The sequence below is a fragment of the Bos indicus x Bos taurus genome, chromosome 17 (assembly GCF_003369695.1).
Source record: "Bos indicus x Bos taurus breed Angus x Brahman F1 hybrid chromosome 17, Bos_hybrid_MaternalHap_v2.0, whole genome shotgun sequence".
Taxonomy (NCBI): domain Eukaryota; kingdom Metazoa; phylum Chordata; class Mammalia; order Artiodactyla; family Bovidae; genus Bos; species Bos indicus x Bos taurus.
Window position 1 is genome coordinate 17,043,139 of NC_040092.1, and position 288,358 is coordinate 17,331,496.

General features: G+C 43.6%; 2 protein-coding genes, 1 long non-coding RNA gene, 1 other non-coding gene and 1 pseudogene across 15 annotated transcripts; 2 read left to right on the forward strand and 3 right to left on the reverse strand.

Annotated features, from left to right (window-relative positions):
- The first annotated feature begins 7,187 nt into the window (after window positions 1–7,187).
- PRKAB1 (protein kinase AMP-activated non-catalytic subunit beta 1) lies at window positions 7,188–16,734 on the forward strand. The gene is made up of 7 exons (XM_027566747.1): window positions 7,188–7,726; window positions 10,292–10,455; window positions 11,281–11,374; window positions 11,657–11,771; window positions 13,600–13,733; window positions 15,153–15,221; window positions 15,409–16,734. The coding sequence occupies exons 1-7, from the start codon at window positions 7,568–7,570 to the stop codon at window positions 15,484–15,486; spliced, it is 813 nt and encodes a 270-aa protein (XP_027422548.1). The 5' UTR covers window positions 7,188–7,567; the 3' UTR covers window positions 15,487–16,734.
- Window positions 16,735–17,927: 1,193 nt separating this feature from the next.
- Window positions 17,928–28,494, forward strand: LOC113907510. Of its 3 annotated transcripts, XR_003515220.1 has the most exons (5): window positions 17,928–18,529; window positions 19,118–19,279; window positions 22,002–22,173; window positions 26,608–26,711; window positions 27,647–27,731. It is a non-coding gene; the product is annotated as an uncharacterized LOC113907510 (long non-coding RNA). The 3 variants fall into 3 exon arrangements; XR_003515219.1 differs by lacking the exons at window positions 17,928–18,529; window positions 27,647–27,731 and adding an exon at window positions 28,176–28,494 and having other exon boundaries at window positions 19,053–19,279; XR_003515218.1 differs by lacking the exon at window positions 17,928–18,529 and having other exon boundaries at window positions 19,053–19,279.
- Window positions 25,361–200,684, reverse strand: CIT (citron rho-interacting serine/threonine kinase). Of its 10 annotated transcripts, none has more exons than XM_027566751.1 (49): window positions 200,623–200,684; window positions 197,373–197,475; window positions 191,230–191,371; window positions 181,748–181,923; window positions 178,406–178,507; window positions 162,990–163,132; window positions 162,025–162,118; window positions 152,547–152,750; window positions 150,900–151,053; window positions 129,577–129,760; window positions 108,299–108,404; window positions 107,261–107,404; window positions 105,919–106,038; window positions 98,633–98,803; window positions 98,308–98,358; window positions 97,486–97,539; window positions 94,668–94,808; window positions 92,673–92,798; window positions 89,250–89,345; window positions 84,520–84,636; window positions 83,441–83,550; window positions 82,282–82,456; window positions 77,842–78,039; window positions 68,260–68,313; window positions 61,874–62,071; window positions 60,920–61,113; window positions 57,853–57,988; window positions 55,420–55,524; window positions 50,581–50,721; window positions 50,048–50,155; window positions 48,004–48,121; window positions 47,607–47,771; window positions 44,548–44,685; window positions 43,520–43,700; window positions 42,793–42,884; window positions 42,198–42,302; window positions 41,818–41,987; window positions 41,081–41,125; window positions 40,552–40,632; window positions 40,284–40,419; window positions 38,844–38,983; window positions 38,411–38,503; window positions 36,832–36,940; window positions 36,603–36,731; window positions 36,072–36,152; window positions 34,434–34,512; window positions 33,846–34,025; window positions 28,760–29,060; window positions 25,361–27,704 (listed from the first exon to the last, which is right to left on the reverse strand). In XM_027566751.1, exons 2-49 carry the CDS (start codon window positions 197,466–197,468, stop codon window positions 27,681–27,683), a joined length of 6,207 nt encoding a protein of 2,068 aa, XP_027422552.1. In that variant the 5' UTR covers window positions 197,469–197,475; window positions 200,623–200,684; the 3' UTR covers window positions 25,361–27,680. The 10 variants fall into 10 exon arrangements, with proteins under 10 accessions (XP_027422552.1, XP_027422550.1, XP_027422555.1 ...); XM_027566749.1 differs by having other exon boundaries at window positions 48,004–48,166; XM_027566754.1 differs by lacking the exon at window positions 92,673–92,798 and having other exon boundaries at window positions 48,004–48,166.
- Window positions 136,227–136,337, reverse strand: LOC113875178 (annotated as a pseudogene).
- TRNAC-ACA lies at window positions 187,141–187,212 on the reverse strand. The gene has a single exon. It is a non-coding gene; the product is annotated as a tRNA-Cys (tRNA).
- Window positions 200,685–288,358: the final 87,674 nt, after the last annotated feature.

The following is a 288,358-nucleotide window of genomic DNA, read 5'->3' on the forward strand; positions in this document are numbered from 1 at the left end:
GAAAGTGAAAAGTGAAAGTGAAGTCGCTCAGTCGTGTCCTACTCTTAGCAACCCCATGGACTGCAGCCCACCAGGCTCCTCCGTCCATGGGATTTTCCAGGCAAGAGTACTGGAGTGGGGTGCCATTGCCTTCTCTGAGTTGTGCCATAAGTAGTTACTAATAAATGATTTAATGAAGTTAGAAGGCTGTAGGCCTAGATGTTACCTAGAATGAGTGTCATGATAGGTTCTGCTGTCCTGAGCCACCTAAGTTCTGAGACACAGCAGTAGAGCCTGGGGTGGAGGTGTTATCCTACAAGATAGTTAAAAGGATAAACTGTACATCTCTACCATTTGTCCTAGGACCAATCCTAGCAGTTATTTTTCAGTAGAGGTGAAAATCACATAACATAAAATTACCCATTTTAAAGTGTACAATTCAGTGGCATTTAGAACATTTTCAATGTCATGCAGCCCATCTACACCGAGTTCCAAAATGTTTTCAAAACCCCAAAGGAAAACGCCGTGCATATAAAGCAGTCACTCCCCCATTCCCTCTAGCATCCAGCTCCTGGAAACCACCAGTCTGCCGCCTTCTTCTATGGATTTGCCTATTCTGGACATTTCCTACCAAAGGAATCATACAGTATGGAGTCTTTTGTCTCTGACTTCCTGCACTTAGCATGATGTTTTCAAGGTTCATCTGTGTTGTGTATATCAGTACTTCATTCCTCTCAGTGGCTGAATAATACTCCATTCCATAGATAAACCACAATGGTTTTATTTATTCATTCCTTGATGGAAATTTGCATTATTTCCACCTTCTGACTATTATGAATGATGCTATCCAATTTTTAAAAATATTAATTTATTCACTTATTTATTTGGATGTCCTGGGTGTTAGTTGCAGCACGCAGGATCTTTGATCTTCACTGTGGCATGTGACTCTCTAGTTGCAGCATGTGGGATCTAGTTCCCCAACCAGGGATCAAATCTGGGTCCCTGCATTGGGAGCGTGGAGTCTTAGTCACTGGACCACCAGGGAAGTCCCCAGTTTTGTTTTTCTAAGCATCCACAGTAGCAGTAAAGAACCTACCTGCCAATGCAGGGGACATAAGAGACAGGGGTTCCATCCCTGGGTTGGGAAGATCCCTCGGAGGAGGAAATGGCAACTCTCTCCAGTGTTCTTGCCTGGAGAATCCCGCAGACAGAGGAGCCTGGCGGGCTACAGTCCATAGCGTTGCAAAGAGTTGCACGCGACTGAAGCGACTTAGCACACATGCATGATGCATGGTATGTCAGGTCATGAAGAGTGAAATATCACAATGCCCTGGACCAGAAACCAGGACACGGGGTCCTTACAATGATGGGCAACCACTAACTTCTTATATCTCTTGGAAAGCCATTTCACCTCCTCAGCTATAACCTAAGAGGTCAAACTAGGATTTTTGTGTGGGTAGTTTATTTGGAAGGTGATTCCAAGTATTTATTTGGGAGATGACCCTAAGAAGTGATGAAGAAAGGAAGAAAGCCAACAGATTCAGTATACAGTTAATGATCAAGTCACTGCTGTCAGCATCTAGGCTTCAGTTCCATTGGGGGCCTCTGACACACGGTATGGAATTCATCTTAGGTTTGTCCCACCCAAGGAGCAAGGGAACTGGGGTATCTCTCTACCAGCTCCTTTCTGTCACTGGCTGAGGGCTGCTCACACACCGTCACTCTCTGGCCTTCCCCCCTGTGCGGACCAGGAATTTTCCAGAAGGCTCTCAGACAGAGTCACATGCTTGGCGTAGGAGATTTGAGCATACACAGGAGGATGTGTGTCTATGTGGTATAGTGATCTTCAACTATAGTTAGTGAAAGTGAAAGTCACTCAGTCATGTCCGACTCTTTGCGACCCCATGGACTGTACACTCCATGGAATTCTCCAGGCCAGAATACTGGAGTGGGTAGCCTTTCCCTTCTCCAGGGGATCTTCCCAACCCAGGGATCGAACCTAAGTCTCCCACATTGCAGAGGGATCATCAAACTCTGATCCCCTAGCTCACATTTTAAAGAGACAAGGATATAGATGTCTTTTTATTTTTTTCATTCCCCGTTGAATCATCACTTGAAAACTGCCTTAGTTTGTCAGTCATCCTGTTGGGAAGTGGGAAAGGTGGACTCTTTCTCTCCTCTACTCCTTCACATCTTCTTAAAAAAGCATAGAATTAATTCAGGACCAACTTTATTAAGAAAGATGTGTTACCTCAAGCTAGCCACTTCTCTTCTCTAGGCCTCAGTTTACTCTGTGACTGGAGCTTTTTCTTTTTTTTTTTAATATAACATTTATTTATTTTTGACTGTTCTGAGTCTTCATTGCTGTGCGGGCTTTTCTCTAATTGCGAGAAGAAGAGGCTACTCTCTAGTTGCGGTGTGCAAGCTTGTCATTGCGGACTTCTATTGCAGAGCTCAGGCTCTAGGGTACATGGGCTTCAGTAGTTGCGGCTCCCAGGTTCTAGAGCACGTGGGCCCAGCTTCTCTGCTGCATGTGGGATACTCCTGGACCAGGGATCAAACTCTGTCTTCCGCATTGTTAAGTGGATTCATTGTCACTGAGCCACCAGGGAAGTCCTGAAGCTTTTTCTTAAAAAAGAAAAAAAGAAATTCTTTTCATTGAGAGTAGAACAAAGATACAGGAAACCACACAAAAGAAATATGTGGCTTAGTGAATTATTATAAGGCAAATGCTTTAATAATTACCACCCAGGTCAAGCGGTAGGATTTGCCAGAAGCCCCACGAGTCACAAAATGAGGCTATTTGCCAATTAAGGTCTCTTCCAGGGGAGTTTTGACTCTTGAAATTTAGAAATCTTTTTTTATAATAGGTTCATTTCTTAGATTTAGCCAGCCCTCAAAAAATTCTATGATATTGTAAAATGTATATCCATCATCACATGACTCAGATAACATTACTCCCAAACATAAACTCTCCCATGAAATACCACTGTCCTGGAATAATATCCAGAATGTTCACTGTGACCAATGAAGTTCAAAAGGATCAAGCTTTTCCTCCTGTTCACCAGTACACACCAAATGAAAGTGAAAGTCGCTCAGTCATGTCTGACTTTTTGCGACCCCATGGACTATACAGTCGACAGAATTCTCCAAGTCAGAATACTGGAGTGGGTGGCCTTTTTCCAGGGAATCTTCCCAACTCAGGGATCGAACTCAGGTCTCCTGCATTGCAGGCAGATTCTTTACCAGCTGGCCACAAGGTTGCCTCTGTATTTCTGTAGCATGTAAAGCTCATACCTACCCCAGGGCCTTTGCACTTGCATTTTTCCTCTCCTTGATATGGTCCTCCCAAACTCTTCTCCCATCTGACGTTTTCTTGTCATTGAGCTCTCAACTGTCACTTCCTCAGGGAGGCCCTCCTTGACCATCTCATTTAAAGTAGTACCCTGTCCTCCTCACATTATTCCATTTTGTCTCCTTCATAGTAGCAGTCACTCTGAAATTATCTGGCTTGTTCGCCTGTTTATAAATCTGCCTGCCACCAGGGGCCATTCAGCTTTGCAAAGAGAGAAACATTGTCAGTCATGTTATTCTTTATTCCAGAACCGAAAACAAAGCCAAGCACATTTTGGTTCTCCATAAATATCCGTGGACTGGATACTGAGCTCCATTTACTTCTCTGCCAATGACTGTCTCTCTGTCACAATGACAGTTGCATCTCAGTGGGGAGAGAATACAGGGATGCCTAGTAAGAAAAGATGGACACATCTGCCAAACATTGTCAATATTATTTACACTGCCTAGATAAATTTCAGAAAGCCTAGTGGAAATCCAAGTAGGCCAACTAAAAGCAAGCTTATAATTCTATCCCAACAGTTCACGCACATTGTAGTCTGTCTTAGTCAGCTCAGACTGTCACAAAAAAGTATCGCAGACTGGGTGGCTGAAACAACAGAAATTTATTTTCCATAGTTCTGGAGGCTGGAAAGTCCAAGAACAAAGTTCCGTCAGGGTTTGGTTTCCGGTGAGAAGCTCTGTTCCTGGTTTGCAGATGGCTACTGTATCCTCACACAGTCTTTCCTCTGAGTGTTGGTGGAGAGAAGGATGGTGGGGGAGGGGTGTGTGTGTGTGTGAACTGGTATCTTTCCTACTCCTTTTAAGGACACTTATCAGATCAGGGCCCTACCTTTATGACCTCCCCTAATCTTAATCACTTCCTAAAGAGCTCCCAATACATTCACAGTGGGGTCATGAATTTGGGGGGAACACAAGCATTCAGTCCATAACAAAAGATGCTTTTCTCCCCCAGGTCTCTATCAGCTCTAAACTCCGTACCACCTAGTTGACAGAGTCCAAAACCTCAGACCCCAAATGGCCAATAGTCAAGGGATTGGACTGGAAGTTTCCATAGTTACTAAATACATGCCCCTGCCCAGGAGACCTTGTAAGATTATCATCTAGCTGTCATGGCTTGAGCCAGATGTATTTTCCTAGAAGGAACAGGAGGAAAGAGGGTGAGGCTCTTATTTTCACAATTGAGGGGTTTCAGTGCTGAGCCCTGTAGAGTCCAGAAACGAGGCAGGGTTCCGTTTTCCAGAGCTAAGCACCTCTCTCTTCTTTTTTCTTAAAATTATATTTATTTCTTAAATAGTTAACATTCACCTGGCACTAAATTCCAAAAGTATAAAATGGAATAAAGTGAAAAGTCTCCCAGAAGCCCAGTTGCCTTCCTTAGAAGCAAACAATAGTGTCAGTTTCCTATATTATATTCATATATATTCTTCAGATTTCCTGTACTTTTACTGGCAAATACATGTGTATATTTTTTCTCCCTGCCCCGTTAAATGTTACATACTTTGATGCCCTGTTCTGCACCTTACTTGTTTTTCCTTCTTATTGATTGATATATTTTGGATATTGATCCATGTCAACATGTAGCATTTTCTCATTTTTAAGGCTGCATAGCTTGCCATTACATAGATATGTCATGATTTATTTAACCAGTTTCCTACTGGTAGACAGATAGGCTGTGTCCAGTGCTTTTCTCTTGCAAATATTCAAATATTGCAATGGATGACTTTGTCCATCATTTTGCAGGTGTATGAGTGTATCTGTAGGATAAATTCCTAGAAGTTCTTATATTGTTCTTATATTGATGTATATTTAGATTTATTAAAAGTTTACACTTTTGTTTTTTAATATTTTATTTATTTATTAACTTAATTTGGGCTATGCCACATCTTAGTTGCAGCACCCAGGATCTTTAGTTGTGACATGCAAACTCTTAGTTTCAGCATGTGAGATCTAGTTCCCTGACCAGGGATTGAACCCAGGCCCCCTGCATTGGGAGCACAGAGTTTTAGCCACTGGACCATCAGGGAAGTCCCTAAAAAATGTTTTTAAATTACAGAAGTAGTACACCTTTGCAGTAGAAGCATTTTCAAACAGTAATCTAAAAAGTGAAAATCCCATTTCTGTCTGCTCATGTTTCCAATCCAAGTTCTCTCCCAAGAGGGGACCAGTATTAACAACATGTTGTAAATCTTCCCAGAACTTTCTATTTGCAAGCATAATGATACTAATAAAAGTGCTAATGTTTACTGGCTGGTTACTAAGAGTTAGGTGCTATGCAAAGCACTTTTCCTGCATGTTCTCAATTCATTCACAAGGCAAATCTATAAGATAAGGTGTTATTTTTATTCCCCGTTTCACAAAAGAGGAAACCAGGTGACAGTTCCTAAGTGGCAAAGCCACGTTTCCTTATTTCATCAAATCTAAGATTCCACTGACTGTAAGACACACCGTTTTAGAGAGATTAAAATGTAAAATAAAATGGGGATCTTGGAGTTAATGTTTTATAGCATTAGAAAGAATGCTTCAGATGAACTTGCTTGCATATAATCTTAGCATGTGTTTTTCTGTAGGCATTTCCTAGAAGTAAAGTTGTGTACCAAAATGAAGGTACGTATTTTATTTTTATTGTTATTTATTTGATTGCATCAGGTCTTCGTTGTGGCACACAGGATCTTCCTTGTGACTGGCAGGATCTTTTCACTGTGGCAAACGACTCTCCAGTTGTGGTGTGCGGGTTCAGCAGTTGTGGCACACGGACTCTCTAGTTGTGGTGCGCAGGCTCCAAGGTGAGCAAGTTTAATAGTTGCTCCATGGCATGTGGGATCTTAGCTCCCAGACCCAGGGATGGAACCCTAGTCTCCTGCATTGCAAGGCGCATTCTTAACCGCTGGACCACCAAGGAATTCCCTTTATTGTTTTTAGATACTGCCAAATTCCCCATACCTTAGTCATCTGTGTCTCCCATTTACTTCATACAATGTCCGGCACTATGTAGGTTCTACATGTTCAATGGACAAAGTGCATGCTCAGGCCCAGCAAAAGCAAAGCATTTGGAGATACTCACATGCAAAAACAATACAACACACACACCTACCACCACCACCACCACAAATCCTAACAGTGACTAACGAGGGAGAAGATTAGAATATTTTAGTCCCACATATGTACACTCTTCTGGCTGAAGCACCGGCCATAGTAAAAGATAAACATTAATAAATAAATGCATTTTATGCAGAATGATGTTCAAAGTGATTTTAAAATAGCTTGCAGAATTAGCTATCAAAAGGCTGTGCACTCAATTTTTTGAAAACACACTAATAATTCCAGAATTTTACAACTCCCAAGCTACTGGGAGTTGAAAAACGTGAAAATTTTCCAGGGAGCTTAACGGTCTGTCATTTTCTCAAACACCTACAAGACCACCTGCATCAGAATCACCTAGGGTGCTTATTAAAATGCAGAACCCACACCAGGGCTTCTAAATCATAATTTCAGGAGATTAGAGGCATGTGAATATGCATTTTGAACAGGCACTCCACATGATTCTAAGGCACTCAAAGGCATGAGAGCTAGCGCATTAAAGGGCTTTAAGGAGTCTTTTAATTAGATTTGCCCTTTAGGACGATCCCTTTGGCTGTAAAGTGTAGAATCAACTGGAAGTGAGCAAAGATAGCCAAGATAACACTCTCACTCATGCCAGCGCGGGACCGAAGCCCAGATGACCTGCGCGCTTCTGTGCCCCCTGCCGGCCTTCAGCAACTTCGTCCCGCGCTGTCCTGAGCGACCGACTGCGACTGCGCTCTCCGAAGCCCGCGGGACCGTCTAGGGAGCTTGCCAGGGCGCGGACCTGGACCGGAAGCGGAAGTGAGGTCGAGTTGGCCTCGCGGGCTTCTCCAGCCTCAGCCACCCCCAACTCTGTGGGTCGGGTCCCTTTGCGCAAGTGCCGGAAGCGGAAGTTTCTAAGAGGTTGGGGAGTTGTTTGGGGAGTGTCGGGTTATCGTAGTTGGTGGGTTCACGTCGCCGGCTGTCTGACCCCGTGAAGCGCCTTTGTGAGACCTCTTCAATCTTGCCGTCCCGGCTCAATCAGGATCCCGACCCCGAACCTTGGCCTGCGGGCTCTGGTACCTAGTGATCTGACTTTTCCCTAGGGTCCTGGTGGAGATCCTGGGTGTCCCTTGTCTCTCCCCTGGAGTGAGGCCTCTTCGGCTTCCCAGTGTCTCCGTAGACCCTCGCCATGGGCAACACGAGCAGCGAGCGCGCTGCGCTGGACCGGCAGGGCGGCCACAAGACACCCCGAAGGGACAGCTCCGGGGGCTCCAAGGATGGAGACAGGCCCAAGATCCTGATGGACAGCCCCGAAGATGCCGACCTCTTTCACTCTGAGGAAATCAAGGTAATGGCGAGTGGGACAATCTGATTCCCCTTTTAACTGTTGAAGTCTACTAGATGCCCCCCAAGCCCGCGCCCTATTCCTTCTAATTAAGAAGTGGAAGAGCCCTCTTAGCTCAGTAACTTCTGTCTAATTACCGATGTGAGAAAGTCTCCCCGAGGGGGAAGGAATTCACTTCGTTTAACATCATTAAGGAAAAGGCAGCGCTGAGACAGGCTCAAATTTTTGATTAATTAAGATCGTGGCACCAGCAGTAATTGAGCCCCAGTCTCTGCTTTTCTCTTAGGTATAATTAATTTCACAGCTCTCAGGAACCTTCCACCACTTTTAAGTAGGTTGACGGAGCCTTTTGTTGTGGTTTTACAGTTTCTTTTCTGTTTTGGAGAACACGTGTAAAGTGAACATATGAGTTGAATAGCTGACTGCAGTTGTCCAGAGGTCTTTAGTTACGCGGAAAATTTGTGGTTCACCCTTGAGAGCAGGCACAGAAGAGTAATCTGACTTTGGAGGTCAGTAAGTAAGTGAAACATCAGTCTAAAGGAGGCAGCCAGCTGCTACTCAGCTTCTCTCTCCTATTGTTTATATATGGCTTAATATTTTAAACAGGCCAAAGCAAACATTTTTACAGGCCAAACTTAGATGTCCTGCTGCAGTCTGCTTTAACTTATCATGATAAACTGAAGATAATTCTCAATTCTTGCTCTAGCTGCTCTCCTGCTAACCACCTCCTGTGGTCTGTTTCCAGGGGCAGAGCCCAGTCCAAGAGTACTCGGTGATTCTGGCAGCTGATATGTATGTGGTATAGCCTGAAGAAATGAACTAAATGCTTAAGGGACAGTCGGTTAAGGGAAGATGACAAGTACCCCTCCTCCCCCCAGGGCCTGCTAGTTTCTGGCTGCCTGCTAACCATCACTGTCCATTGGGCTAATTGTCCGGCAGGTCATTCCGGTTGTGCTCATGTTTCCTCAGATGCTGGAATGGGTGACCATGTCATTACCTTATTTCCTCACCTGAATCTTAGCTTTGAGGCTAACTGTGAAGAGTCTGCTTTTCCTTAGCCCTCCAGCCTGTCATTTCAACTTGCTTTCTGAGTTTGCTGCTTTCCCAAGGCTGTGTGCAAAGTGAACTGTGAAATCCTTTTTCCAACAGTTTGATATCTCTTCCCCAGGAAATAATTTTGGCCCAAAGGTGGCTGTTTAAGACACCATAAGAATCAAACTACTTTCTTTAAGAAGTGTCTGTTCTTTTGCCAAATTAAAACTCTTTACAAGAAATGTTTAACATAGGAAGTGATCTGTACAGAGTTATTTTAAATAACTTCCCCTATCATTTCCATAGAAGTTATTGAAAGATATAGCAGACACACTGGATTAGATGCCTAGATACAAAAAAAAAAGTCTTGGATTCTTTTTAACTGTACTCTCTGCTAAGTCGCTTCAGTCATGTCCGACTCTGTGCGACCCCAGAGACGGCAGCCCACCAGGCTCCCCCGTCCCTGGGATTCTCCAGGCAAGAACACTGGAGTGGGTTGCCATTTCCTTCTCCAGTGCATGAAAGTGAAAAGTGAAAGTGAAGTCGCTCAGTTGTGTCCAACTGTCTGCAACCCCAGGGATTGCAGCCTGCCAGGCTCCTCTGTCCATGGGATTTTCCAGGCAAGAGTACTGGAGTGGGGTGCCATCGCCTTCTCCGTAGGTCAGCGTTTTGACTGTGGTTAGTTATCACATCCCCAGTGGAAAATGATACCAGTCTGTTATTTAATCTGTAGCTTTTGTTAAAGCGCAAAGAATGCAGGTATCTTTTAAATGAGCTCAGGTCAGTATTTGAAATGAAGGTGCTAGAAGCTTGCTCTAGACCTTTTAAGAGTCTGTCACAGCCTAGCACTCCTAGTCTGGCTTCTGACTAGGAAAAAATATGAGAAATCCAAAACCACGTATCTTCCACTGAGAGTCAAACGTGTTTGTTTCTCCCATCCCAGAATACCTCTGTTAGACAACGGCTGCCCACACAAGAAGTTACCGTTTAATGAGGGTCAGTCTTTGTCTTGTCTTACCTTTTGCTCCGTGCTGCCTGGATGGCACTCCGTGAATAGCTTTTCCCTTCCTCAGCACCTGGATTTCCCAGTCGCCAAGTTGAAAGCTCTGGAATTGTCCCTAATAAATTTTCATGTACTTTAAATCTTGCTTGATTAAGGGAAGAAAATGACATTTATTACCTTGTCTCAAATTCATTGCTGCCTTCTTTCAAGTGAGTTTTATAATTTTTCAAGTTTTGATGTATACCCCTTGAATAACAGCAATAATAATAGCTATTAATTATGAAGCACCTACCCTGGGTCTGACCCCGTGCAGAGCATTTTACATGGACTGTCTCAGTCTTCACAACCTTAAGAATTACTTTTATTCTCTCCATTTTGCAAGTGGGAAAACTGAGGCACAGCTGGTGAGTTAATGGGCTGGAATATAAACCTGGGTAGTGACAGCTGCCTTTTCAGAATGAATTGTCAGTATTAAGGTAACAGTCTCTCGCTGTTCCTGTTCCCTGTTCCTGAGTAAACTGCTCTGTTTCTAGGCTCCAGAGAAGGAGGAGTTCCTGGCCTGGCAGCACGATCTGGAAGTGAACGACAAAGCTCCTGCCCAGGCTCGGCCAACTGTTTTTCGATGGACGGGGGGTGGAAAGGAAGTTTACTTGTCTGGGTCCTTTAACAACTGGAGTAAACTTCCCCTCACAAGAAGGTATTCACCTGGATGTGTTCACGTATTTGTCTTAACCCAGGGATCCTCTGGTTTCTGAACGATCCCTGGGGATGAATAGAAGAGGATGTTTTTATAAAGTAGATGCTGAATGGGAAAATAGTCATGCTTAATAATTCACAGGGTTAAAGTCTCACACCCAAAAAACACACTTAGAAGTAAACATCACTCGGTTATTTCTGTTATACACAGAACCAGGCTGGGCCTGGTTCTTGACAGGGAACTGCCTGCTTTTCCAGGAGTCCAGTTGGTGTAGGAGGGAGCCACTCAGCCCAGTTATAAGTCATGCCTGTCAAGGGAAGAAAACAATCAAATGAGAGAGGTTTTCCTGGAACCTTTTTTTTGTTAGTAGTTATACAAGTTTCTGTAGGGAACTTTGTACATCCTGTGAAATTGATCCCCTGTCCTGCGCTAGGCAGACTGACAGAGGGTAGAACTTGGCAGGCAGCTTGCTGCTTGTCTTGTGTTGCTGTCCTCCTCGGCGTCCAGACCGCCAGGTGTTACTTTGCGTATAGCGGGAGGACAGATGCCTGTTTGTTGAGTTTTTGATGGTAGGAATGTAGATTCCTGGTATTTGGGCAAAGCGAGTTTTCCAGGAAACCTCTTATGTTGCTACTTTCTGGTAGCTTTTCTGGATTGAGATCATTATAATGAATTGTCTCAGTTGGTTAAAAAATGTTTATTTCTCCTGTGGCTGAACTGTTGATTTTACGTGGAAGCTTTGTTTTATTCCGTGGCTGGTTTTGCAAGTCAGCTCAGAGTGCAGCTCACCCTACTGACACCCTCTGCTTCCTTTTTCTCTTGCAGCCACAATAACTTTGTAGCCATCCTGGATCTGCCGGAAGGAGAGCATCAGTACAAGTTCTTTGTGGATGGTCAGTGGACACACGACCCTTCCGAGGTACACTTCCTCCCGCCCCAGTCCTCTGGCTGCCCACACGATTCAAGCACAGGGCCTGCCCTCAGAGACAGGTGCCAGGTCCCTCTGTCCTGCTGGTAGAAGTCCCTGTGTGTGACCGAGCTAGATAGCAGTGCTCATTGTCAGCCTGTTGGCATCTTTGACTTGGATGAGCCGGTTGGCGGGCCAGGAGATGAAGCCTTCCCACCAGGAATGCTAAATCCTCTAAAGAATACCTTTGGAGACCTTACATATTAAGATTTCTACCTGTCTGTCTCTTCCCAGCCAGTAGTCACCAGCCAGCTTGGCACAGTCAACAACGTCATTCAGGTGAAGAAAACTGACTTTGAAGTGTTTGACGCTTTAATGGTGGATTCCCAAAAGTGCTCCGACGTGTCTGGTATGAACAGTTATTTTATACCACGTGTGTGCAGGTGGGGGCCGTGTCATTTTGAATTACGCTTGTTTGCCTTGCCTCTCCCTCTTGGGCAGGAGCCACCCAATGAGTAGACGTGAATATCTCCCTAAAAAGCCACAAAACTAATTTCTGACTCTGTGTTCAGTCAACTTGCTGAAATCTAGCTTCAAGGGAGCAGTAAGTCATTTGGGGGCGGGGAGCGGGGGATCCATCTCTAGGATTTAGTAGGCCTGCTTGGCCACAGAAAGCATACACTGGAAATGGGACCAGAGTTTGCTCTCGTACCAGGGGCGGGCCCATAAGGCCCTAGAGAGTAGCATTGCGTCGTGAGGGGCCAGCACTGGGGGCGCCTGCCCACTTGGGGCTCCTAGAGAGTTTTAGCCTGCCAGGTGATAAATGGACCCCTCAGTGACCTTGGCTGTCACTTGCACATTCCATTTGCACCTTGTCAGAATCTCTTCAGAGGAGGAGGCTCACCACAAGACAGGCTGCACAGCACAACCTGCTGGGTAAGGGTCCTAGTATAACGTGCCCTTCTTCCAAGAGTCATCCAGTCATCAGTCCTTCCGTAAGTTGCTTTCCATCCAAACCCAGAGGAAGAAACTGCTTGGAAAGAGCACGTGCAAGGCAGGGAGAACGGTGTGTCGGCATGTTGAGTGTCATCGCCAGATGCTCTGCCCCCTCCGGCAGGGCTTTATACAGTTCCAGGACCCCTGTGGGAGGTGGGGCAGAGATCCCCCAGGAGTGTGCCTGACTGTCTAAGAGAACAGATTCAGTTCAGTTTGAAGATTGAGTCTTCCCTTACCTGCCTGGGCCCAGGGGTTTGCCCCTGGGATCTCTTACTGTTTATCAGCTCAGAACTCTGACCAGCAGGTGGACCACGTGGCTGACAAGTAAGGTCATTGACCAGGACTCAGACATCACAAAATAGCATCTTCTACTCTCCTTAGCTAATTGATCTTTGAAAGAAGTCATTTCTTACTCAGATAAATGGGAATTGGGAGAATGTCCAGATACCTTAACTTGCTAATAAGTGAAATTTTAGACCACATACAAAAGCTTTTAGTCAAGGTTCTGCAGCAGAGGTCACCTGGGGAAAGCAAGCTGGTAAACCAGCTTCAGACTCTGCATGCTCTTCTCATACTCAGACACTCCCTTCCTCGGAATGCATATAATTCCCAGCCGCTCAGTTTCCTGCCCTCGGTGCCTTTGTTTCCTGCTGTGGTGGGGCCGGATTGTGTGAAGGGAGTCTGTCCCCTGGAAAGCGACGAGGAAGGAGTTGGCGGAGCCAGGCCATCTCAGCTTCACGTGGATAGCACGAGTCTCAGGCGGCCACATGCATCCCCATTGTCCTTTGGATCACAGCTCAGTGCCTGCAAGCTGGCCAGAGATCACTAAGTGAGCGGCTTCTAAGTTTTCACAGTACCACACTGCTAGAAGCTTAATACATCTGTGTAAGTGATATACTCGAGCATGAGTTTGAAAAGAACCTGAGAGCGGTAGAAGCAGAGAGCCTTTAGAGGTCAGGTTTTCAACTTCTTGCTTTAGTTTTGAAATGTGCCCTTGCCCCTGTGTCAACAGGTTGCCTGCTTTCGTTTTTATTCTGGCTGGCAGTGCTCCTGACTTGGGCCTAACCATGGAAGCCTCACTAGCCTTGAGCTTCTTTGAGGTGTTTGCTGGCCCCACCTGCAGCGAGGAGGAAGTGTTAGCCTGTGTGGCTGTCGGGTTGGGTCACTGCGAACAGCTTCCTGTGACTCTGACCCAGAACTCCAGTTTCTCAAGTAAATGTCCTGTGGCCATCTCTCCCCAGAGTTGTCCAGTTCCCCACCGGGACCCTACCATCAGGAGCCCTATATCTCGAAACCAGAGGAGCGGTTTAAAGCGCCTCCCATCCTCCCACCACATCTCCTCCAAGTCATCCTAAACAAGGACACGGGCATTTCCGTGAGTATTATCCAGACATTTCCCAGACCATCCTCCATGGTTACGTTCCGCTGCTCCCCTCTGGCCACCTCTGGCAAAGCAGCTGGGGAAAATGGTCAGTGTCGCCCATCAATGTTCATGCCAGCTACACCTCTGATTCAGGAAAGGGCTGCTCGCAAGATGCTCCCAGAGCAGACGCCACCTCCCTGTCCCATGCTGCCTTTCTGAGCTCTTCCTCTTGTGTTCCACCCCCATCTAGCCTGAGCCCCGTTCCTTTTTAATTTCATGATAAAATATGTAACCCCCTGTTTTCAGTAAGCTACATGATGATAGAATTCTTCCTCTGGCCCTCAAATTTTAGAATCTCGTTTTAATCACCGAATTGCTTCTAGAAGCATCATTGCTCCTGGATCAAAATTAGAGGTCTGTGGGTAATGCACATTGCCCCTGGTAATTGATATTACTGCTGAAAACAAGCGTGCCTTCATCCTGAAGGGCATGTTGTTAAAGTTAAGAGCACCTTAACTTTCCATCCCGTTTAACCTGAACTGCCCAGTTCCCCCACCTCTGGACTGAGCAGCATAGCCATAATTCTTAGGAATCTAGATGTTCTTTTGCTTGGTCCAAGCCATCACCCAAAACACACATGCCTGTTAGGTGATAAGGTAATCATGCTGCTGTTCTGGGTGCCACACACAGGTGGGTGCACGTGTGCTCAGGTGCAGAGCTGGAGGCCCACACGTGCCGGCGTCCGCTGCAGCGGTCACGTGTCCCCAAGGGCGCACTGTCCTTGGGCACCGGGTCCCACCCCTCCCCTGTGTGGAGAGCAGCCCCATGCACACACCTGATAGCTGAGCCAGCTTTTGTCAGGTGCTTCAGCATTTATAAAACTGGGGAGTGTACATTGAAAATACCCTGGATTCTGACTTCTCTTTAAAAATAGGAAGATGTGGCAACATTTTGGGTCCAATATATGAGCTTGTGTGAAGCAATAGCACCTCTTCCCTGCCCCCAGTCATCCAGTGCTTTCTTCAGGCTCACCGTCTGAGTCTCAGAGACTTGCAATCCAGTGCTCAGGAGCCTGGAGCATAGTTGTTTTTTCTTCCAGCTTTCTTTAAAAGCACCTGCAGTGCAGTTTTCTTTCTGGTCCTCCAACAAGAGGGCAGAGCCATGGCCCACGCTCTAGAGACCAACATGAAGCCTGATCAGAGACGCACGTTGGTGTGCCCAGCAGACACCCCAAGAGCTCCGCTTAGTCACCTGGCACGACCCCTCACCTCCCCTGTGATCATGAACAAGCCTTTCACCGCCTGACTTAGGAAGAAAGGGGCCTGAGAGCCTGCCTCCTTTCCTTTGAAATCCAGTCCCATGAAACGTGGGAGAATCTCCGTGATTTCTAGATCCTACTAAGCGCACACATCTGCTTTTGTTCACCCGCAGTGTGATCCAGCTTTGCTCCCTGAGCCCAACCACGTCATGTTGAACCACCTCTATGCGCTCTCCATCAAGGTAAGGACCCGTCTGTTACTCTCTGAGCCGTGTTTCTTGCCCTGAGGCAACCCCCCCACCCCAGTGCTGGAACGGCCTGAAGTCCTTACCTGGAGGGCAGCTTCCGGGCCCAGGCACTTGTGTTTATGCCACCCTCTGGATTCTCGTGTTCCCTAAAATCTGAGCATATTTCCACCCTCTTCCTCAGGATGGAGTGATGGTGCTCAGCGCGACCCACCGGTACAAGAAAAAATACGTCACCACCTTGTTATACAAACCCATATGAAGAGGTGGGAGCCGCCGGGGCCCCGGGGCAGCGTGCACCTCCAGGCTCCACGCATGCATGCTCTTCGCTAGACGGAACGGACTGTAAATTCCCCATTTCACACTCTCAGTAAGGCATTTCATACCCGCCCTACACCTACCTGAGGGTTTGTTCCAGACACAGCAGCTCCCGGAGCACCTCGGTCTGTAACAGCGCCCTCAGCACCCGGTGGCTGTGAGCCGCGGGGCCCCTCGAGGCCGATGATGGAGTAGGACGGCCGGCAGCCCCCACCCTGCAGTGTGAAGGATGGTGCAGGCCTAAATTTAAATCCCATGAACGTGGAGATTTTTCTTAAGCCAAAAATGAACACTAGCTGATGAAAGCTGTGCTAGTGAAAATCTGGGGAGCAGGTCCCAAGGCCACACAGAATTTCTCATCATTGGTGTGCTGGTGTTGACTCGTCCCTGCCGAGGCCTGCCTGCAGACCCACCAGTGAGTGGGTGCTGGTCCTGCCTGTCCCCTGAAATCAAGCAATAGATCATCCTCCACTCCCTGCTGCAGGGAGGTGTGATTTCTGTAGAAATTAGAGCTTGTCTGATTTCCAGATGAAGTTTTACAGTTGTTTCTTACGCTTATGTACATCAAGTGGTTTTTGTTTTTTTAAACCAGCAGTGGCTGACTATACGGCCTTAGGGCAATTTTTAAATCACCCCAACTAGACTCAATCATGTGACCTGTGCTCAGCAATAATCTGTTCTCAGAACAGACTCAGAAAACCGTGGCCGGATTCCTCCTTTAAGCTGGGTGATCTGCGGACTGACCACTGCTAGCCAGAAGGCTGTCCAGCTTTTTCGTAGAAGTGTAACGAGGTGGCACTGTCACCCAGAAAATTGTGGAGAGGCGCCCTGCCCTACTCCAGCCACCTTGCTTGGGACCTCTGGTCCCTACTCAGCAAAGAAGGCTGCAGCAACTGGTGTTGCTTATTCTGGAAGGAAGTTAGAAATTGTGGCCGCCTTCTGATTTTGTATCAAGAAGACATCCTTTGGACCAAAGCGAACCTCTCCACACAGCCGGAGATGTGCCTGTTCCCGAGGTTCCTGTCCCCGGGTCAGCAGAAGCTGTCAGCCCGCCCTGTGTTCCTGCTGGGAGATGGAGGAGCCAGCTCCCTGGTGTCCAGTATCTGTGCCCTTCTTTGTTACTGTTTTCAAAACACTGAATAACTGTCACCCTGATGTACAGGTTGCAATAAAGCTTTGTAAAGATAATGGACATGCACTTGGGGGAAGCTCTGATTTCACGCGGTCATCTGGAGGAGACTGGTGCTCTCCCCGAGGTCTGTTTGGTGCAGTGCTATTCAGTCTTTTTCCCGCCTTGGCACACGTTGAAAATGGTACTGTCCTTCTGGCATTCCGGGATGAGAGGACAGGGCAGCTTGGCTGTCTGCAGGGCTGGGGGCCTTTCCCTCACCCACCTGGTCTTCACACAGATTAGAAGCCTATTAAGAGGCTATAAAGTGGAGCCCCTTGGAGCTGCTCACAGCAGGAGCTGAGGAGAGGCAGTAGTGAAAGTTGCTGGCTTGCCCAAGTTAGCAGCATCCCCAGGTCAGAGGTCTTGCTCATTAACAAGCACCACAGGGGAGCCTGGGATCATGACCCTCTGCTTGGAAGACCACAGGATGTTCTGGAGTCAGCTATTCTCACCAGCTAAAAGGGCCTCTGTCCCTTCTACCAAAAAGATGGAAGGTTACAGTGTCTCTTTAATAAGCCTTTTCTTCCCAGCCATCAGGAAACATGGAAGTAAATTTAGGAGATAAGGGAACCCCCCTGAGGTCATCTGGTCACTTGAGGTGGACAGTAGCCTACAAAACATCCCTACCTGGGTAGTTAGCCATCTCACCCTGAATATCCAAGTGATGTGGGAACCCTAGATTTAGGGACTGGAGGGGTTATATAAGTAGACTGAGGAAATAATGCAAAAATCCTCTTTCCAAAACTGGATTTTTTTTTTTAAATTATTGAAAGTGAAAGTCATTCAGCTGTGTCTGACTCTGTGACCTCATGGACTATACAGTCCATGGACTTCTCCAGGCCAGAATACTGCAGTGGGTAGCCGTTCCCTTCTCCAGGGCATCTTCCCAACCCAGGTCTTCTGTATTGTGGGCAGATTCTTCACTAGCTGAGCCACAAGAGAAGCCCAAGAATACTGGAGTGGGTAGCCTATCCCTTCTCCAGCAGATCTTCCCAACCCAGGAATCAAACCAGGGTGTCCTGCATTACAGGTGGATTCTTTACCAACTGAGCTATCAGGGAAGCCCTATTTAAGTATAGTTGATTTTATAGGCTTCCCAAATGGCTCAGCAGTAAAGAATCCTCCTGCCAATACAGGAGACATGAGATTTGGTTCGATCCCTGGGTCGGGAAGATCCCATGGAATAGGAAAAGGCAATCCACTCCAGTATTCTTGCCTGGAGAATCTCATGGACAGAGGAGCCTGGCTAGTTACAGTCCATAGGGTCGCAAAGAGTTGGGCATGACTGACGGAGCACGGATACACAGCTGCTTTTACAGTGTTGTGTTAAGTTTCAGCTCTACAGCATATGATTCAGTATTTTTGTGGATTGTGTTTTATTGTATATTAAGATACTGGGTATAATTCCCCATGCTGTGCAGTCAATACCTGCTGCTTATCTATTTTATGTATAGTAGTTTGTATTGTTAATCCTCTACCCCTAATTTGTTCGCTCCCTTTCCTTGGTGAGCATAATTTTGTTTTCCGTGTCTGAGTCTGATTCTGTTTTGTCTGTGCGTTCATTTGTATTTTGGATTCCACACAGCCTATAGGACTTGTGTTTCCGACTTACTTCACTAAGCATAAGAATCTCGAGGCCCATCCATGTTGCTGCAGATGACTATTTCATTTGTTTTTGTTTTAGTATATTCCACTGGAGATAGACGCACACACACACACACACACGCCCGCCTCGTCTTAAGTCAGTCATCCGTTGGTGGACACTTGGGTTGCTTCCATGTCATGGCTGTTTTAAGCAGTGCTACTATGAACACGGGTACGTGTATCTTTTCTAATTAGTGTTTTTGTCTTTTTCTGGATATATACCCAGGAGTGGAATTGTTGGATCATGTGGTAGCTCTATTTTTTTTTTTTTAATGCACCCCCATACTGTTCTCCATACTTGCTGTACCAACTTGCATTTCCCATCAGCAGTGCTGGAAGGTTCCCGTTTCCGCACACCCTCTGGAGCATTTGTTATTTTTACTGATGATGGCCATTCTGACTTGTGTGAGGTGATACCTCGTTATGGTTTGGATTTGCATTTCTCTGATAATTAGCCATGTTGAGCATCTTTGCATATGTCATCTTTGAAAAAAACATCTATTCAAGTCATCTGCCTGTTGTATGGGCTGTTTGTATATTTTGGAAATTAACTCATGGTTATGTCATTTGCAAATATTTTCTCCCATTCTGCCAGTTGTCTTTTTGTTTTGTTGATGGTTTCCTTTGCTGGGCAAAAAGCTTAAGTTTAATTAGGTCCCATTTGTCTATATTTGTTTTTATTTATTTTGCCTTGGGAGACTGACCTAAGGAATTATTGTTATGATTTATGTCAGAGTGTTTCACCTCTGTTCTCTTCTAGTTTTATGGTGTCAAATGGCTTACATTTGGGTCTTTGAGCCATTTTGAGTTTATTTTTATGGATCACATATCTTCGAAATATAATTGAAAATACATAACTAAGCTTATAGGTATAAAATGGATATACTGAAGCACCAGAACTGAAGAAACCGTTGCTGTGTTGGTGAGCTGTTGGTGGTGACTGGGGAGGGTGGGTGGTGGGAGGCAGGACCCAGCCATGGGACTCCAGGATCAGGGTTTGACACTCATACCTGGAAAGGAAGCTCACTGCCTGAGTTGGCCCAGAAAAGCACTGCCTTTTCCATAAGAAGGGTTAGAGCATCTGGTTGCTACCCTGAGTTAGGGCTCAGAGGGAGCATTCAGCCCCAGGCTGCAGGAGGTATCATCATGTTGAAAAATCTAGCCCACAAATCAGCTCTGCTCAAAGTTCAGTTCAGTTCAGTTCAGTCACTCAGTCATGTCCGATTCTTTGTGACCCCATGAATTGCAGCACGCCAGGCCTCCCTGTCCATCACCAACTCCCGGAGTTCACTCAGACTCATGTCCATCGAGTCAGTGATGCCATCCAGCCATCTCATCCTCTTGTCGTCCCCTTCTCCTCCTGCCCCCAATCCCTCCCAGCATCAGAGTCTTTTCCAGTGAGTCAACTCTTCGCATGAGGTGGCCAAAGTACTGGAATTTCAGCTTTAGCATCATTCCCTCCAAAGAAATCCCAGGGCTGATCTCCTTCAGAATGGACTGGTTGGATCTCCTTGCAGTCCAAGGGACTCTCAAGAGTCTTCTCCAACACCACAGTTCAAAAGCATCAATTCTTCGGTGCTCAGCCTTTTTCACAGTCCAACTCTCACATCCATACATGACCACTGGAAAGACCATAGCCTTGACTAGATGGACCTTTGTTGGCAAAGTAATGTCTCTGCTTTTGAATATGCTATCTAGGTTGGTCATAACTTTCCTTCCAAGGAGTAAGCGTCTTTTAATTTCATGGCTGCAGTCACCATCTGCAGTGATTTTGGAGCCCCCCAAAATAAAGTCTGACACTGTTTCCACTGTTTCCCCATCTATTTCCCATGAAGTGATGGGACCAGATGCCATGATCTTCGTTTTCTGAGTGTTAAGCTTTAAGCCAACTTTTTCACTCTCCACTTTCACCTTCATCAAGAGGCTTTTTAGTTCCTCTTCACTTTCTGCCATAAAGGTAGTGTCATCTGCATATCTGAAGTTACTGATATTTCTCCTGGCCATCTTGATTCCAGCTTGTGCTTAGTCCAGTCCAGCGTTTCTCATGATGTACTCTGCATATAAGTTAAATAAGCAGGGTGACAGTATACAGCCTTGACGTACTCCTTTTCCTATCTGGAACCAGTCTGTTGTTCCATGTCCAGTTCCAACTGTTGCTTCCTGACCTGCATACAGATTTCTCAAGAGGCAGATCAGGTGGTCTGGTATTCCCATCTCTTTCAGAATTTCCCACTGTTTATTGTGATCCACACAGTCAAAGGCTTTGGCATAGTCAATAAAGCAGCAATAGATGTTTTTGTGGAACTCTCTTGCTTTTTCCATGATCCAGCGGATGTTGGCAATTTGATCTCTGGTTCCTCTGCCTTTTCTAAAACCAGCTTGAACATCCGGAAGTTCACGGTTCACATATTGCTGAAGCCTGGTTTGGAGAATTTTGAGCATTACTTTACTAGCGTGTGAGATGAGTGCAATTGTGCGGTAGTTTGAGCATTCTTTGGCATTGCCTTTCTTTGGGATTGGAATGAAAACTGACCTTTTCCAGTCCTGTGGCCACTGCTGAGTTTTCCAAATTTGCTGGCATATTGAGTGCAGCACTTTCACAGCATCATCTTTCAGCATTTGGAATAGCTCAACTGGAATTCCATCACCTCCACTAGCTTTGTTCGTAGTGATGCTTTCTAAGGCCCACTTGACTTCACATTCCAGGATGGCTGGCTCTAGGTGAGTGATCACACCATCGTGATTATCTTGGTCGTGAAGATCTTTTTTGTAGAGTTCTTCTGTGTATTCTTGCCACCTCTTCTTAATATCTTCTGCTTCTGTTAGGTCCATACCATTTCTGTCCTTTATCGAGCCCATCTTTGCTTGAAATGTTCCCTTGGTATCTAATTTTCTTGAAGAGATCTCTAGTCTTTCCCATTCTGTTGTTTTCCTCTATTTCTTTGCATTGATCACTGAAGAAGGCTTTCTTATCTCTTCTTGCTATTCTTTGGAACTCAGCATTCAGATGCTTGTATCTGTCCTTTTCTCCTTTGCTTTTCACTTCTCTTCTTTTCACAGCTCTTTGTAAGGCCTCCCCAGACAGCCATTTTGCTTTTTTGCATTTCTTTTCCATGGGGATGGTCTTGATCCCTGTCTCCTGTACAATGTCACGAACCTCAGTCCATAGTTCATCAGGCACTCTATCTATCAGATCTAGTCCCTTAAATCTATTTCTCACTTCCACTGTATAATCATAAGGGATTTGATTTAGGTCATACCTGAATGGTCTAGTGGTTTTCCCTACTTTCTTCAATTTAAGTCTGAATTTGGCAATAAGGAGTTCATGATCTGAGCCACAGTCAGCTCCTGGTCTTGTTTTTGTTGACTGTATAGAGCTTCTCCATCTTTGGCTGCAAAGAATATAATCAATCTGATTTCAGTGTTGACCATCACAAAGTTCAGAAGACACCAAGCTGAAAATCCAATGGAAAAACTAATTCAGAGCCCATAAACCCAGTAAGACTCCCCTGCAACCTCAGGGGAGCCCCAGAGGAGTTGACTGTTCAGGTTGGGGAATGTAGGCAAAACTGCAAAACAGTGGGAAATGGGTGTCAGCATTCCCCAGAGCTGCTTGTCTAAAACATTCCATTTTCTTTAAAAAGCAACACAAAAGGAAGCCCCCCATGGTCCAGAAGACTGCCCACAGACCCAGATGAAAGTTTATACACTCAAGAAGCTAAAAGTAATGGAGACTGTTTAATGGAGATGGAACAGGAGACCCTGCTTTATCCAAATCACAGGAGCAAAGCCACAGTGAGGTGTCCTATGACCCAGGTAACACTTTCTCTGTTAGGGGTGAGGACTAGTTACATGGTTAAAGTGTAACTCCAGTTGCTTTTAAATGAAGATACATTTTTCCCACCAGAAATGTATATACAAAGGAAGTTACAGAGCCAAGGGTAAGGTCTTTAAATTCCTAATGTGTTAAGTGGTATTTCAAGGTAAATAGAACCAGCCATATGTCAACATACTGAAACCAAAGATCAAAGGATCCAGGCAAGTTCTTTTCCTTCCCTCTGGTTCCACTTAAAGGTGTAGATGGTAGCTCCAAGACCAGGTCAAAGCGTGGCTTCACCTTGGAGTTGGCCGACCCTCCACCGTCCCCTCCTGGAGTGTGGACACGACTGAGAATAGGGATGTTGATCCAGTTCAGTGCCTGACTCGCTGTGTGACCTTGGGCGAGCATATGACCTCTCTTAACCCAATTTCCTCTCCTGAAAAACAGGAGTTGGACAGACACTAGGTGATCCCTAGGGCTCCTTTCATTTCACACTGGGAGCCACAAAACCTTTTACAACATGAATGGGTTATGGCCACAAACGGGAAAGAAGTCAGGGGGTCAGAAAAGAAGTATCAGCACCATGAGCTCAATTAGGAAGCCTCCAAGATGCCAAGGGCCAAGTTGCAAAACCCAGAACATCAAAGTGATTCCATACATGGCTGAGGTCAGAAGCTGAACTACCTTGGGGAAAAGCACAATTTTACTTTGTTTAACTCAGTTACTTCTAGATGAGCATGACTTCATTTCTGAGCATGACTCAGTTCTCCTGAAACATGACCCTCCTCTAGTGTTTACAAATGGTTTGAGGGAATTGATGAAGACCCAAGTCTCTGGACCACTGAGCCCTCCATCCAGCTCTTCAGCACCTCACTTGATCAGATTAGTGAAAAAAAGAAGCTAGAGCTGTCTGCTCTGGAATGCCAGTTACAATCGTCTTCAGGAGGAAATAGGAAGCTCTGAATATATGTACAAGTCATCCCAGCTAATGGTGAAAACATCCAGAAGGGCCCTTCTAAGAGTTGTCGCTACTGTGAGTCAGAGCCTCGGGGAACCAGGGCCCCATCTCCGGAATCAGCCACTGAGCTCAGTTCCCACAACTACCTCATCTTTTTCTGTCCTGAAGACAGAGGGGGCCCAAGCCTGGGTGAGGATGCCAGCTGTCTCTACCTGCCGGGAGTGAATTCACCCATGTCATCTGTGAGACTCAACAGCAAGTGAGAACAAGAGATGGCTCCAGTTGTGTGTACCGAGATCAACTGTGTATTCCTCTTGTGATTCTCTGAAAGCACACGCTGAGTTGTATACAGCAGTAAAGTCATTTCCAGAGTTCTTTGCTCTCACAGCCCCTCCAGGGCCAACAGGAGTTAATCATTGACAGCCTGGAGAGAAAGTTGAGTCGTATGTGCAGTTCCAGATTCCCACTGCTCAGCCCTCCCAGCCTTGGAAGATGAAAGCCTTGGCATTTGACTAGGCAAGTGATAAAACATTTTCTCATGTAGATACTGTGCCTAGAGCCACAGTCTCCATGCTTTAGACATCACGAGCAATATTTAAACTGCCAAGAAAGAAATCAGGCCAGAACAGGCTAATCTTCCTCAACCATGGCACTAATTGGTATGTTAGGCCTGATAAGTCTTTGTGGAAGGTGGGCATGTGGGCCCCCTTGTGCCTTGTGGGATACTTAGCAGTATCTCAGGCCTCTGTCCACAGGTGCCGGAAGTAACCCCAGCTGTGACAGCCACGTCTACAGATCCTGTCAGGTGTCCTCTAGGGAAGGGGCTAAGTCACCCCCAGTTTAGAACCGCTGGGACAGGCCAGTTTGGAAAGCTTAGCCAGTCCCACCCCGTAGGCCTAGCATTATTGCTTTAGACTTGAATCTGCATGAATGTTTGCTAAAGCAAGTCACACTCATGAGGCCCAATTCTAAAGACAAACGAAGTTGGTCCGTCCTGGTAAGTGTATCATTCTCTTTGGCCTAAGTCTCCAGATCCTTAAAATTTCATAGGTAAAAAATTTGCTTTGCAAACAGCTTCTTTATTCTCATGAAAATTAAGTTGTAAGAGCAGAAAATGTGACGTCTAATTTTGTGTTTAAGCAGGAACTGCAACATGGACAGTTGGGCCTCAGTTTGTGGTGTGGCTGAATAATTTGTTGGTTGTTTCTTTGAGGTCCTTGCTTAGGGTCCAGAGAACCTTTAATGGCACATTTCTTTTGGAACTACACCACATTTACCTTACGTTTTTGAAGTGTTATGTGGCTGCCAAGAATCCTCAGGACAGTGACTAAAATGGTTGTTTGGTATTCAGTGGACTTCTCATTTTATAAGGGAGGTTAGGTTCCGACATTTTACTTGTTCATCCTCTGAATTTTCATTCTTAGAGGTGCCAGATTTTTATCCCCAGTGGTAAAACAGAAAGGAGGAATAGAATAGAATTGCAAGTCCAACTCCTGTTGCAGGGCGTGTCAGCCACAACCCTGCAAGTCAGAATTTGGCTTTGGTCAGATTACTTCATTGGAAAATAAAAGTTGAAGACTCAAAGCAACAGGAACCATGAGAAAAATACCATTTGCCAAAACCAATGCTTGTCTAGCTCAACAAATTTTATACTAACAAAGCATCTTAGAAAAATTTACCTTGTAGAACTTCACATAGTTAAAAGAATTCACATTTTAAATTACCTTGATCTGAATTCCTCCCTCCAAGGAAATCCCTGTGACTTTATCGTAATGGATAAGAGGAATTGAAATGAAAGGTGACCTGTTGGGTTTTTTTAATTGCATTATAGGAGAGCTGGGTAATCCATTCCCCAGTAATCCTTTCAGAGTGGCCTGACTGCCTTAAGGAGCTTTCCAGTTCTGCACTCCTATACTGTGATCTGAATAGCCAGTTCATGATTCATTGGAAGTAATGCACGCGCGCGCGCACACACACACACACACACACACACACACACACACACACACTTCTGGAAGAGAGCTTCACCTGTGTCTCAATTCCAGAAGTGCGGTCTGCCCTAACCCTGTGTGGCTCTCCGCACACACCACCCCCCGGACCCTGAAGAAGCATCCTCGAAAGGAAAGACGGCCCCATGCCATGCTCACAAGCTCAGGCTGACAGTGGCGATACTTTGGAGTTTTACGCACTGTCTTTAAGAAAAGAAGAGGTCGTCCACTAAAGCAAACATTTTAGATCATTGCTTTATTTGATTATTTGTTCAACAGAGTTCATTCCTCTCAAGGTGGACCTTGTGATCTTTTCCTCTTTCTGAATAAAAAAGGTAATGAAGAAAAAGCCTGTACTTTTGGAGACCTAGAATCTTATGCTAATAAGCTTTTGACTGCAATTTCGTTTTAACGATATTTCCTGCTGGCATCTCGGTGGTCACACGGAGCTCCCCACCCTCCAGTGAAGATGGCTGTCCACAACTACCACCGTTGAAACCGAAAGTAAGAGTTGAAAAATGCACCTTTTACAATAAAAAAGTAGAAACCAATTCAATTTCCTTTTTTTTTTACGAATATAAAGTTTCTTGTAAATATGTACAGTCTTTGAGCTAGTTCTATAGCAGGAAGCATTTCACAAATGAGACACACGATATACACTTTGAGGGCTAAGAAGCCCATTTCTCATGGAGATCCTAAATGAAATGCCAAGACTGAACACCATTTCCAGTGACCTCTCCAAATACTTGTGGACCAAAAGACAAAAAAACTTCAGCAAACATTCAGTCAGATCTGCCCTGGAAAAGGGAAGGGATGCAATCTGACCCCGAAGACAAAGCAACACACAGAACACGACAGTGTGACACTGGCCAAGGATGCGACAACATGGAGGAAGAGCCGTGGGCATTTCAGACAAGAAAGCACTTCGGTTAAGGGACGAGCAGGAAGGAGCCGGGACTCGGGCCAGGTTGCAATCTGGAAAGTGAGCTGAACCGTGGACGGGGGATTGAAACGCGGTCATGTTCACTGGCTGCAGTGGCAACAGGTCTACCTGTCAGCCTACCTAGGATGTGCCTTGGTGGTTCGAGGCATGGAGAAGCGAGAGAGGCCTGGTGGGAGATTAAAGGCAGAAATAAGGCCGCTAGTTAGCTTGCCAACAGCGAAGCCTCTGGTTGGTTCTTTAACCAGTTGCCAGGAACCTCACACCGCCGGAGGAGAGAAAGGGGGCACCTAAGCGAGGGCTTCCCCGCCCAGCCGGGGTGGGAGAGTTGAGGGTGGTTTCCTTCTCCAACTTCCTGGTGTTAGTCGAGCCCTAGGGAGAGGCTTGTACGGGGAGTCACAGTTTTCGTGGGGTAGAACCTGCTGGGTTGTGTGTGAACAGAGTCATCCGCGAGGGAGTCAGGGAGACGTGGAAGTGTGAGGTGTGGTTTGCTGAAATCCTTCTCTGGTCGTAAGGCTTGAGCGTTTGGTTTTCATTTGTTCAGTGCTACAGACTGCAGCTTGTGGCCGGTGAGTTGGCAAGCCCCAGAGGGTCTCGGTTCGGCGGGAGCTATGGAATGGACCTAGTGCATCGGCGGAGCAACCCGAGGTGGGCAGCCAGGTCGGGGCGGGGGGCAGCGCATGCAGTGAACTGCCATGCAGAGCTCCGGCATCTCTGCCCACCCCAGGGAGGCGGGGACAGCACACCGTCGTGGACAGGATGTGAGCGCCCCTGGACCCAGGCCCTCTCGGGGCTGGGCTCAGAGCAAATCCAGTGCATGCTTTCCTGGCCAAAGCAACGTGGAAAGCGGGGACAGCAGGCCTGGGATGACGCTGAGGGGTGGGGAGGGAAAACTCCTCAAGGTCCCTTGGCCCTAAGTCACTGCCTCCGAGCGAGGCCTCGTGGCCTCTGTACATTCTCAGCTGGTGGGAGAGGGGAAGTCATCAAGGCCATAAAGGCAATGAGTCGGACGGTAAACATTTGGCTAAGATGTCGCCCCGGGTGAGACAGGGCCACCTGTGAGGACGGACTGGACAGGGATGGACTGAGGTGAGCACGGGAGGTTAGCCGACAGCAGGGGCTCGTCTACGTACATTTCAGTAGCAGAGACCTGATGGTATGACCTCGCTACAAATGACTACAACAGGAAATACGGTGCTATTCAAATCTATTAAGAAGTCTTTTGTCTTTAAAAAAAAAAAAAAATAGCCAACCAACCCTAGGATCTTAAAGTAGCTATTAATTAGGATTCTAACCACGCTGTAGTTGTAGTTAGCCCCAGGTTGGTTTCCTGTGATGAACTGGTACAGGCTAGAGCTAGGTACAAAAGTTTATGAATGCTCTGAAAGAGTAACAAAGTGCAAAGAGGGCGGCTGCAGGGAGGTGCCGGCAGCTCCCAGGAGCTCCAGCCCCCGCCCCTCCTGGCTGCAGGGAGTCCGTGCTGAGGCGGGCCTGGGTCCAGCTGCGCCGGGGGCTGGCTGAGCAGATGCGCGCTGGGGTCCCCTTCAGCAGAGTTCCATAGGGTGTTTGGTGTTTTCCTGCAGATCAACATGAGGAGTTGGTTTTTCTGGCTGAGATTTATACTGAAGACTGGTCCCAGACCTGAGAGCAAGAGGAGGAGGGGATTTAGCCATCAGAAGCCGGAAATCACCATGCTCACTTTGTCAGGAAGCCCACACTGGGAGCCTGCAGGAGCACCTGGTCTCTCCTTCCTGGTTAACAGTGAGGGACGGGCAGAGCCTCCCCTCAGAGCTTGTGCAACTCGCTGAGAAGTCCCCAGTGCTATGGAAGTACTTCCATGGTTTACACATACCATTTTATCGAGAAATCAGGGGGGGTAAGGCTTCCCTGGTGGCTTAGCTGGTAAAGAATCTGCCTGCAATGCAGGAGACCTGGACTCGATCCCTGGGTTGGGAAGATTCCCTTGGAGAAGGGAACGGCTACCCAGTCCAGCATTCTGTCTTGGAGAATTCCATGGACTGTATAGTCCATGGGATCGCAAAGAGTCGGACACGACTAAGCAACTTTCACTTTCAAGGAAAACAGTTAAACAGCATATCCTCCTCTCTCTAGATGGCATTAGGAGAGCATGGTCCAGAAAACCAGCACCTAGAACTGGCTGGCCTGCCGAGGCGTCCGCAAGCTTCCGAGCCCCGCCCCCACTCGAGGGCCCCTGGTTATCAGCACATCCCTCCAGGCCCTCAGTTGGTAACATGCAAGCTACACAGGTAATAAATGCACATGATTTTAAAATTTCAAAAGGTGCAGAGTTCTTCTAGAAGGCAACCAGTGTTACCAGACTTCAATGTAGCCTTGCAGAGAAATTCTTGATGTGACTTTGTACACATACATATGTTTGAAAAAAGTAAAGCAAGTAACCTTTTGAATGGCATGTTTTGTGTGTTTAAGAATTTGCTTGTCTGCACAGATCTCTCTCGAAACTGCGAACACTAGTTGCATTTGGGGAAGGGAATGCTGTACACCTTTGGTGGCTCTTACAGTTTGAGGGCCACACATGATGCATTTGTACAAGAGGCCCCTTCTCAAGCTATTTTCTTCCTAAACCTCTTACAAATCCCACAAAACCCTAATTACAGTTGTGGAGCCTCTTCCTTACAGCTGTGGCTCTTCAGGGCTGAGAAGGGCACCACCCTTACCTTGTTGACCTGGGACAGCGGGGTCCTCACGGCCCCCACGGGCAGCCGGCCCCTGCTGCTGTCCTCAAACAGCCGCCCGGGGGAGCGCTCCCTCCGCGTGCTCAGCATCCGGCCGGGGGACTTCTCGCGCTCCAGGGGGCGGCCCGGAGACTTGTCCCTGCGCAGCTCGGTCCGCCCCTCGCGGTAGCGGTGGGGTGTGCTTGGCTCTCGAGGGTGGCTGGGGCCTTCGGGAGGCGCCGGGCTTGAGGCCACGCGCTTGGTGATGTGCTCGTTGTACGTCGGCGGGCCTCGCTTGTTGGGGCTATGACAACAGGAGAGGGAGGTGGGGAGCTGAGCCATCCCCATGCCCATCTCACCACAGGTTATTAGAAACAGATCCCCACCTGGAGTCCTTCAGGCTTTGTGTTTACCTCGAGAGTAAGGACAGAAAGAAGGCAGAGCTAACAGCAAAGAGAAGTCAAGTTTCCTAGTCTCGGGGCAGGCTTTCTGCTGAGCACCTGCCATGTCAAGTGCTGTGTAAGCTCGTCAGATCATGCTAACAGCTCGGCATGCCAGGAACAGGTGACCCTCATTGTACAGACAAGAGGACGGAGATGCAGAGAGGCCAGGACTCCAGTACAGGTCAGTTTGACATCGTAATTCGCATACTCCACCCCGCTGACCTAGTAATTTCCAGAGCCTAAAGTTCACAGGAAGTCTTCCTTTAGGGGTTAAGCCTGTACTCGTTACTGTCAGTTGCCAAATCTGCCCCACTTTTGGGCCTCTGTCGGTCACCTCTCGAGGTGGCTTTCCAAGAGCCTTTGTGCTAGAGGTGTAGAACTCAAACCTGATCCAATCAGGAGACAGAGCAGGGCCAATGCAAACAGCGGACTAGGCTCAAAAAACATGAGCAATTGAAAGTAGTGGGACCTTTTCTTGTGAACGATCTAACCCTCCACCCAGCCCTGGCCTGCCTTGCAGAGAAATTTTCATGTTTCAAATGAAGATCTCACCAGGCTTGGCCCTTACCACCCCTCTGCAGAAGCAAGATCCAGAAACACAGAACTGACACACAGCCTTCAAAGTCAGTTCCTTCTCACCCTCGAGCAGAAAAGGTACCGGGGCCCTCGTTATCTGAGCATAATTAGTGCTGGGAAAAGGCAGCCTACTTAAAATGGGAACACCATTTCACAGAGACTATTACTTGAAGACATATTTTGATTGATTGGGGCTTTATCTTAGAAAAATAAAAGCAGAAATCAGGAAAATATATTTTATCCTAGATAATTTTAAAAATCTAAATTACAGTTGTAATTACATGGTAAGAATGAACCAAGTATGAATCACATACTGATTTATTATGCTCTAATTTTCTCAGGAAAATTGTATGCTAACATGCTGGGTGACATCCTCCACCAGCGACGCTGGATTTTGTGCCGTGAAATCGTAAAGTCATTTGAATATTTGACAGCGTCACCAGAGGCCTCTCTTAACCCTTTGATATTTAAATCTTTCCCTTTGGAAGGGACCGAACTTGATTTTCTTTAATTATTGGCCTAACTCTAGGGAACCTCTTCTGTCAACACCCATTACAGAAAGCAACTGAGCAGCAAAGACGCTGACCCGCTTCAGGAGAGGAAACTCTAGAGCAAGCTTGAGGGGCAAGTCCAGGCAGATGCCTGTTTTAGTAAAGTTTCACTGGAGCACGGCCACGCCCATCTGGTGGTGCACTGAGGTTGCTTTCATGGTCTAACAACAAAGTTGAGCAGTTGAGACAGGGACCATATGGCCTGCAAACCCCAAAATACTATCTGGACTTTTACAGAAAAACAAATTGGTGAACAGAACGGAAATAACTCTAAAGTGGTCAGTCAGTCTATTGTAGTTTCATATTTTCTTCCCTATGTAGCTCAAACTGTGGCAACTCTAACAACCAGTGCTCAGAAAGCCACACTTTATTGTGCTGTGTTTGCAGCAGTAAAACTTAGGGTGACTTTTGATTTCAACATCTTGAAGTCAAGGTTTCTTTTCATCTCTAGCCATGTGGCTCTGTGATATGGAAGACAAAAAAGTTCAAGAGAATTATATTAAGCCTATTGTAATGGAAGAGAAATTATAAAGTGTGCCCATCATAAAGCAAGGGAGAGGGTGCTCACTGCCCAGAGGAAGAAGAGTGGTTCAAGGAAGGCCATTTGATAAGTCAGCTGGGATTAATGGGATGAAGAACACACTCGTTATTGTAGGCTGAGCTGGCCATCTTCCATCTCCGTATCTGTTAATAACCAATGATCTACCACACCAATTTTCTGTTTCTTGCATAGGGTTACATTTCCTGCTCTGCTAAAGAGACGAGGGTGGTGTGGCCTGCAGTAAAGCAGTCTCCCATGCTGGCCTTCTACATTCTGGACCTGCCCAAGGCAGTCAGCAGCAAAAAGACGGTTTTATAAGCCAAGAGATAAAGCCTAGCAGCTGGCTTTCCAGAACAGAAGGAACTGGAACCATTTTCACCACAGAGTAAGTCACTTCTCACAGACACACCACGTCATATCAAAAGGAAGGTCCCTGAACATCTAACTAGTGAGGCAGTGGAGGAAAAAAATACCTAGTTACAGTACTTGGGTTTCTTCTTGCATGACCTAGAGGGTAAATAAAATCTAGACTTTTCAGGAGGGGACTAGAGCCCTTTGAGCAGTCACCCCTGAAGCAGAGGCCAAAAGAGCGAGGGGCAGCTGACTGTTTAGCACTTCCAGTTTTCCAGCAAGTTCCTGGAATTGAAATCACACTGACAGACATTTCTGACCAACACTTGTATTTTAACAAAATAGACACTCTTCATTAGGACATAGAGCTTAGAAAAGAAAGCTGTCAACTTAATATTCTGAGACTAAGTATTTTGTAACCTTAGAGGTGTCCACTAAACTGAGTCCCTTGGGGATAAAAACTGTCTTCATTTGTGTATCCCCAACCCTGGGTCTGGCACATGGCAGGGGGCCCACATAACTGTATAGGGTAAATATGTGGGCCTTGTAAACCCGTCCACAAAAAGTAAAATCCTAGGTCAATTAAATATTCCTCTAGGTTGAGAAAGCTCATCTCCTTTGTGGGCCAACGTCTTAAAATTATACGTCTCAAATCCACACATGGAACTGAATCTGGCTCCTCACCCTGGGGGGTCAAGACAAAGCCCATCCCCCTTCCACCCGCTGCTGGTGGAATAACAGAAGAGTACAGCCTCCAGGGAGGAAAACTCAGGGACACCTGTCGCAATCGCCAACAATTCCTTTTCTAGGAATTCAGCCTCCAGGTAGATTCCAAGCATTCGAAGTGAAGATATACCAAGTCCTTTACTACAGCAACAAACTGGAAACACCCAAATGCCCGCTGATAAAGGAGCAGTTAAACAAGGTATAGTCACGTGAAGGAATGCTGGTCGGGCATTAAAAAAGAGAAACACTTTGTGCACCCACATGAGGCAGCTTCCAAGACGCAGGCGTGTGTGCACGGTGTGCTGCCACCTCTATCAAGAAGGGGACGTGTGCTTGGGGACCAGCAGGGTAAGGATGCCCCAAAACAGGCTTCTCCCTTAAAAACAAGCACACTGGTACCACTGCAGGGAGCACATTGGGCTTGGAGCACCCCAGCCTCAGAAAATTATCACTATCTGATCTATCTCGGTCCTCCTGGGAAAGACTAGAGTTATAATAATTTGGGGGGACGGGCCCACAGAGGACCTAAGATTCCTTATTAGTGTCTGAAGAAGACATGGCCCCAGCCTTCAAGACAAGGAGAGAAGCGGCTTTCCCAGACTCAATACGAGTAGACTTTCTTGTGTCTCCGAGTCCCCTGGATCCCCAACCATACGTACTTCACTTAAGCAAAAATCCAATAAGGAACTAACAGTGTCACTTCATGTTGCGAGGCTGTGGGTGTCCAGTCACCTGCTTCCATGGAGGGAACTGACAGCAATCACAGACGGTATGAGCATCCTGTCTGCACTGTACAAAGAAGGGCCAAGAGCCACGTGGGAATCCTCATCCAATGCTGCTGCTTTCCTTCTCATTTTCTCCTGCTCTTCCTTTCTTCTCAGGGTTTGTTTTTAATTGACCTGATGCAGGTCTTGCACAACAGAAGTCCCTTATCTCTGGATGGTTTCGGAAAAACAAACAGTGGTGACTGTTTCATGTGGCTAATGTCTGAGGCAGTGAAACCAACCTGGGGAAAACAAGAGGCTAGCCAGAACAGTCAGAAGAAAGTCCTCCTGTGTGTTCCTAGGGATCTGTAAGGCCACACACACGAGTAAGCCTGTACCCAAACCCAGAAAAAACTTAGAAAGGCCTCAGTCTCGGCAGCTGACTCTTGAGTGCTGAAGGTGTACCCCAAACTCCAAACACACACACCATTTAAGGAAATCCTCTCTAGTTATTCATCTGCCCACTACCCTAATCACGCAGAAACTTCAGTGGCTCACATAACAAAGAATGCAGACTATATAATTAGTCCAGAGAGTCACTCAACAAATAGCAGCAACACACCCTGGGAGGGGAAGGGGGAGCTGATTTTCAGAGTCATCACATGGTATTAATTGAAATGTTTGCTTTTCAACAAAGTATAGCCTGTATTCAAGGCCTCATTTCTCCTGGGAAATCCTTCTTAGCCCCCAGGTCCAAGCTGGGAACCCTCCTCTGAGCTTCCGCAGCGCTTTAAACCACCCAAGTATGAACCCCACTCTCCTTGGCTAGCTGGCATCACATGGGTGCTTGTCTTGCCCATGGGCCTCCTCAGGGAGGGAAAAGAGTCCAACTATTCACACTCAGTCTCCCTCAGCAAGCCCAGTGAGCGCAGCACACTTATCAGCTAAAGCAATGAATGCGTTATGAACACAGCCACAGGAAACAGCACCAGAGAAAAGGCTAGACATTTCCTTCCACCTTTTCCAAGGGGACACTAAAAAATTCTCCTGTTGCTTATAAAGGACTGTCATTTAAATGCCGTTGGTTTCAAAGAAATAAGTGGCTTGAGCTTGAAGATGGGAAAACTGTCAACCAGTTAAGCAAGATTTCCTCCTCCTCTGCCCCTCTGTGATGAGGAAGAGGAGAAGGCGTGTTACCTGCGGGAGGTGGATGGGCCACGGTGGTGGTCGGTGCCGGTCTCCTTCACCAGGTTTCCTTTGCAGCAGATGACCCTTAACTTATCCTGATATGAGGACGCCAGGTAGATGGCTCCTGAGGAGATTGCAGGGCCCAGGTAGCGTGGGTTGGGGATTTCCAAATATGCTCGGGCGGGGGTCCTGTAGAGTTTCAGATGAGAGTTTGCACAGCTGGTTATCCCCACTGTTAGGACCCGGCCCCAACACCCAGCCGCTGAACTTTTCGCAGTTGTTTAGTCGCTAAGTCATGTCCAACTCTGCGACCCCAGGGACTATAGCCCACCAGGCTCCTCTGTCCATCCAGGCAAGAATATTAGAGTGGGTTGCCATGCCCTCCTCCAGGGGATCTTCCCAACCCAGGGATCGAACCCAGGTCTCCCGCATTGCAGGCAGATTCTTTATACCATCTGAGCCACCAGGGAAGCCCACCAGGATGGAGTAGGTATCCTATCCTTTCTCCAGGGGATCTTCCCAACCCAGGGATCAAACCAACATTTCTTGCATTGGCAGGGAGTTACCACTGAGCCACCAAGGAAACCCAATTCTTACCCCAGAGAGGAGCGGGCCTGGATCTCAATTACTTCGAGTGAGTTGAAGTGAGTCACAAACAGATAGGGTTCTCTGTAGGCTGCATGACCACCACGGAGGAAGAGCATGGGGCAAGGAAGAGTTAAGAGACAGAAAATCAAAACCTGGCTGCAGTGCAACCTTGGACCCAGCAGCCCAGCTCAGTGTATCCTACACATGCACCCACATGCCTGTATAATGAGGCATGTTTAAGTTTATCCCCTGCCACTGCTGTTGGGGCAGACGCTGGGAGCCCACTCAGGGAACAGCGTGCAGGATCAGTTATATAAATCACGGCACAACTGTGGGATCTGCAGAGCCGTGAGAATGCACGAAGCAGCTCTCTCCACATGCTGACGTGGGGAACACCCAAGGTGCACAGTGCAGATGCACAGTAAGGCTCCGAATCTGTGTCAGCTGTGCTGCCTCACTGGTCTTTTAAAAGGGAGAGGGATGAGAATCAACTGTTATGTGCCTGTGTTTGCATAAGGCACTGGAAGGATAAGAAACACAGAACTAAGTTTTTTTTTTCCCTTAGGGGAGTAGGGATGGAGAAATCTGGGAGACGAGTAACATGGGCGAGACTTTCATTGTAACCTTTTAAAACTGCTTAATCAGATTCTCCAAAAAGTTTAATAAAAATGACTGGATTCATAGACAATCAGGTATTTCTAGTCCTAATACTGTATATTTCTGTATCACAGTGTCAAACTCTAGGCTATAATGTGAGCTGGTTTTGGTCTTAAAGGGAAACAGATTATCACTGTTATTCCTTGTGCTGAACTGTTATTTCAGTATTAGTCACACCTCCTACTACACAGGCCCCCATGGACTCTCTCTGCCTGGAATCCCGGCAAAGCTAGCAGGATGGGGTGGAAGCGAGAAGGCCTGGGCGCCTCTGCTTTTGCACTCGTAGAGGCAGCCCTGGTGCAGAGGGTAAGACCTCCAGCCGCTGGCCCCTGCTAAGCCCCCGCCCGACAGCCGGTCTAACTGACGGCCACTCTGTGAAGCCATTTTGGATGTCCCGGCACCTCTGTTGACACCACATGAAGCAAAGCTGTCCAGTCAGGCCTCCGAGTCTCAGGCAATAAGAATAAGCAGTTGTTCTGAGTCACTAGGTTTTGGAACATGTTACGGGGCAACAGATAAATGAGACAGCCTTGAAGGGTATTTCAGCCATAACGGTGTTTCAGACCATTCACACAGGCATCGTGTATGTGCGTTTACCCTTGACACAGCAGCTCCACTTTGAGAGTTTCTGAGCTGGGGCTATTACTTAACCAGTGTGCAAATACCGTAAGTTCATCACAGCGTTGTTCACACTTGAGCCTGTTTAGAACTGGTTAAAGTGACGGGTCATCAGCTGTGTCGTGAGACGCTATGCAGCCTGGTGACATGATTTAAACAAACTCACAAGGAGTACTCTCCGTTCTGTCATGAGAGGCTGGTGGGTTTGGTCCTGCCCCAGGTCCTCTGTCCTGGACACTTACATGGGAGATGCTACATGTGGCGCCTGGTGCCATAGGGAGCCCCCAGGCACAGTGCATAAGCCAAAAGGAATTCCACCAGCGGTTCCTACCAGGGCACCAAGTACTGATCCCCACACCTTGCCTCACCTACCAAAGGCCAGAGGTAAGCGACTCCACTTGAGATCATCTGTGCGGCTGCGTCTTCCATAAGAATCCACGAACACCCCGAATTCTGGAAGGAGGCAGAGTCCAGAGCTTAAGCACGGCCAAAAACAGGGAGCATCAAAGACACACACTGACAGGAGTGAGGAATCCAGCCCGGGGCACCTGGGTCGTGGAAACCTCAGGAGCTCTGCTGAGCCACGTTTCTGGGGTTTACTAAAGAGGGTTCGAGTGAAAGGGGAGAGACAGGAAGTGGGTGATGGAGGAAGGAGAGAAACAGACCCAGAGATTTAGGGAGAGGAAAGGGGAAAGAGAAGAGTGAGGGACAAAGAAGGACAGAGCAGACCGGTCTGGAAGAGACTGCATGGACCTGGCTAGAGCCTGCTGGGACACCCCAAGGGTGCTGCTGGAGCAAGACCAATGTCCCCTGTACTCCAACAGCAGCACCCCGCCCCGCCCCGAGGCCCCTGTCTGGGGCTGTGGGTGCCCTGAGCACCCCATCAGCCACCGGTGGACTCACCGTGGAAACAGAGCAGGAACTCCTCCCGCTGCCCCGCGCCGTTCACCTGCATGATGGACACGGGGAAGCTGTTGGAAGAGGAGGCAAACACGGCAGGCGCCAAGGAATGGTCGTTCTTATCCAGGAATTCTGTAAAGGCAGGCAAGACGCGGGGCCTCAGGACCAAGGAGGAGCCCAAGGCGGCGGCAGGGCCAGAAACGCGCCAGCAGGGGGTGCGCCCGGGCCCTACCCTCTAGCGTGTACTGCTTCATGTCGATTTCGTAGAATTTATTGGTTCCGATGAGGATACTGTAGTTGGTGAAGTGGATACAGCTGCAGGGCTCCGAGGTCTCGATCTCCTAAGACGAGGGTGTGAGGGGCAGCAGAGAGGAGGATGTGAGTATTGACTTGGAACAGCCCCTGCTCTCCAACCAGGCCATAGGGTTCGCCACCCAACTTTCCCTATGGTCTTCACACCAAGCAAGTCCCTTCACGTTCTTCATAAGGACCCATGGTCCTTTTGCTACCTCTGGGTTCTTTGCAACCACAGACTAAAAAAGGTCAAATTGCAACCGAAAAAGTCAAACACCATTTTAAGAAAAAAGGGGTAGCGTTCAAAGAGAGCTTTAAAAATACAACATTCTAATCTGAAGGAAAAGCCTGGAGGAATACACCATCGGTGGTAGCTGCAGGAAGTGGTTTTAGTTTCCTTCCTTTTCCAAGCTTCTCAGTTTCTATCTTGAATCTGCATTATGTACTTCATCACTATCATCATTGCTGTTCTCATCTGAATTATCTGCTTCCTAATTACTTCCACTTGTTTACGGGCCAATCCTAAGGAAGGGCTGCAGAAATCCTAGTTATGTTTTACTCCAAATGGTGGCCAGGAAATGAATGATTTCTGAGAATTTTCTTGAAGCTAACAGTGCAAACTTTGGTCAGCATTATCCTCACCATTGAATATTTACTGATCACTAAGAATGAGGAAACTGCACGGCAGGGGAAGCGTGGTGAGGTGGTGGGGAAAGCCAGAATTCAGTTTAGGTCTCAACTTTGTAACCTGGGATCTTGGCCAACCTTAGTCATCTTACCTGAGAAGTGGGGATGGCCATTCCTGCTTCTCACAACTGTTGTGAAGTGTGTGAAACAGCCAGCCCTATCTGTTTAGAACAGGTGCTCAACTGAAAGACTAACAGCAGCCCACCCCAGATAAGACAGTCTCTAACAGGTAGCGGTGACCCATACATATTCATCCCTCCTACTTCTGAGACCAACCGTAAGAGCACCTGCAATACATCAGGCTCACAGTGGGAGCAACATTCCTGTCTAGGGACAAGAGAGGGGTTTCTCAGGAAGGAAAGCAAACGCGGTGATCCAGCAGATGCCTGTCTGCACCCCAGGCAGTATCACAACTCTGCTCCAAGGAGAACCAGCTCTCGAAATGGGTTATCAAAACAGCCAGCACTGGCTTTTCTAAAGGTAATTATTAGAAACTTCTGTGATCTGAGAAAGATTCTGGTAGGGGCCACCAGGGCTGCTTGCTCCTCAGAGCCTCCTATTTTCTGCTGTTTCAAAAGAGGAGTCTCCTATCAGCTACCTTCCTCTCTCCCCTCACAAAAAGCTGAATTTGCAGGGCTGGCTAGAGAGGCCGCTCACGCCCAGGAGGAGGAAAGGCAGGGAGAAAACTGATGGCCACTCTGGAGCGTCCTCTAGGGCAGGGCACCCTCTTGTTCCCTCTCTAAGGAGGTCACCCAGGATGAAGGGGACACACACAGGCACCTTCCCACCAGCTCACCAAGAAAGTAGGCCCAGCGAGGCCCAGGACTTACTTTGCGAATGCAGTACTTGCTGAGGTTTTCATTGTAGCGGAGAATGACAACTTTGCTGGGCATGGCTGCACAGATGCAGAGCCCGCTCTCAATCTGAAAAGCAGTTGGGGTGGAGGGTAGGAGAAGAGCATCACCAGTGAGTGTACCAGCTCCATGGCAAAGCTGGTTAGGAGCCGGGCCTCTCAAGCTGCCACCAAGGACACAAGAACAGGTTGTCCCCCACGGGAAGGGCCGTGCCGGGCACCGCTGGGTGTTCAGGAGCAACCTGGCTCTGCTCATGTGATGCCAATGGCACCACTACCAGTTGTGTTGAAAAGAGGCAACAGAAATTTAACCCAGTTTAAGGACAGGGTTTTCAAGGTCAAATTGTTAAGCAGAGGAGCCACAACAACTCCCAGAAGAGTCGCCATCTGGGGCCCAGAGGACCACTGACCTTGCCAGCAGCAAACAAGTGGCAGCCCTTGACCGCTTCAAAGATGTTGGGCGAGATGTCTGGCTGGGCGGGGAGGTGAGACTGCGCGAGGGACTGCTTCACCTTCTTCACATCCACGAGACACAGGGCCCGCTCCTCTCCTGAGGGGACCGGGGACAGTGGAGCACAATGGCGGGTCTCATTCTAACCTTGAGTGAAAGCTACTCCAGGCCACACAGATGCGTGAATTTCCACAAATCCCCATTAACACAGTTTAGGTCCAAGTGTTAGATCTAAAAGGAAAACATCTACCCTCTTGGTCAAGACTGTGGGAGGAAACAAAAATTCTGCAGACAAAAAATCGGAGAATGTGAACTGAACGTTCAAATGTGTTCCCCACCAAAGTCAAGAACGTTTGTGTTGGGAGTCAGTGAGGGACTTTTATAATATAAAACAGTGGACATGGGAGTTCTGTGGCAGTCCAGTGGTTAGGACTCCGCACTATGACTGCAGAGACAAAGGTTCAATCCCTGGTCAGGGAACTAAGATCCCACATGCCATGTGACCAAAGAAAAGAAGAAAACGTACCACGTGAAACTATTCTGTATGATGTCACAGTGGCAGATGTTTGTCACACATTCGTCCAAACCCACAGAATGCATAGGAGTGAACCCCAATGTAAACTATGGCCTTGGCGTGGCATGTCCCACTCAGGTGCCAGGTGTGTGTGATGGCAGAGGTACACAGGAATTCTCTCTACCTTCTGCTGTGAACCTAAAACTGCGCCCAGGGAAAATATCAAGATGGAAGTGAAGAAAAAGAAAGCAAGCGAGAAAACAAGCTGACAGAGGAAAAGCACCGAGAGATCAAGCAAAGCTAGTTCCTGACCATATGGATCCAGCCAGCCAAGCCTGAGTTAAGATTTGACTGTGAATGTTTTGAACGTGAAGCCAATGCATTGTTGTTTTCCTTTAAAAAAAAAAATTACCAATAAAGAGAGGAGAATAAAGCCTTTCTGCCCTGGGTATGTAAGAGAATGCCCCTGTTCTTAGCTGACTGGCTGAAGAATCTGGAGTCAGAGCTGCAACTGATTCTCACGTGGTTCAGAATAAGTGAGAATGTGTGTGTGTGTGTGTGTGTGTGTGTGTGTGTGTGTGTGTGTGTGTGTGTGTGTGTGTGTGTGTGTGTGTGTGTGTGTGTGTAGGAAGAGAGAAATAAATATGTGTTGAACTGTTACTGAGTGCTACATGCAAAGGAAGGGTCTGAGACTGGGGAGCACGGGCGATGCACACGGCAGGGCAGGCAGGCTCTCAGAGCACAGGGGCTCGGGCCCCTTCAGGGACCCAGAGGGAAGAGCCCCTCCTGCTCCAGCCCGCCCCCAAGTTTGACAAACATGACATGTGAGTTTCAAATCGTTTCCCCTACAAGTGAAGGCAAAGCACTGTGTCCTTGGCCTCCCACCTGCGATCATGAGGAGCTTCTCCAGGTCCTTGATGATGTAAATCTGGAAGACTGCTCCGATTCCTGGGACGTGGGTGAGGGAGTTCTTCAAGACATTCAGCGCATACAGCCCTTCCTCGGTGCCCACCAGCACCACCTGCCAGGGCACAAGTCCCCAGGAAGAGCATGAGCGGGGCCATGTCCCCATTACCACCCCTTGACATGGTCCTGTAACGCGTGTGGCTATGGCCAGATCCCAGCAGACGTTGCCCAAAAAAAGCATCGTCACCTGGTCGCTGAAGGGCAGCGTGCAGTTCATGTCCAGACGGTCATCACCTTCCAGTTTCAACAGGGAGTTTCCGAGCAATTTCTTTTCACATGTGAAAGAGAAGAGAGAGAAAAAAGGAGGCCACAGTGAGGCTGAACTGTTCGTGACTGAACTGTCCAGAGAGACAAAAGCAAGAACAGAGGAAAGTTTAATGCCAGGGAGAAGGGCAAGTTACTCCCGCAGACACTCAGAAGCACACACCTGCTCCTGATTTGCCCCCTACTTTGATCTGAGTTCAAAAGGCAGGACCTGAATGTTACTGGTGTCTCTGGGTGGTGGTTAATTAGCGTCGGGGACATAACTGGGTTTAGATGCATAACTAAATGAGCACAGGAGACATAGATTCTGTCACACAAAACAAGCCAAAGCTGAAGGGTGTCACTGCAAAGGGTTAATAAGCCACAGGTGGACGCTCCTGCCCCTCCAGGCGTCAGCACAAGTGCAAAGCCCAGTGTCAGTGGCAAATCAACCAGCTCCTGAGTCTCTTTACCTGAGCCCACGCGGGCAGAGGCTCGTAGGAAGTACAGTCACGGCCCTATTGTACACACATGGATGGGGCGTTCAGTTAAAGGCTCACACGTGGGAGATGGGTCATCAACACAGCGCTTTCTCGTGAGAGGGAGGCTGGTGGCTAAGGACTTCCGACTGCTAACACTTAAAGTGTTTATTAGGAGCTAAGTGTTTGAAAAGAGCTGTTGGGGCTTTGGTGGTGGAAATGCCAGTGTGTGATGAGCACTGTTTGTATCCTGGAATGTTCCAGGAGGAGTGATGCCAATCAAGGCCTACCCACGTCTCTAACATCTTCAGGAGAAGTAGGATTTCAGACCTGCCTTTGGAAGAGCAGATCACGTAAAAGCAATTGAGCAGGTTATGAAAAAGCTTCCTGAAAGAGACATGGCTTTCGGCAGCCCTTTGTGCTGCTTGTAACACAAGCCTTTGAACCACGTAAACACATCTGGGTAAAGGAGAGAGAGCATTTCCTTCTAAGTAATTTGCAGCTGTGCTGCCAGAACTGAGACCTAGTATGCCCTGAAGAGCTGGCTAATGGTGGCGAATCCCTCATTCTAGAGGGTTCGGGCGGGGGGACCTGTGAGGCCAGACCCTGCCTGGAAGCCTGGATCTCTAGGGGCACACAATCCCATCACCCTTCAGAGGGGGAGGCTGAAGGGACCCCCACCCAGTCAGCCCCCTCTACAAACACAAGCTCTGGCCCGCGTGCATACTCACAGCGTCGGCTTCCGCCTTTTCCCTAGACACTCTCCCACCTGCCACAACTGACTCTAAGGCGGTGACCCAGCGCTGCTTGTCGGGAAAGCTGGGAGCCAGCAAGTAGAGGGTCCTCCCAGGCCAGCAGGTGGTATGGGGGTGAGACTCCATCTTCAGGACATAGGGGACATCTAGGAGATTGGGCAGACAGCACAGGGTGGAGTTCGCCACCCACACCAGGAGGGAGGGCCAAGCCACCTGAGTCCCAGTTACATAGCAGACGTGGAGGTGGGGGGTGGGGGAGCCTCCTTCACAGGCTGATCCTGCACAGGCCCCCCCTCCCACCCGCGCTGAAGGCTGCAGCCCAGCCCACCTCCCAGGGGGGGCCTGCCGCCCCTCACCTGCTTTGGCTGTGTTTGCAAGTTCAGAAGCACCAACGGCGCCATGAATAGACACGTCCCCGTCGGGAAGGCACAGCTCAAATTCTTCCACCGGCCTCTGTCCAGCTTGGTGCAAAGAGGAAGGGCAGAAAGAAAAACAAAAGAACAGGAACAAGAACAAGGGGAGACGAGAGGAAGAGAGAGAGACGGAGTATGCATGGAAAGAGAGGCGCACGAGAACAGAGGGGGGAGGAGATGTGCAGAGAAGGCGGAGAGGGAAGATAAAAACAAAAGTAAAGTGTGTCAGATGAAGAGCACAGTCAAATTTCGGATGACGATGCAGATTTAGGGGTTAGTTGGCTGAGGCGGAAGTTCTCGGAAGGTGTATTAGCAGGTGGAATCTTCAGGGCAGCACCCTGCAGGGTCTTCAGAGGGGAGACCTATAGACGTGAGTATCGTACCAATAACCTTTAGCGGAGTCATTTGGGTTTTAATTTTCAAAAATGGAAAATTCGTAGAAGGCTTGCAACGCAGTCCGGAAAACAGAGCCTTCACGCCAAGACTGGGAGACCTGGGCCAACTGCGTGCAACGAGATTCCCCGACTCATTAATTTACCTTCTCTGGCTTCGTTGTCATAAATGAGGACTTTGGAGCCCTCCAGAACGATGTACTTCCTGTCCCAGCCTTGCTGTCCTCGCTTGTTATTCCTGGGAAGACAGACGTGGGAAAGAACTGTTTGAACTTGGAAGAAATGGGTGGGAAGCAAGAGTGGGGAGGAGAGGAAATCCCAGTAAAGATGCTTCCCTGGAAAACAACAGGAATGACATGCCGGGGTGGGGAAGGAAAGCTTCCTTCTACCCTCTGGCTTGTGGAGCTGGCCCTGAATTCAACTGATGTTAAGACACGTGAACAGGAGAGAAGCACACACACATTTAATTTTGTGTGTACGTGGGTGTCTCCACAAGCAAATAAAGCCCCCAAAGCAGATGGGCCCAAGTGCTTATATCCTAAGTCAAACGAAGAACAGTTAACTGTGGAAAAGTAACACGGTCTGTGCGCATAGGTTCTCCCCGCTGGCCTTGCCCCTGCTCTGAAGAGAAGAATGCTCCTTTCCTCCTGCTGCAGGAAGAACAGCTTTGACATGGGAGTATTATATCCTACTTTTCCAAGAGAAATCGGGGAGGTTAGAGTGTCCCTCTTGCACCTGCTATTTTCTAAGTGCCTTTAGCTCAAAACAGTCCTTTACCCCAAAGTGGCCTTTTCCAGACCGGCACATCCTGCCGCCCTTCACCAGCCACCGCTTGCCCACCCACTGCCAGGCCAAACCGCCCTGCAGCAATACCTGGGCACCTTCATCCACCCTTCCAGGTGCAGGCTGCTGCTGGGCTCCTTGGACTGCAGACCCGGGGAGTTCATTTTGTCGCGGCAGAAGGCCTCGGTGAAGTGTGTGGCGTATTCGGCTGGCAGGCCACAGGTGGCTGGCAAGCATGTGGAGCACTTGGGGTGGCACATGACCTGACATTCTAGGGAAAAGCAGTGAACAGGCTGAAAACACACCCGTCTGATGCTGGACCACTCCCTGCCTCCGCCAGCCAACCCCCGACCCCCACCCTGCCTGGCCCTGCCACTCAGGGCACCCCTCAGCCTTCCCAGGAGCCAGGCCCCTACAGAGACAGCCAAGCTCTCTCAATCCAGTCTTCCTGGCTTCTCCCAGGCTGCCACAGACAGATGTGCAAAGGACACATCTGCACATCTCCCTTGAAGCCAGGACACAGCTTAAAGGCAAGAAGACACCAGCCTGAGGGAAAGGAGCCTGGAAGTTCTCAAAGACCAAGGCATTTTGCGCAGGCGATTGGAGACATGGGCTGAAAATGCGTATAAATTCCCTCCTTGAACATGGGGAAAACAGTGTACTCCCCCTAAGAATAAACGTGTGAAAATGAATGCACTATATCACGGGCTTCCCTGATAGCTCAGTTGGTAAAGAATCTGCCTGCAAAGCAGGAGACATGGGTTCAATCCCTGGGTTGGGAAGATCCTCTGGAGAAGGGCAAGGCTACCCACTCCAGTATTCTGGCCTAGAGAATTATAGTCTATACAGTCCATGGGGTTGCAAAGAGTTGGACGTGACTGAGCGACTATATGCTGCTGCTGCTGCTGCTAAGTCGCTTCAGTCGTGTCCGACTCTGTGCAACCCCAGAGACGGCAGCCCACGAGGCTCCACCATCCCTGGGATTCTCCAGGCAAGAACACTGGAGTGGGTTGCCATATGATGAGGAATGTTTAAATAAAAAAACAAACCACCACCGGACAGAACTTTAGTGGAGACGCACGGGGGCCCTACCACAAATGCACAGCGGCTGCTCTTACCGAGACACTTGGATGCCTGGCGCCCGAAGTGCACGGTATCCAGACACACGGCGCACTTCGTGGCTCGCATGTTCAGTCCCACGTTGAACCGGTGAGGGATGTTGTGGTGCATGCGCTCCTTAAGACGCCGGCTGAATTCTGGAGGGAAATTTTATTTTAAAAAATCAGAGTGCTGCAAAATAATACCATCAAGAAAGTGAAAAGACACCCACAGGATGGGAGAAACGTTTGCAAATCATCTCTCTGGCAAGGAGCCTGTAGATAGGATGTAGAAAGAACTCTTATGATGCAATAGTAACAAGATAACCCAATTAAAAAGTGGGCAAAGGATGTGAACAAATGTCTCTCTGAAGAAGATAAATAAATGGCCAAGATACACAGGAAAAGATGCTTGAGTCATTCTTCCTTAGGGAAATGCAAATGAACACCACAGTGAGATGTTAGTTCACGGTCACTGGATTATCTAGACTCAAAAATATGGGAAATGGGTGTTGATGAAGATGTGGAGAAATGAAGGTCCTCATACACTGCTGGTGGAAAAGCAAATGGTGCAGCCACTGTGGAGTCCAGAATTACCAGATGCCCCAGCAATTCCACCCCTAGGTCTATACCCAAGAGAACTGAGAACACATGTAGCCACAAAATTTGTGCACAGATGTTCACGGCAGTATTATTTATGATAGCCATAAATGGAACCAACCCAAAAGTCCATCAATGGACTAATACATAAACAAGATGTGATGATCACACAACAGAATGTTATTCTGCCATAAAAAAAGGGAAGAACTGATAAATGCTCCAAGATGGATGAATCGGAAAAACTATGCTGCATGGAAGAAGCCAGACACAGAAAGTTATACAAGGTGCATCCTTTATGGAAAATGTCCAGGACAGCAAATCCATGGAGACAGAAAGCAGACTGATACCTGTCAGATGTTTCATGAAGGGGAAAATGGCAAGTAACTGCCAATGAGTTCAGGGGTATTTTTCTGGTGGTCGACTGGAGGGACCAAAAATGTTTTAAAAATTTGAATGTGATGATTATACAACCTTGTGAACTTACTTAAAAAAAAAAAAATCACTGAATTATACATTTCAAACAAATGGATTGTATGGTATGTGAATTATATCTCAATAAAGCTGTTAAAAAAAAAAGCATCTTAGTGACAGATTGTGAAACTATTTTAACACTAACAGATGTGTCTAGATTTATAGGAATCAAATTAAGATCGCCATTATCTGGTTATTAGGAATTAGGTTTTATTTAAAAACACATTCCCGGTAGGAGATGGTTAATACGATGGCATAGCTGTTTGTGAGTGTAAACAAACATACGCTTCTAAATCAGTTGTTTGTAAATATTTTAGTCATGAAAGGTATGTTTTCCAGATGAGATCATGGAGCACTTTCCAGAATCCAGTTTAAAAATCACCATTCTTGAACATATTTAAATAATTTTAAAGACTTCATTTTAGCTTCTTGCTTCAGATTATTTCATAGAGAATTTCTGTTCAATACAAGACCAATAATGTGTTATAATATTTTTATAACCAAAGTGTGAGTAAACAAACACAGCAAATGAACTGAAGTAAGTTCCAGATGTACCAACCATGGTTTTGCATTAATTATTTATGTAAAACATGAAATTTGCAAGCTTGTAACTGATGAGAATTAAAGTATGTTTATACTATGGTAAAAAAAAAATTTACTATTCTGAAATACAGACTTTCTGACTATTAAATACATAGACTGACTGAAGAAGTCCCCCTTCATGCCCAGTTCTTCCATGAATAACATCCTTTTTAAAAAATCCAAGTTTTAAGCCTCAAAGAACTGATTCTTGCATTTAAATTCCAATCAGTTAAAACTAACAAGATTGATTTTTTCTGTTTAGAAGGCTCCCTTCTCAATAGTGACCTAACTAGGCAAAGGCAGCTTTAAATAGAAAAGCTCAGGATCCAAATTTCTGAATCCAAATTGGATTCTCCGAACAACACTGTCTTCTTCCCTTAACAGAAAAGTCATGAGGAATAAATAACATAAATGCACTCTGAACATGCCATGCACACAAAGGAGATGTTTGGAGTGTTACAGACTACTCAGGGAGCCGCTCTGTGCAACCTCATGGAAGAACCCGGGGGCCAAAATGATTTTCCTTTGTGTTAACAGCACCACTTTGAAGACTTTAATCAAAGAGTGAAGCTCTTTGATTCAAGGTGTTATGTAAACATGGGAAATGAGATGACATCATTACTAAAGAAGAAAGAAATGACAACAAAATTCCACTGAGACTGGCAGCTGAAGTGGGTTGATGGTGATACCCTGATATTAAACCACAACTACTCTGCTCTCCCTGTGACTTTCCAAACCAACTTCCTTGGCTTTTTTTAAAGTCCATCCCATCTCTAGGTAAATAGAGTACATTTGAAACCACAAAGAAAACTCCTCACACCACTGGTCTAAAGGTTGGCACAACCAACCTTCAGAATACATACAACCTTTAACCCAGGGACTCATTTCCCAACAACTTATCCAAAAGTCATAGCACCCATAGCTGTGCAGAGTGTTCACTGCAGGGTGTGTATGGAAACAAGGAACTGGAAATAACCTAAATGCTTGTCAATTGGGGTCTGGATTAACAGGTGAATTATAAACCCCCCACCATGGAATACCACGCAGCCCTCTAAAAAGATGGGGTCAATCCATATGGGTTAATATGAAATCTGCTAAGAAGACATTTTAATTAAAGAAGATGTTCTGCAGTGTACAGCACTGTGGGCTGATATTTATGAAAGCAAAGAGGATTATTATTTTCTCATATCCCTTAAATATGATTATATGACACCTAAATAATACAGACATGCAGTTAGTTTATGAGCTATGGCTGGAAGAATACAATGGTTGACTCTGGGTAAGAGAACTGGGGTGGGGAGAAGGCTCACTGCTTATTCTTTAGCCCTCCATATTATCACTTGTCATTTTCACCCTGGGTCTGCATTTCTCAGTCCATTAAAAAAAAAAAAAGTCAATGCAGGTCCAGTGGCCCCTTGAGAACGTACCCTCTGGAGTGGAAGACTCCTTCCTGCGGCTGGACGGCGGGGCGAGCAGGCTCAGGGCGCTGGGCTGGTGCTCGGGTGACCGCACAATGGCGGACATGGCGATCTGCTGCCTGGCGGTAGCCGGCGTAGATGGGTGTGGGTGGTCTGCAGCTTTCCGGTGGGCAGCTGGGGAGAGACCAGTCCAGCGCCTTTAGGTTAGTGGGGTCCCCCAGAGGCCCCAACCAAGTGGACTGCCCAGGGGCTGGCTCTCAAAGGCCTGAGACCACAAGGACACCCGGCGTGCCGTATGGGCCATGCCAAGGGTGCCATCACCACCAGGCTGAGCTAGTCTCCGCTCATCTCCTTGAGACGGGCCCTCAGCCTGGTGCACCGCCCTCGCTGTCCAGAGCGCCCGTACCTTCCTCCCGGGCGGAGCGGAGCTCGATGCGGGTCTTCTGCAGGGCTTCCTCGAGCTCCGCGCAGCGAGCTTTCTCCTTCTCCAGAGCCACCTTCAGCTCATTGTACTGCAGAGGAACCTGTGTGGGCAAAGCAGGGTCCTCTTTCCGTCGACTAAATAAACCCTAGCAATGGAAACAGAGATATCTCCTAACTCCTGGAAACTGGCACTGGGAACTAACTAAAGGAACTCTGCCTCGGGACGAGCAGACCATGGGAGCCGGGCACATACTCACTGCAAGCGGGTTTAGTAAAAATGGCATGTGAAGGGGTGGGGGGACTGAGCCACAGCCCCTCCCAGCTGGCTGGAAAAAAATGGGGGTGCGGAAGTTTCCACCGAGAGGGTTAAAGATGCTTGAATTGCCACCACCTCTTCCTTTAGCAATCCCAAGGAGAGCCATTTCCTGAGACTTTACCCTCAAAAAAAAATTGGAAGTGGAGGATGGAATCAGGAGAGATGGTTCAGTAATCTTGCCTTGAATTTGTCTCATGATGCTTAGTTATAAGACACAGAGATGAGTGGTTGCTTTTTTTTAAAAAAAAAAAAAAAAACACAATACTAAAATGACATCAACAGAAGGGGCTTATGCCAAGAAAAAAAATGCAAATGGAATATGTATTGTACACGGGAGAAAAAAGTAAAACACAGGATAATGAGACTGAAAACAAAATTAACAACCAAAAAACACATGGGAATACCCTGACTACATCAAGTGACATAATCAGATAACAGTCCACTGCTAAAATAAAAAAGATTCACCATCAGCAGCACATAACAAGCACAGTCACACAGCACACAAGCAAGCCCGCGTCCGACAGCCACCACTGCTGTTTGCTTCTGCTGCTGCTCTTCTCCAGAAGGAGGACATCAGCATCATAAGACACCCTGCAGCCCATCTCCCCTTCCTGTACCATCACCAGTGCTATGCTGCCATCTGAGTGCCTCAGGAAGTTTCCAGCTCCTTAGAGACCTTCTTGAACTGAGAACACCTGGCCAAAACTACCATGAAGGCTGCAGTGGTTCAGGGAAGCATGCTTTGGGCTTATTAAAAATCTTCCCATGTGTATCTATCAGCCTGTCCATCCGTGTCTCCTGGTCATTGTTTTCAATTGTTACCATTTTAAAGGGACGGATGGAGCAGCACCCCATGGAGGGGGCAGCTATCCAGTCCGGCACTTTGGGCAGGTCACAGCAGCACTCTGGGCCCCAGTCTCCTACTGACCCGATCAGAGGGACTGAGCAGATGATGTCTAGTTTCTCTGGAGCCCCTTGTGCATGACTTGAGATTCCTTCTCAGGCCCCATACAGATGACCTATTAATACCTCTGGAATCCCATCCCTGTGACCTAAGAAGCCCTCTCTGTCTAGAATCCCAGGTGTGTGCATGCTCAGCCTCTTCAGTCGTGTCCGACTCTGTGTGACCCTGTGGACTGCAGCTCGCCAGGCTCCTCTGTCCGTGGGATTCTCCAGGCAAGAATCCTGGAGTGGGTTGCTGTGCCCTCCTCCAGGGGATCTTCCCAATCCAGGGATCAAACCTGCTTCTCTTACATCTATCTGCACTGGCAGGCGGGTTCTTTACCACTAGCACCACCTGGGAAGTCCTAGAATGGCACACGAGTGGCCTCTAATCTCTCTAGAGGCCCTTACACACAAGCAGAGAACCCCCTCTGGAATCGGGGACGCCAACCTGAACACTCGGCCTTCCTCTCTGCTGCCTCCTCCTCCCCAGCTGCTTGGGAAACAAATCTCACTCCTTTAGAGGAAGGCAGCACAACTGTAAAGGCCATGAACACAGCACAGCGTGTCACAGATTCCAGAGTGACAACAGCCTCTCTTGAAGAGCCATTCTGATGATCTCAAAGCCTCTTTTTTCAACCCAAAACAAAGAAATTGTGCATTTTGTTTTCTCTGATGTTCCTAGGATTATCTACTCTGGTGACCTTCACGGAATCATCATGATTGAGCGAAACTGCCCACTGCCTGCTTTTCACACCCTCTGACCCACCTTTTTCTTTTTGGCAGGCTGGTCCATTTTGGCTTGCAGAAAATCGATGAGTTTGGTTTGCTGGGAAATAGTGCCTTCCATCTTCACCTTCTCATGAGAATAGAGAACCTAAGGTTCATGAAAACAAAAAGCACCTCAGATCCCAGAAGAAGCAGACTTTTAAATTTGATACTTTAATAAGAAATAAAGTCATTACAACGCTAACAAATGAAAAATTCAACAAAAGCCACACTGAGCCAATTGTTACTCACTTAGTCCTGATCTTACTGCCCACCGTCCCCCACCCAACAAAGACAGACTCAAGTACAAAGATACGTGAAAAAGCAAAAATAGCAAATGGTGAGTAGAAGACTCTAGAGGGTGGTCATGATAGCAATTTCCCAGCTTCTCTTAACATTTGGAAAGTTTTCGTAATAAAATACTGGTGAAAATACACAACACGAAGAGACTGCTCATCTTGCCAGGTGGCTTTGAGCCATCACACTTTGCCTCTGTAGACAATTTTTCAGTAAGCTCCCGGTGCTGGTTCTCACCTGAATGTTTTCCAGCTGATATTCCAGGTCACTCCTTTCTGTCTTCAGCAGATCAGCCCGATCCAGAGCTTCTTGCAGCCCTTGAGTCAGACGGAAAATATGATTCTTCTGCAGGTCCATTTGCTGCTGTAACTTGGCTTGCTGGTGGGGGGAGAGGCCGGAGAGAGAAGCCTCAGACCACACACAATGCAACGCGCTCTCTCACTGTCCCCACTCAGACTCATTTCAGAGGAGGCACCAAAATTTCAGCTCATATCAGGATGACCAACTGTCTGATATTCCACAACGATGCATGAGCAGTTATCTCAACCACTGTTGAGAGAACTCACTTTGCGATTCTCCATGTGGCGTACACAAATGGGAATCATAGCACCTTTAATTCAAAGGGCGCCGCGTCAGTGCGAGAGACCAACAAGCACACCAACAGCCATGGTGGGAGGCGATGCTGCCACCACGAGGGAAAGGGGGGGCGATCCCAGCGTCAGAACAAGTGTTAGTAAAACAAAATTCTGTTTAGTATATTGCAAATAGTTTTGTACGAGAACTCTCTCCAATTCTTTTTTTTTTTTTTTTTTAACTTTACAGAAAACAGGGCAGGCGATAAAGATACTGGCTTTATGGCTCTTACCTAAAATGCTTCTGTTTCTAAAAAGCAGAAGAGAACAGCTATCCTAAGAGGATACTGCTTGGTTTCACCCAACCCCTGGCGTCCAATCTAACCCTACTAGCAGTGGCCCAAACACTCCCTTCCCCAGGGGCCTAGACCGTCTGTGGACGGAAGGACAGAGAGCTGTAAACAGCTGCTCACCATCACCACGGGGCTTTCCCAACAGGCGAGGGCAAACCTCAGTGCTCTCTGCCCCAGCAGGCCGAGAGCTACAGATGACCTCGGTTCGCAGAAACCTCACCACCATATTTGTCTTCCCTCCGCTGATGTTTGCATTTCCATTCCTACTCCTCAATCCCCTTCCTCTTGAGAGGCAGCTGATTCTGAGGCATCATAGTGTCATGGAAAAGAACCTGGGCTTTAGAACATTCCAGACCCTGGTTCAAATCATGACTTTTTAAAAAAATATTTATTTGGCTATGCCAGGTCTTAGCTGTGGCAAGTAGGATCTAGTTCTCTGACCAGGGATCAAACTCAAGCCCGGTAGTGGGAGCATGGAGTCTTAGCCACTGGACCAAGAGGGAAGTCCCCTGACTTAACTCTTATCAGTCCTATGGCCAGGGGCAGCTCACCGCCTCTCAGACCCTCAGTCTCTTCATCTGCAAGTGGGGGTAATAACCCCCTTCTCTGGGTGACACACCAAGCCCAGTGCCCAGCACACAGCAGGTGCGCGATGAATTTCAGCGCTGCCTCCTGCATCCTTCTTTCTCTCGATGCAGTCCAGGTGGGCCCCTATCACTTTTCCATCTGCCCTTCCTACCCCAACCTACTCCACCAGCCCCTCTCCATCCATCCTCTGTAAAGCAAGAGGTACTGATACTAACTCAGAATCACCTGCCCTGGGTGCATGACCTAGAATTTCTGAATCAAACCACAGAACGCCCTAAAATACAGAACAACAAAAGAGAGAAAACAGCGAAGATAATCTCTTCCAGGGAGCTATCCGTCCCCTGTAGCACAAATGATTACTTCTGTAAATTACCCTCTTTAGTTTCCTTCCGCTATTTTAGGACAACACTAATTACTAGGCAGGAAGCAGAGAAACAAGTACTAGGGACAAGAATCTGTTTGGTGACAACCAGGCCCAAAATATTTCTCTAGAATCAACACATCAACTGTCCATTAGCTTTCCAAGAAATAGGCTGCTTATTTACTACAATAGAAAACAAGTAAGTGACATTGGTGCTCAGTGAAATGTTTTCCAAAACCATTTACCTGCTTCCCAGAGAGCGGTAAATGGAGGCTATTCCTGGTTGGTGGTAGACTGAAAGGAGGGCTCCAGCCACGTGATTAGATCTGTCCACCAATTTTATGATAGTGACAGGAAACTGGGAGGAAGCAGAGGAACTAGACGACAGAACCAGAGTGGGAAACACCCCTGGTAACAGGGAGGATGGGCCAAAACCAACAAGAAGGCTTAACAGGATGGTATTAAAAAAAAAAAAAAAAAGTCAAATAAATAAAGATGTTTTAAAAAAAAAAAAAATATGTAGAAGGGCTGGTGGTGATCTAACAGATCAATGGGTGTCAGTGGTGTGATAAGCCACCCAAAGAGCCCAGGTAGTGGTGGGGCCGTGTTGTTCAAACCCCAAGGACTTCTAGAAACTGTTCGGAAGGATAAAACTACCAGAAAAGAACATTCCAGTCCTGGTGGGACTTGAAATGTTTCAGTTAGAAAAGAAAAGGTGACATGGAGTCAGGAGAGCTGAAGAGATAGCAAATCTACTGTCACAGGGATAATAAAATAAAAAGTAGCTCTCTCACAGAAGTATCACACAGAGTGTATGAGCTAATTCATGGAAAGTACTCAGGCATCTGGCATGTGGTATGTGCCAAATGAAACATGAGTTATTTTTAAAAATAATAAAAGAAAAAAGAAAAACAAGTTATTTTTATTACTAAGCAAGTAATATGATCATTAATCAATATTAACTTCCTACTTTGGTTGGAAATATGAGACTACTCCCTGTTTTCAAATGTTTTGCTGTAATAGAACCAATGGTTGGAAGTTACAGGCTTTAGTTCAAAACCAGAAAGGACTTTCTAAGAGTTAGAGTTGCCAGAAAAATGAGTTGGGCAATCTTGAGTCCCTTTAAGTCTTGAGTCCCAGGTGCCCCAAGGCCCACTTGTGAGGGTGGCTGGGGAAGGGATTCTCTACCTCGGCAGGGGGATTATTTGACAGGATTAGCAAACGGACTTGGAGCTCTGGTATTACTTCCAAGTCGGGACTAGTCATGCCTGTAAACAGCAGTGTCAGAAAAGTTTCAGAGGCCACTTTAGGCCTGAGAGAAAAGATCTGAGAGAAAGCTCTGTTACTGAAGTCTGCCAGGGAAAGGGTAAAAGAAACGGTGGTGCAAGTGCTAGGAATTTGTGTTAAATGACACACAAAAATTCTCTCCAACTGTGAGACTCTGATTCTGGCTCCATGTACAAGAACCTGTACCTAATGGACAAGACAGGCAAGCTGAGCCCCCGACCACCTGCTGCCACAGGGCCCACCCCAAGCCAGGATGCCAGCCGCATCCTTGATGGTAAAGATCACTGTTTCCCAGTGCTCTCAGGTCTCAATGAGATCTGCCTCCAAGCCAGCGCAGCCAGATGTCTGTCTTCAAAAAGCCCTCTGTGAGGTGCAGACAGGGGAACTGGAAATGTTCCCCAGTAGTTTTAGAAGTGAGAACAGGGGACTGAATCAGGATGCCAGCCTTCTATTTCTAGTGTTGCCACTGACTCACCACGTAACCTTGGACCAAAGCAGAGTTGTTGGGGCCAACGCTCTTTCCTCGGAAGGAAAAGAGGACAGGCGAGATCACTGATTATTTCTGTGCTTCCTGTTTCCAACGTGTGTCCAAAGTGGGGACACTGCCTAGTGGGGACACTGCCTAGTCATTCCAGATAAAAGACCATTCTTTGATCATTCTCTATCTTTTGTCATTCTCTATTTGACAATCAGAGAGATTTAAAAATTTCTATTATAATATTCTGAGAGTCACCTTTGGTGAACTTTCTACCTGTGTGTAATATTGATTTTATTTAAAAACTTTTTTGTTGTGGTAGAATATACATAAAATTTACCATGTTAATCATTTGTGTTATTTTTGGCCACACCATACAGCATGCAGGATCTTAGTTCCCTAACCAGGGATCTTAGTTCCCATACCCTCTGCACTGGGAGCATGGAATCTGAACCACTGGACTGCCAGGACTGGTGGCATTAAGTAGAGTCACGTGGTTGTACATCATCATGGATCCATCTCTAGAACGTTCCCAACTATATTTTTAAAAGTCATTCTAGAAAACATTTTATGCTCCCCTGCAAAATGTGTACCACATTTTTCAAACTTAATAGCATAGTTACAATACTTCTACCAGCAGAGCCTCTCAGGGGCTACAGGAAGCACACAGTAAAAGCTCCATTTACCAGAACAGATAACCTGGTTGATTCAACTGTCAGGCTCATTGTGGCTTAAACAGAACACTCTTGAGTCTAACTTCTCGTGAAATACCTTTATAAACTGCATTTGTCCTGACAGGTCAATTCTAATGAATTAAGACAAATTATCAGTGATTCAGCCAAACCAAGGCTTTGGTTGGGGGAGTTGTCCTCAATTTAAACAGAGATTTTCAGAATTCTATTCAAAGGTACAGGAAATAACTAACATAAGGATTGGACTGGTTTAGGAGATCAATTTGAACTTTTTGTTTTGTGTCTCAAAAGCAGGGTGTCATTTTTTTTGCATTGAATTAATTGGATGTTCAAAAGTTTTCATGAGATTTGGCATTCAGCATCACCTGATCAGGTCTCTGTCCCGTGCATGAAGCTCATCAGGCTTCAAACTTAATACACTCTGGATATTAACTCTAAAGAACAATTTAACTCAATATCTACTTGCCCTCATATTTAATAAACTTCCAGTTAGCACTTACTCACTATGTGCTTGACACACCATTAAGCACTATTTGGAAGGACACAATGACAAAGAGGCCCCAGGGCTTCTTGACATGTTCTTTCAACGTGTTAAACACCTTCCAGAAAGTACCCAGTGACCACCTTACTCTTCCTTGAGAATTTCAACCTTGAAATCTAATTTCTTAGTTTGGACCTGCCCACCTGAGGCCAAGTGTTCACTTCTGAGAGTATGCCTGGCTCTATTTACCATGCATCTTACACCCACCTCTTCCAGAAGCCTTTGTTTGAGCTCTCGTTCTGTCTCCAGCTTCTGTTGTAAACTTCGGGCATTCATTTCAAGCATGGCGTGCTTCTTCTCCAGATCATTGAGCTGGACATTTGGAAAAATTGGCCGTGACACATTTAGGAACGTTATATGCTAACGACTTTTGCCAATATCCACAAACCTTCACAGCCAAAGAAAAATCAAGATCTAAGGGTCAGAACATAAACACTGGTTTTTAAAAGTGAAGTGAAGTTGCTCAGTCATGTCCAACTCTTTGCGAACCCATGGACTATAGCCTAACAGGCTCCTCTGTCCATGGAATTTTCCAGGCAAGAACACTGGAGTGGGTTGCCATTTCCTTCTCCAGGGGATCTTCCAAACCCAGGAATCGAACCTAGGTCTCCTGCATTGCAGGCAGACGCTTTTACCATCTGAGCCACCAGCGAAGTCTAAAGAGTCGTGTTTGTGATTGTTTTACACTGTATGTGTTAGTTGTGTCTGATTCTTTGCGACCCCAGGGACTGCAGCCCATCAGGCTCCTCTAGCTCCATGGAATTCTCCAGGCAAGAATACTGGAGTGGGTAGCCATTCCCTGCTCTAGGGGATCTTCCTGACCCAGGGATTGAACCCAGGTCTCCTGCATCACGGGCAGACTCTTTACCGTCTGAGCCATCAGGGAAGCCCAGGTTTTTAAAAGCATACCACAAATGTCCATGTCAAAGATAAGCCTTACGTAGGTTATTCTGTTAGGAGAAGATATTATTTCTAAGGGATGGGTCATACGTGTAGCTAGCTGTGACAAGTTCTAGGAAGATGACTTCTCCAAAATTTATTTATCTGACATGCTTTGGCTGAATTAAATCATCATATTCCAAATGCTTGCTTACTTGCATGGGATAATATCAGAACTCGGATGAAAGGGCAGACAAGCTCTCTCAATGATCTTGTATCAAGTCACAAAGGCAGAGGGTGGCCCTTAAGTAGACATATACACAAATAGTGACTACTCTGTCAAGTGATGATTTTGATAAGAGGTATGGAGGAGAGAAATTCATCCTGAATGGCCTGTCACTGGGAGAAGATGGGCTCAGAAAGTCTGGAGTCTTAAAGGATGGGTAGGACTTTGCTGTAGAATTCTTTAGGACAGTCAGGTAGAAAAAAATGTCCTTCGAGCTAAACACTGAAAAGCTCATTTATCTCTAAATAATGCATTTACTTTTTTCATGGTTAAATAACATATTTACTTTCCTCATGGTTAAAAAAATTAGTAAGCCAGTACCAAGGAACTCAGGAATATTCCTGAGTAGCAAGCTCTAGCTTGAATCTGGTCATTACTATGAAATTCCAATAAGAAAATAACCATGGATCCCCAAAAAAGATTTACATTCATCACAATGTTACTTATGACAGCAAAAAAACAAACAAAAAAAAAACTGGAAGAAGTTCAAATTTCTAACACAAGCAGAATGATTAAAATAGGTGTCTCTGTGTAATTGTTGTTTTTAGAACTACATGTTCAAAAAATATTCACTAATTCAGGAAAAGCCCCTGTTTATGTGATTTTTTTTTTAAAAAACGATGTAATCCTGTTTATATAAGAATCTAAATTTATTAATATAAATAAATAAATATAAATTGACCAACATAACAGTGGTGACAGATTACCAGTTACTTTTTCTTTACTTTTCTGTGGTTTCTATATCTTCCACAATGACCCCAAATAATCACTTCTATAATCAGAAAATTAGTTACCCAAAATTCAGAGGTCAGATTATGTGTGTGTGTATGTGGGCGCACACGCACACAAAACAGTGTGTATGTGTATATATGAAACAGTTGTGTGTATATGTGAAGTTTCTCTGACCTGCACTCTTACCTGTAACACAGAAGCACCTATTCTAAATCTCTTTTGAGACTATTAAAATTTTTCAAACAGCAGTATGTCACTTTGTAAATATAGAGTGCTTCATGGACAAGATGTGTGTATTTCCAAAGTGGAATATGAAGACCAGCACTGTCCTCAGATCCTGCTGCGTCCTTGGACTTAGAACCCAGAGACGCTGAGGCTTCCTGCCATTGCAGCACTGGAATGAGCAGGAGTCCTAGCCACCCCGCACTTCCCAAGGATGCTCAACGTTAGATCCATAAAGGCTTTCAGAAATCAAATGCCAGGAAAGAAGAGTGCTGTGCACCCAGGTCAAAATCTGGACCTCAGGGGCCCTGATGGGCAGATATCAGGAAGTCATTGACCAACTCTGATACCCCAAGCACCCACTACCCCCACTACTGCCAACCAAGAGTGTCCCTTGGGGAAGCACAACAGTGAGACTTGGTTTATGAAACACGCCGACCATGGATTGAGCGCATGTGAATACCTGCTAAAAGAAGGAAGTATACATGCATATCTAGAAGGCAGGAGGGACAGGGGCTGACCTTGTCGGAGAGGCTCTCGGCCTTCAGCTTCTGCTCCTTGAGAGCCTGCTGCAAGGCCAGGATCTCGGCCTTGTGCTCCTTTACTGCCAGCTCGACCACCTGGCGCGACTCAGTGATCCTCTGGTCGGCCCTCGCCCTGTGGGGAGACACAGGCACGTTCAGAAATCCCGTCATTGCCACCCTGCAGGAAGGAAGCCGGCCCGGCTCGGACATGGATAAGCAACCAAACAGGCTGCAGGCTGGAGAGAGCCCAGCCTGACCCCTTATTCCGAATTACGTGGAGTGAGGATGTGACCCACTTTAGGCCCTGGGTAAAAATACTCTTAGCAGGTAAGGTTCCTGTGAATATAAATGCACTTGGAAGGGCTAAAGGGGATGAGGCATTTTTCCAAATGCAACTGGGCTGAAAATGGGAAGACGGTTACATCCACCTGCAGAAGCAGGAAGGAATGAGGTCCCACTGAAGGAGCACCGTGCAGAGGACCATGTGGGGCCCCATTCGAGCAAACAATGCCTCTCCTTAAAGCAAGAGCTGAAGTGTTCTGGAAACTGAACCTTGAATCTGCTGGGTGTAAATAAGGTGACAGAAGACAAAAACTGGAGCACCCTTGGAACATCACTTCCCCTCCCCAACTCAGGTGTTCTGTTTTGCTGCTTCCACATCTGGACTTAGACAGGCTCCTTCACTGGCAGCTCTCCTTCTCGACCCAACAAACCCAAGTCTTACTCAGACTCCAAGGGTAAACTAGAAGGCCATGTCCTCCACAAAGCCCTTCCCAGGCTTCCTCTCAGAAGTAACGTCTTCTTGTTCTGGACCCAAAGCATAAATGTACTACTGGCCTGGCACAACCCACTCTCTATTTTAGGTGATAAATAGTTCAACGCGTAGTTTATCTCCTGCACTAGACTCTCAGCCTCTAGAAGACAAGAATTAAGAATTATATTTTAGGGACTTCCTTGGTGGTCCAGTGGCTAAGACTTCTCACTCCCAAGGCAGGGGGCCAAGTTCAATCCCTGATCAGGGAACTAGATCCCACATACCAAAACTAGCAACAGGCACAGCCAAATATATAAATATTTTTTTAAAAATAAGAATTATATTTTACTCATCTCAGATCCCACATAACACCAAAATAGAGGAAGGAAAAAAAAATGGGGGGTGGGGAAGAGAGCCAAGATCTTTCACAATTGCTCCTGAAAGAAATATATGAAAGATCTCCCTATGTGTGTGTCCGGCTCTTTGAGACCTTATGGAGTGTAGCCCACCAGGCTCCTCTGTCTATGGGATTCTCCAGGCAAGAATACTGGAGTGAGCTGCCATGCCTCCTCCATGGGATCTTCCCCAGCCAGGAATGGAACCCAAGTCTCTTCTGTCACCTGCACTGGCAAGTGGGTTCTTTACCACTAGCGCCACCAGAGAACACTTTCACGCTTGGTTGTGCATTCCTGATGCTATGGTCAGACTCTGCCCCCGAAACTGTCTACAAAGGACTCTAGAAACAGCTGGGCTAGGAGCTGGACTTGCGAGTGGGAGGGAGGGGTGTGTGTGAGAACAACCAGAACATAGGGTGAGGACGCAGGAGCTCAAGAGTTCAGGGGGAAACAGTAACAGGAAGTCTTAAACCAGCAACCCTCTCACATTAGCAAATACCCTGAAAGGGAAGATGTCCAACAGGAGAATATTTCTACCAGTTTCTCTTGAAACTTATGGGTTCCCTTTGCTTCCAGTCTTTCTTAGTGTAGTTGATTTAGCACAAATTATACCTCCAAGACAGCCGTGAGTCTACTATGGTCCACCAAATGTGGGAAATACTGAAATGAGTCTGACAGAGTCCAGATAAATGATAAATACTTCCACGAATAGTTATCTTGCTCAGGGAGTTCAGAGTATTACGGGACACTAAGTTTCAGGGAAAGGTGATATTAGTGAGGTTATGCAGGATGAATAGGATTCTGTTGGGAAGACATGAAGCACAAGGTGGATACCAGCCCATAGGGTACCTCTCTGCAAACTAGGAAAGGCATGTGTTCTTCAAGACCGTGCACTTCTACCTGTTGGTAACCTGTCATAATATACTGGATCTGTTAAAGTGAACGCTGTCCCACCATGAGCTGGTAAAATGTCACGGAAGATCTTCAAGTCTATTCCCAGGAGCATGCAGCGCATAACCTGCACACCTGCGACCCTGGCAGGAGGGAATCCTACACTGGGAGAACTGGGGAAGTAGAGGAAAGACACTACCTGAACTCAGGATTACTACTGCCTACCAGGAAAGGAAGAAAAAATAAAAAATTGTAAACTATTCTTGTAGAGCAGTTGTTCTCAACTGGGGGCAGCTGCCCTCCGCCCCTGCCCCCAGGGGACACCGGGCAATGTCTGGAGATGTTCCCGGTGGTCACAACTTGAAGAGGGAGCAGCTACTGGGATTTAGGGGGGCAGATCCAGGGAAGCTGGTCAGCACCTTACCATGTACAGGACAGGCCCCCATCACGAAGGACTGTCCGGCCCCAACTGTCAATAGTGCCAAAACTGGGGTAGAGGGTTGACCCGCATCACACATGACCAGTATCAAAACAGTGATGGTCTTGTGACTTCCCTGGAGGTCCAGGGGCTAAGACTCTGTGCTCCCAATGCAGCGGATCCAGGTTCAATGCCTGGGCAGGGAACTATTAATAGATCCCACGTACCACAATCAAGACCCGGTGCAGCCAAATAAATATTTAAAAAAAAAAAAAAAAAGGAGAGTGACAGTCTCGCTACACAGTCACAATGACACAAAATCCAAGGAAAGAGTTTCTACAAAGAAGCACTGAGACACTTTGCCCTGCTGACTCCTGGGGCCCTGCACTGGCTGACTGGTCATCATCTCCTCTACTGGCACCGTCCGTATTTACCTCGAGGATGACTGACCGATTCTGGTTGCCCAGAGTCTCCCAGCTTTAACACTTAAGTCTTACGTCCCAGCACCTGCTCATCCCTGGTCAAGCGGGGGCACTCGCCAGGAGCTCTCAGGGTCATCCTGCCGCTGCCACCTGCCACTGGCTCTCTACCTACATGAAGTCCCACCTGCTCTGCTTTTCGGTGTCCAGCATCCTCTGCAACTCTCGAACCCGACACTCAAACTGGGACTTCTCGTCACCAAGGACACTCCTCCAGGCCTCCCACTGCCGCTCCTTCTCCAGCAGCTCGTCGTTCAGGGCCTCCAGGTCCATGACCTGCTCCTCCAGCATTGTGCACGTGGTCTTCAGCGCCTCCATCGTCTGCAAATCAGCACCACTGAGTTGTGCCTCATAGCAAACGAGGATTTCCCGGGTGGTACTTTTGTCGGATCAGTTTCAGAAAAGCATGAGCTTCTAACTACAGTCTGAAAGACACTATCTTTTTATCCTACAGACCAAGGGAGTTAGACAAGAACAGATGAAGGGCCATTTCTACTGACATCTTATAGAAAGAACTCAGAGGAGGGCCAGGGAAAAGAGACCACGCTTAACAATAAAGTAGCTTGGGAATTACCTGGCAGTCCAGTGGTTAGGACTCCCAGCTCTCCCTGCTGAAAGCCCGGGTTCAATCCCTGGGTGAGGAACAAAGATTCCACAAGCCTCACAACTCGGCCAAAAAAAGTTTTTAAAAAATAAATAAAGTGGCTCACGAAAGCAATCTATTCTATTTTTAATGGTTTTAAACCAAAATTAAGAACAACTATACATGGAACTTCCCTGATGGTCCAGTGGTTAAGACTGCGATTCCACTGCAGGGGGTACAAGTTTGATCCCTGGTCAGGGAACTAAGATCTTGCAAACCATATGGGGTGGCCAAAAAAATGAAACAAACAAAAAAACCCAAACTACACACTTCTAAAAGCTGTTTTTAAAACTCGCAAACCTGCAAAGCGCTGACATGACTGGTTTTACTGACAGGCTCAGTCTGAGAACACTTGGGAGAGACATAATTGGCACTTGCTCCAGAATCTAAAGGGGCTCCAGGTTTCCCAAGGTCTCCAACACTATTCATGGTCCTTACTTGCTTCTGGCTAGTGAGCTGCATCTCCCTCTCAGTGATCTCGCGGCGGAGATGGTCCACTTCACTTCGCAGCTGCACAATCTCGTCGTTGGCACCAGAGGCCTCATCGAGTTGTTTAGACAAGTAGAAGTTTTGGTTGTTGAGCTCGGCATTGTCCTCCGTCAGCTGGTTTAGCTGCTCCTCCAAGTCCGTGATCACCTAAAAGAGGAAAAAATCTGGTTACACATGGAGCAAGTTGGTTGGAAATGAGAAATTGCTTCTAAAGCCATATATACTCGAACCTCTGTGGTAATGATGACCAGCATTTGCCCATCCAGCCCCCGAGAGCCAGCCTCCAGCTGCCATACCCGCCTCCTTAGCGCCCAAACCCACATACGCTGTGGGAGAACAAGAAATGTCTCGAATTCCTTCTGACTCAGGATTCATCAGGAAAACATGGCAAGAGCAAATCAATCAAAAGCGACTGCCATATGGAAGGGGCAGCTTTAAATGAGATCAAGTTCATAATAGAATGTGGAGGATGCAAACTGAGAAAAGAGGAAGAGTAGAGAGACTAGTATCACAATCAGCTAATTAAGCTGAAATGCCCAGGACATCATCGACAGAACATTATCATGGGAGATGGTCTTAGAAAGCAAAATAAAGCTCTTATCAAGGAAGACTGAATGAGAGAGACCTAGAGTTATTTCAATAATATCTCAGGTAATAAATTTAATTTCATGCAACAAAAGAAAAAAAGGAAAACTTAAGGGACGTTCAGAATAATCCTGAAAATATAATACCGTATGGATGGCATAACTTTAAATGGTTCTTATACAGCTGGGTATCAGAAAATGGGAAAGCACGCATATGAAATTGTCATTTTACTGAAAGAGATTTAATCTGATTTTGCTAAATTATTTCCCTGCTCAATGGTGGAATGACTTTAATTTCAGCACATTTAGCTTTCCTATTCTCTTTGCTGAAGTTTAGTACCAGCGCTTGCAAAGAGCTTTTACATATAATACTTTCGAAATTTAAGGGCAATTTTCTAATAATAGTTGGAATGAGGCACACAGGCAGTAAATTAAATTTTATATAACAGAAAGGAGTAAATTAAAAGGAAATGCCTCTGGGCCTATGGTTAATTGTTTCCCATTTTCAAACCTAAAGCAGATTTAGTTTCTGAAACGTTGCCACTGTTTTCGTGACTAACTCCCTGTCTTAACCCCCTTTGATTATCAATTAAAAAAAAAACCTTACCAGGCACATAGAATTAAAGAATGTCAATTAGATAGAATTGTTCAGTGCAGTTCAGAAAACACAGCTTTTCATTTTGTTCACTGAGCTGATGAGCTTTTAATGCAGTAAGTGGTCTAGTAATTTGTACTTTAATATCAAAAGCCTTGTTAATTCCTACTATACTGGCTTGAGTAACGCTATCAGCTACAAGAAAGGGAATAAAGGTTATCCGGTCCAGTTCTTGGCTAAACCTCCTTCTTTATCAGCATGAGAAAAAAAGGGGGAAATCTGCAAGTCTGTCACTCCAAGCAGGCATTTGTGCTTCACAAGAACGCTTGTACCACCCTTTGAGTAATATGGTTACATCTCCCTAAAGCAGAAACAATGAATAAATGGTGCCTAATAGTTCAACAGGTCTCCTTCCTACACACAGTAAAGCCATTCCTTACGATGGTTTTTCTCCTAGACTCCAAATATCTTCACTGTGCTTCCTTTTACCTCTGCCCCAGAGCGAAAACAACAAGACTGATGAGGCAAACCCCCTAGAAGTCCCAGATAAGCCATCTTGAGCTTGGCTGTGTTGGTTTCTCCACCTATGATGCGGAGGTAAATACTATATAGACAACCTTCTCTGTTGCTCTGGTTTTAACATTTTGGATTTTTATTGTATGACAGTCTCCCTTAACGTATCATGTGAAATACAAGAGACAAAAATGAGTGACCAAGGTGTTAGTGAGGCATCAATGGTGGCCCAGGGGGAGCAAATAGACTAGAGAAAATCTACCTATATAAGAATACATACGCTGCCAAAATAATTTGCCATTCAAAGACATATTTAAGCCTTTAGGCTCCTATTCACTTTCTTTGACTCATTTAAAAAAAAGCCCTTTATTATATGCCCATTTCTGCCACCTCTCCTCCCCAAATTAGATTATAAAGTGCTAAAGAAAAAGACACTCATAAAAAGTCAGGGAGGTGCCAAGACTATTACTCTCACTTCAAGTGAAATGGACCCACTGAGTAGGAAGGGGCCTTCTATTTCCTTGTCCTCATCGCGTTTTCAAAGGGTCTCCTGTTTCTGATTTCTAGTTACAGTTTGTGGTGGCTGGCTTTGTGTTTTGTCATTATCTGTACTACCTATTTGACAAAAGGAGGATCATGTGTTTGCAGGAAGCATTCAAGAACTTGTTAGAGTGCGTTAACTGATCCAGACGTTGTACATATTCTTTCTGCCTCGGCCATAACACACTTAACTGCTGGAGTTGCCCACTTAGCTGCTGGTGGTATTAAGGGTTAGACGTACTCCCACACAGAGATATTGAGCTGATCTGAGACACAGGCAGTAAATTAATGATCTCTATGGTTTGGGAAAAAAAAAGGATAATAGGCAATCTGCAATTCTGAACCAGATTACATAGGCAAGGAGAATCCTTAGGTCCACTTTGTGGGCATATTCTCTCTACACCAAGGGCAAATGATCTGTGCCCTGTACCAGGAGACTGTTAACCTTTCAACCCCAAGGATACAAGGCAGCAAAGAGAAACTACACAGCTGACTCCATCTCAGTGGCAAAAAAAGATGAGGGAGATAGCTCCATAATGTAGGGGCCAGCAGAGCTTTCTGATATGCTGTTTGTACAGATAAGAGATCTGGGTAAAATTCGAACAGAAAACAAGAATACAAAAAATGTACCTACTCTCAGTACCCAAAAAGAAAATGTTCTAAGGTCTCTATTTGGGGTTATCTGTTGCTTTTCAAGTGAACCTCGTGGTTCTGCGATATATAGGTTACCTTTCACACCTCTGCTGGGCGAGCAGCAGAGAGAATGTTACCTGGTAAACATCCAAGAACATACCAGAGGTGAAGACACCAGCCAGACAATGAACATCAGGCTGAAAAGACACAGGCTGACGTCCTATTTTAATGCCTCATTCCTTCTTGAGGGTGGCTATTTGCATATTATTTATTTTTAATCTTATAGCTGACAGATTGATTCATAATTAAAACCATGTCATATGTTTGCCCACCAACTCCTCTCCAGAACAGACTTAGGTAGGGTTTTAGGTGCCAGATTGAATCAAATTCTTTTTTTAAATCTCTTCAAAATATAGAAATGGCCTGATCCTGAAAAATCTTACTGCTCATGAGCTTTTTAAAAGCTGCTAACTGGGAGCTCCTATCGATCGAGCTATTATAGGAGTTTCCACTGATAATGAAGATGACATTTCCCAGCAGAGACAGTCTTGGACAGCGGTGCCGAGAAAGGAGCATCTGTGTGCTCTTCTAAAGTGTCTGCAAAGCAGCCTTTGAACTTGCGGAAGGATAACTGAGATCCACTAGTGCTGCCAAGTATTGTTCTAAAGTAGTGGTTTTCAACCTTTTTTTTTTTTTAAGGAGCAGAGCTGTTTTCTAAACAAGATTCTGTTCTAAACCCAGTATGAGCAAATAATAGTTATCACTGATTAGCACATTCTATGGACCAGGCCCTGTACAAATGCTGATGCATCATTTAACTTTTGCAGGAACCTCCATGAGGTAGGTATTATCAAGTTTCTGATTCTGTGACTCGGTGTTTCCTAGATTTTACTGTTTCAGAAATCTGAATATATATGGGAACTAAACAGCTGTCTCTCTTCCCTCACCCAGTTCCCAAAGAGCAGTAGTTAAGTGAACTGTACATCCTACAATCAATGGTGCATTGGAATTGAGGACATATAATGTCACCCCATTTTATGGACGAAGAAATGGAGGCTCCAGTGTATAACATCACACAGGTTACTGAGAGGCCAGTTTAGAATCTCAGCTAGTCTATCTGACTCCAGAGCACATAGTTTGGACCCCCAAGCCACCCAGCTGGCCTAGCTGAAAGGTGGGTAGATGTCACTCTCTTGGGTTCCCCCTCCCACTAGGGTAGATCCCCAAAGGCTTCAGAAAGCCAAGGGTAAATAAACGAAGGATTAGAAGTAATTGTTCCAGGAAAAGCAAATTTGAGGAATAAAGAGAGTATAAAAGTTATATAAGAAAGTAACCAATTTCGTAAGTTAAGAAAGTAACCAATTTTATTCTATATATTGGCATATCCTATTAAAACTAGATTTCTGATTTTAAAAATGGGGTGGGGAAGGGTGGATAACAAAAGTGCACAGGAAACTCTTGAGAGTGATGACTACAGTTGTCATTTTGATTGTTTTGCTAGTTTTAAAGATACACACACATTTGAAATCTCATTAGGTTATTGTACTCCAATTATCCCTCAATAAAGCTGTTTTAAAGTAAATAAATAAATGACTTTTTTAAAAAAAAGACTAAAGAAGAAGAAAACTCCAGATGAATGGAACAGATTATGGATGTACACATTTAAATGCATCCAAGATTATTTTAGGAAAAAATAGTAATGCAAAAAAAAAAAAAAAAATCACAGTGCTAAAATCATCTATATCTTATTCAGTGATCATTTATGAGCATGTATGTATATAAGCAGATAACTTTCATGTAAAAGAAGAAACCAAGACAATTAACAAACTTTAAAAGTAAAGCAAAAGAGTACAGGAACAGAATGTATCAATTTCTCAAGGAAGGGAGGTGAGAATGGAGGAAATCAACAGATATCCCTAAGGCAGGCTCACCCCACATCTGGCCACTGGCATCAGGCAGTACAGACCTAAATACCTGTCAGGCACCTACCAGAGTTAAGCGGAGGCATGTCCCATGACCTAGCTCTTCCACTCCTGGGCATATATATATATATATATATATATATATATATGTTCATCAGAAACAAAGGCTTGTAAGCACCAAAGGACCTGTACAAGAGCGCTTCCTAATAGCTCTGTTCCTACCACAAACAACTCCAACACCCATCAACAGGAGAACAGATAAACAAACTCCAGATCTAAACACACACTAGAAACATGACACCATAATAAAAAAGAACAAAATCATGACAGTGCAACATGGATGAACCCTCACAGACAATTTAAGTAACAAAAAGGCTCAACCCAAAGACCATATCTTCTAATGGTCTCATTCATATGAAATTCAAGAACAGGTAAAACTAATGTGCAGTATCAAAGATCAGACTACCAGTTACCCTTTGGGCAAAGCACACTGATGGGAAGAGGACAACAGGAGCCTTCCGGGAGCTGAAACATTCTGTATCTTGGTCTTTATTGTGGTTATACAAGTTGTCTATTCACATACAAATCAATTGAGCTGTACACTTAAGATTAGTTGCACTTCGTGCACTTTACTGTGTGCATTCTATAGCTAAATGAAGGGAGGCGGGATGTAGGGGGCATATACCATCAAGACTTAATGTCTCATTTATAGTAGGTAAAGAGAAAAGAAGGAGTTTATTACCAGAAAATAAAATATGTATATAGGACGTAGAAGGGTGTTTCTGGAAATTCACAGATGCAAATAATACAAATAGAGACCAGCTCACTGAGAACTAAGGAGGGGACAAAGCAATGAAAGGACCAAAGAAAGGAGGTAGAACCATGAATAAAGGACACCATCCCTACCTTCTGAAAGGGGCCTATTTCAGTCCTTCACTCTGATCAAAAATAGACATTTTACCCTATTACATAACCTATGAATGATGCTTATCTGCTCCTGGAATTGACTTCTCTCAATATAAATAACATCTCCCAAAGAGTCCTAAATTCTGCATTTGCATGTTTTAGGAAGCCAGATTCTGCCTGTTAGAAAGCTAACATTTCTAGATTCTCCAGGAGAAGAACTTGTTGGTCTTCCCTCTCTGAAGAGGCAGCAGGCTGGAGAAGCCTGACACATCTAATTGCCCCTACCATCTCAGGCCCACCTCAGACAGAAACTTCTAGATTGGAGAAGGAGGGGGAGCTCCCTTGGGACTTTTGTTGCAGCTACTGAGACCCTATTAGTGGTTCTGCAGGGAGAATTATTTTGACCATTCCAACAAGCCTTCTCCAAACATGAACGATGGCTTAAACTTTTATAACTGGCAGGAACCCAAGAAACTAAGGTTTTCTGAGGCTTAGAAACTTCCGCATCAGTTTGACCACATCAACTGCTTCAAGCTGAAAGTTTATATCAAAAATCAGCCACCGATTTTAGAAAGAGACGTTCCCCCTTTCCTTCTCAGTTTTAGTTCCATGTTATTTTCATCATCTTTGGTTAATACTCACAGTACAGCTGTTACGAAGGGCATCGAATTTGCGCTGGATTTCATCTCTATGTGCCTAAAAGGTAAGAAGTTGATTATAAATTTTTCATAGGGTGGAATACAAATTCTACATGCTATGGGTCAAATAAAGAAAATCACAAGCCAAGAACCCTGTTGCAGCTGCCCCACTAACTTTTTTTCCAAAGAATTAGTCAAGTCAAGCCCAACATGAGAAGCTACAGAAATACACAATGCCTATTGATAACAATGAACTATTTAGACCACACATGGGCTTCCCTTGTGTCTCAGCTGGTAAAGACCTGGGTTCAATCCCTGGGTTGGGGAGATCTCCTGGAGAAGGGAAAGGCTACCCACTCCAGTATTCTGGCCTGGAGAATTCCATGGACTGTATAGTCCATGGGGTTACAAAGGGTCGGACACAACTGAGTGACTTTCACTTCACTTCACTCATACCCTGTACAAATACATATAACATTCAGATTAAAACTAGGGACTAGCAGAAGAAAGGAAAAGAACATAGGAGGAAGTTTTAGTCTCTTTTATTTGTCTTACTCCCCATTCTTAACCTTTCCCTCTTCCCTCCAATTGGCTGCCTGCCCCCTGCCCCAAGCCTTCTCCCAAGAAAGAACACACATATGTAGATACAGGACAATAGCCAGGACAAAGTAGGGACTTTAAAAAAGAAATTGAATCCAAAGCTGTGGAGATTCAGAAATCCTATATAGACCTTGAAGTAAATATACAGGCTTTCACCAGGGTCGAGGTACTCTAAACCAGTAGGATTCATTCATCTGACAAGGATTTTTCGAGTACATACAATATGGCAGACACCGTAGCAAGACACAGCTCATATGGCCTAACCTTCATTCTGGCGTGGGCAGACAGAAATAAATAAGCACATGAGTACAAACAGTGGCAAGTGCTATGAAGGAAACAAACAGGGCCTAAGGAAAAAAAAATAAGGGTGAGGGGGGAAACTCACTTAGATGGGGTAGTCAAGGAGGGTTTCTCTGAAGAGGTGACATTTAAACTGAAATCTGCAGGATGATGAGGGGCCAGCCATGCAAAGAACATGAAAGAACAGAGGGAAGAGCATCTGCAAAAACCCTAAAACAAGAAAGGGTTGGGTGCATGTGGGGAATAAAAAAGGACTGAGTGGCTACAACAGTTTTTTATACTTCAAGTTGTAACATGAGAGCAAGGATGTCAAGACGGGGTTTTTTGTTTTGTTTTATCCAACAAAATGGAATAAACAGGATAGATTAGAAAACATCAGCATGCATCTTGGACAGTAAGGGTAAGTACTGTTGTTGGAAACTTGTTTTATTATTATGAACATAATTCATCAAGTATAAGTTGCTATCAACTGTAAAATTTACCACAGCTTTATGTAACATTAAGAAACAGAAGTATTGCTAATGAAACTATGACATGTTTATGTCCTTATGACTATATATATAGGCTATAAGATACATCCTCATTAGCTACCTTAAAAATTAGAAACACAGTATATATGTCCCCTTGTAGTAGACTGTAAGGTATAATGTATTCTTCTGTGGGTTGTGGCCAAATGACTTTTGAAAATCACTTGTCTAAGTCACAGCAAAAGAGGGAAAATGTGGCCCAAGTTGATGGTACAGAGGCAGGCCCAGAACCTTGAAGGCCCAGAAAGGAGTTTGGGTTTCATTCAAAATGCAATTAACTAAAGGTCAACAGAGGTTTTAAGATGTGGGATGACATGGCCTATCGTTTTGTGGATGCTGTAGGAAAAACATCAAAATAGGACAAATGTAGAAGGAAGTGGAACAACCACTGAGGAGGTTATTGATGTCATTTAAGGAAAAGAGGATGGTGGCTTGGAGCAGGACAGTGGCAAAGGATGGAGAGAAATGGATGGAGGTGAGATCTTTTTTGGAAGCAGAGGTAATAAGACCTGCTGATGGACAAGGAGGCCAAGGGTACCCTAACAGACTTTTGATTTGGGAGACAAGGTAAATTATGGCACCATTTGCTTAGCTATGAAAGCCCAAAGAAGAATCCAGTTTGAGGCAGAGGAAAAAGTGGTCCTCCTCTTTAAAAGAAATATTAGCCTCTATCAGAAAATCTAGGCCAACACTCAAAAGTCTACAAACAATAAGTGCTAGAGAGGATATGGAGAAAAGGGAACGCTCCTAAACTGCCGGTGGGAATGTAAACTTGTGCAGCCACTACAGAAAACAGTATGGAAGTTCCTTTAAAAATTAAAAATAGAATTACCATATGATCCAGCAACCCTATTCCTGGGCATATATCTGGAGAAAACTCTAACTCAAAAAGATACAGGCATACCAATGTTCATATCAGCACTATTTACAAAAACCAAGACATGGAAGCAACCTAAATGTCCATCAACAAAGGGACAGATAAAGAAGATGCAGTACATACATACAATGGACTATTACTCAGTCATTAAAAAAAGAATGAAATAATGCCATTTGCAGCACCATGGATGAACCTAGAGATTATCTTACTAAGTGAAGACAGAAAATGACAAATATCATATAATATTACTTTACATGGAATCTAAAATATGGCACAAATGAACTTCTTTACAGAATAAAAACAAACTCACAGGCATAGAAAACAAATTTATAGTTACCAAAGGGGAAGTGGGGGGAAATTAGGAGTTTCTGATTAGTAGGTACAAACCACTATATATAAAATAAACAAGGTCCTATTGTATAGCACAGGGAACTATAATATCTTGTAAGAAACCATGAAGGAAAAGAGTATGAATCACTTTGTTGTACACCAGAAACTAACACCACATTGTAAATCAACTATATTTCAATTAAAACAAAAAGGTCTATAAGTAAGTCAAAATATTCATCACCTAATTTAGCTGTGATATACTTTATAGTATCTCTATTTTGCCATAAACTAAGATTTCCACATGCTCAGTGGTAAAGAATCAGCCTGCCAATGCAGGAGATGCAGGTTCAATCCCTGGATTGGGAAGATCCCTCAGAGAAGGAGATGGCAACTCGCTCCAGTATTCTTGCCTGGGAAATCCCATGGACAGAGAAGCCTGGCAGTTTACAGTCCATGGGGTTGCAAAACAGTCAGGTATGACTTAGCAACTAAATAACAACAAAAGACTAGATTAGATGCTGCAGAAAAAAAGATTAGTGAACTTTGTAGACAGAGCAACAGAAACTATTCAAAATAAAATACATAAAGGAAAAAAAAAAAGACTTAAAAAAATTAATACAGCATCAATGAGCTGTGAGATAACTCCAAGGAGCCTGATATACATATACTCAGAATCCCTGAAGGAGTACAGAGGTGAGACCAAAAAAAAAATATCTGAAGAAATAATGGCCACAAATTTTCCAAAGTCAATGAAAAAATAAATCCACGGATGAAAAAGCCTAAATGATCCCTAAGCACAGGAAACATGAAAGGAATTAAGCTTGCATGAAATGAATAAATGAAAGGAATGGAATAAATGGAGTAAACATGAAAGGAATAAATCATATCATAATCAAACTGTTTAAAACCAGTAATAAAGAGAAAAAGCCTAAAACCAACCAGAAAAAAAGACAAGTTACTTAATGAGAAACTAAGAGAACAAAGATTTTTCACAGTGAGTAAGAGAACAAAGATTTTTCACAGGGAGGTTGGGGAGGTTTGGCAGGAAGGAAGCTAAAAGACAGTGAGTGGAACAACATCTTTACTGAAAGGAAAACAAAAACCTGTCAACCTAGAATTCTATAGCCAGCAAAAATATCTTTCAAAAATGTCAAAAATGAAGATGAGGGTTTCCTTGGTGGTTCAGTGGTTAAGAATCTTCCTGTCAATGCAAGGGACACAAGTTTGATCTCTGGTCCTGAAGGATCCCACATGCCATGAGGCAGTTAGGCTCTTGCACCACAATTACTGAAGCCCATGCACCCCAGACCCCATGCTCCACAACAAAAGAAGCCACTGCAGTGAGAAGCCCATGCACTGCAATTAGAGAGTAGCCCTCAGCTCGCTGCAACTAGAGAAAGCCCCAGTGCAGACAAAAATAAAATAAATAAAAACTTATTTTAAAAATGAAGGTGAAATAAAGACCTTTTCAGACACACCAAAGCTAAAGGAATTTGCCACCTGTAAACCTATACTACAAGAAATGTTAAAGGAAATTTAGGCAGAAGATGACAGTCTTAAATTTACATAAATAAAAGAGGATTAGAAACACGGTAAAACAAAAACCAGCAACTGCAGACTTACACATTTTAAATCAAGAGTTATCACTTAGAATCAGCTTCTCAAACAATTTTTTTCATCAACTAATTTAAAAGATTATAACTTTTCCCCAAAACTCAGCTTTTTTCCCAGCAACGATACAAGATTTATTAACTTAAAAAGGCAAGACTACTATTTATCCAAAGTAGAAACATGGCTATTTGTACTACTTGTGAATCTCATCTGTGGGTATCCTAGAGGAAGAAATACCACCCTTAAGTTATTAAACTCTAGGAGTTTACAGGAGTGAACAACTTTTTTTCTTTTAAGAACCAGATAATAAATACTTTTGGTTTTGAAGGCCATTCAGTCTTTGTCACAACTGTTCAACTCTGCTCTCATAGCACAAAGGCACCCACAGACAATATGTACACAAATAGGCATGATTGTGTGTTAATAAAACTTTATTTGCAGAAAACAGGAAGCATTCTAAATTTAGCCCACTGGCTGTAGCTTGCCAATTTCCACTCTAAATGACTATTTGGTGTAATATCTCTCAAAGACAGAAACAGGAAGCTAAAGAAAGGTAGAGCTAACTTCTTCAAAGCCTAAGCAGTGATCATTAAAAAAAAAAAAAGCTCTCTAGCCTAGACTGAGGAACAGAAGCCCTGTTCCTGTTCCACTTTTTGACTAACTGCAAAGTTTCCAAATAACACCGCACCATTAAAAACTTGTTTAACTGCTCTACAGCAGTCTGAAATTCCAATCACTAATATTTCTATTACAATTTACCATTATGAGGCCTTTGCATCATCTTGACACATCAAAATATGACACAGCAATCGTCTCTGAGGTTATAGTATAGGGAACTACCATCTTTATGACTTTTTATTATTGACTGAAATATAAACACAAGATGTAGAACCAACACTGTTGTGACTGCTGGAAGTACTGTAACAAACAGCGAACTGATCTGAGTTTAAAAATAGCAAGAAACAAACAAACAAAAAAAAATAGCAAGAAACATGTTTTATGTTTCTTTGAAATAAGTTGTAAAATGCATAAAAAACCAAAAGGTCACACAATAGTATATATGAAGGTAATAAAATACATAAGACAAGCTTTGAATTCTCTCAATAAAATATCCATGTTAATTAGATATTAGGAGTTACAGGGAATAAGGACTTATACCCTTAAAAACTACTGAGGACCCCAAAGGGCTTTTATTTATGTGAGTTATACTTATATTTACCACATTAGAAATTAAAGCATATCTTTAGTATTTATTTTAAAATAAAAGTACTGACTTTGTACCATTGGTGCAAATGTTAACACAATGAAAAATGCCACAAGACAGCTTAGTATTATGAAAATAATCTGAACTTGAGGACCCCCATGGAGCCACAGACCCCAACTTGAGAACCACTGATCTAGGGGTTGAGTGGCAAGAGGGAGAATGGACAGACTGCAGCCTGGAAATCAGAGAGGTACTCACTTTGGGCAGGGCTTATATCTTCTTTAACTTTAAGGAAAGTTACAAGAGGAATGAAGAAAAGAGAATTATTATGCAGCCTTGAAGAGAGAAAATACCCACAGAGCTGTGAAAAAGGAAACTCATGTTTAGAGGTCTGACTGTCTTCTGGGATCCATGGTCAGGATCCTACAACGGGTTTCACACATCCACCTCGTTCTTTGGGAAGGCAGGGACCAAGAAAGACTGTCACCTTAAGTGACCCAAGCTCACATCTTGCCTTGCCTATCATGCCCATGGCTTACTAATTCAATTCAATGATTGACAGTTATGTAAAAGAGAAAAAGAGCATGCATTGACTAATGATTTTAAGAAATCAAAGAGGATAATCCTGGGATGCCACCATCACACTGTGTTGGGAGGATCCCTTTCTTGAGTGTCTCTATTATTCAGCATAAGTCATGTAGCCAAATCAGTAAAAGAGCGTGAGGACAGACGTGAAGCAAGCTCACTGGGCCATGCCAGTGGACACAGAGCCCGTGCTGCTCCTCTGCCGAGGACTCATTCAGAGTTACATCCCCATCACATCATGTGTCTGCATGCAACGATGTGTGCACACTCAAATTCTCTCCCACAAAGGGATTACATGGAGTCTTACATTTCAGTTCCAGGTGGAAAAATTCTCTTTCCCCAATAACCAATGAAGCATCTTAAAAGCATGGCTTTTTGTATAAATTTGACTCTCCTGTTGGTCTGTACTTTGACTCAATCTTAGCTTTAAATGGCCAGTGAATTTCAATGCAAACACAATTGACAAGGTGGGGAAAAGGTGAAAGTGAAAGTTGCTCAGCTATGTCCAACTCTTTGCGACCCCAGGAACTGTAGCCTGCCAGTCTCCTCTGTCCATGGAATTCTCCAGGCAAGAATACTGGAGTGGGTTGTCATGCCCTCCTCCAGGGGATATTCCCAACCCAGGAATCAAACGGGGGTCTTCTCCATAGCAGGAAGATTCTTTATCAGCTGAGCTACCAGGGAAGTCTAGAGAAAGGGTGAGTGGGAGAAAAAAATAAAATCTAGGAAGATGGCTGCCCCCTCTGCCAAACTTCATCAAGGGTGAGCTCCCATTTAACTGTGTTCCATCTAACTTGGCCCAGGGACAGAGGCCAGAGGGGGTAATTGCTCCCCTCCCAGGTGAGAAAGTGGCCAACTCTTAGAGCAGTAATAGCCCATTTGACTATTCCCTTTTATTGATAAAACAGCCTGCTGTGAAGCACACAAACCACCTGGAAGATCACTTTGGACGCAGCTGACTGAATTTGATTGATGCTGACACTGGGTCTGAACTTGGGCTGGAACAATGAGACAGGGAGGGGGAGGGTGCTGCATCTGTGATCATTTTCTCTCTCAGAAAATATACACTTGAGGACAAATTCAACAAAGCCGTTCAGGCGACAGCCACCTGTGGTCCATAACCAGGTTTATGGGACATAATCAAGTGGAGGGGAGAGAAAAAACCCATAGCCTTCAGACTGAACTGAAGCAAACCGATTTGGGGTTTGGATTCCTGCATGATGCATTTACAAATAGCCGTGGACCAAAGGCACTTTCCTGCCATCGTTGTGAACAAGCCCAATTTTCCAAGGGATCTTCATCTGTGAGAACTGTACAGCCCCAGTTTCCAGACTTAGGAAAGTTCTTTTTTTTTTAAGAAGATGCTCTCAGGCAGTGATCTCATCTGACTAAATTGAGTCGTGACTTGCTGCTGTGCAGGCGTCCTGCAGCCATTAGACACAGCCCTTTCCAACCGGCAGCAAGGCAGGACTGAAAGACTAATCTCCCCACAAATAAACAATAGCAATGCAAACATACCCTCCTGCTTCCAAACAGGCAGGGTAAGACGCACGGCTACCAGATCCTTCCCAGTTCCAACAGAGTAGAGATAAACGTGTCCTTCTCCTCTGCTCCTGACTAATAGGATTTGAGGGACTACAGGCCAGTCCCCTGGGGAGAAAAAGCTAAAGACACAGCGCTAAGCACACGGGCTCATCAAGTATGGATTAAATGACTGATGTCTCCTCCTTTCAGAGCTAGGGTGGTTTGTGGTTGGGGCTGGGGGTGGGGAGGGTGGCATATTAATATACAAAGCATTAAATATAATAGTGGCTGGATTTTAGGTGTCTTGTTTAGCAGCTAAGAAATGCTTTTGGCTGTCTCTTTTTGCATTCACCCCACTCCAGAAAGCATATAAGCCTTCTTGCCATATATATTCATTTCATTCTTACCTCTTTTTTTTTCCTTCTGTGATTTCCTTTCTCTCAGACTTTTCTTATTCTATCCTGTTATACTGTTTTGTATCTTTCCAAACTGCTTCCAATCCATTTTTGAAACAAGGCAGGGTATAAACAGATACTGTAACTAATTTCTTTAAACAAAATATTGGTGGCACGTGGCATCATTTAATGAGTGTTTTCATAAAGAAAACAACAGAAACTAAGGTTGCAACCAATATCTGAACTTGGCTGAAGTCCTGGAAAAGCTATTATGCTCAAGCAACTTCCACAAAGGAGTTACTCTGCGTTCCCCAAATCCTGGAAACCCCTGTATCCTGGACTGGTCCATAAGGACCCTGGAACTCTCAGATCATGTTCCCAATTTGGTCCCCAAACCCAACAGTGGGAGATAACGTCTAAGAAGAAAATTACTTAAAATAAAAAATATTTATATGTATATATATATTTTTTACACACATATACATACATTCTTTTAAACAGGGTAAACCATAAGCAACAAAAGTCCATGATCATCTGCAGAAGGTAATCCTACTCTGAAAGATGCTTTAGAGATGCTCACTGACAGAGATGGGGACAGCATCCAAAAATGAATCAGAATGAATAACATACTCACTTAGGTATTGAAAAAGGCACTGAACCCAATCAGCTGCATTGTGCCCTGCCCACAGAAGAGGGTATCCTGACCAGCAGGCATGAGTGTGACCATCCGCTTGGCAAGAACAATATGTTACCATTAGAAATGTATGCACTTGATTGATACCAGCCATTAAACTCATTCAGCTCTCTATGCCCAGATCCACCAAGCAGCCTTCCAAGAGAAAAGGGATTTATGACTAGGTTTTGCTGAAGGGGAAAAGGGTGAACATTAACCACGCAGGGTTTCCTGGTCAACTAGATGGATATATTTCCCTCTGCAAAGCTTGGAAGTTGGCATTTCATATGTAAAATTCTCATCAGTCTTGTTAGCCAAGGTCAGACTCTATGAGAAAGATCAATTGTGGAAATGGCCAAGCAAAGTACATTTTGAGACTTGCAGAAAGAACTAAGGTCTAGATCCAGGGACCACCCACCACCAAAGATCTATCTCCTGAGAACCCTCTTCATGTGAGCAAATCAGTCTCTCAGAAAGAGCAGAGAAGCCAGGTCCCTTTTACAGAAACAATTTCTCATTCATTAGAATCGTTTCCATCCAGAATCTACCAAATACATAATAAGATTCAAAACACAATCTAAAGGTTAAGGGGAACAAAAAAGGAATACAAATGAGGTTAATCAAAACAAAAATAGAAATATGGTAGAAAGACTACTATAATATATAAATTTTTTTTTAATGACTATTGAAAACTAAATAGAAGACCCAGGTAAATAGCCTTTGATTAAACAGAAATTTAAGATATAGTGACGATGATTTTATAAAGAAGGAAATACAAAAATAAAGGTGGAACCTTTCAAGATCCTTAGGAAAGCTCAGTTGATCTAGTATACCAGTGCCAAAAAAGCAGCAGCCTACATAAGTCAACTTTCTGCCTATTCAGCATTTCTCTGGCTTGTTTTTTCCTCTCTTGGCACTTTTAAAAGTGAGCAACTATCCTCAGCTCCACACACATCCTACCGTAAGCGCCTGGATCTCTTCTTCTGCTTCTGCTGTCGTCTCTTCCAGCTCCGTCTTGGCCTGGCGGAGCTGGCTCTCCAGGGCCGCCCGTGCTGCCTGCAGGGCTGTCAGCTGGGATTCACGCTCCTGCAGGGAGAGCTGCAGCTCTGTGAGCTGGCGTTTGAGCTCCAGTTTCTGCTCTTCATGTTCTAGACTGACCTGAGACACACACAGAGAGACTTGTTGACCTTAACGGAAGAGAAAGCCAAGACACAACCTGCATCTTAAATCTGGTCATGGAATCAAATTCTCAGCACTCAACTGAGAAGGAAAAAAAAATGGAATAAAACAGTTCTGATTTTGATGAGTCTCAAAAATTAACTGGAGTGAGAACACGTAAGAGTATGTATAACATATATACAGAGCATCCCTTCCTTTCCTTTATTACAGTGCTTGAGAAAGCATCTAAAAAGAAACCACACAGTAAGAATCTCCTATGGAAATTATTATTATCATTAGAAAAATATTTAAAAGTGAACATAAATCAACAGAACTGGACAATTCTGGAACAATGGAACAATTGGTTCAAAATTGGGAAAGGAGTACAATAAGGCTATATATCGTCACCCGGCTTATTTAACTTACATGCAGAATGCATCGTGAGAAATACCAGGCTGGATGATTCACAAGCTGGAATCAAGACTGCCAGGAGAAATATAAACAATCTCAGATACTCAGATGATACCACTCTTAAGGCAGAAAGTGAAGAGGAACTAAAAAGCTTCTTGATGAAGGTGAAAGAGCAGAGTGAAAAAGCTGGTTTGAAACTCAACATTAGAAAATTAAGATCATGACATCTAGTCCCATCACTTCATGGCAAATAGAAGGGGAAAAAGTGGAAACAGTGACAGATATTCTTTTGGGGGCCCAAAAATCACTGTGGATGATGACTGCAGCCATGAAATTAAAAGACACTTGCTCCTTGGAAGGAAAACTATGACAAACATAGATGGCATATTAAAAAGCAAAGACATCACTTTGCTGACAAAAGTCCGTACAGTCAAAGCTATGGTTTTTCCAGTAGTCATATATAGATGTGAGAGTTGGACCATAAAGAAGGCTGAGCACTGAAAAATTAATGCCTTCAAACTGTGGTGCTGGAGAAGATTTTTGAAAGTTCCTTGGACTTCAAGGAGATCAATTCCAGTCAACCCTAAAGAAAATCAACCTGGAATATTCACTGAAAGGACTGATGTTGAAGCTGAAGCTCCAATACTTTGGCCAACTAATGAGAAGAGCCAACTCACTGAAAAAGACCCTGATGTTGGGAAAGACTGAAGGCAAAAGGAGAAGACAATGACAGAGGAAGAGATGGTTAGATAGCATCACCAATCAAATGGACGTCTCCTTGAGCAAACTCCAGGAGACAGTGTGGGACAGAGGAGCCTGGAGTGCTGGGGTTCCAAAGAGTCAGACACAACTTAGCAACTGAACAACAAGAAAAAACATAAATAACACCTTGACGGTAATAAGGACATCTTTACAATGGGATTACAAGTGGAACAACAGACTGCATTCTACTTATTTTATTTTATTGATTATTTTTTTTCATTCTACTTATTTTAAATATTCTTGTTCTGATTTGTTCTCATCAGGTAACCTGAATTAAGGTCACATTGTGAACTAATCATTCCTCCCTCCGTCTACTCATCTATCTACTCAAACTTTCATCTATTCAAGAAATACTTAATTGGCAAATTCTATATATAAGGAAATACAGAGATGAAACAGTCTCTGCCTTCAAGGTCGGGAGAAAAACTAAAAACCAACCATTGCCATACACTGTGATCAAGTGCAATGGTCCAGACATGCAGAAATGTGGGAACACAGCAGAGAGGGAGAGAAAGTAATTGTGGATCTGTGTACTGAAGAATCCCAGGAGCCAAACAAGCAGATAAGAGGGGAAAGAAAACTCCAAGCAGAGGAAGCAAGACATCCAAGGCATGGAGATGTGGAAGACCCTGGCACATCTGCTGACATAACCAACGTGATAAGCCGTTCTAAGGACCAGACCCTGTGCTGGACATGGGACACCAAGCAAATAAGAGATGCCTGCTGCTGTTTGAGAGCCTGCTGTTTAATGAAGACGGCCAAGGGGTACGCAGGGAATAAGCTAATCATGAAAGGCCATGGGGACCCAAAGGAGACATCCCATCTAGGTCCAGGGGGTTGGAGAGGGCTCCTTGGGAAAGGTAAAACCCAAGTCTCAGAGGTCATAGGCATGAAGAGGAGAAAGACAAGAGATGCAACCCAGAGAACCAATAGGATTTTGATGATACAGTCACCATAGGGAACAGTATGGCAGTTCCTTAAAACACTAAAAGCAGAGCTACCATATGATCCCACATCCCTCTCCTCAGCATATATCCAGAGAAAGCCGTAATTTGAAAAGATACATGCAACCCACTGCAGCACTGTTTACAATAGCCAGGACATGGAAGCAAGCTAAACGTCCATCGACAGAGAAACGGATGAACAAGATGCGGTACATATACACATTGGAGTACGAGTCCCCCATAAAAAGGAATGAAATAACACCATCTGCAGCAACATGGAGGGACTTCAGATTATCATACTGAGTGAAGTCAGAGAAAGACAAGTATCGTATGATATCACTTACATGTGGAATCTAAAAAGAAAGGTACAAGTGAACTTATTTACAGAACTGAAACGGACTCAGATGTAGAAAACAAAGTTATGGTTGACAGGGGGAATGGAGGAGGGATAAATTGTGAGATTGGGACTGACATATACACACTACTATATGTAAAATAGGTAACTAATAAGGGCCTACTGTAAAGCACAGGGAACTCTACTCAATACTCAGTAATGATGCATATGGGAAAAGAACACAAAAGAGTTGATATGTGTATAACTGACTCACTCTGTTGTACAGCAGAAACTAATACAACAACACTGTAAAGCAACTATAAAAATCATCCCATAAAAATTTTAAAAATAAATCAATAAAGTTAAACTCCAGACTCCCCTAGAGTACATACAGCCCTGAACCTCTCTGGAAGTGTCCTAAATTTCTCACACCACCCTTTGCGGGGCTAGCTATACAGATTCAAAAATAAAGCAACACACCCTCCCTGGGTTAGATTAACGCCCAGTGGAACAACAGTTGTAGGGCAGACACAGAAGAGAGACACTTACGGGAAGGGAAAGCAAAAGACAGTTAGCCAATGTTCCCACGCTCGGAGAAATCTGAGTTATTTACACTCACACTGCTAAGGCTGACGCTACAGGGAAGTGTGGTTAAACTTACTGAAGAGTAAAAATATAGCCTGGATAAGAAAAGTAAAACCACTGCCTAAGGCTTCTGGACAACCAAGAACAATGGTCCTCAAACTCCGGAAGCATAAGCATCACCCAGGGTGCTTGTTAAGAATGCAAATCCCTGCTCCTCAGCCCGTCACTGCTCAACTCAATTCAATTAAAAAAGCTGAGAGAGGAAGCTACCCAGGAATCTGCATTTCAACACAAAGGCCACGTGGTCTTAATAGAGAGGGATCCACACACTGCCAACCCTGCTCCTTCAGAGAAGTGGCCTCACTTAATACTCCAGTACAAACAAAGACGACATTCTTAAAGGGCAGAATTTCCTCATGGTTTAGTCCTTAACTAAAGATGGTCTGCTTAACGTCTTTGCCATAACAGAGATTATACACTCTTGGAAGAATTCCATCACAAATATGAGTCCCTTGTCATCACACCCAGTTGGGATGTCCCACTTTGAACAACCTCTCTCCTGAGTTCCAGTTCTGTCTCTGCCAGTGTCTACTAAGCCAACCTGCTAGGCTGACAGCCCCACAGATCAAGGGTGGGTCTATCTTGTCACCACTGTCCATCAGGCTACTAACTGGCAAACGGCAGGCATTTAATAAATACACAGTTGGTGATGTCAAGTCACAGCTTAAATCAACCTCAAAATATTCACAACTAAATGTGTGAGATTTCCCTTCCCAAACCTGGCTATCCTTCCCAGCTACTTTATCCCTCTGAAAACAATCACTTTCCATCAAACAAACCTAAAGTTCAGATTTCTCATTTAGTCTCCCACTGCCACGAAACCTCTGTCACTAAGCCATACTATGTGCTAAACTCCAAGCAAGGACACGGTCAGGTGATCCTCCATGACCCAGGACAGAGGAATCTCTCTGCCCCCATTTGAAGGTGCACCAATTTACGTCATCCTTGCGTAACCTGATAAAGGAGCAGCCCTGAGGCTGTCAAACTCCTAAGAAGTGGAGGTGGAATTCTAACCCAGACCCCTGTGGTCCCGACTGCACTCTTCACCACCATCCATGATGGCTATTGATTTGAGCTTGACACCTGGCTGGCTGGGGTCTCTGGTGCTCCAACAAATATCCTTGGGAGGTCACCCTTCACTCTTACCTCCCTTAGCCTGGTCTCCAGCTCCAGCAGACGGTTCTTGTCACTGTGGTCTTGGTGGCTTATTTTTTCCAGCTGCTCCTCCAGCTTCCGGTTCTGGGCCTCCAATTTCCCAGCTTGCGTCTCCAGGTAAAACTTCTGTTGCCTGAGTTCTGAAATCATCTCTTCCTGGGCCTTCCTGGTGGGGGTGGCAGGAGGAGCCAAGCAAAATCACAGTCTCATTAGAGGTGAGCATGTCCCCCCTTGGAAGGACAGGCAGAAACAGAGAGAGAGGTGTGTCTCAGTTACATGGACCACACTTGTGGTTAGTGCTGTCCAGACCTGGCCTCGTGTGCATGACTCCAGCAAGGGGACCTGGGGCCCACTCAGTCCCCACTGTTCAGAGTCCCTTCTTGATGAGCTTAAGTATGGTCAAGGGATACTATCATTTCACTCTTTTGGTAGACCTTTTTATTTTTCTAGTCTGTACAGGACAGCAGGAAGGGCCTCCTGAGTACAAGAGCACCCTAATGACTCATTGAGATGGGCCCTAGGGAAAAGGGGGTCATAAGGAAAAAGAATGATACTCCTTCCACTTCTGCTAACCACAGGCTGCTTAGAAGCTGGAATGACTCAAACATCAGACAGTGGCCTACCAAGCAGGTTTAAACTAAGATGGGAATGTTTAAGGTCTCTAAAGGGACATATCTAAGGTGGGGTGGAAATCCTGGAGATTGTAATTCTTTGGGGGAAAAGATTAAGATCAAAGTGCTCCTGGATCACAGGAGAGTACCTGCTGAACCCCCTAAACTCACACCCCAGGGCCCAGCTTCACAGTTGGGCACACTGGAGATCACCTCCAACTGATAACAGGATGCAAGTCTAGGGAACAAGGATGGCAGCTCTCCAGAAGCCAGCTATAAATAGACTCGTTAGAGAGAGCAAAACACTCTGTGATGGGATGGGAATCTGAAGCATTTGAGAAAACCCAGCTCAAAAGAGAGGACAGGGTAGAGCGAGATGACTTCAGAGGGGGCAAAGCTTCCTAAGCATACAGAGGTTGGGCCCCAGAACAGGAGTCATTAAATCCACTTCGGCTCCACCACACAGAAGAGCAGAATTTGTGCCCCAGGAGGCAGGATCAGAGTGGAATCAGGCACATAGTTAGAATCTGAATACTTACATGTTCCTCTGGGTAAAGAGACTGCTGTTGGCCGCAAGTTTATTGGCTTCCGACAATTCCACTATCCTTTGTTCCAGGGATCTGATCTTGGAATCCATAGCATTGATCATCTGAAACACAAGGGATCTTTTGGAACCTTGCACACAGATGGTGCCACTGGAGTGAGAATAACACAGGCCACGTGGGCCAGGCAGAAGGATTATCTGAAAGGCAGGACCATCAGACCAGAGACTCAACTAGCTTATACCCTGAGGGGCATAGATCTCACAACCCCAGGGATGGCACTCATTCATTTTATCAACAGAGGTTGCACATCCCCCCAGCAGCTGAGGGACCTGCAGGAAACACATGCAGGAGGACCTGTTGAGGAACCTGGCATTCCCTAAGTCAACAGGCCTCGTTAAATCCCCGTGTTGTCCGCATGTGACCTGAGCCTGCAGGAGCCTCTAAACCTTGCATCTGCAAGTTCCTGTTCTTATCACCCACAGGCTTGTCGTTCTCTGAGTGATTCCTTCTCACCCAGCCCTTACTGTCCTAGATTCTCTACATCAAAGCTTCCCCAACTTAGTGAATCATAAGAATTGGCCAGGACGGGAAAGGTGGGGAGGGAAGGGGCTTGCTGGTTAAAAATATCACTTTCCAGGACCCTCCTTTAGAGATTCTGATGTGAAAAATCTCAGTAGGGTCTGAGATAATAAGCAGATTAACAAGCACAACAAGGGAATCTTTTAAGCTGCAGTTTCTGAAAACATCTGCCTACAGGGATTAGAAAGGAAATAAGATGTCTGATTGCGGCCAAGGGCCACCAGGGTTGTTATCGGGGGGACGTTTTAAAACTCACGGTTCTAGTTGATGCAGGTCAGCGTGAGTTCTTAAAGAAGGGTATGAAAGGCAAAACTGGCCACAAGCCACCACCACCACCACGTTTTACAAGAGGAAGGGCTTGTAGAGAGAGCTTTCTGTTAGTGACAGACTCCATGGGATAAAACAGACCAAATGGACTCTTCTCCAGCCCATGATTTCTGGCATGGTTCACAATCCCTCCCATTAAAACCGCCTTTGCGACTCCGTCTACCTACCGCCTTCTGCTCGCTGAGAATTTTGCCTTTCTCATGGGCCTCCTCTTCGTGTCTTTGCATCAGGTTCTCCAGTGTCTCCTTGTCTGCTAGGTCTTTCTTTATCTGATTGTCCAACACCTGAGGGGAAACAAAAGGAGAAGTTAGCGTCCTGAGCCCAGAAGACTAACAAGAGGTACCGGAGAAAAGTAGGAAAGGAGAGGAAAAGCACCGGAGAAGCCGCGCTTCCCCAACTCCAGGGCAGAGATGTATCAGCCAGGAAGAAGTTAAGAAGTCAAGCGTGATCATCAAATGGCAAGTAACTAGAGGACCTGAACTAAGAATTTATTTTAAAATTAGCGGCCAAAAAGACCAGAGACGGATAGTCAAAGTGCAGGTGGACACCAGAATGAGGGCAGTGGAGGGGAAAGATCTCTCTAGAGATCTTATGATTTGCAGCTAGTACCTAGGGGCAACATTATAGTAGTCAACGTGCCAGCAGTTTTCAGAACAATGCTTGCTCTTAATTTGTACAGAAATAATCTCGTTATCTCCAGACTGGGAGTGGAAGGATAAAAAGCTGAAGACTGAGGAAACCTGTGTGACCACGGAAAGTTGACATTCAGAAACAACCAGGGACAAGAGGCTTCTGCCTACTGATAAAGTAGGTGGGGAGTCAATAGACTGAAGAGACGGCATGGGGGTGGGGGAACCTCTTTCCTCCAATCTTTCCTCTGATCCAGCTGGGGGTAAAAAAAAAAAAGAAAAAGTCACTGGAAAGAGAAATCTTTCCCAGGGGAAGAGAAATCATGTGTTCTCAGTGCTGAGAATGCCACTGTAAGCACCTAGTGTTCCCAAGAGGAAAAAATAAAACAGTAATGGTGTCACCATCCACCAGCTTGATCTAATGTTCTGCGAGGGACACACAGAGCGCCATCAGTTGCCAAAACAACCAGCGAAAATGAGAGGAAGAAAGGCGACATCATGACTTGCCAAGCCTTTGACCCTGTGTTTCTCATCACTGAGCTTCTCTGAATGACACCACATCTGATACTGGGAAGAAAGCCCAAAGAATTGGGGTCACAGATGGGAGCTGAAATCTGCCTTTCCCACTGTCTATTGTGAAGGGCCCTTCACAGCTCATGGGGACATCGTCCCTGAAAAGAGCCAGTGAGCAGGGAGGGGGCCTGCGTGACAAAGAAAGAAAAGGACAATTTCAAAGAGGGTTTTAAACGAGAACTGACTGATGAATAAAACAGAGTGAAAGTTGGTAGAAAAGAATAAGAGGTGGAGGACGGGGTCATGGGAGGAGGGATGAACCTCAAGAGGATAAGCCGCCCGTTCTCTTGGATGTCAGGATGCGATTCTAAAATTACGAGTAAGTAAAGGACCGAATCTGGGGTATGATCACAATTATTACCAAAATGGCCTTACAGGGGATAAAACAGGGCCACAAAGCAGAGCTGACTAAAAAGAAATGGTTTCATAAAGCCAGGAGGGAAGAAAGAAGAAAACAAATCTCCCTCTAATATTCTCTAGGATCTATAAAGCCAAGTTCTTGCCACCTAGAAGGTAGCAGAGAACACATAATGCCTACACAAGGAGTCTTCTGCTTATGAAGTAAAAAGCAATGAAGCCCACTTTCAGAATGACTCTGTTCAAAATAAGACCTCCCCAAGGACTTCCCTGGTAGTCCAGTGGTTAGGACTCCATGCTCCCAATGCAGGGTGCCCAGATTTGATATCTGGTCAGGGAACTAGTGTTCTTGTCTGGAGAATCCCAGGGATGGGGGAGCCTGGTGGGCTGCTGTCTATGGGGTGGCACAGAGTCGGACACGACTGAAGCAACTTAGCAGCAGCAGCAGCAGGGAACTAGATCCCACATGCCACAACTAAGAGTTTGCATGCCTCAACTTAAAAGATCCCACGTGCTACAACTAAGACCCTGTGCAGTCAAATAAATAATGAACATAAATATTAAAAAAATAAATAAGACCTCCATTTTGGCAGCAATGAATACCAACGCAAAGAAGTATGAGCCAGAAGGGACAAGCCTTTATCAAAATGGCACACATCCTGGCTTTGCTGGGGTCAGACTGGCAGGAGGGTGAACAAGACAATGCCTGAGAGGGAAGCAGGGAATTTCTTTGAAATCAGAGATTCCACTGTAGCCATTTATATCAATTTAAGATAAAACATGGCTTTCTGACAGGAAAGTCAATATACTCACCCAAATTACAGAATGAATTTTGCAAAGGTTATTTTCATCATGCAAAGGTGCCAGTGGACAATTGTAAACATTCTCATAATTTTCTGAAAGGTAGTTTATTTCAAAGATAAAAGTCTAGAAGCCAGTAAGAACTAAAACCAAAAATTGGCAGATAAAGTTGAAAATGTATGAAGGCAGGCATTCACACTAAAACTAAAGTCCATTCTAGGTTCTTTCCTTGTATTTCTTTCAATGAAAAATAACCAAAAGGAACCCCAGGGGTGAAAGAGAGGATGCCAGAATAGTGCTGCTAATTGAATATGTATACTTGTTGTTCCCCAAAATAGGAACAGCTAACTCTTTGAGGATAGCAAACAAACCAGTAATACAATCATCACAAAAATTAAAAGACTCCTTCAATGTCCGACTTTGAAGGGAAAATAACAGTATTTGAAATGTAATGACCAATCAATGTCTGATTCTCAAGAACATAAGACATAATTAAAGGCTTGGTCCAAAATCACAATGAAAATATGGTGTGATTTTAAAAGGAAATAGGCTAGTGGTCACTTCTAGTCACCGAACTTACTACTAAAAACTGAAATGAAATAATAATGTCAATAAGTGAAATAATTTAATTCACTATTTGATACAGTGGACTGGATTACTTAAGCCAGCTCTTCTACAAAAAATGATTTAAAATGCTAGATAGAATATGAAAAACATTTTCCAAAAGTACCTAAAAATTGGCAAAAGAGTAAGAAATTACAGACTAAAATCTAAGTGAAAGCAGAAACCCAGAGAGGTAAGAAGCGCAGAAAGCTGTTTTGAACTTGAGGCATTTGCTGAAAAAAACTTGAGCTTCATTTTTAATTGCTTCAAAGGGTAAGGAAATAGAGAAGTCAAAGCCCAGGGATGCCTGCAAAGTGGGCACACATTTTCATTCAAGGTCTCAAAGAATCCCCATTATTAATTTGCCAAGGAAAATGAGCAGCTGACCAGGCACACAAAAAGACAGACACCATAAAAAAGAACCAGGAGAAACAACAGCAGAAACAGACCTTCAGATACTTCGGATTCTGGAATCATCAGCTATAGATGGAAAAATAACTATGCTAATGAGTTTAAAGAAGCAGAAGATAAGCTTCAAATGAATGCAGGGAATAAAAAGTTCTTGTCTTAAATAATCTAGTAAACTTGGAAAAGAACCAAACAGACTGACAAGAAACCAATAAATACACTAACTGAAATTTAAAACTCAATGGATGAGTTTAGCGGCAGATTAGACAGGGAAGGATTAGTACACTGGAAAATCAATTAGAGCTTAACCAGAATGCAGCACCAAAAAACAAGCGGTAACCTAACACATGCCTAACCAAATTCTCATAAGGGAAGGAAAGAGAGAAGAGGAAGAGGCAATATTTGAGACATAATGACCAATAATTTTCCAGAATTTTTTTTAATATATTCCGAAGTCCAGTATTGGAGAAGGCAATGGCACCCCACTCCAGCACTCTTGGCTGGAAAATCTCATGGACGGAGGAGCCTGGTGGGCTGCAGTCCATGGGGTCGCCAAGAGTCGGACACGACTGAGCGACTTCACTTTCATTTTTCACTTTCATGCGCTGGAGAAGGAAATGGCAACCCACTCCAGTGTTCTTGCCTGGAGAATCCCAGGGACGGGGGAGCCTGGTGGACTGCCGTCTATGGGGTCGCACAGAGTCAGACACGACTGAAGCGACTTAGCAGCAGCAGCAGCGAAGTCCAGTATATCTCAAGAAGGATAAATAAATAACTCTACATCTGTCTACATGTAAAGTTTTAGCACAGTAAAACTTCAGAAAATTAAAGACAAAACAAAGTTTTAAAAGAAAAAAGAACGATTGCTTTCAAAGAAAGCAACAGTTAGACTGACAGTTGACTGTCAACTGCAATAATAAAAGCCAAACACATCAACGGAATGATATTTTCAAAAAGTATCATAAGAAATAACTGCCAACCTAGAAATCTATGCCCTGTCAAAACATCTTTCAAGAACTAGGAAGAAACAGAGACATTTTCAGACACACAAAACATAGAGGCTGGTACCAGCATTATCTCCACTAAAGAAAGTCCTCAAGGATACACTTTATATAAAAGACAAAGATCTAGGTCTAAGATGCAAGAAGGAAATTAAAAGCCAAGAAATGATGAATCTGTCTAAATCTAAATTATCATGGACTGAGTGACAGTGGGTCAAAAAATATTTTAAAGATTTATTATTTTTATACTTTTAAAATTAAAGACATTTTAAATATTTTAATATATTAAAGATATCTTTAAATATTTAAAAATACACAATGACCAAATTTTTTGAAATAAACTATTTTTGAACTTCTGATATCCAACCCCCTCCATGGATAAAACCCCACATCATGGCCTGAGGACAGCATTTACCCCAGACAGTCCTTTGTTCTAGCAAGAAGTGACCCAAAGCACCTGGGAGGAGAGAGGAGCTACGCGGTGCTGTAGGAGGAAGGGCAGAGAAAACCAGAAAGTGTCTTTACTTTAATTTTTTCTTCATAGTGCTGCTCTTTCTGTTTCAGGTGCACCTCCAGATGCTGCGCTGAGACCTGGGCTTCTCTGTGCTTCTCCTCCAGCTCCTAGACAAAAAGGAGGAGACGGTCAGGTGTGTGAAGGAAGGGCAGAGCCGACGCATGTCAGACATTCAGAGGAAGCACGGCTTTGGCACAGGCACCAGAGACAACAGGCATGTGTTTCCTCACAACTAGCCTCTACGATTCTGGAGAAGGAAACCGCCACTGAGCCTTGGCCCTGGGATTTCCAAGTCCAAGTACTCACACTCATACACACACAGCTGGTGGGCTGGGATCAGAAATCTATCAGTGTGACAGGTCAAAGGCAGCTCTTCATCTCTGCTTAGAGAAATGAGAGTAACGAGGCAACACAATTTCAAAATTCCATACAGTGCAAAGCCCCTGACCACTATCTTGAACCTCAGGCAACTGTTGCTCCAATGACAGCCTTAAACAAGAAAAGTAATGGCAATTTACTTTGTTTATTTTAATGATAAAAAAATTTTATATTTTCCTCATTAATAAAATGATTGGACAGGAACCCTAGCTAAGAAGGAAAACTAATATAACAATTCAAACACTTTGAGTTTTGAATGATTATGTTAACTGACTGGTAATATGGAGAATGTGACTATCTAGAGACGTTCATATGAGATCATGTGTAGATGATGTAACACTAATGGGAAGAAGGCAGAACATAAAATTGACTAAAAATGACATAAATATGTGTACACATATGTGGAAGATAGGAAGAGAATTTGGAGTAATATAAACAGCTCAAATGTAAAGTCCTCTTCATTCTCTTATTAAGATTTCTGCTTTTAAACAAAATTCATTTGGAAATTATACCAATTCATTTGCAACATATTATAAACTGGTCATATAAAAGGCAGCATTCAATTTACTGAAATATTCTCTAAGTGAAACTATCTGCCTCTACATTAATTCTTATGAATCTGGACCCATTAGTTAATTACTAATATCAAAAGTCATTACTCCAAGTTTTCATCTCTTCACACTATATTCAAGATTTTCTTTGAAATGGAAATAATTATGAGAATTTGAAGAATGAGGAAATTATACAGGATATGACCATAAAATGAAGGAAAAAATACTTTCAGATTCACACACACATGAAATGGTACTGATTAAGCTTTTGAAATTCTGAGTCTGCAAGCACTGACTTTGACTTGGGGGCCAGTAAAGTATTCAATGTTAAAACCAGGTGCACAAGATCTACTGCAATCTAACAGATGTCATTTTGAAAAACTGAATGTAAATAGGATGTTAAGTAATAAAAACATACTTTAAGGGCTTTAGGTATATTAAAGGATCCCCAGAAATGAGGTCTTTTTATTAAAGCAAAAGACTCTGCTATAATGAGAACCCCAATTATCTGTTTTTAAAGTTCTTAACAGAATAGCAAATACTTTAATGCAAATGACATTTGAGATGACTTTCTGAGCATCATCATTATGTAACAGTATTAAGGACCCCTCTTTGCTCCTATTCCAGATACTTTATTAACAGCCTAAGCACCAGGTTCTTGAACAAAGGTACTTTCTGATAAATGAAGTCACAACCACAAAGGTACTAGGATAGGTCATAAGACACACTTGGAAAAAGAAATCTGCTACTTTTCCTTTACGTTAGAAATCACTTGATAATTGTCTTAGTTTCAGTCCTCCTAAGATGGCACAGGAATGAAAATCAAACTGAAAACAGGTTGAAAACTCAGACATCTGAGATTCACAATGTTGAGACCAAATTTCTGATCCATGAGTGAACGGGAGTTTGCAACATATAATCCAGGAATGCAGAACTCTACACTCCGACGTTTTAATTGCAAATGAACCTTTGGAAAAGCGGACATTCTAAAATCTGACTTCTTCGCATTTTGGCATTTTTTGTTGTTGTTGTCATTTTTTAAAACGTTATCTTTTCTACATGTGTTGGATCAGACTCTTCCGTCCTGTTATGCAAACACTGCGGTTCACTGCTGTTTCCAGCTCCTAGAATAGTGCCTGGCACATAGTAGAAGCTCATTAAATATTTGTTGAATGAATGAATGAACACATCACCATTAAACAGAGAAACACTTTGCAACCACAAGAGACTTAACCACGTCGTTCGCACCAAGCAAGAGGCGGCAGTGGTGGAATCTCGGTGGGAATTCACTTGACTCACGGTAAAATTCACACACTTGACAATTGCCAAGAGAAACTTGGATGACGGAACGAGAGAACAGAGAGAGTAGACTAACAGTCACATCTGCCTTTGTGTATAGACGGATCTATGAAGACTGTGTGTCAAAGCAAAACAATTTAACTGATTTCTCTTTTCATCTATTTGTTCAAGAATACCCATATGCTCATGAATATAGACAGAGATGTAAAGATTTGAAGCATCAGGTTTTTATTGGGTTTTGTTTGGTATTTAGTATAGGCCTATAATTCGGTCATTCTGGAGTTCATATAGTTGCTGGTGACTCATTTCCCAGAAGTGATGCAGAGACAGAAAGACAGAGAGAGGGAGGCGGGAAGCACCCTGCTTACCACCTTGCCTTTTTATGGTGGAGAGGAAAGGTCGATTACTCCAGAGTCTCTCCCAGGGGCAGGGAAGGAAGGGGCTATGAACACACTCCCCAAAGTGGCTTCAAATTCTTGATTTGGGGACTGAAATTCAAGGAGAGTCCTTTAAAGGTTCACCTGCTTTCCACCCTGGCAGGAGCAAAACTTCCAACACGTTGGCAAGTACCACCCAAGCCTTCCTTGATCAAGTTAATTTGATCAGAGCCAAAAACAGAATAACTGTGATTACAAACCTAAAAAAAAAAAGATCTGCTACATCTAAGGAAAGTGAAAATAATAATAAGAATAATAACCAACTGTAGCAGAGAAAGTGAGTGGGTGAGCATGGATCTATGACAAATACTACTCAGAGAAAAACAATTCTGCGTGACTAACTTCTTTCCTCTGCAAAAGCGAGGATCTGAGTGTTAGTCTTAAAGCCCTGAGTCTCTACCCCTCTTTTTTTTAAATGAGCATTTGCAGTGTTAACAGCCATACAAAACTCTGCTGATAGGAGTACGTAAATCCTCCTGTAAAAATGTATTGGAGATGACAGCGTGTGCACGTTCGTATTTCTAAAGGTCAGGCAGTAGCAAACAGAGCAAAAAAAAAAAACATACTGACGGATCTGTTACCAGTGCTGAAAAGTCCAACCTGTAAGGTTACTCATGCTAGTCTCTGACGTGTCATCCGCTAAGACCACTTCCTCTTAATTCGCCTGCTCGGCGACAACCTCCCCTGTGCCGGTGGCTGCTTCTTCTTTGGACCCCCTTCCCTCTGCAACCTGTTATCGTTGAACTTGCCAACCTTGGCTCCTGCTCACCAGAATTTTATCAGCCATCTGCTGGATCTGTTGGGACTTTGTCTGGATGTCATCCTTCAGTCTGTTTTCTCTACGCTCCATGGTCTCTAGCCTCTTTACCTTGTTCTCCAGAGAGTGGCGGCGTTCCTGCAGATCGTGAATCAATCAGAGAGTTTTAATGGGGTGACGGCTGCGGGCGCAACGCCTGTGCCGAGGGACGGGACCCTCGGGAAGCGGACGCTCGCGGCAGGTAAGAGAAGTCGCAGGCACCCAGAGCCACGGCGAGGAAGACACGGTTCTGGAATCCGAGTAGTACTCGCTTGTGTAGGTTACAAGAGTGCATTCATTCATTCAAATATTTACCAAGCACCTACTATCTGCAAAGTAGCACACTAGGCATCTTGGAAAATACCCAGAGGAAGTCGACAGAATGCCTGCCCTTGGAAGAGCTAAGAGAAAGGCAAGTAAACATAAAATGGGTGAAAAGGGGCAGAGCCATGAAGCACACAGGTATGGAGCGCTGCAGGAGGTTGCAGGCAGGAAAGAGAGCTTTGAACTGAGCAGGTGAGGGGAGGAGTTAAGGAGATGTGAGCTGTGGAGGGGGCCGATGCGGCGGGCTGGAGGGGAGAGGGCCAGGAGGAGAGGGGAGGCCTTTCAAATAAAGACGGGCGCAGCAGCAACAGCACAGAGGTGGCCAGCTTAGGCCCCAGGTAGAGCATAGAGGGGCTGCTGCATAAGGTGAGTTTGGGGGAAGCAGGAGAACATGGCAAGGGGAGCATGTGTGGGTCAAACGGCTGATAGTCTCATGGATCTAAGACATAGGGAAGCACTAATGACTCTGGGATGGTACAAGGGGTAATGATGAGTCTGGAGCCGGAGGTCCACAAGTCTGACATTTCTGAGTTAACTGGGAGGAAAGTGAGACTGGAAGCAGAAAACCGAGAAATGAGTGCATTTGCTCAGCTGGGAGGAAGAGCACCTGCACTGTGAGGAGGCCTGCAGAAATGGCCAGTGGGGGACACTGGAGGGGGACAGTGTGGGTGCACTGGCAGGGCTGAAGATGTGTGAAGTGGCAGGGCCCAGGGAGAAGCAGACGGTGCCAAGGCTCCAAGCCTGGGGTGAATGGATGATGATGGCCCGACCGGCATGAGGAGACTGAGAAGATGACCCAGCTGGTTGGGGAAGTGAGTTCATTTTAGGTTAGAGGCACTGTTCAGACACCCAGGCAACATGTCAGGAGAGCAGTGGGAAATACTGCCTGGACTGTGGGTGAGGGTGGCCCCAGAGAGTTGTGGACAAGTAGGTCACCACCAGCACAGTGATAGGGAGAAGCAGAAAGCCCAGGAAAGGGGGATGGTTAAGTCAACTATGGCACAGCTGTTCCACGGAACCATCACCCAGGCAAGGGGGAAGCTGGAGGGGAGTAAGGGGAAACGTCCCTTCTGATTCTAGATTCTTTGGTTCTGTGATTTTTTTTTTTTTTTTAACAATGAGAAGACACTCATGTGTTTTCTGCATAATTATATAATTGGTTTCAACAACAACAACAACAACAAAGAATTGAAGGGAGAGAAGAGGCCCCAAAATACAGATCTGGGAGTTACCAACACACACAGGTCACAGCTGAAGCCTCGAAATTTACTATGTTATTATCACTGCTGGGAGGAAAAGTCAAGGAAAAGCAAGGGTACAGAGGGAAGGAAGAGGAGACCTCAGGGACGGCGTCACAGTTCACCTAGATAAACGTGAGTCCACCCACACAAGTGAGTGGGTCAGAGGAAAGCAAACAGGAAGCAAAGGTTTTTATCAAAACATCTTTCTACTCGTAGCTTCTGTGACAAAAGCTTCTCCCCTTTGGGGAAAACATTCCCAAGCCTCTCGGGTTCAGAGGAATGGGCTGAAAGGAAAAGTGGTTTGAACAAAGGCAAGCAGAGAGCAGGCGGTGCCTCCATTTCGTCCCCACACGGCCAGAGGCCAGGCACTGCAGGACCCAGGGGCTGGAGGCCCCCTGCTCACCTCGGCCTCCACCAGCTTCTTCTTGATGCCCTCGGAGGAGTCCTCACGGTTGTGCAGCTTCTCCAGCTCACGCTCGGCCCGCTCCTTCGCCTGACGGATGTTCTGCAGCAGCTCGGTGGCCTCTGTGCTAGCTTTCACAGCCTGAAAGGAGAAGAAGCGGGGCGGGGGGGGACGGGTGAGATGGCCCAGTTTAGACACAGAAAAAGATGAGGATCATCTCCTAAACAGAAAAAAAAAAAATCGGGTCACACTGAATGGATATTTTTATCCATTCTTCAAAACACAAACAAACTTTTCATTTTATTCTGTATTTCATCTATTCTAAGGTGCACTTATATTTTTTAACATCACTAAATTTGGAATAATGCATCCTACAATTAAAACTGACAGAGTTTTTTTTTATTTCCTGGGGTACAGAAGATAATGGAATACTGGACAAACTTTAGCTTCTTAGATTCAATATTTTGGAATAAATGCAAACAAAAAGTCTTGGATTTATCTGCCCAAGTATTAATGTATTTACCTCAGAGCATTAATTTTCTCCTTATTTAATCATCTCACTTGCCAACTTCTTTATGGGGAATCTCTACTATTAACTTTTATAACAATACAACATAAAAGCTGTAATTTAAACCTTTAATAATAAGAAATACCTATCAGAGGGCACAACCACCATAGAGTTTGTAGTGGCTCAAAATTCATGTTAGGGAAGTCATTTTTTTTTTTTTTAATTAACCTTTTGAAGTTAATTTTTATTTGTGTCTTAACTATACTGCAGCTCCTTGAGCATCATGATAAAGATCAGACTGTAAACCACCAACCTCACATGCATTCACTTTAAATTATCATTTGAAAAAGTGAAAATGGCAAGGAAACTCTAGCTTGGAGACCTGCACACTGGCCAGTGTGGGAGTTGCTCCCCACATGTGCCCAGTGAGCACTGGAAATGTGGCTGGTGTGACTAGGAAATCAATTTTAAAGTTTACTAAAGTTCAATTCATTTAAAAACCGAAGCAGTATAAATGTTTTAATATCAATACATGCTGTGATGACATTTTGTATATATTGCATTATGACAACTGTATCATTCAAAGAGTTTTCACCTTTTTATAATGTGGCCACTAGAAAACTTAGAATTACATCTGTGGCTGACATGTATAGGTTGCTCCCCTCTTCTACAGGGGACAGGCAGAGTCCTAGAAGACATGAGTCCTCACACAAACTTCTAGCTGAGAGAGGCCTTCCGAAGTGAGCTCAAGAATAGGCAGGAAGGAGTCAGATGAATGGATACAGAAAAAGTGGATCATCCCAGCTATGGAATACCATGAAGCCTCTGAAAAGGAGATCCTGCCACATGCTGCAACATAGATGAGCCTCCAGGACACTGTGCTGAGTGAAAACAGCTAGTCACAAAAAGACAAATACTGTATGATTCCACCCACAGGAAGTGTCTAACGCCGTCAAAAGCATACAAGCAAAGTAGATTACCAGAGGCAAATTATGATATATAGTGATATATATCATATATATATATATATATCATATATATATATATATATATATATATAGGATGGATAAACAAGGTCCTCCTGAATAGCAGAGGGAACTATATTCAGTGTTTTGTAATAAGCCATAAAGGAAAAGAATATGACAAAGAATGTGCATATGTGTGTAACTGAATCACTCCACTGTGCAGCGTAGGCACACAACATTGTAAATCAACTGTATTTCAATAAAATACACTGACAGGAAGGGAGGGAAGAAAGGAAGGAAGGGTTACCAAGGGTGGGCATTCACTAAAGGGGTGGTTAGCATCTAACAGATAGTGTAAGTTTTGCGAGAAAAAAGTTCTCGAGATTTGCTATACAATGGAGATAATATCTAACACACTAAGGAACCGGACACTCAAAATGATTAAGATGGTAAAGTCAATGTTATATGTTTTCAAAAACACAGCTTTAAAAAGGAGGAGGAGGAAAATTAAAGGGCTCTTTTAAACACATTCACAAACCTTCCTGAAGGCCATATTCATTCTGGCCCTTTCTTTAGCATTTCCCCAGTTCACCCAAAGGAAGGGCCATTAGCACTCACTGTGTCAGAAACCATAAACCACACCCACCCTCCTCCCCAACCACTCGAGGACTCCTGGCTCCTCCAGGCTCCCAATGGACAGGAAGGCTGCCAACGGTCTCTGATGGAAAGCCGCCTGGGTCATGAACAAGATGTGAACCCGGTCCCCTGAAGGGAGAGGAGCCAGCCTCTTGCGATTTGTTGTAGTACAATTTGAACTTTGAATTGACAGTCTCATAGAGCTTGGTTTCTGGTTTGTTTGTTTAAACAAATACTGCTTGACACGTCCCCAAAAGAGAAAGTATATTCAGAACTCTGATATTTTCAGGTAATAGCTCACCACCCCGCTTAATCTCCCTCAGTGCTGGGTGACTAATTCTCTTTCTTTGATCTTTCACCCTCTAGGATAGGGCAAGAAAAAGTACTTGGAAATGGGAGGTGCTGCCAAGTCGCTTCAGTTGTGTCTGACTCTGTGCGACCCCATGGACTGCAGTCTACCAGGCTTCTCCGTCCATGGGATTCTCCAGGCAAGAACACTGGAGTGAGTTGCCATTTCCTTCTCTAATGCATGAAAGTGGAAACTGAAAGTGAAGTCACTCAGTTGTGTCTGACTCTTAGCGACCCTATGGACTGCAGCCTACCAGGCTCCTCCATCCATGGGATTTTCCGGGCAACAGTACTGGAGTGGGGTGCCATTGCCTTCTCCGAAATGGGAGGTAAGTTCCCCCAAATATCCCCTTGGGCTTACCTTTTCTAGCTTCTCTTGGAGCTCCTGAATTTTGAGCTGCTGCTCAGCATTGATCTGTAATTAAAATCCCAGGAAATAAAACAAAAGGCACATTGGTATTAAGGTCTTGCTAGATTTACCACAGGCCTATTTTCTTGAGGTTTCTGTGGGGGTCTTATTGTTTTATAATACCTACTGATGGAGAAGAAGAACAGCAGCCTATCAGAGAAGCCTTTGAATGTCTCAGTGTAAACCTCCATGTGGACCGTTTCTCTAGAACCAGCGACACACATACAGACGGCAAAAAAGGGAACCGAAATCGCCTGTACTTTAAAACAGTAAAGTTTTCCATCTGTTTTACTGAGTATCTGGGTTTGTATGTTACTGTGAGAGGGCATGACAAAAAAAAAAAAAAAGAGGTGTCTTCTCCCCCTTTTAGAACCATAGCTAAAGCTAAACCTGGTCATCCAGAGACTGATCATCAAAATAAACCCAGAAGAGAGTTTTCTGTTCACTGCAAATATATTCTTAACCAATGACAGACCACGGAGAGCAACATTTAAGAGACTGCATGTGTGCATGCTAAGTCGCTTCAGTTTTGTCCGACTCTTTGCAACCCTAGGGACTGTGGTCCACCAGGCTCCTCTGTCCATGGGACTCTCCAGGCAGAAACGATGGAGTGGGCTGCCACGCCCTCCTCAGGGGATCTTCCCAACCTAGAGATCCAACCTTTGTCTCTTGTATCTCCTGCATTGGCAGGCGGGCTCTTTATCACTAGCGCCACCTGTAAAGCCCATTTAAGAGACCATCTGCCCAAATCCCAATACCAATAATGGAAAATACCTTCTCCAGTTTGGCATATTCTCCCACTTCAGGCTTCCCTTGATCTTTAGCCTGTAATTTAAAAGATACAACATATTGGGAACTCTCAAGAACCTAAAAATCTTATAAGACAACACTACAGGCTATACTTTCTTGGTCTCTGTGGCCAAAACAATTAGGACGATAATAAAAAATTAAGTTACCTTCTCTAATCAACACCAGGAACTCTGTAGGGCACCCCATGGCTTCTCGAATGTACACTTATTAAGCTAGGATTCCCTTTATTATTGCTAAGATCATCCAGGAATCTACCTCCAAAACTCCCTCCCAGAAGGGAGCTAGCTACCTTCATCAGTTTATGCTGACATTCTGTTGCTTTCCGCTTAAACTCTTCAGCAGCCAGCCGAGACTCTCTGAGCTCCGATTCATAGAGGTCACTCCGCCTTCTCGCCGAAACCAGGTCCTCTTCCAACTGATTCATCATCAACCTCATTTCTTCCACTTGAGCCTGGTACTCCTAAAGAGGAGGCAACAGAAGAAAGGTGGCCTTTAGAACTCCTGAAAGGAAAGATGGGAAGTGAAGGTGGAAAACCACAGAGAGGAGACACTGTGAAGAGACATCAGCGGAGAATGGACCCAAAGAAAAGGTGAAAGATGCGGATGAGGGTGAGGTGTGCGGAGGGTAAGTAGAGAGAGAAGAGTATTAAATCTTTAAACTGTTTTCGTGTAGATCATGTAGCACTAGTAACACCATTTGGAACACATGTGCTTATATACAGTTAGATCCTTTGAGCAAATAATACCGTACAAGAAGTGCAGAACCTTAAGGCCTTTGTAACACCAGAGAGCAGCAAGGGATGTACTTTAAACAACCACGATAATCTGCTTACGCAAAGCTTTCCCCAAGGGTAATCATTTATATAGATTTGTCCTTTAGAAGTCACATGTGCCTAACATAATTAAATATGGTACCTAGTTTTAAAATTAACCTTTCAGATGACACAAGGGGGTAATTGAAAATCTCAATGGAGAGACTCTTAGAAGGTAAAACTCATCATGTCAGTTTCTCACCATTAATTTTTCTGGGCCCCAAACTGCATGAAGAACTTAACGGTGCTCTTGAGATGCAAGTCACCCTGAAATTTGGAAGAGTCAGGAAACACTGGTTCTGGTCAAAGTAACTTGTAAGAAAGACTCCAAGGAAAGAATTATCTTGCTCCCTCGAGCAAAAGCCTTTAAAGTAATCCCAACAGCCCAACGTTTCTCAAAGTGAATTTCTAAAATCAGAACATCTGATTGAGGTTTTCCAAAACTGATTTACCATGAGAAATAAACAGTGGTTTTGAAAACTTCAGGGCAGGGCACGAAAATATTCTCTGTTAGCAAAACCAAAGACTATACACATAAGGTTTATGAATGAGCAAAGTTTATCCAATCCAAGGTGGTGGGGGTGGAGGATATAAAATGAAAAGAATAAAGAATCGAACTAAGACCGTCTCTGACCTTCACAACATCTAGTGATCATCTCTAAGATCTGTTCTCCCAAGAAATGACTCAAGAGAGATCCACTGAGCAAGGATATGTTTTTAACCAATAAAATGCTTTTCTTCCGCCAGTAACAGTACAGCTTCATCCCACCGTAATAGGCAATCCCCATGTGCACACTAAAGCGAAGATGACATCCTTATGAAAATGGGTAGTTTTCATGGAAACACATCTCTCTGTGTTAATGGTACAGAGGAAAGCAGAAAAAAGGGGGGGAGGGGCACAAAACGGAGCACTAAAGCATATAGTCATCCCTCGGTATACACAGGGGGTTGGTTCCAGGACCAAATTCAACCTGAGGTTGGTTGATCCATGCACACAGAAACCGTGGATACAGAGGACCAGCTGCATTGTTACTGAGGGTTAATTCTACAAGTCATGGGGCACCAGGTTTTCTGGACGAGGCTCACTAAGTGGGTGGTGCTGGGTTACATAACCAAAGGTCTTTATAAACTACTAAACAATTATCTGAACTCACAGAATAAAACAAGAGTCAATGATGTGAGATGGCACACCCTCTACTTGGGGTTTTTCTAGTCCCCTCAGCCAGGGCTGTATGATGACTTATTATAACTTGCATCAGATTAGATCAGATCAGTCGCTCAGTCGTATCCGACTCTTTGCGACCCCATGAATCACAGCACGCCAGGCCTCCCTGTCCATCACCAACTCCCGGAGTTCACTCAGACTCACGTCCATCGAGTCAGTGATGCCATCCAGACATCTTATCCTCTGTCGTCCCCTTCTCCTTCTGCCCCCAATCCCTCCCAGCATCAGAGTCTTTTCCAATGAGTCAACTCTTCGCATGAGGTGGCCAAAGTACTGGAGTTTCAGCTTTAGCATCATTCCTTCCAAAGAAATCTCAGGGCTGATCTCCTTCAGAATGGACTGGTTGGATCTCCTTGCAGTCCAAGGGACTCTCAAGAGTCTTCTCCAACACCACAGTTCAAAAGCATCAATTCTTCGGTGCTCAGCCTTCTTCACAGTCCAACTCTCACATCCATACATGACCACAGGAAAAACCATAGCCTTGACTAGACGGACCTTTGTTGGCAAAGTAATGTCTCTGCTTTTGAATATGCTATCTAGGTTGGTCATAACTTTCCTTCCAAGAAGTAAGCGTCTTTTAATTTCATGGCTGCAGTCACCATCTATAGTGATTTTGGAGCCCAGAAAAATAAAGTCTGACACTGTTTCCACTGTTTCCCCATCTATTTCCCATGAAGTGGTGGGACCGGATGCCATGATCTTCGTTTTCTGAATGTTGAGCTTTAAGCCAACTTTTTCACTCTCCCCTTTCACTTTCATCAAGAGGCTTTTGAGTTCCTCTTCACTTTCTGCCATAAGGGTGGTGTCATCTGCATATCTGAGGTTATTGATATTTCTCCCGGCAATCTTGATTCCAGTTTGTGTTTCTTCCAGTCCAGCGTTTCTCATATAAGTTAAATAAACAGGGTGACAATATACAGCCTTGACGAACTCCTTTTCCTATTTGGAACCAGTCTGTTGTTCCATGTCCAGTTCTAACTGTTGCTTCCTGACCTGCATACAAATTTCTCAAGAGGCAGATCAGGTGGTCTGGTATTCCCATCTCTTTAAGAATTTTCCACAGTTTATTGTGATCCACACAGTCAAAGGCTTTGGCATAGTCAAGAAAGCAGAAATAGATGTTTTTCTGGAACTCTCTTGCTTTTTCGATGATCCAGCAGATGTTGCCAATTTGATCTCTGGTTCCTCTGCCTTTTCTAAAACCAGCTTGAACATCAGGAAGTTCATAGCTCTAGTATTAAGCAGTCCTGGACTCCTTTCTCCATTAAAAAAATTTATATATATATATAAATATATAAAGATAAAAACATTATCTATGAAAATACTTTCTTTTACCTAAAAACTCCATTTCTTTTCTCCTGATTTTAAAAAATCCAAAGTACCAACGGAGCTGCCCACAAGCACAAATACCAAACTGTGGAGGAAGCAGACAGGTGGAGTCAGTCTTGGTCATCTTTTATCCCTGAGCTCCCTTGTCTGACGTAAACTTTCAGCAAAAAGGGAATATGGTTTTTGTGTTTTGTCAAGAGCAAGGACAGAACACTGTTTCAACACCACCCCCTCCCCCGCCCTAAACATCTCTCTGTCCAGAGCTGTCAGCGCCCAAGGGGAGGAGAGCATGAATCAGGCAACACCTCTGTCAGCAATCTGAGCTCCCAGAGCACCCAGCCTGCTACAGATATCTAAAAGAATTCTACTTCATTTATTGAGCCACTGTTATTCTGCCAGCTACTTCAAGGAAATCCTATACATCCAACAGCTGACCAAATCCCTGTTTCAAGAAAAATCTCAGAGATAATGATCAGGTCCGTTTCCAAAGACAGCTGAGAGAGAGCTGTCCGAATCTCAGCGTGGGCTCAGTGCTGGACATAGCTGAACAGGATCAGAATGGGGAAATGTGAACAACTTTTGAGTCATGCCTCAAGTCATTCTTTGGAATGGAGCTTTACAATTTTGATTGAATAGGACCAATCAGAAGTCCTAAAACTCAAATGCCTTCTATGTTACCCAAATTTCTGTCTCTCTTTCCAAGGAGGGGTGGGGGGGTTGGTGGAACCAGCAATTACTAGTAGTGATGGAGCATGAATCTGACTATCATGTGACGTATCTAGGTGTTTTCTAAATTCTTAAAAATTTTGGCTGTGCCTCATGGCACACAGGATCTTAGTTCCCTGACCAGGGATTGAACCCTTGCCCCTTGAACTGGAAGCACAGGTTCTAGTCACTGGACCACCAGGAAAGTCCCTAGGTGTTTTATTTTAAACCAAATCCAAATACTCCATTGGGGTTAGTTAAGTTGTTGATCAGTTGCTAAGTCGTGTCTAACTCTTTGCAACGCCATGGACTGCAGCATGCCAGGCTTCCCTGTCCTTCACTATCTCTTGGAGTTTGCTCAAATTCAAGTCCACTGAGTCTGTGATGTTATCTAACCATCTCTATCCTCTGCCACCCCCTTCTCTTTTTTACTTTCAGTCTTTTCCAACATCAGAGTCTTTTCCAATGAGTCAGCGCTTCACAACAGGTGGCCAAAGTATTGATACTTCAACTTTAGCATCAGTCCTTCCTATGAATATTCAGCATTGATCTTCTTCAGGATTGACTGGTTGGATCTCCTTGCAGTCCAAGGGACTCTCTCTAGAGTCTTCTCCAGCACCACAATTCAAAAGCATCAATCCTTTAGCACTCAGCCTTCTTTATGGTCCAATTCTCACATCCATACATGACTACTGGAAAAAACCATAGCTTTGACTATATGTACTTTTGTCGGCAAAGTGATGTCTCTGCTTTTTAAAGCACTGTCTAGGTTTGTCATAGTTTTCCTTCCAAGGAGCAAGCATCTTTTAATTTCATGGCTGCAGTCACTGTTGTAGTGATTTTGGAGCTCAAGAAAATAAAATCTGTCACTGCTCCCACTTTAGCCTCTACAATTGGCCATGAAGTGATGGGACCAGATGCCATGATCTTTGTTTTTTTAAATGCCGAGTTTCAAGCCAGCCTTTTCACTCTCCTCTTACAACCTCATCAAGAGGCTCTTTAGTTCCTCTTCACTTTTCTGCCATAAGGGTGGTGTCATCTGCATATCTGAGGTTGTTGATATTTCACCCGGCAATCTGGAATCCAGCCTGTGATTCATCCAGCCTGGCATTTCACATGATGTACTCTGCATATAAGTTAAAGAAGCAGGGTGATGATATACAGCCTTATCATACTCCTTTTAATTTTGAACCAGTCCGTTGTTCCATGTCCAGTTCTACTTGTTGCTTCTTGACCCACATACAGGTTTCTCAGGAAACAGTAAGGTGTTCCGGTAGTCTCATCTCTTTAAGAATTTTCCACAGTTTGCTATGATCCACAGTCAAAGGTTTTAATGTAGTCAGTGAAGCCGAAGTAGATGTTTTTCTGGAATTCCCTTGCTTTCTCTATGATCTAATGAATGTTGGCCATTTGATCTCTGGTTCCTCTGCCTTTTCTAAACCCAGAATGTACATTTGGAAGTTCTTGGTTCACGTACTGCTGAAGTCTAGCTTGAAGGATTTTGAGTATTACCCTTCTGGTATGTGAAATGACTGCAATTGTAGGTTAGTTCGAACTTTCTTAAATAGCTAAGTAGAAGCAACATTTAAAATAAATAAACAGAGGTACAGAAATTGGCTTTGGGAGGAAGAGAGAAGAATAAATAGCAAATCTGGGAGGAATCAGCGGGCTACAACCCAAATACTAGGAGTTTACTGAAAGTATTTCTCCTGGACTGCAAACATTCCACTCTCATCAAGCTTACTGAGGGTCATTTTTTTAGTAAGTCCTCCTTCCAGTGAAAAATAAAATCTGAAACGAAGAAGCTTTCTTCCCCCAAAATGGAACGCTTAGCAGTCATTAAATCTAAAACTCCACATGGATGCCAACTGTGATATGAATCACAAAGGACATTTCTTTGAACTCAACCACCAGCATATACCTTTTCAAAATGTCCTGAAAATTCTGTTTCTATTTAATTTCAGGGACACCAGCTGCTCCCTCTGGTGGCCAAGCACAGCTTTCATTTCCCCAGGATACCACCAAAAGCAAATTTCCAAACACATGGAACTAATGGGAGAAAAAGAATCCTACTTCTTGAAATTAGGAGGAAAAATGGTGTGGACAAAAGGGCAACGAGTCAACTGTCAAAGTGGATTTTTCCAAGCTGCAGGCACAACCTTCAAGATCTCTGAGTTAGTACTGTTCAGAAACCTGACCACTGGATTGCACAATTTCCTAGGCACGTTTATTTAGAACATTTTTATCAAGCAGGAGGATATTAACAAATGATTTAAAAAATATTAGGGTGATAATGAGACGATGCCAAAAAAAACAAGCAAAACAGTAATTCTTTCTTTAAAGAATAGTTAATGAATCAAATTATTTTCAAGAGTTTCTTGCATTAGCAACCACCCAGATGGCTAAGTGTGCGCTACCCGGAGACAAAAATGTTCATTTCCATCACTGTTTCCATTAGATTTTCTGAAGTGAATGAGAGTTGCCTGGCAGCTGATAATTCAGCTCTCCAATTGCTCACTGCATTCTCTTCATTAAAGTTTCTATTTACGGTTTCTTCAAAGGACAAAAAAAAAAATCCATGCTAAAAAGGAAACAATGAAGTAAAATAGAAATGAACCATCTAGAAAGAAAACTCTTTTAGAAAAGGAAAGGGGAAAAAAAAAGAGAGTAGGCTTTTTAAAGGTTTGGATTTTCTTTTCTGATCACAGAGGGGAGGGCTTTATGTAGTAGAGATTTGCCGTGTTAATTCTGACGCAGCCTTAACTGCTCAAACTCCCCTCCTAGGATACATCTTTAGATAAGCAAAACTATGAATTATCCTGGCTTCTCTCAAAAACGTAAAGTGCATCTAAAAAGCTATGAAAACGTCTTTAAAAAATTATTTTAATGGTCTTAAAAGCAGAAATGGGCACTCTTTCAGTAGAAAGTTAGATGGGAAGCAATTTCAGCTTTGCAGGCCACGTGATCTCTTGTCACAGCTACTCACCTCTGCCAGTGAAGCATGGTCAGCAGCCACAGACAGTACGCAGACAGTACCTAAGTGAATGGGTGTGTCTGTCTTCCAACGAAACTTTATTTATATAAACACTGAAATCTGAATTCCATATACTTTTCACACGTCATGAACTCTTCTCTTGAATTCCTCCCCCAACTATTTAAAAATGCAAAAATCATTCTCAGCTTGTGGTCATGGAAAACAGGTTGGTTGACCAGATTCACCCCTACAGGCTGCAGTCTGCCCACCACCACTGCTTTAAACCTACACCTTTGATTGAAAAAGAGTAGTCATGGTGGGGTCCAGACTTCAAAAGGAGCTAGAACATTTATATAAACCATGTGGAATTTGAAAAAGTTCCATTTGGAATCTGAAAGTTCCAAATGACCTACATACCTCTTTCTCTCCCCCTCCTCCCCTCCCTCCTTCCCTTTCTCTGTCCCTCAAACATGCCTCCCCTGAAATGAGAGGTCTGAGCTGGTGTCCTGCTCCCAGGCAGCGAGTCATACCTGCTCTTTGATTTCTTGGAGCTTCCGGCTCTGCTCTCTGATATCATGGAGGAGCTGCAGTGCTTTGTCGTCCTCTTGGGACACCTCCATCCGTGCTTGCTCCAAACTTCGCTTTAAGCTCTGCGGAAAGCAAAAATTTTTAATAGGGATGCCCCATGGATCCTGCTCTAGTTGAAAAGATTCATTAAAGGAGCTGCAGGCTGCTTCGCAGACACCAAGACGGTTTCGGGTGACGGACCCACGACGACAGCTTCCAGTGGGTTGCTGAATTCCAGGCTTCATCCTGCAAAATCCCCTGGTTCAAGAAAACATCATCTCAAACTCCTTGGGACCTCATGGATCCGGCCTGAAAGTGCAGCCACCTGTCTCCTACCTGGCCTAGCAGATACTTACTTTGTATGTACAGGACTGAAAACCAGTAAGATCCCCTGGCCATGAAACCATCACTGGAATGGATAAAAAGTCTCTTCTGGAATATCAGTAATTCGAGGGCTGTCAAGTATATCTCCCCTTTTCAAAGTAGCAATGACTTCACTCTCTGCCCGGGTATCATTTAGGACTCCAAACAATCTATTTCCACCTCCTGGCTTACGTTTCCTGGACACCTTTCATCCATAAGGTTCCCTTAATGCTTCAGTAGCACTGAAATATATATCTGAAATACATAGCTGAATAACTTCACCCACCACTGAAAGGCAGCCAAATCTGGAATGGAAACATAGCAGTTATTCTTAATCAGCCACGTTCTATAGATTTCCTCTCCCTTGTGGAAAAAACACTTGAAAAATGTGTGATTCAACTTTTTAAGACTGTACATTAAGAAACACCTGAATGAAAATTTTTAACAAGACAATGGAGAAGACAGTCTACTCTTGTGAAGGAAAGAAAAAAAAGTCACATGGTAAAAAATGACAAGAGGGTCTGGGTTTTAAAGCCTGAGTTTTCTTGTTGCTATGCTGGTTCTAGGCAATAGAAAGTGGATTTGGGGCAAATTCAAAACATATTTTCTTGCCCTTATTTGGAGCTTGGTTCCTGAGGCTGATCATGTAGGACACGAGGTAGACCACAGAGGTTGGGATGGGAGATGTGAGACCCTCTGCAAGGCCATCTATGCTTGTCTCCAGGCTCCTACCTGGACTCTCTGAGCCTGACCTCCTGTCTCCAGGCCCTCACACCTGGCGCACGCTACTCTGCACATCACAGGTCCTGCTCGTGCGTCCTGCCTCTCTATTCTCTGCCCCTGGCTGTGATGTGCCTCATGATGCTGTCATGAAACAGGATGAGACACACACGACAGGAAGTGCCACCTCCGAGGGAAGGGGGCTTTGGGGGGAAGGCTCACACTGCATTCTGTGATGTAGGTAGCAAGGTCCTGCTCCAGGAGGGATCTCTGAGTCTCAGAGGCCTTCAGCTCCACCTCCTTCTGACTAAGCACAGCCTCCACCTCTGACACTCTCCGATGTAACCGGGTCATTTCCTGCTCCATCTGAAATAGACACAGCAACATGTTAAAAAAGGCCCGTGGGGGGTTCGTTAGGAGTAATCTCGTCTCAAGCCACCTCCGAAACCACCTGGTGGTCCCGGCTGGCACTAACTCGCCAAAAGGTTAGGCTGGAAATACCATGGTTTCTTCGCGTGGGAGCACACCGGTCTTCGCAAGGACAGTCACCAATGCTAAGTCACTCCTCTCATGCAAGGCTGGGTTCACACTCGATCACTTCTCTAACCCAGTAAGCGAGGAGGCCACAATCACCATTTTTTTCACCTGTTTGTTTTTTGGGTTGGGTTTGCTTTTTTTTGCAGATGTCAGTTTAATTTTATCCCAAATCCATCTTGATCCCCCCCATCTCCTTGCAAAGATCTACAGGACAAATCCAGGACAGGGCAAGGAGATATGGACTCGTCTGTACTCTTGGGAGTCCCAGGCAAGAAGTGACTCTTACGAGCTTCCAGAGAACTGCCTCTGGGCAGGAACAGTGAGCGTTAAGAGACGATGAGCATAATCAACACAGTGGCTGTAGTTACATAGGCAGGAGTTTCTAAGGACTAGGAAGAGAGACTTCGCATCACTCAAAGCAGATGGGATGCATCTCGGCCACAGGTGAGGACCCGCGCCACCTGCCGGAAGACGCAGACATCTGGGTGGGTCATGCTGAGGAACGAGCCGCTTTATATCCAGGGCCTCCTCTGGTTAAGATTTAAAGGATTTACGGCAGCGTCAAGGCCCGAATTCATCTCCCTCTGAGCTGCCGGAGGCGCGACTTCGGCCCAGGAAGGATCAGGTGGCTCGGTGCCAGCGGCGGCCCCGGGCAGGCCCCTCGGCATATATTGACGGGAGGATGCTGCAGCAAGGAGGGAGGCCGGCTGTGGGGATAAATACCTTGTGACACTTGTCCTGGGAGTCCTGCAGCTCTTTGCTTTTGATAAGGAGTTTCTTTTCCATGGAGCTAGTCTTGGCAGGGGAGTCCAGACTTGATACAACAGGCCTGGATGGAAGAAAACCAATGTCAAGGTGAAGGGCGGGGATGGGCCAAAAATAATAAAAATTTTTAAAAATGAAACTACAGCCGAATTTGGGACTAGCAGATGCAAACTATTATGTACAGAATGGAAAAACAATAAGGTCTTACTGGAAAGCACAAAGAATAGGATATATTCAATATCCTGTAATAAACTATTATGGAAAAGAACATGTGTATATATATGTATGTTGGTATTACTGAGTTACTTTGCTGTACTGCAGAGATTAACACAAACTGTAAATCAACAACACTTCAATAAAATAAATGTTAAAAGAAAAGAAACTATAGTAGAGACCAAGGCCTGCCAGCATCCTTGGCCATCAAAAGAGCTGGCTCAAGCAGCTTCTAATGATATCATGACCACGAGGCAGAGAGGTAGCTGGAACCAAGAACACTGGAAGCAGGAGGATCCAAGTGTAAATTTAGTTACCACTGACCTGAGGCAATAATTTGGCCTCCCTGAGCCTCCATTTCCTTTTCTAGGAGGTAGAATGATAATAAAAGGACCTACCACAACAGGAGAGAATGAACACTAAACACAGTGTTGTGCCTGCACGGCTTCCTTTACTCTTTCATTCAACAGGTATGTGCTGTGCACCTACTGTTCCAGAAACCTTTCCAGGCGCTGGAACCGCAGCAGTCAAGACAAACACAGTCCTTGGCCTCCTGGAGCTGACACTCACGGAGGGCATGCAGAGTACATCAGGCAGACACACGAACTAAAAAGGTTAATAGATGATGCCAGAGAATGAAACTGGGTGACGTGCTATGACAGAGGAAATGGATCAGGGGCCTGTTTCTCTGAGCAGTGACATCTCAGCTGACACTTGAAGAATGAGAAGGTGCTGGCCTTCCAAAGCTCTGGAAGGAAACAAGCTCCAGGGAACAGGGATAAAGGATGCAGAGGTCCTGACACAAGGTTGAGTTAACACAGCAAGTGGCCACTGTTTTCAGTTAACTATATTGACCAAACTATTGTCTATTCCATCCCTAAGCTAGCCAGTTTGATTCTGCTTCATTTTATACAAACAGGTAACACTTATTGGTGCTTCCCTGGTGGCTCTGCGGTAAAGAATCTGCCTGCAATGCAGGAGACCCAGGTTTGATCCCTAAATCAGGAAGATCCCCTGGAGGAAGTCATGGCAACCCACTCCAGTATTCTTGCCTGGAGAATCCCTTGGACAGAGGAGCCTGGTGGGCTACAGTCCATAGGGTCGCAAGGAGTTGGACATCACTGAAGCGACTGAGCATACATGAACACTTACTACGTTGGGCTAAATAAAGTCCCTCCACCAAGGTGTCCATGTCCTAATCTCTGGAACCTGTGGATCTGTTACCCAATGTGGCAAAGGGGGCTTTGCAGATGTGATAATGTTAAGAATTTTGATGGCAAGGATATCCTGGATTATCAGAGTAGGCCCAATGTAACCACAAGGGTCTTTTCAGTATGGAAGCAGAGGGGGACTTCCCTGGTGGTCCAGTGGTTAAGACTCTGCCCTTCTACTGTGGAGGGCACAGGTTCAAACCCTGGTTAGGGAACTAAGATACTGCATACTGCACAGTGAGGCCAAAAAAAAATTTTTTTAAAGATGGAAGCACAGGAAGGGAGGAGATGGGATGACATAAATAGGGTCAGAATCAGCAACAGACTGGAAGATGCTACATCATCGGCTGTGAAGACAGAGGAAGGGGCCACGAGCCAAGGAAACTGGATAGCCTCTAGAAGTTGGGAAAAGCAAGGAAACTGATTCTCTCCTAGAGGATATCCAAACAGTGTAGCCTCGTAAACCCTACTTCTAGTCCAGTAAAACCCATCTTGGACTTCTGACCCCCCAAAATATAAGGTAATATGTTTGCATTGTTGTGAGCCTCTAAATTTGTGGTCACTTGTTACAGCAGCCATAGGCAGCTCATACACTTACTGAGTGCTGACTTGACGTGCACAGTTCTGTCCTAAAGCGAGGCATGTTTTAACTCTTTAGTCTCCCTAGCAGCTGTATAAGACAATTTACTATCCTCATTTTATAGATGAGGAAACTGAGCTTAAGTAACCTGCCACATGAGCAGGGAACCTAAGTAATCTGCCAGCTAATAAACTGTTTCTGTTAGTCCCAGTAGAGAACTGGGGTAGAGACTGAGGATGTATCGAATGTATCTCTCAGGATTTTATCACAAAAATAATGTAGTGTGGCCTCCTGAGAACAGACTAGAAGGATGCTCTCCACAAGGACACACTTTCCCACACACATACACAAAATTCACATACCCTGCCTCATACCTAAAAGCAGGTAATTTTTGTGGGTGGAGATGACAGTTCTTATTTGGGGAGGTTTCCCTCAGTGGTCAGCACCCTGGGCACAAACGCTGAGGCTGATGAAGTGCAGGGCCAGAGCAGTAGCCAACAAAGGTTCTTATGCTCTGAGGGATATATGGCAGAGCCCACCACTGCTCTGTTGTCCCATCTATGTCACCTTGGTAACAGGTTGCAAGAGTTGGTTGTCAATGAGCACTGGTATCTTACCAGCAGGTCAAAGTTCTGCTTTCCGGTGCCCCACACCCTACTTCCCTAAGTAAAAGAGGTCAGTTCCCTGCAGCAACTCAGCAGCTCTCTCTCCCTGCAGCTCCTGGCCGGACGACAAGGGCTGGCATAATGGTGCTGGCTCACTAAACCCCAATGACAGCTCCCAATACACACTCTGGGCCAGCCAAGTGAGTTGACACCCAGAGTCAGGCAGCTTTGTTCAAAATCTGACTTTGTAACTCACTCACCATGTGAGGTCTCTGAACCTCAGTTTCCTCATCTGAATAATGGGAATAATCCTCAACCTAATTCCAAGAGTTCTCATGAGGCTTAAGTGAGACCTCCTCCACGGGAGGTCCTTATCACTGTGCCTGGCATCTCATGAGGGTTCAATAAATAACCATTCTACTATCATTGTGGTTTTATCATTACTACCCCTGCAACGACGTGAACTGCACATGCCTCACAGGCCTAAAACCCTTGCTTGAAACAGTAATACTCAGCAGGCTGAATTTGCCCCATGCTACCATCCACATTAGAACAAATGTTGATTATTCACACAAATGGGCAATGGGAACTGAAATCCATAAATAATTTTCTTTTTTTAATCTCAGTTTGGGCTAAAAATTTTAACCAAGTTCTGCTCCTCTAACTGGCCTATTTTCTACCTAAATTCAGTCAGTTCAGTTCAGTTCAGTTCAGTCCAGTCTCTCATTCGTGTCTGACTCTTTGAAACCCCATGAATCGCAGCACGCCAGGCCTCCCTGTCCATCACCAACTCCCGGAGTTCACTCAGACTCACGTCCACTGAGTTGGTGATGCCATCCAGCTATCTCATCCTCTGTCGTCCCCTTCTCCTCCTGCCCTCAATCCCTCCCAGCATCAGAGTCTTTTCCAGTGAGTCAACTCTTTGCATGAGGTGGCCAAAGTATTGGAGTTTCAGCTTTAGCATCATTCCTTCCAAAGAAATCCTGGGGCTGATCTCCTTCAGAATGGACTTGAGAGTCCAAGGGACTCTCAAGAGTCTTCTCCAACACCACAGTTCAAAAGCATCAATTCTTCGGCGCTCAGCCTTCGCACAGTCCAACTCTCACATCCATACATGACCACTGGAAAAACTATAGCCTTGACTAGACGGACCTTTGTTGGCAAAGTAATGTCTCTACTTTTCAATATGCTGTCTAGTTTGGTCATAACTTTCCTTCCAAGGAGTAAGAGTCTTTTAATTACATGGCTGCAATCACGATTCAGTCAAAACACATACAAACACAAACTTACTTTTTTTTTTTAATCTGAGATGAAATGGGTTGCTTGAAGGTATGGCCTTGAGTTGACTTTGCCATTTCTTCCTGATGTTATTCTGGTGGGTGGGCTGGAGAAGAAGACCCAGACCACCAAAGGAGGGAAGGATGACCCACAGACAGGGTCCTTCTTAGTCCTTCAGTCATCAGGAGTCACACACATGTCACTAAGTCACCCGCACTGACATCAGTCAGGGATGACGAGAGAGGACACAGCTCTCTAGACCCGAGCACTGAACCAGCACCCGTGGAGGAAAACAGTAGCGTGGGTGTACAATGATGGGAGGGGAGGTGGCTCTCTAGACTTGATGACAAGTGGAGGGCAGGCTCCAGAGGAGTATAAAGTGCACCCCTGTGGGTACAAAGCTCATTGCTATTCACCCGAAAATTAGTGTTTCTAGGTCACTTGTTAATGGGGCCCAGAATCAGAGAGATGCTCAGGCCCTCCCCCTGCCAGCAGCCATGGGAGATGACACACCAGCCTCTCCCCATCACCCAAGGTCTGACTCCCTCATTCTGCTATTTTGATGCTTGACAAATGTTCATTGTTTAGCCATTCTAAGTACAGCAATTAAGGACTCTTCAGAATAAAGGTGCTAAAAGCAATCTTTTTTTTTTTTTTAGAATAAAAATTACATTTAAAAAAAAAAGCTATGGTAAGTCTGCTGTGACTCAACTCAGCTTGTAGCAACAATCCCATAAACAGTCATGGGGTTGGAGGATGAGGCTGGGGGGTGAGGACAGAAGGGGGAAAGGTCACTGCAGCTTTCTAGAATGCCCCTGGTCCTTAGCTCGGCTATACATTAGAATCACCTGAAGAGCTTTTTAAAAATTACTGATGTCAGGACATCCCTGGTGGTCCAATGGCTAAGACTCTGGGCTCCCAAAGCAGGTTCAATTCCTGGTTAAGGAACTAGATTCCACATGCCACAACTAAGATCCAGAGCAACCCAATAAATAAAAAAAATTATTGCTGTCAGGCAGTAAAAACACGTTGTGTGACACTACAGTGGTGGACACATATTATTACGTGTGTGCGTGCTCAGTCATGACTGATTCTTTATGACCCCATGGACTGTAGCCCACTAGCCTACTCTGTCCATTGGGTTTCCCAGGCAAGAATACTGGAGTGGGTTGCCATTTCCTCCTCTAGGGGATGTTCCCGACCCATAGAACGCACACCACCAAGAGTGAACCCTAAGGTACACAGGGACTCTGGGTGATAACGACATCTCATTGTAGGTTCATTCTGGTGGGGGATGTTGATAATGGGGAGGCTGTGCATATGTGGCGGTAGGGGGTGAATGGGAAACCTCTGTATCTCTTGTTAATACTGCTATGAACCTAAAACTGTTCCTAAAAAAAAAAGATATCCAGGGCCCAACTAGAGTAATTAAATCAGAGACAGAGAGACTGGGAGTGGGGCCCAGACAACTCCATTTTTATTAAGCTCCCGGGTGAGTCTAATGTACAGACAGGCGTGAGAACCATGGTGCTAATTAGAAAAAAGTATCTGTGATTTAAGGTCCAGGTATTCAAAGCTCACAGCTTGGCCACCCCCAGTATTTGGTTCCTGGTGACACTTTGGCCAGGCAATTTATTAATGGTGCATTTTGGTCATTCTTTGAGTAGAAACACAGTTTTGAAGTTAATCATGGTGAGCAATGAGTTTCAAAAAAATGTACAGATTTCAGACAATGATTAAAGACCACTCCTATCCACTCATTCTTAATAAGTCAATATACCATTTCCATGAATTTCTAAGAAGGAACTATCCTAGAGAGAGATATGGCTTAACATATTTGCATTCTATTTATTTTTCATGTAGACACTTAAGCCAATTAAATGACACGTGTTAATGGTAAGTAAGCTCTCAATATGTATTTCTTTCTTGCTGGTTTAAAATCATCCTGAAAAGTACCATTTCATAAAAGGTAGTAATATTTAAAGAGCTGATGCTACTCTTGCTTTAAGAGAAGGAAAGTACAAAAAGTCCTGTAATTGGCTGTAACTCTAAAGTTATGAGAGATGCAGACAGAATTGCTGTAAAGAAATTATATATTTCTGTTGACCATGAAATGGGACACGATCTACCTGCTAACTTAAGAATTGCCAGAATTCTCCTCTGTTCTCAAAATTCTCAAACTTCAACAGACATAGGCATGTCTTGTTTTCTTGTGTTTTTTTTGCTTGATTGAACTTCATAGATACTGAGATTTTTTACAAAGAGAAAGTCTGTGGCAACCCTATGTTAAGCAAGTTTATTAGCATTTTTCCAAGAGCATTTGCTCACTTTCTGTCTCTGTCACATTTTGGTAACTCTCACAGTTTTCAAACATTTTCACTATATTATTTTATTTGTTATAGTGATCTATGATCAGGATCTTTGATGTTACAATTGTAACTTGTTTGGGTCACCACAAATCATACCCATATAAGACAGTGAACTTAATAAATGTTGTGTGCGTTCTGACTGCTCCCCCTACTGGCCTTTCCCAATCTCTCTCCCTCTCCTGCTACTGCTAAGTCACTTCAGTCGTGTCCAACTCTGTGCGACCCCTAGGGCCTCCCTATTCCCTGAGTCACAATACTAAAATTAGGCCAGTGAAAAACCCTACAAGGGCCTCTAAGTGGTCAAGTGAGAGGAAGCATCACAGCTCTCTCACTTGAAGATGCAGACATAAAGAACAGACTTTTGGACACAGTCGGGGAAGGAGAGGGTGGGATGATTGAGAGAATAGCATTGAAACATATACATTCAGTTCAGTTCAGTTCAGTCGCTCAGTCGTGTCCGACTCTTTGCGACCCCATGAATTGCAGCACGCCAGGCCTCCCTGTCCATCACCAACTCCCGGAGTTCACTTAAACTCACGTCCATCGAGTCGGTGATGCCATCCAGCTATCTCATCCTCTGTCGTCCCCTTCTCCTCCTGCCCCCAATCCCTCCCAGCATCAGAGTCTTTTCCAATGAGTCAACATATACATTACCATATGTAAAACTGATAGCCAGTGGGAATTTGCTATATGACACAGGGATCCCAAAGCTAGTGCTCTGTGACAACCTAGAGGGGTAGGATGGGGAAGGAGGTGCGAGGTAGGTTCAAGAGGGAGGGGACATATGTATACCTACAGCAGATTCATGTTGATGTACGGCAGAAACCATCACAATATTGTAAAGCAATTATTCCTCCAATTAAAAAAAATTTTTTAAAGGCTAGAAATGATTAAGCTCCATAAGAAAGGCATGTTAAAAGCCGAGACTGGCTGAAAGCTAAGCTTCTTGAACACAGTTAGCCAAGTTGTGAATGCAAAGGAAAAGTTCTTGAAGGAAATTAAAAGTGCTCCTTCAGTGAACACATGAATAATAAGAAAGCAAAACAGCCTTCTGGCTGATGTGAAGAAAGTTTTAACAGTCCAGATAGATTAAACCAGCCACAGCACTTCCCTAATTAAGTCCAAGCCTAATCCAGAGCAAGGCCCTAACTCTCTTCAATTCTGTGAAGCTAAGAGAGGTGAGGAAGCTGCAGATGAAAAGTCTAAAGCTAAGAGAGGTTGGTTCATGAGGTTTAAGGAAAAAAGTCATGTCTCCATAACAAAATTACAAGGTGAAGCCACAAGGGCTGATGTAGAAGTTGCAGCAAGTTATCCAGAAGATCGAGCTAAAATAATTAACTTAAAATAATACCAACAACAGGTTTTCAACGTAGACAAGCAGCCTTACACTGGAAGAAAATACCATCTAGGACTTTCATAGCTAGAGAAGAGAAGTCAATGCCTGGCTCCAAAGGATGGGTTGGCTCTCTTGTTAGGGTTTAAAGTAGCTGGTGACTTGAAGTTGAAGCCAATGCTCATTTCTCATTCCAAAAATCCCAGAGCCTTTAAGAATTATGCTGAATCTACTCTTTGCTGATACTATGTATAAAATAGATAATTAGAACATATTGTATAGCACAGGGAACTCTACTCAAAGCTCGGTGGTGACCTAAATGGGAAGGAAATCCAAAAAGAGGGGATATATGTATACCTAGAGCTGATTTACTTTGCTGTACAGCAAAAAGTAACACAACATTGTAAAGCAGCGATTCTCCAATAAAAATTTTAAAAATTAAAAACAAATCTACCCTGCCTGTGCTCTCTAGAACAACAAAGTTGGAATGACAGCGCATCTGTTTACACATGGTTTTAGATAGTGATTCCAGATCTATTCCATAGATACCGATGCCTCTGATGGGCCTGGGCAAAGTGAATTGAAAATCTTCTGGAAAGGATTCACCATTCTATTAATAGATGCTATTAAGAACATTTGTGATTCATGGGAAGAAATCAAAATATCAACATGAGCAATCAGTTTCACGAGCCGATTCCAATCCTCATGAATGACATTGAGAGGTTCAAGACTCCAGTGGAGGAAATAACTGCAGATGTGATGGAAACAGCAAGAGAACTAGAATTAGAAGTAGAGACTGTAGAGGTGTCTGAATTGCTGGAATCTCACAATAAAACTTTAACAGATTAGGAGTAGCTTCTTATGGATGAGCAAAGAAAGTGATTTCTTGAGGTGGAATCTACTCCTGCTGAAGATGCTGTGAAGACTGTTGAAATGACAACATAGGATTTAGAATATTACATAAAGTTAGTTGAAAAAGCAGCAGCAGAGTTTCAGAGGATTAACTCCAAGATTGGAAGAACTTCTACCAGGGGTAAAATGCTATTAAATAGCACTGCATGCTACATAGAAATCATTCGTGAAAGGAAGAGTCAATCAATGTAGCAAACTTCACTGTCATCTTATTTTAAAAAACTGCCACAGCCACCCCAGCCTTCAGCAAACATGACCCTGATCAGTCAAGCCATCAGAATGGAGGCAAGACCCTGCACCAGCAAGAAGGTTATGACCCACTGAAGGTTTACACAATGGTTAGCTTTTTTTAGTAATAAAGTATTTTTTAATTAAGGGATGTAGACTGTTTAGACATAATGCTATTGCACACTTAAAAGACTATGGTATACCATAACTTTTTATATGCACTGGGAAACCAAAAAATTTGTGTGACCTGTTTTATTGCAATATTCACCTTACTGCAGGTAATACTGCCATATCTCCAAGGTATGCCTGTATTTTCTGACCACCTTATACAAGTGTAAAATAGATTAAAAAGATACATATACACACACATATCCCTTATATATATATAAGGGAGAATATAAAAGCCCTGTGATCCCAAGGGAAGTATGTTCAGACCAGTGGTTCTCAACTGGGCGATTTTGCCTCCAACAGGACACATGCTAATGTCTGGAGACTTTTTTGATTTTCGTGACTAGGGATGGGAGTGTTATTAACATCAAGTGGGTAGAGGCCAGAGAAGCTGCTCAACCATTCTACAACACACATGACAACCCCCCGCAAAAAGAATTATCTGGCCCAACATGTCAATAGTGCCAAGCTGCAAAACTCTTCTGTGAAGGCTATCCAGTTAAGAAGTCACAATTCTTGTCCTCAAAGAAGTAGGAGTGTAGGAGAGAGAATTAATGCCACCACCTTTGTCATCAATAATAAGGCCCATTTACTGAGCCCTACATCAGGCACTGTGTTTGGTTCTTTATGGGTAACCGAACTGAATCCTCCCAACAATCCTCTAAGGAGGGTATTATTAGTGTCCTGTGGCACTGAGGCCAAGGAACAGCTAACCCTGTGGCCTCTGTGTTCTCCTACTAACCATATTCTGATGATAGGAGTGCAGGTGAATGTCAGAAGAGCTGGGTGTTGGTTCAAAATTGGGTTCTACAAGTCATGGGAATCTCAATTCTGCTACTTGTTGGCTGGATGGCCTTGGACAAACCAAAGAAAACTGCCACAGAGACCCAGAGGAGTGAAGTCAAAGAAGACACGGAAATGGACCATGCAAGGGAAGGTAACTTCTACCCATGACTAGTTTCATGCAATGCTGGGAGGGTGACTCCAAGCCCACGACAGCTTAGGTACCCAAGAACATCCATATGCCAGTTCAGTCCACAGCCACCTCCCAGAAATGGTTCACTTCACGTACAAGAGCAACTCTTCCTCCATCATTTGGTGGCTCGGGGGTGGGGGGTGGGGGAGTGGGGGTGGGGTAATTAAACAGGAAACAATACAGACTTTAGAGGCCCAGGTTGGTTCATGCTCTAGGCTTGATGCTAATAAAAGAACATGCATCCTGCCCACACGTTGCTTGCCTACTCCTCCTGGCCACATCTCTGATACACAGCCAGTTATCCCCATGGAGAGAAAAGGCACTTCTGAGCAGAGGGTGCATGCAGCCATCCACCCACACACAGCAGTGCTGTCTCTTCAAGCACAAAGCCAAGTTTGGGTTTTCCTTTTTTTCCCAGATTCTATTTTCTAGAAAAATTTACTCTGAAATCAACATCTCTTCCCAATAGACACATCTGCTTTATAATTATAGAGACCTAAAGAGTATTAATAGAGGTAATGGTGTATGACACAGAGGAAAGGTTGGGCTTGGTCATTATTGCTGCAGCAGAGAGAATATTTTCTTAAGACGTGTTTGATGTGACCTAAAAATTGCTTTTACATGTAACCTCAACATTTAAGGAAAATGGCAAAATGCAGTTTTCTTGATGTCTATAAATACCTCCCATAACACACAAAAATATATTTTTCTTAATAAACTATCAAAAGAAAACTTCCTATCAAAAAATACAATCTGTACTTCCAACCTAAAAAGAAGTGTATGTGTTGAGTTCTCTCTAATCACTACAGTAATAATTAAGATCATGTTTAAACACCAAGCCATCCATTTATTTCCTTGGGAAGATGACCTCAAGTTTACAAGACATGCCTCCAAATCACAGATCACAAATCACAGATATCCTCGAGATAACCAAGAATGGATAGTGGAGGCTAAAATGAGGGAATCAAAATTAGCTCAACCACGGGCTCTACCTTCATTGTGGCCAAAGGCACTAAAAATACATGTGAACGCAAGATGCAATATGGTGCAAAAAATAAAACACTCATCAGCATTCTGTTCCAAAAATGTATTGGCTTTTAAGATTGAGCATTCTGAAATTTATAAACTAACTTTATAAGCTCCTTTTAAAATACACACTGGTGACCATCATGAACACTTAGTAATACAACAGTCCCTGCCTCAACCCAATCCATGGTTTCAGTTACCCATGGTCGACTGTGGCCCAAAAATACTAAGTGGAAAATTATAGAAATAAACAATTTATAAACTTTCAACTGAGCACTGAGATGAGCAGTGTGATGGAATCTCGCACCACCCTGCTCTGTCCTGCCCAGGATGTGATTCATCCCTTTATCCAGTCAATCCACGCTATATACCTACTAGCTGACTCGGCTATGGGATCAACTGCCGAAACACCACAGTGCTTGTGTGCAAGTAAACCTTATTATACTTAGTAATGGCCCCAAAGCCCAAGAGTAGTGATGTGGCAATTCTGATATTCTCTTACTGTGCCTAATTTATAAAGTAAACTATCACAGGTATGTATGTATATACAGGGGGAAAAGTATATAGATAGGGTTCAGGACTATATGCTATTTCAAGCACCCACTGGGGGTCTTGGAATGTATTCTCAGCAGGAAAGGGGGAATTACTACCCCCAAAATACCACTCTCCTAAAAAGCTGCTTCTGAATCTAGCTAGCTTTGGGGCTTGCCAAACTCCCTTGCCAACCCACACACACACCCCATACACACACACACACACACACACACACACATACACAGAGCAGTGGTCTCCAGCTGAATTACAGCATATGCTTTGGAATCATTTATTTAAATTTGTGTCATTAATAAAAGCATAGTTACATGATTTCTAACATGGTCCCCATTTCTAAGCCAGTGCCTAGCTCTGCAGGTTAATTTCACTGGCATGCTACCACCTCTTGCCTGGATGGCTGGAGTAATCTAACTCTTCTCCCTGAAGCCAACTCTGCTCATCTTCCTATCCACCAAATAATGATCAGAGGGCCCCTCTGCACAATGAGAACCAGACCCTCCACATACCGACTCAAAGTTCTGCAAAGGCTTCCTGCTCATCACAAATACAGCAAGATCCAAAACCAAAGACCCTGCCTATCTCTTCTCAGACCACATCTCCCATGCATGCTGAAGCTCTGGCTACTCCGGCAAGCCTGCTGTTCACTGGACACCCACAAGCTTGTCCGGGCCTCGAGGACAAAAGTGCTGGTTCCCAGCCATTTCCCACCCAGGTTCAGATTTCTTCACAGCACTTCCCACCATCTGAAAACTTTCTTATCCATGAACTTACTTATCCTCTCTCTGTCTCCCTGCACAGAATGTTAGCTTTGTGAAGGCAGGGACCTTATCTGTCTTGCTCAGCCATGCCACAGGCTTGTATTTGCTGAATGAACAAATAAACAAATGAATGAATGATGTGCCAAGCAATTCTGTGCCCTGGGCTGTCTCAGTTTAAAGGTCTCAGTGGGTCAAATAAATCCAAAATAAGAAGTGCATCAAATCAACACTGGCTTGGGAAAGCTCTCTAGTCCTTGCACGGGAGGCGCTCAGCATTGGTTCTGGGACAACAACGTCATAAGGATACATGCTCTGTCCCATCCAGGGGACGCTCTAGCACAGTGTGGGAGTGTGACCCCCAAGCTGGACACAGTGCACGTCTGTCTCCCCCAGCACCGAGTTCCAGACCCTAAGGGCAGGAGGTCCTATCAGGAGCCTGGGGTGTGTTTTACAAAGGGTACAGGTTTAACTAATACATCCTCGGCTCCATTCTGAGTAAAAATTTGGATGGAGATATCAGGACATCTGTCAGGCACCCCCATGGAGCCTGATTGTCTCAATGGGCAGAAACCAGCAAGATGTCTTTATAAAGAGGAGCGAGGAAGAGAAGAGAATCCAAAGCACCCATGGCCCATCTTCACCCCTAACTAACAATAGCAAACATGAATGAACACTCACTGTGCCCCACAACAAACCCAGCACACAGGCAAGAATAACCCCCACTTTCTACAGAAGGAAGAACTGAAGCTAAGAGGTTAAATGCCTTGTTCACACAGCTAGTGGGGCAGGGGGAGGGGGTAAAGTCTATATCCACATGATCCCAAAGCCTAGACTTGCAACAAGTGTGCAACGGTCCATCCTGCAAAACACAGAATGCTAGGCTTCCCTGGTGGCTCAGTAGTAAAGAATACACCTGCCAACACAGGTGACACAGATTCCATCCTTGGTCCAGGAAGATCCCACATGCCTCAGAACAACCAAGCCTGTGCTCCACAACAAAAGCAGCGACAGCAATGAGAAGCCCAAGCACTACAACTACAGAGTAGGCCAACTAGAGAAAAGCCCAGGCAGCAACAGAGAACCAGTGCTGCCAAAATAAATAAATACTGCTTATATTAGTTCTAAAGTTAAAGCTGGAAGAGATGGCCATCCTCTGCCACACGCATGGCAAGTGAACTTAAGTAGTAATCCAAGCTTCTTGGTCAGTTTCTTTCTCTGTAAAATTATGGGTTACCGCTGAAATTAAATGAAAATGTTTGTCAACCCCTTAGAAGAATGTCTGGTACAGTGAATTCTCGGTAAAGTCATCTCTTTCACCTTTATTATTAGGCTAATCCATTGATCCCACATGATCTAACTAACAGGGCCAGGGTTGTTAGAGGCAGGGCAGTGTAGTGGTACAGCCTATGGGTCTAAGTCTCAGGTCTGTAACTACCTACAAAATCTTGCTGAGCCTCGGTGTCCTCCTCTGTAGGATGGGAATAATACAGCCACCTCACACAGTTACAGTGAGATTGTGAGGACTTAATGAAACACATGTGAAGAGCCATTCAGCACAGTTCTGGGCACACAACAGATGACAGCTTCCATGAGCAGCTGTATACACTGTGCAGAAGAACTGGCATAATCCTTGAACACTTTTAATTCCATTTGACAAACGTTCATTGAAGGCCTGCCAGAGGCAAGGTCCTATTTCATGCAAAGGATGGACAACACGGTCCCCATCCTCAATGAGGGTTGAGGAGCTTGGCCAAACATAGGGCACAAAAAGGGGCGAGTGAGAAGGCAGGCTGGGGTCTTGCACACAAGGCATGAATGCCAAGTTCGGGAGTGGTCATTAATTCTGTGCACATCGTGATGCTACAAGGTCTGAGCGGGAGAATGACATCATCCAACTTGTGCTTTGGGAGAATTCCACCCTCTGTAGAGGATAGATTAGACCAGGAAAAACCAGAGGCAGATGAATCAGTCAGGAGGCTACTGCAACGGTCCAAGCAAAACTCAACGAGTGGTGTCGGTGAGGACAGAAAAAAGGGCATATACGCAAGAGGTGCAACTTAAAAAACTTGGCAATGGATAAGATGGTGGGGGAGATGAAACACAGTTTAAGATGACTCAGTTTTCTTGCCTAGAAAGGTAGAAAAAGTGGTAGTTCCTTAAATGAGATGAGGAAAACAAAACTGCTGCCAAGTGGCTTACTGAGTGAGCAAGCGAGTCTGCCGGCGACAGGGATACTGAGATGCTAGTAGGACATCCTGGTGGTGATGAAGAGGGCACGAGGGGAGGAAGTCCATGGGCAGGTGAGAGTCACAGCCAAAGGACTGAATGAGATCATCCCGAACAGGCGAAAAAGACAATGAAGGTGCAGTTTAGGGGACAATGCAACATTTCAAGGGCCTGAAACAGCCATGGAAGAGTGAGAAGGGCAGTGAAGTGGAAGGAAGGGAAAACCAAGTTTCCATAATGCAAGAGAGAAGAAAGTTTCAGACATATGTGGCAACTAATGGCATTACGTGGGGAGAGGGGCAGAAACCACTAAATTCAGTGGTTGCTGGAATCTGCGGCTTCTGAGACAGTGATTTCCATAAAGTTGGAGAGGCTGGAAAAGAGGCATTGAGTGTAGGCTATTCTTTCAGGAAGCCTGTCAGAGAAAGGAAGGTGAGAGAGGTCAGGAGACGCAAGACAAATAAAACAGAGAGAAGCAAGAGAAATTCACTTAGGAGAAGGGACAGTTGCCAAACTGGCACTGGGATTGGGAACATACAGCACCATTTAGTCAATTACTGTCTTCTTAAGGGATCCGAGGCAACCATGCAAATCAGTATGTGTAGGCCAGCAAAAAAATGCATTCGACACATCTTCTGGAGTCTAATCTTTGGGACTGGGCTGGGATCGTTTGGATTGGATTTCCTAAAGGTATCTTTAAGACAAATGAGAAGGCGGCAGAATGGTCCTGCCAGGCTTGCGAGGCAGGCACGCACAGTCTAAATAGAGAACAGAATAAGGCAAGAACAAGATGTGCTTGACTAAGAGAGAGAAGAAATTAAGCAAGAAGAGAAAACCCAACACAATAACATGGAGGCAAGGGTTAGGCACCTGGTCGAGAGGACAGAGGAGTGGAAACAGCACAGAGCACTGTCCGTGTCCATGGCAGTTCCATGGGTGGAAGCTAGGGAGGGTTCTGTAACTGATTTGGGAGGTACAGATAATGCAAACCTTCATGAACCAGAGCAGATTCTGCTACTGTTCAAACAATCAAAACACAGGTAAGGCTATCCACCATGGGGAGGAAGCAAGTGCAATGACAGAGGTGGGAAGGAACGAAGTTTTTAAGGGAAGAGCCAATCTCACCAAGTATTTTAGTAAAAAGTAAGTAGGATTGATTGGAGAGCCCAGGCCATCTTCTGCTAGAATAAGTCTTCCCAAAATGGATAGCAGGAGGCAGTGAAATACAAAACGTAGATGTGAACAGGCATGGATCACAGAGTCATCAACAAACTGAGAGCGGCGACCCTAAAAATGATTTGGATCAATTCACCCACAATGCTTTCTGAGCAGCTTGTCTGTGATCCACCCTAAGGGAGATTGGAGGGCAAGGTCGAACCAGTAGCCTGTCCTCACCAAGCTTACACTCAAGCAAATAAGAACTCTCAGGGAGAGAGTGTGTGTGCATGTGTTCATGTACACACACACACACACACACACACACGTACACAAGCCAGGAGAGAGCCTCTAAATGAAAAGAGGAAGAAGTCATCAACATCCAAGAGCTATGCAGCCTACCTACTTGACAAACTCTCAGAAACTGAGAACAAAACCTAACCTTTCTACAGCCCATCAGTTCTCATCCCACCCTGTCCCACCCCCACTGTTCAGTCACTACCCACGACAGGCATCTGCTTCTGACAAGCATGTGAACCTGGGGACCCCATACCTATGTCCCTGTCTCTCATGTACTGCATTTATTGGCAGTCTAACACAGTGGCTAAGAGACCCTAGAGCCACCTTGCCTGGGTTCAAGTCTCGGCTGAGCCACTGGGAGCTACATGACCTTTAGTGAGTTGCTCACTCTCTCTCCATGTCTCAGTTTCCTCACGTGTAAGATGGAAATGAGGATGGTGCCTTCCTTGGGAGCTGTTGTATAGTTTAAGTGAGTTAGCCTATGTAAAGTGATTGGAGCAGAGCCTGGCAGAGTCAGAACCCTGCAAGGACGAGCGACTCTGATCTTCCTGACCACCGGAAATTCTCTCCATGTGCCTCTCCACTCACCCAAATCCACTGTCTTTTAAGAAGCTGACGCAGATACTCTACCTTCCATTAGTCTGCTTGTAAAGTCAATTCCAACACACCTATTTTCTGAGAGTCTATATTATCTTGTGCTCCAGGAAAACCAGGATAAATATGCCGCAGCCTTGCCTTTTAGATCACAGCCCATGTGGGGAAACCAACATTCCAAGAAAGATCATCACTGGACTTTGGCAAAAACTGGGAATCGGCATTACCCGTTAAGTGGCTTCCACATTAAGACTTTTTGCCTTATCGTCCTAATGCTCCTAAAGTACTTCAAAATCCAGTGCTTGCATGATATTCTCAGTCAAGGTGTTTGCCCTGTGTCCCATGAAGTATTCCACACATATATGCTCTGACTTGTTCAAATGGATGGGAAGGAACCCATTCTGGGGCTGGGCCTTCAAATTCTGGCCCCCACCACTCCACCCCAAAAGCCACCTTTAACCTGCAGGGATATGGAAGCTGCATATCAACTTGTGGTGGATCAGGTGGTGGATCAGTTCAAGCATCTCTAGCAGAAAGTTCCCAGGGCCTGGGAAGCTGGGTTTCTGCTCTGGCATGACTTTGGACTATGATAATTATTGCTGAGTCCTTCTCATAGCTTCACATATACAGAAGGACATGTTTCATATAGACACTAGTGTAGTAGTAATAAAAATAACAGTGGACATTCAGTGTGACGTATCCATGTGCCAGGGACTAGATTAGGTACTTTACCTATTTTATACCATCCTCCCAACAGCCCTAAGAGGCAGGTATCTCATTTTCAGTTGAAGAAAGTGACATGAAAGAGGCCCCAGTAGAGTAAGGAAGAGGCACCCCAAATTGGCCCTCTGAAAATCCAGAAAGGCACTGGTGGAAGCCATTTTTCACCCTTCCACAGTATTTGAATGGCTGGTTCCAAGAATAAATTTTCAGATCCACTTAAAAGGAAAGGAAAAAGCCCTGAATCAAAAGAGAAAGCCCCCATCCTAAAAATAGCCTATTCAGACACTGTCATCCCACGGATTCCAGTCTCATCTAGATCCCATTGGTCCTCTAAGATTTCCAACTTCTCCAAAAGCATAAAACCAGCATGTGCAAAAACTAACACAAAATGTAAAACCAACTGGCTTTTTCCTTCTAAAGTTTATACTAAAGGTTTGCAGAAATGCATTGCTTCTAGGAAGAAGGAGAGGGAACTAAAAAAAAAAAGCACACCCTATACTGACAGAGGAGGGAGGAGAACTGAGATCCATTATATTTTTAAACCCTTAACACACTGATTTCTGTTACTACCCGCCCCCACCCCCACCCCCGCCCCGCTGCCCCCGCCATTGTAAACTTCAGGCAGACAGAGGCTCAGAGGAACACCCATTCAGAGCTTGGGGGTTTGGTTTGGGTTATTGTTGGTTAAGAAGAAAGAGGCACCAGACACACACTCTCCAGCATGAACTTTGCCATCATTCCACCCTAGAGACAATCAGAACTAGTTTGTAGGATCTCTCCCACTCCCTCCAACTCAAGTGCAAGGAACTACCACTACAGCTCAGACTCAGAATGCTAAGATCAGGATTTTTAGTAAACTTCAGGGTTTCCCTGGTGGTCCAGTGGTTAAGAATCCGCCTTGCAATGCAAGGGACACAGGTTCAATTCCTGGTCCGGGAAGATGCCACAGGCCGTGGAACAGCTAAGCCTGTGTGCCACAACTACTGAGCCAGCACTCTAGAGTTCACAAGCCACAATTACTGAAGCCTGAGTGCCGAGAGCCCATGATCTGCAACCAGAGAAGACACCACAATGGGAAGCCCGCACATGACAATGAAGAGCAGCCCCCACTCACCTCAACCAGAGAAAGCCCAAGTGCAGCAACAAAGACCCCCCCACAGCCAAAAACAAATGAATAAATCTTAGGAGAAAAAAAAGATTCTTGTTAAACCTAAAATGATGCATTAAGTGGCTGGCTTAAAAATAGTTCAGGGTCCCAAAAAAGGATCCTAAAAAGTGATGAGTGATCACAATAATTAAAATCATTCTGACTGCCAGAGTGTCTGTGAAAATTCCTCTTTCATTCAGCTCCACCTCAGAACATTTCATTCAGTTTAGTGGCAAGAGATCTGGGGTCAATTCTTTCCAACGCAGTACAGCAGCATCTGCAATTTCCTCAGTGGTGTGAAGAGTAACAGCACAGGTAATCAATGTGTGTAAACAAATACCTGTGATGCTGAAACAGGGAGGGGGAGGAGAAGAAAATCTCGGAGAAACCCCAGGTCCCTGGTGGCAATGGTGGCCTCTCCAGAAAATGTCTCCCTCCCACCTCCAAATGAATTTTGTAACGATTATATGTTATCAAAACTGCAGGGGCTTCTAAGTAATGTCAGCATTGACTCTTTTCTGAATTTCTGATGATGATGATCCAATACATCCAGGGTCACCTATGCCCAACAGGTGGGGTGAATTTCTAAAATGATGTTGTAGGTTTTACCCACAGTGTCCCTGGCCAAATAAATAAGCCCAACAGCAAGATCACATTATAAGATGAAAGGAAATCTTTCTGATTCCATTCCCAAATCACCATGGAAAGGGTACTGATCCACACCACCCACCCGACAGGAATACTTCAATTACATCGTCCAGATAAGTAACACACGGTTTTGTTTGCATGGACACTTTAATGAGGATCTTGTTGAGCATCTGTGATGGGCATGGATGGAAGCTCATTTTATGCTCTAGAGATATATTTTCAACTACCAAAGGTGAAACAGCATTATCTTCAAATACAGTGAGCGATATAAACACAATCTGAGAGAAAGGATCGTGAGTAAATTAAATGCACAAATATTTATCGAGTGCCTGGGCCTTAATACTGAGATGCCCCTGTCGGAAAGCTCCCTTAACCGAGCCTTCTATGAGAAGCAAAAAGATGCAATTACAGTCTTCCTGAAAAATAGGTTATTAATCACACACTGCTTCAGATTAATTGCAACGCCTGAGAGCCCCCACATCATTTTGCCTTTGCTCCTGAAATCTCATTCCCTCAAGTCCTTCCTGGTTTTTCAGATCACTGGTTGGCACCCCAAGCAAGCTTTCTTTCTGACCTGGCTAGCCCACTGGTGACCAGAACTAGAACTCTCCACGCACCTCTGTCCAGTCCAACGGGTGACCTTCAGTGCGCTGTGTATGTCAAGGTTAAGCTGCCCACTAACTATGCATCCTTTAACAGCAGGCCTCCAATTCTGCCCTGCTCTTCGATGCCAGTGCAAAACCTCCCAGCCCTGCTGGGCCATTTCAAACCCATCTGATGGCACATGCAACAGCTAGTGAGCTTTCTGCCTCTTTTCCCATGATCCAGATTGCTTCAGGGCTGCAGAGCAAATTAGCCAGCAAGGTACAGCCACCACTGCCGAAATCCAACCCCGAGTTTTAATGCAAGCCCCCAGGGAGGGAGGAAAGAAGGGTCACCTCAGTCTCTTTCAACCCAAACAGCTCTCTCAAATTCTACTGCAGCCCACAACCCTATATCTCATCAAGTGCCCAGTTACCCCCCAGATGTCTGAAATCTTTTCAGGAACATTACTGTCAAAATAGCACCCATGGGGAGACACCATCCAAGAACCCACATGACATCCCTTCAAATCGATATCGGAGCTATAAGCACAACAAATCGGGAATAAATGCTGCCAAGATAAAATCAAATTCTGCTTGTTTTCTAAGTGGGCAGCCACTGATCACCCAACATTACCCCAAGAGCCTCCAAGTGAGGGAGCTGGGGCTTCAGGGGGCATATCACAATCTGGTTCAAGACCTTCCAGGGGAACCCAGACCCCTGAACACAAAATGCCATCGGATCATGAGAACGAAGCAAGGCACTGAGCTCTGACATCCACAGAAGCTACTGCATTTCTGACAAATATCCAGGAGGCTGGAAGCCAGGGACCCCCCTCCCGCCATCTCCAACTGCCAAGCACTGGACTAACACATTTTTCATTAGCTTTTTTCAAGAATGGAGAAAGACTGATCGTGTCAAGAGGCTGACAGTGATATTTATACTTCCATTTCCTAGTCTCCTGGTCTGTTTTTTCCCCCGTGAAGCCCAGTTTCTGTGAATCAATGACTCGGCTACATCACACGCCCGCCCGGTGGCTCACGGTAACGGGGCTCCCTCTGGCCACCAGTGCTTTGCCGGCTCAGAGGCTCAGCTGGCAGATCCTGGATCTTGCAGCAGACTTTGAGCCGAGCTGAGCACCATCCCTCCGTTGGGGCTCTGGTACAGCCACTTGCAGCTCAGCTAACCCCATCAGGAAACCCTTACCTCATGAAAAACAGATTTTAGGATTCTTTCAACACTGCCAAGATAGCAACCTCCATCTACCCACCTGAGAGTCAGAGGGATACACAGATGGATAAAGAGACAGCTCAGCTCAGCCCTGTACATTTTTCTCCCTTCACCGAGGATCTGCACTGCTAGGTATCTCCCACTGTCTCCTCCCCTCTAAAGAAGACCAAAGACTGAAAAACTAACCAAAAGTACCCAATTGACAATTACGATGCTATGAACAGGAAGAGGTACAGGAAAATGAGAATACGAACAGTCTATCCCACCAAAGCCCAACCAGGTAAACTGCTCTTCAAATACATACTGACTAACAGTTTTCCTCCACCACACTCCCCCCACCCTGCTGCCACCACCACCACCACCTTTGGGCTCTATGCCTTGTATCAATGCAGGTCCCTTAGAAAAGTCAAAATTTCACTTACTCAGATCTACCAAGAATTCCCAGTGCCTTGCTATACGAAAACCCCACAAACGGCAGTTCTTCGCCCGAGAAACCTGAGGGGTTCAGCTGGCACGGAGAGGATGAAACCCACGAATTCTTCTCTGGTTCATCAAAATTGGAGGTGTCATCATCAGACTTGAGGGTGGGAACGAAGGGGGGAGGAGCTGGTTAAAGAAAAAACAAGAAGAAGGGGGTGGGGGGGAGAGAAAAATTCAGACGGATTCAACACTGTTGCGGAGAAGAAAATCGTCTCACTCCTTCGGCGTTCCTGATGGCACTGCAGCGCCTGCTTTCAATCTCGCTCACACACAGGCAGACCCAGCCTCTGCTCCGCTCTTACAGCAACAAGAGCTTAACCCCTTCCCTGCCAACATGGCCACCAACCCGCAGACGGGCTGCCTTTCCTGCTAGGGGAAACTGAAAGGTGAACTCAAACAGGTCACTTGGTAGAACAGAAAGAAAGCACTTGGGGAACTCGTTGCTGATATTTCCAGAAGGCTGCTACGGAGCATCAGCTGGCTGGTGCTGGCATGCCAGATGAACCTACACCTATTTATTTCCTCTTCCAGACTGATCTAAATCATTCACACTTAGTGCTAATCATTGGGATAAGGTAGAGTTTCTACATTTTGGGGATTAGCTGGAGTGAGAGGAAGGAGGGGCAGGAGAGGGGGTTTGAGAGGTATGTAACTCGTGTGAGGATAGCACTGCAGTCTAGCCCATTCATATCCGGATGAGTATACTCGCAGCTCTTATGGACCACTTTTTTTTTTTAAGTTGATTATCCCTCCTCCCCAACTCGATCACGCCCCATGAATCCACCGCAGTTTAATCAGCATAATGAAATGCCAGCCAAATAAAGTTCTTCCCAGTGATGTACGGCACCCCTGCGCGCTGATGGTGTGGATGGACAGCTGCGTCCTACCTCGTTAAGGCATGATTCCCAGCTAGGAATGTCCTACATCTTCTCCGCCTCCTGCGGACCTACTAAGCTCTCTCAGTCGGGGAGGTGGACACTGGTCCATCAGTCACCAGGAGGCTGCCCATTGTGGTGGGCTCCCGGGGGTGCAGCCGGCCAGAAGTGTTACCATGGCTGCAGGCTGAAGCGTCTGTGGTAGGCAGGCTGGGTGAGCAGGCGAGCTGGGCATCACATCCCCCGCAGTGCAGGCTTCATGCTCCCCGCTCTGTGCGTGCTCTGGCAGTAACCCCACCTGGCTGCCTGCGTGGCAGGGGCCAATGCTGATCTGAGTGACAGAGCAGCATGAGTCAGGCCAGAGCTCTCAAGAGCGCCCCCTAGGACAGCTGTCACAGCCCTTCCCTGGACCAGGCTGCTTTTTAACTCCTTGTTTTCTAGACAAAGCTTAGTGCCAGATAGGAGCAGCAGTCTGTTTTCCACTTACAGACTCCAAAGAATCTGGCTGTTTCCAAAGTTCCCCAGTGACAACAACAACATGGGAAGCAGCAGGCAGCATCGGGAAGGAGATGGAGTAGTGAAGGGATGTGGAGTGAGGAGGAGATGAAGCCAGAATGAGGAGGTCTGGCAGCTGCCAGGAAATGCAAAAAGGACATTCTCAGGGTTTCAGGTGCACTGAGATGTGGTAGCAGGCTGAAAGTGTCACATGTGCTCTTCCAGAAAATGATTCCACGCCTCCAAGATCTCAGAGAACTTAAACCTTCCCTGGTAATGTCAGAACCTACCTGCTTAATACTTTAAAAATTAGGTGATGGAAAGAAAAATTATTGAATGCTTCAGCCCCCCTCCCATATGTACTTTCCATAAACATGGGCTCAAATCCAACTGGATTTCCATTACCCAGTATCTTTTTTTTTCCAAGGGAAAAAAAAAAAAAACAAGAACAGTTTTTAATGGAAATTATATTTCATGAGGACAAAAGTGTCCCATCCCAAAATAAGAAAACTCAGATAAAGACTGAGGAAATACATGGAGAGAGATTTGAAGATGGTATTAATATGGAAGCATCATGGTTGGTGGCACATACTTTGACTAAGTGGGTTCAAACCCCAGCTCTACCACTTACCAGCACTGTGACCTTGGGAAAGAAAGTCCCTTAACCTCTCTGACCCTCAGTTTCAACATAGAGAAAATTCCCTCAAAGGGCTGCTAGGAGGTTTAAATGAAAGAAATCTATATAAAGTGTTACTGGCACAGTTTTTTGTATATAATAAACACTCCATACAGACTTCCTGCTATTATTATTGCCCACATGACAAAGATGTTTATGACAGATCCTATGGTTACAAGGCTAGTGGGATACAGCAGAATCTGTGTTGAGTGTGCTTCTCTCCTGCACCAGGCACAGACACACTCACACATGTTTGTGTTAATCATTTCGTTTCATTCTTAGCAGAAGTTTAATTCCCTTTCTACTATATACTAATTTATCTTTGGGAGACTGAAATAGAATTTCTGAGCGAGAAGTATGATTAATATAGGGGCAGGAGCCACCCTCTGTGAAACAATTACAACTGAGAAATTCTGTACTATGAAATAAGATCCCTCTTTAAACTCCATCAGGCTCAAGGCTAGCCTGTGTAGCTAAGATTAGATCAAGGGCCAGAGAAGCTTCAATAAGAGGGAGAAGTCAACATGAAATACCCCCACTGATAACAGGTGAGAAATTCACAGGACAGATGAAAAGCCAAGAACATCAGCCTTTAGACAGGTAGTTGGTTGGCTAAAACGTGAAATTCTGAAAAGAGGGACTTCTGGGAACCACATTTGGGCAGGGAAAAGTATCATAGTCTCAAGCCAAAGAGAAGTGGGACAACTGAAAATTCTCAACCCACCAGAAAATGATGGATGTTCCCCCTTGTCCAGAGCCCTTTAGGGGGAAAGAAACAGCACAGCTATTAAAACTGTGGCCCCAGGGAGGGTGTCTGTACTCACAGTGCCCTACATGGTATGGGAACCATAACCCAAGGAAGTATCACCAGCATTGGTCCATGATCCGTTAGGGTACTGGCAGATTACGAGGAGAAATATTTGTAGGGCCACGTTCACAACCCAGGGCACAACCCAGAAGGCAAGATTCCTTCTCTCTCTTTCATTCCCTTACATACATACACACACACACCTCCCCCCCCACATACTCTCTCAACTAGAAATGAGTTCACAATAAAAAAATAAAAATCAATAACTACATGTAATAAGGAAAAAGAAACCACACAAAATACCATGAAGGAGCATCAGCAGATACAAGAAATAGGAAAATTAACCCCCCAAATACTGCAGATAAGAGAACAATCTAAAATGGACCATAAAATAAATTTTCATTCATTATCAAGATAAATGAGCAAAAATTCTAATAAAAGAACAAGATATGCTGAAGAAAAGACAAAGCACATTTGAAAAGAACCAAATGGAACTTCTAAAAATGAAAAATATGATTGCTGAACTTAAAGTTTAAAACTCACTGTTAAACAGACACAGCTAAAGAGAAAATTAGTGAACTAGCAGCAGGACCTGAGGAATCACAAGGAACTATGTTTCACAAGGTGTAATCTGTAGACTGACAGCATCATCAGGGAGTTGGTTAGAAATAAAGAATCACAGGCATTACACCATGACTGATGAATCAACACTTGCATTCTAACAAGATTGCCAGATGATCTGCAAGAACACAACAATTGGAAAAGTGCTCATATAGAATGCAATACACAGAGATAGGAGAAAATGAACGAGAAGGTTCAATGCACCTCTAATATGAGTATCAGAAAGAACAGAGAACTAGCTCAAAATCTGGATGACAGATTTTAAAAGACTGTATAAGCCGAAGACTATCAAGTATATGACCACATCTATATCAGGCTTCCCTGGTGGCTCAGTAGTAAAGAATCCACCTGCAAAGTGGGAGGCCTGGGTTCGATCCCTGGGTGGGGAAGAGCCCCTGGAGAAGAGAATGGCAAGCCACTCCAGTATTCTTGCCTGGGGAATCCACATGGACAGAGGAGCCTGGCAAGCTGCAGTCCATGGGGTCGCAAAGAATCGGACACGACTGAGCAACTTAGCACACACACATGTTGGGGGAGGGGCTAATTCTCCTCTTTCTTATACCTATTGGAAAAAGTCCCTTTTTTTGATCCTCATACAAAATGATTTTTTTGCTTTAAAAAGGTATTCACTGGTCAATGAAATCACTGGATTTGCACCTACACTGATGGAAGTATACAATGTACCTAAGAACACAGCACAGTGCCAGGCACTGAGCAGGTACATGATAAATACATGCTGAATAGATATATAATTAAACAATTAGAAAATAGCTCTTGCAAAGAGAGCACCTGGCATAATACAGGCCATGAAGAAGCTACCGTATGTTTGAGTTAAATGAAGAGGCTTTAAAAGTAGGATTGTTCTGTCTGAAAAATATGTTAATGAGTGCTTATATTAATATTTCCTGATAGAGCATTCATCAATTCACCCCCACTGCCCGTGCTCACTACATTCAATAATAGCCAATAAGAAGTCATATATTAAGATCTGTTTGTTGATAAAAGCCACTAAAAAAACAGGATGAAGTTTTCCCTATATGTTTTTTAAATAAGTCAGCCTATGCTTGAGGTCACATCAGGGCACATTCTCTTTAGTGGCAGGGGCTACACAAGTATGTTCTGGAGGGCCTCCCTCCCACCGCCACCCTGTTATAAGATGGCAGAACAAGGCTTTCAGAAACAAAGAGCTATTTTAAGAACTGCAGTTAATCTCTCTCCTATAAATCCTCTCCTTTTTAAAAACTTGACATTCATTAGAAGCTTGGGGCAGGGTGTATTGCCTTCAAAAACATTCACAAATTTAAAAAAAAAAAAAAAAAAACAAGAAAAGGTACATGGATTCATCCCCTTGACCCTACTTCTTTCTAACACATCCCACTGAGCTCCATTTATCCCATTCAAACTTTTAACTTACCAGCATACAAAAAAAAACATTAATATTCAAAATGCAAAAGATTTTTCTCATTTCGGTCTCGTGTTGATCATCTGCTTTTCCCACTGGACACAAGCTCCGTGAGGGGAAAGACGACACTGTGCTCACCATTACATACCAAGCACCTAGAACAGTTACCTGTCTGTCCCAATCCATGGTTTCATATCTATATTGTGAAAGTAATGAATGAACAAGAACCTTAGATGTGGGATAATTTCTTAGACCTAATAGGCTATTTCATGCCATATGCCACTACAGGAAACTCTACAGAATACTCAATTCAGTCATGAAGAATTGGTACATTAAAAACAAAAACCTGAATTTAGATATAGCTCATGAAACTTCCATGACTTTTACTCATCACTGTGGGTTAGACACTGGTGCTATGTTGTGTGTGGCAGAGTTAGAAGAGGAATAACAGACAACATATATGTCAGAACAAAGGCACATAAATAAATATCATGTGATGGTATCATGAATCAGAACTGGGCCTGGAACACAGCAGGCATTCAATGATAGTAAATCAAAGACATTTTCAACTTCATTCTATCTAGCATGGTGTCACACATCTTACAAAAAAGTATTCAGTTAATTAGATGCTACATTTAAATCTAAAAGACTATCCCCAAATCAGCTGTCTTCTAGTTCCTTAAAATCTGAGGCACCAGTGTGATCACATTTATCTTCAAGATGAAGACAGAACTACAAGATAAGTGAAGAGGAGGCTATTTGCGTCATTCAGAGGTCAAGATGAGGCTGTGAAAAGTGGAGAGTGTGCAAACAGAGTGATGGCCACCATTTGTTGCCAAAGTGGGTACAGTGAGTTTTGTGTGTTCCTGCAGGAGTGCGTCATGGAGGTGATTGTTTCTCTAGAGTTAGTTAAAAGGTGTCTTCACGGGCTGGAGTGGAGATGAGTGCTTCTTTAGAAAAGCCAGGGAACAGTAGCCCAAGAAAGCTGTGGGTAATGAGGCTAGGAAGTAAATACAAGTGAAATCCTGGCTGGACCTTGAAGGGGGGAAAATCCTGGACTGGCTTGACAGAAGGGATTATGAGAAAGAATTTGAGAGTGCTGGGCTGGTGTCAGCACCCGAGACTGATACGATCATTTTAACAGTGATGGTTGGTAGAGGTTGATGCTAGGAACCTCTAAAGGACAAGTCTATAATAGTTAACATGACAAATTCTAAGGAAGTGATAACCGAAACAGAGAAGACATGGATTAACAGAAGGCATGGCAAAAGTGTGACAACTGATGCAAGAGCAGAAATTTTTAAGAATATCAATGAGTGACTCTTACAAAGAGAACAACTCTAACAGAAAAAGGTTGCAATAGAAAGAAGAGCAAGATTTCCAGTATCAGAGATCTTATAGGAATGAACCAAGAGAATAAATTAGAGGATAGGTAAGAAGAGCTAGCTACTACATACACATAAGTAATTTAGCCCATGAAAACATCTCCTGAAACCTCAGGCAAGCCCCCTTACTGTCACCCCTCTGAGTGGAAAATGGTTAGATGTAACTTGTCCAGATAGCAGAACTGTATACAAAATGCAAAAAGAAGACAAACTGGATCTAGCTTGCAACAGACTTGAGTAGAAAAAGAATTATCTGACATGTCTGGTTCCCCAAACAGTTATAAAGAGACTTTCAGGTAAAGCTGACTTGGCTGGTGATCAGTTTTTATTATGGTGTCTTCAAAGAAAATGAATATGGAAGTTTTAGCATCAGTGAGGTATGCTTTAATGTCGTAAGAACAGATATTACATTTGATCCTAGCCAAAAGGCCAAGAAGTGATGAAGTATGCTTTAACTGATCAGTCTCAAGGATGCTAGGGCTGGGCTGCCCACAGCTACACAGGTTTCCTCTCTGGGGGCAGATACAAGATCTCGATGGAGGTGTGCGCTGTCTGAATCTCGCCTTTCTCAAGGGCCATGCTCCTATAGGCTGCTTACTATCAAGTTTTTGGTAAGCAACTTATGTTTTCCCACAAGATTACGCTTTTAGAGACGCCTTCTCTCAATTCTGGACCACACTTCAACCAGCCTTCTAACACTGCAGTGCCACTTTGTTTCCCCCTTCCTCTTGGTCTAGGTACAGAGCAACCTGTGAAATACCTACACAGGGTGGAAACACTCAAAGAGAATCTTTCCAGACTGTAACTAGTCAAGACTATAATTCTCTGGGTGTGGATACATCCAGTTTGGGGCACAGACTGGAGGCCCCCAGAACATACTTGAACAATAATTCGTGAGCTTCCATTTCCTGGAACCTCCGTGCTCTAGACCCCAACAACTTTCCCGTCCAGCACCTTTCCCCTTGAACTACCTAGACCTATGACACATCCAATTAGATACATTCTTTGCTGTCCTCAAGACTTCTGTAGTTATCTTTTTCTCCAACATTTGGCGGGGGGCGGGGGGAAGAGTTCTTCAACATTTTTTAATGATTTAATAATTTTATTTATTTTTGGCTCTCCTGGGTCTTCATTGCCGCATGGGTTTTTCTCTAATTGTGGTGAGCAGGGGCTACTCTCTGGCTGCGGTACATGGGCTTCTCATTGTGGTGGCTTCTCTTGCTGCAGAGCACAGGCTCTAGAGCGTGTAGGCTTCAGTAACTGCAGTGTGAGGGCCCAGTAGTTGTGGCTCCCGGGCTTTAGCTGCTCTGTGGCATGTAGGATCTTCCTGGACCAAGGGTCGAACACATGTCTCCTGCATTGGCAGGTGAATTCTTTACCACTGAGCCACCAGAGAAGCCCTAGTTTTTTAATTTTTAATATGAAATTTTTCATATGTGCAGAAATGGTACAGGAGTACAATGAACTCCTGCACACCTTCAAAAAACGTACAGTATTTTCATTTCATTTCACATACTCTGGTCCCTATTTTATTTGCATGTGTGCTGATTATTAAAAGCAAACCCCAGACATCATATAATTTTGAGACATAAGACCTGGGACCCTTTGCTGCAGTACTTGCACCCAGACAAAAGTCTCAAGTAATAAAATACAAAGAAATTGTAAAGGACTACAAATAACTGCATGCATACACAGTTGGGGCAAATTATGGACAAAAAGATACAAAAAGATCCAAAACCCAGCAGCCACTTAGGAGCAAAAGTAGGGTACTGCACATCCAACTTGCACACGTCACCACCAAAGAGGTGGACAAACCACCTAATCCACTCCTCCAGCCCGACCCCTGGTCACACCCCTTCCCTCACCCCATACAAGGAACCAGCTCGTTTCCCATCACCCTCAGGGAGCAAGCAAGGGAACCTGCTACTTGTTATCACTCCCTGCTGCTGCCACAGGAGCCCCACTAAAGCCTTGCCTGAATTTCTCATCTGGCCTCTTCATCAATTCCTGTTGGTTGAGGAGGCCAAGAACACTGGTTGGTAATAATTTCACCCATAATTACTGCAGCAAATATCCCTAACTCAGGGTTTCTCAACTGTGGCACTATTGACATCGAGATTGGAGAATGCTTTGTTGCAGGGACTGACACGTGATCATAGGGTGTTTAGCAGTGTCTCTGACCTCTACTCACTAGATGCCAATACCACCACAAGTTCTGACAACCAAAAATGCCTCCAGACATTGCTAAATGTTCCCTAGGGGGAGAAACACGACTCTCTAACAGGTGAAGACTTTAAAAAACCATGACCATAATACCTTCATCACATCCAACAAAATTTACAGAAACTCCTTACCATTATCTAATATTATGTTTGTGCTCAATTTGTTACAGCTGTGCCCAAAGTACACTGTCCCCAGTACACTGGGTGCAAGTACTTTCGGAGAAGGAAATGGCACCCCACTCCAGTGTTCTTGCCTGGAGAATCCCAGGGACAGGGGAGCCTGGTGGGCTGCTGTCTATGGGGTCGCACAGAGTCAGACACAACTGAAGCAACTTAGCAGCAGCAGCAGCAGCAAAGTATCTCTTTACATTTGATTTGTTTGAATCAATATCCAACCAAGGTTCAGACACTGATTTGGTTGGTATGCCTCAATCTATAAACACTGGCCTTTTTTTTCTTTAATGGCATTTATTGGTTTAAGAAACTGAATCACAAGATCCCTGTAGAAATCTCACAATCTGGACTTGGTGGTTGTATCCTTGTGACATCATTTAACATGTTTCTCTATGCCCATTTTTCCTGGAAGTGCTAAAAAAGTGTTACTTCTCAGTTATATCTGACTCTTTGCAACCCCGTGGACTGTAGCCTGCCAGGCTCCTCTGTCCATGGAATTCTCCAGGAAAGAATACTGGAGTGGTTTGCCATTCCCTTCTCCAGGGAATCATTCCAACCTAGGATCTAACCCAGGTTTCCAGCATTGCAGGCATATTACCATCTAAGCCACCAGGGAAGCGACTTCCGTTTCCTAGAAGCTGGAAGTTAAATCCAGGGCCACAGGCACACTCATACTCAATTTCACTTGGAGAGAATATTCCCCAGGATGTGTTGTCTACTTACTAGCCCATGACATTAAAGGGCACCCAATGTCTGCTTATCTTTCTTTGTGTGATGTTAAGAATGATCCACGTGGTCCAGTGAGATCAGCCTCGTCCCTCCCCATGACCTTCTCTCTCATCTTTCACTTCATGTCTCAGTAGCCATGGATGATCTTTGCCTAGAATCATTAAGTCATTAAGAGTTGAAAAATGGTGTTTTTCTAAGTTCATCATTCCTTCTACATTTACTAGCACATCAACAATTTGGTAATTCTGGAATACAGTTCAAACAGGAAGGCAGGATAAACGCTAAGTTCATTCCCTAAGTGTGTGTTCAGTTGTTCAATGGTGTCCAACTCCTTGTGACCTCATGGACTATACCCTGCCAGGCTCCTCTGTCCACAGGATTCTCCAGGCAAGAATACTGGAGTGGGTTGCCACTTCCTACTCCAGGGAATCTTCCCAACCCAGGGATCAAAGCCGAGTCTCTTGCGTCTCCTGCACTGGCTGCTGCTGCTGCTGCTGCTAAGTCACTTCAGTCATGTCTGACTCCGTGCAACCCCATAGACGGCAGCCCACCAGGCTCCATCGTCCCCAGGATTCTCCAGGCAAGAACACTGGAGTGGGTTGCCATTTCCTTCTCCAATGCATGAAACTGAAAATGAAAGTGAAGTCTCTCAGTCGTGTCCGACCCTCAGCGACCCCATGGACTGCAGCCTACCACGCTCCTCCGTCCATGGGATTTTCCAGGCAAGAGTACTGGAGTGGGGTGCCCTTGCCTGCACTGGCAGGTGGATTCCTCACCACTGCGCCACCTGGGAAGCCCATCTTTCCCTATACTTAGCAACATTCAGAGTTGGGGTGGGGGGCAGGGTGTGCCTCAGCAACTGCCAGAAGTGACAAATAAGATTTTTTTCAGTTGCCAGTATGAACTCATGAATGGACGTGTTTCAAGACACTGTAGTCTTTTTGATGCTTATTATTATCCCATTTTAAGCCAGGAGAAGCCCCTCTACCAGATATTCTTGCCAGAAAAGTCCGCTACTTTCCAGTTTATGGGGGGTGGAAAAACACCACCCACCATCAGCCCTATGGAAGAAGCAAAGAGACAAATGTGTTCCTTTATTTTGGTTCCTGTGTGGGTATCAGTTCTTTGTGTGTATCCTTGTTAGTCAGAATTTTGAAGGACATGCCCAGGAATCAAAGAGTCGGTCATACTTCTTTTCTGAAGTGAAGACACTGAAAATCATTTCCAAACCCTCAGAGATCACGAGCCACCTGGACCTCCTACTCTGTGTCCTTCAGCTCTGATCTCTTTTGACTCCTGCCAACTGCCCTCTTTAGTGCTATCTGAACTTTGCCCTTGGAAAATGATCGTAAATGCAATTGCCACGCTTCATAGAACTGACTGCAAAGTTGACTGATGAATAGAGTCTCAGATGTTTAATATAATTTTGAATCTTTGGCCAAATCATTTCCATGTTTGCTGGAAAATCTTCCAAGCAAGTAAGAAATGAAGAGTTCAGGACTCCAATTTATGGGCTCTCTAACAAATCTATTCCCCTTTTCTCATCTTCTCCCAGGAAAGGCATGAATTTGCCTCATTTAGAAATGACTTTCTGAACGGAGATTCAGCACTGCAGCATTGGCTTACACTAAGAGGCGCCGTAAGAAGTGGTCACAGGGAAATCCCCAGGGCCACCACATCACAAGGGGTCTCATTTTGGGGAACCCCATTTTGAAACTCCTCAGGACTCAGTACCAGAAAACTGAGTCTTCTCTGAACATATTATTCTGGATTTTTTTTCTCACAGGACTGAGCCTCTTACAACTGTCCATATTCTCCATTTTACTTTGGCCACTAGGAGGCTAAGGATCCCAAATCCACCCCTGGCTGGCAATTTAACCAGAGCTTATTGGTTTTTACCATTAACCCTGCCTCTATTTCCCTACTTTGACATGCCCTTTATCCAGATTTCTCATTTATTTTTATCAGTTTAGTATTGCAATTATCTCTCAAGTAAGCCATCTTGATTTATCTTGAAATAAAGTAGAATATTACATATATATTTTTAATATCTCTAGAGGTAGCTTCTAAATTCAAACTAGAGGGGGGAGACCCTATAACCTTAATCCATATGAGTTTAGCTTTTTCTTTTTTGGCCACAAAGAATGGCTTGCAGCATCTTAGTTCCTCAACCAGGGATTAAACACAGGACCCAGCAGTGAAAGTAGAGTACTAACCACTGGACCATCAGCAAATTCCCTGCACTTAGCTCTTTTTAGCCTATTTTCTCCTATGAATAGCTTATTCTTAAAAAAAAAAAAAAAAAATCCCCAAGACATATAAATACTCACCTGTAAGAGCTACTGACCACGTGTCTCAGTTACTGCTTTTTGAAGTTTTAGCAGGTGTTGCCCACATACTCCTAGTCTAGGAGCTGAGTTCCTGCCATCACTATACCATCCCCTTGCCCTTCTACTCTCTCTCTCATGATGATCACCTAAACACCCCCAGTTCCCCTTCCTCATTTCCTCCAGCCCCTAAGTGACTGGGTGGCTATCTAACAGGGAGACATACTTAAAGGCCAACCAAGATAATGGAGAAACACACGGCTAATGGAGAAACTAAGAAGAGGTGGCAAGAATACACAGAAGAACTATACAAAAAAGATCTTCATAACCCAGATAATCACGATGGTGTGATCACTCACCTAGAGTCAGACATCCTGGAATGTGAAGTCAAGTGGGCCTTAGAAAGCATCACTATGAACAAAGCTATTGGAGGTGATGGAATTCCAGTTGAGCTCTTTCAAATCCTCAAAGATGATGCTGTGAAAGTGCTGCACTCAATATGCCAGCAAATTTGGAAAACTCAGCAGTGGCCACAGGACTGGAAAAGGTCAGTTTTCATTCCAATCCCAAAGAAAGGCAATGTCAAAGAATGCTCGAACTACCGCACAATTGCACTCATCTCACACGCTAGTCAAGTAATGCTCAAAATTCTCCAAGCCAGGCTTCAGCAATATGTGAACCGTGAACTTCCAGATGTTCAAGCTGGATTTAGAAAAGGCAGAGGAGCCAGAGATCAAATTGCCAAATCCTCTGGATCATCAAAAAAGCAAGAGAGTTCCACAAAAACATCTATTTCTGCTTTCTTGACTACGCCAAAGCCTTTGACTGTGTGGATCACAATAAACTGTGGAAAATTCTGAAAGAGATGGGAATACTAGACCATCTGACCTGCCTCTTGAGAAACCTGTATGCAGGTCAGGAAGCAACAGTTAGAACTGGACATGGAACAATAGACTGGTTCCAAATAGGAAAAGGAGTACGTCAAGGCTGTATATTGTCACCCTGCTTATTTAACTTATATGCAGAGTACATCATGAGAAACTCTGGACTGGAAGAAACACAAGCTAGAATCAAGACTGCCGGGAGAAATATCAATAACCTCAGATATGCAGATGACACCACCCTTATGGCAGAAAGTGAAGAGGAACTAAAAAGCCTCTTGATAAAAGTGAAAGAGGAGAGTGAAAAAGTTGGCTTAAAGCTCAACATTCAGAAAACGAAGATCATGGCATCTGGTCCCATCACTTCATGGCAAATAGATGGGGAAACAGTGGAAACAGTGTCAGACTTTATTTTGGGGGGCTCCAAAATCACTGCAGATGGTGACTGCAGCCATGAAATTAAAAGACTCTTACTCCTTGGAAGGAAAGTTATGATCAACCTAGATAGCATATTCAAAAGCAGAGACATTACTTTGCCAACAAAGGTCTGTCTAGTCAAGGCTATGGTTTTTCCAGTAGTCATGTATGGATGTGAGAGTTGGATGGTGAAGAAAGCTGAGCGCCGAAGAATTGATGCTTCTGAACTGTGGTGTTGGAGAAGACTCTTGAGAGTCCCTTGGACTGCAAGGAGATCCAACCAGTCCATCCTAAAGGAGATCGGCCCTGGGTGTTCATTGGAAGGACTGATGTTGAAGCTGAAACTCCAGTACTTTGGCCACCTCATGCAAAGAGTTGACTCACTGGAAAAGACTCTGATGCTGGGAAGGGCTGGGGGCAGGAGGAGAAGGGGACGACAGAGGATGCGATGGCTGGATGGCATCACCGACTCAATGGACACGGGTTTGGGTAGACTCTGGGAGTTGGTGATGGACAGGGAGGCCTGGCGTGCTGTGATTCATGCAGTCCCAAAGTCGGACAAGACTGAGTGACTGAACTGAACTGAATGGAGAAACGCACAGATACTGTCCTCCACAAACTAGCTTCAAAAACAAAATCTGGCCAAATACCTGATTAGATGATAAAAAAACTCCAAACAAGCAGACTTTTAAAATACACACACACACACACACACACACACAAACATACAAGTTCCTGACATAATGTTATTCTAAAAGCAGAAAACCAAAAATAAATAAATGAAATATTCATGTCAAAATCATAAGGGGTGTTCTTTTGAGAAGAGAGAACCGCTCATCAGAAATTAATGTCAGGACAGCTTGAATTCAAAGCATCAGCACAGTGGGATTGTACAAAGCCTTCTTCTTCATTTTTTTCAACGATGCAGGAAAACAGCCTGACAATAAAAATTCCTGAATTCTTAGGAGGCGGTACAACAATGCAGTTAAGAGTGCAGACAATACTGCTGTTTGTATTAGTACAGAATATTCTGGAAAGTTATACAAGAAACTGATAATAATGGTTCACTTTAGAGAGAGGCACTGGGCATGGAGAGGGTAGGTGACTTTTTTAATTGTTTAACCTTTTGTGTTGCTTGAATTTTTTTTTATCATGTATTTTTTCAAGTAAATTTTTTAAAAGTAAAGTGAATCTGGGGCCAGGGAAACCCTAGTTAGACTCTTGTCACTGCCAACTACTAGTTCCATGACCTTTACCAAGAGGCTTCATCTCTTTAGGCCTCAGTATTCTCATCTGTACTGTGGGACCAAATATAGTACCGGCCTCACAGAAATTTTAGGAGGACAATAATATGCATTAGCATGCCTTACAGGGCCCCTAGGTATAGTAGGTGCTCAATAAAGGGTTATAAAACACACCTAAAAAGTATTGATAAAGGAAACAATCCATCCTTAAAACTAAATAGTTATGCCCATTATCTTGTAAATAACCTATAATGGAATACAATCTGCAAAAATACTGAATCACTATGCTGTACACCTGAAACCAACACAATATGATGCAGACCAACTATAAGAAAAAAAAGTGAATACAAGACAACAGTAATGCAGAAAGCGGCGGGGGATATAGAAGGTATACAAATGCCTTTATTACAACTATCTATTTGCCATCAGCAGGAAGAGATTACGTTAAACCACCATCTTGAAAAATACGAAAGATATAAAGTCCATCTGAAAGAAAAGCTTTAAATTTCTCAAAAGCAGAGCCTAAAATCCTGTGTTTCCAAGCAGTTCCATCTGCCTGGGAAAGTTCTTAGCTAAAAAGCTGCCTCCCCTTACCCTCAGCCCAGAGGACAAAGCATGGAGCACTGTGCCAAGATGAGCAAGAAACTAAGGCTGACAGATCTCATTTTCTCCTCTCGCAGAGCTTCACAGATGCTACACACAGGAATCTTATTTCTCAGGATCTTACTGAAGTGCAGTTTCTGACTCAGCAGGTCTGGGGTGGAGGGGAGTCTGAGTGTCTGCAACTCTAACAAGCTCCCAGATGATGTCGGCGATGATGATGCTGCTACTGGTCCACGGACCACACTCAACACAGCAGGGTCCCCCTGACCCCAGGCTACAGTTCCACTGCGGGTTAGCAATGGCAGTCTTGAGTGACTCTATTTACTGTGATATTCTCTCCCCTGGTAACAATCTGACCAATTCTTCTAAAACAATGGTTCTCTCCTGGGAGCAGTTGTACTGCTCCCCCACCCCCCAACAAGGGACACTGGGCAAATGTCTGGAGACGTGTTGGGTTATCACAAGACGCAGAGAGCTACTGGAATCTACGGGTAAACCCCAGGGGTGCTGCTAAACACTCTGCAATTCACGTAACAGTCCCCGAACAAATAATTATCTATTCCTAAAATAACAGTGCTGAGGCTAAGAAACCACATAACCTCAAATAAACAGAAAACATGAATCAAGTGCTCTCAATTCACCTGGAGACTACAAATCATAATTTTAGAACTGGGTCATCGATCCAACATGGTCCTTTCCCAGGCTAGATCTGAGGCAAGGGGTGGGGCAGTGGTGGTAATAAATTCGCAGAAAGAACAGGATGCTCTATGTAGGCAAGGGGTCACTGGGTCACAGTCTACATTTTGTTTAAGATCAAGTATATGTGGTTCAGTAAGCCAGTGGGTGACCTACTAAGCATTAAAAGCATTCTACCCATTTTTTTTTTTGGCCACGCCATGCAGCTTGTAGGATCTTAGTTCCCCGACTAGGGACTGAACCCAGGCCCTCAGCAGTGAAAGCACAGAGTCCTAACCACTGGATTGCCAGGAAATTCCCAAACTTTCTACCATTTTGAGGAATGGAAATTTAAACAGGACTACAGCTCTACTTAAGGGACCTATAATTTAGACTGTAAGTTCACTGAAGGCAGGGCTGTATCCAGATTTGTTCATCCACAGAGCTACAGCACCTAACATACAGCACACAGCACTCAAATATCATGATGAATCCTGTAGATTCAAAACTACTACAAATTCCAAACGTGCTTGAACAGACACAGAGACTAAACAGGGGTACTATTTGTCATCACCATAACATTAATAACTATCTATCATAGAGCATGCATGGTATTGCATAAAGTAGAAAGGATTCTAGAATCACCCAGACCTCAACTCGAATCCAGACCCTCTCTCTCACTTGCTATATGACCTGGGACAAGTTACCACTGTGTCCATATCTGTAGAATGGGTACAATAATCCTTTTCTTTGAACTGTTTTGAAGTAACATAGTGTAATATATACTTAAATACTTGGTAGTTGGCACAGAACAGTTGCTACTTAACCAGTATTTCCTATCAGATTACAGGACTGGAGTAAAATACCCAGTGAAGTCTCATGATGCTGATTTCTATACACAAAAACATTTAAGAATTTCCTACCCAAGGATAGGAAGCTTTAGAATCCTTTTCCTTTAAACCAAAGGCCTTATCCCTTAGGCTTATGGAGTAATCAAAGGATTGTACACCTCCAACTTTGCAATGGCCATTAGGGGCCAGGTAGTGAATAATGATCAACAACGAAGGAGACCTCTTTGTCAGGGGACTATCTCAGGGCTGATCAGCATTGGACCACCACTGAGTCACTACTGGATGGAAATGAAATGTACTTGTGTGACAAATGCTAAGAACCTGGAAACTCAAAAGTAATTCTACAAGAACTGTGCCTTTCTGAGAAGAGTAAAATGAAGATGACTCAAAAGAAGAAGCCTGTGTCATAATCAACAGACAAAAACAAGTTATCTAGAGCATTAGCTATAGAGGTTCTAGGAAACGATCCAGAGTCAACACTCTCATTATGCATTTCTCACTGTTGAGTCGTGGTGGATTTGGATGAAAGGTGCAAGTGTGCTGGTTCTATTTACATCACTATGTCTCTGAGGGAAGATATTAAAAAGATGTGAGTAGAAGGGCACACTGGACAGTACAACTCTGCCATTGACGGAGCAGGTGCCTGATGTTGGGAAAGGTAGGCATAACCCCAAAGGCATGACAGAGGGGGACTGATTGGCTTCAGCCTTCCGGAAGCCCAGAAAATCAGGCAGAGGGCACAATCAGACTCCTGCCCAATATATGAAACTTCACTGGAATTGCACAGCCCAGGGCAACTAGGATACTTAAGAAGCCCAATACTGAAACTTGGAAAGCAGCCTTGAAATAAGAAGCAGTAGCTAAAAACTCAACTTTACATCTGATCACGTGAGGCAGGGAGTGACACATCAGGGCAGCAGATGCACAGTGGCCCGTGAGTGTGGCAGAGCGCTCTTGACTTGCCAGGAGAACAAACATCCCAGAACTAGGTCAGAGTCTTGGTTCGCACATTGGTGCCCACAGCAACTCCAAGGGGTAGGACCTAAATGCTCCAAAAGACTAACTGCTCGATCTGACCTCAGGGGTCAAAGCCAAGGCCTGGCCTAGTTTCTCCCGGTAACCACTCCCAATTCTGTCACTCATCCATTTGCCCAGATCCTTCTTAAACTGCATTTATATATCCTGCCTGGACCACCTCTTAAGATAATGAGTTTTAGAAGATTATTACCTGCTGTGTTAAGCATTACTTCCTTTCCTTGGTTATAATACGAAAAAGAGGAATTGAGGGTGAACTAGCAGAAAAGCTAATGTTTCTTTCATCAAAGGACAATCTCCTGTGTGGAAAGTGGAAATATTCAACAGCCTGGAACCACAAAGCATTTGAGCAGCAACCAGGAACTCAGGAAACCTAATGACTTCAAGTGCTTTGGTTGATGAGAGTCACTCAATGTGTGTTTATGAAAAATGGGACTGGACAAAGGCATAATTTGTATTAGAACTACCTAGTTAGGAAATAGCTCAAATGTCATGCAGTCCAGCAATGTTTTCAATCACAAACCCTCAGCTGATTACAAATACACAAGGATCGAAGGTTGGTGAAAAACAGGAAAATCTGCTAGGAGACACTGCAATTAATACCACAGCTCTCTGCATAGTCAGGGGTGCCTGAGAACTACCAGGAAAAGGCCCTATCAATCCTCAGAGGGCATGGAGATCCCACTCACTGGCCGAGCTACATTAAGTGCCTCAGCCGGGATAAGTGCCATCAGCCACAAGCACTCTAATTGCAATATAGTGCCCTGGATGGATTTCTGGAACAGAAAAAGGGGCATGAGTGAGGAAGCTGGTGAAACTGGAGTAAGTCTGAAGTTTAATTAATCGTATAATCTTATTTTGACAAATGTGACGTTGTTATGTAGGATGTTATCATTAGGGGAAACTGGAAGAAGGCTATGTGGGAACTCTACTATCTTTGCAATTTTTCTATAAATGTGATATTATTCCAAAGTAATAGGGCTGTTAAAATTACTCGAAGTTCCTTTAAGGCAAATGTGTTTTATGACTCTTCAGAACCACTATGCTGGGGGTTAGAAAATAAAAACCATCAAGAGTTTCTGTCAGAATTTTAGAATCAGGATTCAGGGCAAAGGACATGAAAATACATTTCTCTGAAGAAGACATATAGCAATAACCAACAGGTGTATGAAAAGGTGCTCAGTACCACTAATCATCCGGGAAAGGCAAATCAGAACCACCAACGAGCTATCACTTCATGCCTGTTAGACTGGCTATCATCAAAAAGATAAGAGGTAATCAGCATTGGTGGAGATGTGCAGAAAAGGGACTCCATGAACACTGTTGGTAGGAAGATAAATTGGTGCAGCCACTATGGAAACAGTATAAAGGATGCTCAAAAAAAATTAAAAATAGAAATTCTTTGTGATCCAGGAATCCCTCTTCTGGGTATACAGAAGAAAATAAAATCAGCACCTCAAAGAGCTATCTGTGCTCTCACATTCATGGCAGCATTATCCACAGTAGCCAAGATAACGGGAATAACCTAAGTGTCCATCAATGGACAAATGGATATTTAAATAGGTGTGAAGGAATATTACTCAGCCTTTAAAAATAAAAAGAAGGAAATCCTGCCATTTTCAAAAACATGGATGAACCTGGAAGTCATGATGCAAAGGGAACTATGACAGGCACAAAAAGAAAACGACTACATGATCTTACTCATACATGGAATCTAAAAAAGTTGAATACACAGAAGCACAGAGTAGAAAAACAGTCACCAGAAGTGGCGAGTTGGGGGAAATGAGAACATGTACAAAGTTGGAGTAATGTAGGATGAACAAGTCCCAGAGACCTAATGTATTAATACAGTGTGATGACCATACTTAAGAATACTGTATTGAATACTGAAACTTTGTTAACAGAGTAGATTTTAGATGTTCTCACGAAAGGAAGGGAGAGAGAGAGACAGAAGGAAGACAGGAAAGAAGAGGAAGAGGGAGGCAGGAAAGGAGCGAGCAAACTGTGAGCAGATGAATGTGTTAATAACTAGCTTGACTGTAGTAACCATTCCACTGTGCGGATGTAAATCAAATTTTTACATTGTCTGTCTCACATATATACAATTTTTATTTTTAAAAATATATTTAAAAAAAGAATCAGGATTCAGCTGGGTGAGAATTCTCTCATATGAACTCTTTATGGGAAAGTGAGAAACATGTTAAAGATGAGGAAAAACTAAGCAGATATTTATTAGGATATGGAAATATTAAGCAGAGTCACAGAAGACACAGTGAGTCTTCTCACGTGAAGAGGAGGCAACAAGTGCTAAGATGGTTAAGTGTACAGTGACCTATCCCAGAATCATCTCATCCCAACGACAACCATGACTTCCCACGAGACAGACTTTGTGATGCACAGCAGGGGCCCCACAGCAGGGGCCAACACATATCCTCTCCGGGCACTGTGTACTTTACAGAACGGTACTTAGCCTCAGAAGCCCAACAAGCCTAAAACCTATAAACAGCCTGAGAAGAAAAGACTAGAACAAAATATGGGAATTCTAATACAATACCAAAACATCAGCAAGGTTTACCAGAATACAAAATAAAGTTACCTGGGTAATCAATCACCATTTGCTGACTTACTTGGGTGAAGACCACTGGCAAAGACAAGAATAAGAAAATGAGCTGCTTATTTAAGATCGGAGATAAAAAAGGTAAGGCAAGAAAAGATTAAGTATTTGGGTGGCAACAAGAAACAACTGTATCAAATCTTTCCAAAAGCAAAAAAGAAAGACTGCACTGAAAATATACTGCCGATTAAAAGCCCTGAATCGTGGAGATTTGGGGGTTGATGCCTAAAAGACTTGAAAAATATAGTAACGTGGCTACCAGAAGAGAAAAAAAAGTTGCCACGAGAGATTTACAGAAATATGGCCTACTTAGATATTTTCGCAGAGGGTTAGAGAAACCATCGAAATGGCTTTCAACTGGACAATAATGGCTCTTAACCCAACTCCTATATTTCAGCCGAAGGTTCAGAAGGTTACAGTTACAACCCAGCTCCAACTAGAAGCCTGGTTTTGACACCTAGAAATGGATTCTATTTCCCTGCCTCCCCTCATCACCAAAAATCAGACACTGAACCAGGCCAATGGCTTTCCTACAGGCTCTGATCTGTGCTAATCACTGAGTCGGATTATAGATCGCATTCAATCAACACATCCAAGCATAAAAAGGTTGAAAAAAAAAAGACCAACTTGTAAAACATCAAGTATTTTGGACTTGTAGATAATAAATCAGGTCTTTGTTTTAATGAATTCAGTTTGCACTAATTGATAACAAAGTGATGTATGAATGAATCCACTGTGCATATGCATCATACACGCTTGTGAGCAAAGACAAACATTTTAGAGGGAAACAAGCAAACACAGCAAGGCATTTATGGCTTTAGGGCAGGCTTGGCCATTAGCAGAGCAATGCTGGCACTCTGCCTAATCTCCGAGTCTTTTGCCTAATCTTGTGAACAAAATAGCCAGGTCCACTCTTCCTCTGGGAAGAAATTCTGTCAAACCAAGTGACAACCTTCAGATTCCATCAATCTGTACCTCTAATGTACTGAGGGATAATACTCCAAAGGCCACATAAACAGAGTTTGATTAATGATCCAGTTCTGCGCAAATGATGTTAAAGTAGAAATATTACTCAAGACAGCTACATCATTACCCCTTTCCATTCCTATAGATAATTAAAACCTTTACTTATATGATTTATACCAGCTTCTGGGAGGCAGAATAATTTCAGATCACTCTTAAGTGTTTCTTAATCCCAACACCAGAACTGAAAGCACACAATTCTACTTACAGTTACGAATGTTAATCCAGTCAATTTTGGAGAAGAAAGGATGACAGCAAAGGCCCTCAAACTTCAGTCTCTCTTTCTGGCCACACAACAAACTCTGGATTAGATCAAGCAATTCACTGCTAACTTTGGGGTCATCTGGAAACTTCAAGAACCGCTATTTCAAAAAAAAAAAATTTTTAATGAAATATTCCCTTAGCAAATCAGCTTCTTGTATCTCAAAGTTAAAAAAGTAGTTCTCAAATAAATAAAACAAAAAAGTAGTTCTCATATATTCAAGTTTCTTTTTTTTTTTTTTTTTAAGAAGGAAGTTTTATGTCCTCTTAACTTTGGACTAAAGGCATGTTCCCAAAGAAAATGTTCTCTTCACATCAATAGGCCTAGCTCCCTTGCAAGGGTTCAATACCCTTCATGACTTGATCTCTGTACCCTCTTCTGTCTCACCTAGCTACACTCCCCACCTCACTCTTTGCCATCCAACAATGATATACTGTTTAAAGCTGCCTGAACAAATCACTCTGTTCTCTATGCTCAGAAGGCCTACCCCAATCCGTGCCCCTCCTTCCCTCCCTACCTCCCACCTCCCTCTTCCACTCCATCACTTCCTCTGCGTGCTCCCCCTGTACTCTGCTTTTGCACATACACACTGTATTTTGATTTCCATGTGATAATGGAGAAAGAAGGCCAAGAGTGCCTTTCTCCTTGCCCATCACTGCAAACTTGGTACCTAACAGTGCCAAGGGCGAGTTACTCATTACTGAATGAATGGATGGAAATGAAGGAAACAGGTGAGACTTAAACGTCATCTCGGGGGAAATTTTAACTCAGGAGGAGACACAAGAATAGCAAGAAATATATGTATGTATTAAGGATACAAAAAGTATATTTTATATAGAAAAATATGTACTAAGCATCCCTGGAAGAAATTGGATGATACACAAAAATCTGTGAAATAAACTCTCTTTTTCCTTTTTGTTGAAACTAAAACATAGATATTTGTCATATCCTTAAAAAACAGGCTAATATAATGACAAATATAGTTTCTATACGATAGCTTTAATTCTACTTTATGTGTTTATTAGTATTTCTATCCATGTCTCTGAATTTTAACCATATTTGACAGCTGGTGGCACTAACAAACAGTATAGCATACCAAGAGCATCTATTTCAAAGCTAGACTGCCTGTGCTATTTTGGGCAAGTTATTTAACCACTCTGTGCTTTGGTTTCCTCATCTGTAAAATGAAAATAATAACAATAATAGCATCTACCTCACAGGATTGCTTGAGGATTAGCCAAATTAATGAACTATATTTCATAAATCCTATGACCCCCATTTTACTCACATTTAACATCACTGTAATCAAAACATTTTATAATCAATAAAATATCCTACATTAATTGGCAGCAGTTTTTCCTTTTTAATGATACCTAAAATGATGACATAGACTTAAAATTACTGGCACCTGAGAGTCAATATAATACAATTAACAAAGCATTTAGAATTTCTTTTGGCACAGAGTAAGTGCTATATAAAGTATTTCCTATTGTTATTATCCGGAACTTCTGGTTTACATTATAAATGTTCATTCACACCATTTTAAAATGACATTTCTCAATATTACCTCAGAATCTAATAAGGGCTCTTTACCTGGAAATTCATGATGTTATTGAAGGTTTTGGCTGAGGTTCCTTCAGTGAATGGGCATCTTCCATAAACCATCTCATAAGCAATAACTCCCACTGACCACCAATCACAGTCTAGGCTATAGGCACCTTTTCCATCCCCATTCATCACAGTCAACACTTCAGGGGCCATGTAATCTGGAGTACCAACCGGGAGTTTGGCATTTACCTGGAAACCCACAAATAAAATGAACACAGCAAATTTTCAATTATCCTCAAATAGATTGCCAGCAGCCACAATTCAGACATAAGCTGATTTGCCTCTGATTACTATTCTCCCAGGCACTTGAACCTTCTGTCAAGTGGCACAGCATCAGGAAATGCAAATGAGTCACTCACTTAAAAAAAAAAAAAAAGCACATAATGTAATCCAAAGGCAAAGGGGCCAGGGTTGCTGATGATATACACTGTTTGATTACACAAATGAGAGTTGGGTACATACCTGGAAAGGAAGATGCCTTTCCTGATACTTCTTATTGATACAACACAACTTCTCTTACTTAGGGAAACAGTAAAATGATAATAACATCTAAAGATGAATCTAAAAGATCAATCTACCCTGTACTGGAAAACTGGCAGCTAGCTGGCAATACAATATCATAACATGTGTTCTATCTCAAGTTCAAATATTTGGAATCAATATTCCTATTCGGCCCACCCACAAGGCAATATACGATAAATAACTTCCACCAGAGGTCAAATGTTATTAATGAGTTCATTTTCCTCACTCCCAACTCCTACTCCTCTGATTCTCTCCCCACTGTTCAGAAACACGGAGCCCTCCAATCCTATGGCACTCAAGCACATGACCTTGACAAAGAAATATCAGGGCAATGTAGCTTTGTCTCTTTATAAAGCTAAACACATTCCATTTAAGGAGCTGTCCTTATTTCTGAGAATTTGTCCTTCTGACTGGTTTATTGTTTAAACATCCTTTGTTTCTTGAAATGATGCTGATGAAAAGGTATGTTTTCTATCTCTCACTCCCACTCCTTCCTAGGCAACCTAGTAAGCTGGCAACCTTTGGGTCTTCAAAATTGTCTTGAAGTTTTATTGAGCCACGAAATCTGAAGTTGAAAGATCACCTCTCTAACCTTCTTCCCTGTTGAACGAGAGGGCCTGATACTGATCACATACTATGTTGACCAGCTGCCCAATAACCCTATATCTAAAAAGGATCCTCTCATATCAGTAGTTACAAGGTACAAAAGAACTCTCCCCCCATTAAAGGGTATTCAGTGCCCCTATTTGAGCTAAGAGATTCTATAGGTGTGACCACACATCTTTAAGGCTGGGCTTTGTATCAAGAAAATCAATTTGCTTTGCTTTGATGTGACTAGAGATTGAGAGGAAGTCAATGTTTAGAGAAAATGTTAGGAATCTCCTTTAACCAGTGATGAAGCCCCAAGCTCTTCCAGCCTGAAACTTTAATCCTGCCCATTCCCAAAGACCCATTGTTAAAGAAAACAAATTCATTCTTCCTACTCTCTCTCTTTTCACCCCTTCCCTCAGGCCCACCACAGGTTTGTTTCAAACCCTAAACCCAGAGAACAGTGTGATATTGTTGTTCTTGAACCAGTCAGCCATTGGGCAATAGCACTTCCATTACAAACACATACTTGGGAAAACTAAATGGTCACACGACCCAAGAAACTCACAGGCCTGTGCTGACAGACCAAAGTGAGGAGAAAGGAGAAAACATTTGGTCTAAGACAGGACAACTTAAGCTTGAGGAACTGTAAGTAGCTTCAGTCAAAAGGCAACCTTGATGTCAGGAAGCCTGAGTCAAGACTTCTGTCTTTTAATGTGTGTGTAACAGAATGATCTCTGTTCATTTCCAAGGCAAACCATTCAATATCACAGTATTCCAAGTCTATGCCCCAACCAGTAACGCTGAAGAAGCTGAAGTTGAACAGTTCTATGAAGACCTACAAGACCTTCTAGAACGAACATCCAAAAAAGATGTCATTTTCATTACAGGGGACTGGAATGCCAAAGTAGGAAGTCAAGAAATACCTGGAGTAACAGGCAAATTTGGACTTGGAGTACAGAATGAAGCAGGGGAAAGGCAGAGTTCTGCCAAGAGAACGCACTGGTCATAGCAAACAACCTCTTCCAACAACACAAGAGAAGACTATACATGCACATCACCAGATGGTCAACACCAAAATCAGATTGATTATATTCTTTGCAGCCAAAGATGGAGAAGCTCTATACAGTCAGCAGAAACAAGACCAGGAGCTGACTGTGGCTCAGTTCATGAACTCCTTATTGCCAAATTCAGACTTAAATTGAAGAAAGTAGGGAAAACCACTAGACCATTCAGGTATGACCTAAATCAAATCCCTTATGACTATACAGTAGAAGTGAGAAATAGATTTAAGGGACTAGATCTGATAGACAGAGTGCCTGATGAACTATGGACAGAGGTTCATGACATTGTACAGGAGGCAGAAATCAAGACCATCCCCAAGAAAAACAAATGCAAAAAAGTAAAATGGCTGTCTGGGGAGGCCTTACAAATAGCTGTGAAAATAAAGGAAGCGAAAAGCAAAGGAGAAAATGAAAGGTATACCCATTTGAATGCAGAGTTCCAAAGAATATCAAGGAGAGATAAGAAAGCCTTCCTTAGCGATCAATGCAAAGAAATAGAGGAAAACAACAGAATGGGAAAGACTAGAGATCTCTTCAAGAAAATTAGATACCAAGGAAATATTTCATGCAAAGATGGGCTCAATAAAGGACAGAAATGGTAGGGACCTAACAGAAGCAGAAGATATTAAGAAGAGGTGGCAAGAATACACAGAAGAACTGTACAAAAAAGATCTTCACAACCCAGATAATCACGATGGTGTGATCACTGACCTAAAGCCAGACATCCTGGAATGTGAAGTCAAGTGGGCCTTAGGAAGCATCTCTACCAACAAAGCTAGTGGAGGCTGATGGAATTCCAGTTGAGCTCTTTCAAATCCTCAAAGATGATGTTGTGAAAGTGCTGCACTCAATATGCCAGCAAATTTGGAAAACTCAGCAGTGGCCACAGGACTAGAAAAGGTCAGTTTTCATTCCAATCCCAAAGAAAGGCAATGCCAAAGAATGCTCAAACTACCGCACAATTGCACTCATCTCACATGCTAGTAAAGTAATGCTCAAAATTCTCCAAGCCAGGCTTCAGCAATATGTGAACCGTGAACTTCCAGATATTCAAGCTGGATTTAGAAAAGGCAGAGGAGCCAGAGATCAAATTGCCAACATCCACTGGATCATCGAAAAAGCAAGAGAGTTCCAGAAAAACATCTATTTCTGCTTTGTTGACTACGCCAAAGCCTTTGACTGTGTGGATCACAATAAACTGTGGAAAATTCTGAAAGAGATGGGAATACCAGACCACCTGACCTGCCTCTTGAGAAACCTGTATGCAGGTCAGGATGCAACAGTTAGAACTGGACATGGAACAACAGACTGGTGCCAAATCGGGAAAACAGTATGTCAAGGCTGTATATTGTCACCCTGCTTATTTAACTTATATGCAGAGTACATCATGCGAAATGCCGGGCTGGGTGAAGCACAAGTTGGAATCAAGATTGCCGGGAGAAATATCAATAACCTCAGATACGCAGATGACACCACCCTTATGGCAGAAAGCAAGAAGAACTAAAGAGCCTCTTGATGAAAGTGAAAGAGGAGAGTGAAAAAGTTGGCTTAAAACTCAACATTCACAAAACTAAGATCATGGCATCTGGTCCCATCACTTCATGGCAAATAGACAGGGAAACAGTGGAAACAGTGACAGACTTCATTTATTGAGGCTCCAAAATCACTGCAGATGGTGACTGCAGCCAGGAAATTAAAAGACACTTACTCCTTGGAAGAAAGCTATGACCAACTTAGACAACATATTAAAAAGCAGATCATTACTTTGCCAAAGGTCCGTCCAGTCAAAGCTATGGTTTTTCCAGTAGTCATGTATGGATGTGAGAGTTGGACTATAAAGAAAGCTGAGCACTGAAGAATTGATGCTTTTGAACTGCGGTGTTGGAGAAGACTTTTGAGAGTCCCTTGGACTGAAAGGAGATCCAACCAGTCCATCCTAAAGGAAATCAGTCCTGAATATTCATTGGAAAGACGGATGCTGAAGCTGAAACTCCAATACTTTGGCATCTGATGCGAAGAACTGACTCATTTGAAAAGCACCTGATGCTGGGAAAGACTGAAGGTGGGTGGAGAAGGGGACGACAGAGGATGAGATGGTTGGATGGCATCACCAACTCGATGGACATGAGTTTGAGTAAACTCCGAGAGTTGGTGATGGACAGGGAGGCCTGGCATGCTGTAGTCCACAGGGTCACAAAGAGTCAGATATGACTGAGTGACTGAACTGGAAATAAATAATATTTTTTAAAGTACTATAAAAAATACATAAAAACAAGAGAAAGAAAACTGTAACATCCTGGTTTGACTAGGTAGTGGTAATTTCACTGTATCGTTGATTACATGCTTACCCTTTATGCCTGGTTATTCTGCAGAACCATTAAAACACAATCCTCAAATATTAATCATTTCTACATATCAGGGTTTATTTTATCATCACATTGGATTGTTTGGGAATATCCAGTTCTCCTTGCTTACAGCTCCCAGGGCTTGGTCACTTGTTCACAACCAGAGTTGAAAGAAAGTTGACCGGGTCATGTTTATCAGCATGACCCAGCAAGAGGTATAAACTGTGAATTCCTCATTTTCAAACAAAGACTTATCAGAGAGCCAGATAACTCTGCAACTGATTTCTGCTCCATAACAGGTAAGTGACTGTATACATTTTATGTCCAATAATTTTGCAAGTTTCCAAAATTTTAAGAAAAATATTCCCTAGCTTTTTTTCTGTACTACTCCTACTACAGTAATTACTATTAACAAAGACTTATAATGACAATTACTTGGGCTTCCCTAATAGCTCAGTTGGTAAAGAATCCACTTGCAATGCAGGAAACCCTGGTTTCATTCCTGGGTCAGAAAATCCCCTGGAGAAGGGATAGGCTACCCACTCCATTATTCTTGGGCTTCCCTTGTGGCTCAGCTAGTAAAGAATCCGCCTACAATGTGAGAGACCCAGGTTCAATATCTGGGTTGGGAAGATCCCCTGGAGAAGGGAAAGGCTACCCACTCCAGAATCCTGGACTGGAGAATTCTGAGGACTGTATAGTTCATGGGGTCAAAAAGAGTCAGGCATGACTGAGAAACTTTCAATTTCAAGGACCACTAAGTTTCCATTTGTTACTGACCTCCAAGTACATTAAACCTATTCAACATGTAATCTCACAATTCCTGATAGGGATTTTGCAAGATCCTTTCACTCTTCTCTGGTGGCAATTCACACCCAGCCAATCTGGGTGAGAAGTTAAAGGTGGGACCATGTACTAGGAGCCCAGCCTGCCTGCAGTACATCATCTAACAAGATCCCAGTTTTACTGAACTTTGATTTTCCCTGTATTGACAGGGAAGAAAGTATACAAGTTCAGGAGCAGGCAATAATCAGATGACCAGGAGACAGAAAAGTCTGTCATATTTTGGAGAGATAGAGGGGGAAGAAAGGGAGGCAAGGGGAAGGAGAGGGAAGAAAAGGAGAGAGATTAACCCAGCAGACTGTTTTAGATTACAAAACTAGCAGATTCTTTAACAAGCAAAAAGCAGACAGAGAGGAAGGTAAGAAAACCCATCTTCTTCCTCCCAATCCCCTTCTCTGAACATGCTTATACAGAAAACTGTTTGAACTTAACTTTCCTCCTCTAGCTGCCCAGGGCACAGATACACACCTGCAGAAGCAGGGGAGGAAATATTCTCACTATGTTGTCCTTCTCATGGAAAAGTAATAAAATCTTTTCACTACTCCATAAATCTCAAAAAGGGTTATCTCCTATGGGTTTCCAACTGCTAAATGGTAGTGATTATCACTTAACATGCTATAATGCTCTTTACTTATAATCTCCTTACAATTGTTTTCATGAGGACTGAGACAGGTAGGAACTGTTAGCTATCTGCCATTCTCTGAGATTCTAATAAGGGGAAGTGGGTGACATCTCTGCTCAACACCCAAACCTCCAGGCAATATGGTCCACCTGTGTTCACTAACAGAAATACCCTCAAGCAACATTCTGACTAAAAAGCTTAAATAAAGACAATGGAAGGTGAGAAACTCAACAGAGCTAAGATTCACAAGTACCCAAAATACATAGACAATATGTGGCAGTGGCAAGGAAAATGATAAATGGATTTGGGATAACATACAATAATTCCAATGAGTGTGTGAGTGAGAGAGAGAGAGAGAGAGAGAGAGAGAGAGAGAGACAGAGAGAGACAGAGAGAGACAGAGAGAGAGTGTGTGTGTGTGTGTGTGTGTGTGTGTATTTGGGAGCGGGGCATGCCATGAGGCATGCAGTATCTTAGTTCCCTGACCAGGGATCAAACTCATAGCCCTCTACGGTGGAAGTACACAGTCCTAACCACTGGACTGCCAGGAAATTTCCAAATTATATTTTATATAGTATATTTTTAATCTAAAAAAACTTTTAAAACCTACTTTAGACCTATAAAACATCCTATTTAAAGGAAACATATTTTACCCACCACCACTGATCAAAAATACAAAAAAAAGTTTTAATTCTATATCTATACTTGACTTGATCTAGACCGCAAATTACTGCTTGTTTATAACAAAAAGGCCTTTGCACTTAAAACAGTGCCAAAAATTCCTCCTCAACTGCTTTACACATTCAGGCTCTAAGAGCACAAAGCTCTGGGGAGAAGATTCTCTAAGAGGAGAGGAGCTACAGCATTTTCAAGTGAGTAAAACTGAGGGTCATTATCTCCTTGACCAAAAAAAATCAGGGTTTGACCACTGAGCTACAAATAAACCTGAGTTCATTTGCTCCTAGGCTGATCACCTGGAAAAGGCGATGGCACCCCACTCCAGTACTCTCGCCTGGAAAATCCCACGGATGGAGAAGCCTGGTGGGCTGCAGTCCATGGGGTCGCCAAGAGTCAGACACGACTGAGCAACTTCCCTTTCACTTTTCACTTTCATGCACTGGAGTAGGAAATGGCAACCCACTCCAGTGTTCTTGCCTGGAGAATCCCAGGGATGGGGGAGCCTGGTGGGCTGCTGTCTATGGGGTCACACAGAGTCGGACACGACTGAAGCAACTTAGCAGCAGCAGACTCATCACCTGAAGGGAATGTTGCTACCATCTGAAGACCTGAAAAAGGCAGTTTGCAGCACTGGAAAACAGAAATCGGAAATGAAAAGCAGTCCCATCTCCACCGAGGGCTCTGAAGAGAGTAACTTCAGATGCAGAGACCTTACTCTGCTTTTTTCTTGTTTGTACTGTGTCTTCATTGTGATACGTGGCCTCTATTTTCTCTAGTTGTGGCACAGGGGCTTCTCTTGCTGTGGTGCACCAGCTCAATTGCCCCACAGCATGTGGGATCTTATATCCCCCACCAAGGATGGAACTGCCGTGTCCCCTGCACTGGAAAATGGATTCTTGACCACTGGACCACCAGGGAAATCCAGGACCTTACTCTTTATTCCCATTTGTTTTCTAAGCAATGACTCTGGATCATGATCCAGTTCTCCAAGTAGGCTTTCTAATCAAACACATATTGCCAGCTCTGTTAAGCCTTCTGATGTTTCTCCATCTATGGCAGAGGTTTTCCACCAAGGGTGATTCTGTCCCCCAGTGAACACTGGGCAATGTCTGGAGTTACTCTGGGTTGTCACAACTGGAGGGGAGGCTACTGGCATCTAGCGGGTAGAGACCAGGGATGCAGCTAAACATCCTACAATATACAGGACAGCCTCCACCACAGAGAATTCTCTCGATCAAAATGCGTGTGGCTCTGACTACATACCCATGCTTCATTTTATTTCTAGATGTCTGAATTTATTAAGATCACTAATGCAAGGCATAGGTTTTTGAATCCCAGATGGTAGAATTTTGTATAATTTAACTTTTTTTCCTGTACTTTAATCCACTAAATCCAACACCTAAGTTTTCATGCCTGTTTCCAAATTATACATAATTTTTGGTGGCTCGGACAGTAAAGAATCTACCTGCAATGCAGAAGACCCAGGTTCAATCCCTGGGTCAAGAAGATCTGTTAGAGAAGGAAATGGCAACCCACTCCAGTACTCTTGTCTGGAAAATTCCATGGAGAGAGGAGCCTGGTGGGCTACAGTCCACAGGGTCACAAAGAGTCAGACACAACTGAGCAACTAACACTTTCACTTTAAAACATAAAATTCTTTGATACTCTCATTATTAATGTAATGATCAAGTAGAAGAGATTATAAGCACATAATCTGAGGGGAGGACAACCAATGCTGAGGCTGAAAAACCCTGACCTCACACAACATAAAGAGCCTATTTTTCCAAGAGCCTGAACCTGAAAGAAGTTACGTCAAATAGGCCTCAAATCTATAGAAGAGGGAGGTGAAACCCTGGAATGCAAAGAGTTAACACAAACTTGAGCCTTTTCCAAATATAATAATACCCACCTGCCCTTTATAAGGACTAAACTCTCAGAGCCAGGGGGTATTTTGAAGAGCAGGCCCCCCTTCATTTCTGCATTTTAACTAGAATCAGTATATTCTGTAGAAAGAATAAAAGCCCAAGTTCCTAAGGATTTGTACAGGTCACCAAGTAATTCAGTTGGGAAATGAGTCTTAAAATCTAAGTCAATTTTCTCTTAGACTTAGCATTTTTTGCATAGTTGACTTGAAAATTTACATTTTAGCATGTGCCAACTTGATGAGGTTTTTAAAATCTAATTTTCTTTTACTTTGTCATCTTTTTCCTAAAGTATTCTCATTCTTGACCTCAATAGCTACCCTCTTGCCTTCCTATTAGCACATGGGATACAGCTTAATAATAATTAACATGTGGAATACAGCTTAATTTTTACCAAAGGTCCAGGACTTAGAATTGACATTTTGAGCACTTGGTTCTTAATGCTTGGTTCAAATGCTCTAGTGATTAATTTTCATTGCACTGCATATGAAGTAGAGGATTTGAGATAAATAAGGTTAAATTTCATCAAAATATTTAAAATGAAAAAGAGAATGTAACAGAAGACAATTAATAAGCAAGGAAAATGAAGGGAAAAACAAAGTATTTCCCCCTTTTTTTTAACCAAACTACAAGAATGTTCCTTAAAATGTTTTGTAGAGTATTAACAGGTATTTTACATAAAAGGGTCTCAGGTCAAGTAAGTCTGGAAAATAGCTCTGTGACCCATCCCCACCCACCCCGCAGAGAAATCATTTCACAGCTGGCAGATGAAAGCTTCAGAGTGTCACTCAACTTTATCCCATATTTTCCAAACTTATGAGGACCTCATAACACTTTGTAGTATAAGTTCTATTAAGTTAACTTATTCTATTTTGTTACCATCTTATTTGAGTTCATTTTAGCAGCTGATCCAAAATCCACCAGCTTGATGTGTCCCGTTCGGTCAATGAGGATGTTCTCGGGCTTGATGTCTCTGTATGGAAATCAAGGCCATAAATTAGTGTTGTCTTCTCCATGCCAATCATCAAGCAACTGCAGACCCAGGATCGTGATTCGGCCAAGAATCTTAGTGTCTACGGTTTTGCCATACAGACCTCCCTACTGATGGACATATGTAATAAGCATTTTAAAAAACAAATTAAAGTAAAAGAAAGAGAAAGAATAGAGGGAGGAAGGGAGGGAGGGGGAGGGAAGCAGAAAAGGAAAGGGAACAAATACCTGTTATTAGATGGATTAGTTCTCCTCAAGACACACATTTCATATTACGAAAACTAAGGCCACAAGACGCTAAGGGGTTTGCTCATGGTCATATGGCTAGTCAATGGGTAAAAAAACCAAACTCTATTCAGGATTTTGTGGTTCCTGGACTAACGAGCATTCCATTCCCACAACATTCTCAGATGCTCATAAAATTTACATTTTAGTGAAGATGTAAAGAAACACTTTCCAATTGAGGATTTGGGAGAACACATTTGTCGATTACTAACAAGCGAGGTAAGAAGACTACATTGTCTTCTGTTTCTGTGTGGTAGGCCACTTCCTTGTGCAAATTAAATTTGGTTTTCCTACCATAGCATCCAAAGAACTTAAGAGCTCCTCTTATTAGGCACATTAACAGATCTGACTAGCAAATGTAAGAACACTCAATTTTAGATCTATTTCATTGTTGAATGGGGAAGCAGAAACAGCTGCCATTTTGCACAATTTGCCTTAAGCCAATTATTGGTGAAGACTGGCTAAAAACTGGATGAAGAATTATTTTGATGCTGAAATCACTCACTCCATTTTAGGAAGTCTTAGGTGATACAGGTAAATTCTCAGTAGACTACCAGAGTCTCACTTACCGATGTACATAGCCCATCTGATGAACGCTGTGGACAGCCAAAATCAGTTCAGCTAGGTAAAACTGAATCATATTTTCATCTAATTGGTCCTCATATCTATTCAAAAGTGACAGCAAATCCCCTCCAGGCTGATATTCCATGACCTGTACAGAATGCCAAAGTTATTCATTCTTCATACCCCCCCCCCCCAAAAAAAGGAAATGTTCTCAATTAGATCCTCGAATACTGCCTGACATGTTATAATTACAATGTCTTCACAAAGCTATGAAGATGTGTGAGACACACTGTAAGTCTCATGAAGGATGAGGTCCCTGCCCTAAGGAAATTACAGCCGTTACCCAAGAGAATCAATACAATAAAGACACCTCCTAAACACCATGCACAGTGTTTGCAAGGCAAGTTTGAAAAGCTGAATTAAATCCACCCACTCACCCACCCACCCAGGTCGACACCCCAGACAGTCCCTAGGATTGATTAGATGCACAGCATAGATGGAGACTCCTGGAGGGCAACAAACCCTCTTTCTGCAAACCTTTCTGCATTCCTCTCAGCACCAGACAGAATATAGAAGGTAGACAATAAACATGATACAATCTTTTCCTTAAACAGTTTGGAAGGTAATCTGACCACTTCTGTTAAAAATTTAACTCTCAAACAAGGGCTCTGTGACAAGCTAGAAGGGTGGGATGGGGAGGGAGGCTGGGGAGGGAGGGGACATGGGCATACATATGGCTGAATCTTGTTGTATGACAGAAAACCACAAAATTCTGTAAAGCAATTATCCAATTTAAAATTTTTTTAACTTTTAAATGTAAATATATACCCTTTGAACCAGTAATTCTATTTCTGACCGTTTACTTCATAGGAATTTGCAACAGTTTGTCAATAAAGAGATTCATTGCAGAATTGTTTGTAATATGGGAAAAAGAAACCCTGGAAATCAAATAGCCATCACTAAGAGACTGCTAAAATATGATACATCTAAACAATAGGTTAAGATGCAGATATTAAAAATGAATGGATGGGACTTCCTTAGAGGTCCAGTGGTTAAGAATTCGCCTTCCAGTGCAGGAGGCGCAAGTTTGATCCCTGGTTGGGAAGCTTAGATCCCACAGGACTTGGAGCCAAAAAACCAAAACAATATTGTAGCAAATTCAATAAAGACTTTAAAAATGGTACACATACCCCAAAAAAAGAAATCTTAAAAAAAAAAATGGATTTGATCTAGTCATTCTGCCATGGAAAGCTACCCATGATAAGTGATGCCCTAAACAGGATACACTAAAACTTTTTGTGATTGAAAAAGTATTTGTTACATTTGTTATTATATACATAGGGGGGAAAAAACTGGAAGAATATAAAGTACAGCCTTAGAGAAAATGTTTCATTAGCAAAAAATGTCTTCCACCTGAAGAAACCAAAATTCTTCCACCTCCTGATAACAAATTGACATTCCAGAGGCTTTAAGGCTCATCCCCAGCAGGTTTCAAGTCTCAGCCCAGTGACTCTCTGCCTTTCAGTTTTGTCCTCTGTAAAATGGGGATAAGACTGTGCCTAGCGCCCACAAGATCCTCCACTACCATTCAAGTCCTTTCCTTGCCCTGAATTCATGGCACTATCCTTTCCACTCCGGCTAGGAGAAGCTGGGATCCATTTTGACCATCTTTGCAATCATGCCAACACTTCCTAAGCTCTCCTTCTGTCCTTTGCTCTGATTTCCCATTTTATCTATATATCTATATATATGTGTGGGTGTGTGTGTGTCTTTCAAGTTGTCTCAAACCCTTTCTGGAAAGAGGCAAGTTCTTAAAAGCTTTTAAAAAACACTAAATTTCTCAAAGGCTTCCCAGGTGGCACTGGTGGTAAAGAACCTGCCTGCCAATTCAGGAGACCTAAGAGATGCGCGTTCGATCCCTGCATCAGGAAGATCCCTTAAAGAACGGCATGGCAACCTACTCCAGTATTCTTGCCTGGAGAATCCCATGGACAGAGGAGCCTGGGAGGTTATAGTCCATATGGTCGCAAAGAATCGGACATGACTGAAGCAACTTAGCACACACGCACACAAATCTCTCAAACCACTGCATTATAGAAGCCAACTACAGGATGTGAATTATCTCCATCCTCCTCCAAATTTCTGTTTGCTTTCAGTCCAGAATTAGAAGAAGGCTCTAGCCAAGTCAGACATGGAGCAGCTGCATATGTCCCCAGAGGCCTCAGGCTGGTCAGTACAGTCTCTGCCCAACACCAGGTCAACAGACACCAGGGACCTCAGGAGGAACCAGGAACTTGCATGTCCTCCCCAAGGGCCCCTCGTCACCTGGCATCTTACACGTAGCAGATACTCAACCAGATACTGGACAATTTGAAAATGAAGTTTCCATTATGAACTAACAAGGACAGCAACACTGAGAATGAGCATCAGCTAAAATGCAGACTTTATTTCCCCCAAATTCTAGGCAGATGTAAGCTGCTTGTCCCAATCCTCGAAGAGCCCGCGGAAGGCACCTGGCTGCCTACTGCTCACCCACACATCCCAACCTGCTTCTCCACACGCTCTGGGCATGTGGGTGAATGTTAATTTTTTTACGTCTGTTTTAAAAATATATACTGCCATTAAAAAGGTCTTAAATATCCACATGCAAAAAAATATTGCAGATAATAACAGAAGTACTCATGCTTTTAGAACCAAAACGTCTTAAAATAGGAACAATGCGTATTTATGACGACATGGTGTACTTACAAATTTTCTGATCTGGCTCTATTAAAGACGTGAAGAAAATAGAATGGATTGCAAGTTTAAGACTGAGAAAGTCAAACACAGAGCAGCTGCTGGCCACTAAGATTCTATCTGTGGAACTTCCCTGGTTGTCCAGTGGCTAAGACTCCACACTCCATTGAAAGGGGCCCAGGTATGTATGATCCCTGGTCAGGGAACTAGATCCCACATGCACTAATTAAGAGCTCAAGTGCTGCAACTAAAGATCCTGCATGCTGCAACTAAGATCTGACACAGCCAAATAAATATTTAAACAAAAGAAAATTCTATCTGTAATGACAATGAAAAGTAGTTCAGACAATCAGAACCATCTCTTAGAAAGGCAAAAACATATGTAAGCTTTGCTTCTATTCAGAAAATCCAAATTCCTGAGCTGAAAATCCCTGCCCAAATTAGATTAGTCTTTTCTACTGGTCAAACAACTTTCCATTTCTTGAAAACGGCTCATTAAGAAAATAAGCAACAAAAATGACAACAGCTACTAGGCAGGAGGCTCTACAGCAGGAGGTCAAGAAAGTCACACTAAATAACAAAACTCCTTATCAAAGAACCTAATCAAATTTGACCTTCCAACAAGATTCTGGACTGCCATAAAATTACTGAACATCCCAACTGCACACCATCAGAACTTAGTTTAGGCACTTACTGACTAAATTTGGCTACCCACGATGTGACCCCCATCCCCAAACTATCCTACTGAGGTATAGTCACTCATCCTGGGATGAATGGAGCCCAAGGGAAGACAACTTGTGTGTGGTGATACCAAACTTCATCAGTTTTGCTCTTGAGTCTAAAGAAATAATAAAGAACCAGGACTTGGACACTTTCAGAAAACACTTGTAGACTTTCAAGTCAGTTCAGTCACTCAGTCGTGTCTGACTCTTTGTGATCCCATGGACTGCAGCACGCCAGGCTTCTCTGTCCATCACCAACTCCCAGAGCTTGGTCAAACTCATGTCCGTCAAGTCAGTGATGCCATCCAACCATTTCATCCTCTGTTGTCTCCTTCCTGTCCTGCCTTCAATCTTTCCCAGCATCAAGGTCTTTTCCAATCAGTCAGTTCTTCACATCAGGTGGGCAAAGTATCGGAGCTTCACCATCAGTCCTTCCAATATTCATTCAGGACTGATTTCCTTTAGGATGGACTGGTTGGATCTCCTTGCAGTCCAAGGGACTCTCAAGAGTCTTCTCCAACACCACAGTTCAAAAGTATCAATTCTTCGGCGCTCAGCTTTCTTTATGGTCCAACTCTGACATCCATACATGACTACTGAAAAAACCAGAGCTTTGACTAGATGGACCTTTGTCAGCAAGGTAGTGTCTCACTTTTTAATATGCTGTCTAGGTTTGTCATAGCTTTTCTTGCAAGGAGCAAGCGTCTCTTAATTTCATGGCTGCAATCACCATCTGGCAGATTCTTTACCAGCTGAGGCACCAGGGAAGCCCAAGAACAGTGGAGTGAGTAGCCTATCCCTTCTCCAGCAGACCTTCCCAGCCCAAGAATCAAACAGGAGTCTCCTGCATTGCAGGCGGATTCTTCACCAGCTGAGCTACCAGGGAAGCCAAACACCGATACAGTATATTAACGCATATATATGGAATTTAAAAAGATGGTAACAATGATCCTATATGAGACAGCAAAAGAGACACAGATGTAAAGAACAGACTTTTGGACTCTGTGGGAGAAGGCAAGGGTTGGATGATTTGAGAGAATAGCATTGAAACATGTATATTACCGTATGTGAAATAGATGGCCAGCACAGGTTCGATGCATGAGACAGGGCGCTCAGGGCCAGTGCACTGGGATGACCCTGAGGGATGGGATGGGGAGGGAGGTGGGAGAGGGGGTTTAGGATGGGGGACACATGTACACCCATGGCCGATTCATGTGAATGTATGGCAAAAAACCACTACAATACTGTAATTAGTCTTCAATTAAAATTAATTAATTTACAAAAAAAAAAATGATACCAAATCAAGAGTTTCCAGAAAGGGGAACCCTTCTACACTGTCGGTGGGAACATAAGTTAGTGCAGCTACTGTGGAAAACAGTATGGAGGTTCCTCAGAAAACTAAAAATAGAGTTGCCATATGATCCAGCAATCCCACTCCTTGGCATATATCCAGAAAAAACTCTAATTCAAAAAGATACATGCACCCCTATGCCCACAGCAGCACTATTCACAACAATCAAGACATGGAAACAACCTAAACTCCTGTTGACAAATAAATGGATAAAGAAGATATAGTGTGTGTGTGTGTGTGTGTGTGTGTGTGTGTGTGTATACACACACACAATGGAGTACTGCTGCTGCTAAGTCAGTTTGGTCGTGTCCGACTCTGTGCGATCCCATAGACGGCAGCCCACCAGGCTCCCCCGTCCCTGGGATTCTCCAGGCAAGAACACTGGAGTGGGTTGCCATTTCCTTCTCCAGTGCAGAAAAGTGAAAAGTGAAAGTGAAGTCGCTCAGTCGTGTCCGACCCTTAGCATGGACTGCAGCCTACCAGGCTCCTCCGTCCATGGGATTTTCCAGGCAAGAGTACTGGAGTGGGGTGCCATTGCCTTCTCCAACAATGGAGTACTACCCAGCTATAAAAAAGAATGAAATAATGCCATTTGCAGTAACATACTAGAGATTATCATACTAAGTGAAGAAGTCAGTCAGACAAAGATGAATACCATATGATATCACTTATATGTTGAATCTAAACTATGACACAACTAAACCTGTCTATGAAACAAATACAGAATCATATTACATAAAGAACAGAATGGTGGTTGACGTGCGGTGGGGGAAGAGATGAAATGGGAGGTTGGGGTTAGCAGACATAGGCTGTTATATATAGAATGGATAAATAACAAGATCCTATTATATAACACAGAGAACTATAGTCAATCCTATGATAAACCATAATGGAAAAGAGTATTATAAAAATGTACTCTGTACATAAGTATAACTGAATCACTTTGCTGTACAGCAGAACTTAACACAACATTGTAAATCAACTACACTTCAGTTAAAAAAAAAAAAAAGGAGCTCTGAAAGCATCATCAAGTCTCACACCAAGAGTTTTCAAGTCTTCATACCAAATGACATACTATAAACCAAAGACCAAGGTCAGCAGAACAGAACACAATGAACACGTTAGACTAAAGTCACCACCCAGGTTGTACCAAACAGATCATTCACAGCATCCGAACTTGTCCCCTAAAAGGACTCCATCCCTGACTTTTACTATTCAGAGATGCCCAGAGAGACATGGATCCTCCCTGGAAAAGTGACTTCTAACCCAAGAAAAAAACTGGCAAGTCCTCTAGGGCAGGGCTTCTCAAGCCTGTCTATACACCAGAATCACGTGGAGAAACACTTTTTTTAAAAAAGGATAAAACACATTCATCCACATAAATATCTGAGTGCCTATTATGTGCCAGGCACTATTCTAGATATTATTAATAGAAAAATAGCAGTGACAAAAACTGACAAAAATCCCTGCCTTCATGGAGCTGGAATTCAGGTAGAATGAAAAAGAACTGGAAAAAAAAATTCAGTAATACTAACGGGTTTATTATAAAGTATGTCTCTTTCTCATCCCAACCATTGAGGAAGCTTGCCAAAAAAGGTGGATTCCATGGATCAACTTCTTCATGGATCAAGCTCCACAGGTGGGGGCCAAGCATCTGCATTTCAAGGAGCTTCTGGGGTGACTGCAATGCAGCACTGTATTAAGACCCGACGCTGACGAGGCTGCAGGGGCAACATGGGTCACTACTCCAACCGAGTGAGAAGATTCTACAGAAGAGACGCCCTGGTATGAAAGCTGGCTTGAATACAGCCCTCACTTCTGCTGCTTATAATTTTCCAGTGGTTACCTGGAGCCATTCCGCATATTAGGACAAGATCACTGAGAGCAAAGGGCTGAAACATGACCAGTCCACCCGCACTGAAGCAACCATCCTATATCCCTGCAAAAATAGGAGATCTCCCTGCAGGTCACCTCAACAGTGATCACTAAGGCATAGTAATAGAGGCCAGGGAGCCAGGAGGATGCAAAAAAGCCCTACAGTAAAACCACCCTGAACACTGTGACAGCCCTGTGGATGGCAGAGAAAGCACAGCAGCTGACAGACCAGCCTGGCTTGGAGCTATAATGGACTTGCTCTTTTAAAGCAAAGACATCCCGGCCGACAGAGACAGACCTTTCTGATGGCAGCAGCTGCAGATGCTAATTAAAGGGCAGATCTTACATGTGTTTAGTTTGGAAGGAGCGGCAGCTTCTCTCTTGGTGTGTGCATCTCTACCCAAGTGCTGGGATGGCAATTCCCATCAGTTGCGTTGTATTTGAAACAAAGGAAAAATGTGTATGTGTGCATATACACACATACGCTTGCATGTATGTGTGTACATATGGGGGTAGATTTATAATAGTTCTTTGCATTCTATCCCAATTTGCATACTGGTGTCGTTAAAGGCATACTGTGCTGGCCGCCTCTTAGAATCATGTCCTTGAAATGCCTGCACTACAATCAGCATGACTGCAAGTGCCATGAAAATGTTAAGGTTGCTGCTGGCATCGTCACCCGCCCTGCGCAGTGTTCCTGATCTTTGGCTCAGGGGAGGACAGGGTGGATACTCTAAGGAGAGAAGCCCCTGGCACAAACCCTAAATTCTTCTTCTTGAAGGGCAAGGTGACCAAGAGAAAAAGAGAGAAGGCCCTTTACGTCAGAAAGTATGAATCCCAGCCTAAGTCATCCTTCTATTCAAAAAATCCTCACTGAGCATCCAATCATCCAGAGTCTTGGCAGGAAGCTGACCCCATACTCAAACTAGGTGATTTGAGGTCATGAACTGAGGAAAGGGCTATGTGTAGAGGTGTGGGAAAGGTTAAAGGAAATGAACACCAGATGCTGAACACCCCGGGGCGAGCAACAGCAGGGGAGTAGGCACCATTCGTTGGCCTGAGAGGGTAAGGAAAGGGGTCTCGGATGTGTACACTATGACTAAAGAAGCACAAGGAAGAAGTGGTAACCAGAAACTAGCTATGGCTGTAGGTCATTGGTTCTCAAAGTGGGGTCTGGGACCCGATGAGAAATATGAACTCGGGCCCCACCCCGCAAGACCTACTGGATCAGCAATGCTGAAGACTGGGGCCAGGCAAATCAGGACAACGTAACTACAGTCTCCAGAATGGTGAAACTCTAAATGCACGCCTCTGAAATATGCCTCAAAAGACCAACACGCAGAACCACTACTTCAAAGGCACTGAGAACTCAAAGAACCCCCTGAGGCAATAACACACTCAGCAATCGAATTGGAGTCAATAAGACGTATTAATATCTCATTTCGCCAATGAGAAAATTGAAGCTGAAAAGGCCAATGACTCCGGAGAGACCAAGCAAGGAACAGAATAAAAGGAACCTATATTCTAAATAACAGCTTCCTTCTGATGGGCAGCTGGCTTGTGAAGCGGCAGCACTGGTGAGTTTTGAGACATGCCTAAAACTGGATCATCTTACCCAAGAGATCAAAACAGCACGTCTCGCTGTCAAAATGATCCTAAGCTGCCGTATTTCACTCAAATAAAATAAACAAAGAAGCAGTATTCGTTAACCCTCTCCCACCCCCAATGATGGCAGAGGCTAGTGATCAGACAGTCCCTGGGGCCACTGCCCAGAAGAGCCCCCCTTCAAATGACTCCTACGTAGGAAGGGAAGTATCCACAAAACGGTATCCCCATGGGTTAAAAGCAAGACAAGAAATGTAAAGAACTAAACCCAAGCAGGACATCCGAACACGGTTGTGTTAGAAACAGTTTTGGATGTGACAGTATAAATGTAATAAGGAAGACCACAGGAGGTGGAGCTTGGGGGCCTCGTGTCTAACCCCATCTGTTAATCTACAAAAGGAGCTGTTTTAACCTCTGGGCCAGACTCTAACTGATCACCCAAATCCATTCTTTCCTTCTCCCACAGCAATAAGAGGCCACGTGGTGAGACAGTACAGACGTGTACAGTCATGACAAAGTTCTGGTCAACAAGACGTGAGAGGAAGTGATGTGTCCCACTTCTGCATCATCCTGTGTAGAAGGAGTCTGCTTGCTCTGCCTTTCTGCTCTTTTCTCCTCCCAGCCACGTGGAACATATAGACATGAGATGGTCCAACTTTAAGCGTGTCAAAGAAGACAACATCCTAAGGCGCAGGAAGACACAGAAAGGAATCATCATGTACAACAGGCTGCCCACCAGTCTGGACTGTATTTGAGGGTTTCTTTGGTATATGACCTTAGCCTATACCTTAACTAATAAATCCCTGTGTGCAACTAGGGGGAAGAAAACTTTGGGAATGAACAGAAGGAAGCTCATGTAAGGTCACAAAAGGGAAAATAGATTCGTGAGTCAGTAATAGGCTCAGAGCATGGGCAGCCTGAAAAGACCTACAGTATGAAAAATATCAGCACAAGTTAGCAAGCTTTACGATTCGCACAAAGAATTTAGATACAACACTACAAGCAATGAGTTGCAGAACAATGTTTTCTTTGTGGAGACCGGCAGCTTCTTCATGGAAGGACATTGGGGAAGGCATCTGTTAAACAGAATGGAACAGATTTCATCATGAACCAGATCAACAAAGTACAGCTTCTGTGGGCCACCTGCCAGGATACGCGACTTGCCTTGTTACATGGAACCAGACGTTAAGACGGACTTTGCTAGGATTTTCTATAGTAAAACCTGGTAAGCCACGCTCACTGGTGTGTAACTATGAATGGGAAATTTTTAACCATCAAAACTCAAAAAGATCCAAGTTCAATTTCCTTGCGCTGCAAATCAAATTTTAAAAAATTTCAGTGGACCTGTCTTCAACAGCATACTTTGGAGGAAAAAAACTCATACTATTAACTTAACAGGTTTCCCAAGTGACTTAGGAGTAAAGAATCCACCTGCCAGTATAGAAGACACAGGTGTGATCCCTGGGTCAGCAAGATTCCCCTGGAGAAAGAAATGGCAACCCACTCTAGTATTCTTGCCCAGGAAATCACATAGATGGAGGAGCCTGGCAGGCTACAGTCCATGGGGTTGAAAAAGAGTCAGACATGATTCAGGGACTGTGCTGTGCTTAGTTGCTCAGTTGTGTCCGACTCTCTGTGATCCCATGGATTGTAAGCTATCAGGCTCCTCCATCCATGTAATTTTCCAGGCAAGAATACTGGTAATCAGGTAGCCACTTTCTACTCCAGAGGATCTTCCTGCCCAGGGACTGAACCCAAGTCTCCTGCATCTCCTGCACTGGCAGGTGGATTCTTTACTGCTAGTGCCACCTGGGAAGCGACTAAACAACATTAACATAATACAACTTCCATAGTGCTGTAAGTACACGGTCTGTAAATCAAATTTCTATGAAATTAATCATGCAGCCAACCAATAAATATTTCTTAAGCGACAACCTGTGGAAGCTCTACTAGAAGCCAGGGAGATATCACCACTCTGATGGAGGCTGAAGCCTGGTGGAGGCAACCGCCACCCACTCACCAAGAGCAAGTTCAGGCTGCTCTGAGCACACAGCAGAGGGGTGTCCCTCCCACAGGTCCAGGAAGGGGTTCTGGAGGAAGTAACATCTGACTGGAGCCCAGAAGGAGAAACAAGAGTTAACAAGGTAAACAGGGAAAGAGGCGAGAGCGTGGAGAAAGTATACATATTTTTTCAGATCCTTTTTCATCATAGGTTATTATAAGATATTGAATATAATTCCTTATGCTATACAGTAGGTCCTTGCTGACTATATATTTTATCCATAGTAGTGTGTACCTGTTAATCCCAAATTCTCAGTTTATCCCTCCTCTTCCCCCTTCTCTTTTGATAACCATCTTTGTTTTCTGTGTCTATGAATCTATTTCTGTTTTTTAAATATGTTCATTTGTACCATGATTTTAGATTCTACTTAGAAGCAGTAACATACAATATTTCTCTTTCTCTGACTTATGTCACTTAGTATGATAATCTCCAGGTCCATCCATATTGCTGCAAATGACATGATTTCATTCTTTTTCACGGCTGGATAGTATTCCAGTGTATACACACCACGTCTTTGTCCATTAACCTGTTGGTGTACATTTACGTTACTCCCAGGTCTTAGCTATTACAAATAGTGCTGCTATGGCACTGATTTTAAATGTATCTTCAGTTAAACTCCAATTGCATTATACATTAATATTTAACTGCCAGGGGAGTTTACTGTGATTTGTAGGTCTCCCCAAATTTCAAAAGTTTAATCATCTATAGGCACAGGGGAATTTCAGTGCTTTACAAAGCAAATACAGATCCCTCAGGTAGGACCTGGGATAGCACCCTGTAATCACACAGATTCATAATTTGCAGCAAAATGGATGAATAGTTGCACTAAAGGGAATAAATAGGAGTTCGGGTCAAGTTTTGCTACAGAGTTCAAGTCAGGTCTTCTGACAAATAAGCAATAAAATAACCTGAGGTTATTCAGAGCACTGGGTATTTCAGAATTGCAGATAAGAGATGGTGGATCTATCATATCTTAAGTCCTATGCTAAGCTTGGATTTCTCATATGAAAACTGTACCCTTAGCAAGCATTTTATTTCAAAGTATCAAAGTGCTGGAAAAGAAAATGTAGGCAAGGAAATAATTACCAGATTACCAAATACCCAGCGATAATTATACCTAATGGAGCTACTTAAGAATGGCATAAAAACGTTCTTGTAGCCAGGTATTGAGGTGCTGAGGCAACCAGAACTTCAGAAAACAGTCACTTTGAGATCAGTCCCATCTTGCAAGATGGTGGGCAGAAAAACTGAGAAGACCATCTTCAGCTAAGAATGTCAATTCTGGTGTCATGATCCAGAGGGAAGCCCCACAACCTGAAGACCCCCACCGACGGAAGGCTGTCCTAGCAGAGGAATGGTAGATATTCCCAATGCACAAGGTATTCCAGACAAGCTATATCCAAACAGAATCCACAGCAATTAAATCCATAATTAAGGAAAAAATGGGAAGGTTCTCACTACTGTAACAGAGCCAATTAGTAAGGATAAAAAGAGTGAAACCAAAGAGTTTAAAATTCTCAAAATGCCCAAATGTTACCCCCTTAAAGATGTGCTGTAAAAACTGTTGAGTGGTGGGGAAAGAAAAAAAACAACTACAATCAACGTGAAGAAAACTACAAATGTTACTCCCAGGTCCCCGCTGATCGTCCTCACCGGCCATTCCAGAGACAAGCAGAAGATGGCTTCCCTCCAGAAACAAGCAGGGACTTGCCATTCGGGGCTGAACCACTAGTCCTCACTAATGTGAGTTCCTTCACCTAGAACACTCAGAATCTGTTATCACCTCCACCAAAACTTACCATAATAGTGTGAAAGTTCCAAAGTACTTCAACAGTGATTACTTTTTTTTTTTAACAGTGATTGGACATGGAACAACAGACTGGTTCCAAATAGGAAAAGGAGTACATCAAGGCTGTATATTATCACCCTACTTATTTAACTTATATGCAGAGAACATCATGAGAAATGCTGGGCTGGAAGAAGCACAAGCTGGAATCAAGATGGCCAGGAGAAATATTAATAACCTCAGATACGCAGATGACACCACCCTTATAGCAGAAAGTGAAGAAGAACTAAAGAGCCTCTTGATGAAAGTGAAAGAGGAGAGTGAAAAAGTTGGCTTAAAGCTCAACATTCAGAAAACAAAGATTATGGCATCCAGTCCCATCACTTCATGGGAAATAGATGGGGAAACAGTGGAGACAGTGGCTGACTTTATTTTTCTGGGCTCCAAAATCACTGCAGATGGTGACTGCAGCCAGGAAATTAAAAGACACTTTACTCCTTGGAAGGTAAGTTATGACCAACCTAGATAGCATATTAAAAAGCAGAGACATTATACTTTGCCAACAAAGGTCCGTCTAGTCAAGGCTATGGTTTTTCCAGTGGTCATGTATGGATGTGAGAGTTGGACTATAAAGAAAGCTGAGCACCGAAGAATTGATGCTTTTGAACTATGGTGTTGGAGAAGACTCTTGAGAGTCCCTTGGACAGCAAGGAGATTCAACCAGTCCATCCTAAAGGAGATCAATCCTGGGTGTTCATTGGAAGGACTGATGTTGAAGTTGAAGCTCCAATACTTTGGCCACCTGATGCGAAGAGCTGACTCATTTGAAAAGACCCTGATGCTGGGAAAGATTGAGGGCAGGAGGAGAAGGGGACGACAGAGGATGAGATGGCTGGATGGCATCACCGACTCGATGGACGTGAGTTTGAGTGAACTCCGGGAGTTGGTGATGGACAGGGAGGCCTGGGGTGCTGCAGTTCATGGGGGCACAAAGAGTGGGACACGACTGAGCAACTGAACTGAACTATTAAGAAGTTGCATGAGACTGGAGATCAAAAAGGCTGAGCTCCAAGAGAAGCTACCGCCATGAGAAGCATGCACACTGCAGCCAGAAAGTAGCCCCCACTCACCACAAATGGAGAAAAGCCTACACAGCAATGAAGACCCACCACAGTCAAAAAATAAAATAAATAAGATTTAAAAAAATAAAATAAAAAACAAAAAGGTTGAGCACTTCAACTCAGAGGAAGAGAATGGTAAAGTTTTTGGAGCAGTGCAAGGCAGACCAGAAAATTGTGGATTCTCAACTTTCACCAAAAATTAGAGTCCTTCCCAGCTCTGGGACAGCCTGTGTGGCCTCAGAAACAAAACTTATGCTCCCGAGCTGATGTTCTGTATCATTTGCAGAGCTCTAGTTAAAAACATCCAAAACAACAATAATCAACAAAGAACCTACTGTGTCAAAGGAATTGCTTTTCTAAAAGATAACGAGTAAATCTGTTAATACGTCCAAATACGAGGGGCTCCACAAGACATACATAGCACAGGACAAATATTACCATATCCAACAAATGTCCTAGGACACCAGTGAGCCTAGAAACACACCAAGGTCATTTGTAAAGGTCAGGGCTTCAAGCTCCAGGTTTCAAGGAAGGAAAGCTTCCAAGACAATATTCAAGAAAAAGAAGTTTCAGGACACAGAGCCATAGGCATGGTGATGGTTCTGAAGGATCGCATGGTGAGCACAAGGCCAGTTTCCCAGCATATCCATGTGAGAATACCCTTGTCAGAAGGCCGGGTGGGACCAGAAAGAGCCTCCCCACTGGTACTGGTTCCCAACTAAGATGAAACCAAGGCAAATAACTGTTTATTCCAGATCAGAAATAAAGGTGGTGAGTTTTCCTAGTGTTAGTTGCTCAGTCGTGTCTGACTCTCGCAACCCCATGGACTGTAGCCTGCCAAGCTCCTCTGTCTATAGGATTCTCCAGGCAAGAATACTGGAGTGGGTTGCCAATCCCTTCTCCAGGAGATCTTCCTAACTCAGGGATCAAACCCAGGTCCCCTGCACTGCAGGCAGATTCTTTACCATCTGAGCCACCAGTGAAGTCCCCCTAAAATGCCCAGTGAAGATTCAAAACAAATAGGCATCCATCTCTTACCCTCTTCTCTGATGTGAGCTCTATAAAAGTTTATCTCCATTCAACGTAATAGGATAGTCTTGTTCTAAGGGCTGAATCAGGAACAAAACTTGCTTCTGCTGCTGCTGCTGCTAAGTCGCTTCAGTCGTGTCCGACTCTGCGTGACCCCAGAGACGGCAGCCCACGAGGCTCCCCCGTCCCTGGGATTCTCCAGGCAAGAACACTGGAGTGGGTTGCCATTTCCTTCTCCAGTGCATGAAAGTGAAAAGTGAAAGTGAAGTCGCTCAGTCGTGTCCAACTCTTCTCGACCCCATGGACTGCAGCCTAACCGGTTCCTCCGTCCATGGGATTTTCTAGGCAAAAGTACTGGAGTGGGGTGCCATTGCCTTCTCCGAAACTTGCTTCTAAGATACCTTTAACTTTAGGAATCTAAATCCCTAAGAACCTAAACAACGCCCCAAAATGAATTTTAACATTCTGTAAGTTATGCTACATGCACGTCAGTGAAAACCATGGTGCTGCTCAAAAGAACAATGCAGATTTGCATGCACTGACATGAAAAGATGTCAGGGAGAAATTACTGAAAGGCAAAAAGCAAGTTGAAGAGCAGAGTAGACAGTAACACACCATTTTTGTGAAACAAACTATATACATGTGTGATAGGCACAGACACAGAAATATTCTTTCCACAACTCATGGTTAAGAGCCAGAACGAACATACATAACCATTAACATGTGTTTCCCAGGGGACAGCGATTAGAGAGAAAGGTCAAGCATGTTCTCTTTTATTTCATACATTTCCTCAGTGTTTGCATTTTCTTATAATAACCATGCTCTATCTCAATTTTTAAAATTTAAAGTAAGATTTTGTTAAAGGTACTATCAGACTATTGCCAATAAATGACTTCTCTTTATTGCCCTTTGAGCCATAGCTGCAATATCCAGCAATAAATGGGGCTGTTTCTAAATGGATCAGGTCTTCATCTTTAGGACAAGAACAAGAAGACACCTGAAAGGCAGGAGAGCATGAGAATGAATGAAGTGTCATGGGCCATGTGGCCAAGAACCACATTCAATTACACAGCCGTGCTATCTGATTATTGCCAACACTAGGCTAATTCTACAGAGATGGATGGAAAGACTCACCAGATAAAGGTTATTTTTGTCCTGAAAGGCATACTGCAACTGGGGGATCCAAGGACTTGTACTCTGAGATAATATGTTCTGTTCTTCCTCAAAATATGAGACCTAGGAGGAATAGAAACTATTAAGACAATTATAAAGAACTAAGTGTGATGGGGGAAATGCTCTTTGTTCTCCCTTTAAGCTTAAACTGATACCTAGTTTTGTCTCTTTTTTAAAAAGCCATCACATAGTCCAACATTCCACAAATCTCATTCTTATGCCTACTTTGCTCAATTTTTGCCAGATCCATACAATAGTGTCCAGTTATTTACTTAATGTCTTTCTTCGAAGTCGACCAACATCTTTGAAATTTAAATCTTTCTCTTCATCTTCCCTTACTGAGCAATTCAGTCCTAAAACCATGAGATGGACAATAACCAGATAAACATCCATGACAAGTGACAAGGAAAGCCATGGTAGTCCAGAACAGGGGACAGGTCCGAGCAGGGTGAGGAGGGAAGCAACCACATGTGGAGCAGACCAATGTGGGGTATCAAAGGCTCACGTATGGTGAGGAAGTCAATCTAGGTCTAGATGACCTAGAGCATCTGAGCCTGTCAAGGTAGAGTTGACAGATGGACACAGGTGCATTAAATAAGTAAAAAACATTGAGGGTGATATCAGAGTTACAAACATGGAAAGGGTGAAAATGATAACAAACCTTATGAAGCTGGAGAGGACTTGGAGATGCTGATGTGAATACATGGTTTTCAACATACACAAGTAGATACAGAAATAAATACAGATGTTAATGTTCGTGTGTATGAGGTAGGTATGCTGCATACACGTTCATGTATTTCCTGGCCTTGTCCACTGAATGGAGTCTGGCAGCAATGACATCCTGATAGCAAAGAGAACACCTCGTGCCCAGACCTTGGCCTCTAAATACTGTTTTCCACTTAAAAAAATAAATAAATAACAAAATGCAGGGCTCCCAGAGAAATGACTGACTGTGGGGCTGGGGCAGGTAAAGTGAGTTTAAGAGCCCAAACACCTTGTATCAAAAAGTAACACAGAATTCAAAGATGGGGAATATGTCAAAAGGATATACAAAAGCCAACCTGAAGAGATTCTCATCGGCCAACTTGGGAACAATTTGAGTATAAAAACATATACTGACAGGAATGGATTGTAACTCATTGACAGGCAAACGCAAGTGCATACAGATATAAATAAATGGATGGGTTGAAAGTTTTATCAGAAACAGGTACTTCCCCAGTTTGAAAGTATCTCCTTCCAAAATACCTATGCAATTACAAAGAGGAAAGGAGTAACTTGCAGTGAAAGGTGGCAGATACCAACGTGACATCCTCAGGAATGTGACAAGCCGCAACTGAGACTCCCCTGTTGGGATGCAATGAGAGGAACAGAGCATCCTGTCTGTGATAGTCCTGCGTGGCTCAGGTAACTAACGGGTGGGTGGCTTTAATTAGCTCCTGGATATGTGAGATTTTTAAATCCCCCAGCATATACCTCACACGGGGTGACTCAAGTCATTCACCCGGAGGAGCACACCTGGGCAAGGGTCCCTATCCCTCACCTGCAGTATGGGATGTGCTGAGTGAGGGTCTCTATCCCTCACCTGCAGTATGGAACGTGCTGGATTCATTTCCTTTTCTATGCACCATTGCCCATATGAAATATAAGGAGCACAAGGCTACATCTAAGGCCTCTTCCAAGGACCTAGGATACACCAGACCCAACAGGTGCTTGGTAGGTGTGGCCTGATGGCAGGTGCTTCTTAGGTGCTGGGAGGCTCAGTGAGCATCTTCCACACCTCTCTTCCAAATGATCTGCAACATCCTGTCATGTAATCATTCTATGAAGTTGCCCACATTTCATTCCTGAACAAAAGACACAGCATTCTCAGATTCTGACAAGCAGCTTCCTGCCCTCTGCTGTGTCTTTGACCAGAGGTCACACAGTCACTGAAGTGCTGAAACCCCGATCCCAACCTTCTGCTTCCAAAAGCCTATGTGAACCCCAAGCGTCTCACAAATTAAATTCCAACTCCAGAAACCGGTTCTTGGGGGAGATGATGAGTTACCGTTTAATGGGTACAGAGTTTCAGTTTAGGATGGTGAAAAAGTTCTAAAGGTGGACAGTGGTGATGGTAACGCAACACTGCCAATGTACTTAATGCCACAGAACTGTACACTCAAAAATAGTTCAAGTGGTAAATTTTATGTGATGCATATTTTATCACAGTAGCCAGAAGGGAGTTCTTGAGGTTTCCCACCAATCACCTCCTCCCAACTCCCATGTCCTTACTTCTCCTCATTTTCCAGTCTATTTGTTCTAAACTTCTAAACACACACAAACACGTACATCTGCATAGCATTCTAGCACTTACACCTCCAGAACAGCACACTTCTACTTGGTACATTCTCGTCACTTCTCCCTGCCCAGAACCCATGTTCCCTCTCAGCAGTGTGAACCTGCCCTGTCTCTGGCTCACCCACACCTTTCCTCATTCTGTCGTTTGTGAATTTGCTAACTGCTCCCTCTTTTGTGATGCTTTAGCTCCTAAGGGCCTGCTTTATGGATCTGCCATTTTTCCTCAACTTTCCAAGGCTGTGCTGAAACCCTGAAACTAACAGCCACGGAGCTTTGATTCCTTTTGCAGACTTCCCACAGAGCTGGGTCCATTACCGGACACATAATGTGCTCTCGAACATGGGTAACTAATAAATTGCTCTCCGAACACCAAGGCTGATGGCCGTCGCTCTAGAAACACTGCAAATGAATCAATAACGTCTGGGAGCAGCAGCCTTGTTTAAAGAGAGAGAAAAACACCACAACCAGAAAGATAACTTCTCACCTCCTCTCAGACTGGCAACTCCCTAGCCACAGAACAATTTAATTTCTTCAGAGGCCTCTTTTAAAACCAAATACCAAAAAAAAAAAAAAAAATCAAGTACAGAGGCCCCCAACACAAATATATAAGATGTGTACAAAAGCAAAGGCTATCTAACTCACCGCATGATATGCACATCTCTGAATTCCCAGTGGATGGTCACAAAAGATCATCTCAAATTCATTAGTGAAAAGGCCAAGTTGGTTCTGAATAATATGCAACTATAAAAACATGATCAAGCAACCCAAGGGAGCTTGTCAATCTTCAAAATTAGTCAATATCAGTTCAAGAAAGCATGCTCAGACCTTCCTGGCTACGCCACAGTAATTAAAACTAGGGATGCAGAGGAAAACTGGCTCCATCCCAGGTGTCAATTCAGCAGATTCTCATCTCTGCAATGAACCTGCTGGTTCAGACAGGGGAGGCTGGATGTTAAATGCTCCTACCTGCTCCTGGGCCAACAAGGCCTTCTTCTTCATGACTTTCATGGCATAGACATCCCCAGTCGCTTTCTCTCTGACCACCTGTACTTCAGCAAAGTGACCGCAGCCTACGACACTTCTCACTTCAAAGTCCTTCACTGAAGGCTGGAGCTCTTGCAACTCAGCTATGATATCGGAATCTGCAAAAGACGGAAGAGTGACTCCCGGATCCATAACGTACTTCAAATACTCGTATCTTTATGAAAGCGAGAAGAAAGGAAGAAAGAAGAAAGCGTTGCTGTATCTTCCCTCACTGTCAGGAGACATTTAGTCACTTTCTCCTTGTCGTGAATAATTATAAAATCAGCACAAAAGTGTTTTTTCTATGCTAAGTTAAAATTAAGGGCTCCAGAAATTCCAACGCACAGTTTCCATGGCAGCTATGATCTGAATCCTGTAGATGCAGAAAACAGGGGAAGGAGAACAGAAATCATGCTTTTCCTCCCCCTCTCCGGGGGCTGCAGGGCAGTGAGTGTGGTCAAACATGTCATCAGCATCTGGACTGGTTTATAATGGGATATGAGCAATGTGATCCCCATCCTTAGTTGACTTTAGGGTTGACTTCCAGAACATTCCATCCTGATTCCATATGTTCTACTCAGTTTTACTCCATTAGCCCAGGTCTTATCTCCCTTGCATCGTGTCAGTAAATACCATCCTTGCCATACATAGTATGTAGCAGCACTACCACGGGAGAAAAAGCCTGAGCTTGAGGAACCAAGCAGAGGCCTGACCTTGGCCCTGCAGAGCTGACGTGTCACACAGCTTGATGGGTTTGCAACTGTCTCTTTTCTAGGCATAGTTTTACTCCTTTTCTGAATGCAATCTCTCAGCCGGTGTCTTCCTCTATCCTAAAAGCTTTAACAAAAGCATCAGACACACAGATAAAGCACTTTAAACAACAGACATTAATTTCTCAAAGTTCTAGAGCCTGTTGAGAACCCACTTCCTGGCTGACAGGCAGCCCCTGTATTTCTCATATGGTAGAAGGAAAAGGAGCCCTCGTCTCTCTTCCTCTTCTTCTAGGGACATGAATTCTATCATGGGGCCTACCTTGATGAATTCATCTACATCTAATTATCTCCCAAAGGCTTCACTTTTGGGGGGTCAAAGCCTCAACATATAAATTTGGGGAACTGGAGAAGGAAGCAGAAGGTCGGTAAAAACATTCAGTTCCTGACAGTCAGAGATTCTCCGTGTTTAAAGTATGGACTAAACAGGTAGCAAATTTGGAATCTAACATACATTTATTAACAACATTAAATTGGGGCATCACAGGGTAGATACATAGTGATTCTAATGATCTAAAGAATAGAATGGAATGTAAATATTAGAGAAATGCAAATCAAAATTATGAGGTACCATCTCACACTGGTCAGAATGGCCATCATTAAAAAGTTGACAAATAACAAACGCTGGAGAGGGTGTGCAGAAAAGAAAACCCTCTTACACTGTTGGTGGGAATGTAAACTGGTATAGCCACTATGAAAAACAGTATATAGGTTCCTTAAAAAACAAAAAATGGAGCTAACATACAATACGGCAATTCCACTGCTGGGCATATACCCAGACAAAATTGTAATTTGAAAAGATGCATGCACTCCCATGCTCACAGCAGCACTACTTACAATAGCGAAGACGTGAAGCAACCTAAATGTCCTCTGACAGATGAATAGACAAAGAAGATGAGGTATATACATACAGTGGAATACTACTCAGTCACAAAAAAAGGATGAATACCATTTGCAGCAACATGGACAGACCTCGAGATTATCATACTAAGCAAAATAAGTCTGGCTTCCCTGGTGGCTCCGACAGTAAATGATCCACCTGCAAAGCATGAGACCTGGGTTCATTCCCGGGGTTGGGAAGATCCCCTGGAGGAAGGCACGGCAACCCACTCCAGTATTCTTGCCTGGAGAATCCCATGGGCAGAGGAGCCTGGTGGGCTACAGTCCATGGGGTCGCATAGAGTCACGTAGAGTCAGACACAACTGAGCGACTAAACAACAGCAACATACACACACAAGCAAAGTAAGTCAGAAATAGAAAAACAAAATATCATATAATATCACTTACACATGGAATCTAAAATACAAATGAACGTATCTATGAAACAGAATCACAGACAGAACAGACTTCTGGTTGCCAAGGGGGTTGGGTGGGAGGAAGGACTGGGAGCTTGGGATTAGCAGATATTAACTGTTATTTATAGGATGAAGAAACAACAAGGTCCTACTGTGTAGCACAGGGAACTATATTCAATATCCTGTGATAAACCATAATGGGAAAGAATATGAAAAAGAATATATATATATACATGTATTATATAACTGTATTGGTGTACAGCAGAAACTAACATAACATTAGTAAATCAACTATACTTCAATAAAATATTTTTTAGAAAAAGGAATAGAGTAGAACAGCTGTGACTGACCAAGTCCTTCAGTCCTGTCCATTACAGGGAAACTGCACCATATACAGGGTTATACTCCAAAGGAAGACAACAGTAATATGTCATCAGAATTATCCTGGAGAATCCCTCAGAAAGATGTCATGGTGAAGACCAAGGGACTCTTGAAATCCCACAGGTGCACTGGAGCCACTTCTGTGGGAGGGCACCAGGCAGAGCTGGGAGCTACATTCATTTGGCAAGTTGTTCACACAGCTAAAGGAACAGAGCCCAACAAAGGGCAGAGCCATTTCATAACCACGGTCATTTGGCAGCACATTAATGAATTAGCCAATGCAATTTTAATTGTTGTTACCCACTCCCTTTCTTGGTTGCATGGGTGGAGTTGAATTCATTTGGATCAAAGGCACATGTGATGAGCACCACTGCACTAACAACATCTCTTATTTGTTATCCTAAAAACATCTTCTTTGTTCCCTTGAGGAATCAGGCAAGAGGGGTGAGTAGATTCACTTCATTTCACTGTGGCCATTGTAAAACAAAAAAATAAATCTAGAGCGCCTTCAGGGAGGATTCCATGCAGAAGCAGAACTGAATGTGGCATATTTTCCTTTTGCCTTGACATCACTGTGTCAAGCCCAGTCTTTCTTCCCTGTCTTCTTCCAAGTTTCTCTCAGACCTAGTACTTGAGTTTTTGAATTATTAATTTCCCAAATATGCTGACTTGCAATTTTCTGACTTGAACCTGATTTCATTACTGCTTGCACACAAGGCCTCTCCTGATTCTTCTGTAAGGCCTTGGGCCCCCGCGTTGCTTACAGCACTGTCCAACTTAATAACTCTGGGTCTGTCTCCAGCAACCAGCAGGCATCTCAATCACCCCAGCAGACAAAACTGCTTGCAGGCAAAACCACCATGACACTCTCAGAATTCTGAGAAACCACTCCAAGTTGCAATGTTGTTATTCAAAGACTTTGGGATTATCAAGGTCAACAGGTGAGATGCTAAACTCGTACCTATGACTGTGAAAAATAACCCTGCACAACTTCTCTTCCCACCAGCAACTTCTGTGACTACAAAACCACATCAACCTTCACCCCCACCCACTATGAACACGGTGGGAACTGACATTGAGGTAGAGCCCAAAGCATGAAATGAAAATGCAGTCAGAGAATGATCTTCCCAGATACATATATAGATCCAGGGAGCAAAAGCCACCACAGCTGAATGCTGCTTCCTTTGTTAAAAGTCAGTATTACAACACTTCACTGTCTAGGAATGCATCCTTCACAGAAATGTTCAAAAGACACACATATCAAGATACACATCATAAGATGGGCACTGCTTGTTACAGAAAAATCAGAAACAATGTAGAGGTCTACAATTAACAGGAAAGTGGAAACAGCGTAAGCGTTCACCCACAGAAAAGAATACTAGACACATATTTAAAAGAATTAAGTAGCTCAACCTCCACTGGAGTCTCTTTAAGGACAAGGATTTGCTTCTGTTTTGATCACTACTGTAAACCCAGTGCTCAAAACAGCAGCAGGCACATAGCGAGCACTCCACAAATATTTGTTAAGTAAATATATTGCTAGGTGAGCAATGCTAGTGGCAAAACATTATCAACATACAACCCATTTTGCATAAAATTAAACCAGAATAATGTTAGAGCCTCTTGATGAAGGTGAAAGAGGAGAGTGATAAAGCCGGCTTAAAACTCAACATTCAAAAAACTAAAGATCATGGCATCCAGTTCCATCACTTCATGGCAAATAAATAGGGAAAAAAATGGAAACAGTGACAGATTTTATCTTCTTGGGCTCCAAAACCACTGCAGATGATGACTGCAGCCACAAAATTAAAAGATGCTTGGGAAGAAAAGTTATGACAAACATAGACAGTGTATTAAAAAGCAGAGACATCACTTTGCCAACAAAGATCCATATAGTCAAAGCTATGGATTTTTCAGTAGTCATGTACTGAAGTGAGTGTTGGATCATAAAGAAGACTAAGCACCAAAGAACTGATACTTTCAAACTGTGGTGCTGGAGAAGACTCTTGAGAGTCCCTTGGACAACAAGAGAGATCAAACCAGTCAATCCAAAAGGAAATCAACCCTAAATATTCATTGGAAGGACTGATGCTGAAGCTCCAATACTTTGGCCACCTGGTACAAAGAACCGATTCAGTAAAAAAGACCCTGATGCCAGGAAAGACTGCATGCAGGAGAAGGGGGTGACAGAGGATAAGATGGTTGGATGGCATCACCAACTCAAAGGACATGAGGTCTGAGCAAACTCCAGGAGATAGTGAAGGACACAGGAGCCTGGTGTGCTGCAGTCCATGGGGTCACAAAGAGTTGGACACGACTGAGCAATTGAACAAAAAAATGTTAGAATACACATGGTAAAGGGTTCATTGTTCAAGCTACTTGATTGGTATGTGGGGGTTTATGACACTTGTCTCTTTACTGTTAAGCTATGTTTGAACAATTCCACAATAAATATCTTATAAGGACAAAAGAAAAGTTGCAATACTATGCACTGAACCATTAACAGTGGTTATCTTAGGTAAGATTTTGAGGGATTTTCCTTCCATTCTGATCTTTTATATTTAACTTTGTATTTTTTTTAATTTTTATTGAAATATAGTTGATTTATAATGTGTTTTCAGGTGTACAGCAAAGTGATTCAGCTACATATATATATTTTTAAGATTCTTTTCCATTATAGGTTATTACAAGATAATGAATATAGTTCCCTCTGCTATAGGTCCTTATTGGTTACCTATTTTATGTATGAGTGAGTGAAGTGAGTGAAGTCGCTCAGTCGTATCTGACTCTTTGCGACCCCATGGATTGTAGCCTACCAGGCTCCTCTGTCCATGGGATTTTCCAGGCAATAGTACTGGAGTGGATTGCCATTTCCTTCTCCAGGGGATCTTCCCGACCCAGGGATCGAACCTGGGTCTCCTGTATTGTAGACAGACACTTTACCATCTGAGCCAGCAGGGAAGTCACCTATTTTATGTATAGTAGCGTGTATACTGGAGAAGGCAATGATACCCCACTCCAGTACTCTTGCCTGGAAAATCCCATGGATGGAGGAGCCTGGAAGGCTGCAGTCCATGAGGTCGTGAGGGTTGGACACGACAGAGCGACTTCACTTTCACTTTTCACTTTCATGCATTGGAGAAGGAAATGGCGACCCACTCCAGTGTTCTTGCCTGGAGAATCCCAGGGATGGGGGAGCCTGGTGGGCTGCCGTCTATGGGGTCGCACAGAGTCAGACACGACTGAAGCGACTTAGCAGCAGTAACAGCAGCAGTGTGTATATGTTAATCCCAACTCCTAATTTATTCCTTCCCCACCTTACACTTTGGTAACTATAGGTTTGTTTTCTATGTCTGTAAGTCTCATTTGTTTTGTAAATAAGTCCACTTGTATCAGCTGTTAGGATTCCACATATAAGTGATATCATATGACATTCGTCTTTCTCTTAGTATGATAGTCTCTAGGTCCATCCATGTTGCTACAAGGAACTTTGTACTATGCTTACAATGGTGGGGGGCGGAGGGCGGCGCGGAGGAACTTAAAAGTAGTGTTTTGCCCAAAGTACTAAGATTGTGAACATACAAAAGAGTTTGCCTGCAGTGAATGTAGCTGAAAGAGGGTAAAATTTCAGCCACTGTCAAATCACCGAGAAAAGTCCAACTTTAACGATTATCAACACTTTTTTTTGTCTGTATGTTTTAACATCACATTTGTTTATTTTTTACATAAAATATGTGATACACTGCTTAACATTTTGCTATTTATTCTGTTTATTAGCAATAATCAGTCAACCAATATTTATTAAACACCTTCTGTGTGTGTCCATGCATACCTGGTCATGTCTGACACTTTGCGACTTCACGGACTGTAGCCTGCCAGGTTCCTCCGTCCATGGAATCTTCCAGGCAAGAATATTGGTGTGGGTTGCCACTTCTTTCTCCAGGGGGGTCTTCCTGACTCAGGGATCAAACCCATGTCTCTTGCATCTCCTGCATTGGCAGGAGGATTCTTCACCACTGTACAACCCAGGAAGCCCCACCTTCTGTGTACCAGACCCAGTTTTAGGCAAAAAGGCTAGCTTAGCAATTAAGAAACGAAGAATTCCTCCCTGATTCCCAAATGCCAGCTCCCTGCCCTCCCTTGGCCCAAACTAGGGGCACTGCTTCAGGGCTGTATTATTCTGTCTCACTTCCTCCAACAGTCCCAGAAGAAATTTTCTATCTCTATGGCAAGCTTCAAGAAACTTATGTGGTAACAGCTGTTGGACCCTTCTTCCCACAGAAAAATGAAGCTTACATTCTAAAACAGAAACTCAAAGAGGGGTGAAAAAAAACATACTAATGCAATCACCCTTTTCCAATCATAATCTCTCAACCATCCTCTCCAGGAAGCCTCTTTAAAAATCTGAAACAGTTTCCTGAAAGAGAAATCTATTAGAAAAATCTACATTTCACAAGTCTAGTCTCCTGATTACTGAATGAGTCTAGAAGATCCACTGCTTTAAAGGATGATCCTAACTGGAGGGCAATCTCAAGAAGGTGCATGTTGAAAGCTCAGTAAATTAGTCTTGTCACAAGCTTCTCCTTCCCTTCCTACTCCCTATTTGAGAGTTTAAATACTCAACAAAATAAGGTGGGAGCTTATTCAAACAAATACAGAATCATGAACAAATATGCCAAGTGCATTTTAAAGTTAAAGGTACACAATATGTTAAACACTGAGGTTTACGGTTATCATTACTGGGCAACATTTACTGAGTGTCTCTACGTGCCAGGCAACATAAGCCTGGACTGTGCACTATCTCATTCAATCCCTGTATCAGATACGCCATTTCCCCCATCGTTCAGATGAGGACACTGAGAACAAACAAGTTACATGTAAACACCGATGTCACTTACTAGACATACATTGGTTTCATCCATTCAAAACTCCCAGGTCCTTTAGGTAACAGCACATCCCCCATTCCATGAGGTCCCAGTGATCATGGTGCCCCGGACCCCTGGGCACCTACATGAGGCCAATCACAATACTTCACACCCTGGCCCAGTGACTGGTCAAGGGATGGGCAAGTGACCCAAACCAGAGCCAATGAGAATCTTCCCTGAGATTGCATGAATAGAGACAGTACACGATACACATTGGGTACAGTGGGGCAGCCAGCAGCCAAAGACAGTGCCCAATGCATGTGCTTTGTTGTTCCCCGGCACAAGAAATCTGGGTGGCCCCACTGCCTCACTGCAACCCATGGAATGCAGCCAAAGAGATTCTATGTCCCTTCCAGACCTAAGCCCTGAGAAGGCCTGGCAGCTTCCACTTTTGTATTTGGAAACCTTGAGTTGCCATGGAGGACATCTAGACATCTCTGCTAGAGTGACAGCGTAGACCATGGGTCAGTAGCTTTGTCTCAAAGGGTCAGACAGTAAACATTTTGGGTGTTGTAGGCCATATGGTCACACCTACTCAAACGCCTTGTGATGTGACAGCAGCCATAGGGAACAGGTGAAGCTGCGTTCCAGGAGAACTCTGTTTATAAAGCAGGCATCCCAGGCTGTAGTTGGCTGACCCGTCATGGAGAGACCACACAGAACAGCCATATGGAGAGCAAGAAGCTCTGAGACTTCACAGAGAGAGACACAGGCCTACTAGTCTCAGAGTCCTGGGGGAGCCCAGCCTTCTAGGTAACGCGCCAGACAATGGGTGGGTCATCCATTCCAGCCCAGATGCCCACAATCCTGACCCATGTCACATGGAATGGAAGAATTCTCATCGAAGCCTAGTCGACCCACAGAATCATGATTCTTGTTTTAAGTCACTAAATTTTAGGGTGGTTGGTTACACTGGAAAGTCATGTGAGACGTGGTTTTCACAAGCCTTTCAGACTTGGTACTGTACGCCTTTGAGGCCACATAATTCTGTGTGGTGGGGGCCATCCTGTGCATTGCAGGATGTTTATCAGCATCTTTGGGCTCCACTCGTTAGCTACCAAGAGCACCCTCCCTGCCAGCTGAGACAACCAAAATTGTCTCCAGATACTGCCACATGTCCCTGGGGGAGGAGAAATCGCCACTGGTCAAGAAACACTGGAGGCAGGTGAAAAAATACAAAACTAGGAACCAGCAAGCAGCCAACTTCCCCACCACGTGCAAGTCAGGTAGAGTCAAGAACAGGGTGAGGGCAGGGCCAGTTTATGACTTTCATAGTCCCTAGGCACTTGCCTTCATCAGCACCTTGCTCCATTAAAAAAAAAAAAAAAAAATTTATACAAATATATATATTTTTGTGACCACATTGGTATAAAGATGAATATAATCCAGAATCATTACAGATTATTATACCCATATTTTTTATGATTTTAAAATAAAATTAAACTAATTACAATAATTGTGAATACTGTAGATGCTAAGCACTGTGTTCACAATGCCTAATGAATAATCAGCCTTGAGTGAATACAATGAAGGAGCCAGAGACATTTAAGTCCTTGGAACCAGCCATGCCTAAAATTTGACCCATCCCTGGACTCTCAGTTTCATGAGCCAAAAAAATTTACTTTTGGGGATAAACAACACGGTTCTACTGTATAGCACGGGGAACTATATTGAATATCCCATGGTAAATCATAACAGAAAGGAATATGAAAAAGAGTGTGTGTGTGTATATATATATATATATATAACTGAATCACATCATTGTACAGTAAAAGTAACACAACATTGTATATCAACTATACTCAATAATTTTTTTTTTAATTCACTTTTTGGCCTAAGCTAGTTTGAGATGAGTTTCTATCACTCACAATCAAGAGGCCTGATTCATCCGGTCTCCTAGCAACGGCAGGTGGAAGCTGACCTTGAAGTTGGGTCCATCTAAAGCAGAAATTCCTACCCACTCCCTCCAACCACAAACGCATCCCACCTCCAGTATCCTTCTAATTCTCACTAAGCAGGACAATTTTCAAGAAAAAGTTCTCCCCACACTTACACTTTTGGACAAAGTTGCTCACGTGCTTAATCTTCATCAGAGCCGGCTGACTGCATTCTTTAAAGAGAACAAAGAGGGCATCTAATATCGCTTCTCGGGAAAGAAGAGACATCTGCTGTTGAGTCATGGAGGGTGGTTTCCCCTAAAAACAGCAAACAGCAGATGGAGACACTGTCAATAATGAAAAGCTTTGATCAATAACATCCACGCAGAGTAAATTGCAAGCCACCAACTCAACTAACTGCTCACGACACACGCTAGCAGCGGAATTTGGTGGCCTCATCCTTTAAAGTGACGTCCATTGACAGTCATTAAGTTATCACTTGTATGTGGGCTTCTTCCTCCTGCACCTGGGGAGAAAAACTTCACCAGCACGCCATGAATAAGAAACAGTTCCTCTGTCTTAGTAGTCTGAGGCTCATGGGGACATTTACTCTGGACCCTGCTGGTCCCGTCACATCTCCGTGCCTCTTCAGGAGGACACAATGAATGCCTCTTCCTCCCTGTGTTCCTACAGGTTTGTTTAACATAACTTCAGTTTCTTTAATTCACTCAAACCATAAAGGGTCGTGTGAATGGAGTGACTGCACTGAAGCTGAATTTATTCATGATCTCAGGCAACAGTTGCAAACTGGCAGACTGCATCTAGCCCACAGACATGTTTTGTTTGGCCTGTTGTATTTAAAATAATTTATCTGCCAATATTGAAAAATCATGAGATTTCACACCAAAAGAAAAGGGGCCGGGGGAGGGGATTTTTGGCTTCTCATGATACACAGGCAGATCTGGCAACACCGTACCACATTCCTGCCTGGGGAGGCTGAGCTGCAGCTGAGGAGCACTGCGCCTCTAGAAAGTGGATGTGTTCGGCACTTCACTGCAGACTCGACTCACAGCTCTTCCATCTGGCCCATCTGACTCCTTTACACTCACTGTCTGGCCACCCAAGACATGAGTTCACACCCCTGGTCTAGAGGAATGAATCCCATGTGCCACGGACTATATGCAGTTCTCTCTGCAAAGCTGGCCACCAACAATTCTAACTCTAAAAGCACTTGCCACTGCATCCATCAAGCGTCAGAGTCTATTTCCTCTTCCCATGAATCTGCTGTCGCCATGACTCATGTGAAACAACAGAACATAACACAAGTGACCCAGTGCCAGTTCAAGATGCAGCCCTTAAGAAGTCTGGCAGCTTCTACTTTTGTTTTTTGGGGGAAGCCAGCTGCCAAGTTAAGAAGCTTGGGCTAGACCACGTGACAATCAAATCTCACCCACTGTCTGTTTTTATAAATAAAGCTTTATTGGAACACAGCCATGCCTATTAATTTACACATCATCTATGGCTGTGTGTGTGTGTGTTAGTTGTTCAGTCTCATGCAGCTCTTTGCGACCCTATGGACTGTAGCCTGCCAGGCTCCTCTGTCTGTCCATGGAATTCTCCAGGCAAGAATACTGGAATGGGTTGCCATTTGCTTCTCCAGGGGATCTTCCAAACCCAGGGATTGAACTCAGGTCTCCTGCATTGCAGGCAGATTCTTTACTGTCTGAGTTTCTGTGCTATAAATAGAATAGCAGAGTTCAGTAGTTGCAGCGGAGACCTTAGGGCCAATGTACTATTCACAGAAAAATTACAAGCCCCAGGTTAGACTGAGTGAGTAACAAAAGACTTTGGAGAAGAGGTCACTGGACGAACTGAGGCACCCCAGTCCGCAGTCGGCACCCAGATGTTTCAGTCCCAGCCAAGCTCTCAACTCAACACAACCCATGAGTGACCCCAGCAGAAGAATCCCCTAGTTGCATGCAGGCAACCAACAGAATGGTAAGAAAAAGTAAATCATAGCTGCTTTAAACTTTGTGAGCGCTTTGTTACACAGCCCTGGATGACAGAAACAAACTGACTGTAACAGCCCAATAGCAGCCTCCTCAGCCAGAACCAGAAGCGTGATGGGCCCTTTCCTGCCCGCTCCCTGGCACTGGCCAGCACACACCATTAAAGCAGGGGTCACTCCACTACATCTCTGCACGCGGCTGAACCTAGCCCACCAGGTCGGTCCACGCCCACCACTAACCCAGTCCCCAAGTGGCAGACGGGAGCTCCGCTCCCAGGATGCCTGCTCCTGAGCCACCTCATCAGTCACAAACTGACCAGTGAAGCCAGCTGAGGCCACAGAGTCTGCCGCCTCAGATAACCAGGCTCTACTGAGAGCCGGAGGACGATACTAGAGCAGCCCAGACTTCCTCAGACCCTGCCGCTTTCTTGTGTTGTGTGGCACCTTCCTACTCTGGGTGCAATAGCTGAGAGGCAGGCACAAGCTATAGGGGCCCTACTCAGCACCACAGTGGACCTGCCCCCAAGCAAGCGACCAGCTGTGGTCCTGCTGACCATTGGTCAGTGCCACAGTGGGCCCCTCCCCAAGCAAACAACCGTTACTGAGCAACTGTCAATCAGCCACTTTGGGTGGTCCTGCTCAGCCATTGGTCAGTGTCACAGTGGGCCCCTCCCCCAAGCAAGCAACCATTAGTGAGCAACTGTCAACTAGCCACTTTCGCTGGTCCTGCTCAGCCATTGGTCGGTGCTACAGTGGGCCCTTCCCCAAGCAGGCAACCGTTAGTGAGCAACTGTCAATCAGCCACTTTCGTTGGTCCTGCTCAGCCATTGGTCAGTGCCACAGTGGGCCCCTCCCCCTCTTGTATATAAACGGGGCCAGCACTCCGACTGAGGGAAGATGGTTTTCTGAGATGCCAGTCTGCCACCTTCTCCATCTGCTAGCTTTCCAATTAAAATAGTTATTCCTTGTTCCAACAACTCATATCCTGATTTATTGGCCTGCCCTGTGGCAAGCAGAACAAGCCTGGGCTCAGTAACACGACTACTTTTGAGTCACCTGGAGAACTTAACTAAAAACCAAAAACCAGATTCTCAGGTACCATCCCCAACCTACTGAATTAGAATTTACCAGTCTGTAGCTAAGAATATATTTCAGTAACACCTCCTCCCAAAACAGTCAGACCTCAGCCAGGTTTGTGAAGCACTGAGTCAGACCACACTATCTGTCACTGTAGAGTTCTGCCACTTCCTGGGAAAATAAGATTCCTAGTTTTTCTCTCCTCTGATGAGTTTAGACTAAGCAGCAGTTCCCAAATACAGTACTGAGTCTTAACAAAGTTTTCACATCTGTCATAAAGTAAGAAAAAGTGAACACTGCATGATGACTCTTTATAAAGCTAAGTGTATTCAAATTGTAAAATGGTCCTTTATTCTGAAACAACATCCTTCCCCTCTTGGTGTTTTTTTAAAATATCCTCTCTTTATGAAATAAAAGGACCAGAAGATAATAGCGTTTTCTTTTTTGTGTTTTTTTACATCCCTTACTTAGCAAAATACAAAGTTGGCAAACCTCAGTCAGCCTAGCAAATTTGTAAAATTTTGCTGGCTCAAAAATCTAAAAGACTGCCAACCACTGACCTCGAACTCTTGGGGAGGTACTTACTGTCAAGTAGAAACTGAGACCCTATCTACATGGAAAACAAAACCACTACTCTCTAACCAAACCTCATTAAAAGGACACTGGGATAGGGATAAAGTGGGATAATCAGTTAGTTTAGAAATCCCACAAGGGGATTAAAGACAAGAGGGAATTTTAAGGGCATTTGGGAGACTGTTATAAGCTAATGATCACTCTAGAAAAGAACCCAGTAACCTAGCAACAATCTCCCCTGATGGCTCAGATGGTAAAGAATCTGCCTGCAATTCGGGAGACCCGGGTTCAGTCCCTGGGTTGAGAAGCTCCCCCTGGAGAAGGGAATGGCTACTCACTCCAGTATTCTTTCCAGGGGAATTCTATGGACAGAGGAACCTGGCAGGCTTCATACAGTCCATGAGTCACAAAGAGTTGGACCCAAAGGAGCGACTGACACTTTGACCTCAGTAACAATCTACACTACCCTGAAGGAAGACCAGATGCATCCATTTGCCAGGCACACTCAAGCCACAGGTGCCAATAGTTTAAACACAAGACAATAGATATCAGGTCTGAATCTTGTTACATGAAGTCAAGGAGTTAATGATCCTTGAAGAACAGCATTTCTGCAGGTAGTCAAGACAGGAAGAGAGGGGAAAAGGGAAAGAAACTAGGTGAAAGGGGTCATAATATCAAAACCTGAGATGAATTACCATATTTTAGTATATATTAAATGACCTTTCTTCTGTTAACATACATATGATTTAAATAGCGCCCTGACAGTCCTCTTTAACCACACAGGGTCAAAGGAGAACTAAAGACCTAAGCCTTGAACTCAACCCCAAAATAAGGAAGGTGGTCTACTCCACTCCCCACTTTTTCTTTGACTATAAAAATATAGCCCTCTTTGTTCTCAGTGCTGTGCTCCCCTGCCAGACTATTTGTATCTCTCACAAGCATCCTCTGCTAATAAACTCACTCTTTGCAATTTTCATGCTGAAAAGAACCTGAGCTTCAGAAAGTTCTGACACAAGGTGAGCAGTTTCAGTTAAAAGACAATGACTTTGACCCCCACACTGCAATAGAAGACCCAGTGCAGCTGAATTAAATCTAAAACAACAACAGTGCGTTCAAGTCCCCTCCTAACTCAGGAATGATGGATTCAAGTCCCAATCTGAGTTTTGGCTAGGTCCAAGTCCCACCCAAGAAGGAGTGGGGTTTCAGCTGGATGGGGGGCAAAAACAGTATCTTATTCTGCTTATATTAAAGCAAGTGCTAGGGTTATGCTATGCTTGCAAATAACAGCTTTTCAGGGCTCAGGGTGGAACTTGTTTTAAAAAAAGGATGAATTGGGGATTTACACACAATCTTTGCTGGTATAATGACATTTAAATACAAGATACACTTACTAAACTCTGATATACACTGGCAATGTGGCCCAGCAGTAACACACCCACACCAAAAATGGGGTATGGCTTTGTCATTTAAAAGCTGCGTGATTCTGAGCAAGTCTATGTCCCTCTTCATATCTGCACATTATAAGAATTTTGTCATAAGTTGGAAGTTTGGGAGTAAAACAATTAATGGGTTAAAAAGTGGTAGCGCTCCAGTCAGGTGAGGTTAAAAATAGACCATTCATAAGAGAAAAATACCTCATGACTTAAATGGTGACCCACAGAACAACCGAAGCTTTCACTCTGTCCACATTCTGATCTGTTTGAACATTCCCCAATACCAATATCTTTGGGAAAATGTCCTCAAGAACATATTAGTAGTGAAACTAATATAACATTGTAAATCACCTTAGGTTTATCATTATACAGATAATCCTACCAAAATGCCTTATTTAGTAGTTACTGCTAAGTGAACATAAATTTATTATCACTGTAGCTAATACTATTTCTACACTCATCATTAATAATCGCTATCATTTATAAAGGGCTTACCAAAAGATGGGCAAGAACTAAGTACATGAATTATCTCATTTAATCCTCATAACTTTGTAAATTAGGTGCTATAACTTCTATTATAATACAAAGAATGGAAAATGGATCTAGAGAAGGCAACTGATTCACCCAAGGTAACACAGCTAACACATTCTGAGGCCAGGATTCAAACCTAAACCTTCACCACTGTCTGTATTTTCTCTCTGACTTATTAAACAAGGATTTCTACAACAAACAAAAGAATTAGAAATCTACTTGGGAAAAAAATCTCAAACATTAAGTTTTAATCCTTTTGGGGGTGATGGAAATGGTCTATATCTTGAGAGGAATGTGGGTTGTACAGGTTTGGTATTTACCAAAACTTTTTTAAAACATAAACATCCCTTGAATGAAAAAGATTTCTGTATTTCTATAGGATTACACCCATAGAAATTCCAGTCAAAAGAGCGTCTTTGTTCATTTACTTTTCCTTCTTTAATAAAAGGGCAAACTTTAGTGCAAAAGTGTAACATGTGTGAAATTCTCAAAAAGGTCCCCCTTCCAGGGCAAGTTCAACTACCCATTCCTGGCACAATGGCTCCTCTTTCCACAACTTTCAGCATATATAAAAGACCAAAGGAGATTTCTCCTAGATTCGCCTCAGTCCTCTAACAAATTCCTGTAACTTCTGAGTCACAAAGAGGTTCCAAGGAACCACATACAGGTGAGCGAAGTTGACAAGCCAGTCTGTTACCTGGAAGAAAAGATTCAGCCTGGAGGCCCGGCTGGCAATGGATTCAACAGTACCAGCGTCCAGTAGATTCCGTGCTCCATACTTGAACTTCAACATCTCCCCACTGGTGATGAAAGTAGACAGGAGGAGGTTAGTGTATTCTGCTGATTTGAGCGGGAAGGGTTTGAGAGATCCTGAGCTTTCCCTCAAGATATCAGGGGTAGGGAGGTGAAAAATCAGCCACCACTGGGTCTTGGGAAGCTCAGTCTGGTGACACATTAAAAATCAGACTTTTATTCAATGTAACAGGAATAACACTGCAACACTGACCTGACATACTCACTCACTTAAAATTTGTTTTATAACTGCAGACAGTGACTGCAGCCATGAAACTAAAAGATGTTTGCTCCTAGGATCATGGCATCTGGTCCCATCACTTCATGGCAAATAGATGGGGAAACAGTGGAGACGGTGGCTGACTTTATTTTTCTGGGCTCCAAAATTACTGCAGATGGTGATTACAGCCATGAAATTAAAAGACGCTTACTCCTTGGAAGGAAAGTTATGACCAACCTAGACAGCATATTCAAAAGCAGAGACATTACTTTGCCAACAAAGGTCCATCTAGTCAAGGCTATGGTTTTTCCAGTGGTCATGTATGGATGTGAGAGTTGGACTGTGAAGAAGGCTGAGCGCCGAAGAATTGATGCTTTTGAACTGTGGTGTTGGAGAAGACTCTTGAGAGTCCCTTGGACTGCAAGGAGATCCAACCAGTCCATTCTGAAGGAGATCAGTCCTGGGATTTCTTTGGAAGGAATGATGCTAAAGCTGAAACTCTTAATACTTTGGCCAATTGATGCGAAGAACTGACTCACTGGAAAAGACCCTGATGCTGGGAAAGATTGAAGGCGGGAGAAGAAGAGGACGACAGAGGATGAGATGGTTGGATGGCATCACCAACTCGATGGACATGAGTTTGAGTAAACTCCGGGAGGTGGTGATGGACAGGGAGGCCTGGCGTGCTGCAATTCATGGATGGGGTCACAAAGAATCAGACATGACTGAGAGACTGAACTGAACTGCTCCTAGGAAGAAAAGCTATATGACAAATCTAGACAGCATATTAAAAAGGAGAGAGATCACTTTGCCAACAAAGAACCGTATAGTCAAAGCTATGGTTTTTCCAATGACTTCCCTGGTGGATCAGACGGTAAAGCATCTGCCTACAATGCGGGAGACCCAGGTTCGATCCCTGGGTCAGGAAGATCCCCTGGAGAAGGAAACCCACTCCAGTACTCTTGCCTGGAAAATCCCATGGACAGAGGAGTCTGGTCGGCTACAGTCCATGGGGTCACAAAGAGTCGGACACGACTTAGCGACTTCACTTCACGGTTTTTCCAATAGTCATGTACAGATGTGAGAGCTGGACCATAAAGAAGGCTGAGCACCCAAGAATTGATGCATTTAAATTGTGGTGATGGAGAAGACTCTTAGTGCTTTGGACAGCAAGGAAATCAAACCAGTCAATCCTAAAAAAAATAAACCCTAAATATTCATTTGAAGGACTGATGCTGAAGCGCCATTACTTTGGCCACCTGATGCAAAGAGCTGACTCACTGGAAAAGACCCTGATGCTGGGAAAAACTGAGGGCAGGAGCAGAAGGGGCAACAGAGGATGAGATGGTTGGATGGCATCACTGACTCAATGGACATGAGTTTGAGCAAACTATGGGAGAAAATGAAGGACAGGGAAGCTTGGCAAGCTGCAGTCCATGCGGTCACAAAGAGTCAGACATGACTTAATCACTGAACAACAACAACCCCCCTTAGAATATAAGCTCCACCAGGGCAGGGACTTTTATTCTAATATAATGGGGACATATATAGCCTGGGACATAAATGCTAATAAACAGTTATTGAACAAATGATTGAAAATAAGTAAATTACATAATACAGGTATGTTGGAAGCTATGGGGTTCAAAAAAATAATAAAAAACAAATGGAGGAAAAAAAAAAAAACAAATGGAGGAATTGGGGCATGGTGGTGTGTGTATACAGAGAAGGCAAGGGCACCCTACTCCAGTACTCTTGCCAGGAAAATCCAATGGGCAGAGGAGCCTGGTAGGCTGCAGTCCATGGGGTCGCTAAGAGTCGGACACAACTGAGCGACGTCACTTTCACTTTTCTCTTTCATGCAGTGGAAAAGGAAATGGCAACCCACTCCAGTATTCTTGCCTGGAGAATCCCAGGGACGCGGGAGCCTGGTGGGCTGCCATCTCTGGGGTCGCACAGAGTCGGACACGACTGAAGCGACTTAGCAGAGCAGCAGCAGTGTGTATAACAGTGTAGTCAGAGTAACTTCACTGTTCAGTTTAGTCGTGTCCCACTCTGTGCGACCCCATGGACTGCAGCCCACCAGGCTTCCCTGTCCATCACCAACTCAGGGAGCTTGTTCAAATTCACGTCCATCGAGTTGGTGATGCCATCTAACCATATCATCCTCTGTCGTCCCCTTCTCCTCCTGCCTTCAATCTTTCCCGGCATCAAGATCTTTTCTAAGGAGTCAGTTCTTCGCATGAGGTGGCCAAAGTATTGGAGCTTCAGCTTCAGTCCTTCCAATGAATGTTCAGGATTGATTTGAGGATTGAGTAGTTTCATCTCCTTGCAGTCCAAGGGACTCTCAAGAGTCTTCTCCAACACCACTTCACTGAACAGGTAACATTTGAGCCAAAATCTGAAGGGAGTAGCAGCAAGCCTTGTTGATATTTGGGTAAAGAAAAGTATCCTGGGGTCAGAGGGAACAGCCAGAGCTAAGGTTCTGAGGCAAGACCTGGGCTTCTCTAACAGTAGCTGGGAAACCACGTAGGGCTGGAACAGAGTGAAAGAGGCAGAAAGTAGGCGGTGGCGGGCTGGGGCGAAGAGTATGAAGACACCAAAGTAAGTTAAGGTCACACAGATTCTAAGGCGCTGCCGGCCCCGACTAGCAATGCCGACAGGAGGCAGGGCAGAAGAAACACAGGACCCCACCCAGCTGGAGAAAGGAAATTCCTCTAGCCGCAGCACTCCCCAGCCAACACTTCGGCTCAGACGGGGATATGCCCTTGCACCGCCAGCCTGGGAAGACCTTCCCGACCCCCCGCAACCCTCAGGGCGGGACCGCCGCCCTCCCTGCTGCGAGAGGCAAAGCCGGGGTTGGTGTGGTGGAGGAGGCCCTTCCCTTGGTCTGCAAAGTGGGGAGAGGGAGAACTGGGCTTGGGGAGACCAGACTCACCGCTCAGCGTACCTCGCCGTCTGCGCACCGCCCTGCCCAGTACCTCCCGCGTCAGCGTTTGAACACTGGGAACGGCGTGGGTGAGGCCAGCCACGTCTGGACCAATCAATGTTCCCGCTCGTATGATGGACAGTTCTATCTCAACCAGGTCCTGCCCAAGTCCTTAAAGGGACCAGGGAAGTGAAAGAGAGGGCCAATGAAATTGTTTCTTCCGCCGGCAGGGCAGGTCTTGGAAGTTTGAAATTGGCGGTTAAGCAGAAGGATACAAGGTTTGAGGACGCGTCTGTTTATGTCTGGGATATCTGAGGAGAATGCTGGGGCAGTGGCCCTTGCTCTCATGGCCACCTGCAAGGAGGAAGGCAGCCCAGCCCCTCTGATTGGTGATCTTGTTCACCAATCCTGGCTAAGGTAAAAGTACTTGTTACTTTGTTAAATAAACCAGCTGGTTCTCTGCTAACAGGCTACAACTGAGGCTTTGAGTTTGAGATTCCACCCGCCTCAATGACTGGTTGTCGACTGCAACAAAAAGCCGATGATATTGAAACTGTCTCATAGAACATTTTAAAGCAAAGACAAGAGACCTAAACAGTCGAAATCCAAAAGGCCAACAAATACATGAAAAGGTCTCAACATCACCAGGAGACATGTACAAGAATGTACAGATAGTAACATACAGCATCATGAAAAAAAAAAAAAAAAAAAAACTGGAAGCAACCCAAATATCCATCAGCAACAGAAAGATAATTTTTTATATTGCAGTGTTTTCATACAGCAATAAAAAAGAACTACAGCTGAACACAACGACATAATGCGTTTCAAAACAATCCTGAGTGAAGAAAGCATAACAATAGAATAAAGTATGTTTTCTTTTTCTTATTGAAGTATATAGTTCATTTACAATGTTGTGTTTCAGGTATACTGCAAAGTTATTCAGCTATACTATATTCTTTTTCAGTTTCTTTTCCCTTATAGGTTATTAAAGTATGTTTTCATTAATATAAATTTCAAAAGCAAAACAAAATAAAATATTTAGTGAAGGATGTACCTACAGATGATAAAATCAGAAAGTAAAGCAGATCTCAGGTTAGTATTTATCAGGGGGATGGTGTCCTTTCAGGGAGTCAGGATGCTGCCTGCTAAGTCGCTTCAGTCGTGTCTGACTTTGTGTGACCCTATAGGCTGCAAGCGCTAGGCTCCTCTGTCCATAGGATTTTCCAGGCAAGAATACTGGAGTGGGTTGCCATGCCCTCCTCCAGGGGATCGTCCCCACCCACGAATTGAACCTGCGTCTCTTACGTCTCCTGCATTGGCAGGCAGGTTCTTTAGTGCCACCTGGGAAGCCCCAGTTAGGATGCTACTGTGATCTAATTCTTAGCCTGACTATAGTAATAAAATAGATTATTGTTTTATAATTAGTAAGTTGTGTGTATATATGTTCTATTTTGGAGAAGAGAATGGCAACCCACTCCAGAATTCTTGCCTGTAGAATCCCATGGACAGAAGAGCCTGGTAGGTTACAGTTCATGGGTCGCAAAGCATTAGACACAACTGAGTGACTAAACACACACACGTGTTCTATTTATGTATATTTTTAAAATTTGAAAGGGAGGCAGTCCTTTCGGAACTTTTATAATCCCTACACTACTAGAACTAGAAATGTGTTATCATAGGCAGGCCCACACACTCATGCGCACATCAGTACAAAACAAAGTACAAACTTGCTTAATACACTTTTTTTCCCCAGAAACATAATTTGCTATTCATCCCTGGGACAATAATGACAGCTACAATTTATCAAGCCCCTTCTCTCTTTTTGTCTTTATCAAGTACATCTCATTTACTCTTTGCTAAGTCGCTTCAGTCGTGTCCGGCTCTGTGCGACCCCATAGACGGCAGCCCACCAGGCTCCCCCGTCCCTGGGATTCTCCAGGCAAGAACACTGGAGTGGGCTGCCATTTCCTTCTCCAATGCATGAAACTGAAAAGTGAAAGTGAAGTCACTCAGTCATGTCCGACTCTTAGCGACCCCATGGACTGCAGCCTAACAGGCTCCTCCGTCCATGGGATTTTCCAAGCAAGAGGTACTGGAGTGGGGTGCCATTGCCTTCTTCGATTTAATCTTTACTATAACCTAATACTGAGAGGGAGGAATTATAATCCACATGTTATAGATGGGGAAACTGAGTCTGAAAGATACTCCATGAATAATCTGGAGTTGATTTTCTCTAGGTGATGAAGCTAGGTTTGGAAGTCCTGGACTATCTGACTCCTAATCCTTTTCTCTATATGAAACCTGCCTCTCAGAAGATGTTAGAAATTTTCCCATCCTCTGCTTTTGTCATGTTGCAAGGGCTGACCCAGTCCAGAAAAATGTATGAAAATAAGAATTACCTCTAGGGACTTCCCAGTAGTCCAGTGGTTATGACTCCACTCTTTCACTGCCAAGGGCCTGGGTTCAATCTGTGCTGGGGGAACTAAGATCCTGAGAGTTGAGTGGCTTGGCCACATTTAAAAAGGAAAGCAGGAGGGGAGGTGGGAGGGAGAGAAAGAAAAAGAAAGACTTTTAATGATATAAGAACGTTAGCAAAAGTTCGGGGATGGTAAGTTGAAGAAAAATGCAAAGTGGGTCTTAGCCACTTTTGACTTGATAGAATCTCAGAAAGATGTGAATGTGGATCTAGTCAATGCTTCTGGTTTTTCTAATGTTGCTGGTTTTTCTAATCCAGGCAAATCTATTAGTTTTCAAGTGTCAGAAATAGGCTTTACCCGAATCATGGGACTTGTTTATGCTAAATTAGAATACAGTGTTAACAGCATGATTTTATATTGCCCTGAATCCTGCCTACTAATATACTATTAGAACAATTGCTGGTCTTAGGAAAACCTGTGTGAAACCGAAAAAAGAATACACAATAAATAAGAAGAATAAAGAAACATAGAGCAAAAACCACAGGAACTCCACCAATTTTCTTTCAAAAGTAGTAAGTAACTGCACAGGAAGCATATGAGGAAAGAGAATTAGGAAGGACCAAGAATGGTGCGCCAGTACTAAAAGGTAAGACTGCCAAACAGAATTAACCATCAGTAAAACTAGACTGACGGGAAAGCTGACGCCTTCTCTTTGTTCTTGCATAAAATGAAACAACTACTAGTTCTGTGCAGAATGTGAATCCCTGAGGAATACTGTGATGGAGATTCTGGAAGAACATCATTATAACAGAGTCATAATGAAGGACATTATGATGTTCTTACATTCAATCTTTCGTTTGTTTTATCTTTTAAAAAGCATTTATTGTGCCAAGCACCAGGGATACCAAAAGGAAACAGATACCCTCCTTGTCAGTTTTTGAAAAGTCAGTTACAGTGGGGAGATAGAGCTATGGGCAAACGATTGTGAAACTCTGTGATAAGTTCCTGTAACAGTGGAGATGCCAGAAGACTGTGGCAATAAGAGAGGGGAGGGCAGGTGGTATATCACAGCAAATACCCAAAACATGGAGACAAAAGAAACGTGGTTGCCCTCAGAGCATTCAACTGGATGATAAGCAGAGATACTCCAAGGCACCTTAAAGAGATAAGAGGAATGACCGTAAGACTCAAACTAGACTTAGTGGAACATTAAGAACTGTATCCTATTTGTAAAGCAGAAATAGAGACACAGGAATACAGAACAAAAGTATGGATACCAAGGGGGCTGGTGGGGTGGGTGGGAAAAATTGGGAGACTGGCATCGACATACATATATACTATTGATACTATGTATAAAATAGATAACTAATGAGAACCTACTCTAAATAGCAAATGGAACTCTACTCAAAGCTCTATGGTGACCTAAATGGGAAGGAAATCCAAAAAAGAGGGGATACATGTATATGTATAACTGATTTCACTTTGCTGTACAGCAAAAACTTATACAACATTGTAAAGCAACTGTCAGTTCAGTTCAGTTCAGTCGCTCAGTCGTGTCCGACTCTTTGCGACCCCATGAATCGCAGCACGCCAGGCCTCCCTGTCCATCACCAACTCCCGGAGTTCACTCAAACTCACGTCCATCGAGTCAGTGATGCCATCCAGCCATCTCATCCTCTTGTCGTCCCCTTCTCCTCCTGCCCCCAATCCCTCCCAGCATCAGAGTCTTTTCCAGTGAGTCAACTCTTTGCATGAGGTGGCCAAAGTACTGGAATTTCAGCTTTAGCATCATTCCCTCCAAAGAAATCCCAGGGCTGAACTCCTTCAGAATGGACTGGTTGGATCTCCTTGCAGTCCAAGGGACTCTCAAGAGTCTTTGTACACACCATCCCCTTGAGGGACAGAAAAAGTATCTGAGAAGCTAACCCCATTCTAGGTATGAAGAGACAAAGTTATTCTGGTCCCTTTGGCAAGAGTTCTTCAAGCTATTTTGGCAGTGGTAACTTCTAAGTCATGTTTCTAGAAAGCAGCATTAGCTGAGTGCTTTCTCAGAGCAAGCCATATCCCAGGTATGACCTGTTTTCCCCACCACTGATATGAAAGACGCTTCCAGGTCATATACGAATGTCACTTATTTTTTAAATTATACATGTTACTGAATGTTAGGAAAAAGAATAGCTAGTCCACCAAACCAGGTATTTAGACTACTTAACAGTATCCTGGCTTTTACCCTGTCTACTAGCATACACTCCCAGAGGTTACAATCAAAAATGTCTCCAGACTTTGCCAAATGTCCTCTGGAGGGCAAAATTGCCCTGAATTGAGATGTTTGACACGAAAATTTCCAATGAATACATCTTTGAAATTATTTTACTTATTTATTTTGGGGCTTTCTCCAGTTGCACCAAGTGCGGCTGCCCTTCTTTGCGGTGCGTGGGCCTCTCACTGTGGTGGCTGCTCGTTGCAGAGCACAGGCCTTAAGGCATGCAGGCTTCATAGGTGGGGCACACAGTCTCAGCAGTTGTGGTGCATTGGCTTAGTTGCTCCAAGGCATGTGGGATTTTCCCAGACCAGGGATCAAACCCGCGCAGTGCAGGAGCAGGATTGAACTCGCATTTTCCCCTGCACTGTGCCACCAGGGAAGTCCAACTTTTTATTTTTATTTTTATTTTTTTACCTTATGGCATGTGGGATCTTAGTTCTTCTACCAGAGATCAACCCACACCCCTTGCATTGGAAGTCAGTCTTAATCACTGGACTCCAACAGAGCTCCCAAACAAATCAAAATACATTTTAAATGTTTTGACATTTTTAACTGATTGTTAGAACTTCATTCTGACACCTTCATTTTCCAAATGTTTTCTGCAAGTTTGTATGAGTTCCCATCTATGTTTTTGTGGGTGGTTTTTTTTTTTTTTTTTTTGCCTTCTTTGACCTTAGACACAGTGTCTAACAAGGAAGAATGAATTTTCAAAATTCAATTAAACAACAATTAGCCTTTCTGCCATTTAATCCTAGACATTTTTTCTATAACACTGGGGCTTATCAGTTAATTGTGTTGCTTCAAAAATGTCATAAACTGTAAAACATACCTCTAATCCTTCAGCCCACTGATTTCAGGAGTGTTTATAACTTCCAATCCATTTATAATACAAGAAATGTAGGCACCTGACTCACAACAACTCCTTTCCAAGGACAACTAGAAAAAAAAAATGACATCAAATCCCTACACTGTTTAAGAGAATTAAAATAGAAACCACAGACTGGGAGAAAAAAGATATATCCAATAAAAGACTGCTATTCAAAATATACAAAGAACTCTTAAAACTTAACAAGAGGAAAATAAGAAATTTGATTTTAAAATGGGCCAAAGATCTTAATAAACACCTCCTCAAAGAAGACACACAAATGGCAAATAAATACAGGAAAAGATGCTCCCCGTTATATGTCATTAGGGAAATGTGAATTAAAACGAGATATCACTACAGTCCATGGGGTAGCAAGGAGTCGGACACAACTGAGCGACTAACACACACACATCACTACATACCTATTCAAATGGTCAAAATCCAGAAGACAAAAGCAAATGCTGGCGACAATGTAGAGCAAGAGGAACTCTGCTTTGTTGCCGGTGGCAATGCAAAATGGGACAGCCACTTTGGAAAGACAGTTGGGCAGTTTCTTACAAAAATAAACATTCTCTTACCATATAATCCAGCAGTCACACTCCTCAGTATTGACCCAAAGATGCTGAACACTATTGTGCATACAAAAACCTGCACACAAATGTTTATAGCTGCTTCAATCATAACAGCCGAAACTTGGAAGTAACCAAAATGTCCTTCAGTAGACAGATGGATATAAATTATGGTACATTCCAGGCAATGGAATATTATTTGGCACTAAAAATAAATGAGCTATCAAGGCATGGAGGAAACTTCAACGCATATGGCTAAGTGAAAGAAGTCAATCTGAAAAGGCCGAATGATACTGTTCTCTTTATTTCTCAACTTCTATTAAAACACCTGGGGATACGGCACTATAAATCCTTTCAGTTCTTCATGTGGGGAAGATACTATCCAGCCTTGTATAGCTCTTTTATTTTTCACTTATTTTTACTTGTGGTTAAGTATACATAACATAAAAGTTACCATCTTAACCATTTTAAAATTTACAATTTGGCAGCATTAAGCACATTTATATTGTTATGCAAACATTACCACTGTCCATCTCCAGAGCTCTTTTCTTCTTGCAGAACTGAGACTCTGTACCCATTACATAGTAGCTCCCCACTCCCTCCTCCTCTGAGCTTCCTTATAACTTCTATTCTTTCTGTCATTATGAGTTTGCCTGCTCTAGATACCTCAAATAAGTGAAATCATGCATTATATATCCTTTTGTGTCTGGTTTATTTCACTTAGCATATTGTCTTCAAGGCTCACACATGTCATAGTATGTGTCAGTACTTCATTGGTCTTTATGGCTGAATAATATTCCATTGTATGGATATACCACATTTTGTTCATCCATTCATCTGTTGATGGACACTTGAATTATTTCCCAGTTTTTGGCTATTATGAATAACACTGCTATGAACACTGGTGTACACATATCTCTTTGAGTCTCTGCTTTCAGTTCTTCTGAGTATATACCTAGGAGTGGAATTGCTGGATCATACAGTAATTCTATACTATTTGAAAAAGTGACAAACTGTTTTCCACAGGAGTTTCACCATTTTGCATTTCCACTTACAAGGCATCAGGGCTCCAGTTTCTGCATGTCTTCAACACTTGTTACTCTCTGCGCTTTTTTTTGTAAATAAAAACCACTCCTAGGGAATTCCCAGGTAGTACAGTGGTTAGGACTTTGTGCTCCCGCTGACAAGAGCCCAGGTTTAATCCCTGGATGGGGAACAAAAATCCCGTAAGTCTCGTGGTGCAGCCAAAATAAAAGGAGATGGGGAATATAAACCTGCCTCAGGAATGAGCAATACCATCTGATATGTGTTTACTAAGGAGAAATAAAAGCATGTCCACAAAAATATTTTAAAATAATAATAACAACCACTCCAAGTGGGCATGAAGTGATTTACTTTTTTTTTTTTTTTACTTTCTTTGTTTAGCAATAGAAGATTTTCATATGAAATGCAGGCATCTCTCCAGATCACATTCATTCCACACTGTCTAATGAATCCTATATTTCATTTCTAATAACCTTTAGGCTCTTGCCTTGGAGACTACTGGGCTTCCCTTGTAGCTCAACTGGTGAAGTATCTGCCTACAATGTGGGAGACCTGGGTTCAATCCCTAGGTTGGGAAGATTCCCAGGAGAAGGGAAAGGCTACCTACTCCAGTATTCTGGCCTAGAGAATTCCATGGACAATATGGTCGGACACGACTGAACAACTTTCACTTTCACTTTGAAGACTACTACCTACTTCCACCCGTGGCTTCCTCATCTCTAAAGTAGCTAAGGCACCATTGCTTACTCTCTATTTGCCGCACCAGAGCAGTAGCGCCATCTAGTGCTCATGACAGGTAGTTGCAGGAGCAACTCCCAATATTTCACTAAGACTTTATTATTATATACCTGGTGATGCCCATCTGGTATTAGCATGAAAAGCGAAATCGGATTCGAAAAATGGTGACTTTTACAAAAATCATATAGATGGGCTTCTCCCCAAATGACAAAGCCTTCTCAGTGTCCTTTTAATTACACCCCTTCCTAAAATAGGAACAATAGGAATGCAGCTGACATTTTAAATGCAACTGGCTTGTTGAAAAATCTGTCCAAAAAAGAAATACTTTTATTTTTTTTCAATCTCTTCTATCAATCATCTTCTATCGAATCTCCCTTTTCAACCTTTTAAAGACATCTCTTCAGTTCAGTTCAGTCGCTCAGTCGTGTCGGACTCTTTGCGACCCCATGAATCGCAGCACGCCAGGCCTCCCTGTCCATCACCAACTCCCGGAGTTCACTCAGACTCACATCCGTCGAGTCAGTGATGCCATCCAGCCATCTCATCCTCTGTCGTCCCCTTCTCCTCCTGCCCCCAATCCCTCCCAGCATCAGAGTCTTTTCCAATGAGTCAACTCTTCGCAGGAGGTGGCCAAAGTTCTGGAGTTTCAGCTTTAGCATCATTCCTTCCAAAGAAATCCCAGGGCTGATCTCCTTCAGAATGGACTGGTTGGATCTCCTTGCAATCCAAGGGACTCTCAAGACATCTCTTGGAAACAGTCTAACTTTCAGGTTTTTTCAAGTTTTCACAGTTTCTAACACCTCACCCTTCTCCTCCCTAGAATAGGAGCTTTGGAGTGGGGTGGGGGAGTGGTCTTGTCTTTATGCTGTTCCCACCCCTCCTTCTTTCTTTAACACTTCTCTGATGTTGAAAACAGAAACTAGAAATTATGGAGAAGGCCCCACCCTACACAATTTTCTAACATAAGAAATGGGTCCCTTTTCCAACTACTCGCCCCCCAGCTCACACCCCTAACTAAGTTCTAAGGTATCTACTAATTTCATCTGTGCCCCACCCAACATCAAGAGTTCAGGCTGCTTCATTTATTTTATTATTATTATTTTGGCCATACCATGAGGCTTGTGGGATCTTAGTTCCCTGACCAGGAATTAAACCCAGGCCTTCAGCAGTGAAAGCACATCACAGGAATAAGAATGAGAAACAAGTATCACTCTTAGAAAATGAGATGTTATCATTGGACAGGACTGTAAACCTGAAAAAAACCAAGAGGCTCAACTAAGAAACTATTAGAGCCAACAAGAAATCTAAAAAATAGCCCACTATAAGATGAATGTTCAGAAAAATCAATAGCTTTCCATTATACCAGCAGCAACCATTGAGCTAAGGTTAAGGAAAAAAAAAATTCTATTCCAGTAACAACAAAATATCAAGTTCCTAGAAATAAACTCAGTAAGAGCAGAGGCCACATAAAGAAAACTACAAAGCTTGACTACAGATGTAACAACAAGATTTGAGTTAAAAAAAAAATGAAGAGGCATAGCTTGTTCCTAATTAGAAAGCATCAACATTGTAAGAATTTCTTTTCTTTTCAAATTAACATAAACATAAAACACAGGATAAATAAGCTACAGCCTATCTGAACAATGGAATCCTACCCAGCAATAAGAATGAAAGAATGATTGATACACGTAAGGACACGGAAAAATCCCCAAATCATTAGGCTGAGTAAAGGAAACCAGATACAAAAGAGTACATACTGTGTGATCACATTTATGTAAAATTCTAGAAAGGAGAAAAAATGATAGCAGATGGAATTGGTAGTGGAAGTGAGGATTAAATGTGAAAGGGCATGAGGGACTTTTCCAAGACTGTTGAGAATGTTCTATGTCTTGATTGCACTGCTGGTTACATGGTGTATACATCTGTCAAAACTCATCTAAATGTATCCCTAAAATAGTACATTTATTGTATATGAATGATACCCCAGTAAAGCTGAAAAAATTAAATGCAATTCCAACTAAAATGCAACTCAAAAAAACCCAACTTTAGGGTTTGGGGGAAAGGTGTGGCAGAGGCTTAAGGCACTGAAAATAAAATTTGGGGGGAAGAATAACTGCATGAGGCCAGCTAAGAAAAAAAAAAAAAAAAAGGCATGGATGCATGCAGAGTCCTTCATCAGCAAGTTCACTGACCATCCTGGTCACTCTGGGAACAAGATGCCTTCAGCTCCTCCGTAGTCCCCTCCATCACGAAGAGAGTTTCCCCCATGGGAAGAGAAGGAACAGTCTCACCCCCTTGCCGTATCTCCACCCTATACAGCCTTGCATCAGGCTGCAGATAGCAAAGGAGTTTGATTCCTTTTTACAGAAGAGGAGGACCTCAGCTGTTTTCTTCTCTTTGAAATGTGGGGTCCATGAAGCTATTTTCATTCTCAGCTTTCCAGATGCCCTTTCCAGAGTTGTCCTATTACCAAAAGGCCAACAAGAGATTTAAATTCCTTTAGGATCCCCCCTTTATCACAGAGGGCTCCAAGAATATATAATTTCATGGCATAAAAAACAGAGCCACCTGTAAACCAAAATACATTCTAGGGTTTTAAGAGGAGAAATGTGCAAACATCAGATGGTAGATTCCACCACACACTAAGCAAGAGAGACGAGAATAGGCATGAATTGGTTTTGCAAACTTCAAGGTTGGCTGTTATTTAGGATGAAGCACTTGAGAAGGGAGAATGATGGGTTGATGCATCAGGATCCTTTGTGTTGGCTGTAGACAAAAGTATGGCAGCGTTTTAATATAACTAGTTTTTTTGGGCATAAAAATTTTCCATGACCATTAAGACATTTCTCTTTCAATTGGTGTGCTTGGAGGTTTATTTTTAGAAATGAAATTTCTCATTAAGGAGTGATGTGGTTTGAAGATGATCACTCTTCCAAGCTAGTTTTCTCGCCGCTCTCCATCAGCAGGGTCCAAAAAAACCAAATTTGGCGGGGGAGGGAAAGGCTTTCTGCCTTCAGGAGCATGATTTCTAGCTCACTTTTCTTTGCCAAGTAACAAAAAGGCAATACACCTAAGATCCTCTGCCAGTTTTTCATTCTGTGTAGCTAAGATTCTGCAAAGATTAAATCATTAAGATCTGAGATCTATTGGAAATATTCGTGGCAGCCAATCAATGACAAAAATTGGGGCCTATCTCTCCATGGTAACTGGTGGAGATAGTTTTCTGTTTTCTGAGCCACTGGAGTATCTCTTTATTCACTGTTGGTCAAGAAAATGAGAACAACCCTATAAGGTGCTCTCTACACCTGTTGCAAACTAAATGGACCATATCACTCAGGCCCATCTCTATCAGTTATCTAGTGCATTACCACAAACGTAGAGGTTTATCATCTCGCCGTTTATAAGTCAGGAGTCCAGGCACACTGAGACAGAACCTCTGCAAAGCTGCAATCGAGGTTTCAGTCGTATTCAGTGGTATCATATCAAGGTTTGACTGGGGAAGGGTTTGTATTTAACTGCATGTGGTTGCTGACAGCATTTGGTTCCTTGAAAGCTATAGCTGTAATTTCCTGCTGGCTGTCAGTGAAGGTCACCCTGTTTCCTGTGATGTGGTCTTGTTCATAGAGAAGCTCACCAAGCTTATTTCCTCAAAGCTAGTACAGAAGAGAGTCTTGCTACAAAACAGACATTACAGTCTAACATAATTTAATCACAGGTGTGACAGCCCATCACTTTTTTATTAATTAATTCGTTAAGTTTTTGGTTGCACTGGGTCTTTGTTGCTGAGCACCAGCTTTCTTCAGTTGCGAAGAACAGGGGCAACTCTAGCTGCAATGCAGGGGCTTCTCATTGAGGTGGCTTCTCCCGTTGTGGGGCACAGGCTCTAGGGCACATGGGCTTCAGTAGTTGCAGCACTCAGGCTCAGTGGTTGTGGCTCATGGGTCCTAGAGCACTGGGACTTCAATAGTTGTGGCTCATGGGCTTAGCGGCTCCATGGCATGTGGAATCTTCCAGAACAAGTGATGGAACCCGTGTCCCCTGTGTTGGCAGGCAGATTCTTATTCCACTGTACCACCAGCCCATCACTTTTGCCATATTCAAGTCCCAGGTCTCATCCACCCTCAAAGAGGGGGTCACACAGGGACAAGAGCACCAGGAAGCCTAGGTGTTGGGAGTGGCCTTAGAGTCTGCCTTCCACATTGTCCAGTCTGGCTGCCTATACCACCTTAATTTAAGTGAGGATGACTTGGATTAAATGGGGATTACTCCATCCCCAGTGACTGACAGATGGACCGCCCTCTGCCATAACTCCTTCAAGAACAGCATCCACCACACAAGTAAGGGCAATCTCGGGCGATTCTCTCATCTCCTTACCTCTACTTCTTTGTCCTTCTCTTGTCTAGCTCCCCTCCAAATACTGAGAGACCACACGGCTACTCTCCTGGAGGGCACAGCCAGGATTCCCACCCCGCCCCCAAGCGGGGACTTACCTGTCTCTGAGAATGTAACCGTGTGTGTATGGAGGTCTCCACCACCACCCCTGTCATCGGCACAGTTGCTCAGTGCCAGGAAAAGCAGAGTGTTAGCCACGAAAGATGATGAGAAGAGTAGGAGGCATGACCTCAAGACGTTCACAACCCAGATGACCACTGTTCTGCAGTCTTACCCAAAGAGTGTAAGAAAAGGGTTTTAGTGCACCACTCCTGTCCACTGTGTTTGAATTTTAAAATAATGAGCATGCAGTGTTTGTGTAATCAACAGCAAAAAATGTATAAATTGTCTCCAACTCAGAGCATAGCTAGGAGTTGAGAGTCAGCATCTATGCAAACAGAATTGCAAGCATCCTTTGTGAACCCCACCACTCTCTCACACATCTTCTCAAACAGATGCTTTAGACAAAAGTGATCTAAGCCTTCCTCCAGAGGTGGGTCTGTATATGGCATCAGTCAATCAGTCAAAGGTTTATCCATACCTTTGCGCTACAGTGACTGGTAGGGGCAACCCAACCAAAGCCAATGAGACATAAGGAGAGGTTTACTGTGATCTCTGGGATAGAAAAGGCCCCATCTTTAGGGAACTTCCAGGAATCTCTCCCCTTGTACCAGTGCTAGTCAAAAGGAACATAAGGTAAGTTTTTACATATGATTTTTTTTTTCTCCAAGCCCTTTAATATCACTTGAACAGTTGAGGCACAAGCAATAATAAAACTCCATTTTTATGTTACAAGAAAGAAAATTTTGTATATCTGCATGATAGACCAATTTTCTCAAAATTCTCTTCTGCAGTGAAATAAACAAACACTCTGGTCCACAGGTTGATTCAACAAGGTCAGAAAGGCAGACGAGATGATAAACTCCCAAACTTAATGAGAAGTAGGAGGACTCAGATGTTTACTGACTGCCCATCACATGCTGCATCAGGTTTTGCACACTTTACCTAAGTAAGATGTGAACCTAAATTCCATTTATCTATTAACAGAACAGCCCTGATACCGCCAGGTAAGGCCCCATTTTAAATGTACTTCAAGGACAAATAATTCTTAATGTTCTAGTAGCTGTATATTTTGTTTTTTAATTTTCTTTTTTAAAATTTGTTTTTATTTTATTTTTTGGCCATGTTGTGCAGCATGTGGGATCTTAGTTCCCCAACCAAGGATTGAACTCTGGAGTCTTAGCCACTGGACCACCAGAGAAGTCCCTAAAATTTATTCTTATTTGTTTTTACTTTTGTCCTAACCACACAGCTTACAGGATCTCGAACCCAGGCCATGACAGTGAAAGTCCAGAATTCTAATCACTAGACCACCAAGGGACTCCCCTGGGTATGTTATTCACTCAGTCATGTTTGACCATTTGCTACCCCATGGACTGTAGCCCACCAGGCTCCTCTGTCCATAGAATTCTCCCAGCAAGACTACTGGAGTGTGTTGCCATTCCCTTCTCCAGGGAATCTTCCCAACCCAAGGATTAAACTCACGTCTCCTGCATTGCAGGCAGATTGCTTATCATCTGAGCCACCAGGGAAGCCTAGTAGCCAAATTTTTAAAAGAAAAAAATGAAATTAGTTTTAATGATATAGTTCCATTTAACTCAGAATATCATAAATGTTCTCATTTCAAGATTAAAATGGTTATTTTACTTTTTTTCATTCTAGGTCTTTAAAACTGTGCGTTTATACTTACAGAGTGTGTTGATTCAGACTAGGCACCATTCTCAAGAGCCACAAGGGCCTGGTGGCTACTGTCTTGGACAGTGCAGTCCTGGACAGGACAATATAAGGATGTTAAACTGGATCTGTACCTGTCTTGACTTCACAACTATGTGTGGGAAGGGGAGCTTGTGCTAAAATTGACTGCACCTAGGGAAGTGAATCGGAGAAGGCAATGGCACCCCACTCCAGTACTCTTGCCAGGAAAATCCCACGGACAGAGGAGCCTGGTAGGCTGCAGTCCATGAGGTCGCTAAGAGTCAGACACGACTGAGCGACTTCACTTTCACTTTTCACTTTCATGCATTGGAGAAGGAAATGGCAACCTACTCCAGTGTTCTTGCCTGGAGAATCCCAGAGACAGGGGAGCCTGGTGGGTTGCCGTTTATGGGGTCGCACAGAGTCGGAAACGACTGAAGCGACTTAGCAGCAGCAGCAGCAGCAGGGAAGTGAATTGGAAATTAACTGGGACCTTGGTGATATCATTTGAGTCACCAGTGGAAGCATCGCTTAAAATGAGCATTACCTCAGGACATTTCAGTTTTGTGAGTGTATAAGTTTCCTTTAGTATTGAAACTAATTCAAGTTGAAATTTCTGTCATTTCCCATCAAATGAATCTCAACAGAGGGTAATTAATAAAATCAAGCAATCTGTATTGTGCCGGCACTAGAAGCATGGACAGTAGGCGTAAGGATTTCAGAAGTTCCTCCCTAGAAGGCAACTTGACAATAGCAGGGTTTCTCAAGCTTGACATTTTGACCTGTGGGGCTAGATTGTTTGTTGTTGTTACCATTTATTTATTCAGCTGCACTAGCACTCAGGATCTTCAGTTGCAGAATGCCAGGTCTCTAGTTATGGCATGTGGAGTCTAGTTCCCTAGCCAGGGATCAAACCCAGGCCCCTTGCATTGGGAGTGCAGCCTTAGCCACTGGACTACCAGAGAAGTCCCTGGATAATTCTTCATTGTGAGGATCTGTCTTGTGCGTTATAGGATGCTTACCCACTGGGTGCCAGTAGCACCATTTACCTCCAGTTGTGATGAATGAAAATATCTCTGGATATGGCCAAATGTCCCCAGTTGAGAGCTACTGAATTAGAGAGGGGATTTGCAATAAATCTGAAAGAAGAGGTGGGAGGTATTTATGTGGGGAAAGCATTTCCGTTGTAGGTAATGACATGAATAAAGGAATCAGGCAGAGAAAAAACAAAAGGCTCAAGAAGAAATCAATCAAGTCGTCACTGTTGAGTCCCAGCTGTGGCTGCCAACAACATCAGAGCATTCAACTTTATCTGGAAAGTCATTTTTTAAAAAATTCTATCAGACATTGTTAGTAGAAGCCTAAATCAGCACAAACCTTTTTGGAGGGCAATTTGGCAATATCTATAAAAATGAAAAATGTTTTTACCCTTTGTCCCAGTAATTCTTCCTCTAGGAATTTACAGAAAAAAAAAGAAAAAACTTTACCTATCAGAAAATAATAAAAATAATAATAACTGAAAAAGACAAATCATCATTAATTGGGACACGACTAAGTTATTATGGTAAAGCCACACAACTGAATACTACACATCCGTTTTAAAAATTTGATTTTGTGTGCACGAAGAAAAATGTCCAAGTTATCTTGTTAGATTAAAAAAAAGTAAGATTAAAAACAGGATGTACAGCATAATCCCATACAAATATAATAAGAATATCTGAGATGCTTGGAAAAAATAAAGTATATATAAAACTTTTTTTGAGAGAAAATATTTTTTTAATTTATTGTAGCGTAATTGCTTTACAATGTTGTGTTAGTTTCTGCTGTACAACAAAGTGAATCAGCCATATGTACACATATAGCCCCTCCGTCTTGGACCTCCCTCCCACCCCAATCCCCATCCTACCCATCTAGGTCATCACAGAGCAACAGGCTGAGCTATACATTTATCTTGGGGAGAATGCATGATAGAGAGGGGAAAGAAATAACAGTTATACTTTCTATATTGTTAGAAAAAAATTCAACCAAATAAATGTGAAGATCTAATTAGCTGGTTTCAGCAACTCAGGAAATCAGGCAGCATGGCATCTGGCACCTAGAAGGGCACTCCTAGAGACTGTACAAAATGGGAGGATTTTAGAAGGAAAAAGGAGGGGGAAGGGAGCGATTAGCAGGAAAAAAATTAAGGATCACTGTATTTTCAAGCTAGGATATCTTTTTGGTCAGGACATCATGTGGGTTACCTTCTCATCCTCTGTGGTGGGGGCGTGGGGGAAATGGAGAGGATCCTCATAGCAGATTACCTCATTGCTGCTAATTAGAAAATCCCGAACTGTTTAATTAAGGTTGCACTTCTAGGGCTTCCCTGGTGGCTCTGTGGTAAAATCCGCCTGCCAATACAGGAGACACAGGTTCAACCCATGGTCCTGGAAGATCCCACACGCCTTGGGGAACTAAGCCTGTGCACCACATCTACTGAGCGTGTGCTCTAGAGCCCTCGAGCCACAACTATTGAGCCCACAGGCCACAATTTGTGAAGGTGTCGCACCCTAGAGCCTGTGCTCTGCAACGAGAGAAGCCACCACAGCAAGAAGCCCGAGCACGGCAGCTGGAGGATGGCCCCCACTTGCCGCAATTAGAGAAAAACCCAAGCAGCAATGAAGACCCAGCGCGGCCAAAAATAAATAAATACACTTATTTTTTAAAAATTTAAAAAGATTGCATTTCTAGGAACTCCCTGGCAGTCCAATGGTTAGAACTCAGCACTTCCAGTAGTGTGGGCTCAGGTTCAATCCCTGACCCAGGAAATAAGATCCCACAAAGCACTTCCCAGGTGGCTCAGTGGTAAAGAATCTGCCTGCTAAGCGGAAGACCCGGGTTGGATCCCTGGGTCAGGAAGATCCCCTGAAGGAGGAAATGGCAACCCACTCCAGTGTTCTTGCCTGGAGAATCCCATGAATAGAGGAACCTGGGGGGCTACAGTCCATGGGGTCAGAAAGGGTCAGAGAGGACTTGGCGATTAAACAGCAACAGCAGAAGAAAGTTGCAGGACAGGACAAAGAGACTGCATTTCTGGTGAGGGTCAAAACTGCAACTCAATTAGGTATTAAATCTAGGTCTGGTATCATGGACTTTAGCACAAGTAATGCCATTTGGGGCCAGTGGTTTTTCTCTTAAACAATATATATTATACGTGTGTATGTGTGTGTGTGTATGTGTGTGTGTGTGTTAGTCACTCAGTTGTGTCCAGCTCTTGTGACTACAGCCTGCCAGGCTCCTTTGTCCATGGAATTCTCTAGGCAAGAATACTGGAGTGGGTGGCCATTCCCTTCTCCAGGGGATTTTCCCAACCCAGGAATTGAACCCGGGTCTCACTCATTGCAGGCAGATTCTTTACTGTCTGAGCCACCAGGGAGGCTCCAACAATATATATTATATATGCAACAATATGGAGAAACCTGTTTTATTTAAAGATTTATGTTATGTGGGCCATTTTTAAAGTCTTTTACAGTGTTTGTTACAATATTGCTTCTGTTTCATGTTTTGGTTTTTTGGCCACACGTCCTATGGAATCTTAGCTCCCCAACCAGGGATTGAACCCAAACCCCCTGCATTGGAAGGGGGAGTCTGAAGCACTGGACCACCAGTGAAGTTCCTCTTATTTTCTTGACATCAAAAATTATCTTCCACCCCAACCCAAACCCATGGCACTGCCTTCCACTAGCCTACAAAGGAGCTTGGCTGGGAGGGTTAGGTGTGATTTATAGTATTAGCAAATTTCTGTTGGGTAAGTGCTACAACCACAGCTACCACCATGATTTCATGGACTGGGAAACTGGAAAGAAACACACACTATTGGGTTTTTCAAGCGAGAAAAACCCAACTCCAGTGCCCATTCCCAGCCATTCTTGACAAATAATTGGAGAGTGAGCTGATTTCTTTTTTAAAGGGTTTGGAATACCATCAACCAACTACTGAGCTTTTCTCTTTTTGAGTGGGATAGACAAGTTGAGAGCCAGAACTGAGTTATTCCAGACCATTGAGAGGAATTTGTGCTGTGATAAGGAACCAAGACACAGAAAGGGAAAGAGGAGGCGGAGCCGGGAGAGGAGGCTGATATTTAGAGAAGAAATTCTGGTGGAATGAAGATGTTTAAAGGCAATTGCTGTGACGTTTGCTACGTGGTATGCAATATCATCCTTTTTCCACACCTTCTCCAAAAAATCCTCAGTAAAACTTATTGCTTCATCATGTACAGCAGATTGGAACTGATTTTCTAGCACTGCATTTAAGCCAGGAATGCAACCTCAAAGTGGACCGAGTGTGAGAGCTTATGGTTACTGTCAGGAGCCTTGCCACATCTAGGTTATATATTTTCAAACATGACCATATTTGATGATTTTTAATAATTAGCATGCATTATTCGAGTTATCGGTAAAAATACTTTTTTTAAAGTTACCTACACTTAAGGACGTGGTAGCTTGAAACACCAATACTTTGGCCACCTGATGCGAAGAGCTGACTCATTTGAAAAAACCCTGATGCTGGGAAAGATTGAGGGCAGGAGGAGAAGGGGACAACAGAGGATGAGATGGTTGGATGGCATTACCGACTCAATGGACATGAGTTTGGGTAAACTCCAGGAGTTGGTGATGGACAGGGAAGCCTGGCGTGCTGCGGTTCATGGGGTCGCAGAGTTGGACATGACTGAGCGACTGAAGTGAACTGAAGGACGTGGAGTTGAAAATTATTTTCTTACCTGACTCAGTAGAACATGGCATAGAGACCTTTGCACTTGTTTAAGGGAATCGAGTCCTGGAATAGAATCTTAAACCACTGGGTCTATTTAGAAGAATGTTTTGTTATAGAAAAGAATCTCCCAAAAATTTGTGTGCTTGCATTGTGTTTTTATTACAAACCTCTGGCAGAACTTCAAACACGCTAATAAGCCTCTCAAACAGCTATATAAAGAGAAGACATCTGTGCAGAATGGCCCTGTGATTCAAGTTTCTGAGATCATGGTGATCCTGTGGATGAGAAACCTGGAAGGAAAGCATTTGAGTCTCTGGCATGTTCTCCAATGAAGTACAAATATGGATTCCTATTATTGTCAAGGCCTAGGAATTCAACCCTGAATGCTCATTGGAAGGTCTAATGCTGAAGGTGAAGCTTTATGTCAGTGGTATCTCACAAGATCACCCTCTTAGCTGCTCCCATTAGTGGATACTCCTGGGGCTGGCACCCATCAAACCAGTCTGGGAGAGAGATGCCCAAGTTTGCTGCAAAAGTACGCAGACTTGATGCTGTCTGGCTCCATCAGTGCATTTTCTAGCTTCCAGTCAGCCACCCAGGCTTCACCACTTCCCTTCTTTTTTGCCTTCTAAAGTTCCTGCCTTCCTAGTCCCTGCAAGCCAGCCTAGACTGACACACAGCCTTGCCTGGGTCCCCTGCTGCAGCTGCGGGATTCCATCTCACGCTTGCTGCCTGGGCCCCACCCCCTGCCTGAGCTCCCGGCTGTGGATGACTCCCAAGACTACAGGTCCTCAGCGCAGCCCTGATGGCTATTGTCACGCTATTTTGCTAAGTCAAATCACTTCCAAGGGCTAAGTCATTATTCTGTATCCTCTTTCTCTCAAATTGGCCTAATTAGTGCATCCAGAAGGGGCATGTGGAGTCAGCACAGAATAATGAGTAAAAAAGCACAAGCTTGGACAGCATGTGCATGTAGAATGCAATGTGAATTGCGCCACCTGGAGGAAAATTCCAGCGCTGCAGTCCACATGAATGATTTCCCCTGCATTTGCCCAGGCTTGTGTAATGGTGGGATCTTACAAGCTGCGTGGCTCTGAACAAATCAATTCATCTCCCAGCGCCTCGGTTTCATCATCTATAAAATGGAGCTCATATAGAGTACCTAGATGGGAATACCAGACCACCTGACCTGCCTCTTGAGAAACCTATATGCAGGTCAGGAAGCAACAGTTAGAACTGGACATGGAACAACAGACTGGTTCTAAATAGGAAAAGGAGTACATCAAGGCTGTATATTGTCACCCTGCTTATTTAACTTATATGCAGAGTACATCATGAGAAACACTGGACTGGAAGAAACACAAGCTGGAATCAAGATTGCCGGGAGAAATCTCAATAACCTCAGATGTGCAGATGACACCACCCTTATGGCAGAAAGTGAAGAGGAACTAAAAAGCCTCTTGATGAAAGTGACAGAGGAGAGTGAAAAAGTTGGCTTAAAGCTCAACAGTCAGAAAATGAAGATCATGGTATCTGGTCCCATCACTTCATGGGAAATAGATGGGAAAACAGTGTCAGACTTTATTTTTTGGGGCTCCAAAATCACTGTGGATGGTGATTGTAGCCATGAAATTAAAAGATGCTTACTCCTTGGAAGGAAAGTTATGACCAACCTAGATAACATATTGAAAAGCAGAGACATTACTTTGCCAACAAAGGTCCATCTAGTCAAGGCTATGGTTTTTCCTGTGGTCATGTATGGATGTGAGACTTGGACTGTGAAGAAAGCTGAGTGCCGAAGAATTGATGCTTTTGGACTGTGGTGTTGGAGAATACTCTTGAGAGTCCCTTGGACTGCAAGGACATCCAACCAGTCCATCCTAAAGGAGATCAGTCCTGAATATTCATTGGAAGGACTGATGCTGAAGCTGAAGCTCCAATACTTTGGCCACCTCATGCAAAGAGTTGAGTCATTGGAAAATACTCTGATGCTGGGAGGGATTGGGGGCAGGAGGAGAAGGGGACGACAGAGGATGAGATGGCTGGATGGCACCACCGACTCGATGGATGTGAGTTTGAGTGAACTCTGGGAATTGGTGATGGACAGGGAGGCCTGGCATGCTGCAATTCATAGGGTCACAAAGAATCGGACACAACTGAGCGACTGAACTGAACTGAACCTCACAGGATTGTTGTAGGGAGAAAACAAAATGCTAGGCAAACACAGCATAGTGCCTGGTACATTAAAAATGTTCTATATGAATTAGTGAAGCACAAGCTGGAATCAAGATTGCCAGGAGAAATATCAATAACCTCAGATATGCAGATGACACCACCCTTATGGCAGAAAGCAAAGAAGAACTAAAGAGCCTCTTGATGAAAGTGAAAGAGGAGAGTGAAAAAATTGGCTTAAAACTCAACATTCAGAAAATGAAGATCATCGCATCTGGTCCCATCACTTCATGGCAAACAGATGGGGAAACAGTGGAAACAGTGACAGGTTTTATTTTGGGGTGAGGGCTCCAAAATCACTGCAGATGGTTACTGCAGCCATGAAATTAAAAAACGCTTGGTCCTTGGAAGAAAAGCTAATGACCAACCTAGACAGCATATTAAAAAGCAGAGACATTACTTTGCCAACAAAGGTCCGTCTGGTCAAAGCTATGGTTTTTCCAGTGGTCATGTATGGATGTGAGAGTTGGACGATAAAGAAAGCTAAAGAATTGATGCTTTTGAACTGTGGTGTTGGAGAAGACTCTTGAGAGTCCCTTGGACTGCAAGGAGATCCAACCAGTCCATCCTAAAGAAAATCAGTCCTGAATATTCATTGGAAGGACTGATGCTGAAGCTGAAGCTCCAATACTTTGGCCACCTGATGCGAAGAGCTGACTCATTTGAAAAGACCCTGATGCTGGGAAAGATTGAACGCAGGAGGAGAAGGGGATAACAGAGTATGAGATGGCTGGATGACATCACTGACTCAATGGACATGAGTTTGAGTAAACTCTGGGAATTTGTGATACACAGGGAAGCCTGGCGTGCTGCAGTCCATGGGGTCGCAAAGAGTGAGACATGACTGAGCGACTGAACTGAACTGAACTGATATGCATTAGTAGGGCTTCCCTGGTAGCTCAGTGGTAAAGAACCTGCTTGCCAATGCAAGAGACACAGATGTAGGAGATGTGGATTTGATCCCTGGATCAGGAAGATCACCTGGAGAAAGGAACCGCAATCCACTCCAGTATTCCTGCCTGGAAAATTCCATGGACAGAGGAGCCTGGCAGGCTAGAGTCCATAGAGAGCAAAAGAGTCAGACATGACTTCAAGACTAAACAACAACAACAACAAATATGCATTAGTAGCTGTTATTTTCCAAGTATAAACCCAATGGCCAATCTTCTTTAAGCTTAAATGTCATCAGAGATGCTGTCTTTCTACATATTGCTGGGACTGGCAAGCAATACTGCAACATCCTGTCAGTGTATGTGTAGCTGAAAGGGGGATCCGGCTGCTCGCTGCTCAAAAGTCAATAAAGAGGCAAGGTTGGAAAGGAAAAAGTGCTTTATTTTCAGTGCTGGCAACCAGGGAGGGGGGTGGATGGGAGGGAGGGGGAGGGAAGAGGGAAGATGACTGCCTGTACAAGGTCTGACTCCCCGCCTCCACTGACAATTGGTGGCAAGAGATTTTACAGACTGAAGGAGAAGGTGACATATAGATACAGTACAGTGAGCTCTGAGAGTCAACTTGAAATTGGTCATTGGTGGTCTGACCACTATCATTTTGATTGTTTTAGTTACAGTTCATCTTAGTTCCAATGTCAGTTTGCTCCCATTTCCTTGAGGCCATTTCTCAGAATTGAGGTAGCTTATGTCATGGCTACAGTCTGGGTATCATGTAACTTCTGGGTAACTTCTATATTAGGTTAAGGGGTTTTGGTATCTATAAGGCAGCTTACAGGATATGGGGGCTTCTCAAGTGGCTCAGTGGTAAAGAATCTGTCTACCTATTCAGGAGACGCAGTTTCGATCCCTGGGTCAGAAAGATCCCCTGGAGAAGGAAATGGCTACTCCAGTGTTCTTGCCTGGGAAATCCCATGAACAGAGGAGCCTGGCGGGCTACAGTCCATGGGGTCACCAAGAGTTGAACACGACTTCGCAACTGACCATGCCCACACAGGTTATGGCTCAGAATATGACCTAGAGCACTTGAAAAGGAACTAAAGGTGCTAGACTTTGCTTAATAACTACACTTATTATTTGGTCTCCTTTGACTGCTTTTCTTTGTTTCTGCATTTTCTCGCTGCTCTGATTAAACTTATTCTTCGGCTAACGTTTTCCACAGACAAAAGGCAGGCAGGAGACTTGTGTGTTGGGGGGTGGGGGTGGGCAAGGACCGTAGGGTCCTGCTCCATTTCATGTGGACTGGAGCCTTTTTTTTTATAAATTTATTTTTTTGGCCCAAAGTTATACTTGGATAGGTTTGGGTTCTGTACATTTTGGCCAAGTCCCAGTTTAAAAGCAGTGCTTCTTAAACTTCAATATGTGTATCAGTCATGTAGGGGTCTTAAAAATGTAGACTCTGAATCAGCAGGTCTGGTCTGAGACCTAAGACTTTGCTTTTCTAAGGAGCTGATGCCAAGTAATGCTGATGCTGCTGGTTCACGGACACATTGTGAATAGCAAGGTTTTATTGAGGTATGATTACAGATCATAAAATTCACCTGTTCTGAGTGTATGGTTCAATACTTTTTGGTAAGTTTATCATTCTGTGCCACCATTCTTATAACCCAGTTTAGGAATGTTTTCATCACCCCAACAATATCACCCCTTTTACAGTTAATCCCTGTTCCTACCCCCGGCCCCAGGTAACTGATCTACTTTCTGGTTTTATAATTTGCCTTTTCTGGGTATTTCCTATAAATGAAATGTTGCAGTACATGGTCTTTTGTGTCTGGCTTCTTTCAGAGAATATAATGGTTTGGGGGTTCACCCAGGTTGCAGCAGGTGTCATCACTCCATTTCTTTGTATTGCTCAGTAGTATGAGCAGACCATATTTTGTTTATCCATTCACCAGTTTGGGGGTTGCTTTCACGTTTTGGCTATTATGAATAATGCTGCTCTAAACATTCATGTGCAAGTCTCTTTGTGAAAGTATGTTTTCATTTCTCTTGAGTAAATGCCTAGGAGTGAGTTTGCTGGTGAGAAGTAAGGCTTTAGAGCATCATAAGATGTCAGACAGTTCTATGTTAAATAACAGGGCTTTGTTGATATTTGTGACTATTTTCAGGCCCAGGGAGGTGCTTACAACTCATGGACTATCTAGTAATTCTATTTTCCTTAAATCGGGGTTCCTCAACCTCAGCACCTTTGGGAATTTCCTGGCAGGCCAGTGATTAGGACTCCATGCTTTCACTGCCTGGGTTTGATCCCTAATCCAAAAACAGATGCCGCAAGCCATGTGATCCAGCCAAAAAAAAACACACCAAAAACAGAACCTCAGCACTGTTGATATTTTAGGCCAGGTGATTCTTTGTTGGGTTGGAGGGAGGGTGTCCTATGCATCGTGGGATGTTGAACATCAGCCCTGGTCTCCACCCGCTCAAGGCCCCTAGCACGCCCACCACTAGCCCCCAGTTGTGATTGCTAAAGTTGTCTCCAGACATTGCCAAGAGTCCCCTGGGAGGCAATATCGCTCTGGGTAAGAATCATATATTAGGGTTTACTTAATAAATTTGTTCCAATCGTGCTTCTGACCTAGAGGTATTTAGTGGTCGAGTACATGGTCAATCCTGTCTTCCTTACTCGGAGAAGGTGTGTGGGTCCTGTCTTGGAGCTCTCAGCGTTGACATCCTACACGCTGCTTTATTTAATTTGTTCTAAATCAGTAGTTCTCCTGTGGTTCGGTGTGTATGCATTTGTTCTCAAATTGGGCCAAGAGAAGAAATAAAGGATTGCAGATGGCACAGGCTGTAGTCTCTGTCTATTTAATTCAGATGAGTCCAGCCTGATGGGACTTATTCCAAAGTATGTGCTTGAGGCATACCTAATACACATGTAGTAGGTATTTTGAGTTATTCAGCTCTGCTTATAAGAAACACAAAGGAAAATAGAGTGGATGTTTGTTGTTTTTTGACTGCCGGGTATACATTTCTTGCTTCCAAACAGCTTCCTGCTTGCATTTTGAAGAATTACTTCTCCCTGACTGTAGGCGCTTGGTGAGACAGAAAATCCAGGATGCAACTGAGGAAGACAAAGGGCTTCCTGGAGCCCTCCCCCACCTCTCGACAGATCCTTCCTATCCAACTCTGGGAGGGGGAGTGTTTCAGTTTTTCTATTGCTATGAAACAAACAACTGCAACCTTAGAAGTTTAAAACCACAGTGATTTATAATTTCATATAATTATTCTGTGGGTTAGTTACCTGGACAGATCTGCTGGTCTCACCTGGGCTCATCCACATGGCTACCTTCAGTTAGAAAGTTGGCTTGGCCTGGATAGAAGACTCAAGATGGTCTCACTCAATATTTGGTAGTGAGTGCTCCTCCACGTGACCTCTCATCCTCCAGTTGCCAAGCCCTACAACAAGACTCACGTAAGATCTATTTTCCTCTTACCTGAATGGTGTGGCATGAAGATATGAGATGTACTAAAAGTAGCAGAATCCAGAACAGCCATAGGACTACTGGGAAGATTGGAAATGATGACTGTAGGAGTTAGAAAGGAGATGCAGAAAGAAAGACATGACATTCTTGGTGACATTCTGTAAGCCACTGGATCAAGCCTTACCTGAAGCTGAAGACTACATATAGACTTCAGTTATGTGAGCAAATAGATAATAAATTTTCAGTGTTTTTTAAGCCATCTGGAGTTAGCTGCAATCAAAAGCATCCTCACCAACAACTATCTCTTATAAGAATAACCTGCTACTTCTTTAGAGGGTAACAGATGGAGGAACTTTAAGCTGTGTATCATTGAAGAGGACCCAACTCCCAAAGCAAGCTCTATAGTCTCTCTTGGCACTTTAAGGGGTATTCATAGATCCTCCTTGAGCCCCTTCAGTTATAGATACCATATGTCTGCATCCTCCAATAGCATCTTTTAGAGTGTCCTATGTAAGCAAGAAAAGCAATTTGCAATTGAATGGAAATTTTCTTTGCAATTTAGTCTTTGAAAGTTTTTCCTATAGTCTAGGTCTCTAAGTGTGAAGAATTTGGCAAGAACAAACAGAGCAAGTGTCTTGGGGCTCATTCTGGGCTGTTAAAACCCATATTAAGCTCAGAAGATCATTTATTTTCCACCCCTGGTCATCTCAACCTGCAGGATTCAGAAATAATTTGGTACTTCCGAAAGTGACCAGAGGAACAGCCGAGCTTGTGGGAGCCAAGCAGATAATTCATCTTATTCTCTCACTGCTGCTAACATGTGAAAAGGAAGTGTGAGCTCCATTTTCCAGATAAAGCAAAATTGAAACATGTGGAGGTGATTGATTCAGCTACGGCTTAAACAAGCATTATCAAGGGTGCTTACATTTGATGCTGGCAGAGCTCCTAAATAACCTTTGTAAATCACATGTTATCCACCTGCCTGTGTGTGTGTGCTAAGTCACTTCAGTCGTGTCTGACTCTTGGCAATCCCATGGACTGTAGCCCACCAGGTTCCTCTGTCCATGGGATTCTCCAGGCAAGAATACTGGAGTGGGCTGCCATTCCCTTCTCCAGGGGATCTTCCTGACCCAGGGATTGAACCCGCATCTCTTATGTCTCCTGCACTGGAAGGCATGTTCTTTACCATTAGTGCCACTTGAGAAGCCTAGACACCTAAAAATAGAACCAGAATTCTGAGGGAGCAGTCCCCCCCAAAAAAAATAAGAAAAAGAAAAGGCCAGAGGCATTTCAAAATTATAAATCTAGTTTAAATGAGCAGGACATGCATTACAGTGACACAGTGCAAGGACCTCATTAGTGACTGACTTTTAGGGAGTTATTAGAATTGTCCAAAAATGAATACTGATCCTTCCACAGTTTCGTGGGTAGAATCAAATGCCATGAGTAAGTATGCAAATTAGCAGATGCCCACATGTCCAGAGTCTAAAGAAAATAAATCAAGAAGTTATCCAAAGAAACACATTCTTCCCCTTTATTAGCATTCGGTTCAGTTTAGTTCAACAAGCGTTTATCGGATGCCTACTCCATGCCCAGCACTGGTCATTTCATTTCCATTCATATGATGGTCAGCTATCATTTTCTCATTTTCCTCATCAAACTCTTCCAAATAGAACACTGTGTTAGTTTCCTAAGGCTGTGTCGACTAAAAAATATAGACACAACCTGAAAGTCGAGAGTTATTTTATTTGGTGGGAATGTTTAGGAGTCCAGGCCTGGGAGAAGGCGTCTCAGTACCTCCGAGAAAACTGCTCCAAGGAAGCAGGAGGGGAAGTCAGGCTATATATAAGTTTGCAACAAAGGGAACAGGCACCCTGAACATCAAAGATCAGCTATCAAGTTAAGGAATTGAACATACTATGCGGAAAGATGCAAACCTCTGGGCTCACTGAATTCACTCCCTTCACCTCAGCTTTCTGGGGCCAATCCTGTCTCCTTGCTCATCTTGCTTCTTGCATTCCCCCAGCCCCTTAGCAATCACCGTGGGGGATGACAGTGTCCACTGGATCAGAGTGTTGGGAGCCCTCATTCACATGTGGAGGCCAGAAATTGCTGATGACTGTGACATTTCTTGTTTATCGATATGGCAGATGTTTTCATCTCACAGCTGCCATAACAAAGTACCACCACTGAGATTAAACAATAGAATTTAATTCTGTCACAGTCCTGGAGGCTGCAAGTCCCCAATAGAGGTGTCTGCTGAGCCATCTTCTCTCTGAAGGCTCCAGGGGAGGACTCTTCCTGCTTCTTGCAGCCTCTGGTGGTGCCAGACTTTCCTTGGCTTGTGGCCACATCACCCCAATCTCAGTCTCTGTCTTCATGTGGCCTTCTTCTGTGTGTGGGCCTCCCTGTATCTTCTCCTCACCCTATAAAGATGCCAGTCTGTGGATTTAGGGTCCAGCCTAAGTCCAGGATGATTCCCTCTTGAGATCCTTAACTGGTTAGATCTGCAAAGACTCTATTTCCAAATAAGGTCACATTCTGAGGTTCCAGGTAGGCATGAATTTTGAGGGGCAGGGGTACACCATTTAACCCATTGTAAATGCTGTCTCACTAAAGCCTGAGAGAGAAATGCTGATTTCACCAAAGCTTTTGAAAGGGAGGAGGAGAAGGTTCAGATTACTCACCCTACAGCCGACATCCATGAAATCCCCTGTTGCAGGTTGAATAACTGGGAAGCAGAGTCAGGTGAAGATTAGCTTGAAGGGTGTTTATTAAACAGTGCCTTGGGACTTTCCTGGTGCCTCAGATGGTAAACAATCTGCCTGTAATGCAGGAGGTGTGGGTTTGATCCTCGGGTTGGGAAGATCCCCTGGAGAAGGGAAAGGCTGCCTACTTACCTGGAGGATTCCTTGGACAGAAGGGCCTGGTGGCTACAGTCCATGGTGTCACAGAGTCCAACATGATTGAGTGACTAACACTTTCACTTTTGGGATCCTAACCCTTGGAGAGGGAGGGAAAGAAAGCCAGACTGGGGAAACTTGAGCTATGATGCAGTCACCCCAAAGTCTGACACCCACCATGAAGAACTCTGGAGCTGGGATGTCCTTCAGAGCTTTTCTGTCCCCATCCATTACTGGGTGTAGGATTCCCAGGGATGGGTATGACCTTGGGTGAAGTGGGTATCTTTTGGAAAGGCAGTCCCCATAGTGGGCTGAAAGCTGAGGACTGCCAGCCAGTAAAATGCCCAGCAGCCAGGGGAGTAAGTCCTTCATCCTTGAAGGGGGATCTGGACAGTGCATCACAGTATCTACAGCACTGCCTTAGTCACTGCTCTCTTTCTGCAGCTGCCATGGAGGAGGTTTTCCTTTTTTTCCTGTCTCCATGAGGTGCTGAGGACCCCTCACAGTCCTTGCCCCCACTGAAGCTTCCTTCTCCAAACTTGCAAAGTTTGGAGTTTCCATCCACAAAAAAGGAGTCTGAGAATTACCTCTAAGGGTTACCTCCTTAAAAAAAAAATATATTAAAGAGGTAATAAAGAGCAAATGACATGTTTGTCAGTATTGCATCATGGACTATGTACTGGATTTTGAGTAAGAAGACATAGATTCAACAGCTAGTTCCACCACTATCTGTGTAACCTTGAGCAAATCACTAGTTTTTTAGAAGAGAGGGCAAGGAGTGTGTCTGCTTTGTTTGTGACTGATAATGCAGAACCTAGGGTAGTACTTTACATTTTGTAGGTTTAGTAAACATTCCCCACGTACATGAGGGAATTAACAAGCTTTGCCCGGGCTTTGGTTTCTCTGGGATAATGTTGATTTGGTAAGGAGAAGCGAGGTCATGATTCCCCAAGTGTGGTGCCTGCAGCAGCAGCAGCAGCAGCAGCAGCAGCGGCAGCATCCCCTGGGAACTTGTTAGAAATGCAAATTATCAGGCTCCACCCCAGCTGTGCTGAATCAGCAAACCTAAAGGAGGGGCCAGCATTTTGTGATTTAATAAGCTCTTCCGTTGATTCTGCTGCCTGCTCAAGTTCAAGAACCACTGGGCTAGGTTACACCAAGGCAACAAACTCAAAATCTCAATGGCTTAATATGGCAAAGGCTTATCTCTTGCACACACTAAATGCCCATCTTCTGTTGATAAGGGGCTCCGTTCATCATGGTCACCCAGGGATTCAGGCTGATGGAGCAGCCAGCATCTAGAAAGCCATTGGTGGTCTTGGCCAAAGAAAAAGATGTGGGGAATCACAAACTGGGTCTTTGAAGCCCCACCAACATGTGCTGTCATTTCTGCTCACAATCCATTATCCGAAGCAAGTCGCAGGGGCACATCCAACTGGAAAAGAGTAGAGAAGGGCTTCACCCATTGTGGGATTGTTGGGAGGATCAAGTTAAGTAGCAGATAGGGAAGCCTTTGGAGACCTGTTAAAAGCTATATCACTTGAAAAGATTATTTCTATTACTTCTGCTCTTGGTATAAAAGTGTTGGCCCCCCGGCTGTTTTGCTCCTTGTCACCGTTATTAAGTGATGGCTGAGAATGGGGACACAATGATGTGGAATTCTAAAGCAGGAAGTCACAACTATATAAGCTTATGTTCAAAATAAGTTTATCAGATTTTTTTTGAGATGCTGGCTTTGAGGAGACCAAACGATAGAAACGTATAAAAAACACGATGCATGCTTCACGTGGCACATAGAATGTATTTGATATTTTCTTAGGCAAGCGAATTTTTCCTACTGTTCAGATGAATTATTGTGACAATCTCACAGTTACAAAGACTGGATTGGTTTGGAACAAGCTTTTTGTTTACTGGTCACATTAGATGTAGGGTTCATACAGCTGGTTCACAGGGTAGTTTATAGAGGTAGGAGTCCATCCAGAGTTCAAATCTCAGCTCAGCTACTTATTACCTGTGTAACCTGAAGTCAGTTATTTAAGCTCTCTGTGACTCTCTTTTCTTCTGGGGAAAAAATGAGGCTCATCATAATTGATACCTCACAGGGTTATTGTAATGATTACATGAAATAATACCTATAAAATGCTTAAAACAGTATCTGCAACATAGCAGGTACATAATACATACATGAAGCTATTGTACTCTTGTTGGTTTTTACATTTTTAATTCTAAAATCCAAACTCTTCACCAATAAATTTCAAGATTCTGCTTGAACTCTGTCTACCTTCTCCACCTCACCTGCTCCTATACTCCTCACTGACTTACCTCTTGAAGACCACACTGGCCTTTTCCTTTCTCAAATATGCCAGGTTGGTCCCTGCACCAGGGCCTTTGTCGGGAAGCTTCCCTGTAGCTCAGATGGTAAAGAATCTGCCTGCAATGCAGAAGATCTGGGTTCAATCCCTGGGTCAGGAAGATCTGCTAGAGAAGGAAATGGCAGCCCACTCCAGTATTCTTACCGAGAATCCCATGGACAGAGGAGCCTAGTGGGGTACAGTCCATGGGATCACAAAGATCACAAGGATCACAGAGTTGGACATGACTGAGCAACTAACACTTCTACCAGGGCCTTTGTACTTGTCATTCCCTCTGGCTTGGCTCTGTCAGCAGCTTTGCAGATGGCTAGCTCTATCTTATAGTTTATTTCTTGGTTCCAATTAGTCTTGTTTAGGCTTCAGAGATGAAGCAGAGCAGGCCTCTGACCTTACTTCTAACCTGCCTGGACACTGCCCTGGCTGTGAGTGACTACGTACTATGCGGCACCATAGATGAGATAGGGGACGGATCATGAGATAGTTGAACCCCTGGGAGGGGGTCAAGCCAACCTAGCCCTGGGCGTAACAACATTCCAAGTCTTACAAGACAAAATAAACAGCATTAACATGAAGCCAGAGCTGCAACTTGCTCATGGATTGATGATGATATCAGTTTGCATTCTGGGATTATAAGCAGGAACCCAAGCTGCAGTTTTTGAAGTCTCACCCATGGAGCGGACGTGCTGCCTGGGAGCTTTTCCCAAACGGGACTCCAGATGTGCCATGTCACAGGACTTCACAGTGCTAAGTCTGGATGTTTGTCAAAAGCCAATTTAGTGATGTATCCTCTGCTGTTTCTATTTCTCTTTTAATGTTAGTATATTGAAAGTAAGCTAGATAATTCTCTAATAAATACTGGTGTTATTTGTTTGTTTAGAATGAGTGGCTTATTTTGTTAACAAATCCTTTGAACCTGAGACAAAAATGAGAACTTACTCCAAAACAAATGTACTCTTCTACATGGGTGACCACAAAATCCAAAATTAGCCACCCTTACAGGCTGATTTAGTTTTTCTCCCCCACCATCCTGGCATTTTTACTCTCTGTAACCATCTTGTTCATCGTTTTACCAGCTATATGTCATCTTCTTAAGAGCAGGGACCTTGAATATCTCCTTTATCCCTGGGACTCAAACTTCTAAAAGGATGCCCAAGACATAAGTCAGCACCCTATGAATTGTTGAAAGAAGGGTTCGGGTGGATAGATCAGCACTCTACCCCATGAGAAGAAACTATCTTCTCTTGAAACTTGAGATGACAATGATTTTCTGCAGCAGAAATGTTTTTCATGTTGAGTGGATCCAAAAATGAAGTGCTTCTGGAGCCATGTGGGGAGGAAATGCTGTTTTTAACAAAGGGCCGACACGGTCACCATGCCAGCTGATCTACTTTGCCGCCTCACCATGGATGAGGCAAAATATTGTACTCACGGCCAAATGATTTTTGTACATTACTACGCTAGAGCTATGTGCTATGTCCTAGCAGTTGGGTGTACACATACTTTGGGGGAGAAAAATAACATGTATTGCAGGCTTCTTTAAAAAAAAGTTCTAATCTCAGAAAAATCACAAGCTCAGTGTAGAAATTTTGGAAAACAGAGGAAAGTAGGAAGCACACAGAAAAATGTGAGACTTCAATCAGCTTTCCAGTCTTTTTTCTGTGAATGTTTTAAAAATGAGTCTGCATCACATAAACTGTTTTAGAGTTGAACTTTTCATAGTGGCATATCATGGGTATGATTATTTATTTAACATTCTCCTACAAAAATGTTTATTGGTTATAATAGATTTAAATAAATTTGAATATCTAAAATACACACTCATGGTGAAAAACAAAACAAAACAAAACTCAGATAGTACAGGGGACTAGGAAAGAAAAAAAGCTTCTCCTACTGCTAAAGGTATCTGGCAATTCCTTCCAGAATATTCTATGTTTACATATACATAAATGGAATCATTACATTATGGTTTAACAACTTATTATTTAACAGTATAACAATACGCTTTAGATATCTCTCCATAGTTGCATGGTGTTCTGCATTGTTTATTGCATAAATATGTGGTAGCTTTTTTAACTACCTCTACTTGGACACTTTTGTAATACTTAGTACTTTGATGTTCTACACAATGATTAAATTCTCTCTCTTTCTCTCTCCCTCTTCTGTCTCTTTTCCTTCTTTCAATAGATACATAGATAGATGGGTATATAGACAAGTACATAGACAGTTAGATTAAATAGATAGATAGATAGAGATACATAGATATAACTGCTTAGAGTAGTGCCCACATATGTGTGTGAGTGTATGCATACCTCCTTTGACTTATAAATTCTTTATACATTGCAAATCTATACATTTTTAGGATCAATAACATATTTTAAATTTTGTAAGATACTACCAAGTTGCCCTCCAAAGGGATGTACTAGCTTCCAATTTCACTGAGAGTTTTTGAAAGTATTTTTCTACCCTTTCTCTACCCTTTTGCCAACATTGTTGTTGTTGTGTTAGTTACTGCTCCAGGCAAGAATACTGGAGTGGGTTGTCATTTCCTTCTCCGGGGAATCTTCCCGACCCAGGGATTGAACCAGGGTCTCCTGCGTTGCAGGCAGATTCTTCACTGTCTGAAACACTAGGGAAGCCCTTTGCCAGTATTAGATAGCATCATTTTTTTTTAAATTTGTTAAACTGTTAAATGAAAAAGTATACTTAATGGTTGTTTTTAATTTGCATTTCTCTAATTGTTAGTGAACTTGCTCTATCTTTCTATGTGCTGCTGCTAAGTCACTTCAGTCGTGTCCGACTCTGTGCAACCCCACAGACGGCAGCCCACCAGGCTCCCCCGTCCCTGGGATTCTCCAGGCAAGAACACTGGAGTGGGTTGACATTGCCTTCTCCCTATCTTTCTATGTGTCTATCTGCCCCAGTTCAATTCCTGTGTTAGGATGATCCCCTGGAGAAGGGATAGGCCACCCACTCCAGTAGTCTTGGCCTTCTTTGGTGGCTCAGCCAGTAAAGATCTGCCCGAAATGCGGGAAACCTGGGTTCAATCCCTGGGTTAGGAAGATCCCCTGGAGGAGGGCATGGCAACCCACTGCAGTATTCTAGCCTGGAGAACCCCCATGGACAGAGGAGCCTGGCGGGCTACAGCCTATGGGGTCTCAAACACGACTAGGTGACTAAGCACAGCACATACGTACATAGAGAGATGTCAATATATAGATATTTATTGCTTGTTTGTTTATTTTTCCTGAGAATTGCCTTTCATGTCCTTTGTGCGGTTTTCCATCATTCCTCTTTTTCTCATTGTTGTCTAATCTCATATGTTGTTAGGAAGGAAATCGTATGTTGCTAGGAAGGAACAAAATTCATGTAACTAGTGTCTTGGTGTTAATTATGTGTTGTTTTCAATTTTCTGAAAACATTGGAGGTTCTCAGCTCTGCTCTGTTGCATCACCTGAGAGGTTGTTGGTTTTTCTTAAATACTAATGTTCTCCCTCAAGAGATCTTGATGTAGTCGGTCTGAGGTGGGGCCCAGACATCAGTGTCCCACAGGGTTTCTTAATCTCAGCACTACTGACTTGTTGGATTAGACAAATCTTTGTTGCAGGGACATACTCTGTCCTCTCTTGGGTGTTTACCAGCATCCTGGTCTCTACCCCTGAGATGCCATTCCTCCACAATTGTAACAATCAAAAATATTTCCAGGTAATGCCACCTGTTCCCTGCATGCAAAGCACTCCTCTAGCCTTCCCCTGCAACCCCACACTTGGTTGAGAACCACTAATATATTGGCTTTAACTCCCGAGTGAATCTAAAATGCAAGCAGAGTTGAGAACCTCTGGTGTAAATAATGCTGCAGTGAACATCTTCAAGCATATGTTGTTGCCTACATCTTTAATCCTCTCCATGGGTCATGGACTTGTTGTGAAGGGGCTTGAGTAACTCAATGAAGCTATGAGCCATGCCTTGCAGGGTCACCCAATATGGACGGGTCATAGTGGAGACTTCTGACAAAATGTGGTCCTCTGGAGGAGGGAATGGCAAAACAGTATGCTTTCCATGAGAACCCTATGAACTGTATAAAAAGGCAAAAAGATATGACACCAAAAGATGAGTCCCCCAGGTGGGACAGTGTCCAATATGCTACTGGGGAAGAGCAGAGGACAATGGCTAATAGCTCCAGAAGGAAAGAAGCAGCTGGGCCAAAGCGGAAATTATGCTCAGTGGTGGATGTGTCTGGAGAAGGAAATGGCAACCCACTCCAGTGTTCTTGCCTGGAGAATCCCAGGGACGGGGGAGCCTAGTGGGCTGCCGTCTATGGGGTCGCACAGAGTCGGACACTTCTGAAGTGACTTAGCAGCAGCAGCAGTGGATGTGTCTGGTGATGGAAGTAAAATCAGGTGCTGTAAGGAACAGTATAGCCTAGGAATTTGGAATGTTAGGTCCATGAATCAAGGTAAATTGGCACCAATTCTAATGGACATGAATTTGGGGTAACTCTGGGAGATTGTGAGGGACAGGGAGGCCTGGCGTGCTGCAGTCCTTGGGGTTGCAAAGAGTCAGACATGACTGAACAACTAAACAACAACAACAACAACACCTTTCTTTCCTTAGCATAACCTCAGGAAGCTGGCACATCTCAGGGCTTCAGACAGAGTTTGGCCAGTTGCCCTTCAAAAAGATTGTAATAGGTATTGACTCTCTCATCACCAGTGCCTGAGAGCATCTTATCCCCCTCACGTTTGCCAGTTCTGAATATTATCAGCATCCTTCTCATCCAGTGTGATGTGCAAGAAATATTATCCCGTGTTGAAGCTGCTGTTTTGTAGGCTGCCTTCAAAACTGGGTTTCCACCTAATGAAGAATGTGCAAAAGGTGACCTTAAAATCAATCTTTTTCATCATGTTGGCTAGTTGATTTCACCACTTGTGAAAGCCGGAAGGATTTGGATAAGTTTTGATGCTCATCTAGCCGTGGTGTCTTTGTAAATGTTTAATAACTGGCTCTCTAGAGGTTAAAAATAACAAACAGACCCCCTCCAAAAAAAAAAAAAAACAACTGTTTGCCAGTTTCTGTGATGTATGTACACCCATTGTGGTCAGTTTCAAGTTATCAGTGTGATGCCATTGAATACGCAGATGGGAGGAGATGTACACAATTGGTTGTTGGTGGTTGGTTGTGCCTGGTTGCAGCTCACCACAGCCTTGTATGAAGGTCAAAATAACTGTATAATTCAGTTCTGGGTCCTATATCTCATAGTAAGAATTTAACCTATTCCTGTTAGATTAGGTGTAAGTTAGCAAAGTGGACAAGCGAATAAGTGACAAATCTAGCCCATGAGTTCAGCTTGCATAATGAAAAATTTGAGAGAAAACAAGGATAGTAGGTGAAGACAAGGGTCTGTGTCATCCAGGACTTATTCTAAATACCCAGAGGGCCTAAATATTATCAGCTTGCCACTCTACGTAGAATAACCTGACTTCAGAGGGTGTATCCTTGGCTTTGACACTTGCAAGATGTCCAGCCTTAAGCAGCCCCTTTAAATTTCTGTGCCTTATTTTTATCCCATGAATTGAGAAGGACTGTGCAACGCATCACCAGGGATGCAGTAAGGCCATCGCCCCACTGATTAACATGAAGCCACAAAATGACAAGTCAGCTGACTTCAGCTCTGCACACTCAAGACAGTTCCAGAGCTTAATAATCATCGTGTCCAGCACAGAATCAAAATGCATGACCTGACTTGCTAAGCAGCTTCCCAGTGACAGCAGTCAAAATAAGAATGAGTTTCCCTTCTTCCCAACATAAAAAAACAGCAACATATAAGGTCAGATTCCAGAGAGAAAATGACCTATTAACTTCAGTAAACATTCAGCTCCACTGTTCAAGGACTATTTTAGCAGTTTAAGAATTTCTTAAACTAGTTGTTCACAATTCTGACTGTAATTCTGACTGTAGTCACAAATCAGACTCATCAAGGGAAGTTTTAAAAATTATGAATGCCTAGGCCCCACCCACAGGGATTCTAGTTTAAGTGGTTTGGAGCAGGCTCTAGCACCCTGAGTTTTTTAAACTCTCCAGGTCACTCAGCTGGTAAAGAATCTGCCTCAATGCAAGAGCCCCCGGGTCGATTCCTAGGTTGAGAAGATCACCTGGAGAAGGGATGGGTTACCCACTCCAGCACTCACGGGCTACCCTGGTGCCTCAGACAGTAAAGAATCCACCTGCAATGGGGGAGACCTGGGTTCTATCCCTGGGTTGGGACGATCCCCTGGAGGAGGGCTTGGCAACCCACTGCAGTATTCTTGTCTGGAGAATCCCCGACAGAGGAGCCTGGTGGGCAATAGTCCATGGGGTCACAGAATCAGACATGACTGAGTGACTAAGCACAGCATAATACAGGTCATTGTAATGTGCAGCCAGATCTGAAAACCACTGACCTAAGTCAGTGGTTCCTAAGCTTGAATCTGTATCAGAATCATTTGAGAGAAACGTTTAGGCAGACAGGGACCTGGGTAGGAACTTGGTAGGAATCTGCAGAGATTCTAATTTGGTGAACTTTGTCTCTGCAGTGCGACCCTTCCCTGGTGATCCAGTGGTTAAGACTCTACTTCGTCTGCAAGGGGTGAAGGTTTGATCTCTGGTCGGAACACTAAGATCTCACATGCTGCTCTGTGTGGCCAAAAAAAATTAAGGTATACTTTTAACAAACTCCTCACCTCAAGACTCACTGTTAATTTAGACAGTGGGGAATGCTCCAAGGATTGGGCAGTGATGGGGAATGATCAGATCAGATCAGGATATCAGCAAAATGACTGGAGAGAGGAGATACAGGATGACTCCTTAGGGAGCTGTGAAAGAATTCCAGGCAAGTGACTCTGATCTGAAGTAAGTCAAGGGCATTGGGGATGGAGGGCAGGCACTGGACCTTGGACAGACTTGGGAGGTGGTGTTAGCAGGATTTGGTGATTGATTGGATGTGGAGAATGAAGGGAGAGGAAAAAGTCACAGATGACCACCAGGTTTCTCCATTCATAATCGGTTGGATGGTGGTGCAAATATGGACATAGGAGTCACAGTAAATTTGGAGAGAAAAGCAATGTGTTCAGTTTGGGACCTGATACATTTGAGATACCTCTGGGACAGAGAGTGCATATATTCAGTGGCTGACTAGATAGTTATCGCTGCCATCAAGAAAGATAATGGGGGAATTCCCTGATGGTCCAGTGGTTAGGACTCCACACTTTCACTGCCAAGGGCTGGGGTTCAATCCCTGGTCCAGGAACTAAGATCCCTCAAGCTGCATGGCCAAAAAAGGAAGAAAGATGATGGGCTTTCTTAGTAGTAACAAAGTAGTAACAAAGGTGATGGAGACCTGAGTGTTGTTGATGAAGAAATGGAAATGAATGAACAAGTTTCCATTTCTTCAACTGTCAACAGTTGAATGGATGCATTCACTCAGGGCCAACTTCTCCATTAGGCCTAGCAGGCTCAGGGCCTAATGCCCATAAAAAATGTTTTAACTGCTTTTAAAAGCAGAAGAAAGCAAATAAATCTAATAATAATAATGAACCCAGTCTGGATTATTTGCATCTTTATATGCACAAAGTCATAAAATATAATTTTTAATATCTTATATAGTCAAAACCATGGTTTTGCCAGTAGTCATATATGGATGTGAGAGTTGGACCATAAAGAAGGCTGAGCACTGAAGAATTGATGCTTTCGAACAGCAATGCTGGAGAAGACTCTTGAGAGTCCCTTGGACAGCAAGGAGATCAAGCCAGTCAATCCTAAAGGAAATCAACCCTGAATAGTCATTGGAAGGACTGATGCTGAAGCTCCAATACTTTGGCCACCTGATGTGAAGAGCCGACTTAGTGGAAAAGACCCTGATGCTGAGAAAGATTGAAGTCAGGAGGAGAAGGGGACAACAGAGGATGAGATGGTTGGATGGCATCACCGACTCAATGGCCATGAGTTTGAGCAAACTCCAGGAGATAGTGAAGGACAGGAAAGCCTTGTGTGCTATAGTCCATGGGGTAGAAAAGAGTCAGACACGACTTGGCAACTGAACAGCAAATGGAGGGGGCCCTCTGTAAACAAAAGTGCCTTGGGCCCACAGAAGTCATCATGTGGCCCCGAGTCCACCAGGGAGGGGAGAGCTGAGACCAGGCTGAAGGAACTCTTGGGTTTCACAGAGATTTCTCCCCTCCCCTGTGGGTGGAGTCCCTTGGGCAGTCTTGTGAAGCTGAGGGACCTTCCTTAGGCTTTTAAATGTCTAAGATAAAACACAAAGTTACCAGGGAACCAATTATGTTGAAAAGTGAAGTGAAGTGAAAGTCACTCAGTCATGTCCAACTCTTTGCCACCCCGTGGAGTGTTCATGGAATTCTCCAGGCTAGAATACTGGAGTGGGTAGCCTTTCCCTTTTCTAGGGGATCTTCCCAACCCAGGGATCGAACTGGGGTCTCCTGCATTGCAGGTGGATTCTTTACCACTGAGCTATCAGGGAAACTCTAAAGAGAATCATCAAAACATTTTAAGAAACCAATTTGGTATATAGTAATATGTTTGTGTGTCTTTACTGAGGCATTAAATAATAAGATTCAGCAGCAAACCTAAAAACTCCCGTCATTTCAAAGTAGTAACAAGTGTTAACTTTGAAATAACAGCAACAGCTATAGATGTAAAATGCAAATATCCGTGACTTGTCCTGGCGACAAGGTCACAGGCACCACTGACACTCCTGTATTTTGTTGCTTACATCCATAAGGGAAGGAGAAATGCTCTCTCATTCAGAAATGGATGAAAATAAAGTGACTTTCTCCCAGTCAAGTTCATGGATGCCTGAATTCTATCCACAGTCTCCCTGAGGGCCTGTAGATTCCAGTTAGGAACTCCTAGTCTACAGGGAGAGATCAGAGGAATATGAACAGATCCAAGAAAAACATGACCCAAATGTGGAGTGTTTAATAAGAGCTGCCCTGAAGTGTTAAGACAAAAGGTTGGTATGGGGCTGGGGTTGGGGGTGAAGATAAATCAACTATCAGCACCTTGAGGACAGAGATTGTATCCTGTATTATCCAGGAGTCGGAGGGTCATGGAGTTATCATAGGGACCTGTGAAATTAATGTAACCCATCATCAGCTACAGACTGAAGAAATGTTGCCTCCTACATATTAAATACAAGAGAAGTTTTCAGTTATGTAAAAGTGATGCTGCAATAAATAAAATAGAAATCTGTTAAATGTCCTTGAATCCTGGTTTCTTTGAGTCAGTATGTATTTCCTCCATGGGAGTGCTCTAAAATTATATGGAGATCATTGAGCCATCAACTACGCTGTTTTCTCTGCTGAGAGGACTCTTATCCATTCTCTCCCCTACTTCTTTGCCAAGACAGCTCTTACTCCTCCTTGGGTCTCAGTTTAAACATCACTTTCCCAGGGAGGCCTCTGCTGCGCCCTCCAAAGATGAACTCACCCTATTACTCATCTCCAGGGTTCCTAAATGGCTAATTAATAGCTCCCATCACATGTGTCTCACAGAATTGGACACGACCTAGAGACTACAACAAATCACATGCATAATTAATTAGTTGTCCAATATTTGTCTTTGCTTTCTCCGTGAGGATTGGGATTGCACCTGAATTCTCAAACCAGGAATGAATGTTTGTCGCCTGGATGGTGAGTGAATGGATGGCCCATGGGGACAGGAATTTAGAGAACAAGGAGTATGTTTAAATATTTTCCTTTTTCCCATTGCCTCATCAGTTTTCACTGATTTTGCCTGCCATTTATATCATAACTCCCCTAGGTTTAATCTCAGTTTAATTTCAGTTTAATCTCATTTTAACTTTGGAGTCTGAACTCAAAGACTTCTGTCACTTCCAGTTTACTTCTCAGTGGATTTAAGGGGCAAGGGAAAGAGGCAGGAAGTTACTATTCCCATGATAGAAAGAAAAAAAGACAGGTGGGTGTTTTGGGAGTAGGGAAAGTTTGAGGAGGCAGAAAATGAATGAAAGAAGGTATCAACTTGGTAGAAATCGGGGAGAATCATCAGCTGCCTCACTCCCCCCGGAAACTGACCAAAGGAGCCTCTGAGAGGAAACTTGCATTTTGGTGCCATCTGGTGGCTGATATTGGAGCAGTTCCCACAGGAAAAAATTCTACCCTACCATTATGAGGCATCTATTGTGTTCAATGTGCCAGGGAATCTATAAGCAATTCCTTACTTTTTTATCCTCCTTTACCAATGACAGAGCATTTTTATAACAGGGAAGAGCAAAATCTGACTCCATGTTGGATCTGTTTCTTTTAGTTTAACCTTTGCTTTCATTGATTTGTTACTATAATCTCCAAAAGGATGCTGTCTATAACTGTAAGCACACGTAATGGAACCCTGCCCCCCTGCTTGAATGTTAAACTAAAGGGCCTTTGTTCAGCTCACAGGGAGACATTCTGACCCCTGCTCTGCCTGTGAATGGCTGCAGTAAAGAAGAAATTAACATATCTCCTCGATGGTGCTGGCCAAGCTGGGAGATATTTTGCAAGATTTACGGCCTTTTTGCTTTACCTCCTCACCCTCTCCCCCTCTTTAGTCTATAAAACAAATTGACATCCAGACCCCAGTAAGATGATCTCTAAGGCTGTAGCTCGTCATCTTCTCTTAAGCTCAGCTTTCTGAATAAAGTCACTATTCCTTGCCTCAACACCCCAGTTATTGGCCTGTGGTGTGGTGAGTAGACCCCGCTTGGATTTGGTAACATTTTCACATACAGTATTGCAACTCGTTCTCATAGCAACCCCAAGAAGGAGGCCCTAAGCAAGCGAAATTACTCCCATTCCCATTTTGCAGATGAGGAGACTGAGCCCCAGCTTGCACAGGCCCTTGCAGCTGGTCAAGAGCAGAGTTCAGATGAGCCCAGAACCCATATTATTGACTCTTATTTCACTGACTACAACCACATTGATATTACTTCTTTAGTTCTATTCTGGGTAGAAGACAAAAAATGAAACAACAACAACAACAACAAAATCTAAGTTCTCCTGCAGTGAAAGTGTATAAACCTGGAAAGAGACAAAGAAAAGGAAAATGAACCAAGAAGAGAGAGAAGGAAGAAATGGCATCTCTAAAATTTTTTCCAGCTCTTAATTTATTAATTTCAAGTAGTACCCCCAAAGTTTAAGGCTTCAGATCATTGAAAGACAAATAAGAAACAACAAAAAATAACAATACAGTATTGTATAAATGAAAGTTGCTAATGAGTCTGGGTGAACTCCGGGAGTTGGTGATGGACAGGGAGGCCTGGCGTGCTGCCATTCATGGGGTCACAAAGAGTCGGACACGACTGAGTGACTGAACTGAACTGAACTGAAGAGAGTAAATCTTAATAGTTCTTATCACAAGAAAAAGAACATAATTATGGGAGGTGATGATTATTAACTAAATTTATTGTGGTAATCATTTCACAATTTATACATATATCAAACCATTATGTTGTACACCTAAAACTAATACAATTTCATATGCCAATAATATCTCAATTAAAAATAATTTAAAATAACTTTAAAAGAATAAAAAGGAATCAATTAAGATCTTCCCTTGAAGTTTGGCATTAAAAGGAACCCTGAAAGTCACATAAATTACTCTTCCTTGCAAAGCAAGTGTTCTCTGCACAGTATCCTCCAACCTTACTAAGCATGCAAACTCCCTGGGGATTGTGCTAAAATGCAGCTCCTGAGGCAGTCGGTCTGGCATAGGGCCTGAGACTATACATTTCAAACCGGTCCCCAATTGATGCTTATAATGCAGGTCTGCAAACTGCTACTTTGAGCTGCAAGGATCTAGAGCAAAGGCTGGCAAACTTGCTCTGTGAAGGATGAGATACTTGAGACTTTGCAAGTCGTATAGCCTCTCTTGTAACTGTTCAATCCTGCCATTGCAGATTCTCCATTCTGCACAATAGCACAACCTTAGATAATGCATAAAAATGGGTGTGGCTGTATTCCAAAATAACAAAAAGTTTACTGGATTTGGCCTGCTGGCTATAGTTTGCTCACTCCTGCTCTACTTATTTCTATTCCTGGATGAGTTTTATGTATGTATGGAAAATGTGTTGGTGGGGTTATGTGTGGGGTACTGTCCCTGGTGATTCAGCAATAAAGAATCCGCCTGTGATGCAGGAGACATGGGTTCGATCCCTGAGTTGAGAAGATTCCCTGGAGAAGGAAATGGCAACCCACTCTGGTATTCTTGCCTGGAAAATCCCATGGACAGAGGAGCCTGGTGGGCTAAAGTCCATGGGGTCACAAAAGAGTCAGACACAACTTAGCAACTAAACAACAACAAACAACTGTCCAGCAGTCGAGATTTCAGGTTCTTAAACTCAAGGACTGTCACCACCACTCCTTAAGTTGTTCCCATTCATTTGAACCTTCATACTGGGTATTGGTCTGACATCAGGTTTCCATAAAGGAGTAGAGAATGGAAGGTAATATTACTGACACTTACAGAGGGCTTGTTATGTTCCAGACGCTGTTCTAAGTTCTTTGTATATATTAACTATTTAACCCTCACAACAACCTTGTTAGGAAGCACAATTATCATCTCCAATTTACAGATGGAAAAACTAAGTTTGGTTAAGTTATTTGTCAGAAGTTGCACCAAATAGTAATTAACAGCTGGGCTTTGAATTGAGGGAAGCCAATGCCAGACTCCCTACTCTCTCTTTTTTTTTAATTGACAGACTTTTTTTTAAGTCTTTATTAAACTTGTTACAATATTGCTTATGTTTTGATTTTTTTTTTTTTTTGGCTGTGACACATGTGGGATCTCAGTTCCCCAACCAGGGATCAAACCTACACCCCCTGCATTGGAAGGCAAAGTCTTAACCACTGGACTGCCAGGGAAGTCCCTAGACTCCTTATTCTTTATTGCCTCATTATACTACTCCTGAAGAGAAGCAGCAGGTGGTTTACCATTAGTTGCGATAAATGGGTGGAGGGAGACTGAGTTACATGGAGAAAGATGCAAAATAAAGAAGTTGAAATAGAAATAGAAATGATCTTCTGTTGCCTAATTTGCTGTTATTAGTTTTCTTACGTTCTATTTTGTCATGCATTAAATTCCTTTAATGATGGTATATAGCTATTATTTTCCAAGAGTAGGAATAGAAATGGTCATTTTCACATTCAGCTGTAATCCCAGCTACCCTTCTCTTGCTAACGTGCTTTAAATACATGCTATCCTTACAACAAAGGGTCAGGCAGAGTTTGAGAGAGTGAATTTTCCAAGGAGGTTAGCTGGGCGCTTTGAAAACTTTTACCTGCCATGTTCAATGGCCTCCTCCGAAACTGGGAAAAGAGGACTTCAAGGGCACCTCACTATGCCAAGACCAGCCTTAGAGGGTGCTGTCAAAGTTTTCTGTCGAGGCAAGTCTTCTTGTCGAGACTTCTTTAGATGCAAAAGTAAAAACCAGACCATATCTGTTGGCACAGATTAGAGGTTCTCAACCCCAGCATTATTGAGATTTTGGACCAGATAATTCTTTGTTGTGGGCGAGCTGCTATCTGTGCATTGCAGGATGTCTAGCAGCATCCTGTCCTCCCCACCATGAGAAGCCAGCAGCATCACCCCAGTTTGTGACAATCAAAAATGTCTCCAGGAATTGCCGTCATCCCCGGGGAAGTCACAGTCACTCGCAATTGAAAACCACCAGTACAGATCAATGACAGTTTACAATTCAAGAGTGCCCACCACCATCTGTGCGTGGGAGTATATATTGGCACAAACTTTTTGAAGAGTGATTTTGAAAGTGGCTTTGGAAAGCAATCATTAAAATATTCAAAATATTTGCATTTGGAAGGAAATAGAAAGGATTTACTATTTATAGACCTGGAAATGTAAAAGAGTCATTAGGAATAAAGATTTGACAATCTACAAGATTTTATTTTCCTTGAATGATAGGCACAGATCTGGAGGCTGCCAGCTTCCAAAAATCCCTAAAGCAACTGTGTGCATGATAAATCCTTGGATAACTGATTGGAGGTGTGGGCATCTGGCTTAATGTGCTTAGTCTACACATTTCCAGGACTGCTGTGATTGGTCTAAGGCTGAGCCAAACAGAGTACTTCCTAGGGTGCTCCTTACCAACGTGATGGGACAGCAGGGGGCACAAGGGTTTCTCTCTAAGATCACAAAGCAGTAAAGATGGGAGCCCAGCATGCAACAGCCATGCCCCCACCTAGTGAAGTCGCCGTTCTGAGAAAATGAAGCCAATTAAGTTAGAGAGCAGCAGAGGTGAGAGGTACAGACAATGCTAGCGATGTTCTACTCTCAGCTTCTGGCCATCCCCATGACCAGCTCCAACCAGGACATGCCGGTGATTTCATCATGTGAAACAACTTATTCAAGCTAATTCATATTGGAGTTTTGTCTCTTGCAACCACTCGGTTTTTACTGAGGTACCTTAACAAAGATGTTAAGAGAATCCATACAATGGCCAGAAACATGTATAAAATGTTGACTCATAAATCTCTTAAGGCAAAAAAATCCCTGTGCAAACCAGATAGGTGCACATACATCTATTTTGTCAATTCTGGCATGGCTCTAGAACATTCTCAGCAGATATGGCTGCTTCTTTTCACATACAGATAATCACAATGGCTTCCACGGGTTAAAAGGATTTATACTTCCCACGGCTTTCACATTCATTATCTCCTTTGCCTTCCACAATAATGCAATCAGACAGGGAAGGAGATTTTAGCATCCCTGTTTCCAGGTGAGAAAATGGAGACACCATGTGGCTAAATGACTCTTTTATGTAATGTAGGGGTTTGGAACAAGATCAGCTCTTCTCGAATTCAATCAGTCACGAACTGTGTCATGACTGATTTGATGCTAATGGTTAAAGTACCAGAGCTGGAGAATGATTCATCTTTTTTAAAATAACACATTATCCCTGTAACAACCTAATTCTCACCAGCATTCAATATGCATTCCCAAGTAGGAGAAAAGCAGTGGAGTTACACCTGGCATATTGGGAATTCCCATGGGAGTGTTATTCATGTGACTAACCAAGCACGTTCTTAGCAACAGAAAAAAACAAGGTTGAGAGTCAGTGGATTAGCCAGGCCTGGAACTTGTTTCCAGCTCTAAAACTGGATGATTCACTCAAAATAAATGAGTTAATAGTACTTGAGAGTAAAAAAACCACTTTTCCTTGCCCGTGGATCTTAATCCATGACTTAGCAACTGAACAGCATTTCAAAGAGTGGTAGATTGATCATAAAATGTATCATCCAAACCAGGGTAGTTTTAAGAGACAAAGGAGCATCTATGGAATGGAACATCAGGGCAATAGATTAAACAGGAATTGCATTGAACAAACCAGAACTTGAATCACTCTAACTATATGTAACTCAAGACAAGTATGTTTATATAACTGGAAACCATGAGATGTGGCCTGAGGAACATCACTCTGAAGGTGAGTTGGATGTGTCTTGGTTTCAGTTACCCCCAAAAGCAGACTTTAAAGCAAGGATTTTTTGGTGTGAGTAGTTCACTGAGGAAGTTTGAGAGAGTGAGGAAGTGAGACAAGGAAAGAAAGACAGACAATAAGAGTGTGCTGGACTTCCCTGGCTGTCCAGTGGTTAAGATTCCCAGCTTCTGATGCAGGAGACATGGGTTCAATCCCTGGTCAGATAACTAAGATCCCACATGCCATGAGGTGCAGCCAAATAATAATTAAAAAAATATTCTAATGCCACATGGGAAGACATTAAAAAAAGACTGTGTTCTCAAGCCAGCAACTGCTGAAGCCAGCTGGAATGGGACCCCCTGAGGCGATCAGAGAGATGTGCCACCCACATTTCCCCTCAAGGAAAGACTTGCTGTCCAGCTGCAGGCAGTGGGGTCTGCAGACCCCACCTCACCCCCACCCTGGCCCCACTCTTCAGGATCTGCCTTAGGAACAAACAGCTGCCTCACTCAAGGTCATGCCCTTCCCAGAGAAGCCTGTACTGTTGACCAAGCAAGGCAAAGCTAGAAAGGCTGTCCATTTCCTCCAGCTGTGGGACACTCTAACGGGCAGTCCTCACTCCAGAGTTTCCCTTGGATTGGCCAAGTGTTGGTCCAGCTGGTGTTCCAACCAGACTTTTCCTTTCCTTTCAGAGGGGTTGATCCCTAATAAGCATTTTGTATCCCAAGCTGCATACAAGCTTCTGCTTCCAGAGAAGCTAGCCCCAAACCATCCCTCTGGGGAAACTCAGGGTATTGATTATGTTTTTTATTTTCTGTATCTTATGATATTTTGACACTTTGAGGGACCTTTCAGACCTGAGTAGAAACTGCACCTACAGGGCCATCTAGTTCCTAAGGGTGGTGGACTGTTTGCTTGGAACATGTCTAGTCATGAGCAGACCCCTTGATCTGCTGCCATGTCCCCATCCGCCTGTTTATCTAACTCAAACACCAAGCCAATATTTCCTCTGCCCCAATCACCCCAGAATCAGATGCCTATGCCCCAGAGCCTACTTGAATTATTCATAGGTGCCCATCCTAAACTATTTACAGTCTCTTTTTCTGCAGAAGCTTAGGCTTTCCCGCTATTACTGATTCTGTTTCCTGATCAAAATCTGATGCCTCCCTCGTGGCCCTGAGTGGCATGCCATGTCCCTGTCTCTGGGGAATGTAAGTAATAAACAGTTGTTCAATGGCCTTGGATTCTTCGTGTCATCACTCAAACAGAGAATGCCTATAGCACCTTTATTTATAACTGCCCAAATCTGAAAGCAACCAAGATGTCCTTCAAAGGCTGAACAAGCAAATGAAAGCAGCCACTCTGAAAAGGCTAAATACTGTGTGATTCCAACTACATGACATTCTGGAAAAGACAAAACTATAGTCAAAAGTAAAAGAGGATGCTAATAAAAAGAGGCAGGAAGAGGTGGGTGGTTTCCACACTTTGGGGGAGGGAGGGAGAGATGAATATGTAAAGCATAGAGGATCTTCAGGGCAGTGAAGCTACTTTGTATGATACTGTAATGACAGATATAGGACATTACATATTTTGACAAAACGCATACCACTGTACAGAGCTTCCCAAGTGGGTTCGCCATCCCTGGGTCAGGAACATCTCCTGAAGGAGAAAATGGCAACCCGTTTCAGTGTTCTTGCTGGAAGAATCCCATGGACAGAGGAGCCTAGTGGGCTACAATCCATGGGGATCACAAAGAGTCGAACACAACTGAGCAATGACACACACGTGCACACGTGCACACACACCATGGTACAGCATCAAGATGGACCCTAGTGTACATAGGGACTTTAGTTAATAATAATACATCAACACTGCTTCACTGATTGTAGCAGATATATCATACTAATGTAGATTTTACTAAAAATGTTACTAAGAGGGGAAACTGTGGGCAGAATAAAAGAGGATAAGGCAACTCTGTACTCTCTGCTCAATTTTCTGGAAACCTAAAGCTGTTATAAAACCAAGCCAAAACAAAAAACTGTGTGAAAGAAGAAAGATGGGGAGGGAAATGGATGGATGCTCCAGATAGATATATCTGGGCTCAGCCAGGACAGGATGAAATTTAAACTTTTCAAAAAATAATAGATATAAGCCACAAGATGCCACTTCACACCCATTAAGGTGGCTATAATTAAACACACACAGAATAACAAGTGTTAGCGAGGAAGTGGAGAAACTGGAACTCTCATATATTGCCAGTGGAACATAAAACAGTGTAACCACTTTGGAAAACAGGTGACTCTCACATGACCTAGCAATTCCACTCCTGGGTATATACCCAAAGGGATTAAAAATGAGGACTTGAACAGAGCTGAGTATGCCTGTGTTCACTGCAATATTATCACAGTAGCCAAAAAGTAGAAACAGCTAAATGTCTGTTCCTGGATAAATGGATAAACAGAATGTGGTGTATCCATATACCAATGGAACATTCTTCAGCCATGACAAAGGAAGTTCTGATACATGTTACAACATGGATGAAATTCAAAATCATCCCAGTAAGTGAAAGCAGCCAGATGGGAAAGGTCACATATACGGCGTGACTCTATATGAAATATCAAGAATATGTAAATCCATAGAGACAGAAAGTAGATTAATGGTTGCCAGAAGCTGGGAAGAGGGAGAAATAAGGAGTGACTGCTAAAGGATATAGGGTTCTTTCTGGGATGATGGAATAGTTTTGGAGTTAGATAGTGTTGATGGTTTCATAACACAGTGAACATACTGAACACCACTGGATGGTTCACTTTAAAGGATGAGTTTTATATTATGCAAATTATATCTTAATTTAAACACACATAAATAACACAAGTGCCAAACTATTTCTCGCTCCTCCTTTGCTAAGATCTACATGAAAACAGAACTTCCTAGAAGTAACCTACTTATGGCTAATGCTGAGTGGCAAGAATTTGTCTTTCAAAGGCTAGATTTTTTTCATTTCTAGTTACTGCTTATTAAGTAAACCTACTGTGCTTGCCACTTAAGGGGAAAGTATTAAAACAACAACAAAAAAAACACAAAAACCCAGATACCTTCATGCCTGTGACCCACCGCCTAAACAATAATTTCTTTCTGATTCGTGGGATGTAAGGCATTCACTCAATTTCCAGCATCTGAGACTCCTGGGGAACCCAGTTTCCAACATTGCTGGTAATTCTTTTCTCAATAGGGGTGTTACTGAGAACAGTTTTCCAGGACACCTACAAGCAAAGATTAGGCTTATAAACAGGCTGCATTTGAACTACCATTGGGTGTTCTGAGATGCACGTAGCCTGCTGGGTATACATTTTAAAATGCCATCTCTGGAGCTATCTTTAGTCTTTGCCTTGCAGCTTCTGCTCATGAAAATAAATACGTCCACAAGACAGTGGTTTCAGGAGCAACTTTGACCTTACAAACACAATTGCAGTGCGGTGGTAGATCTCTTCGTGATCTACGGGAACCCTTATGGATGGAGGTCCTCTGAATTTCGTTCTTCCATTTAACAAATATTTACTGAGCACCTGCTATTAACATGTGCAGGCACTGTTCTAAGCCCTGGGTTCAAGAAAGAAGGGGCCAGAGAGTCCTCTGCCTCTGTACCTGCTTCTAGTCACAGAGTTGGTTTATAAACCAACTGTACATCTCTGCATATCTTTGTTCTGTATTATTCTACAGAGCAATAATCAAATGCCTTCAATGTGCCCAGCACAGTGCTCGAGGCAGGTGAATGAGGCTCTGGTCCAAGAAGTTCACAGAAGGGAAAAAAAAAATTGTTCAATAAATAAAGGAAAAATGTTAAAACTTGCTCGTGTTTATTTATTTATGGGTTGCTGTGTTCCAAAAAAAGATTCAAGGCTGCTTACAAGGATACATAAAACCCAGCCAGATTGCATAAATTTTAAATAGGAGAGAAGGGAGAAAAAGAAAAACAAGAATGAGGAATGAAATGGGGCCAGGAATGAGACAAACACAAAGATAAACATGAGAACTTCCTCTATGCCTGACGCCCGGCTGTAGTCCCTTGTATAGTAGACGCCGCCGGGGCCCTGCCCAGAGTCCCTCAGTACTCTGCTCTGTACACACAAGGGTGCTCATTGCTACACTTGGCACTTTCTGAATAAGGGCTTTGTTCTGGTTGTGAAAGCACACCTGGCGAGCAAGCAGGATGGCCTGGAAGTCCCAAAGAGTTTGTGTCTCTAGAAACAGCCCCACCCAGTGATGGATGGGAGTTGGTAGACGAATATCCCAGCTTCCTCTCCTTCCACTGAGATAATGTGAGGTGTGTTCTCCACAGCCTCCCAGTGCCCCCTGGGGATGCTGAGATCCACTTGCCCATAGCGATAACTCACTTGCCACATGCCCTTTATTGGCCATCTTCCTTTCTGTGTCTCCCTTTCCCTCTCCCCACGCTGCTATTTCCTGGCTTAATCTCCTAAATAAATTACCTGCCCTTGAATCCTTGTCTCAGAATGAACTTCTTGGGGAACTCAACCAACGATAACTCACCAGACCCTCATCTGCTATTTTTTGTAGAACTCCAGGTTCCTGCAAGTGTCACTCCCAGAATCTCCTGGGATGCCCAGGAAGGAGTTGCACATGCTCAGAAACAAGTCTAGTCAGCTAAACTACCAAGTTTGTAAATTTTTCCTCTTTTTCTACTTTTCTGGACACCTCTGCATCAACCAGGCATGTTGATGTTTCTGCTGCTTATGACTACCTTGGTTGACTGCCACTTTATCCAAGAGTCATCTCCACTTTGCATCACTGGGCACCTTTTGTACCAGCCATGCTGCCTCCTATTGGATACCAACTAACACTAGGGTACCAACTAAGGTACCAGGGGCCAAAGTAGTTAGATGTCCCATGGTGATGTTCAGTAGAGGAGAATGCCTCCCCGCACACAGTGTTCGACATTGTGGATGCAATGCCAGAACAAAATTGTTTGAGAGCCAAAGAGAGGTTTTCATTAAACAATCTCCTCATTTTTTACTTATAGCCATAGCCACATAAAACTCAGGCATGGTAAGTCCATAAGGACTAGTTGTTAGAACAAATCTGAGTGAAACGTACATCACTATCTTCAAAAATCACCCATCCAAACCTTAGCCAAGTATAAACCTTGTTTTAAGGCTATCTTGTTTGATCTTGTCTTCCTCTTGATGAGTTATCTTCTGGGAGGTCCTTGGGCCCCTGGTGCAAATAAGATACATGCGAAATGTACACGGTGTCTTGGTATCTGGAGTTATTAACTTAAATACCACTGAATATTGGAGGACATCGACTCAAACCAATCAGTTCTTAGTTCTTCTTTCTGGTAATTGTAGAACAGAGTCACCTATTTATTGAAGTTACTACAGGATCATTTGTATATGTGTGTGTGTGTATATATATATATATATACACACACACACACATATTTTAGCATCTGGTTACTCGTGCGCTCTGAAACCATCATTGGCTCCCCATTACCCTTAAAATAAAATGTAGACTTCTTAACATGACCTGTTTGGTTCCTGTTGGCTCCTGTTTGCCAACTCCATCTCCTATCCCTTTTCCTTTTGTATGCCACATCCTAGTCATATGACTTCTTTTCTGTTGTTCCTCAAACACATCAAACTGTCAACTGAAGTCCTTTGCATCTGCTGTGCCTTCTGTCTGGATTGCTCTTCCCGTGGCTGACTCCTTTTTCTTCAAATGTCAATTCAGATGTCACCTTCTCAGAGACTACCAGTTACCTTACCTAAATTAGAGGCCCCGTACGCACACTCCCCACCATTTGATAAAATTACTCTTTACCAAATCATTATATTAATTTTTGTCATAGAACGTGTCAGAATCTATGATTATCTTATTCAATGGTTTTCTGTCTCCTTTCACTGAAATATAACCTCCATGAGGACAGGCACCTTGTTTGGCTTTTTCTCCTAAATACTCAGTACCAACCACAGTGCACCCAATATCCACCCAATACGTTGATGAGTGAATGTATGTAAATAAGTGCTCATTTTCTGTTCTCAATAGCAGAAAGGTACATACTTGGGTTTATCCAAAATTAATGGCACATCATTAAAGTATGACTTAAAAAGCAGGGAGGCCAGCAAGCATCCCTTACTTTCCCTCAAGACTTTTCCTAGTGACTCTGATCCTGTATGAGCATCAGTGACTGGCAGGAGAGAAGGAAAGCTTCATCAAACTCCTGCGATTAAACCCATAACCAATTTCTGGTCCCAGTTAAAGGCTAAGGAAAGGTCAATAAAATTGATAAACATTACTTTTAACTACATTTTTCACATGACAGCAAAAAAAAAAAAATACATACATATATATATATATATAAAAGTTCATGTTAGGTGCTCAAAAATAAAAACAAACAATTGAAATTAGTTTTAGTAGTATATTTTATTAAATTTAATGTTTCCAAAATGGTATCATTTCAACGTGTAAAGAGTATTTTTTAAAAAGATAAAACAGATCTTTTACATCCTTATTTTTCCTACTAAGGCTTTGAAATCTGCTGTAAATATAATTTCATACTTACAGCATATCTCGGTTGGAATGATAAATTTGAATTGCAAATTATGGCTCTGGATTTAGATTTCAAAAATTTAGAGCTGAAAAAGTAGATGCATATACCCAAGGGATTCCAAACATACTTAAGAGTTTTTCCAATAATGGAGTCAAGAATCGGTTTTAAAAGTTAACATGAACATTGATGACTTTATGCTAAGTGAGAGAAACCAGACACAAAAGGTCACATATTATGTGATTATTAAATCCATGGAGACAGAAAAACTAGTGGTTGCCAGGGGCTTGGGGGAGGGGAGAGTGAGGGTAATTGTTTAATAGGTACAGGGGTGTTTTGCGGAGTGATAAAAATGTTTTGAATTAGATAGAGATGGTTGTTACACAACATTGTGAATGTACTAAATGCCATGAAATTGTTCATTTTAAGATGTTTAACTTTGCATTGAGTTTAACCTTGATTTTTAAAAACTGAAATTAATCAAATTTGATTCAAGTTACAACTTCAGTTCCTCCATCACACTAACATGTACATCACAATCTGTGTACTCAACAGCCCTAGACCACGACACTGTCCAACACATGACCAAACTACTCCTTTGCAGAGACCTGAGCTTCTTAAATCATTTATTTCTGTTTTTACAGAACACGGCTTCCCTGCGCTTAGCGAAAGCTTTCAAGGTGAAGTGTCCCAGTTTATTTAAACACCACCTGGCAGCCACTGAAGTGGTACGTTTCTATTTCATGAGAGCCAGCCATGAATCTGATTGCTACTGTTCCACATGATTAGCACGTTTGGGGTGACAGATTGTTAAGGGCTGTCACCTTTTTGAGCATGTTGTGATTCTTTCATAGTTTTTCTGAAGGGCACCAGGCAGCATTCAGAAGCTTGCGGTCTGTGATAATGGTTTCCAGCAGCCCTTGCCTCCAGGGAGCTAGAGGGGAGCAAGGAGGAGATGAGTCACAGAGAGCAGGCACTGTGCTGGTCATGACACATGTGAAAGGGGCAGTTTAAATGATTAAGGGTGTAAAACCTTCAGAAACCTGAGGATGACTCATAAGACGCTGAAGGATCTGATGAGTTCACCTTGTCCATCCCAAATGAGTATAAGGAACTTGCTCTTTTCTTTCAACTCCCCAGAGGTCCACAACCATTCCTGTTTTCTTATTGCGCTGAATCATACCTCTCTGGTATTAAGACGTGTTCCTCTAAGTCTTTCTTATCAAAATCTCTCCTGTTAGTTTATCATTTAAACTTCCCAGTTAAGCCTGATATCATTCAGTGATGGTTGTTTCCTGAATATCAGGACCTTTACCTGGAAATATCTCCTTAATATTTTCTCATTTTTAAAAAAGTATTTTTATTTATTTATTTAGCCTCACTGTGTGGCATGCAGGATCTTAGTTCCCTGACCAGGGATTGAACCCATGCCCCCTGCATTGCAAGGCGGGTTCTTAACAACTGGATCACCAGGGAAATTCTGTGTTTTCTCACTTTTGATGCTTCTATATTCTAGTATGATTATTCAGTTTTTAGATTGCCTGGACTTTTTCTTCTCTCTCTGTCTTCTTGCTGCCCAGTGCTATTTTCTTTCTTTCTCCTTTATTATATTGAAGTTGTTCAGCTGTGACTCTTTGTGACCCCATGGACTGTAGCCTACCAGGCTCCTCAATCCACGGAATTCTCCAGGCAAGAATACTGGAGTGGGTCGCCATTTAAGAGAAAAGTAAATAAACTTTTCACTGATCAGTTTTTCTTGGCCAGTCCAGTAGTGGAAATATATTCAAATTATATTCAAATATATTCAAATTCTATCTTTCTAATACTAAGTGACAGCTATCACCATAAACCTATGCCTCTTATTTATTTATAACACAGTGGCCTCTTATATTTATATAATTTATTTATAAGACTGTGGTTAGTTTCTTTCAACAGCAACAACAAAATATATGCCATGGTGACACTTTCAGTCATACTGCTGATAAAAGTGATAGCTTTCATGGATGTCTCAGAAGAAATGACAGATATTCCCCCAAAGAGTTCCCCCAAAGAGTTACCCCTTCCAAGGTTACACTTGGCTGAATGCAATGTCTTGTCCACAAAATTTTGATTGCAATGAATGGAAGTGTCCTATGGTTAGCATAAACCAAAAAATAAAAACAGGGAAGAAGAGGAAATTAATGAAAGGAGGCTGGGGATATTTGTGGCATGAAAATAGGAGCTGAACATGGGACTTCCTTGGTGGTCCAGTGGTTAGAATCCTCATTCTATTGCAGGGGGTGTGGTTTCAATCCCTGATCAGGGAACTAAGATCCCACATTGCCAAGGGGCAACTAAGCCTGTGTGCTGCAATGAAGACCCAGCACAGCCAACAAAAAAAGAAAAGATGATGGCAAAACTATTTTTTAAAAAGAACTAAACACCTAAGGCTTAGAAAAAGAAGAAACTAAGGATGAGTTTTGAGAATTCAGTAGCAGTTCACAAACTTTTTCTCCAGAGCACTGCCATCAACATCACTTTGTTCCAGGTCTCCTCCTACTTCTTTCTTTTCTCTTTCCAATTTCAGATTCTTGGGAGAGAGCCCAGGGTGGGTCAGGTGACCTTCAAGATACTTGGTGCAAGTGAAAGATGAAACTAATGTTTAAAAGGATGAGCTCAAATGAGATAACACACATAAGGTGAATTATGTCTTCCAAAGATGACCAGAGCCATATCTCCCACCCCCACACACTCTTCTGCAACATGACCTTGTCACTCCCTCACCAAGAGGTGTTTGAATCTGGGTTGCCTTAATGGCTCACCTGTAACCAATGCAAAAAGACAACAGTGGCAAACATGACAACACTCCTTGTGGCCCATCATTAGTGCTGACAGACAAAACACAGGACATATGGCTAGCTTTGAATTGCAGATGAATTATTTGAATTATTCAAAGATGAATAATTATTCAAAGATGAATTATCTTTGAACTATTTACCCAACAAATAATTTTTCAGATAGACAGTGAATATGTACAAATGGAACATACTTATACTATTAACAAACATGGTTGTTTATCTGAAGTTCAAAATTAACTGGGATTACTATGTGCTAATTCTGGCACTCTTATCCAGTTTCTACTCTCCCTTTTAGAAATAAGAACACCCCACCCCAGCAGTTTTAGCCCAGCTAGAGACTGTTTCCATGCCTCCCTTGCACTAGGAGTGGTCATATGAGTGGTTCTTGTCAGTAGAATGAATGGAAGTAAAAATGTGCCACGTCAGCCCACAAACTTTCTCCCTTTCCCTCCTTCCCATAGGCTCAAATGCTGATACAGTGCTGGAGAGTTGGCTTGTACTGTGTAGATAAAGATAGTACCCAGCTGGAACAGCAGAGCAACAACACAGAAGGAGCCTGGGGCCCCTTTCAGTGTCTTGTAGCAGAGCTGCCTAATCTCCTTAGACCAACTCCTACCTAGGGCTTCCCAGGTGGCGCTAGTGGTAAAGATTCTGCCTGCCAGTGCAGGAGACATAAGAGATGTATGTTCAGTCCCTGGCTTGGGAAGATCCCCTAGAGGATGGCATGGCAACCCACTCCAGGGTTCTTGCCTGGAGAACCCCATGGATAAAGGACCCTGGCGGGCCACTTTCCATAGGGTTGCAAAGAATCAGACATGACTGAAGTGACTGAGCACAGCACAGCATAACTCCTACCTGTAGACAAGAGCGTGAGAAAGAAGGAAAAGTCTAACTTGATTTAACTCCTATATTTTGGGGTCTGTTACAATAGCTCATTCATGAAATAATAGAGCTGGGATTACTGCACTGGATCTGAAGGACTTTCCAGTTTCTGCCTTCAATCTAATCACTGGGAAACCCAACAAGATCCAGTTTTCATACATTTAGGAAGACTGAGTTGTATGCTTTTATCTGGATTCCCATGAGTCCTGGCAGCCTTTTGAGATCTCTGCTTTCCTCATTTCCATTCATATGTTCATAGTAATAAGAGGCCATCTGTTTCTTGATACCAAATCTCCTAGGAAAATTTCTCCCCTTTGATTCTGTAATTTTCATTTATATGTGCCCTTTCTGTCTTCCCTGATAAATGTGGGCTCCATGAGAACAAGGATCATCATCCCTCTTCCACTCCTGTTTCCTCAGTACTTAATGTGGTACCCAGCCCATAGGAGGTGCTCAATAGAAGATGGATGGATAAAAAACTAGACTGTAGTTTATATGAAGGAAGACTTAATGGAATTTTTCCCTCAAGCTCTGAATTCCTTCTGTCTTGACATTCTCTGTGTCACTGTGACATTTGAGTAGGCCACATTCCCTTTTTTATCTCCAATTGTAGAGGCTTGCCTCAACAGAAGTGTTAAGTCAGGAGAGTATGCCTTTAGGACCTTTCTTTCTAGTGTTTTCTATGATCTTACCACCTTCTTCCTAAGCACCCAGAGGCCTGATATTATGGACCTTCCCCTTTATCATAATGAAAGATTCCTTTCTTTCATTCCTCTAGAAAAGAGACTGAGACCAGGATTAAAGGACTAACATCTTATTTAGGAGGTAAAAGCCTACAGAGGTGAAGATGTTGGGGGAAAAAGAAAGAGAGAGAGAAAGAGAAGGTGAGGAAAGATGCAAAGCAACGTGATGCAGTTCCAGTGTTTGCTTGACAGTCTTTTCAGAGAGGCCACAGGAGAGACCACAGCTAATAGTGGGTCTGCAAAGGGGAGGAAAGAGATGGGTCATATCTGGTCAGCTGTCTCTCATCTCCCACTTTCTAGCAGTCAAGACCTGTCGGTTGGGAAACTAACTTCCCTTCACTTCTTGGTTGTGTCACCTGGCACCTTGCAGCCACCCAAGCTGAAAAATTCCCATGGCATGGTATTGCATCAAGACCAGAAGTAGAAAGACAAGTCAGTGTCTTGACAGGTCAGACAGAAGACAAGACGAGACAAGGATGGGGAGCTGACCAGGAGAGGAGAAAGAAGATGGTAATTGAGGAATCTGGAAAGTTTTATAAGGTGCAAATCTGGAGACTTCCCTGGTGGTCCAGCGGCTGAGACGCTGCACTCCCAGTGCGGGGGCCCTGGGTTCAATTCCTGGACAGGGAACTAGATTCCACATGCTGAAACTAAAAGATCCAAACTGCAACTAAGACCAGTGCAGTCAAATAAATAAATAAAATGTTAAAGTATTTTTTAAAAGATAAAGTGTAAATCCCTTGCATAACTCATGTCTACTCATGTCCTTCCATAGGATAATACTGGGCCACCACTGGGTCTGTAAGAACCACATTGCACTTACTTTCCCAAAGAAGGGGGAAACAAATTCAGTCCGTTATAGAGCTTGTCTCAGGGATGTGGCACTCACTAATTCCAGGAAGGCTAAGACAAAGGCCTCAGTGACACAACCTACAGTCTGTGGTAGAAGGAATAATGTCCCATCTCCCAAAGATATCCATGCCCTAAGCCCTGGAACCTGTCAATATTTATCTTACAAGGCAAAAAAGGTTTTGCAAGTGATAAAGTTGAGGACTTGGAGATAGAAAGCACAGCCTGGATTATCTAATCACATGACTCTTAAAATCAGAGAACCTGTCCTAGCTGTAGTTAAAGAGAAACCCAACAGCAGAAAGATGAGAGTGATGCTACATTGCTGGCTCTGCAGTGGAGAAAGGGGGCCACCAGCCAAGGAATGTGGGCGATCTCATGTGAGGCTGACCCTCAAGGAGCTGACAGCCGGAGCCCATCTGCTTGCTGACTGCACTCTTCACAGCTGGGCAACAAGTTCTTCCTTGAAGAGGGACTGGAATGGGACATCTCTGTGTCTACCAGAGTCCACCTCTTGCTCTGCTGGGATCCTGTCTTCATGTACTCTCCTCCATGGCCCCGTGGGTCTCTTTCTGAGCGAGAACTCCGGAAAGGAAATTAGTCAGAGGAGCCATTAATTAGCCCCTGCTGCTGCAGTTGGTCTTAAGGCTACAGCTGACACTCCTTCACTTCCTCCACCACTACCCAGGCTGGAGTCACCTCCACCTCAGCTACCACCTCAGCAGGCTTTGGTGTCTTAGCTGGTGATGTGATTCAGACCCTTATTGCTAGAGCTTGGCAGGCAGGAAGTTTACTAAAGAAGGCTCTTAGCGTCAACACCTGGGGGGCAAATGAAAGAAGTGAGAATGGATGCAGAGAGAAGTTGTGAGGCAGTCACAGCAAGATTCCAGCTGACCCCACAGGGAGCTCCACAGCTGGGCTCACTCTTCAGAGAGCCATCCCCAACTGGGGCCAAGAAGACTGGCCCTTTTCTGCTCCTGCTTTGACCTCTGCTTGAATGGGAACTGCCTCAGGAAAGTGGGTGTGACACAGGTAGGATGGCTTTCTTCTGCAGAGGACGATACCCACAAAAGGCTGGCGGCTGAGGGCTGGTAACTGGAGTGTGTAGTTGCAGCAAGTGTCCGTCAGTCCTGAAGGGGAATGGGGTGGTGCTAACCATGCTAGCTCCATCTGTGTCCAGGGCCCAATGCTTGTCTCTCCCTATCACAGTCTCAAACTTGGCATCAAAGTTGTTTCTCATTGACTCCTCTTTCCAGGATTTGTTATCATAGTAAAACTACCAATAACAGAAAATTTACCGTCTTAACTATTTTTAAGTGTACATTCAGTATTGTCAAGTATATTCACACTACTGTGCAACCGATCTCCAGAACTTTTTTCATCTTGCAAGATAAACTCAATAGACAGCCATGAAGTAACTCCTTCTTCTTCCTCCTCCTCCTCAGACCCTGAAAACTCAACTGCCATTCGGCTTTCTGTCTCTAGAAATGTGACCATTCTAAGTACCTTACATAAGAGCCTTTTGAGACTGGCCTATTTCACTTAGCATAATGCCCTCAAGATTCATCCATGTTGAAGCAAAAAACAAAACTTTCTTCCTTGGTAAGGCTGAATAATACTCCATTATGTCTATATACCACATTTAGTTTAGCCATTCATCCATCAATAGATACTTAGATTGCTTCCACTTTTTGGCTATTGTGAATCATGCAGCTATGGACCTGGATATACAGATAGCTCTTCAAGATCCTACTTTAAATTCTTTGGGATACACAGCCAGATCTAGGATGTTTTTATCAAAGATATTTTTAATCTCTCATGGCCTTAACTCCTTCTAGACTAAGACAGAGGCGAGGGTGAACCACCTACTGTCTTCCTGCTGCTGCTGCTGCTGCTAAGTCACTTCAGTAGTGTGACCCCATAGACGGCAGCTCACCAGGCTCCCCCGTCCCTGGGATTCTCCAGGCAAGAACACTGGAGTGGGTTGCCATTTCCTTCTCCAATGCATGAAAGTGAAAAGTGAAAGTGAAGTCTTCCTAGGGAGGCAAATTTTATAAATCAGAGCACCTCCAAGGTTAGTTCATCACAAGCAGGATTTTGAGAAACAGCCTCTCTGATGAAAGAAAATAAGGTTAAGAGGCAGGCATGGAGCCAGCTCATTACCATGCTGAAGCTGGTGAGGATGTCTTTGTGATGAGGAGGGGAAAGCAGGGGCTGACCAGGGAGAGGTAGATACTGTCGAAGCAAAGGGGCTCAGGGGAGGTTGATGAGGTTTAAAAGACTTTTTTGCCCAGGAACGATCAGTACATCAATTTATTGGCCTGGTTATTTCAATCTAAGCAATACCTGAGATATCAAACAGCAAAAAGGACAAGTGCATTTTTGATAAATTATTAAAAATAACTCAAGCTTCTCATCTCAGACCTATAAATTTGGATGAACACATACACTCAGAGTTTATTTCCTCTGTTTTCATTAAAGTTAAATCTAATCTGCACGACTCAAGCCAAAAGTTAAAAGCAGCATCAGACGTCTTTTGCGCTTTTCTTCACCCCAGGTAGCCAGCTAAAATGAGAAAGTGATAAAAGAAACCTTAAAATTCAGAGTTCATTTTCTTAAGAAAATTCTCAATGCTGAAACACACCCACTCAGAGCTGTGTGCAAGTAGATAATTGATACTGAATACATTAATGGCAAAAATCATATGTACACTTACTAAAATAAGTAGAACTGTTCCATGGTGGTTGGGAAGGAGGCTTAAAAAATAAACAACAGTAAGAACTCCCTACCATGAAAGACTCATTTTTAACCATCACTTGAAATAATACCTGTTGGCTATGCTGCTGCTGCTGCTGCTAAGTCGCTTCAGTTGTGTCCAACTCTGTGCGACCCCATAGACAGCAGCCCACCAGGCTCCTCTGTCCCTGGGATTCTCCAGGCAAGAATACTGGAGTGGGTTGCCATTTCCTTCTCCAATGGTTGACTATGCTAGACACTCCCAAGAATGTGTCTGGAAAAGACCAATCAAACCTAAAAGTTACATTGTTATGGTGCAATGTTTAGCTAGCTTTAGGATAAAGTTGGTAATTAGGATAAAGTTGATAATTTTATCCTCTTGGGACATGCCCATCTTTATGAGAGTAGTTGTATGTAATACTGTATATGTTCTCAGTTATGTATTAATACAATGATTCTATATCTTAAATAACTTCCCTGGTCATTTCAAGGAGAAAAAGAAAATGGCCAAAAAAAATCCAGCACCTCTCTGACTTTTCTCCATAATTCTTCTTTTAATTGGCGGAAACACGAACAAATCTAAAACCCCCCTTTCCCTTATTCTCTTTAGCAAGATAAGATTATCTATAATTTCCCAAAGAAGCTTCACTAGAAAACACAGAAAGTACCAAAAAACAAGAAAAGAAAAAAGCAAAATTGAAAAATATAGGTTTTTGATTTTCTGATTCTATAAAAGCTTACTGAGACAGCTAGCTCTGATCTGACACCCTGATCAAACAATTTCCATGCTTAATTTTTCCATTCTTTCTCCTCTGGCTTCTTCTTCTCTCTCCTATATTTGCACCCACCCAAAAGGGGGTACCAGTTACTCAAAACTTCAAGGGAAAAGTGAATGGAAGGTAAATGAGGTTAGTGAACCAAACCTGTGTGAACAATGGACTTTCCATTCTTCTTTACGTGGCTTTGACACAGAAGGGTGTTCCATCACCTGAAAACAGTCATGAATTCATTTCTTAGAGTAACAGTCTGTGGTTATACCTAATTTGTAATATCTATTCCACAAGAATCTAATGAGCTGCCTTAACCCAACTTCAGGCCTGTAGACTTAATTGTAGCTCTAAAGTCAAATTCCATTTATGGAGAAGAAAAGAAATTTTTATCATGGAAGTCACAGCTGTCCTTGATATAAAATGGTATCCTTCTCTTTTTACTGTCAAAACTGTCCACAGCTGAAACAAACCATCCTGATCTATCTGTAGACATCTCAAAGAAGTCCAGTTACCATAATTTAACCTAAGTGTTAAATTAAGGGCAAGAAATTTTTGGAAATGTCACAAGTTGACATATATGACCAACATAATGGGTTTAGGTTTACTTTAGGTCAGTGCACACTAATTTCTGTTTTTACGGTTAATAGAATAGAGTAATAAGACAGAAGAATAAGTGCTGAAGAATTGATGCTTTTGAACTGTGGTGTTGGAGAAGACTCTTGAGAGTCCCTTGGACTGCAAGGAGATCCAACCAGTCCATCCTAAAGGAGATCAGTCCTGGGTGTTCATTGGAAGGACTGATGTTGAAGCTGAAACCCCAATACTTTGGCCACCTGATGCGAAGAGCTGACTCATTGGGAAAGACCCTGATGCTGGGAAAGATTGAGGGCAGGAGGAGAAGGGGACGACAGAGGATGAGATGGTTGGATGGCATCACCAACTCAATGGACATGGGTTTGGGTGAACTCCGGGAGTTGGTGATGGACAGGGAGGCCTGGTTTGCTGCAGTTCATGGGGTCCCACAGAGTCGGACATGATTGAGCGACTGAAGTGAACTGGAACTGAACTGATGTGAAGAACTGACTCATTGGAAAAGACTCTGATGCTGGGAAAGATTAAAGGCAGGAGGAGAAGGCGACGACAGAGGATGAGATTATCGGATGGCGTCACTGACTCGATGGACATGAGTTTGAGCAAGTTCTGGGAGTTGGTGATGGACAGGGAAGCCTGGTGTGGGGCAGTCCATGGGGTCGCAAAAATCGGACACAACTGAGTGACTCAACTGAATAAGATAGAATAAACAAATAAAAGTTCATTTTTGTATCATTTATTCATCTTTGATGTTCACCATGGCCACCTCCAAGCCATCTTAGCCCACCTACCCAGTTTTTCAAAGCATCTCAGAGTCTGTAAACTTAGTAAATGATCCCAGAGTCAGGCAACCAGCATTTTCTGAAAGTTTTCTTTGATACTTAAAGAAAATCCTCAGTGCAATTAGTAGGCAATTGATCCCCACTATTATGGTTAATTTTATGCAGCAACTTGACTGGGCTGAGATGCCCAGGTAGCTCATGAAACACTGTTTATGGGTCTGTAGGTGAGGTGTTTCTGGAAGAGACTGGCCATTTCAGTCAATAGACTGATAAAGAAGTTTGTCCTCACCACTGCAAGCAGGCATCCTCCAATCCACTGAGGGCCTGAATGGAATAAAAAGGCAGAGTAAGGCTCTATTTGGTTTTTTCACTTGAGCAGCTGAACACTGACTTTTTTTTTTCCTTTTTGTGGCCACATCGTGCACCCCGACCAGGGATCGAACGTGCACTCACCTACAGTGGAAGTGCAGAGTCTTAACCACTGGACTGCTAGGAAAGTCCAGGCTCTTAGACTTAGAATGAGACTTACACCAGCAGCTCTCCTAATTTGTGGGCCTTTAGACTTGGACTGAATTACCCCGCCAGCTTTCCTGGTTTGCCAGCTTGCAGACGGCAGATCGTGGAACTTCTCAAGTCTCCACATTCATGTTAGTCAGTTCCTATAATAAATCTTCATATCTCTGGCTAAATCATTTTATTCATTCATATTTTTCTTTGTTAGTTCTGTTTACTAATTGTTTGACCATATTTTGTGATTCTCTGAACCATCTGCTGGTCTTGGTTGCATCCTGACTTAGAAAGCAGAAATGTGAATGGTGGCTAGTCCATCTCTTTGCTTCAGGTCCCCTGGATTAAGACTAGTTTGCTCCACAAGAAGCAATGTCTGTCCTAGGCTCAGACCAGTTCTAGTTCATGGTATTCTTCTGTACCTGCCTCCAAACTAAATTATACTTACTATTGTGCAGCTCACCCACACCTGGAAGCTCCTATTTCAGCCCAAGAATTTCCGCGTCTCACCCACAGTCCTTCAAATCTCATAAAACCCCTGGAAAATTAGAAGTCTGATTTGCCAGCACATCAAGAGCAGTTCCATATTTTAGAATTGGACTTACATTCATCAAGATTACTAAGTCCAGTGTTCAAAGCCAGGACACCAAAGTATTGATTTATGATGAGAAATGTAAACTCTCAAACACCACAATGACAAGATTCACATAACTAAAAGCATTTTCCCTTTATAGGCAGAGAAACCAAATTGCAATCAGAACACAGATTAAGGAGTTTATAATTAGAACAAAGAGAATTAGAAGCACGAGCTAAAGGAGCATCCCTCAGTTTAGAAATACTTTGCTCTTTCTTGCCAATGAGTCAGTAATACTAGAAGTCCCTTGCTGAGCCATATTTGAATAGGACTCTTGATATTTACCCCTGTGGTGCTCCTTTTTCTAGCTCTTCCAATAGACAAACTTCTCTTCTGATGGACAAAATTTTTTGAAATTGTGTTAAAAAAAAACCCAAAATTTAAGCCTTGCTCTGGCTTAGAGATAACTGTGTCTCTCTATTCTGTTACATTGTATATTTATTTTATAGATCTCTTTTGTACCACCAAATAAGTCTTATTTATAAACTTCACAGAACCTAGCATAGTCATTATACAAGGCAAGTCCTCAGTTTGTTGAAAGGAGAGTGAAGGAATGAATGAATAAGTATATTTCAATGACAGATGACTTTAAAATAGCTCTCTATCACTGTGGAAAACAGAATGGCAGTTTCTCAGGAAATTAAAAATCGGATTACCATAAGATCTGGCAGTTCCACTTCTGGGTACATACTCAAAAGAATTAAAAGCAGGGACTCAAAGAGAAATTTGACCACTCATGTCCATAGCAGTATTATTCACCATAGCCAAAACGTGGAAGCAACCCAAACTTCCATCAATAAATGAATAACTAAACAAAATGTGATGTATACCTGCAGTGGAATATTATTTGGTCTTTAAAAAGAAGGAAATTCTGACACTGCTGTGATATGTATTAAGCTTGAAGACATTATGCTAAGTGAAAGAAGCCAGTCACAAAAGAATGTATACTATATGATTGCAGAAGTTACCTTGAATAGTCAAATTCATAGAGACAGAAGGTACAGCGGGAGTTGCCAGGGGCTGAGGACAGAGAGGTTAGGAGTTAGCTTTTAATGGGTACAGAGTTTTAGTTTTACAAAAAGAGTTCTATGGTTAGATGGTGGTACAACAATATGATGTACTTAATGCCTCTGAACTGTACACTTAAAATGGTTAAAATGGAAAATGTTATGTGAATTTTACCACAACTGAAAAATAATGGCTCATCTATGCTGACTCATGGCTTATGTTTTTAAACCTAAGCTCTGTCTCCACAAAACCAATATATCAGTTCTATTTCATTCTGTTTGGGGCTTCCCGTTACACAGTATCACTGTATTATCCATGCCATAGAGTTGTGCAACACAAAACACAGCATTTCAAAGTAAAGCCATAAACCATATTGTCACTCTTGTCAAATTAAAAGAACAGACTTTCAATCAAAAAGATAAACACATTATTTGTGGTAGATAAGACAATTTGATATGGGGTTAACATCAACTTAGACAATATTATACTTGTTTTTTAAGATCTGCAAGAAGCAAACACATGAGCTGAATGCAGTTGAACCGAATGCAATGAGCTGAATGCATTGTAGGATTAGCAGTTTTCTGACCCACTTACTAAAAAAAAAAAGCTGAATCACTCAGTTGAGACCCCAGGGAAATGCAGATTTATGCCTTTGAAATATTGCTTGGTTTTTCTTCAGTTAAATTCAATTCTGTGACCAGTTTTTGAGTCCTTGGCATCTTCTTTTCTTTCAACTGGTTGATTTCCTATGCCTTCTGGAACACAAGCCTTTGCAAATTCTTGATTTTTGTAAATGCAAATGTACAGTAAAACCCCAGACGGCTTTCCTCTATGCAATTATTTTCTAAACCCATCAGGAGGGCTGCTTCTCTCCCTAATCCTTTCCTTTATTAGACTGGGGCTGAATGGGTGGGGTGAGTTGTCAGGAAGAGAAGGTCAATGCTCTTTGCTTGCACATGGGAATGAGGGAAGATGGGGAAAATGGTCACTTCACCTGTGGCCACAGTGGCCCTTAAAAGAGAGGTGCTTCCATTCCCACAGGCATGGAGCCATAGCCAGCTGTTTCCTGTCTCCTGGCCTCGATTAATGCTCTTCCAAATGTTAGGTAGAATAGGGGAAAGGAGTCCAAAATGGCGGTGGCTAAAAGACAAGGAGGGAAAAGCCCGCGGAAATAGAACAAAAGAAGGTCTGAGGACCGGAGTGAGGACCTCAGGTAAAACAAACAACACTCCTGGCTGGCCCAATTTACATAGGACAGGCCCAGGGAGAGATAAACATATAAACAGAGGAGCCAAAGTTAGCTCTCTCTCTCTCTCCCCTTCTCGCGCTGGGGCGCTCTTCTCCTGGTGTCTTTGGATCGACGTGCCCTCACGCCTTGAAGATAGATTTTCCTGCTATCTTCTAAATAAAATAGAGCTGTAACACTGATTTGTCTAAGAGCTATAACATGGTCCATTCGAGACCTGAGATCTATAACACGGTCTATCCGAGACCTGAGAGCTGTGACACGCTGAGGGGGCTTTAATGTCCGTCACTCCAAATCTTTGTTGTGACGAGACAAAGAACCAAGGAACATACACTCGCGTGACACAAACAAGAGAACCACCTTTGTCCTCTTGTCAAGTACTCAAGCCCTTCTCTTCCATCCAGTGCAGCTTCCTTTAGGAAGGTTTCTTTCATATGAAGAAATTCTTTTCATTTTCAAGTCAAGTGAAAGGATTCCTGACCAATATCTCATCAACAGTTCACTCTTAGAATTGCTATGTTTATACTGATTAGATGCTTGTCTTAGTTCCCTGTACAGGCCAGATGTCCTTGGCAATGGCCAAATCAAAGGGCCTAATTGTGTGATTCTCTCTCTTGTTTCTGGCTTTTTGTTTCTGGCAATAGTACCATCATTCTGTTGCCCAGAATAGTAACCTCAGAGGAGTCCCTGCATCCTCCTTTTCCCTCACTCCCACTCCCTAATCAGTCTCCAAATCCTAGTAATTCTGTTTTTTCAACTTCTCAGACATCTTTACTCAGTTTCCATTATCTCTTTCATCTAGACCAGCAGTCCCCAACCTTTCTGGCACTAGGGACCAATGTTGTGGAAGGCAATTTGCCCACAGACTGGGGGGTAGGGGATGGTTTGGGGATGATTTAAGTGTATTACATTTATTGTTCACTTTATTTCACTCTGCCCTCTGCTCACTTCCTGCTGTGCCTCCTGGTTCTTAACAGGACAGAGATGGGTACCCTGATGGGATCCCTGATCTAGACTCTTCGAGCAGCATCATAACTGGCCTCCCTGATTCCCAGCTCCCACTGTGAGCTCATCCTTCAGAGCCAGATGCATCTTTCTGAACTACAGCTTTATTCAGATCACGATTTAAAAAAAATCTCTGATGGCTCCCCATTGACTCAAGGCTATCATAGGTGGAAAGACCACAGGTTTTATAAGTAATCTGATCTCTGTTCAAATACCAACTCTACCCTTTACTAGTTGCAGGCTTTAGGGCAAGACCCTGATCCTCTCAGAACCTCAGTTTTCACATCTATAAAATGGCAGTCATAACCCATCTGGAAAGATTATTAAAAGGTTTAAGCAAATTAACATAAACCAGTCCTTTGACTGCCCGTGTTGTTGTTGTTTTGTTGTTCAGTCATGTCTGACTCTTTGTGACCCTATGGACTGCAGCACTCCAGGCTTCCCTGTCCTTCACCATCTCCTGGAGCTTGCTCAAACTTATATCCATTGAGTTGGTGATGTCATCCAACCATCTCATCCTCTGTCGTCCCCTTCTCCACCTGCCTTCAATTTTTCCCAGCATCAGGGTCTTTTCAATGAGTCGGCTCTTCACATCAGGTGGGCAGAGTACTGGAGCTTCAGCCTCTGCATCAGACCCTCCAGTGAATATTCAGGATTGATTTCCTTTAGGACCAACTGGTTTGATCTTGCAGTCCAAGGGACTCTCAAAAGTTCTCTCCAACACCACAGTTCAAAAGATGCTTGCCCCTTGGAAGAAAAGCTGTGACAAACCTAGACAGGTTTGAAAAGCAGAGACATCACTTTGCTGACAAAGGTCCATATAGTCAAAGCTATGGTTTTTCCAGTAGTCATGTATGCATATGAGTGTTGGACCATAAAGAAGGCTGAGTGCCGAAGAATTGATGCTCTTGGCTGCCCATAGTAGGTATTCAATAAATGGCATTTTTCCTTCTTCTGCAAGCCCATGCCAAACTATCTTTACTTTTACAACTTTATTCTCCTTCCTTGATTGTTCTGCAAACACAACTTCCTGCCCTCTGTGTCTCTGGAGAAGTTGTTCTCTCTATTTGCCTTCCATCTTTGCCTATGGAATCCCCAATGCCCTGTAAGAGCAAAAGTCATGTCATAAAGTGTTCCTTGATCAACTCTGTCAAGTATTGTCAGTGGCATAACAAGGGGGAAAGTGAGAATATGTTGTCATTGATAGTATTTAGAACTGCAAGCTCAGAGTGATAATAAAAAGCACACAGACTTTTTATTATTTTTTTAATTGAAATACAGTTGTTTAAGCACCTAGAGTTTTAGTTTTATGTTACTATATCTAATATTGCCCTTCTCTGAATTCCAGAAAAACACATGGCATAATTTATCAGGTATTTAATGTACTGTTTAATATAAGTCAATATGGTTATAATTATAGTTTTTACTATTCATGTTTTCTGTTTATTTATTAGATTATAAACTTTTTGAGGGCAAGTATCATAACATACACACCTTTATTTCCCCTACATAATATCCATTACTATGATTTCTTGCAACAAATGTTCTGGATAAATTAAAAGGTTAGTGAAGTGAAAGTCGCTCAGTCGTGTCTGACTCTTTGTGACCCCATGGACTATACAGTCCATGAAATTCTCCAGGTCAGAATACTGGAGTGGGTAGTCTTTCCTTTCTCCTGGGGATCTTCCCAACCCAGGGATCAAACCAAGGTCTCCCTCATTGCAGGCGGATTCTTCACCAGCTGAGCCACAAGGGAAGCCCAAGAATACTGGAAAGGGTAGTCTATCCCTTCTCTAGCTGATCTTCCCAACCCAGGAATTGAACTGAAGTCTTCTCCACTGCAGGTGGATTCTTTACCAACTGAGCTATCAGGGAAGCCCAAATTAAGAGGTTAATACCAAGTTAATATGTAACACATCTGGCATTCTGAGGTCAAGGTTTTTTTGTTTTTTAATATCTTGAGTGAGCACTGTCTATGTGCTAGGCAGTGTGCTCAGTGCTTTATATACATCATTCATTAATTTTAAAAATATTTATTTGGCTGCACCAGGTGGTAGTTGCAACAGGTGGAATCTTTAGTGGAATCTTGATTGCAGCACATGGGATCTAGTTCCCTGACCAGGGATGGAACCAGCCCCCTGCCTTGGGAAGCAAATTCTTAACCACTGGGCCATCAGGGAAGTCCCACATCATTCATTATTAAATTATATCAAACCTACTATACCCTATGCATTGTGTTAGGCCTTAAGAATGCATTCGTGAACAAAATTAATTACTTACACAATGCCTGGTCAGAGACATTAACTAACTTACTCAGGGTTATTTAGCTAGTAACTGGGGGAGCCTCAACTTGAAACTGGTTTACCCTAGAAACTATGTGGTCAATCACTATATTACATTTCCTCTGATGTGAGCTATAGTGAAGCCATAGGAGACTGGTGATTGCCCAGTTTGGCCATACTCTTTTTTAAAAAAAAATTTAATTGTAGGCTAATTACAATATTGTAGCAGTTTTTGCCATACATGGACATGAATCAGCCATGGGTGTACATCCTGAACCCCCCTCCCACCTCCGTTCCCATCCCATCCCTCAGGGTTGTCCCAGTGTACTGGTTTTGAGCTCCCTGTTTCATGCATTGAACTTGAATTGGTGATCTATTTCACATATGGTAATATACATGTTTCAATGCTATTCTCTTAAATCATTCCATCCTCACCTTCTCACACAGAGTCCAAAAGTCTGTTCTTTGTATCTGTGTCTCTTTTGCTGTCTCACATATAGGGTCATCGTTACCATCTTTCTAAATTCTATATATATGTGTTAATGTCCATCTTTCTAAATTTGATATACATGTGTTAATGTACTGTTATTGGTGTTTTTCTTTCTGATTTACTTCATTCTGTATAATAGGCTCCAGTTTCCTCCACCTCATTAGAACTGATTCAAATGTGTTCTTTTTAATAGCTGAGTAATATTCCATTGTGTATACGTACTACAACTTTCTCATCCATTCGTCTGCTGATGGACATCTAGGTTGCCTCCATGTTCCAGCTATTGCAAACAGTGCTATGATGAACATTGGGGTACACATTTGACCACACTCTTTTACACAGGCAGTGATGGAAATCTTCTCAACGATAGCAATTTGTGTTTTCCTAAATCCTAAATGGCTTTTATGATGTTAAGTCTAAATCCATACCAACTTCTGATGGATACTTAATAAATACTCACTAGCCAACGGCCTTGATAACTATACAATTCATTAGGCTTCTTTACAACTTGAGAATTAAAAAAAAATTAATTCTCCCATAAAAATTTAATCACCAGTAAGAGCTTATTTCTCCCAGACACCGTCAGGGATAAATTAAATTACCAATATTAACTGGTGCATTATTCCATCTATCTTTCCAGAACACTTAACATGCCCACATATATACCCATAACTACACTGTGCAATACATGCAGTTAAACCTTGACTCTTCAGAAAATGACGAGTCCTCCTATCATAGAAAGGCACCAAGAAGCCCATATAGGCTTTTTACCCAGAGCAGGAAATGTAGTAGTAACAATGACAACACAAAATATGAAAAATAGGTTAAAGGCATTTTACCTAACCACCAGCAAAAGTTTTCAGGTGTCCTGGAAACTGGATGGTATACTACTTCCTCAATCAGTTTACTCTGAAATTAACAAAGAAATATAAAGAAAAAATGGGGGAGATTCACTTAAGGAATCAGTGCTACCATGTGTAAAATAGATAACTAGTGGAAACCTGCTATAATGCACGGGAAGCTCAACGTGGTGCTCTGTGATGACCTAGATGGGTGATATGGGCATGGGATGGGAGGAAGGTCCAAGAGGGAGTGCATATATGTACACATATAGCTGATTCACTTTGTTGTACAGCAGAAACTAACACAACACTGTAAAGCAATTATAATCCAATTAAAAAAAAACAACAGTGTTACTATGAGCAGTTATCAATAGATATAAATAACTTGCCTGCCAACAGATTAAATAAAAGTGTGATGCAGAAAGAACAAGACAAAACGAACGTTTGGCAAATTCTTGAAATAATAAAACCAGGAAATGTCTAAAAATAGCATCAGATGAATGATGTATGTACAAAACACATCAGTAGTGAGTTTAGGGCCAAGATTATTGAAAAGAAGCAGGAAAATGTGAACACAGAAAACTGAATCACAAATCTTTCTAGATTTGGGCATTGGAAGAACCAAAAATAGCCAACTCTTGAACATAAATTTAGCAGTTGTTTTCTGATGAATATGAGCAGTGGAGACCGCCAAATCACTCAAAGAGGGAGTGGGGAGGAGGGAACAAGTTAGTCAGTGTTGGAAGCCAGTCAGCCTGAAACAGAAGGGTTTTGTTGTTGTTGTTATCTACTTGTTTGTTTGCGTAAGTGGTGTATGGCTCTTTATGAGCTGGCTTCCAGATGGGAATTCCTAAGAGCAAGTACCCTTGGACTCACATCACAGCTTCTCTTGTGTATAACCCATTCATATATTTCTCAGGCAACAGATCCCATTGTCAGGTTGTAGAAGCCTATTGTTTTACATCAGAATTTCTCAACCTTGGCACTACTGGCATTTAGGGACAGATCATTCTTGTGGGAGGCTGTGCTATGCATTGTAGAGTATTTAGCAGCATCTCTGACCTCTATCACTTAGATGCCTGTAGCAATCCCCATTCCCAGTTGTGAAAACCCAAAATGTCTCCAGATATTGCCCAATGTCCTCAGGGGGCAAAAATCAGCATTAGTTGAGAACCGCTGATTTAGAGAATAAAGGCTTATCCAGCCCAACCATGTACCATACAGATGACGAAACCAAAGCTCAAACACTCTGAATGCCTTGCTCGAGTGTATACAGCTGGTTAACGGTGGATCTAATCCAAGAACCCCAGATCTTGGGGTTCTTGCTCAGAAATCTGTGCTCAGTTATTTGATGTATTTATTGATTTGTCAAGCACCCACACTGTGCCTACCATGTGCCAGGCATCATTTTAACTACCATACATACATGAAATCTTTTTTAAAATTTATTTTATTTTATTTTTATTTTGGCTGTGCTGGGTCTTTTTTGTGGCACAGGGGCTTCTCTTTCTGTGGTTCACAGGCTCTAGAGCCCAGTAGGTGCGGTGCTCAGGCTTAGCAGGATTTTAGTTCCCCAACTCGGGATTGAATCCGAGTCTCCTGCATTGGGAAGCAGATTCTCAACCACTGGACCACCAGAGAAGTCCTAGGAAATCTTTTTACCTTAATAACAACTGAAGGGGAAAGGGGAGTGAAGGATGTGGTTGAGGTTCAGGAGAGGACCCTGGAAGGGTGAAGGGAAAGGCGTGAGGGGAAGGTTCTTGCCAAGGAAAGAACCTAGATTTGGGAGGGGCTGGGAAAGAGGTCCCAGCAGAATGAGCTGGGGCCCTAGTGACAGGTAGCAGAGAAAGCTCACTCCTACATCAGACAGGGCAAGGTATGTGCTAAAGACTGATGCCACTGAGCATGAACCACAGAAGTTAATGTTTTTCCCTTAAAAACCAAGTTGAGGATCACTGGAGGTATACACATCACATTTCACAAAAATGTTGACTCAGTTCATCTCTAAAAAACATAAAATGTTTTTGGGTAACATTTTAGGAATTTTTGAGACTTATGTTCCTATGACTAGTTCATAAATAAAATATAAAATTAAAAGCACACACACTCATAATTGCTGGATGAAAATACCAAATGTGGAACTGCTTTATCACATGTTTTGCCAGCTCCTCATGTTTCTTCAACACGACTTTTCAAAAACAAATTTTCTGGAAAATATTTACACTTACCAGTTTCCACAGACCAAGATGCTAATAAAAATAAACAACTTGAGGAAATTCAATGAGTGTTATCATGTTTGGAACTATCAGGATTTCTAAGAAAGAAAATTTCATGCTTTGCCCTTAAAGATGTGACAGCATTTATGTGGAAATCTATCTATGCTAAGATGGGTCATACCTAAGAGGTCTGACACAATGCAGTCCATGGAGAAGGGAATGGCAAACCACTTCAGTATTCTTGCCTTGAGAACCCCATGAACAGTATGAGAAGGCAAAATGATAGGATACTGAAAGAGGAACTCCCCAGGTCAGTAGGTGCCCAATATGCTACTGGAGATCAGTGGAGAAATAACTCCAGAAAGAATGAAGGGATGGAGCCAAAACAAAAAAAATACCCAGTTGTGGATGTAACTGATGATAGAAGCAAGGACTGATGCTGTAAAGAGCAATATTGCATAGGAACCTGAAATGTCAGGTCCATGAATCAAGGCAAATTGGAAGTGGTCAAACAGGAGATGGCAAGAGTGAACATCGACACTCTAGGAATCAGTGAACTGAAATGGACTGGAATGGGTGAATTTAACTCAGATGACCATTAATTCTACTACTGCAGGCAGGAATCTCTTAGAAGAAATGGAGTAGCCATCATGGTCAACAAAAGAGTCTGAAATGCAGTACTTGGATGCAATCTCAAAAACGACAGAATTATCTCTGTTCATTTCCAAGGCAAACCATTCAATATCACGGTAATCCAAGCCTATGCCCCAACCAGTAACACTGAAGAAGCTGAACGGTTCTATGAAGACCTACAAGACCTTTTAGAACTAACACCCAAAAAAGATGTCCTTTTAATTATAGGGGACTGGAATGCAAAAGTAGGAAGTCAAGAAACACCTGGAATAACAGGCAAATTTGGCCTTGGAATATGGAATGAAGCAGGGCAAAGATTAATAGATTTTTGCCAAGAAAATGCACTGATCATAGCAAACACCCTCTTCCAACAACACAAGAGAAGACTCTACACATGGACATCACCAGATGGTCAACACCGAAATCAGATTGATTATATTCTTTGCAGCCAAAGATGGAGAAGCTCTATACAGTCAACAAAAATAAGACCAGGAGCTGACTGTGGCTCAGATCATGAACTCCTTATTGCCAAATTCAGACTTAAATTGAAGAAAGTAGGGAAAACCACTAGACCATTCAGGTATGACCTAAATCAAATCCCTTATGATTATACAGTGGAAGTGAGAAATAGATTTAAGGGACTAGATCTAATAGATTGCCAGATGAATTATGGACAGAAGTTTGTGACATTGTACAGGAGACAGGGATCAAGACCATCTCCATGGAAAAGAAATGCAAAAAAGTAAAATAGCTGTCTGAGGAGGCCTTACAAATAGCTGTGAAAAGAAGGGAAGTGAAAAGCAAAGGAGAAAAGGAAAGATATAAACATCTGAATGCAGAGTTCCAAAGAATAGCAAGGAGAGATAAGAAAGCCTTCCTCAGCAATCAATGCAAAGAAATAGAGGAAAACAACAGAATGGGAAAGACTAGAGATCTCCTCAAGAAAATTAGAGACACCAAGAGAACATTTCATGCAAAGATGGGCTCGATAAAGGACAGAAATGGTATGGACCTAACAGAAGCAGAAGATATCAAGAAGAGGTGGCAAGAATACACAGAAGAACTGTACAAAAAAGATCTTCATGACCCAGATAACCACAATGGAGACATCCTGGAATGTGAAGTCAAGTGGGCCTTAGGAAACATCACTACGAACAAAGCTAGTGGAGGTGATGGAATTCCAGTTGAGCTATTTCAAATCCTGAAAGATGATGCTGTGAAAGTGCTGCACTCAATATGCCAGCAAATTTGGAAAACTCAGCAGTGGCCAATGGAAAAGGTCAGTTTTCATTCCAATCCCAAAGAAAGGCAATGCCAAAGAATGCTCAAACTACCACACAATTGCACTCATCTCACACGCTAGTAAAGTAACGTTCAAAATTCTCCAAGCCAGGCTTCAACAGTACATGAACCATGAACTTCCAGATGTTCAAGCTGGTTTTAGAAAAGACAGAGGAACCAGAGATCAAGTTGCCAACATCCGCTGGATCATCGAAAAAGCAAGAGAGTTCCAGAAAAACATCCATTTCTGCTTTATTGACTATGCCAAAGCCTTTGACTGTGTGGATCACAATAAACTCTGGAAAATCCTGAAAGAGATGGGAATACCAGACCCCCTGACCTGCCTCTTGAGAAACTTATATGCAGGTCAGGAAGCCACAGTTAGAACTGGACATGGAACAACAGACTGGTTCCAAATAGGAAAAGGAGTACGTCAAGGCTGCATATTGTCACCCTGTTTATTTAACTTATATACAGAGCACATCAGAGAAACGCTGGGCTGGAAGAAGCACAAGCTGGAATCAAGATTGCCAGGAAGAATATCAATAACCTGAGATATGCAGATGACACCACCCTTATGGCAGAAAGTGAGGGGGAACTCAAAAGCCTCTTGATGAAAGTGAAAGAGGAGAGTGAAAAAGTTGGCTTAAAGCTCAATATTCAGAAAACGAAGATCATGGCATCTAGTCCCATCACTTCATGGGAAATAGATGGGGAAACAGTGGAAACAGTGTCAGACTTTATTTTTTGGGGCTCCAAAATCACTGCGGATGGTGATTGCAGCCATGAAATTAAAAGACGCTTACTCCTTGGAAGAAAAGTTATGACCAACCTAGATAGCATATTGAAAAGTAGAGACATTACTTTACCAACAAAGGTCCGTCTAGTCAAGCCTATGGTTTTTCCTGTGGTCATGTATGGATGTGAGAGTTGGACTGTGAAGAAGGCTGAGTGCTGAAGAACTGATGCTTTTGAACTGTGGTGTTGGAGAAGACTCTTGAGAGTCCCTTGGACTGCAAGGAGATCCAACCAGTCCATTCTGAAGGAGATAAGCCCTGGGGTTTCTTTGGAAGAAATGATGCTAAAGCTGAAACTCCAGTACTTTGGCCACCTCATGCGAAGAGTTGACTCATTGGAAAAGACTCTGATGCTGGGAGGGATTGGGGGCAGGAGGAGAAGGGGGCGACAGAGGATAAGATGGCTGGATGGCATCACTGACTCAATGGACTTGAGTCTGGGAGTTGGTGATGGACAGGGAGGCCTGGCGTGCTACTATTCATGGGGTCGCAAAGAGTCGGACACTACTGAGCGACTGAACTGAAAGCAATATTGATGCAAACGTATTTTAAAGGAATAAAAATGATAAAAAATATGATGCTTAGTAACTAAAAGCAAGCACTTTAGAGTTGCTGCTGCTGCTGCTGCTAAGTCGCTTCAGTCATGTCCGACTCTGTGCGACCCCATAGACGGCAGCCCACCAGGCTCCCCTGTCCCTGGGATTCTCCAGGCAAGAACACTGGAGTGGGTTGCCATTTCCTTCTCCAATGCATGAAAGTGGAAAGTGAAAGTGAAGTCGCTCAGTCATGTCCAACTCTTAGCAACCCCATGGACTGCAGCCTACCAGGCTCCTCAGTCCATGGGATTTCCCAGGCAAGAGTACTGGAGTGGGGTGCCATTGCCTTCTTCTGCTTTAGAGTTAGGTAGCATCATAGTATCATGTCATAGTACATACTTTTGTTATATACGAGCATTGTAAAGTTACTGTGGGGATTAAATGAGATGTTATACAAAGGATTTTTTTTTCCAACTACAATTTTATTTTATTTTTAAACTTTACAAAATTGTATTAGTTTTGCCAAATATCAAAATAAATCCGCCACAGGTATACATGTGTTCCCCATCCCGAACCCTCCTCCCTCCACCTTCCCCATACCATCCCTCTGGGTCATGCCAGTTCACCAGCCCCAATCATCCAGTATCGTGCATTGAACTTGGACTGGCAACTCGTTTCATACATGATATTTTACATGTTTCAATGCCATTCTCCCAAATCTTCCCACCCTCTCCCTCTCCCACAGAGTCCATAAGACTGTTCTATACATCAGTGTCTCTTTTGCTGTCTCGTACACAGGGTTATTGTTACCATCTTTCTAAATTCCATATATATGTGTTAGTATACTGTATTGGTGTTTTTATACAAAGGATTTAAGGAATGAAATGATACATATTTTAGCCGCTATTATTCTAGCATGAAGCAGAATAAATTAAATAATAGATTTCTTAGAAGTCTGTGGGTTTTCATATCTTTGCTTTGTGTTTTGAATCCTGGCACTAATTTCCATAGCAAACCTAGCATATATGCATGCACCAGGTTGCTTCAGTGTCTGACTGTTTAGGACCCTACAGACTGTAGCCAGCCAGGCTCCTCTGTCCATGGGACTCTCCAGGCAAGAATACTAGAGCGGGTTGCCATGCCCTCCTCCAGGGGATCTTCCCAACCCAGGGATCAAACTCTACCTCTCTTATGTCTCCTGGATTGGCTGACGGGTTCTTTACCATTAGTGCCACCTTGAAAGCCTGACAAGCCTAGACAGCATATTAAAAAACAGAGACATCATTTTGCCAACACAGGTCTGTTTAGTCAATGCTATGGTTTTCCAGTAGTCTATGGATATGAGAGCTGGACCATTAAAAAAACTGAATGATGAACAATTGATACTTTTAAATTGGGGTGCTGGAGAAGATTCTTGACAGTCCCTTGGACAGCAAGGAGATCAAACCAGTCAATCCTAAAGGAAATCAACCCTTTAGGAAGGACTGATGCTGAAACTGAAGCTCCAATACTTTGGCCACCTAATGCAAAAGGCAAACTCATTGGAAAAGACCCTGATGCTGGGAAAGGTTGAGGGCAGGAAGAGAAGGGGCCAAAAGAGGATAAGATGGTTAGATAGCATCACTGACTCAATGGACAAGGATTTGAGCAAACTCCAGGAGACAGTGAAGGACAAGGAAGCCTGGCATGCTGCAGTCTATGAGGTCTCAAAGAGTTGGACACAGCTTAGTGATTGAACAGCGACAACAACTAAGTGCCATGTGGGAAGGTATTTTTTTCATTCTTCTTAGTTTAAGGTTGACTCGTCTTGAATGGTTCTAAATCAGCAATTCTCAGCATGGTTCATCAGCTCCTGAGGTTCTAAAGACCTTTTCAGAGGGTCAGCAAAGTCAGCACTATTTTCATAATAATTGCATTGATAGTAATTCTAACGGTATCAACAACAGTAAAGCTAATTTCATAATCTTGTATTTTATTTCATAATTTCATGTTAGTAAACATAATACTAACTGTATAATACTATTTTTATTTTTCACTATGTTGGTCTTGGTGGTGTGAAAAGGATAGTGTGGATAACACTACTGATACCTTAGCATGATTCATGGCAGTGGTACCAAAGTGTACTCATAGACATGTTCTTCTTCACTACTATTTGTTCACAAGAAGAAAGAAGCTAGTTTCATTTGAGAATGTGCGTGATGAAACATAACTTTTATTAAATCCCATTCCTTGAGTAAATATCTTTTTAATACTCCATGTGATGAAACTGAAGTACCCATAAAGCACTTCTGTTGTATAGCTAAGTACATTGTTGTTTTGAGATAAAACCTTTGTACCACTGTTTGACTTAGGGATTGAACTAATCATGTTTTTTGGGGAACATCATTTTTCCTTAAATGAATGACAGACTGTGGTATTCTGATTTGGGTATTTGGCAGATATTTTCTCAAAAATGAATGTAGCAAGACTGTCACTTCAAGGAAAACAGTAGAAACTATGGTTACCAATGATAAATTTGGAGCTTTCCAGTGAAAATAAGAATTTTGGAAAACTCATATCAACCCCAGTGAGCTTGATAGCTTTCCAATACTTAAAGACTTCTGATGAGATCAGTGGTGATATTAATGAATAGAATTTTGAAATACATAAAGACATATAACAGTATTTGGAAGATCTGCATCACTCAGTGAACCATTATTTCCCAAATACTGATACATACTGTTAAAGAATCAATCACACACACACACACACACACACACACACACAAAGAATCAGTCACATATGGGTAAAAAAGCCATTTGTGGAAGAAAGATGAGTGGATTTCCTTCAGGTTTTAGATTTCACATTGCAACTAACCTATAAGAAACTATCTCTTGTTGAATTTCAGTATATTATCAAAGAAAAATACCCTTGACAATCATAAAGGGCTATGAGAATATTCCTCATTCTCCCAACCAAATCCTTGGGATTTTCTTCACATATTTCAACCAAAACAAAACATCACTACATTGAATGGAGAGGCAGATATAAAAGTCCATTTTCTGCTGTTAAGTTAAACGTTAAAGAGATTTGCAAAAATAAAAAAGAATACCATTCCTTTTGTTCATTTATTTTTTGGCTTGGGAATATTTAGTTATTTTTCATTAAATACATTATGTTAACACATAATGGGTTTATTATAAGTATTTTTAAAACATTTAATTTTTAATACAGTGAATGTTGATATCTAAACCTATATAAACTAAAGGTTTTTAAGAACTTTATTTTTTAAGAGTGTAAAGAGGTTCTGGGACCAAAAATGTATGAACAATTATTCTAAATAGTTCTCCGAACTTGGGCTGGTCTCCTTTGACTATTCATGGGAAACTAGTACCTAGGGCCAAACCTGCAGCAGAAAATGATCGCTTCCTAGTCAGGTTAGGCAAGGAAATATTGTGAGGAAGGATCTTCAGAAATTAGAATTATTATTAGCATTGTAATAGCTCATTTTCACAGTATCAGGCAAGTCTAATAGAGTAGGTCCACTGAGTTTAAGGAAGGCAAGACAAAGACCTTTGGGGAAAGATAGGCTGCAAGTCTGCATTAAGAAAAAATAAATAGCTGAAACCTCTTTTGATTAAGAATTCTATTTGCTCTTGTCCCTAATCTATTTTTAGGAGTAACTTCTCCTTTCCTGATCAAAAAAGACAAAAGGGATTTGCCATTGGGTTTCACCATGAGCCCACGATTTCTGCTCAAGGGAATATAATAAAAAGTGTTAGAACAGTGCTTTGCTGGAATGGTACCACGGTCAACTCTCAAAGCTTACTCTCAGATTGATGTGGGAAACCCTCTATTGTCTGTCTCCTTTTCAATCCACAGGAGAACAAAGACAGATCTGAGGCTCAGGACCTTTGGGATTCTCTCCTTCAGTCTGAGGGTAGAAAGTGATGCATATACCTGAGTATTGTTAGGCTCTGAATTTAACAATGAGAAGAAGTTAGGACAAATCATTTGACTCATTTCAGCTGAAATCTCCATCCTATTGTGATAAAAAGAAACAAAGTGTGGTCTAACTTAAAAATGGGTTGTCCAAGAGGAAAGGAACCAATTCTAGCCTCAGATGAGACTGTTTCTGAAGATAGGAGACAGAGCATCACCAATGACGTCAAAGCCAGAACTGACTGGCATCACCTAGTAGACTCTTAAGTCCTTGGTTTGGTTATTTCAGGAACCTTTCCTGATATCACCTTGAATATCGACCCCGGCCCTCTTGCTCACGATTACCATTTATCTTCCTCAAGATTTATATCTGAGGGAAGTAAAGAATAACAATATATGCAAACCCTGGAGTAAGTCTGCCTGGATCTGATCCGATCTCTCAAGCTCTCAGTTTCCTTCTCTGTAAAATGGGAAGAGTGACTTTATAAGATTCTTGTGAAGATAATTCGTATTTAGCACTTAAAACAAGACATGGCACATAATAAGTGTCTAATGGAGAAGGCAATGGCACCCCACTCCAGTACTCTTGCCTGGAGAATCCCAGGGACGGCAGAGCCTGGTGGGCTGCAGTCCATGGGGTCGCTAAGAGTCGGACACGACTGAGCGACTTCACTTTCACTTTTCACTTTCATGCATTGGAGAAGGAAATGGCAACCCACTCCAGTGTTCTTGCCTGGAGAATCCCAGGGACGGGGGAGCCTGGTGGGCTGCCGTCTATGGGGTCGCACCGAGTCGGCCACGACTGAAGCGACTTAACAGCAACAGCGAACAGAAGTTATTATTGGGCAGAATGTTTGCTTCGTATTTCCCACCTGTGAGCGGTTTTCCCCATTATTTCTAAATAGAACCCCTTTCTTTAGGGGTTGCTGGTTTCCAAAGCATCTGATCCCTTGTATTCCTGCGTCATCATCGAGAAGCTGGGATAATGAAGTCATCTCTTCTATTGCTCTCTAGCGCTCCCTCTCCTGACTGCTTAACTCTCACAGGGAATCAGACCCAAAATCGTGGCTGGAGAAATGTCCTCAGTTCCCTTGGAGACCAACTAAGTCTGAGACCCACTGAACACACAGAAACTCCTAAACCCGAAATAGGAGTGAGGCCAGGCTCTCATAGGCGCCCAGAGGTGAGAACGAAGCTGGGGGCGGGGCCGTGCTCCGAGGTTCTCGGGAGGCCACACCCCGAAGTGAACGTGCTAGGGGCGGGGCCATACCGAGAGGTGGGTGTGAGGCCGGGGGCGTGACCGCACCCGAGAAGCGCCAAGACCGTTAGGAAGGCAACAGCGGTCTCCACAGGTAGCGCGCCCAGGAGTTCAGGCCGCCAGCGTCGCCTGGGCGCCGCTGAGGAGATGCATGAACCGGCGAATCGCTCGCGGACGCGGTGAACAGGTGTCCGCGCGCGTCCTGTGCCGGCAAGGGGCGGGGAGAGGGGGTGCGGCTGGCCGGGAGAACTGGAGGAGCTGAGGAATGCAGGGAGGAGCTCGCGGGGCTGTGCTGCGCGAGACCTGGAACCGCTGTCGCTGCTGCTGCCGCCGAGCCAAGGGACAAGGAGCTCGGTTCCATCAAGCGTCGCAGCGACAGCAGAGCGCCCCGCAAGGCGTTGCCCGGGCGACCGCGGCAGCCCCACCTAGCAGCAACAAGGCGACTGAAAACCTGGTGGTTCCCCGTCGCAACCTTCCTCCTGCTTCCTGTCTCCTCAGTCTCCCCTTCCTCATCCTTTGTTACCGCCTCCTCCCCAGCAAGCGCCGACCCCCTGAGCCCGGGATCGGCGGAGGGGCGCGGCCGGCCGGCGGGTCGGGGCCCCTCCACCCTGCCGGCCGGCCAGCCGCACCGCTGAGGGCTCCGCGCGGGCCAAGTCCGCCCGCCTCCTGCCTGGGCCTGGCGGCCGCGCTTCAACACCCGCCAAGCTGAAGAGCGCCTGCTACGCTTGGCTGCTTGCCGCGGCTGAGGTCGCAATGCTGTCGCCGCCCTCAACTTCTTTCCCGGGGGCCCGGCGGAGCTGGAACTGGCGCTAGAGGAGGAACTGGAGCTGCTGGCGGCCGGGGAACGGGCTTCCGAACCCGGGGAGCATCCCCAGGACAAGCCCAGGGAGGGTCGGACTGCAGCCACCGCGCCCGCCCAGAATCCGGCAGAAGGATCTGGTGTTAGCGACCCGAGGGGGCACGGCATTGCTGAAGAGGAACCGGAACAAGAGTCGGCAGGATGAGCAGATGCACAAGGAACTGACAGATAAGCTGGAGGTGAGAACGTCCCTCCGGCGATGAGTGAGACTGAGTGGTGACTCCTGGGGAGGCACCTGCCCGCTGGGTAGCTTTGGGAGCCACTCACTCCTCTATCCCCACCCCCCAACACACCCCGCCCCTCCCCGCCCCCCTGCTTCCCTCCTCATCCTACTGTTACCAAATCTCAAGTGCACGTGCCCCAGGCACAGTGAGGCCAATCAATAATAAAACATAGAGTTTGAAACAGAGAAAGGTTTATTACAGGTTCATACAAGGAGAGGGTGGCTCATACCCTAAAAACCCCAAGGTTACTGAAAGCTTTCAGCAAGCCCCTTCAAAAGCCAAAGGTGAGGGTGGGCTGTGGTTAAGTTGTTGCAGACTTCTTGGTGTCAGAGCCTTTGTTCTTCAGGTCAGGTCATGGTCAGGTAGCGATGTTCCTGTAAATCTCTACCAGATGAATGTTATTCTCTGTCCTGACAAGAAAGAGCAAGGTCCCAAGGCACAACTTGCACCCTCCAAGGTCCCAGTCCTGGCTAAGAGGAGGCAGATCTCAGGTCACAGCTCCCTCAGGGCCAGGTTCCCACACCCCGCCCAGCTGTCATCCCTGAGGGAACCAGGCACCCAATCCAACTGGCCCTCAGTCTCCTCAGGCCACCCAAATAGGGGAGACCAGGTCTGACAGACCGTGACCCACATAGTCGGCCACTGCTAGTAGGTCGCAGAGACAGGGATGGGGGAGAGGTTCACCAATGCCTCAAGGCCTGGGCTAGTGGAGGCCCTTAGTCAGGGCTCTGGAGCAGGACATAGTCCCCGGTCTGTTTCCTGGGCCCTCCAGCTCACCTGCTGGCCTAAGGCTGAGTGAGCTTGAGGGCCTCCAGGAGAAGGCCTGAGGGCCTCTTACTTCACTGTCTACCTGATGATCTCCACACCACTAACCCTTAGCTGAATCACTTACCTAACGGTCCCTCACTGACTGTTACTTGTGGGCAGGGTCCACTGTGGCACTGACCAGTAGCTGAGCAGGACAACTACGGTTTCTCATTGACAGTTTGTGGCTTATGGGCAGAGCCCACTGAGGAACCGGACCAATGGCTGAGCAAGACCTGTTGCCTAGTAACAGGGTGTGGAGTAATGAGGCCCAGCAGTGGCTGCCTGCTAAGTGATGTGCCCATCCTGCTGTGTTACACTACCTCACAGAAAACTGCCTGGAAGGGGGGTGGAATGGACCGTTTGGGATCATCAGAGAAGGGCATTCATTGAGCCCACTTGACTTTCCCTCACTACTCACAAAAAATGGGTCCATGCAGGATTTCAAACACCGTGGGCCATTCTAGATATGTACTGTTCAAAGCATCTAAAATAGAGCATACCTATGGCTAAGCAACCCACTCCAGTATTCTTGCCTGGGCAGTCTCACAGACAGAAGAGCCTGGCAGGCTATAGTCCATGAAGTTGCAAGGGTTGGACATGACTTAGTGACTAAACCACCCCCACCACCATGGCTACTTTATATAGCACTGAAGTGATGTTTGCACACAGAGTAATTAAAAAGCAGCAAAGCATTTAAAATATGTTCCAGGTTTTCAGAGAAGTAGTGAATCACTAATCAGGGTGTTATCCTAAAGCTTTTCAGCTGTGTTAAGGCCTCCAGGTAGCCATGTTTTAACTTCCCACATGGAAGGAAACAACTGCCTTAAGGAAGCTTCATATACCTTCAAGTACTCAAGAATTAGGAAATATGGTTCCATTGCAGAAATAAGGTACGCCTGTGCTCATCATGTGACCATTGGTTAAGTATTTAATTTGGACTGTAGTATATTTCGGAGAAGGCAATGGCACCCCACTCCAGTACTCTTGTCTGTGGGGTCACACAGAGTCGGACATGACTGAAGCGACTTAGCAGCAGCAGCAGCAGCAGCAGCAGTATATTTATATGTATTTAAACAGTACTTTTCTGTTTGTGTTCTCAGTCTCACACATGCAGTTGGATGGCCAAATGTAACCTATGAGAACCATATAACTTGTTGTCCTGTTCTGCCTATACATTTGCTGCTGCTGCTAAGTCACTTCAGTCGTGTCTGACTCTGTGCGACCCCATAGACAGCAGCCCACCAGGCTGTCCCGTCCCTGGGATTCTCCAGGATATTGTTACCCAATTTGGTTGCAGCTTTCTTTTTACTCTTACTTAACAAGAGAATAGTACAGTCCTGAATAAGGTCTGAAATTGACCCTAGTCTGGTCCCATATTACTGCTACTGGTTGAACAGTCAGAATACAGATTCAGAAACTTTTCTGTAGTAAGAAGTGTGTTTGTAGTCCAATGACATATCAAATCAGAGAGGAAAAAAAGGAAACCAGTGAATGCCCTGCAGTTCAGTTAACTGCCTAGTTGTAGTTAACTAGCTAAGCCAGTTGATGAACTCCTGAGATACTAGGGTCCAGCCCCAGTTGGATCCAGGGATTCCCTCGGGAGGATGGTGTTGGCAAATAGGATAGCAAAGCAGAGAGAATCAGATGCTCATTATAATTGGTTTACACGGAAAATCAGTAAAACCCGTGACACCAGGTTTGCTCTGACCACAGAGGCCTCAGGTGCCCTCTCAAATAGCGGAAAGTGCCCCACCTTAGGCACCTTCTGGAGTGGGTCTTAGAAGCCCAGGCAAGTAAGTGGTCTCAGAGGACCCCCGCGCTCCAATTATTTTGGCCTGAAAGAAGAACAGAAAAGAAAAGGAGAGAAAAGGAAGCAAGAACGACACGGGGAGACCAAGCCTGTTGAGCAAGGTCTGTAGCTTTATTTTCAAAAGGAGCTTTTATACCCTAAGTTGTGCATAGAAAGTAATAGGGGGTGCAAAGTCATGCAAGGTCAGCAGTCCTTGACCCTTATTGAAACCAGGCTTTTTCCTGCAAACTTATCAGATACAAAGGCTTTAGGTGATTTACATCATCTTCTGGTCAGGAGACCTGCTAACATTTTTCTTCTGATAAGGGTTAGTCAGCCAGAAAAACTTATTTTCTCCAGAGGTGATTTTTCTTAAAGTTTGGTGCTACTCCCTGAAAGCACTAGACAGAGTTGCACTCCTATAGGGCAAAGGTGCAGTGGGGATAATCAAGGGAAGAATTTATTAGCTCAAGGGTCTAGGGTTAATATTAACATTAAGGCTTCTACTTATATTTCTATATACCAACTATATTAATCAATACACTCCCAGGGACACAGTGGGTAAGGGATATGGAAACTTGGCAGCAGGCATTAGCTCAACAAAGAAATCCTCTATTAGTTCTATTTTAACAATTTCTAACTCCCCAAGAGGCTCTGCATTGTTAGAATATCTTAGGCCTCCCATGTCTCTCATGGTTGGGAGGCTGCAAACAATCACATGCGTAGCTGTAAGAGTCCGGAAACCTGTCAGGCAGGTTAGAAAGCTTTCTGAGGGATTTGAATTGGAACACACCTTATTATACCCTGGAGATTTATTAACTAGAGCTCAAAGAGAAAAGTAGTCGGGGATAGCCCCCCGTGACTTTCAGAGGAGTTGGTGAAAGTAAAACAGACAGATTCTGGTTTTGGGGTAGACGCTCAGGCAGGTCCGGGGGCGGGGGGGGCCCTCGAGCTCTGACTCGCCTTGCCCATAAGAGCTCTCCCGCATGACCTTGTCATGGGTGGGGACTCCCGTACTGGCTCCTGGCACTGAGATACCACTCTGAAAAGTGGTTTGTGAAACCTATAGGTAGACTGCCAAAAAACAACTCCGTGAATTGAATTTTTTAATTTTCACTTGAAGACAAGCAACAAGAAATAAAAGGGTGTCTTTAAAAAGATTCAAAAATTAAAAAGAGATTTGATTATATAGAAGTATTACTGCAGAGATGTATGCTTGTGATTTGAAATTCCTTCAGTGAGGGATTTGATTAAAGAGACAGCTAACCTGAAAGAAACATCTTATCAGTCAGTTTGACTGGTGATAGATTTCAAGGTAATCCTCTGTGTGCAGTTACAAACATTCTGGGTTCCATTTGGAACCTTTGTACATGTCTTCAGCAAAAGAAAATTATTTTCAAATTCTATAATGAGAAAGGTTCTGGCATTTTGTTTCTGAAACCGACCTTCCCTTCTCTGGAAGAAGGGAATATTTTTGCAGTTGTGAAATGGGCAACTTTTCCTATATGGCAGTGTTTTGTTTTGACTGACAAGGGAAAAGAAAAAGAAAAAAAGGCTTTGGAATTTTTAGACCCTGATGCTGGGAAAGATTGAAGGCAGGAGGAGAAGGGGACAACAGAGGATGAGATGGTTGGATGGCATCACCGATTCAATGGACATGAGTTTGAGTAAACTCGGGGAGTTGGTGATGGACAGAGAGGCCTGGCATGCTACAGTCCATGGGGTTGCAAAGAGTCGCACATGACTGAGCAACTGAACTGAACTGAAATTAAATCCTTTTCACCCAGCAATTAGAACAAGAGAAATGTGAAGGAAGATGATTTGAAAACCAAGAAGGGGAGGGCGTGTGTCTGAGCTGGAGAGTGGTGTGAACCAGCTTCAGTTGGAGTTGGAGAGTCAGCAAGCCAGGAAGCAGATTGAGAAGAAACATGGACTGTCCAGGAATTATCAGAACAGAACCAAAGGTTATTGGATCAACTCAGCAGGGTGAGTCACAAGTTAAGAATTTGTGGAATACAATTATAAAAGTTGAAACAGAGCTTTTGTGTAATGTCAATTGTGTATATGGTAAGATTAGTTCAGATTTTTGTTGCCTTTGTACTGATATCAACAAATGAAGTGTTTTTCACCTATAAGAATTCCAGTTTTCAGTTGTCAGGAGCAAAGACCCTTGCCTGTCATTAGCCAGCTGTGAGACTTTGGCAATCACTTGGGAGTTTTCTCACCATAAAAATGAAAGAGTTTGCTTAATGATTACTGGTGTTTCTTATAGCGTTTGTTGTTGTGCTTGTTCTTCAGTTGCTAAGTCGTGTCGGACTCTTTGCAACCCCGTGAACTGCAGCATGCCAGGCTTCCCTGTCCTTCGCTATCTCCTGGAGTTTGCTCAAACTCATGTCCATTGAGTCAGTGATGCCATCCAACCATCTCATCCTCTGTTAGCCCCTTCTCCTCCTGCCCTCAATCTTTC

Coding starts and splice junctions, on each gene's coding strand:
- PRKAB1 (XM_027566747.1), top strand. CDS start 7,568: ATGGGCAACACGAGCAGCGAGCGCGCTGCGCTGGACCGGCAGGGCGGC. Junction 7,727..10,291: donor TTCACTCTGAGGAAATCAAG/GTAATGGCGAGT, acceptor CTCTGTTTCTAG/GCTCCAGAGAAGGAGGAGTT. Junction 15,222..15,408: donor TCTATGCGCTCTCCATCAAG/GTAAGGACCCGT, acceptor CCTCTTCCTCAG/GATGGAGTGATGGTGCTCAG.
- CIT (XM_027566749.1), bottom strand. CDS start 197,468: ATGTTGAAGTTCAAGTATGGAGCACGGAATCTACTGGACGCTGGTACT. Junction 55,525..57,852: donor CCGAGAGCCTCTCCGACAAG/GTCAGCCCCTGT, acceptor CCAAATGTCCAG/CTCAATGATCTGGAGAAGAA. Junction 50,722..55,419: donor AACAAAGGCTTCTGGAAGAG/GTGGGTGTAAGA, acceptor TCCCCCCACCAG/CAAGCCAAGTTACAGCAGCA.